Source organism: Pipra filicauda, unplaced genomic scaffold, assembly GCF_003945595.2.
Source record: "Pipra filicauda isolate LSUMZ 115617 unplaced genomic scaffold, ASM394559v2 scaffold349_size1355687_pilon, whole genome shotgun sequence".
Lineage (NCBI taxonomy): Eukaryota > Metazoa > Chordata > Aves > Passeriformes > Pipridae > Pipra > Pipra filicauda.
Window position 1 is genome coordinate 115,996 of NW_024104475.1, and position 288,358 is coordinate 404,353.

General features: G+C 38.9%; 1 protein-coding gene across 1 annotated transcript; it reads right to left on the bottom strand.

The window, feature by feature from the left end:
• Positions 1-43,145: 43,145 nt before the first annotated feature.
• MAN1A1 (mannosidase alpha class 1A member 1) lies at positions 43,146-190,580 on the bottom strand. The gene is made up of 12 exons (XM_027716302.2): positions 189,737-190,580; positions 152,878-152,974; positions 143,441-143,556; positions 132,414-132,494; positions 108,104-108,198; positions 75,386-75,509; positions 73,099-73,192; positions 67,089-67,204; positions 53,855-54,074; positions 52,898-53,070; positions 47,389-47,504; positions 43,146-46,724 (listed from the first exon to the last, which is right to left on the bottom strand). The coding sequence occupies exons 1-12, from the start codon at positions 190,325-190,327 to the stop codon at positions 46,598-46,600; spliced, it is 1,950 nt and encodes a 649-aa protein (XP_027572103.1). The 5' UTR covers positions 190,328-190,580; the 3' UTR covers positions 43,146-46,597.
• Positions 190,581-288,358: the final 97,778 nt, after the last annotated feature.

Consider the following 288,358-nt stretch of genomic DNA (forward strand, 5'->3'; position numbering starts at 1 on the left):
GCAGCGTTACCATTACAGACAGACTCATGACAAAAAATATTTTTCAGGTTGCCCCAAATGATATCAGAAACAGTGTTTTTCTCACATATTAATACTGTATCAGTATACTATGAAACCAGTTACAGCTTAATGTAAACTCTCTCCATTCTTTTTGTAGGGTTTTGGCAGTGGAAATTCACAACAGAAATATCAACACAAAGTACCTGGGATCTCTCTATAACATTGGCTGAGACATCCTGTCAGCCTCATGTTCCTTATTCCTATATAAGCAAGAATTAATTCATTTATGGATGTGAAGGAATTGTTGTTTACTAACAAAATGTCCATGGCAAACATTTGCAGTGATAAAAACCACTCAAGTTTTTTTCGAGATTATATTACAATATTTTAAAAAAGTAACCGTGTTATTTGGCTGACTCTTTCTGCTATAAAACTTCCTATTTACCACTTTCAAATTTCAGTCTTTCTTTGACTTGTCAGAGAATTTTTACTGCTGCTCTGTGGTGAATATGTAGGATGAAACTAGGTCACTTCAGTAACCTGAGGCTGTCTTTGCTCTGTCTCAGTGAACATTGTTGGGCCATGGTGAATGAATTATTTCTTTCCTTGACTGACAATAGAAGGAATTATTTTAGGAAATTTTATGCCCATTTTAGGCTGGTTATATATTAATATGTAGACTGCTAAGACTTTGGAGATTGGAGCAGAATACATTGGGCATTTCTCAGTAAAGACTACCCAGGAGAGCCCCAGAAAGATCAATCTTTGCTCTAGTTCTGTTCAGTGACTATATCTGTATCATTTTTATGTGAACAGAGGTAGACAGATCTTGAACCCGGGTACCACAAAGGTGGAGGTAACACTTGGGTTCGTCTTCCCTAACAACAAACAGTGATATGAGTGCCATCAAGAAGGCAAAAGGAAACAAACAGAATAAATTTTTAGCCGCAATGAGCTCTTTGCACATGACACCCATGAATAACATTTTATATTCTCTGTGGAAGAAATGATGGCACTCTGGGTTACAGAAGAGACTTCATCTAGAAAACAATTTTATTATGTCCCTACAGGACTTCAGGATTCCATCACACCTGAAGCCAGCAATTTAGGAAACAGCCTAATCTGAAACACATATCCATGGCAGTGACTACTGTGAGTTAAAGTAGCCTTTCACTATTCCTGACACTGGCTTCTTTCATGAAGCCACCTATTAGGGTTTCAGTCCCTATTTTCAAGGTGCTTACATTCAAAAAATGCTTTAGAATATGAAAATTCTCAAGTAGACTTACAATAAAATGTGAAGAGAGATTTTTTAGCACCATGGCAAAACCCTGGTGCTCCCTCCAGCATATGTTCCTTACAGGCTGACCTGGGATGGCAGAAAAGCTCGTACACGGAAGTTACATCCCTAAAAAATGTTGCTAGCCCACAGGCTAGGGACAGGTCATTTCCATCATCTGCAGTAACACGAAAAGTTAACTTCCAAAGGGCCTCTCTGGAGATGCCTCTGAACTTTGTGAGGTTTGATTAGGCCAGGGAAGCACAGTATCACAAAATCCCGCTCTTGTTAATGGTTTCATTGCCCAAAAAGCAATTTTCACTGCACAAAATGCAGTTAAATGAGCCCTTTCTTGTAAGCATTCAGGTTCTCAGTGGCTTTTGCCCCCTCAGTGCCCTTCTCTAATGCAGCCCTCTCCAAGAAGGGGTTCAAGCAGGAGTGTTCTTTGGCCCAAATCACAGGTCCCAGAAAAACAGCAGGGCAGAAATGCAGCCATCCCTGGCCCGCCACAGCTCAGGCGAGCCTGGCCATGGGGCCAGCCCTACCCGGGGTACAGGTGGGAGGGCACTCTGGTGCCATCCCAGCCGTCTCTGTCTTCCCGGCAGGCCCCCCACCTGGGACTTTTGCTGTGGTCGCCTCCCAGTTGCCAGGAGCCCGTGGTGCCTCACTCATGCCTCCCAGGCAGATGTATGCTTAACCCGCTGCTGTTAAGGATTGACATGTTTTTCAAAGTAGTTTGAGAGCTTCCCATTAATCCTTTGGGACTGGCTCTCTGGCTGGCGGAGCTCCTCAATGGAAAGGCATGCGGCTCGCCTTTGCTTCTTGTTCCTGCTCACCTGTAGGGAAGATGGGGCTCAGGGGCTTTCAGAGGGTCTTGGAATATTTCCATACATCCCTACTTACCAGTATTTGGTTTCCAGGGGGACTTTTTTCTGATTTTTCTGATGGAGTTCAGATGCTTCACCTGAGCAAAATGTGGGCATCCTGCAAATGCCTGTGTGGTATAGATAACACTTCCCAGATGTGATGGCTGTAAGGGCTGACACAAAGCTGCTGTTTGGCATGGCTTGATTATTCCAGTTGCAATTGTCTCCAATCCTTTCCAGCACCTCTTGTTTCTAACTGGTAAGCACCAGGTCTGTCTGAAAGCAGAAATAAGTGGCCAAATGGAGAAAAGAAGAGAAAGCAAATTTTTATGAATTCAAGACTGTGTCTTTTGCCAGGCTGAGGCATCCCACACAGTTTTAGCACAAACAATTGAAGGCTTCCAAAATTGATTGCTCATTTCTGTACTACACTTCAGCTGAGTTTGCTCAGTCATGGCTAAAGTCATCCACCCACTTACAGCTATTCTCATAGAAAATAATGTTCTTTCCCACTGATGCACATAATTTGTGTCTTCTGATAATTGTACATCTGATGCATGGAGAGAAGACAATAGTAGATAAGGGCTTCAGCTTGATTTATGACATACTGCTGAAAAAAAGAGGCAATAACTTCAGTTAATATGTGTATATATTTTGCCTGAATGATAAAAAAGCAAATGGAAAGTTTCAATTGTACTATTCAGTAATGTCAGTAATATTCTGAGTTTATGAATGACTGAAATGCCATCAAATGGAATAAATGGAATAGATATACAGTCAGTCACGATGATTTTGACCGTAAGTAACTTGCAACTTTTTCAAAGTAAAAGTTAAAAATCATGTCAGACTGTATAGATGCAGTTAAGATGCCCAAATTGCAAAATAAAATTTGACATGAAATAGTCTTAACAAATGTATTTCTTGTCAAAGGGAACATTAGTTTCTATTTGTAATACTATGAGACTTCAAAAATTATGTGTTACTAATGTAGTTTAACTGTTTATCAAACTAGTAAGGCACACAGCTTTAAAAAAAGACTTGTTGCTCAAGCATTTGGAGTTCACATGCTTGGAGAAACAATGGGCAAACAAACACACAGATATAAATCACAAACTTGGAAGAATTTTCTGAGAACTTTGGGAAGTATCTAGTGACATTTGCAAAGTAAATTGAAAATCTGAGGAGCTGAGATGCAGAACTTCGATATGCAGTTCTAGAATTATGGAACTATATATTTAAATGTCTACCTATATGAATGTGAAGTTCTTCTGTGTTCTATATTCAGCTGACAATAGTCTCTGACACGGCTGAAGGCAAAGTGTGCTGAGCCTCCCTTCTTGCCATACAGCTGCCTGACCACCAGCTTGCGGCTTGCTTGGAAGCTGCTCCTCAGCAGACTAATCAGGTGTGCCTGGCACTGTGCTCGATTGTCAGCTGTGTTCAGGTGACTTCAATTCCTGCAAGCAGCAGAGCTAACCTGAGTTTGTGTGCATAAGCCTGAAGTGTACATACCTCCTCCTCAGAGCTACCTTTGGCAACAGGGAAAAAAACTTCCATCTGTATGTGGAAGGATACATGTTTACATGAAAGATACCAAGAAAAATACATTCCGTTGTCAGTACATATAATCATGCACCCTTTTATTTATGCATATTCCATTTAGTAATCATACACATCTTTTCTATATCTGAGACAGAAAGTATAATGTCTTGTGGTGCTATGTGGGACTGTTTCCTATGCAGTGCTCATGGAACTCACATAGGTGGAAAGTACATAACATGTTAAAATTGTATGTAGAGAAAGAAGAAGGAATTAAAATTTTCTGGCAAATATAGGTCACCTATTTGTGAGAGTTGGTTTCACAGTTCACTGCTTTTTTACCTAAGAAGGGTTGTACAGCTAGCACAAAATGAACATGTGGTACATAGACTGTGTTAATGTTATTTAAATATATTCTTGAGGAATGAAATTGAGAGTAATACGGCTAAGTAACAAGAAATGTGTTGGACTATTAGCACAATTTAGTGCAAGTATACAGGAATTAATAATTAGTATGAAATGCCTCAAGTGTGCTTACGGTTGTAGCAAATGCATAGTTGGATTATTTTGCAAATGCCATGTGGTCATGTCTTTTAAAACTGCATTTTATTGTAGAATCTAAATGGATTTTTTGATACTATTAAATTTTAGAAAATGAATGTTAAAAAATCTTCAAAATATATTCCTTGTGCATGACAGTAAGGTACTATTTCTATATGTAGCTTTGTTATCAACTGTAGTCACAGAGTTCTTGCTGTGGAGGCCATTTAAATGTACTCATTTCATAGATATAAGGCAAAATTAGAGAGGTACCAAAATTCCACAGCTCAGCACTGAATCTATACTTTATTATGAAAAAATATAGGACATTCTCTGATAGAACGGAAAAATCATCTAGGAAAATATGTCTTTTTTAACCTGGACCAGTTCTCTGGTAAGACTTGCTGCAAAGCAGCACAAAAGGCAGTGACAGCCCCAAGTTAGGGGCTGGATGGTGAACAGAGCTGCTGGTTTTGGTAGCAGTGCCAGTTTCTGCTGGCTTAAGGTGTTCATTTAACCACAGCTTGGGAATGCAACTCCATATGTTTGAAGTCAGGCTAGCTTGTTGTTGATGCTATGGTCCTGTGGCATCTCCTTCCTTCCTTCAGCTGCACAAGCTCAGATTTCTTTCCTTTGGCATGGGAATTTTACTTACCCCTTTGTAAGCTAGTTTGGGTTGTGAAAGGAGGAGAGAACTGTACATTTTTGTTTCTAATTTAATTTTCTGTGAAGCAAGCCTTCCAAACTGACGCATCAGAAGGTCAATATGAACACTAGGGGCAGCAGTATGAGAGAGCAGTGCAAAGCTATGGGCAGGATTGCAGCATCTTACTTGCGTTGGCTTAAATTGTCTTGGAAGTCAAACTGTTTTGTTGCAGTCAAGGCTTACCAAGACTAAGCTGCTGCACCTCTGTCTTCATTTTCCTGACTGCATGTTCCTGCCCCTTCTTCCTGAAGGCATTCACATCCAAGGAGATTGCATTGGTACAGGGGTCAGCCAAAAACTAAATCCTGTTTTTTGCTAAGTAATTAATCTTCAAACAGTCTAACTCCTGAACCAGCTCCCTTTCTGGTCACATAAGCACCTAGATAGGTTTGTTTAAACTGCCGAGGAATTGCATTTCAGGGTGATGTGGTTTACTCACCTAAAGGTCTTCTCTGTTGCATGAATGAGTCTGGAAGTGAAAGCATACAGAGACAAGAGCTCCATAATGTGTGAATTGCTCTATCCCTCATGCTGGGTGCTTTCTCTTTCCAGAGGCAATGCCTCTGGGCCTCTTATGCATGTCCACTGAGCTTGAAAAATAACCCAGGAGAGGCAAGTTCCGTAGTTTCCTACTGAAATACACAGAAGAGCACTGAAGTCTGTGCACAAGTTAATGTTCACAGCAATACCTCCCAGCGTGTTCCTGCCTTTCCAAGCTCTATCACCCCAGTCTGTGAGACATTAATGCTGTCAGCTACTGAGCAACACGATAGAAAAAGTGAAGGTTTTGTTGTCCTGGGAGGGAAAGTGTTCTGTGACCTGTGTACCTTCTTACAGACTGCAGGCCTGGCCGTGTTTCTGACTCGCTGTCTATAGGCAAAAAAACTAGATACATCCCTTGAACATACAAATGTTGACAGCTATAAATAAGTCAGATTTTTCTAAAAATCTGTCTTAATGAGAAATGTGCCTTCCAGGTACGGTAAGGCCTCCTTTTAAAAAGTGCCAATGGATATGCATAAACATGCTTGTGCTAAACATACATAAATAAATTGCATATACAGTTAGTTAACTGTAAATAATCACAAAACAGAAAAGGAAAGAGAAAATGTGTATTCCTGGCACAAAATAATGCTGAGGAGTGAATCTGGTGTGTTTATGTGTTTTCGAAAGAGTTATGCATTTTGCTGGAAAATATATAAGATGTACTGAATTTTAAGAGAAAATATTTTCTTTGTATTTACTGTCTCATACATACTAAACCAAAGCTCCCCTGAGGCTGTTTTATTTATAAATTCATGCTTATAATTTCCACAGAATTACTCTGAAAGAATTGCAATACATGATAACAATAATTAAATAAAAATACTTCAATTTTTACAGGAAACACAATGAAATAATACTTGCAATTGCCTTTTAACTTACCCAGTCTCACAGACTGAAATTACAAACATTTGATCTTTTTTCAAAACAAGTTGCCTGGGGAAGGCATATGCTGCCCTTCTGCTGCTCTTCACAGCCAGGGATACCTGTGCTTAAACCCACTAATTTGTGTTGTAATGAGGCTCTGATGAAGACCCCGGAGGCTTCGGAAGGAACCAGTTGTTTTGTTTTCAAGGAAATTTTCTCAGAAGTCTGTGGCAACTCAGAAAAAAAGTTGTTGCATTTTTGAATCTGCAAATATGCAACTAGGAACCTGTTTTGTATATCCAGAACACATTAGGTGTGACACACGTGACATAGGTCTGCGTGCGTCTTACGTGTGTCATGATACCTTTCCTTTCATAAGGTCTAATGTTGGCATTTGTCAACTGCAATGTAAGGGATGCATGCTGTAAATGAGGTGACTGAGGGTCAAAGACTAAAAGGGACAGAGGACTGATCAATAACAGCAAGACTGTAGTTTTCAATAGTGTTTCAGGTATATTATAATTTTTAAGGCAGAATTTTTTGCTTTATTGTTAAGTCCAGTTAGGGTGCCTGCTGCTTGGATTTGTGTTAATAGCAGAGACTACTGGTCAGGGCAGTAGAAAAGCAGACACATATTTTTTTCTCCCACTGCTGCTACCAGAACAGTATACCCTGGCACAGGGACAGTGCAGGTATCTGAGGATTTGGATCTCCCTGCAAGATTTGCCAGAGGGCATCTTCAGAGTCCAGAGAGGTAACAGCTGCACAGGGCAGGGTGGAAAATTTTGAAAGAGAGTGAGTACTGATAAGGAAAGAGGACAGCAATTTCTATCTGCCTAGGACAGAAAAAAACCTTGCATCAGCTCTGCTCAGTTTTAATACAGATTTTATTCCACTTTTTTTCGTTTTCCCAGGGAATGTTGTGATGTGCATTTGTGTTGCATCTACTCACCTTATGTGATTTAGGGAAAGGTATTCTAAGCAGAATACATTTTAGAGTTACTTTTCAAAATATAAAGCGCATCAACCTAGTGAATAGCCTCTGGAAGAGTCCTGCACCCAAAAAGCCACATCATTTCATGCTCTGGTGCTTAGCAGTTGGAAGGCAGCATTTAGAGGCAAGAAAAAGGTCGTTGGTGCTGAAACACGTACTAGGGAAGAGAAGGAAAGAGAGAAAAAAACCGTGTTGCCATGAGACACTGAGAGTAAGATACATATCTGAAGACTGCCAGTATTCAGTGGGAAGGTTTGACATGTTATAACATGTGCTTTTCCTTCCTTACAAAAACCTTGGTGTTTGCTGAATAAGCTCAAGTCCATAACTTGCAGAATTATATAAGACGTAACGCCAGATAGTGCAAGTTAAATGTAGAGACATTAGTGTTAATATTCCTCAAGAAGCTGCAGTCTCACAGTACTGTCCAGTTTTATAGTTTAATCAATTTGTTCAACTCCATACCAAGTCTTCCACACAGATGGAAATAAAATCGGTTTTCCCCAAATGAACCTTAAAGATGTTGTGCAAGATGCAGGTTGGATTTTACCTGGAATGTGCCATAGCAAGCAGTGATGACAGAAGATTAGATTACCTGCAAAGATGTTAATGAAACTTCAGAGTTTCTTATTTCTCATTATGAGAAATAATGAGAAATAATTATCTCTCACTATGAGTCCTTCCTACAGAAGTCTTGCTACTCTAATGTGAGAAGTAAGGTCTCCTTGCCTTTTCTTGGCAAGCATATAAGGAAACAAGAATGCTAGCTCTTCATGATCAAAGATAAATATTTTTCCTCCTTTTTTCTAGTCTAGGCTCAATGAAAGCTGCTTGCTCCCTATGAAAGGGTGAACTGGGTCCTGAGGGTGATCCTAGTGTTGGCCGTGCCCTTACTGATTGGTGTGTTTGACTATGGTGGGCAGAACTGGGGTAACAGGGCTCATTGACAGCCGCTGAGATGAAAAATGAAGAACCAGGGCCAGACACTGTCCAGGGGGTCCTGTCAGGAGCTACAGCAGAATGGACTGGAGACAGTACCTGAGACAAGGCTGTGAGATGGGTCTGGAGCTCATCCAAGGGACAGGGCCAGAGACTGGAAACAAGGTGCAACATATGACCACAGGGGCCATCCAGTAAACAATAGGTCCATGGGCATCCAGGTGGCAGGAACAGAGACAGGTGGAGATTGGCGCTGCTTCTGCACAGCCCAAGCAGGGACTGCCAGCCCCACTCCAAGCTGAAATGGGGCTCCTGGGCCCATGGGCTCCAGTGCAGCTGCTTGGGTCCCTTAAAGCTTACAGCTACCCCTAGGACACTGACATTTCCAAAGGAAACTTTTTTGAATTTTTCTTCCTGTCACTCCCAATAGCCATCCAGAAGACCCTTGTCTTGTGGCTACTCTTGTCTTTCACCTTCCTTCTGTTAGAGAAGCAGCCCTGACATGGTCAGAGTTCTCATGTCTCAGTTCCTGCTGGACTCTATCTTCAAGAGTCATGCTGAAGCAAGATAGCAAGAAAAAGTGGATTAAAGGCAGAAAGCTTATTTGGGAAGCAGCAACTCTGAAGTCCTGCTGACTTTCTACCAGCATGCTTTCCTTTCATTTGGAAAGAAAAAAAAGTAAGCTGTTACACCAATTGTCAGAGGTCGCTGGGTTTTAGATTTAGTATGAAATCCTCACTGCATTAACTTCAGTAGCAATTTTGGGATTGACTTCAATATTTTTTTTCCACCTGTTATCTTCTTAAATGTAACAGGATGTATTTGGTTCTGAGGAGGCTACAAAGAAACCATACATAAGTGCTAAGAATCAGCCTGTAGGCCTATTTTTCAGCTGGCGGGTTTAAAGCTCTCAGTTATGTTTTCTGAAATCGAACTGGATTTTCAATGCACAACTTGCATTTTGATAAAGCTTTGCATCATGGGTAAGACACATTAAAATATAGCTCCTGTGATCTCCTGATCAATAAGAAAGAAATGGAAATAAAAAACCGAAGAAAGTTTAAATAGAAATACCCACTGTATTAGGGAAAGGGATAGGTGTATACGTAGGAGCTGAGGTAAAAGGAAATGGAAAAGACAATACAAAAAATGTTATTGAATAATCTACAGCAGTTAACTTTGCTAATAATTATCTGTAACTAGTGACTAATGATTTAGAAGAGAGTGGGTATACCTCTTAAATCTGCATAGCCCTGTCTGAGTATTAAAAAAAAACCATATTCAACAGCACAGACAAGCACAAGTTTTTGGCCTGCCTTTCAGTGATGCATGAACCCAGGGCTCCCTCTGTGTGAGAGAATAATAAAAATGAGTCTTAAATTCGCCTCACGTGACTTAAAATATGAGACCTTATCTGACCACTGTTTATAGCTACGTTGTCTCACTGCTCCTTTGTTTCAGTGATGGACTGAATGTTGTATCTCTACTACTGTTATCTCAGGAAAGTACAGAAACAAAGAGCCAGATGTTGAACCGATGAGACAAGGATGTCCTCATAGCCCAAGGCCATGAAACAATTTCAGGCTTCCTGGAAATACAGTCTAGAAAAGCACCATTTAGGCACTATCCTGGGGTGAAGCTTTTCCTTGTTCTTCAAGTTACATTTTCACTAATGTACCCACTAAACTGCTGGGTTTAGACACATTTAGATCATCCTCCTGCTCTGTTTCAAGGGTCCTGCTAGTGGTACTCGTAGCAACCCCCAACTCAGAGATTTTCATACATGCCATCCCTTGCTGTGGTGCGTGCACTGTCACACCATCTGTTTCCTCTGTGAAGCCAGATGTGGATTCTCTCCCTTTGGCCTGCTCCCAGTGTATAGGTGTTGAGGCTAGTCTTCTGGCCAGAAATTTTGCTACCTCCATTTTGACTGTTATTTATCTCAACAATAGTGTCCTCAGTAGATGTCCTCCAATTATTTTGAATTAAATAATGAGGCAAGGACATGTAAGTGTCCTGTTCTACCAGACTTCCTTCCTCCTGCTGCTAACTGCAGAGCTGCAGGAACTGCCAGAGGGCCTGACAGAAGGCAGGGAGAATCTACAGCCCATGCTCTCTGTCATTTTTTCTGTGACTCTTTATGCAAGTGATTGGCACCTTCACTGGGAGAGCTGTCACGTCTCATCATCCACTGACACTTGGATGTTTCTAAAAAATCTTGCATATTTCTGTGAGCTATGTCACCTTCTAATTTAGCAAATGTGCTCTTCTTTTTAAATAGTTTTGTTTATTTATTTTATGCTAAAATATATTTTTTCTTCTTTGCATATGGATCAGATTACCAGGGTGAGACTGCAGATATATTTGGGGGTTTGCTGCCATCTGCAGTTGAGATCCAATAATAATCCCTGTTTACATGAGTAATTCTTCCTTCCCTATCTTCAAAGACCTTCAAACCTCAGAGAAGTAGCAAAACATGCAACAATGACTAGCATTCTGTCCTAAATACCAAGTTCCTGCTCTAGTAGAAGGAAGGAGGAGTGTTTGCATAGATTTATTTAACTTCTCCTGGCTCTAAAATTCACTGGCAATCTGGATAGACAGTAAACTCTTGGTCGTCTCTTCAGCTCTCCTTTTGGTCAATTTGTTCAGTTTCTGGTGAGCCACACTCATGACACACTCCCACTGCTTAATCTTTGAGTGGGAACTTTTCAGAAACTTTCCAGCCTTAACACAGAACTTGACTGGTTTAGGAGTGAGAGTTGAACATATACATTTTCTGAACTGGACTATCTCCTTGTTTCACCTCTAAAAGAAAGTAAGACAACTGGTGATGTAAGATAGTTCTTTCCATTCTACTGTAGTGGATTTTATCACTGAGATATATGGTGGATCCAAGTATAGAAGAGAAAGACCTTAAAGCTTGCATCGCTCAGTAACTTTTAGAAAATTTACCTCTATAGTACAGAAATCATTCTAGGCACCAAAATATCCTGAAAAATCTAGATGTATCATAGGATGTTTGGGATAATAAAAAAAAACAAACCACAAAAAAACTCCAAAACACCCCCCCCCTCGAAAAATGAACCCACAAAACAACAAAAAACCCCACAAAACCTTCAAATGACCTAGTAATTCTAAATATTTAATGATTTTGTAGAAAATGCATATGAAGTAGTAGGAGAGTAATTACTGCAGTTCTTCACACATCCTGCAAATAAATACAGAAATATGCAAATAATTACATAAAAGAATGAGAATGGCACTAGGGGAATGAGTAGACATGATTAAATTGTTGTGGCATGAACATTTTCTAAGTATGGTTGGATAGTTTTGGTGGGGTTTTTTTTCAAATTAATCTAGTCAAGCAACTTTAATGAGATGTTACTGTAAGAAATTATTTTTGACTGCATAAGAAAACAGATTATTAGTTTCTATAATATCTAAAGGTCTCTGCTACACTCTACTAAAGGAACTGCATCCCATTTCACAGGTTCTAACTCCTCTAATACAGCACATTTACCAGCTAAAAATCTCCGTACTCATAAGGATCTAATATGACAGTCTCTTTTGATTTTCTTATCTCTGCAAACCATAAGAAAATGAAGAAGTGTTATGTGTGATCCTCAAGGACCATAAATCACTGTATCTTCTTGAACCCAATGGAGCAGAATAGATTGGTAGAAACAGAAGATCTAACTCTAGATTTTAAGAGTTTCATAAACACTTCACTCAAACTGAGAAACATAAATGATGATTAAAATGATAGTTTGCTTTCTGCATATTATAGTTTATGTTCTTTTGCCCAATTTGCAGTACTTAAAGTATCGAGAAATATAATAAAGTACAATATAACAGTGATCAGCATGAAGTGCGTCAAATTACTATAGTCTAATCACTGAGTGAACTGCCAGCTTGTTTTTGCAGTCACACAAGAGCAACGTCTTAATCTCTTCTGACAAATGGAGATTGTTACTTATGCAGGTGATGCATAGATGAAACACGAGTGCTTAAATTTTGCCAGCTTGTCTTTTCCAAAAGAATGCTTAGCAGAGCAATCCTAAAGTTCACATAATAAAAAACTGTTTCCGTGCTGAGAGCTAGGTCAGAAATTGTAACCACTGTTACAATCGTTAATCCCGTTTCAACAAATTGTCTGAATGGTTGAGAATTTGTTGTAAGGCATTTCAGGGAATCTTGAAGGTTTTTTTTTCACTAGGGAAGTGGACTTCATCTTGTTTGCGTCTATTTTCTCCCCTCCTTGTTCATGAGAAGGAAGACTTCACAACCCTCAGGTGTGCAGAAGTGCTCAGGTTTCTTATTCAGCTTCTGGGAATCATGGAATCAGGCTTGAGCTATGCTATTATCTACTGTGGGACCTTGAGCAAGTCACTTAACTTCATTTTAGTGGTTAAATTTCAGTGTCAATTTTCACACTAGAAAGTCAGTGACAAGTGTATTACGAGGCTGATGATTCTATTGATGAAAATGTTCTAAGGTTTTTGACTTAATGTCCTTTAAAAGCTCTTATTATGTATTATGTGATTTGTCTAATGATAAGCACATTCATAGCTATAAAAATTATCTTCTGTAAAACTATGCTAGTACATTTATGCTAGTATATTTAAGTTTTTGTTGCAATGCATTCAGACTGTATGCTTCAGAGTGCCCTGCAACAACCTATCAACGAAAGAAGAATATGAGGAAATACCTTACATTCTGTTACACTTCTTAGTGACTAAAACTGATGTTGTTTTGGCTAAGTCTGTGCTACAAAGTTTGAGTTACGAACTTTCCCAGAGACCGTAAGATTGAATTTGCAACTTAGGTCAAGATACTACGACTACCATAAGCCCGGCATATGTGTTTTAGAACTTCAGCTTCACTTGGATCTAAGATTCAGGTTTTGGTCATGTGTTCTGACTTTTGGGGAAAACTTCCTTCCTTAAGGAGGGCTCGGTGACTCTTCTTTCAATGAGAACTGCCTCATAAATGAAGTAAAACTCTCCTTTACTTCTTTTATGATCACGTGCAGTTGACAATATGCATCTGAAGGGAGAGAAATAGGGAATGAAAGATTATCCACTCATTTGAGAAAGAGGTGAGTTTGCTCACCTCTTTGAAATATTGAAATATTCTTTCAATATTTGACCAAGGAAAAGAAGGGAGGAGAGAAGGGAAGTAAAAAGTCTTGGAGTGTCATCTAACTTGCAGGATTAGGAAGGAATAGTAGCAGGAGCTCTTAAAGCTGTCCCAGTTGTCTGGGGAGAAAACATGTAAATCTGAGGAAGAGCTGGGAAGAGTTTTGGAGAATGTTGGAGCTTAAAGGCAGCTGTGAAGTGCTGTAACATAAGTAATGGTGAGACCTTTTGTACTGGAGACCAAGGCACTTGGTTTAATGTCCCTAGGAATAGAAATAGGTTTTGTCATGAAGCTAGAGGATGAGAGGAGTTCAAAAAGCAAGAGAACCAAAATGTATAATTTTGTTTGTGTAATCCTATGTTTTTAGGGGCCAGGAGGCAGGAAGCTGATGGAAAGTCACCACGTGTTTTCTTTCTTTAACATTTCTAGAAACTGCGTCCACATGAAGTCTGAGGATTCTACTTGTAGCCCAGGCCTCCTTGGGAGCTGGCAGCTCTCTGAAACATCAGCTCTGGCTGTGTGATGGGATAGCTGGCAACCTTTCCTGGACATGGAACTCTGCAGATTGGGCTCACCTTGTCTGACACCCCTCAGAGCCAGTGTACCTCCTGTACATGTGCTGCAGACAGCCTAAGACCCTGAAGTGCATGGTCACCAAGTCTGGCTATGCATTATGAATAAACTATTAAACTCACAGCTGACATGATGGGACTTCCTACTTTTGCTGACAGTGCTAGATGCTGAGGGTAAATGGGCACAGCCATCTGAGGGAAAAGCTTTAGAAACCCCAATAGCTGTCAGTTACTGAGATGACTGAAGAATAGAAAACAGTAAATAAGGATGCTTAGATGAAACTTGCTCTTGCTGAAAAGGTAATTATCTATTTTATCTACGTGGGGTTTTGCTTGATTTGGTGGTTATTCACACACTGTTTTAGAGATTATGTGAAGATAGAGGCTTTGCAGCTGAGGCATCTGGAGGTATCTTTGGCAATTGTTGCAGGATCTGATGAGTAAAAAGAAGGGGCAGAGCTGAACTAGGTAAAAGGAATTAAACCTAAAGTGTAAATAACTAATGCAGCCTATTAAATGGACTGACAGTTGGATAAAAGTTATTGTAGCTGACATGCTTTGAAGGAACAGTAAACAAAGAGAAGGAGGAATGATATACTGGTACTATGCAGTAGAAACAGGCTAGCAATTAGAGTTGGTGTTAGCATGACATCAGAACAGGGAGCAGTTTGCCTTAGTTTTTAGTTAAATAATGCAATTAAGTACAGTAATGCAGTTAGAACACAGTTAAACAAAGCTAAAATCAAAAATTTCTATGAGAATGCTTGGAAACAGAACTTAATCTGATTTAAAAAGCTTAGCTGCTATTCTAAAATAATAAGAAAATAGTACATATGCTACCACTCAAAGAAATGCGATCCATATTGCTCCAGGCCTGTTTGACTGTCAAAATATAGAAGCCTTTAAAAACAACTTCGAAGTAAGAGTAAGTAGGAACTTGCACATAAATGGAAAACAAGATGAAATGTTGTGTGTGTTTACTAACAGTAGATTGTGTCAGGCTGATATGGTGATTTTTTTATTACTCCTTCATAGCTCTTGATACACTTCTAGGGAGCAAATCATTACATGAGAAGACTCAAACTAGTAGAAAAATGTGGAACTGGTGAAAGCCAGACCACTCACAGTGCTGATACAGTCATGGGAAAGGCAGATACAGTTCTAAGATGACTGATAGGCACTTCCAGTGGCCATTATCAGGAAATATGAATTCAAAACCTAATAAATGAATCAAGCATTGGGGTGTGAGAGAGTTTATTTTCTTGAATGGACTTGACTTAGTTTAGGAAGATTAGACTTAAAACCAAAATGTTTACATCAACACAGTAAAGATCATGATAGAAGAAAGTCTGTTTAAGGTGCAGGATATGACGTTAGGCTCAGAGCAGCTTGGTATGAGATCAGTAAACATTAAAGAAAGTTACAAACCCCCACAGCTTTGAAGTTCTGAAATAACTTTCCAGAGGAGGTAATAGGGCCTTGGCTGGTGCTTGATCTGCTGTTAAAATAAATTATTTAATATGGCTATGGGGACAGCAAAGGACAAGAGTTGATGACTTTGAAACATAGGACTGGAAAGGACTTTATCTCATTAGAAATATAAGCAGAGTAGTTTGATGAAAAGCTACAGTAAATCACTCTGATTCTTAGTACTAAAGGGTTGTTATTTCCCCAAAGGATCTAGGACATCTTAAGCCACTGAATATATAAGAGAGATTTATTGCCAAGGAGGCTTAGACTGAAGAGCTGTCTGCACCAGCATCCATACTGCTGTCATGGCCTTCTACCACAAGGAATTGCATGGTAACTGGTTATGCTCTACCTTGGCCCAGGGGTAAGGTTCCTTCAGCTGAAAAATTGCTCTGTTTGCTGTACAGGCAGACTGTATTCAGGAATCCCTTTATCTGAAGGACAGACTGCATCTGAACTAGACCTGTTTTAATAGTTGACTCAGCCTTGTTCATTTAAAGCCATTACAAGGGTCCTGTCCTGCCAAGGAGATAGTAAGACCTGTTGATTGTTTCTGCATCTAAGGAAAGTAAAGGCACTTTTAAACACAACAACAACAAAAAAATAGTCTGCCTTTGGCTTATTTTCATTTAGTGTAAGCTCTGGACATCCATCAGAAATTATTCTGAATATTTAATGCATTGAAAGTTTCTCCCACTGCTCTACAGTGCTCATGTTCTTACCTACATCTCTTGTTTGCAACATCACATTCACGTTTCCTGAAGGAAAATCTCAATTCTCCATCTGAACACACACGAAATTTTTTTTTTATATAAAATGAACTAACCTTGGCTGACTTAAATATGAAACCGCACTGTTTTTGAAGCAGCAGAAATCAAATACCTTTGTTTTTTGGAAGTCACTACAGTAGTAGCCCAAAAATTATAGTTTGCAATAGTTCCGCTTAAGAGTTTGTAGCCAGTCCTGTAATAAATAAATTGAAATACTGAAATTTATTTTATTTTATATAAATACGTATGTTATTTGTATGTGGTAGCACTGAAGCCACCTTTAAGGAGGCAAGCACAGAATACAGATACGTACAAAGTGTAAACCTGACACATTTGAAGTGTCATCTGAATGAAACAGTGTAAAACAAGATTTTGGCGAGGGATGTGGTGATGTCTTCAACAGGATTAAATTATATTTATTTTCCTTTCAGAATAAATTATAAATGTCACAGTTCTGCACAGCTGAAAAGACTGAATTAATTAGTGCATCACCTGAGAGCTTTCGCCCTTTCTGGAAGGGAATGAAGTGATTTGAAAGAGCACTAGAAAAGGCCCTCATCCTACTTGACCTTTCCAAGATGCGGCAGACAGCTCGATAGGGAAGTGACTGCAATGAACTGGCACCTTGCAGAGAGGGTGTACTTCAGAAGTGTTGGAACAGGTTACAAAAACATGGAGGTCGACTGTTTTGTTTTATGAAGAGGCTCTCCCTTCTTTTTTGTTTAAAGCTGAGGTAACATCCAACCACTTTATCTGTCCCCTGACTTTATTTTTTTTTTAATTCCTTGTTTTTGCCAAATCAAACTCTTCTTCCTTCTAAAACTCCAGTGGTGTGAATTTATGATAACTAATCTGGGGGGGTGAATGACCTGAGACAATTGCGAATGGCTCTCTGAGGCAGAAGTTTTAAAGATAAACTGGACTTTCTACAGTTGTTTTCCTTGGTGGTTGTTTGGGTTTTTTTCCTCAAAATCAAAGCTCAATAGCATCACTATAGAAACACCTAATATGTCTTCACTGGTGTTTGTAACAATTGGCAATGACTACAAGCACATACAAACACTGCTGCAAGGTTCGTGCGCTCTATGGGATATTGGTGCAGAGGTTTGTTCCTGTAATCCTTGGTCAGCTGTTTTCTCGTGAGCAGAGGAGTGTGGCAGAGTACAGAGAGGGGAAATCATTGTTGTTGAAAGCATGTGCTAGATTCTTGCCTCGAGGGTGAATTCCACCAAATAAATCTCTCTGAGACCTGTTATGCAACATTTGTCTTTTAATGTTGAAGCCCTCTTGTGAGGAGTGATGTAAACTAGCAACTAACATGTGCCACCTGAGACACTGCTCCTGAATCTCGAGCTCTCAAGTAGTGAGGGTTTTTAACTATTCAGTTACTGAGGTGAATGAATCCAATTTTCAGAGCCTGCCCTCCCTTCTTCATTTGCTTCCCAACAAGAAAATTTATATATAGTGTTATGCTTTAATCTGTTTCTTGTATCGGTAGGCTCAGAACAGCTTACTAATCAAGAAAAAAAAAGGGTCAAGGCAAAGCTAAGTAGTTATGTTGATGATAGCAGACAAACCAGGTGTATTTCTCCTGATCACTCCAGAAAGAGACATGAATACCAAAAACTGATGATTGAGCTATACTGCTCTGTACTGTTGTGTATCTGAATGACAGTGAAATGAGTGAACAGGAATCATAAATTGTGCCTATACCAGCTGTAGCAGAGTAGTCAAGAGAAGATTCTTGGTCAGGCACGAGAAGCAGGACACAGTGATCATGAGGACGATTATGATTAGATTTTTAGATAATACAGTATTCAAATTTTGCCAGTGGGGTATCTGAGTAACAACTCTAATTTAATCTCTTGCAATGGAATTATATTATAATCCGGTCATGGTCCCTCCTGTTGAGTCATGAGCTTCAGTGAGACCCCCTTGCTTCCTAAACTTCTCAGAGAAGTCCAGTTGCATCTTGGTCCACTTAGTCTCAGATTTGTTCAGCAGTCTGGGACTAAAGGGCTATAATATAAGCAGGTTCAGCTAGAAATGTACAGGCTTAGAGTCTTTGGCCTTGCAGAATTTGCAACTACAAAGCAACAAAGCACTTATGTAGCTACTTTAGGATTTTTATTTCTGTATGTGATCGGATCTTAGTGCTTTTGCACACCCATTCAAAAATGAGTGTACCCCATCTTCAGGCTGGAGATACCCTGCAGGTGTGTCTGCCAGGGAGATATCCAACCAAAAACTGCTTACAATCTTGGGAGACCAGTTTGCCCCTTTGGCCCAGTCTCCAGCAGTGTTTTATATTCATTTACAGGCCGATGTGCACCAAGGTCAGTTGAAAACAATTCAACTGACCCATCTCTGGAATGCATTAATTATGTGAGCATCCAGACAGTTCTTTCTGCAATACCCACCTGGTGTTCTTTTCTTAGGCCAGACCACATTGCCCAGCAGAGGTAGTGCAGAGGGACAGGGGATGTGTCTGTGTGTGTGGGAGGAGGATGCATGTGAACACCCAACTATTTTTCAGTGCTGTCACACCAACAAATTGAATGGTGTCTAGGTTTTAGTTTATTGGTATGGTCTATGGCTCCTTGGGTGGCTCAAAAAGTGCTCTCCCAGTACAGGCCAATGACTTGTTCCCAATATGGAGTTTGAATAGGGCACAACTGTTCTGGAGGGAAAGAGGTTTAGTGCTGGCTGGTCTGAAACAGCTGCTATCACAGAGAATAGGCTCTGGCATTATTTAGCTTTCTGTGTAGAAGTAGCCATCATCTCTGGTCAGAGCACTCTTCTAGAAAAGAGGAAACAAGCTGGAGCTGATTGAGATAACAAACTCTTTCAGCTGTTTCCTAATGTGTGTAGTGATGGGGTCACTCACAAGGTGATGCTCTAAGCTCTGGTCTTTGCTTTGAGGACTTTTCTGTATTGAAATTAAACAATTAATGGTAGAGATTAAGAGAATGAATCCTTTCTCTTAACAGATGTAACTGTAGTTTAAAGTCAATATAGAGTCAAAGTGTTTTCTGCGCTTCTTCTGGCTCATTTAATCTTGATTTCCATTTATTTTACACTGAGTCACTTGACCAGGAATAATGGACTGAGTCTTTACTTAAAGCCATCCTCCTATACTGGTGATTAGGGCATTTGGGTCGAAGGGGAGAAACAAGGATTTATAATTTACTCATATTTGTGCATCTAATTCTGACAAATTGTATTGAGGATGAGGCTGAAATTACTGAAATTACTGGATTTTTTAGGCCATTATTATATTGATCGGTTTAAAAACTGAGTATTCTGTCATTCAATTTAGGACAGAAAACTGGATGCAGGAGGACTACAAATACACCCATGAGTTACTTGTATAAGCAAGTACACTGTGAATGCCGTTTGTTATGACAAACCCCACTTCTGGTGTGACACTGGCAGAAGTTTTCAGTCTTGTGTATCAAGAAATCATGGTTAATGGCTACTTACTTTCCAGGCATCAGACACTCCAAGGTAAGCAGCTTTCATACTCCGTATAATATGGGTGCCAAGGGAGAAGGTTTCCATACTTTGCTTCTTCTGTATACCCTCCTCGAGTATTGGAACAGCTTGCAGTTCTATTTAAATACAGAGTGATGAAGCAGTGCTAGATCTGCTAGAGAGGAAATAATTTTATTTTCATTTTTCTGTTAGAACTTGACACATGGTCCAATAAAATGTTAATAACTACTTCAGAGTAGAATGTAACCAGCCTAAAAGTCTAGAACTACTGCACGGATACTGCACAGGTCAGTCACTGTGCTTCATGTGAATCTGTCTTTAACAGCGTCTTCTGTATGTGCTGTTCCAGCTTAATTTTCTAGCTCATCTGGTTTTAATTAGTGTCCAGAAGTGAAGAAAAAAAACTCTCTTGGTAAATGGTCAGATTGTTGTTGGTGTGCTAATAAGACTGGTGGGATTTGGCTGAAATAATCCAACATGTTCAGCAGCTAATGTTGCATTAGTGACCTTCTGGGAAAAAAAGAAGGGAATATTCAACTTAGACCTAGGTTCGTAGGCCTTTCATGTAATGTACCATGGTTAAATGCTTAAGAAAGGGATTGTTGGGCAAGAGTGAAGTCAGAGAAGCAAGGCATCTAGAAATGCCAAAGATAAATAGCCACCTAATTAAGCTAATTTCACAAGTAACTCAGAATTACACACTGTCTTGGAAAGAAGGTTGGCTTGTGTCTCAGAGCATGGCAAAAGCAAACTGGATTCATTACAGTGAATTGGGCAATGGTTAAAGCTTTACTCAATGATCTAGGAAATCTGCCAGAGGAATTTCTTAAATACTGTGAAATCTGATATCAGATGACTGCTCTGTCTTCATGATTTATGGATTTGTATAAATAAAGTGACTCGCTTTCTTCCTCTTACTCTACCCCCTGACCCCTCCCCACCACCTTTTTTGATTACATAATTGGGTTTTGTTTGGTTTTGTTCTGGGGGTTTTGTTTGTTTGGTTTTGTTTTGTTTTGGTCTTGTCAGTTAAAGGAGTCTGGACTGCTTTATGGACTATATGCCTCAGTCCATATACATTTAGAAAATGAAAGAATTATACTGAAGAAACAGGGAGACATTCCCTGTGATGTAAGAGACTGAAGTTTGTATCTCCACTGTAGACATAAGCTCTAACCTCAAGTTTTTAGTATTATATATGAGTAAACATAGGTTAGGCTGGTTTGGAGAGAAAATACTGAAACACTAGAAAACCAAAACTGACTCATGATATCTGTGCTAGGTTTGGGCAGGATAGAGTTAATTTTCTCTACAGTGGTTGATATGGAGCTGTGTTTTGGATTTGTGCTGGAAACAGTGTTGATAATTCAGGGATGTTTTAGTTACTGCTGAGCAGTGCTTACACAGAGTCAAGGCCTTTTCTGTTTCTCACAGTGCCCCATCAGCAAATAGGTTGGAGATGCACAAGTAGCTGGGAGGGGGACACAACCAGGACAGCTGACCCTGACCAACTGGAGGGATATTCCATACTATATGGCATTATACATGGCATATAAAGCTGGGGAAAGAAAGAGGAAGAGGGGACATTCAGAGTGATGGAGTTTGTCTTCCCAAGACACTAAGTGTGATGGAACCCTGCTTTCCTGGGGATGGCTGAACACCTGTCTGCCATGGGAAGTGGTGAATGAATTCCTTGTCTTGCTTTGATTGTGTATGTGGCTCTTGCTTTAACTATCAAACTGCCTTTATCTCAATACACAAGTCTTCTCACTTTTCCTCTTTCCTCCCCCATCCCACTGGGAGTGAGAGAGTGGCTGCGTGGGGATGAGATGATGGCTGTGGTTAAACCATGACAATGTCTCATTCACTGTTCTAAATTGCTGTCCCACATAGTCTTGCTGCTTTTTCCTGACTGTGAGTGTTTTATGCACTACTTATTATTCCCAGGTTGAGTCTGACATGCCTATTTTCTCACTCCAGTCGCTGAAGTAGCACTTCCCATGGAGCAGATGATGACTGTGAGAACATGGAGGTCTTGGAAGATGCATGGAACAACCTTTGTGGGCCTAGAAATGCTTTTCTAAATTTGCAAAAAACTTTTGCCTTAGATAACTTGCCAGAGACATATATTTGGGCGTGGGACAAACAGGTGGATATCTGTTCCACATGCTTATTTACAACTGGTTAACAAACCCAACAAAATATTTAAATTGAATGTACAGCTTTTCTTGAGGTTTATGTCACCGAAGCAAATGTCCAGCACAAAGATAGCTCCAGCAATCCAATAGGTGGGTGTAGATTGAGTACTCTTAATTTGTCTCTTAAAATAGAGATCTGATTTTAAAAAACTGTTCTACAGATCAGTGCACTAATAAAACCAGAAGAGTCTCCAAACTATCTTTCTTGATCTTGTGTGTTCATGAGCTGGACTTTAACAGCCTGCAGTGCCAATTCTATTAAGCATTCGATAACAAAGTAGGCAGTGCTCACTATGCAAATACAGTTTTCCCAGACAGATAAATTACCAGGCCAAAGTGCAAGTGTGCTTATTCTGACAATGAATTTAAATTATTGCCTCTAAAAATGGTACATCTGTCCAAAGCGGTGGAACATCTCATTTCTTTTTTTTTTTCTTTTTTTGCAAATGTTCCTGGGCAAAATAAGTCATGTATAACTGTAGTGTTACCTACATCTATCCTGGTTTGCTAATTTTTACAGTATTCTACAAGTAATGGCAGATAGTTTTTCAGCTTCATTTCAGCAGCAGAAAAATATTTATGCCTTCTTTAGACATTTAACCTCCTTTAGGGGCTAGAAGGAAGGACAGGCTTGTGGGTAAAGCACTGGTCAGAGAATTTTTCACTTGGCTGTTGCCTTGCTGCACTACTGTGGGCAAATTAAACACTTTTTTTTTTCTATTGGGATTTCTGTAATATTGCTACCTTCCTGTCTTCCTAAAGTAGCCTATAATTTGTTTGAGGCAGAGATAATCTCTTACAGTGTCCATATAGGATCCACTGATGTAAAAGTTTAGTCAGGCAACAAACAATCTTGTTTGTGCTGCTGTTCCTTTTCTGGTATTTTTATAACTGCTCAGCGTTTAAGGTTCCTTTAGGTAAAACCTTTTGAACGTATGATCATGGTATATCCTGTTGGAATTTTGTTCCCTTTTCAGTAAGGAGTTGCTTTGCCCAATCCTGAGGAACATCACTGTGTAGACTGTAAAAAAAAAAAAAAAAGGTGTTTTAAAATTTTTTTTTCTTTTCTGTAGTGTTATGGTCTTTGCCTCCAGGGGAAGTTACATTTACAAGCAGAGCTCTTTTCAGTTACCTGCACTCTGAGATTATTATGGAAATTGATTATCTATTCTTTTTTAGCTTTAATCTCTCTTCTTTAGAAAGACATGTAATTTTCTAGCCTACGCATGTAATTCAGAGTAAAGGAAAAAGAAGATTGCTATGACATCCTCAAACTTTTTGGCTGTAAACTTTTTGAATGTAGACTTAAAAATATAAATGAGTAATGAATTAAAAATGATGGCATACAAGGAGACTGTATCTCTAGAATTGCAGTGTATAGAACCTTCCTTCTAGTTTTATGTGAAATTGCAACCTTCTTTTGGTCGTTCAAATTTTGGAGCCTCACAAATGATTTCTTAGAAGTCTGATAGTCTCAGAGGAAACCCTATTTCTCAGGAACCAGAGGAGAAAGGACTTGCTTTGCTTATAACTGAAATCCCTTTCCACCTGAGAGGAATTTGCACAAATTTTTTTGTTATGTTTTAAGGTTGCAGTACAACCTTTTTATCTTGTATTTATCTTATTTTTTTCTCCTTCCAAAAATCCAACCAGAACCTTGTTCCAAACTATTCACATGGAAATTACTGTCATGACAACGACATAGTCACCTCTAGGATGCTATCTTTGCATCAAAGATCTTTAAGAGAAGAGCAACAGTGATGTCTAGGAATTTGAGGTGTTACTCAATTTATAGCAACCCTAAATTTTCCTTCAGTCCTATTAGAAGGGTGTGATCTCAGCTGTGCCTTTCCACAGCTCACTTTTACTGAAGCCTTTCTACACCAATTTCACTGCTAGTTTCATCAGCAAGAAGAATCTTTAAGAGTATCAGCAGTTGTAATTCGCTTTTCACCGTTTATGTTCAGAGGTCCTTCTGGGGTTTCCATAGGCTTAAGGGAAAATACTGTTGCTCTGATTCAGATTTGCAGAGTGAAACCGTCACTCCACTTACACACTTCACACATTCCATTTCACAGCCATTGCCTTGATTACTGAGCTGCAATTGATTCACTAGACAGCAAATTGAAAAATTATCTCTAGGCTTCTCTGTAAAATTACCTCGGATAGCAGGTGCATTAGACACTGTTTCAGTACTAACAGAAGGCTGTCAGGCTGTCACCTTCCCTGCCAGCTAGCTCTGACTGATAGAAGAAAATTAAAGTCCAGCCTTAGAAACTACAGCCATTGACAGATTCCCTCTGAACAATGACCAAATATGGGATGGCAGACTGGGAGGGAGGGAGACACTCTCTATATTCAAGCAACTCAGGTGCTTAGTTGGTCCTGTAAATAATGGTAGTTAAAGAGCTCTCATATCAAAGTTGGTTAGAAAGAGCAATGTCCTTTTTATTTCGGCATCTGTGGGTTGGACACATCTCCTCCTGTAAAGGATTTGTTACTCACTCTTGTGCCTTTTTGTCACCATCATGAGGAATAAGAGGCACACCATAAAACTAAAACAGTAGCTTTAGAGCAGAGGAGTCAGTAGTCTTTCACACAGTGTATGGTGAAGATGGAGGCTTCATTGCTACAGATGTTATAGAAGATCAAAGTGCAAATAATTTTGCATGGATGTATGCATTTTTGTTTTCTTTTTTTTTAATATGTTCATGGAAGATAAGAGATTGAGAACAGATTTTTGACCCACAGGGAGTAAGATACTCAACTGTCATGTCAGGTTTGTGCACATTTATGAGTAAGCATGTAATTGAACAAAAAAAAATTGAGACAAGGTAAAATAAGTTAAACTAGACCAATACAAAATTTGCTAAGGAAGATGGAATTTCAGGAGGTATTTTGGTGCTGGAAAGGATGAAAGCTGAACTGGAAAAAAACACATAGTAAATGCAATAGAGAAATGTAATTGAGGCAGTAGTTGCAGATAGCTGGTGAGAACAGTGGAGCCTCAAGCTGATGTTGAGAGCCAGAGGGGAAGGATTATAAAGTCAAGATGCTGTTTTCGTGTTGGTGGTGTACTTTGTTGTTTAATTTGGAAAACCAATATATTTGCAAGGAGAAAAACTGAAGGAGCTGTTCTGTGTCAGAAGACCAGTGAAAGTACTTGTCTTCTAAGAGCTATTTTAAAGCTACTGTTGAGCAACGGGAGGAGAAAAGCAATGTTTGCTTCTTTCTTAGGGTCAATGAATAGAGGCTATTTTTATACAAGGCTGTTTTTTTTTTCCTCTAGGAAAAAGGTTGTCATTGCTGTAAGTGAAAATGTTAATTCTCTTCTGCAGAAAATTTTATGTACTAGTGGGGATGAATGTGAACACATGCATTAGTCACATCTCATGGGGCTTTCTAAGGACTGTGATTTTAAGGTCTCCAAGTGGAGTCACACCTATTACAGTTTCTACAGTGTCCCTTTAACCTCACAAGTCCATACATAGCTAGAATGTCACAGAATCACAGAATATGCTGAGTTGGAAGGGACCCACAAGGATCATCAAGTCCAACTTCTGGCCCTGCATGGGACCATCCCCAAGTGTCACACTATATGCCTGAGAGCATTGTCCAAATGCTTCTTGAACTCTGTCAGGCTTGGTACTGTGACCACTTCCCTGGGAAGCCTGTTCCAGTGCCCAACCACCCTCTGGGTGAAGAACGTTTTTCTAATATCCAACCTTAACCTCCCCTGACACAACTTCAGGCCATTCCTTTGGATCCTGTCGCTGGTCACCACAGAGAAGAGATCAGTGCCTGACCCTCCACTTCCCCTTATGATGATGCAATGAGGTCTCCCCTCAGTCTCCTCCAGGCTGAACAGACCAAGTGACCTCAGCTGCTCCTCATACAGCTTCCCCTCAACGCCCTTCACCATCTCCCTTGCCCTCCTTCGGATGCTCTCTAACAGCTTAATAGCTTTCTTATCTTGTGGTGCCCAAAACTGCACATGATATTCAAGGTGAGGCCACACCAGTGCAGAGCAGAGCGGGACAATCCCCTCCCTTGACCGGCTGGTGATGCTTTGCCTGATGCCCCCCAGGACACAGTTGGCCCTCCTGGCTGTCAGGGCACTGCTGACTCATATTCAACTTGCCATCAACCAGGACCCCCAGGTGTCTTTCTACCCCACTGCTTTTCAGCATCTCATTCTGAAGTCTGTATAAACACCCAGGGTTGACCTGTCCCAGTGAATCCAACACTTTCCCTTGTTGAACTTCCTACGGTTGGTGATTGCCCAGTCCTCCAATTTGTTGAGGTCTCTCTGCAGGACCTCCCTGCCTTCGAGGGAGTCAACAGCTACTCTGAATTTTGTGTCATCTGCAAACTTGCTTAGTATTCCTTCTAGTCCTGCATCCAAGTCATTTATGAAGATGAAGAGCACAGGGCCTAAGATGGAGCCCTGTGGAATCCCCCTTGTAACATAAACCCACTTGTGTATATGGGTGCATGTATGTGTGCACACAACAGTCTACTGCTTGTTATGGCCCTTACAACTCGTGAGAAAACCACAAGCAGCCGCAACTGTGACCTTCCTAAATGTAATATGACAGTAGTTTTGTCACTCTGCTTGGCATGACTGGGAGCTGTAACAGTGAAAGAGGAATGTCTGCTTTTCTGTCCTTGCCTTCCACTCCCTATCCAAATATAGCTCAGCAGCCTGCTAACAGGAGTTTGGCTTTAGCAATTGTGTGGTGACCCCTGACCAATTTATAAATTCTCCCCTGCCTTGGGGAGGAGGGGCTGACACATGCCCTTGTGTTTTCCTTGCATTCCTTCCACACTTTCTGCTCTCTTTTCTTGCCAGACACTTTGACACCATGACTTATTTTACACTTACAGCAACTTTCTTCTGAGAACTTAATGAGTGCAAAAGGGCACTTATGACTTCCAAACATTGCAAGGCATAATAGCGCCATGAGGGAGACAATCTGAAAATAAGCAGAAACAGCAAAACTGAAGGGCAAGCAGGATGCTGCAAAGCCATCTAGAAATATCTACACACTTTGGAACGACTTTGTCTCGCCCTGAAGATCTAGCTCCCCCTTCCCCCATTGCCACCCTGTAGTTCACAAAACTCTGCCTAGGTATTTCAAGTGTGCCTAAAGTTAGGCCTCACAAAGTGTTGGTGCATAGCTAACACCATGTGAAATCCTCTTCATGTAAGCTTGATGCTCTATGGTGAAATAATGTTAATGCTTGACAACCTCTTGAGAAATAGTCGGCTTTCTCTGAACTCCAGCTCATTGTAGTAGACTACAGTGTGTATTTTTTCCTTCCCATGGAAAAAGCACACAGAAGAGAAAGTCTTATTGGCATTTATCCTTGTTTTCAGCTTACCAATCTGCTTTATGCATTCCTTTCAGAGCAGACAGAAACCCTCAAAAGTAACATTGACAGTTCTTATGGAAAACTGAAACAGACTGAGGATGCTACTGGGCTGTTTATATTCTGTTGAGGTCTGCCAAGTCACCAGCCACAGGACTCCTTTTCTTGTTGTTATGTAGCCAGGCTGGAAAGGTGTGCATTTTAGCTAATTACTGCTCAATAAGTTTATTAATTTAGTCTTTCTTGTAATGGTTCTTGATTTCTTGATGAAACCTGCCTAAACATGGGACTGGAAGGTTATTTGGCATCGAGTTGAAGGATTGGAGTCAGGCACACTCTAGCCAGGAAGGTGGAAGTTGCTTTGCCATTCCTCTTGGTTGTTAAGATACTGCTTCTCTACCTTTATGGTTGAGGGTCTGTGTTGTTTTTCAGTTCTCCAGCAACATTAAGAGCTCTACCCTCCCTCACAAAATGACAAATGTTCAATTGAATTGCTTCAAGAAGTCCAGTGCTTTAAGAAGTGGGAGAGGATACTGTGAACAAAATAATCCTAGCTCTTGATTTCACAGAAAATGCCTGGGGCCAGTCAGTGCCTGTCAGCGTGGTGGGGAAGATCCTGAGCCTCTCTTCACAGTGACAAGCCATGCAAAACAGAGGTCCTTTAGGACATTTTGGGACATGCAAGGGAAAGTACATTTCTCCAGTTGTTTCAAACCTGAGTCATACTGAATAAAGACGCCCTGAAATACAGGAAACATACGTATGTAACAATGCTTAACTATTTGTTTCTAAAGACTATCACAGAACAAATGTGGACTAGTAAAACAGCCATAGTGACCCTAAGAACTTAAATGAAATCTCCAGAGCAGAATTGGTTGGGTCCATTAAGGTTTTGCTCCGTGTTTGTCATGCTGAGTGCAGCTACAGGTACACACAAGCCTGCTTCATCAAGGCTCTTCCTCTAAGCTGAGACTTTTTACCACAGGCTTTCCAAATGGTCCTGTGGCCACAGTGTTATGTATAGCACAGGATGCTCAGCAAGGCTTAATGTGTTTGGGAAGTGAAACAGGCTCTCTCTTATGCTTTGATAACTCATCAGCTGCTTATATGATGTAGATTTTACCCTCCACAGACTGAAGAGAAGTTAGTATCACCCCAATACTAATTGCTAGTACTTGAGAGGGCTGAGGACAGAGGGTGGCAGCACAGCGCTGTCAGAGCTCACCCACACATTGTAGAGGCTGTGGCAGCGCTAAGTGTAAAACATTTCACACACAATTGCTTCTAACTAAATGTACATATTTTTTGTTTTGCTTCACAACGGGGCAAAAATAACTTCTCTTTGCCTAGTGTGTTTTGGTGTGTTTTAAACTGCATCTTATTGTTTGACTTAAGCTTACACAGTGAAGTTTAGAGCCACAAGATGTATGTATACTGTATGTGTGCAGGGAAAAAACTTACCTCGGAGATCACTCACTGATCTTTAACTTATTAAATGACATAAAATTGCTGCTTGTCCTGACAACAAATAACAGAGCATTTCTTAGTGTAAGGAAGAGTAAGCAAGAAACCGTGGTACTGAGGCTATACCAGATCTAATTTGGGGGTAGAGTCAAGAATTTTGGTACAAATCATAGCAGTGAGGAATGGACCACTAGAATAGAAGGCAGCGTGCTTCCAGGAGACCTAAAATGCTTCATTTTGCATTTTCCCTTATTGGAAAAACTGAGATAACAAGGTGCTTCATGTGCTACTGGAATAGGTTGGAGTTTTACAGTGCTGAGTGCAGTACTAAAACAACCCAAAACCCACCAGCCCCCAAACCTCCTAAACCAAAACCAGATCTACAAACCCCACTGAAAAACAGGTACAGCCTTTATTCCTCTCTCACATTCCCAGGTAAGTGAAATGAAAGTGCCAGGCTGTTGGTATAAATATATACCATGCTATACAGATATGCATATGTTGAGAACATTATTCTTGAACCCTCTTTGTTATTTGACAAAACAATAAGTAGAATAATTGACGGATAATTCAGAGTTCTTAGTACTAATAAAAGGTTTCCTGAATGACTGTCAAAAATTAGCCTTTCTTAAAAGAAGCTAGCTGAGAATTGAAAGGAAGCCATGCCCATTTCCTCTGTTAACAGGAATAATCTTTGTCTCATGTGTTTTGAACAAGAAGTCAACTTTTAGATGGCAGACCAAAGTTTCTGCAGCACACCGGTCAAAGCTCAAAGACACAGGTTTTGTATTGTTGGAAACTGGTGATGTGATTTGGACCTGCGTAATACATTAATGTTGTAGCTTGAAAATCCCTGTAAATCCGAGATAACAAACCTAACTACCAAATGATGGTTACTGGAACTCTATGATAGTAAAATATAATTCATTTATGACTTGTGTTATAATAAGAGTTTCTTTGAAAAAAAAAAACGTACACACAAACACTTGACCGATGAATGTCTTTGTCCTCATTCATTTTGTTTAGCACTTCAACTGTTCACTAGGATGAGATGTTATATCTTGCTTTTGCATCTGTTGGTTTACTTAATCTCGTATTGATGGGCTCTTTTGGCTGATCAGGAAATGCATCACAATCTGTTTATTTGTTCAGATGAAATTCTTTTATGTTTGCTAATTTCAGAAGAGCTTATTTTGATTCTGAATTGTCTCCGGAAGTCTTAAGCAGCCTACTGGGAAACAGGACCAATATTTATACCTATTTTGTACTGGTCATAATTTTAGATCAGAACAATGCAAAGGAACATTCGTGAGCTGAAGATATAATGTGCCTTTTTTCAGGGAAATGCTTCTTTGGAATGGAAAGGAATGTAAGGACACAGAGCATCTGAGTATGAAAAAAACTGGAAGAGACCATCTTCCACCTCAATTCCTTTTGGATGGCAGCTGTCTAGTTCTAGTCAAAAAGGCATTAAACTCCTTGAAAGGACAAAGGTCAGATCTGAACAGCCTAATTTATACCCATAAAAAAGAAAACAGTACTAGACAAGTCAAGACCTGACTGATAGAAGTCACAGCACACATTTTCATTGGAACCGAAAAGAATCTGAAATATTACTGAGAGATCATTTCTAGTTACACCTTTAAACATCAATTTGATAATCTCATGCAGCTGTGCTAACATTATTGCCAGAAATTTATGCAGTTTTTTTGCTGACCTCACATTTCTTATTAAGTACACTGATCCTCATTAGCCAGAAAAGATGTTGAAAGAAGTATTTGCAATGACCCCTTTTCTGCAAATTAAGTATTGTGCGCTCTATGAACCATTGTTTTAAAAAAGCTTTGTTTGCCAGAGTTTGGATGCGGGGTGTGTGAGGGGTTTCTCTGAAACATACATAAGTTGCAAATTATATATAATGACACATATTTTATTATCCTTCCAGTTCTGCAGGTGAGGGTTACACAAACTAGGAAAGCACCTGATTTTTGGCGGGTTTGATTTGTATCTCTTTGGTAGCAGTAACTTTGTACTGACTTGAAAGGTGGGATCCCCCCACCTGGGGAAATGTGTCTTTGGGATGGAAAGGATGTGAGGGACACAGCTACAGCTGGCTGTGATATGATGGTCGGGGTCAGGCGGACAGGTGAATGTATCGAGCAGCTGTGTTATTTTGTCGCAAAGAAAATTAGTTCCTAGGTGGGTTCAATTTGTGCTGGGAGCCAAGGATTTAGAGAAGTCATTTCAGCCAAGCTCAGGAAGACTCAATAATTGTGCCCTTAGGTTCTGAAGAGCAAGAAATGTTTTGAAATAATTATTCCCGGCAGAAGCCATAATGAGGTTAGGTTAGACACGATGAATAATTCTAATTCCTTATTGTCTAATGACACAATTTAAAATAGCATTTCAGACGTGGGCCTCCCAGGTAACGGGGTTAGATCAGTTATCTCCTGCTCTGATAGAAACTCTCCTACCCATTCCTCTGTGCCATGTCTTTCTGTGACTGACCGAACACAGGCTTTCTGGGTTTCAGCACAGCAATCTGACTATAAGACTTCCCTCTGTGACTGTACGTATAGACAAGATGCTTATTTGAGGGCTAGGTAGAATAGTTTTCTATGTAAACATTTTGAGTGAGGGAGAAAAACGAAATCCTTGGAAGCAACTCAGGGGAGGAAGGTCTTTTTGAGCAGCTGTATCTGAAGCTAGACAGAATAACTGCAGCACCCTAGCATATTTTCAGTAATAGACAATAGTAATAGGGTCTTCCTCATACAGGCTGCTTTTATCTAGACAAAACCCCAAGCTTTTCTCTACAGTCACTTGCAAACAAGCTAAAGAAGATTGGTAGAAGAAGTGATACTGAGGAAAAATATTATCTCCAGTCCCACAAAGAGGGTAAACTTTCATATTTGGAAAAGGGAAGTGTTTAAAACAAACAGATATATTCTTTTACTTTCACTCAGCCCTGAAGTTCTATGAAGTTAGTGAAGTTATTAAAAACTTAAGCTCTCTTAAGCATTGTTTTGCTGATGCTAGTCATGGATGCTGAGCCCACACTCATGAGAGACATTAGGTTCCAGCTTCCTCTCTCAGCTATACTTGCTCAGGCATCAGTTCCTCACTGCTCTGCAAGGACTGGATGATACCCAGGACTAGGAAATCTAAAACAATTAAGAAAAGTTCAGGTGGCAATGGTTCCTCCTTCTCCAAAAGAAAACAATTAAGAAATAGTAAAGGCACCTAGAGCACAGATGCAGCTGTCTCAGTAAATTACACAGGCCTGACCTGTGCTTGTTAAGTACTTAGGAGATCAGCGATGTCCCTTAAAAGTGAATTCAGCTTCAAGGGAATTAGGTCTCTTTTCTTTCTTCCTGGAAGATATTGTGGAACCATCTCTGCTAAACTTGAAGGTAGTGCAAAGGTTGTAAAGAGCTCTGTGTGTGGACAGGGAAAATGACTTTCATATTGCCTGTTGCTCCAAGTATTCAGGTAAACATCTGTTGATGGACTCCCTCCTCTTATTCCTGCTCTTAATTTCTATTTGTCAGATTTGTTTGTAGAGACAAAATTCATCCAGGTTCTGCACACCACAGCTCTGTAATAACAAGCAGGCCTGGCTAGCAGAGGAAGTTAATGATATGACCTCTATTCTGCTACCTTGGAGGCAAAACCAATGTCCTTGAAGTCTGTAGTTCACTGCCTGAGGTTGCACATCAGTTATATGGCAGTGTGAAGAGAGGAATATCTTCGGCTTGGAAAGGCAGCATATTCCTTGGCAGACTCTCCAGAGGGCTCATCTAGATTAGTATCTCTCTGTCCTCGCTGTACTAATGATCTTGTGGTTAATGCAGATCACCGACTTAGTCTCCTTACTGGGGTCAGAGATGGGAAATGTTTCACAGCCCCTTATTCCTCTGTTTGCCTTGGTTTTCCCAGCTTCACTGGGGAGATAACAGCAGCACTGAGATAGCCAAATATTTGGCTTGTATGACTACATATCTTAATTAGCAGAGTTCTTTAGTCTGTGGCAAGTGCTCCAATAGCAAGAGGAATCCTTCATGCTATAAAAAGCCTGGAATTGTTTCCTCTAGTGTTTAGTCACCTCTCAGGATGGAGCCACTAATTTCTCCTCCTCCTCCCTTAACACACACACTATGTAAATAATCCTAACAATAAGATGTCTGGAGTATTTTATTGCTTAATTAATATAATTTCAATTTTATGAATAAATAAGATCACATTCAGATTGTGAGTATAGTAAAGTTAAGGGGATATGATCCAAGAAGGAGTTTCAAATCCCTTCGCATCTGTTCCTCTATTTTGTTGGATTAATTTTATGTTCTAAATTAAATTATTCTTATGAATCTGTTTCCTCTGAAGTTCTGCCCTCCTCCCCCCCATCTTTTCATCATCTGTCTGCTCAACACCTTTCCTGCTCTCTTGTATAGGGAAATAAAAGCTACTTGACAGCCCAGCTGGCTGAGCAGGTCTGTGCTGTTCCCATCCATCCCTTGTGGGACTGCTGAATGCAGTGGGTTTGGAAAGCTCTGAACTGGTTGGTCCCTGTTTCCAGATGAGTGCAGGCTTTCCAACTGGCATTCATTGTTACTTTGATCCAGGTTTTAATTAAAAACTTGGGAATTCAAAATCCATTGAACTGTAGTAGACTTACTTTTTAGTAAAAGATTCTTTTCTTCCTTCTCTTCCCTGTCCTAAAATAAAACTCAAACCTAAACACCTCCCAGGGCCTTGCTTATTTCTGTTTAGTGAAGGAGAAAAAATTGTTGAATATTCATCATCTTTACATGGTTCTTACAAGGATTTTATTTTTTTTAACTTTTGGCTACAGAAATGCTGATGTGACTATAGTTTCCAAGTCACCAAAAAAGGTAAAACAACAACTGGAAAAAGTTCACAAGGCAAACAAAATTCTTGTAGGCATAAGAGATGCTTATTTGGTAATTGAGATTTCATTTTCATTTTGTTAAACTTTAAATTCTCAAGGGAAGAAATCACCTCTCCCTTAGGTTAGGAGAAGAACCTGGCACATTTTGGGCATTCTCACAAGTTAAAAATAACTTGGCTGCGGGTATATAGAATCATAGAATCATAGAATAGGTTGGGTTGGAAAAGACCTCCAAGATCATCAAGTCCAACCCCTGATCCAACTCCAATTACTATATCATGGCACTAAGGGCCACGTCCAATCTCTTTTTAAAAACCTCCAGGGATGGTGAACCCACCGCCTCTCTGGGTAGGCCGTTCCAATGCCTGATAACCCTCTCTGTAAAGAATTTCTTCCTAACATCTAACCTAAACCTCCCCTGGCAGAGCTTGAGCCCATGTCCCCTTGTCCTATTGTTGGTTGCCTGGGAGAAGAGACCAACCCCCACCTGGCTATAACCTTCCTTCAGGTAGTTGAAGAGAGTGATGAGGTCGCCTCTAAGCCTTCTCTTCTCCAGACTAAACAACCCCAGCTCCCTCAGCCTCTCCTCATAGGACTTGTGCTCAAGTCCCTTCACCAGCCTATATGGGAAGAAGCTCCTTGTTCTCTTTAGTGTAAAGAGGAGAGTCTTTGCTCAAAGATACTTCCTCTCATACCCGACCTTCTACAGCACAGCCAGGGCTCTGACCCCTCCTGAGTGCCCTCCCTGCTGCCTCCAAAATGCTGCAGCTCCTGCTGGGGTGCAGCTGCATCCCCATTCATCTCTGATGTCCTTCTTGCTGAGAGCAGCCAGCAGGGCTGGGCCATGACTTACTGATGTCTGACTGTGGTTCCTATTTTTCCTAAAATAAGCAGCTCTGTATTCCCAACTGATTTATCACCACCACCACCTTTGATGGGATCAAAAGCCTGTAGCTATCGTAAATACCGTCTCCTCTTCTTAATGATGTATTTTTAAGGCATGCAATTGTTAGTGGGACTTGAGTCCTTGATCTCTGGAGAAAAATTTGGCTGAAATCAACCTGACAGTTTAGAAAGCCCTTAGAGGTACAAACAAACATAGGTAGACTGAACGACCATTTAGAAATGGATTATAACTAGAAATCTAGTGTTTTTCCAGGACTGTTGTCAGGGCATGACCATTTATGTCCTGCCCTGTTTCATTGTGGCTGGTGAAAGATGAAGGCCAGTATCTCCTCATATCCCTTTGCGTATATCTTTTTGCCAGTTTATTTACTGTTACTTTTACACTCTCGTGTTGCAGACTCCTGATTGCACCCAACTGCTTGTGGAGCAATTGACATGGTGTATTGCCTTTTCCTCCTTCCCTCATGGGGAATGAAAAGAAAGGATGCAGGAGGTATCCTGAGTCAGCTCCCACATGCTGAGAGATGTGTGTTGTGCTTGTTACTTCATGGTGATGTCTCTTTGAGTCTCACTCCTGAAACTGGGAATACCTTTTCCCATTTAAGTCATATTTACCATAATCTCCACACTTGTAATTTTTTAAAATTTTTGCTTTCTTTTACTACTTAAACTTATTACTTCTCTGGTAGTAAAAGAAACATAAACTTAGTGCAAAGGAAATCATACCTGATTTATGCTTGTATAAACAGCCTGTATTTCTTCGTATACATGTAAATGGAATTATAAAGACATTTGTGAATAAAATGTTGAGAAATTAGAGAGTTCACTAGTAACTCATTTACCATGACAGGAGATGAATAGAGGTAATTTAGTCTCATAAAAGTAAAATTGGCTTGTATCTTACATGGAGGTGGGAAAAAGATTATTGTTTAGCAGCTGGAAAGCAGAGTGGAGTTGAGAATTGGCTGTTGTGCTGAGGGGGTTTGACTGCCTGGCTCTGTAACCTTGGGTGAGTCATTTTGTGCACCCGGTGTACTTGATGCTTCCTGTAAATACAGACCTAATTCTTGGCTAGTTTGTAGAGGGATTTGTTCTCCCCAAATGAAGAACCAGAAAATAGGACTCTAGTGTGATGCTGCTCTATTACCAACTTTTAGGAGGAGTTTTTCCTCTTCTCCTTCTGTGGCTGATTATACTTGCTCCAAAAGCATATTTCAGCCTTCACATCTTCTTAGGGACAGAGAAAGTGGAATGTAATCCTGAAAGAAAAGCAAATATCCTTTGGTTTTAAAGTTATATAATAGTAAGATAAAATGATTAGGGCCTGTGGGACTAGGCATTATGAGACTTGGATGAATTATATCATCCTCTAAGGTACCTACCTGCTTGCACAAATAAGCTGGACTGAATGAAGTCTGCCTGGGAAGTTCTTTCCAGGACTTCCCTATTAAAAACACAAAGGAAAAAGGAGACTGAGTAAAACTATGCAAGAAAGATTCCCCTTGTTACTAGTGAAAGTGTTGTGAAAGTCCTTGAGTTAAAGGATGGTTGGGGCTGCTCTGTGGTGTGGGCTGAACAGTGGCTCTCCCTCAGAGTCTAGAGGTGGCCTGAAATGGGAGAGACTTGTCAAGGATGAGGTAGATTGGAGGAAAAAAAAAAAAGAAAAATGAAAAGAGATAAAGATTTTGCATAACTAACTTTGAAGGTTCTTGTTCTGCCATTGTAGAGCAGAAAGACAACAACGGTGGTGTGTGTTATATTTTTGAGGGTGGAGCAGAGAGAGAAGAGTTCTGAGGATAAACTGGATTGGCTCTGACATGGCCTCTGGCTTTGAAAGTTTCAAGAGGGTGCTTTATAAAAATCTATGGGATGACCAAAAATGCATTGATTCCACAGTGTGGGTAATGCTTGTTTACTGGTGTGAATGGATCAAACCCCCAAAAATGTCTATTTTTGCCTACCCTGGTCACTTTAAGCATTTTTAGCTCTTAAGAAAGCTAAGCAATGAGACTGGCTTATTTCTACTGGTGTTTTGTTTCATGAGAAGTGTTAGCATCAGTCTTTTTGAAGCTGGGATATTTTAGTATGAAATAGAGTTGCTAAACCTTACATTATCAGCAATTATTATACTAATTATGTATCTCTTCATTTTTGTGGTCTTTCTGGTTCCTCTGAGTGGTGATGATATGCAGGCTGGCCTTTCTTAATGAATTATTTACACATTATTTCTGGGAACTGCAGACAGTAAGATGACTTGTGCCTCTTTGAAACATTCTCCTAAATCACTCTGAAGATGCTGTTGTGTCAGTATTACTGTACATGCTACTTCTGTGCTTTTAATCAGCTCATCATGCTGCAGATTTGTGAAAAATATTGTTTACAACAGTTTGGGACTCTTGGCTGAATACTGCAAACAGCTTTGGCCTGGGACTTGCTGAAGTCCCCAGTGATCACCCTAGCCTGAGTGCTGATCCTTGTGTTTTGCAGCCTGGGCTTTGCCACTGGGATTTAAAAAAGCCTATTCAAATGTAGGAAGCTGAACAAATTCTCAGGGTCTGGGTAGGCAGGAAATATCTGAGTGAGTTCAGGGAAATCTCCATCTCTCCTAAACTTTAAAGGTCCAGGTGATTTAGTTGAAGAATGCCTCTAGATTCCCATCTCCCAGAGAAAGGACAAATACACTGAGGGATTCAAGGGAATGTGAAGTGTAGAAGCTAAGGAGAGACCTTTGATAAGTCAGGAAAGGCAAGTAATGCACAAATAATTTAAACTTTTCCTGGTGTCATGGTTTAATCCCAGCCAGCAGTCAAGCCCCACGCAGCCACTTGCTCACTCCCCCACCAGTGGGACCGGGGAGAGAACTGGGAAGGTAAAAGCCAGAAAACTCATGGATTGATATAAAGACAGTTTAACAGGGAAAGCAAAAGCTGCACCCACAAGCTAAGCAAAACAAGGAATTAATTAATTGCTTACCATCTACATGCATGTGTTCAGCCATCTCCAGGAGATGGGTCCTTTCGTGCTACCAGCACCCTTTTGTGCCATGGAGAAGTACAGAGATCATGGATACACCATTATGAGGGAGGGAAACTTTGGAGTTGTGAGAGGACGGGAGGGCAGCCTGTAGTGCAGGATCATATTGCGGTGGTGATTTTTTAATTTTTTTTTTTCTGGTTGTAGTTAATTGTTTCAATGACTAACTCTTGTGTTTGGCTTCCAAAATCAGTGGCCTTGCCGATGTAGAACAGGAACATTCCAGCTTCCTTGCTTACCATATCTGCTCTGTGTGCCTCAGCCCTGAAAAGGAGGTGCCATTTTTTGATTCTTGGCCTGTTTGAACATGATATTTTTTAAGTTCTCACTCTGTGTGTGTGTATGTGTGAGACACAGCCATTCTCTCTGATTCCTTCTCTTCCTCCGTTCTGAAGTACCTCACTGTTCTGGTGGTTCACCTTGCCCAGTGTAGTGGTTCCTGCTTTTAAAAATTGTGTCACTTTCTCCTCACCATCTCCCTTTCAACCCAATGCTGTCAGCAACTCATTTTGCCTTATTCTTCTCACTGCCAATCTCCTTATGCCCTTTTCATGTTTGAATAATTGCCCAGTGACTTAGATTTAGGAAGAAATTGTGTCTGTGTAACTTGCTTTACCTTTATGGCATTATAGTGTATAAATGGTTGTTATCAATAATGCATCTCAAAATGGTCTCTTATTTGACAAGTGTACTTTTATTTTAACATATAATATTTATGACATACTTGGAAGTAGTCCACTGCATATTTTCTAAAATTAATGGAATCCCACAAAATGGGAAGTCACTACTGTGTCTGGTCGTTAAACTTTTGCTGAGAAGTGGAAAGGGGCAGGATTTTGTATGCAGATTATGAAAGGAGATTTGGCTTTATGTATGTTGGCAGCCAGTGTTGGAAACAGACCTAAATATGTGATATATTAAAATGTTTTAGAATGATAGAAAAAGAAAGCTTCAATTTTTGTTGAAGCTATTCATGTTAAGACATGCACACTTTAATTAAAGAAGCCAAACATCAGTTGAGTGGAAGGCACTGATTTATTTTCACTGGAAAAACAAGCTCTGACAAGAAAATGGAGAGTGAGAATAAATTCAAATATAGTGTTTATTGTTTAAGATAACCATGTTTGAGAAACAGATCATATATAGGGTATTAAAAACTAAAAGAAGGAAAAGAAGAAAAAAAAAGCATGCGTGCTGCTTTTTCCTCAAGCATTTCTTAGGCTGTATCCACTCCATAAATCTCCATGTAAAATTCTATGAAATTGTTTACTTTGAGTGAAAAATTGACTTCACTAAAATAGCTTTGCCACTGATTTAAATGGAGCTGGCTTTCTGGTTGTGTAAGTTATTTTTAGAAAAGAAATGCTCATTAATGCAAGAAGTTTTTCCCAGTTAACTCGTGTTGGTGATACTGTGGATATAAAGACGGAAGTTTTAGTGCCCCAAACAAGCTGTAACTGTGAGCAGCCAGTTAATTTTCTAGTTGGAAAATGTTCATACACTTCAGTGTGAAGCTGTTGCCTCCTCCTTTTTGCTTTGGAACAGAAAGAAATGAGAATTAGATACTGAGATCTATATTACACTCTATCAAATCTTATGGCAGAAGTGGATAGTTGTAAGGTTTGCTTAGATCTGTAAATATATCTCAGTATAACCCATGAATGGAGTCTACGTGTAGTCGCACTTATTCTTTTTTATTGAGAAATGTTCAGGTGTGGGATCAAAGTAAGATGTGGACAATTGTATTTTCCTGGACAAATGTATTCCATTCTGGATCTAAGAAAAAAACCCCAAAGAATACTTCCTTGATTATTTGGTCAGAGGTAAGCATAAGACAAAAGCAGGATTATTTTTCTCTATAGCCTCAAGTTTCTGTAATTTAATGTAGTTTTTCAGAGTTTTAGGTGTGGTTGCAACTGCCTACACTTGTAAATTTACTTTCTGCAGAGCTCTCAAGGTGGAAATGGTTATGGTGGCAGCCAAGGGCCCTTGCAGAAATTGCAAGAGGCAGACTTGCTCTGTGCTGGTCTGGTCTTGCTGGGAGACTCTGGGGAGGTTTCCCAGGTAATTGCTTATTATGTAGGTCATGCCTTGTCTTATGCCCCTTGTTTGCATGCATGGGTAGCAGAAGAGAGGTGATCAATAAGATAATAAACACCCTTTTCCCGTCTCTGTTCCATTGGACCATGAAGGTGTTTAATTAGTTTTCTATCTATCTGTATTTTTGCAATGACACTTACAGTAGAAAGTTGCTTCATGGAAAAAAAAGGAGGAAATAACAAGTTCTTTAGACTCTCAGGTTTTTCTAGCATCTTTCTTTTAAGCTCCTGCTTTCTCATCTTCTAAGACTTCTCTTCCTTTGCTTTTTACTCTTTTGCTGGCACGGGTTGCATGGGAGCTAAATCACCCAAACAAGTTTCCTTGGCCATCCACACAGTGTCTGTGAGAAATTGCTGCTCCTACTTTTACAAATTGTCTTCTTGTGTTTTTCTACACTGAAACATGAGGATGGGAGTTTGGGACTGTGGAGAGGACAGCACTCAGTTTCCAGCTTCCACGGGTGGTGGTTGATTAATGCTCAGTTGGTATTTTATCATGAGTCCTTGTTAACTGTTGATGAGGTAGATTTTGTTCGCTCTTAGGCAAGTTTGTGTGGTCACCCTCAAACATAGGGATCGTGGTGGTGAGAACTGGCTTTACACTGTAACTAGCAGTAGAAAAAGCAATTTGCTGCTTATTGTTAAAATAGTGGTAGAAAATAAAGGAGGAATCTTTCTTGGGCTGCAGTTGTAGATTAGGTGGTGCATAAACTGCGATGACTGCACATGAAAAATAGATTTTTAGAATAAGTGAAAAATACTATTTTAGAATGAGTTCTGTTTCTGCATATGTACCATGGAATTGTAGTTCAATATTTAAATGACTATTAAGTTTTGCCATGTGTGTTTTCTTTCTTTTGTTGTGGGTTTTTTTGTTGTTTCCAGGGTTTTTGTTTGTTGTGTTAGTGGGGTTTGTTCTTTTTAAACATGGAGCACCTATGGATATTTGGTAGCACTGAGAAGCTGAATGCAGATGTCTGAGGAAAAGCTTTTCAAACAAGAGAAGCTGGGAATTATATCAAACCCAAAAGCAAAAGGAACAGAAAGAAACTGTAGCCCAATATTTAGCTGTAGCTAAAAGATAATCAAACTATAACAAAACCTCTTATAAATACAGCATTTGGTATAGTTTTGCTCATGCCTTGCTTTGTCCCTGCTATACAATTCTTTGCACTGTACTTTTAAAATATTACAACGTTCTATTTCAAATTGCGAATTGAGGGAACAGTATGAAGCTTATGGATAGAGCTCTTTGCAGTACAAAGTAACAATTTTTTTTCACGTGGGGTTGAATATACAATTGTACTTAGCAAATGTGAAAGCGGCAAGATTATGTGACTTCTTTTATTCTGAGGTTTTTGAAGTTGAGGGGTTTGGCATGCTGCCTGTTCTACTCTGTGAGTGTGGAGATGGGTGTTAGGGCTGATTCCCATAGACTTGGGAGTAGCTGGGTTAGGGTATTCTGTGGTGCCTTAGTATGCCATGGTCTGTGTGATCCCTTGGATATGTGCCGATGAACTTCTTAAAATCACATAACCTACCATTACTGTAGGATTGCTTTTTGCAGCATCGGCATCCTTTAACTACCCCTCACTGCTTAAATAAGTATCTTTGAGCTTTTCTCTCATTTGCACCACCATAACACCTCTCCAAGTTTCTGGAGTTCCAGCAAGTACCCTTGTCATAGGGTGATGCTGCTTGGCAGAGGAATCAAGGGCCAGAATGCGACACTATGTTAAAATCACACTGCCAGTTTTGGTTTTTTTCTTTAATAATAGCTCTGTGCTACTCTGATGGTGTGAAAGCAACACACAGTCAGAGTGAAGGGATAAATGAGCAGGGTCTTATGTCCTAGTAAAAATGTCAGTATAGGAATGGTAAAAGGCAAAGCCTCCACAAGTTGGCCACAAAGTGCGTACAAATTTTGGAGAGTGTGTGAACGTTTTAGAGAGGGGCTTCCAAAGGGAAGGTTTATTACAGTGATTTTACTTACAGGGTGAATGAGAGCTGGTGCAGATAGAGGAACAGATACCTGAGAAACGAGGGTCAAAGTGCTGGCTTTTGAGATACTGTTGAATGCTAATGGCCTGCTGGGCTCTATCTGAATTCTGCAGATATGGGACTTGCTCCATCCACCACTCTGTATGAATGAATGCATCCACCACTCTGCATGTATGAATGCATAAAACCAGGAGAGAGCAAAACCCTGTGGTTTATCTCTTCTTGCAGTATTCAGGCAGGAACTCTGAGTCTCAGTGACTGTTTCCTGGGTTTAGCAGTTTGCTTTTTTGATGCATAATCTTTCCTCCTGCATTTGAGATCAGCCAGGACAGACTAATCCCAAGACTAAGGCAGATCAGATGAAGGACTGTTTCCATAGCAGATGCTGTCATGTGAGTGCTGAGTCCCTCTTGTGATAGAGCAAGGCCATAGGGCAATGCAGATGGTGCAGTGCAGGTGCAATCCTGTTTGTCTTGAATAACTGTCAACTCCGTTGTAGTTCCTTTTTCCCCAGCAGAAAACAAACCCCACCAAGCATCCAATTAAGGTGACTGAATTGGTTGAAATTCTAACCCCGGCTTGCATCTACATCTCTTCTGAATAATGATCTTCAATAAGGTTTGCGTTAGCTCATGTTTGACTTGTTGAGTAGCAGCTTGTATAATCCTGGAGCCAGCTGCAGGAAGGGACTGTGCTGACTACCCTAAGGACTGCCCTGTGTAGCTGCACACTCAACTGTGTTGAAAAAAATCTAAGAGCTACCCTCAAAAATTACTTACGCAGGTCTAATGATTAAGTCCTTTGACAGAAATTGATACTACTGAGACAGTTCCTTAAAATCACAGCAGTTTATTTTAGTATCATCTTGGGATGAGGCTTTCTACTAAATGGAGAAAACAAGGTTATCTGTGAGGTGTAGCTGTTATTTCAATATTTAGATTGGAAAGCTTAATATCCTTCTGAAACAAAATATAGTTACAGTTCCTATGACAACTGTTTCTCTCTCCTCTGGAGCATGGGCTAACGACAGAATTTCATTACATGGTCATGTAACACGGGGCACTGTGACAGCCTTGTCATCTCCACTCCTCTGTTTGCTCCTAAATAGCATTTAGCTGAAGCCCACTTGTGCAGAACATGAATTGCAGTGACTGACCTTCACTGTGCTTGTTGCCTGCCACCTCTGACTTCCCAGCTTCCCGCTTTTCACTTTCTACCAAAATGCAGTTGGTATGTTGAATTTTATTTGACAAAAAATTCTAGAAACTTATTTCAGTGGTAGAAATTCTATACACTGACACTAATTAAGAATAGCATCTTAACAAGTACACTGAGTACTGATCTGCTGACAAAAACTTGTGAGTGTAGCAGCCAAACCAAACTATTCAGCAGATTCCTGTAGTAACTTCTGAAACACACTTAAGAAAAAACTATAACAAGTTGAACAGATATATTAAAAGACTTTATTCACAATAGAGAAATTTTTACAAATATAAGTTCTTAAAAATTAAGCATCTTGATCTATTATGTATTCCATAATTTGTTTATATAAAGATGAAGACTAAATGGAATATGTACAAATCAAAACCAATTTAAATACATGATAGAAATGGATATGTATGAAGTCACCATAGAAACAGTGAGCCATTGAGCATTGCAAAAATCTGTGTACGACCAACACATATGCAATACTTATCTCACAAAAAATCAAAAATTATTTTCCCCCCATGAAAAAATATGGGTGCCATTTAAACTGATCTACCTCTTATGACTTAACATATACAGATTTAAATGCCTTATTATGCTACAACGAAATGGAATAAGTATGGGCAGTGTGTTTATGCAAAGATAATGTGCCCATGTCCTTGTCCCTATCTGTGTGTCTCCTCCCTCCCCCCAATAACAAGCAATTTCTTTAGCTCTTATCAATGACTGGGAACACAAAGTGATCATTACTAGCTACTTCCATGCAGCTAGTTAAGTGAATGGAAATAAAATGCATATTATTTCAGCAATCTAACAAGCAATGGTAAGTGTGGACTGTTTCAAAATGATTGCTCTAACTTTGGTGTTTTGGGGTTATTGAAAAAAAAAAAAGATAAATCAATATATTCTCAGTTTATGAAAATTCTTTTTCTTACAGTTGGCAGATCTACACGTTGTACAATCTTCTCGTCTACTTACATTAGTTTACAAAAAGTACAGTATAGTGCAGTTTGTACATACAACCTGAATACCAATACCAGTCACATCAAATTTGTGCTCTTTCAAATCATCGTAACTCCCACACTGGAAAAAAAAACATATGAAATGTCTGTATGACAAGGAAACAGTCGTGATGCTTCTATTTAAGTACATAAGACCCAATGCATTCAGAGTTGTGGGTTTGAAGCCTGCTTTTTGAAACATGAAGAAGACCTATCTGGTTCTCCGTAGTTTCCTTTCAGCTCGTTAAGTATCAGCAAGATCACTAGAAACATCTGGGGGAAACAAACTGTGGTTAAGAAAACCACAGAGAAGAGGCTTACAAAACGCACTTTTCAAAGACTGTTTTTGTCTGAGCTGTTGCAGTTATTTAATTGAGAGGAGGCCTATAGCAGCACATGCATGTGGTAGGCAGCAGCAGCAGGTGACCTAATAAAGATACCTAAGAAAAAAGTAATTATTATTATTTTTTTGGTTAAAGACGGAAGAGAATTTTTGGTTTTGTTTTTATTCCACAGCAATAGTTCCTCTGTGGTACTTTAGGGGGTGGAAAAAAAAAAATCTCTCTTATAAATACCATTTCCAAAGAAATACAATAAAAGTATAGTCCTCCAACAGTACAAATTCTGGAGCATCAAAATCAGCAGAATTTCTGCTTTTCAACAGAGGAGAGAGTGAAGACTTCATCCTTGCTTGCTTGGTTTCAGAAAACTACTGTGACATGAGGGAATCCATACTTTAAAATAGAAAATAATAATTGAAAAAAAGGCAGTAAAACAAAAAGTTTTGAGTCTATGTGCTGGCTCCATGAAGCAAGCTTTACCTGCAGATGCACATCCATTTCTATCCCTTCTCCCAGTGCTGCGTGGCCCAGGCTCAGAAGGGTGATGGAAGGATCAGCATTATCTAGCCTTGCCCCCTGCATAAATGTCTTTGGCAGCTCATGTGGCACATGCCATCTTCTCCGTCTGCAGGGAAAGGAGAGAGGCAGTGCTGCCTGTAAAGACTCCAGAATGTGAAGTCTATGGGTCAGCTTCCAGCGGCTATATATAAAAATGTAATTAGTAATTTTTCCTCCTGGCTTCTACCTAAGAAAATGTCCCTTGCAGATCTCTATTAGTATAGAAAAAATGTAACTCTAAAATGCAAATGTTACTGCCTAAACAATTGTGCTCCCTCAGCTCACATGTCCAGCATTGCTAATCGTAGCTATCTTACTAAATACCATTAAATATTACTGTTCAGAACCATATTTGTTTTGCTGCAGTCAAATCAGGGAATTATGTACTTTCTCAGAATGAGAAGCCAGGTGTTTCCTACCTGAAATTTATGAGAATCATCCTGTCATTAAATGAAGACATAGGTAGACTTAAAAATCATGTTAACCACTTCAAACCAGACTTAAATAAAACCAGGAATTAATAGTGTGTCATTTCTTTTTCCCTTTGGTGATACCACAAAGCAAAACATTTTTTGGCAAAGTTGTTACCTTTCTTAGTAAGCCAGTCCTCTGCTCTAGGGAATATTTTTAAGCACATTGCATTTCTGTTACTTAAGACAGTGCAGTCAGAAAGTTTTCGTTCCATGCAGCATAATTTCCTCTCTGAATGACTTATCTTCTTTTGAGGAGCCAAGTTTTCTTCAAGGCATCTGAATATCTAGCTTTGTTCATATATATACATTAAATTGCTTTGTGACAAATGACTATCAAGTCTGGTGCCAAGTCTGAACCTATCTAAATGTTTGCTAAAGTCCTAGAGAAACAAACAAATTGTCTCTGATATAATTCAGCTTCCAGGAAAAAGTCATTGAGTATTTTTTTTGCCAACCAATCAAATGAAAGCTACTGGACTAAATATATAAAGAAGGTTAATATTCCCCTTCTTAGTAAGAAATGACTACCTTATTTTACTCCATAGTAGCTTGACTAAACACGTAAGAATAACACCACTTAGAAAAGGGAGAAAACAATTTATTCTATTACAATATTCTAATCAAAACCTGAAAAACTAAGGTCTGCTGACTAATGTGCTAAATTCATAAAAACTAGTTCAGTCTAACTTCAACATATACTGCAATTTCAGAGTTGTGTCTGCATGAGATGAAAATACCCCTATGTAGACTTCATTGACAATGAAATACAGACACTTTACCAAGTAATAATAGACCCGCATAAGAAGAAGCTGTCACAGTCACAATATTTGTCCTGGATGAAACACAAACCAAATTAACATAGAACAAAAAAAAAAAAAAAAAAAAAACAAAAAAAAAAAAGGAAAAAGCTCTTTATACTTAATTCGATATGGCTTTTTGCAACATGGCAAAATATTACAGCTTAAAGCATACATCTCCTCACAGAGGAGAAAAGAATTTTGCAGTCAAATTAAAAGTGTAACAGGAAACGAGTAACATGCAGACTCTCTGCTCTTTTTGGCCAAGATGACACTGCAGCCTAACAGAATCTGTGGAGATGTCTTATTTCTCTTCTAAAAAGTTATTCATCTGGATTTGAGGACTGAGGTTTTATCATAATTAATTTGGGTCCACTAATAAATATTTACCGTTAAAGAAAACAGACTGCAAAACACTTGATTTAAAAATTTAACTCAGGAATTTAAAATCAAATTATGTGCCCAAGTCCTGGAAAGAAATATAAGGAATGAAACAAAGTATAACTTAATCTTCATCTATTTCTGGTTTTCTTCTTTATTCCCATCATCTTTGTGAAGAATAGGGAGAGGATGAGCCTCTGTGTTGAAAACCCAATGTTCAAATGGAAGAAGATCATCTTCAGAAAACAGCAAATACAGGTACCTGGCAAGAAAAAAAGCAGGAAATTTGACCACATCTACAAGTGAAACTACAATAGTTTTCTGGAAAACATATGATATTACATTTACTTGAGTATTAAATTTTCTGTTGAAATGGCATGACTGCTTTTTTTTCTGGTCCTTGCAACTTCTTCTTGCACAGTAAAAGAAAACAAGTGAGGAAACCAAGCCAAAACTTTGTTCATCTCATTAAAAACTTAGGAAATGATGACAGATAATGAAATCTTTTTGTTTTTTCTTTTAACAGACCCTGGGAGCTTTCCATGGAAATTGACTTCTTTTTCTCTTTCTACAGTTTTCAAATGAAAAGTATGTAATACAAGCCTGATAAGTCTAGTCAATTTATTTCATTAGTGTTGGCATATATAATTAGATCCTATCAAAGATAGGAGATGCAATTTCTCAAAGAGTATCAAGTACCTTTATCAGAAGTAAAGACAGTTTCCAGAAGTCAGGGAACTTAGCTTATTGACATAGATGGGAAAAAAAAAAAAAGGCAATTTGGCTTCCTGTCACCTAAGAAAAGCTATGCTATTCCACTCAGATTTTGTTATGTGAATGTCAAGGGTACTAAAGACAAATACTTATCTGTAAAGATGATACACACAACTACTTCCCATTAATGAAAGTCAACTTTCTTAACTTACTTGAGTGTCTCTGAAAGGAAGAAACTTTGCTGCACATCATCATGGCTTTCATGATTGTTATAAACATCTCTAATGCCAGAATAGCCACCGTCTACTCTGCAGTGTTTTTCCAGTGCCTGAAGCAGGGGAAAAAACCAAAACAGTAGTATTAACAAAATGAATCATCTATCAGTTTTTCTTTGTTTGACAATAAAACTAGCCAAAAACAATTGTCACATTTTTTTTGATAAAGAGCTGAAAACTAGATAAAGCTCCAGATAGAAAAACCTCTTTTTTAAAGTCACATGCACATGTGTCTAATTTTACATTTAGGAAGAGAAGCAAAATGATAAATGTATAAAAAGTGAACACAAACCAGCTTTCAGAAGGAAAAGACATAGGGTGTAAAGACATGGATTTTCACTTATTTTCTTTTTCCTCTTTTTAATAGGAGTAACAATAGTCTTTCTCTGCCAAGCTTGTCTATCAGCCTTTGGAGATCACATTACATATACCTTTCTTGGTCATATTTTAATACTTGAAAATGACTGTGATAGAATTTAATACCATCCTAAAGATCAGTCTCTTCCTTACCACCTGCAAGTCCCTTTAAAATAAGGAAAGGCAGCTCTCCATTTTGTATGCAAGTTGTTTGGCTTCTCTTTGCAATTATTTCAGTTTTCAATGGGAAACACTGATATTAGGCTGTGACTGAATTTCTTTACTGCAGTAGTTGTGTTTTTCTTTGCTATGTTTCTGAAAAAGTTTTGTCTGTTACACAGGAGATGGAAAGCCAGTATGTGGCTGGACTAAACATGTTTTAGCTGTAACAATAACTGTGTTTTTCTCTAACGAGTTTCCAAACTCTGTATTCAATTAAAAGGTGTAAAACAGATGACTGATGCCTATTTCACAATAAAATGGACGACCTAAATACAATTTCTTTTCTGCCCACAGGAATATCCTATATTTTGAAGGAGATTTATAATTTTGAAGGAGAAAAAAGATCAGATGAAGAGTGTTCACAGAAGGGTAAAAAATATTTATCAAGTGCCAGAATTGTAGAAGGTATATACAGTTAGACTATTTAACAGACTTTAACTTTTCTTTATTTTAGATGGGTGTTTGCATTAGAAAGGTTGAAACCGTATGTCTACGTATGAGCCATAACTTCTTTAAATGTACTGCTATCCAATACCTTATTTGAATATTAGTTATCACTACTTTGTTTAAAAATATTAATTCATTTTTTTCTTTATAAATTGCCTATTTAACAAGGCCATAAGTATTCTTAGCCTCTTAATTCTTCTCAGTCTGTTTTATAACTCTTTCATATCATGCAGTATAATGAAGGAGTTAGGAGAATCTAAGATGATTATATTTAAAACAACTCATTATTCAAAAACAAATCCAGAAAATGGTATTTTACCCTAAATGATTTCTCATAATGAAAATGATGGTAAGGATAGTGGATTACTACATTCACTCAGGACCATGCTACTCTGAAACATGATGTTTGCTCTGGAGATGGTATTGGAGTAACAACTTTCAGGCAGAAGTACTTGGGGCTTTATTCAACCCCCAGCAGAGAGCCAGAAGGTAACTAGTTTCTCTGTTTCTGAAGTTACTACTAATATCACTGAAGTGAGTACATGTAGATTTTATTTAGAGAAAGATTCTGCATTTCAAAACACACATGGCAAAAAGATATGAAAAGGCAGAATGTATGTCTAAAACAGGCAGAATAAGCATTTTTTGATGAAAGATGGGACTAAAAGTCACTAATAATTACTGAGGTATCCATCACCTTCACCTGCTCTAAAGACTGCTAGAGATCTGTGTTTTGCTATGAGTAGATATCCTAAACGTCCTTGATTTTGCTGGAGTCCCTGTAGCTGTCTGCACACATTTAGCTTGCATGTCAGGCTCTTCATAGTTTTCACTGGAGACTATGCTGCCTATTGTATATTTAAAAGGGATTTTTCTTCAGGAGAGATCCTTTTAAAGTATAACAGCCTATCTGTCTTTTCTTATGTGTCTTTAGGTTCTTTCATTTTCCTGGATACTTTTACTAAGTGACAAATAATCTTAAGTTTAAACAAGTAATTTCCCCTGGCTGGTACTCCTTCCCTCTTGTCTACTTCAACCTGCAATGAATTCAAAATGCCGAATCTGTCTCTCAATTTTCAATGTCAAACACAAGATGGTGTTTTTCAAGGCGCAGCAGAAGGAGAACCTGAAGGATAAGGCTATTATGCAAGGAAATAATCTCCATTCTAAACAGGGCAATGTAAAAGAAAAGCAAATTGCATTTGCTGTTTATGTGCTCTTAGAGTCTTGTTTGACTTCACTGTAGGGATACACCATAAAGGTACCAGAACACACTGCTGTGATGTAAACCAAGGGGTTAACTTGTACCATGTCAGCTATCTGGTGCTATTTGCTTGGTGCAAATATGACGCATCTTATCTTTCAAAGCTACTTTCCATGTAATTAAAGCACATTCACCAGCAGGATTAGTAGGATGAAAAGACTCTTGGTTGTCAACCTCCTTTAACTGGCAGTGATGGGCTTTTGTGCCCCTCACCTGCAGTTTCAGAGTACAGTGATGTTCACAGTGACAGGGGATAGTGGTGGGCAGGAAGAAACAATCAAACACATTTTAAATTAGTAGTTCTCAGAAAACGATGGTGGCTAAGATCAGTTATGCTAAAGTAATGGAAAACATCAAGCACAGTGAAAACTGGCTGACAGTCTCAAACGATCATAAAGGGGAAAAAACAAAGGAAGTGCTACAAATTTAAAATATGTGCCACATTTATAATGCAGAAAGGGAGGCTTTCATGAGCTAAGCTGATAAAACCTTTCTGACTCAGTAACAGTGGATATTACTGGTGGTCATAACTGAATTTTCTCCAGCTGCTGAAGTACATACAAAATGATCTTGGACTAAAAGCAGCAAAGCAAGTTTACAAAGAAAAAAGGAAGAGGCTATAGCACATTTTTAGTCAACGAAAGTTAGAGAAGGACTTAATAGACTTGTCGGAGAGTTTAGAATCATGACTCTAGAGCAGCCTCATTTTGTACTACAAGGGTAAGGGGAAAAAAACCTAATGATTTCTTATTGCCAGAGTAATGACTTGAAAATGGACATGAAATACCTGAAGAACAACTTTTTTTGGGCAAAACCCAAATGGCCTGATTGTTCCCTCTTTCTTCTTGTTTCAGTCTCAGGTTCTGTTTCATGCAACAGGTGCTGGTAATTAAACCAACTACCTCCAGTGGTTGGGAACTTCCCCAAGAACAGAAAGGGTGAAGTTACATGCTCTCTGGGGCAACATTAAGGAGCAAGAGAGAGCAGAATTTATGAAATAGTTGTGGTAAGCTATCATGAAGTGCTGGAGCAAAAAACATTATCGAGTGGAGCTGTAGTACTATAAACATCAAGGGAGAGGAGGAAAGAAAAAAAATTGAAAAATATTTTAAACCTTCAACTGTGACTGTATAACTTCTGTGAAGCTGTAAGATTTCTTTTTGTGAAACACACAACTGCACATTAGGACAGTGGAAGATGGGCCCCCTGCAGAATGGGACCAGCTGCATCTCCCCCACACAGGCTGTAATCCATTACATTAGAGCCAGATGAGAGTAACCACAAGAATGTTAAACAAGGAACACATGGGGAGTGCTAAGAAGGTAAACGAATGTACAAACCTGAAAGAAACACAAACAAACCAAACCAACAGGGTAAAGAATAATAATGAGGAAAACATTTCAATTGTTTATAACAGTGTTATCAGTGTGGGCAGTAACAATGAGTCAGGAAAAACACCTCCTGGAGAAGGAACATTTGGAATTGCTGAAGCCTGGTGGGATGACTTCCATTTATGACTGCCAATTATAATCTGCCTGGGAAGATTCCAGTAATAAAATGTGTGCCTATGGGTGGTGTTACCAAAGAAGAAAGTAAGGGAACAGCCCTCTAAATTAGAGGTTTTAAAAAAACAATTGCTTTGGAATCATTAACTCAGAAGCATAGTGTTTCAGGACCACAGAGCCAATACCTGAGAGAGGCAAATATAATGCCCTAAATTAACTACAGTCTACCTAGCTGAATAGAGTGCTCACTGCAGATACAGAATGACTGTGAATATTCAAACAAGAAGTTTGAGAGTATAAGTACACTTAATGCTATTAGTCTTTTTTGCAAAACAGATTTTGCCTTTAATTCTCCAAGAATATCTGATTACTGAACTTGAAATGCCTTTTTTTTCATAATGCTCAAAAACATTTGCACAGCATTTGCAATACATTCAGTATCTCACGTGGTGAATACTGAATACATTTACAGATCTTGGTTGCTGTTGATGGAGTCATAACCCAGTACGAGCTCTCTAGTGGAGTCCCTCAGGGCACAAGTCTACATGTTCTAGCCTTAGTATAGAGCAACCTTCTACAACTAGCAGTGTAGGCCCCTCCAAGAAAGTTGTAATCATACACTCATACGCTCCTAGAAGCAAGAGGTGTTGGGTAAACTGACAAAAAAACCATTTTTGAAATCCTGGAAAGCAATACCTCTGCACAAGAGAGGTTGCTGTGGAAAAAAATACCACACAGAGGTGTGGTGTTTTTTTTTTTCCTTTTTTTTTTATATATTTTTCTTAATTATACAGAGCCACAAAAATAATGTCCTTTAGCTTCCTGTATTTCCTATCAGACCTCATATAATTTAACACGGGTAACATCAATGTGAGGAGAAAATAAGTGAACCCTGTAAGTGTAATAGGGACCCATACCTGGAGGATGAAACATGGTAAATCTAAAGGCTCTCATCCCTAGCAGTAAGAGTGATTAACCACTGAAATAAGGGAAACAATGGATTTGGCAAGCTAATTTTTGCCATATGGACTAGCTGCCCTCTTGGAAGGTTTGGGCTAGACAAACACAAAAGAGCTAGATTCAGCATTACTGGTTGAAGATCAACTGCTAGTGGGACACAGAAATTTAAATCTAGAAGAGATTGCTATCATTTATGGAGTTTTGTCCAGACGACCTAAGCTTTTTGAAAGTCACCCAGTTTTTAAGTGTTCAGTACTATCTACTACTTCATCCTGGCCTTCATCACCTTAATTAAAATCTCCTTCATAAAATTACTGTTGAAAATATATTTCATAAAACTTATTTCCATGCTGAAGGCTTAAATCTGACACACATCTGCACTTTCCATTCACATGCAGCAATACTCAACATCTTGCGCAGTACGTGCAAATGTGACTCTAATCCTAGAAGCATTTAAGAAGGAGAAATCACAAGGTATTTTTCTATTATGCAATACCAGCAGTAATTTGCTTTTTGTCAAAATGATCTTAGTTAATATATTAGTAAATGAATCTCTGGAAATTTGAATTGATATTATTGATTTAAAATAAATATTTACTCTCAAACTGCTAAACAATATCTAGTTATCATTCAATAGCTCACTGAACAAGATGTTAGGATTTAACATGAAAAAAGTCCAATGGAACATTACCTCAACAGCTTCCCATCCCCACTGCCTGTACTTTGGATCATGAGTGAGCCGCCACATGTACATGTAGGTTTCTATGACTTCTGGTCGTAGGATATAGTATTTTTCATTTTGTCTTGTAGCAATGGCCTCAACACCACCATCAAATCTGAAGGCTTCTGGTCCCAGTTTCATGCCTAGCCAATATAAAAACACAGGCTAAAAATAAAGGTTTCAAATTATGTAACATACCAAATCAACTAGCCTTTCATGTGGCACAAATCCAGGTTGCCCAAAAGGTAATTCATAAAAGATATTGCAGCACATCCTGTTTTTAATATTTTGTAAATAATCCAGAGTAGGAGAGAGCTGTTCTTCACCAATGCCTTAAACAGGGATTACAGTTTGAACAGTGATGCTAACATTTGCATTCTGGAAGACTTTCTATAACTAGCAACATATGAAATCTTGCTAAAAAGATGAGGATATTTACTTTTCTGTATCAAACTGGAAAATACACTCTGGGACCTGAAATACTGCCAGGGTTATTTCTATAAGAAGACGAAAGAATCCAAAGAAATTTCCTGCACAGAAATCCACTTTGTGCAATTCTATTGTTTGCAGCACTGTATCAACAAAATTGAGTGTAAAACAGTTTTTTTGTGCATAAAATGTGATTAACAGATACAATGATGCATAAATGAACAGGGTCCCTCTCTTATTTGTATTCATAAATTGGCATAGTGAAAAAAGCTGTCATGTTAATTACTACAGTGAGGAGGCACAACTCAGGTGCACAGAAATTATTTATAAAACAGAGCATCATTTTTTAAAATTACTCTTAAAGCAAAGCAGCATTTGCTCAAAAAAGATGAATAGTTCTCACTCTGCTACAATTTTCATTCAGGATTATACAAAAATACTGATGGCTGCCTTCACAAAGTCAAGCTGTGAAGCTAAACTCTGCAATACAGTACTCACGTGTGCGATCATAGGATTCATGGCAAGTCCTCGCAATTTCAGCACCCAGCTCGATGTGATGGCCCGTCTTGTCATTGGGTGCTCCATCTGCTCCGAGAGCAAACATGCCTCCAGCAAAACAAGTGAGATGTCCCATCTTGTGTTCAAGCAGTCCACCCTTCCACTCAGCGATGTACGTCAGCCCCCCCCCTGATTTTCGGATGAGATGGGCCTCTATGGCCTGCAAAAGTACATGATTTCAAAACAAAGGTACCAATCGGTAAAGTGTGAAGGACAAAGTTGTCTTGTGTGTTGGCTATTTTTGCTCCATATTGCCTTTGCTTATAAAATAAAATGGATAACATAAGCTAGCACAGAGTACAGCCAAACCAATGCAGATTAGCATATATCAGTAATAATGACTAATTTTTCTAAAACTTTGAACAATTTACATGGTACATTTTATAAAAATGTTGGAAAGACCTACAAAATACAATTCAATTTTTGAATTGTTTTCTTTCCCTTTCTACTTTGAGCAGCTTCAGGTAATTTCACTTTTAATAGTAATTAGCCATCACTTGAGTTCTGTGTTTCCCATTTTAATTCTGACTTAAAGGATATGGTTATTGATATAATTTCATGTAAACTATATGCAGACATAATTCATATTCAAAACACTTGACTCAGTGCGTGTACTAAATAATGTCAGGCCTCTGAGCCTAGATGGCATTCCCAAAGTTCCATGAGTTTCCCCTCCAAGACTGAAATCCTCTACTTATCAATAAAGAGTAGGGTCTCACTGAGATTTCTGGAAAAAAAAAATCTAAGCAGAATAAAAATATACAAATCTAGAGAGAATTAGAAGTTGGTGATGCTAGCAACATATGGTCACTGATTACAAAATCCAGGAAAGCAACCTTCCCTTGTGGGAGGAACAGAATTAAAACAAGAGAGGAGATGCAGAAGAGCACGTTAATTAGAAGTCCACAAAGAAAGTAAGCTATTACTCTTTAAAGGGTAATGGAGAGGAGATAAACAATGCTATCATGCATTCAGTTATCCAGCAGTGCTCTGGTTGTTTTATTGAAATCATAAGATACAGAAACAGTACTCAACATACCTTATACAAGAGAATAATACATTAATAAATATCAGTACAGGCAATTATTAACAAAAACGCCAGGATTTTTTTTAACTGTTATAAAGAGAAAGTAATGATTGTATTCACTTCTTCTTACTTGAACATTTGCAAAGGTTGTTTCTATAAGCACAGAAAGTCTTCTCTGAAATAGAAGCATCAGGAGAATAATTGTACAACTTTGATGTACTATTTTTTTCTGCCAAGAATGTCACATTGAAAACTACACTTTGTTTTCCACTAAAATTAGTGCAAAGCACTTAGTAGGGATGTTTTCTGCCGAGATATAGAGTCACTATTAGCTCAGGAAACTCCTCTATCCCTTTGTTTCCTCCTTGATTGTATGTTTTTTAGCGCTAGGTACCTACTGGAAAGCATACCTAAATTTTAAGCTGCAGTAAATAGTGACGATTCCTGTGCTTTAAACAAATCCTGCTTTAAACAAATCCTGCATAATTCAACCTATAAAAAGAGGAATTATACATGAAGGGGGAATGGTGAGAAAACACAACAATTTTGTGGGAATTAGCTTTCAGACTACTTAAGCATTCTAAAAAATAAGCTACCTAAAACAAAGTTCAGAAAGGAAAAACTTTAATTACATTTCAGTAAATTTTTCAGCATGGTATGTCCCATCTCACCAAAACAATAATTCTGGCAACTGGTAATAACTCTACTGGTCAGTTAGCTGTTGGGTCAGAATTTATTTAAAAAACAAAAAATTATAAAAATAGACTGATGATTAAATTTACTATATTGCATTTTTTTAAAGAAAATAATTACTGCAAGACAGAAAGAAGTAACTGACAGAAATAACAGCAGTGACGCACTTTTGAACAATAGTAACTAGACCAGAGTTGATTCTTGTAGTACGAAAATGGATTTTGTGATACCAATTAGTCATTGCAAGTTTTTGCCCCTCTTTTGGCTCAAGCTCAAAGCTCAGGCTGAAAAAAGATAACTTCCACTTGAGAAATTTTAAAATTATTCTAACAAATGGGTGTTAAGAAACTAACAAATTGATGTTGATTGATGCCAAGAATGTCACAAAATAAAAATATATTTCCAATTTAAGTATTCATGTTTCGTTAAGCAAATCATCTCGGTTTTATAAATGGGTCCTATTAAGAACTAGTACATATGTCTATTAAAAGTTATTTTATTATGTAACCATCTTACTTAAAGATATTTTTATTAGGTAGTTATTTGATATATTACAGACTCTCAGACTACCTTGTCATACTTTGTAAAATCATGGGTCCCTGAGTGCTAGATACCAACGTATATGCCTTTATTAATGGCATGCCAGGTCACTAATCATTTTTACCTAGACATGAAATCTGAAGTTTAACAGTCGGATGGAAAGGTAGGGTTACATTCCCATAGAGAAATGCTACTTGGTATCTGCAGTGTTGTGGGTGCAGTTTTGGCAGGGAAATAAAGTGAGTAAGTTATTATAAAAGGACAATAGGTAGTATGGTGACAAAGATCCACCCAAGTGAAAAGTTCTGTCTGGTATAATTAATTTTGCATTTCATACTTAAAATCACTTTACTTTTATTTTTATATAATTATGTACTCATTCAAAGGGACATATTTATTTGAATTGCAGCTCTATTACAAGTTGCTCGCCACCTACAAGTAATTCCTTCCTGCACTGTTTGCAGATCAGGTGGTGGGATGGAGCACTCCTTCTATGAGGAAAGACTGAGAGAATTTGGTTTGTTCAGCCGGGAAAAGAGAAGGCTTCAGGGTGACCTAATTGTGGCTTCAAGTACCTGAAGGGAGCTACAAGAAAGATGAAGAGAGACTATTCATAAGAGCATATAGTGACAGGACAAGGGGGAATGGATTCAAACCAAAAGAATCATAGAATCATAGAATCAACCATGTTGGAAAAGACCTCCAAGATCATCAAGTCCAACCCTTGATGCAACACCACCATGGTTACTAGACCATGGCACTAAGTGCCACATCCAGTCTCATCTTAAAAACCTCCAGGGATGGTGAATCCACCACCTCCCTGGGCAGCCCATTCCAATGTCTGATTACTCCCTCTGTAAAAAATTTCTTCCTAATATCCAACCTAAACTTCCCCTGGCAGAGATTAAGATCGTGCCCTCTTGTCCTACTGCTGGTTGCCTGGGAGAAGAGAACAACCCCCACCTGGCTACAACCTCCTTTCAGGGAGCTGTAGAGAGTGATGAGGTCTCCCCTGAGCCTCCTCTTCTCCAGGCTGAACAACCCCAGCTTCCTCAGCCGCTCCTCATAGGACTTGTGCTTGAGTCCCTTCACCAGCCTTGTTGCTCTTCTCTGGACCTGCTCCAGCACCTCAATATCCTTTCTGAATTGAGGGGCCCAGAACTGGACACAGTACTCCGGGTGTGGCCTCACCAGCAGTGAGTACAGGAGAAGAATCACTTCCCTGGTCCTGCTGGCCACACTGTTCCTGATCCAGGCCAGGATGCCATTGGCCTTCGTGGCCACCTGGGCACACTGCTGGCTCATATCCAGCTTCCTGTCAATCCACACTCCCAGATCCCTTTCTGCCTGGCTGCTCTCCAGCCACTCTGTGCCCAGCCTGTAGCGCTGCAGGGGGTTGTTGTGGCCAAAGTGCAGGACCCGGCACTTGGCCTTGTTGAACCTCATCCCGTTGGAATCAGCCCATCTCTCCAGCTTGTCCAGGTCCCTCTGCAGAGCCCTCCTGCCTTCCAGCAGATCAACACTCCTCCCCAACTTGGTGTCATCTGCAAATTTGCCAATGGTTGACTCAATCCCCTCATCCAGATCATCAATAATGATATTAAACAGAACTGGGCCCAACACTGATCCCTGGGGGACACCACTAGTGACCAGACACCAACTGGATGCAGCACCGTTCACCACCACTCTCTGGGCCCGGCCCTCCAGCCAGCTCCTAACCCAGCAGAGAGTGCCCCTGCCCAAGCCGTGGGCTGCCAGCTTTTTCAGGAGTATGCTATGGGAGATGGTGTCAAAGGCTTTGCTGAAGTCCAGATAGACCACATCCACAGCCTTCCTCTCATCCACCATGAGGGTCACCTGATCATAAAAGGAGATCAGGTTGGTCAGACAGGACCTGCCCTTCCTAAAGCTGTGCTGGCTGGGTCTGATCCCTTGTCCATCCTGTAGGTGCTGAGTGATTGCACTGAGGATGATCTGCTCCATAACCCTGCCAGGCACTGAGGTCAGGCTGACAGGCCTGTAGTTTCCTGGGTCCTCCTTGCAGCCCTTTTTGTGGATTGGCGTGACATTCACCAACTTCCAATTATCTGGGACCTCCCCAGTGAGCCAGGACTGTTGGTAATTGATGAAGAGAGGCTTGGCGAGCTCTTCCACCAGCTCCCTCATCACCCTAGGATGGATCCCATCTGGTTCTGTAGACTTGTGAGGATCCAAGTGGCTCAGCAGGTCACTGTTTCCTCCTGGATTACAGGGGGGCTATTCACTTTCCTGTCTCTGTCCACCAGTTCCAGAGGTTAGTTGTCCTGAGGACAACCTGTCTTACTGTTGAAAACTGAGGCAAAGGGCAAAAGAGATTAGGTTTAGATTAGATATTAGGAAAAAAAGTATTTCCTGTGAGGGTGGTGAATCACTAGAACTGGTTGCCCTGAGAAGCTGTGGATGCCCCATCCCTGAAAGTGTCAAAGCCAAGTTGCCTGGAGCTCTGAGCAACCTGGTCTAGTGGAAGGTGTCCAGGCCCATGGCAGGGGGTTGGAACTGTATGATCTCTAAGGTCCCTTCCAACCCAAACCATTCTATGATATATATCACTATAGAGATTCATTATTTCTTCTCATTGTAATGAATATTCTCAATAAAAACCAATATACAGGACCTGAAAATAATCAAAAAAGCTAAAATAATGTGGTCTTTGATTAGCTGAAAATACATTACTGATGGATAATTGTTTTTTGGAGGTGGTACAGTTTTTCTTTTAAGTAAATGGAAATTTCATTCCAGAGTGTATTAAGGTAAGGCAGAGAGACTGTGCAACATAAAAGTCTGGAACGAGAAAAGGTGGCTACCAATATATGTTGCCGAAGGTAGAAATACCAGATGCTACCTGTGAGTGACCAAATAAAAAATAAAAATAGAGAAAGCCTGACTTGAGACTGTAGTGGACAAAAAAAAGAAGAGCAAGGGAGAGAAACTAAAGGTAAACAAACATTTTCTAGATATTTAAAGAAACAAATTTACTACATGTAAAGCTGATACGGCATTATGGAATACACTTTGTCCTGTACTCACACATACCTATAAGTTTTTAGAGCCAGACTTACTTTTTGCCAGTTCCTGGCAATTTTTCTTTTTGAGCTTTTACATAAGGCTCTGCTTACAGACCTTACTGCTGTAAAGCCTTTAGCCAAATAACTTTTTTTCTCCATCTTGTGGGAAATTATTCCTTTATACGACAACTTTATAAATGCTTTAGCACTCAATTAGAAACAGTAATAGTCCCTTTTACAGTTTGAATTGTGGTTCAAGTGCTCCTTGTATTACTACTGGCATCTTTCTCATGAGTTTGCATGTTAAAATTATGCCCTTGCCTATCTGTCACAGTAAATGAGACATTAGGAATTGTTTCAACTACAGGATTGCAAATTGCATGTTTGTGTAATCTATGTTATTGACAGCACAAAAGAGAAACTCTTCAGCTTTTCCCAACCTGATTTGCATCCCCTCTTGCCTTCTTTGTTAAGGCAATGTTTTGTGTTCTCTGCTTATCAGCCTGTTCCTTAACCTATACATTATACTTGCACAATTCAGTAGAACTGGACCCTCCTAATAAATACCCACTTTCCTTCATTCAGTTCTTCACTCCTTTAAGTTTTTCATGCAGCTTAAATGATGTCTTCACCACCCCCTTCCTCCAGCCCTGACTTGATTTTGTCATTGGTAAGTCCTTCATTTACCCTTTGAGTTGTTTAAAATAAAATTGTATTGTTTGTAGGGAAACACAGAAGATACAGAACTGAATCATCTCACTGTTCAAATGAGTTAAACCCCTTCCCATCAACAAGCTTATTTTTACATGTATTGTTTTAGTGGATTACACTGACAGGTAATAAAAACACTAACAGAGATGCCTACAGAGCACAGATGGAGGTTTCTCAGGAAAAATGATAATCTCAAGGTTGCTCAATTCAAAATAAACATGTGGCTCAAAAACATTAACTCTGCTAAAGGAGCAGAGATAACAAATTACAAACCTCAAATTGCCATGTAATCCCACAGTTCTACTACCTCTAGCACTTAGGCATTTTACCTCTCCTTTTACAGTAACTTCTAAATTACGATTAATGAATTTCAATGATTACTACTGTTTTAACAAAAACCAGGTGTTTCATTTCCCACCTCAAGATGTCACTGTAGCCGGAGATAAAACTGCCCTGCAAGACAGTTACATATTTCCATACTTTAATAAATTTGAAACTTCAAAAATATTATTCTAGTTCTAAATTGCAAGGGTTTATAATGTTTGTTTTGGGGATAATTACAATTCTGCAGGCGTCTTCATAACAAAGCACTATAAATTATCTCAGTTCAAACTTTTAATATATTTTTCTTCCCCTAGGACTTCTCATAAACAGTATTTTGATGATCTGAAGCAACAATGAGGATGAAAGAGAATTCTACCATGTGATATTTCCAATAATTCATAGATGTATAATGTCAATTGCTTATTTATTTTAATATTTACAGCTTGCACCAATATATTTTATTGCTTTGAAACAGCACATAGCAGGCAGGTAAGGTTTTCATGCAGTGACTTTCTAAGTCAATTGTCTGTTTTCTTCACTTTGCTACTTCCCTTATGTTTTCTCTATTGAGTTGATCTAGTGCAATAGATACTTTTTTTTCATCAACCTTCATAATTAATCAAATTTATTCTTTATCAAAAATTCCAATGAGTTTATTATGAAAAGTTTATAGCTGGAATAGGAGGTTCAAGCCCTCACTACATATAAGTTAAATATACTTCTGCCAAAGAAAAGTGGCATTTTATCCTTACGGAGCTTTAAAAATCAAAACTGAAATCTGAACACAGAAGAACTTTCATTTGTTTAAACACAGTACGTAAGAAACATTTTGAAAGCACTAAAGAACTTACTGCTTTTGGACTTAAGACATGTTATGCAGACAAGATTACAAGTGCAATGAAATATGAGTGCTTATAATGGAGATGCCTAAATTTTTAAAATGGAAGCATTGGCAAATATTTAACTACCGTGATATCTATTAATCTGATCACTAAAAAGATGATTATATTCTAGGGGAAAGCTGACAATTTACTTTTGTCTGAAAATTATTATTTTTTTCCCTCTATAGATCTATTAGTGTCTCTAAGAGCACCAGTGCCCTACTACTAAATGTAGTTAATGCTGTCTGTTACCAGAAGGCTAAATTTATTCATATTCTTAAAGCAGTATTAATGGTCTGGCAAGAATCAAATCAAGCCACTCTCAAAATATTACATTATGCATTTTCTGAATATTCTAGAATAAGTATCTGTTGCTCCTGATAAGCTTCTTTTGTCATCAGAAAAGGAAGGGAAAATATCACGAGTAGTAAGGACATGGCTGCTCTGACAAGACGACCAAGGTCACAAGCAAAAACCAGACAGCTTCTCTCTGGACTTTTATAGTTAAAATGCTCCTTAAAGACTTCTAACAACATTATATAGCTCGCTGCTTCTTCTGACAGTCCGTAAATAAGCAAAAAGTTGAATAAATACCTTCCATAGTGCAAAACATAAGGCATTGTGCAGTTATAAGTAAATTATAAACAATTTAAAAACAAAAGCCTGTCTTTAGTCTTGATGCTTTCTGTAAGCAGTTGTAGAAAGCCTCAAAACTCTTGTTAAGAGGGGAAATATAGTGAAGAGAATAATAAAGAGCAGTGAGTCCTTTGGACATTCTCATCTGCTAAGTGTAATGAATCTACATAAAACAGCTATACTATCGCTATGTGCAGAACACCAGTGCATCTGGGTGATAAATATTTCAAACATGAGTGCTGACAAAATGTAAATAAACTGCCTGTTTATTAATTTTAACACATTTAAGTTACAGACAATGCCTCCCCACTGCTACACCAAAAAACCCCCAAAACAAACTATGCAGTGAGACTGCTGGGTCCCCTCTTTCATTCTAGGGGCTCCTATTGCAGCACCCTCTGTGACCTGTTTATGTATTTTCTTCAATGCCAAGAAGTGCTCAAGTATTGAATGTTCAATTCATTAATACACTTTTTGCTTTACCCAGTATGACAAACTATTATGAGCGAATTGTTGCAGTTCTGTCACTGTCCACATCAGTTATGTAGTTTTTAAGATCACTACAATCACAAAGCAAACCACTTTAAGCAAATTAATGGAAATGGCAATCAGCACAGACCAGCCACCAGACTGTCACCACAATTAAACAGACCCTCATGAAACTCCAGAGATAAAAAGGGCCTTTCTGCCAACATCGTGTGTTCAGTTTGCTAACAACACTTTGTTCTCTCCCTTGTTTCAATGAGAAAGGAATCTCCATGGATTTGTTTTATTTATCTGAAAGGCTGAAATCAACAGCTCTGAAAAATATTCACTACTTAATGCTGACAATTAAATCTATCCCAAAAAACCCCAAACAAAATTAAAGCTAATCAAAGTTAGTCTCCAAAGTTAGCAATGTGCCAAAAAAATTATAACAAAAATAAAAAAGTGATTCTATATATTTTCTGTCTAAATTCTCAAAATCTTGAGGCCAAAAATTACTTTTTTGCCTTTTGATACCCACAGAAGTTTACTGCATTCCTTAATCATGCAACCCAGCCTAGCAGCAAGCTGACTTTCCGGAATGCTGCTGAAATCTGGCAGAGTGGCTGTGGCACTGCTATGGCACCACCGATTCTTCTTTTGGCCATTTCCATTGTTTCTACTTCCATGTGCTATGTTCTCTAGACATCACTAGCTTTCTTGTTATTATCTTCTGAGCAGTTATTACGCAGTAAGAGAAAGTAAAAAACCTAAATGTCTAAAAGTAAACTACCCTGACTCATGGTAAAACTGCAGAGACTATCTCCTTCACCTTACTGACACCACGGGCCCACCCTGGGTTGCACTGAACTGAGCTGCTTGGGAAGTGCTGGTGAGGCATTCTCCCTTTTCCTGTGAAGTTCTTCTAGGATGAGTTTCCATTCTCTTTACAACTTTTAGATATGCCACTTCTTTAGAAATACCCTGATAAGGGGATGAAGGCAGCATCAGAGAGAGAGAGAATAAATATATGAGATGCAGAGAGATTGCAGCAATGGCCATAAATAGATATAATGGGAAAACTGGGAAAAGATACCACACCAGTTCAGACATCAAATGTGAGACAACCTATACACAGGAGTAGTGGAAAAATATCCCTTCAACTTAGAAAATGAGGGCTGACACATTCAAGAGGGGAGGATTTGATGCAGTTGTTTATGACACTGCTGTTGCCAGACTAGATATAAGTCAACCCACAACGTCCATTTTTGCTCGAAATTATCATGTTCTCTTATTAAACTTAATTGTGTCTCAGAGGTCAGCTTTTTAACTAAGAAGAGTGGGATGATTCTTGTCCTGGTACTTGCAAAGACTCATAGATTATTTTATTGGCAGTTATATCCTCAAAATATGGCTAAAAGCTGAATACACATTCGTTCTGTAACTAAATTTTGCATGCTATCCATTGAAACCCGTTTAAAAAAAATCTCTTACTTCATGTATTATGTGAAGCAGGACATTATAGGTACTGCTTTTCAAAAGAGAAAAAATAACTTGCATTACAAATGCATTCACTTGTCTTTTTGTGTGAATTCTAGAGTTTATGAACCCCTCTGATGGCCTTACATATCCATATTAAGCTCTGGTATTCAAAACAAGACTATCTCTGTCCCTCTTCCCATTAGAAATAAACTCTTCTTTAAATGGTTTCAGCCAAATATGCATCTTATTCATGGCAAGTAGAAGAAGTTTTTAAATGTAGTTTGACATCTTAGTTATTACTTTTAACTTAAGCCATTATACAAGCTATAGGTGATACAAAAATTCTAATAGAAAGAACTCTTTTTTCTTTAATATGATTTACGGAACAATGTGAAAAATATTCCCAAAGCTTTATCTAAATAGATTTTAGCTTTTCACAGTGAACTATATCACTCACCATATATTTTCATTTGTGGTTTCTGGATAGCAGATGGTATTGAATTAGGCATCGAACCTTCACATCACTCTTTCAGAATCTGGTGGGTATGTGCTGGACCGAATGGCCAGGAATAATCACACCGTTCCCTCTGGCGTAGTCTTAAAAAGATTCTGAAAGCGTCAGGGGAAATTTATCTAAGAAAATATGAAGCAGACTCAGAATGCCCAAACCGTGTAGGCTTAGTCTTAAAGAAAGACTGCAGCTTGTGCAGACTCTAAAATTAGCTTTAATTTAGATAAGTAATGGATCGATAGCAATAAAGCCAATATCAGAATGGATTTCAAATCAGGGTTGTTGCTCCAGGGAAGAACCTGGCATCTCAGTAGGGCACAAACATTCTGCAGTTTCTGTGAGACTGCAACTTCGCCTCTGCTTTTTGAACAAGATACATTACAACATCAAGCTGCAACTCCTAACGCTGCATGTACATTTTCAGCTTTGGTACAGATGTACCTTGGTACAAAAAAGAGCCAACAGGAGAAATGCCATTGCTCAGAAAATACTGGAAGTGGCATTCAGCCAGCAGCATAAGGAAATCTAGCACATCTTTATAGTGATCACTTGGCCCTCTCAAACACTAATACATGATGCTTGGACTTCTTAAGAGCTAGTACTACTAAAAAGCATTAAGAAAATAGGTACTTTAAACAGTCATATACAATAGAGCTCCGACCCTGTCATTGATATTGTCACATTTGGTGATGCTGCTGACCAGGCAATTCTGCTCCTCTAGCTCAAACCCAAGCAAGGAGAACTGTTGTGTGATTCTGTAGTGTGGTGGCCATCACCACTTCTGCTTCCCACTGCAACCTCAAGATGCCTGTGACAACTTCTGTACCCAAGGAGGTTGTTATCCTAGTATAGATATGAGTTTAAAGAAAGGCATGTTCCTGCACTCCGCATAGACACATATCAGAGTGTGCCTGGCCCTCTTCTCCAGTGACCAGCCAACAACAGGCAGTTCTCCAGCTTATGGACAACTTGAGCTGGCTCAGGAGAGATACAGGCATACTGCCACCTTGCAGCTGGCATGGGATGCAGACATGCTCGTGTGGTATAAGGCAAGATAGACTTCCTCATGTACCTCACTCCAGCAGTGCTCACAACAGAGGAAGGTGAAGTTCCACCTTAGTAGAAGCAAGCCCACGGTGGCCACCGAGGCATTGGGCTCTCTTGGACTCTGACGTTGTCAGCTAGGACCAACGCGCTCCTGCTCCTCCCCTGCAGGATGGGGGGCAGTGCACTCAGGGTCCTGCCAACAAGGGTGGTGGTCACACCACATTTGGGACAGTCTACCTGCAGTTGTTTCCAGAATAGCTGTACAAACAAAAGCACGTTTTTTTTTTTACCGTATGCATCTATGCACTAGCACTTACCATGTCTGAGAATGTATTTAAAAGAAAAACCTGACGTTATTAAGCCAACGGAAGCAGAAGGCTAGGAGCAGCTTTGAGGTGCTTCAAAATGCCTTCCATGGTAAGATGAATTGATATTGTATTATTAGACTCTTTGTTCTCTCTGTTCGGCTGCCAACCCGATGGCTGAGCTATTTACAGTAGCACTGTTCTTATGCTATAGCCTCAAATGCACTCAAATCTAATTTAAAATCCACCTTTTGCTCTGAAGCTGAAACCATGTTAGCAGTGAAAATGAGGCCGACAGCATCCAAATCTGCACTTACAAAATTAAAGGCAAGATTTTCTTAGCAGGGGATACTTGGTCATCAAATTTACTACCACCAAAGATCACACCCTCCCTCAAATCATCACATATAACTTTCCAATGAAAAAAAAGATAGTTGCAATAAGTCAGAGTTGTATTTTTTAATGTCATGACTTTTTGTGTATGGGAAAAAAAAAGAGACTTCCCTAGGGACAGTGCATTTCCAGATATATGAAAGAATAAGCAGATATTGCTTAGCATCTTGAAGCCTTGTCTATAGAGGTAGTGTACATAGATACAGTTAATAAGAGATAAAAGTCCTGGCCCTAGACAGCTTCTACTCAAAACAGATGAAAGGAGGGGAAAAAACCAACTAATACTATCTCTTTTATATATATATATGAAAGCAAAGAACCGAGAAACTAGGTCATTTGCCCAAGACTGGAAGGAAAGCCTGTAAATATGAATTTAAACTTAATATTTCTCAAGTCTCAATCTGGTGTCACAAACCCATTATTTCTCCCAAAACAGCATATTAAGGAAATACCATCAATAACAAAGCAAACTGCAGACCAGCAGGACCATAAATAAAATACCGCATAGAAATGTAAGTATGAACAATTCTGATTTTTGAAAACTTTCTCTTGTGTCCAATTTGGCTGTTTCACGGAAGCTGGCTAATATATGCTCTTGGACCAAAAAGTATTTGTGCAACAAAGCCCCTATTTTCATTTATACTTACCTACCATATTACATTGATCCATTTGTGGACCACAATCAAAACACTTTTGACGGCTGAAACGTGGGATTGAAACACAAGAGAGGAATTCCCTTCTGGATATAAGGGAAGAAGACAAGAGTAATATATATTTAGAGAAGACTAAGGAAAAACAATTGAATGTCTATCTGGGAACTACTTGTAGATGCATCTTTTGTTGCTTATTTTATACTTTTCTCCTCCAGAGACAACTGACTACATTGCAGTTGAAAAAAAATAGTTATTCATCAAGATTCTCCCCTTTCCCATAGTATCTGTATTTCTCTAGCACTTCTATTTGAAGAAGTCTTTTTAAAACAGAAACTAATTCTTTAAAAAAACACCCTGTGGTGGCAAATACATAAATCTCTCACATTGTCCCCAGAGCCTGTCTCTTTAGGATTACAATAGATTAGATTATTATGGAAAGGAAGATTTACATATCTTATTTACCTGAACAGCATCATAATACATTTTCTTGCCGTCTTCATCTGTTTTGTCTGACATCAGCCATGCCTTGAGCAGATATTCATAAAAGCTATCCCCAAGCCCTCCAATGGAGACATGATCTTAATAGGGAAGAAAGAGATTGAACAACAATTTCATCTTCAGCCCAGGCAATAAAATACAATTACAGTTTGCAATAGTGTATTTAATGATCTCTTTCTACAACATCTTCAGTAAACATAAGCCTGGAACCTCAGGAAAAACTTTACTGGTATAAGCAGAGATTTATTTATTTATTTTCTAAATTTTTAATCTAGCTAAAGCACCATAGTTATTTAATATCCACAATATGCCTCAGGAGTTCATGGCAAAGAAAAAAAGAATTTATAGTTGTTAGTTCTAATTCATGTAGTCTATCCCATACAAAAATGTGTTAAACTAAGGTCTTTTTTATTCTAAAAAGAAAAAAAAGTAGAAAGTGCTCTCTAATTTGATAAATGCTTTCCCTTCTTAATGTGCAGGCATTGTTTTTATTTGCTCTTTTATTCACTAACTTTCCATTTAAGCCACTTCATAAAAAAGGCTTTTAGCTCCTTACTGCAGAGTTGAATTTCAGGTTATTTAGTGGTATTTCAAAACACTGAGCCATAAGTTTAAAAATAATACTATATTTTTGAACGTCTGACTGCTCTCACAACTCAGCAGTGGCTCTAGAAGGAAAAAAAAAAAAGACTTATCCACACCTACAGAAGATTACTGCTGTAATACTGCATTATTCTGCCCTTTGCTTACTACGAGAAATGATCTGGTACTACAGATTGCTGTGATTATTCAGTTGCACAATTTAGGACGTGACTGCACACACTAACACCACACAAGTCAGACATTCAACATCAGTTGCACCAGTGATGGGAAAGTTAGTGATGCTCTCAGCTGCTTGTACAAGGTTGCACCGAATTGCTGTGCAGGAGCCTAAGAGCTTCTTGGCAAAATTTTAATGGGCTATCATGATTTCAGCATAGATCCCCTTAATACAGGAAATACTACAACTATATACATATGTAAAGTGTTTTTCTAAGCTCCATTAAACTAAGAACACTAGCTAGAGGTTTTCTTCTAAAACTTGGTGCTGCCTGGTAAAATCAAGTGATTTGCCATTTATTGTGTCTTCAGTGAAAGGATGTCAAAATGCTTTACCAGGACTACTTATTTATAACTGTCAATTTTACAGCAAGGAAGGTACCCACTAATTTCACCCAAGATATCCAGGATGTAGATGTAGTTACACAGATCATGCAGCAAGTCCATGAGTCATACCACAAAATTCTGGGCATGAGAAAAGCAAAAACAACCCACATGGGATAATCCAGGCTCATAAAGTGAGATGCAGAAGGGTTAGTGGTACTGAGCTCACACTTCCTTGACACCTAACTCTCATTTTAGCTTCCAAGTTATGCACCTGTTGGTGGAATTCAAAAGAACACAGAGAATTTAAACTCCTTTGTATCTTTCTCTTCATGGAAAGCCTCCTTTCACCTTCCAAACAGGTTTCAAAGACATGCAAACATAGAAGATATATATTTTTCTATTCAAACTTTACTAACAGTGTCCTTTTCCTCTACTAGCCTGTGATATGCAAAAAATAATGTAGCTTTCTAAATGTATCCTGTGCCTACCAAATATATTGTACCATCAAATCTGAGTTTTAAATGGCTTTTTCCCCCCTCCCTATCTTTTGAATGAGATATATTAAACTTCTGGAAAGACTACACCATTTTTTTAATTAAATGTTCATGATCCAAAAGGAAAAGAGGCTTCTTAAAACAATGGAATATTTCCTATGATCAAAGGCTGATCTTTGAACAGCAGCATTTAAATGACCTTTACGGTTTCCTAAATAAATTACCATAGAAACCTCTGACATTTGCAAACTAAATAGCACAAGCACAGTTTCATCAATAATAAGCCCTGTTATTATATACATTATTGCAGTAGACAAATCCAATTGACGCATGCTGCAGCAAATCACTGTCAGTTTATTGTCAAAATAACAAGGGCTAAATGAATTTACAGGAACAATGGCAGAGATCCAGCAGTGGTTTTTCACAGTTACGGCACTGCTGGAGAAGAAATGTTCAGAAATCATTCCTCCCTCCCCATTTGATATTTGAGAGAAAATACTTCTGTCCTATACCAGTTAAGGGTCTTGCTTGTTTGTTTTTTTCCTTCTGTTGTATTCAACTGAAAACAGCCTAGAAAAGCAATCTCAAATAAAACAACTTTCGAGTCTCACATACTGATCTTCTCTATGGGAAAAAATTAGTCAGTCAACGTCTGCGAATGAAGGCAACCGATATGGAAGAGATGCAACAAGATGGAATTTGTTTTTGCTGCTTCAGCATGCTGTGGATAGACCTGCATCAACATCTGTGTTCATCATTTGCATGCACAGGAAGTATGTCAATACTACATACTATTGGAAAGCAAAGCTAGTACAAGCTATAAATTTTCCTGTGCACATCAACATTCATGTGAATGAGGAGTGTATAAGATGCAATTATATTAAAAATATGGAAATGGCAAAGATCGTAAGGCAGAGTAAGTGTATAAGGCAGAGCCACTAACTGCCTCGGCCACTAGAAAGATCTGCTCTCATGCGGCTCACAAAAAGCTGACAGAAGCCAAGGAAGGAGTTAACTGGATCTAGCTCACAGGTGCAGTTGTTCTCTGCCCTTCTCTGCAAACTGCTGAGGTCCTTCTGAAGGGATGGGACGCTCCTCCCAGCTGAGCGTTGTCAGCAAACTTCCTGAGGAGGCATTTACCCCTTCATCCAAGTCATTCACTGATGAGTAAGTTAAAAAATACTGGGCCCAATAGTGAACCCTGGGGGACACCACTAGTGACAGGCCTCCAACTAGGCCCGTGCCACTGATTATAACCCTCTGGGATCTGTTTTTCATCCAGTTCTCAATCCACCTCACTGTCCACTCATCCAGTCCACACTTCCTTAGTTTGTGTATGAGGATGCTGTGAGAGACAGTGTCAAAAGCCTCGCTGAATTCCAAGTAGACAGTATCCACTGCTCTCCCCTCATCTATCCAGGTAGTTGTTTCATTGCAGAAGGCAATCAGGTTGGTCAAGCATGATTTACCTTTACTGAATCCATGCTGACTACTCCTGTCCCACTTTCTTGGGTAGTGATGGCCTCCAAAATGAGCTGTTCCATCACCTTTCCAGGTGCTGAGGTGAGGCTGACTGGCTAGTAATTCCCTGAAACCTCCTTCTTGCCCTTTTTGAAGAGTTTCTTCCAGTGCTCAGGCACATCTCCTGAACTCCATAGCCTTTCCAAGATGATCTTGAGTGGCTTCACTATGGTGTCTGCCAGCTTTCTCAGCGCTCATGGATGCATCCCATCAGAGCCTATGGACTTGTGGCTGTAAAGTTTGCCTAGGTGTGGCCTTCCTCATCTCGTTTTTATTTACTCTGACAACTCCCTATATTCATTCCTAGTGGCCTGACCCTGCTTCCATCTCCTGCGTATTTCCTGCTTATGCTTGAGCAATGACAGGAGTTCCTTGTTCATCCATGCAAGTCTCTTGCCCCCTTTGCCCAATTTCTTGCTCATCAGGATACATCATTCTAGAACCTCGAGGAAGTGATCCTTGAATACCAACCAGGTCTCTTGGACCTCTCTTCCTTGAAGGACCTGTTCCCATGGAATTTTTCAAAGAAGATCCCTAAAGAGGCCAAAGTCAGTTCTCCTGAAATCCATGGTTACAATCTTACTTGCTGCCCTCCTGTTTTCTCCTCACCCAATACTGAACTCCACAGTCTCATGGTCACTACAGCCAAGGCTGCCCCCAACCTTCACATCTCTAACAAGGCCTTCCCTATTTCTCAGTATGAGGTCACCCAGCACATCATTCCTTGTCGGATCCTCCACTATCTGTGTCAGGAAGTTGTCATCAGTGCTCTTCAGGAACCTCCTGGACTGTTTGTGCTTTGCTGTGTTGCTTCTCCAGCAGATGTCAGAGTGGTTAAAAGCCCCCCAAAGAACCAGTGCCTGTGAAGTTGAAGGTACTTCAAGGTCCCTGTCAAGCTCATCCACTTCCTCCTCCTGATCAGGTCACATTAGCAAACATCCACAACAGTGTCATCCTTACTTGTCTGCCCTTTTATCCTAACCCTAAGCTCTTGACTCACTTGTCATCCACCCCAGAACAGAGCTTGGTACGTTCCAAGTGTTGCCTCACATAGAGGGCAACTCCACTACCATGCCTTCCTGATCTGTCTTTCCTAAACAGTGTGTAGCCCTTCACAACAGCATTCCAGTCATGCACACTATCCCACTATGTCTCTGTAATCATAGTGAGGTCAAAGTCCTATGACTGCACACAGATCTCCAGTTCCTCCTGTTCCCTATACTGCATGCACTGGTGTGCAGGCACTTTACAGTAAGTATTTGATTGTATCAATATCCCAATAGGGGTGCAAAGGGATTCCCCATAGTCCTGTCTTATGGTGACACCTTTGGCTGCTTGTACTTGCTGGAGGTATCCCCTCTTAAACCTCGTTTTGCTACTTGGGTGGTTGCTATAGTTCTTCCCTTCCCACACTTTATCTATCTGGCTATTCCCCTTCCCCCTTCAAATCAGTTTAAAGATCTCTCAACAAGCCCTGGTAACTCCTGAGCTAAGATCCTTTTCCCCCTTTGAGACAAGTGGGTCCCATTTGTTACCAGAAGGCTTGGTGTCATGTGATCCATGATCAAAACCCCCAAAATTCAACTGGTAACACCAGTCTCAAAGCCAGGTATTCATCTGCATGATTTTCCTGTTTCTTGCCCCATCATTCCCTGCATCTGGTAGGACAGAAGAGAATATAACTTGTGCTCCAGATCCCTTGATCAGTTGTTCCAAGGCCCTGAGGTCCCTTCTTGATTGCCCACAGCCTTCTTGCTAGGAACTTTGCCACTGCCTACCTGGAAAACCAGTAGCAGGTAATAATCAGTGGGCCACACCAGGCTGGAAAGTTTCTTGGTGATGTCCCTTACCTGGGCCCCAAGGAGGCAACACATCTCTCTATAGCTTGCGTTCAGTCAGCATATTGGGTTTTCCAATTATTAAAAAAGGGAGTCACCAATGACTACTACTATTTTTTTTTTCTTAATTGAGGAGGTCATGATGCAGTGGTAAGCTGCCCTGCCTTAGGCGATCCCTCCAACCCAGATGGGCCTTCGTTCACATTCTTATTTCCCTGGTCCTCAGATTTCAGGGCCTCATAGCTATTGTATGAGGGCACCTGGGGAAGTGAGGTATGTCAGGAGAGGAGATTTGTCTGCCACCTTGAGCAGAAACTTGTTTCCACTCCCCTCCATCTCTAAAGTTTGCTCCCTCTGCCTGGTGGTGAGAGAGTAGGGGATCCATTGCTTCTTGTGAAGTACATCTTTGCCTTCTAATTTTGGTATCTTCAGCAACGGTTCCAAGGGGATTAATGCCATGCCACAGTTCTGTTTAGTTTGCTTCCTCAAACAAGTTGTTTGCATTAAATATCAACAGAAATCACAGCTGGTACTAACTGGGAAGACTTGTCTTATTTTTTTTTTTTCTTCAGTGGACCCACACCACTGGGTCCAAAAATACAGAATTTGATTCAGTGAGCTGATAATGTTTCTTAAACAGCTACTTCAGAGAGCACTTCAGATTTTTGAATAAGAGACTAAGGTAGTTTACCAATTCCTTTCCAAAATCATACATATTCAGACATTTCCCTGCCTCCACAAGTCATATTGAAAGATCAAAAAAAGTACATTAAAATACAGCAAGTAGAATTATTAGTTTTATATTTGTAGCATTTTTTACATTTTATAGAATCTCAAATATAATGTGAGTTTCTATACGTTATAAAAGTTCTCCATATATATATACAAAAAACATGTAACAGTGACTGAAAGAATTTAATGACTGCAGGCAGCACACTGACAGACAGGTCACAGTACCAGACTTGAGCTACTTACGTTGGCCCCATTGGCCACTGCTGGGATTCAGATAGTTGGGGTAAAGTCCCTCTGGTTTATCCAGTCGATTTAGAACTTTTCGAATATTCATTACCTATTGGAAGGGTACAAAACATTGAACACTGACCCATTTTCCCCCCACATAAAATAAAACAGTGTCGGTACAATATGCCTGAAAATAAAAATCTCATATACTCAAATAGCTCAATGCAATTGTATTACTATTAAAAAGGACTCTCAAAACTGATATCATTGTGCAAACAAGCCCCTCAAAACCTCTGGAGTTTGTGTGGCGAGTGTCAACAATGAAATAACACAACAGAAGCAAGCTCCAAAGTTTGGGGCTTGCCGTACAGACTATCTCACTCCTCCGCAGGATACTAAAATTCACTGAGAATATTTGCCTTAACTAAGTTAACCTATGGCAGCATTATATTCCTCATATACCTAAATCAGAAATGGTATTAAATATGAAGCCTATCACCTAGTTCAGATGTGGAAGTGAACTCTAAAGCAGTTTTGCCTAGAAAGGAGAGCACTGCTGGAAATGAGTTTCATACAACTTGCCCAGCAGGAACCCAGGCAGCCCTGAGCAGTTTGCTGGCACTGTTAAGGAGCTTGCTACAAATGAGATGCCCTGGGAAACAATTGCAGTCCAGATGCTCTGCAGCTGGAGTCATCAAGCAGCACAATCCATTTCAGAGCACATGAAATGAGTTATACTTTTAAGATTCACAGAAAAAGCAAATGGAGCAACTTGGGAGAATGAGGATCCTGAGCACTGCAGGCCAGAAATCGTAACAAAAAGGTACTGACAGCTTCATTAAAACACCCTGAATGTCTAGAGATCCATTGAATTAGCTACTGAAAAAGAAGATAAATTAGCTTATACCAAGACACAGAAGGATTTCTGTTGTGGTATATAAACTGCTTCCTGCCCAAATGCATTGCCCAAATGCAGGTTGCAATGTGTCCTAGACCTCAATTAATGAGTTCTTCTATGAATACTTCCATGCAAAGCTTATTCCAGTATTTTCTCTTCTTTGTCAAGTGTACCAGTGCTGGAATGGTTTGTCTTGGAGGGCTTTGGAATCACAATCTCTAAAGAGTTTTAAGAATAGATTACATAAACAGATTTCCAGCATCTTGCAGCTAGAGCATGATGCCACTCTGTAAGAGAACCATAGACTAGGATTTTAAGATACACACTTTCATTGTCTCTTAGTAGCACAGATGTTTTACATTAAATTACATAAATGTCAAAAAGATAATTAACTTATGTAGTAAATTTGTTTCTGGCTATTCCTCAGTGCTGCCACCCCCTTCCCCTATATCCCCTGCAGATTAGATTTCTTTAAGAGAAATTGTCTTTAAATTCACCCCTAAATACATGAAAATTTCTAGGAATTTGCTTCACAAAATTTATTCCAATGCCAACAACAGTATTGCAGCAAAGCCATTCAGTCCTTATCCAGTAATAATTTTAGATTTGACCACTGCTTTTAGACCTACTGCTAAACATTTGGAGTCTTGTTATTAGCTAGATTATTAAATTGATAATATCAGTTTTAGCTAACATATGGCAGCTGCAGTAAGAATACAAAACCAAAGCAAGTGTAAGTTTAAACTACAAAAAAAAAAAAAAGAAGATAAATGAATCAGTGTATTATAAAGAACAGGACTTGCTGGCTATTTATACACCCAAAAGCAAAGCAAAATTGTTTAGGTGGGAATTAAGGGCAGGAGGAGTTGCTTTCCATGGCTCATGTAAATAAAAAGTATGATAAAATGTTGTCAAATTTTGGAAGAATTAGTTGTTTGACAAAACAAAGTTCAAAGTGTATTTCTTATAGGTCAGTGCAATGGAAGCGCTATATGACCTTGCTGACAGCAGTGATATTATACAGCATTTTGAAGAATAAACTTGTTGAAATCACCATGGTGCTTTGCTTTCTCTAGACAGCAGTTATTATCCCCAATATAATGTCAGTATTTGCTTACACCTCATTCAGCTGAAGAACTAAAGAAAGGTCTACAGTCTGATTGTTTAATGTGATAGTAATTTAGAACATAAACAGAAATTATGTGTTTTATGAGGCCATATACAAGAATATGCATCAGAATAATTTTGGAAGGGATTTTTGACTTTTTAATACAAAAACATGCCAATGTGATTTGGGAAAATGCGACAAATGCTTACAACTGAGGAAAATCCAAATCTCTCCCCACTGATATTAGTCTCCCAATATGTGATTTTTACAACATGATTTTGACTGAGAAGTCTAACCTTTTCAGCAAAGACAGGGTTTCCAGACAGGTGGCTCAAATGCACAAACTCCAGATGCAAAGTCCCAAATTCTGCCAAAATGCTGCTTCCACCAGAGGCCCATGGCCAATTTCGACCGATTCCACTAAGATGGGGGGAAGAGAAAGACAGAAAATAACCACAAAGCATCTATAAAGCAATGCTAATAAAATAAAACAGGCAGTAGCTATGCTGTTATCATGAGAAGACAATTAATTTAAAATGTATTTAATATATATGTAAGGAGCCATGCTTCAGCAGCCTTCCATGACTTCACCAAAGGGCCTTAAATTACCTCAGCCTAGTTCTGCTTAGGCTACTAAAATTGCTTCTTGCAAAAACCCAATCTTTTAGCTCATGAATAGCTCCATTACACTTCTCATTGTAACTGTTTCATTGCATGATATCACGTTTAAAGACATTAAAAAACACTATGAGAAAACGTTCTCATACTTCACCTGTTTTCCCCTGTATTTAGCACAACACTCTCCAATTCTAACTCCTATTTCCACAGTACAATTGTTTATTAATTTAAAATAATGCATATATACAGAATAGGCTTTAAGTTAAAAGTACTGCAAGCAGTATATCCTTCTTAATACGTGAGAATTTAATAGGGTAGGATATGGAGGCATTGTCTCTCTGGGCACTCTTACTAGGATGAGTAACTTCAGTTTTCATTAAGACCTAAAGATACTTCACAGCAAAGTTAATCTCAGGATTTGTGCTGAGAGTAGAGAAGAGCACATTTATTGCTAAATCCCCACCAGAAACTAATGCTGGTTGAGACTCGGGACAAAAATCTACTAAAGTTTCATTACAAAAAGATGGTTTTCTTTTTTGCCTTGAAATTTCCAGCAGCAATATTCAGAAAAAAACCCTGAAATTAGAGAAAAATTAGGCAACTTTCTGGAGTATCTAGGTGGCATATTATTAGCATGAATGTTAGATATAAATACACTTACTAGATACTGGAATGCCTTCCTTATTTGCAAGTTGTAAACAGCATTAAACACATATACATATATAAATAAAATTTTAATTTTACTTTTACACATAAACAGCCATTACAGTCATCAATTAGTAGTTGCACAACCATGAAAATAGGGTATTCTTCTCCATTAAAATGTGACCATATTATGAAAAAAAACCACAAAACAAAGTAAAAAACCCAAGAAACCTCATCTTCAGTTCATCAAGATGGAAGTCCTCAGTTATATTAAAATCTCTTTTTCAAAAGGTCATCTTTAGCTGAAGTTTATCCAATACAAGGAAATTAAGACTCCATTAAATTAATTTCCCTACTAGCTATATTAACACATTATTTTGAGATTTTTGCCAGACATGCAAAATAACACGAAGTCATTAAACTTTAAAAGCAGAGAAAAGGCTACGAATGGAGAGCACAAAGGAAAGAGATCAGATGAGGCTCCCCTGGCTGACCATAAAGGTACAGGAGGCTGGGGCACATTGAAGTCCTAGAATGCAAATGATTGCTCAAAAAATCCAAAGGATAAAAATGTTTCTAATCTTCATAGCTGCAGACAAAAATCAATGACACAATGAAATCACGGTACTGCAAAGATGCACACAATGCAATTTTGATATGGTATTTGTGTGACCGAAACAGAAAACAAGTTTTATGGGACCTAAATATCTCATTTTAAGAGCTATCTTACAAAGATTAGAGTGCTTTTTACATTGGATTAAAAGAGAAAGTGAAGAGAAAACCCCATCTAGTTTACAAGCTGTCTGCACTTCAATCTACTGTGGCTTAGAATTTTTCTGAACGGTAACATAAAACCATCAGACACGACAGAAAATAGGATCAAGGTGAGTACAGCAGACAACATATGTGGAAATCTCTTCTCTATAGTCTGAAGAACTTGCAGCTACAGACTGGTTATTCACCCAAGAACAGGTATCATATCTGGGACACACCCAAGTTCTCAAGTTCTAACTGCTGACTTCTAGAGGAAAATATTTTAGCTTGTTTCCAAAACACCGAGATTGTAAGAGCTGATATAAGATACTACCGGTAAATAAAGCTCACCAGGGGGGAAAAAACAAAATTGAAATATTTCAGGGTTTTGAAAAGTTACTGTGTTATGATACATCTGGAAAAAGCCCTCTTGTTTTTTCTATTAAGTTCCTTAGTAAATCTCAAAGTGGACACATTGAGCTGTTCCTACAGCAAAGCATCAACCAAAAGTGACAGAAAATGTTAACAGTCCTTACTTGCACTTCACCCCAATGTCTGCTGATATCAAAACAACCTGTCAGAACATTTTGATGTAGTGCGTTTTGTTAATCAGAAAAATTTCCAAGCATGGCTGTCAAGAGCTTTTCTGCATGCAGCAATGTGTTTTACCATGAGTGGAAGCCTCTTCTTGTTTTAAGATGGCTTGAAAATTACAAATTCACATTCTTTACTCTTAATACAAAAAAAAAAAGTAGAAATAAACATCTATGTTGCATTTTTGTACTATTTAATGTAGTTTCATTTTTTTCAGTTAGGGCAGCTGCTTAGAAAAAAAAAAAGGCATGAATGTATTTCTGGCAAATCTGAAAAATAATGAGGCTGTCTGTTGGTTTAGTCTCAAATGAGAGCTCTGTCAAAACTGACAAGCTCATTTCAATAAGTGGTAGAACCAAAGAATTGCACTGCAGTCCCTTAACCATTTTTCATACAACCCTCTGCTATGGATGTCTGGTATTCTCTCATATCATAGAATGGTTTGGGTTGGATCACCTACTTCCAAAGATCACCTACTTCCAAACCCTCTGCCATGGGCAGAGACACCTCCCAGTAGACCAGGTTGCTCAGAGCCACATCTAACCTGCCCTCGAACACTTCCAGGGATGGGGCATCCACAGCTTCTCTGGGTAACCAGTTCCAGTGCCTCCCCACACTTACAGTAAAGAATTTCTTCTTAGTATCTACTCTAAACCTATCCTCTTTCAGTTTAAATCCATTTCCCTTTGTCCTATCACTACATGTCCTTGTAAAAAGTCTCTTTCTACAAGGCTCTCTTGCAGGCACCCTTTAAGTACTGGAAGGCTCCTGTAAGGTCTCCCCTGAGCCTTCTCCAGGTTGAACAGCCCCAACTCTCTCAGCCTGTCTTCATAGGAGGGGTGCTCCAGCCCTCTGGTCAATCTTCATAAGCATACATTTAATCTTTGGGAGCAATGGAACAGGTGAGTTTTCCATATTCCCTCACACTAACTGGAACAGCCACAGTATTGCTTCTGATTCCATTTAACTCCATCCTTATTTTAAGATGATAGTCCAGTGTGCACTATGCAGACAGCCAGGTCCTGAAGAGACATTACTAGAGCCCAGGAGATACTCAACACAGCTTTCGACATACAGAATGCGAGACATTTTTGACCGGGAAAGTAGACTTGGACTTTTGTTTAACAGTCTCTTGGCTTAAAAAGAGAAAAAAAGAAGTGGGTGCTCTTTATTCACCACTCCACAACCCCTTCTTCCCCTCAAAAATAATTCTAAATACTGTATACTTTTAAACAGAACAGAATTTTAAAAAGTAAAATTAAAGAAGTACCTATTTACTCTTTGGCCATAAAATCAATGCTGGGTATCTTGTTACTCTTCAGTTATGAAGTTATGCACTATCTTCCTGAAGTCTTGAGATGCAAGCCTGAGGCTCTGGTGAAAGGGTTTGTTTCTAGTCCCAAGTTTTAGCAAACCTATGTAACACTGCAAGTTCCTACAGTTTTTCTTCCAAGGGCACCCATTACTCAGGTCAAGAAATTACAGCAGCAATCTGAACCCAAAAAATTATCAGGGTATTTGGGGGATTTTTCTAAAGGTGGCTTATGACTCTCAGATGCACAAACTTATGTGTAGATTACTCCTCCCAATCAAAGTAAAATCTGTAAAGCACTGAAAACTATTTGCATCTTATTTTCACTCAGTTATTCTTCCAAAATCGTTTAATGTCCTAAATGTCTTGTAAGCTGACAAATGCACTTTGCAGAAAGAGATGGAGTGACAACAAAGGGGGCTAGGTATGATACCCTTTCTATTAGCTGCATTCCTTTATCTTGCTTTCCTTTTGTAATTTACTTTGCCACTGCATTTTTCAATTCTACTGTGTTGATACTGACTAGAACCTATACTAAGTGTCAGTCATATACTAACACCAGAGTCAGAAACAAAACTCCTACACTTCAGGAAGGAAGGAAGGGGACACACTACTCAAACTTCTTTGAAGATCCAGACCACTACTGAAATAAGTTCAGTTTACAGGGCACTATTTTAATGTATCTCAAATCGCTGTGTCTTAAATCATACTTTTTATACTGCTTAAAACACATAAAAATTTTCAGTAACATATTCATAGAGCTTTAGGACTGATTATAATTAGTATTATGTAAGTAAGTGAAGTTTGAAGTGAGGATCTAGATCAGAGAAGCGTATTAAAGTAGGATCATCACTGGTTTATAACATTTCTCATTTATTTTATAAATTTTGTTTCTGAACACTGAGTGCCACAGAACCTGAAAACCAGTGTTTGTAATTCTACTGTCATTCATTCTCAGGAAATGAGCCTGACTGACCCGGGTTGCTGCTAACCCAACTCAGTATTTTTCCAGTAGACCGCTGTTGGTCCTTCTGCACCTAAGAACAGAACGTATGAGATCAGTATCTCTTCTAAAACGTACAGAGTGTACCAAGAGAGGAAACATAAATATTCAAAGGTTGCTTTTTTAAAATTACTGAAATTCAGAGGCACAACAATACTGAAAAGTTTTTTTAAAAATTACAGCACATCCCCAATATATATAAAGCAGCAGCTGAATTTCAACTGAAAGGAAAAGCAAATCCTCAGGGAAACCACACAAATATTTCAAAGGGTCAAAACACTTATCAAAATTCTTGTCACCAATGAGAAGAACTGTTTGTCTCTACAGACAGCTTGTTTATTATACCCCAACCTTTCCTGGAGAATGTTAGGACAACTCCACAAGCTGGAGGCAGAGCAAGAAGTCAGAATTTCAATATTTAATGCAAAATACATAAGTACAACCGAATAGTCAGTATCCTCCTGCAGACTTAGCCAGTGAAAAAACTGAAAGGCCAGAATAAAAGAGATACAGCAGTAACAATGTGAAGTGTCCAGGTGCCACTGCTGTGAAAGGTTTTAGGATTAAATATGAAAATAACTCCCAATAGCCCCTTTGGACTTTACTAACGCTGTTTTTTTTTTTTATGGAACTACCCCAACTATGATGGTGGGTGAAAATACAGAACACTGCAAGAGAGAAATGAGAAGATGGTGCTGCTAAGGATCCATTGAAATTCACCAGAGCTGGGACTCAAAGTGGAGCACACAGGTTGTGCCTGCAGTGCTGAGGGGAAAATGGGAATCTGCCCAGAGAATACAAACTTATGACTGGAATTGGTTGGGCTTAATCCTATTTTAACAGCAACCCACAGGAGTGGAGTGCTGCCCAGCCCAGTCTGCAGATCCTGGCTCACCTGCCTCAGTCCTCACCACCAGCCATCACTCAGACCCAGGAGGGAGAGGAACCTTCTGAAAAGGAGGTCAAGAAATAAGCAGAGAGTGATGCAAAGGACACAAAAACTTTCCTGCAGCTATTTTTATCTTTCTGCCCTCTCCCAGGATGCACTTCATGCGTCTCCTTGAGTCTCAAGTCTCAATCCCCAAGCATACATGCCTTGAAAACAGAAATAAAGTAGAATTATCAGGTTTTCTGTGAAAAACAACATCATCCCCTGCTTTTTTCCCAAAGGAAGCCTGTGGTCCTCAGACAATTTTGAAAGCATAACATGATCACTTTTCCATGTTTTAGTCTTAAAATTATGACCACGTGTGATTTGGCTGCACAACTCAAATACCAAACTGTAATTCAGCAGACAGACACTGCGTGCCAGCTACAGGCCTAACCATGAAAGAAGGTGGAGAAATGCAAGAGCACAAGTAACTCCAGCAAGGGTAACTCACAGAAATTAATCTCTTTGGGACTCCCCTGATAATCAGTACAGGGAGATAACAGAATTAAATCATCTCACAGAGGAGATTAAGCTGAAGATGGAGTCTTTCCCGTTACAGAGTAAACCCAGGGAGACCAGTCTTCTACAGTTACCCCTTGCCAGGTGCCCAAATCTCAAAATTTCAATTAGTTCCACAGGTACCAGATGAATTTTTTAACTCTCTACAGGTTTATATATATAACAAAAAGAAGGACTGGAGATAAAAACTCTGTAATATTATATTTTTAATTCTTTAATTATAAAAAAAAGAAGGTTTTTCCTAGCTCATAATTTATCTTTAGTGATTTTTTTTTGGTACTGGCCACATTTGCATGACATTTTTATAAAATACTGCAAGATAAGTTTTAGCAGGTTAAACTGCAAAAGCAAATACAGAAAACCTTTCTGCAGTAGTGTGCCATGAAAAGGATATCTCAAGGTCCATGAATCTTCTATACCTAGTCAAGCAAAGTCATACAGCCAGTGCCACATATTGTGAATTAGTAAAATAAATGAGTTAATGCAATGCATTATGTCCAAAATTTCTCTCACATAACTAATACATGTCAATTTATTATTTTCTTTCCCATTCTAATGGGAGATGTCCCTGCCCATGGCAGGGCAGTTGGAACTAGATGATTTTAAGGTCTGTTCCACTTTGGCAGAATTGCTCATTATTCCTATGTCTTCCTTTTACAAAAAGTCAGTATAACTACGCAATGCCAAGTCACAGCATTTCTAATAAAGTGTTTATACATTGCAAAAGCCTTCAGTCTCTACATTGCCAGTCTTCAGTCTATTTCTTTTCTGCCTCTACTAGTCTTTCATAATATTTTAATTTAATTAAGTCAACTCAGTCTCCTTAGAACAGATGAAGAGAGGTCAGTAAACCATCAGGTTTTCATTTACATACTCAGTATCTATTTGTCATTTTAAGCAAAATATATTTAAAAATTAAGTTGGTATAGAACCATAGATGGCAGAAAATACATCAAAACGCTAAATAAAACTTAATTGCTTTCAGCATTTCCTAGGTAAAGGAGCAAACTCACAACCAAAAAATTAATATATTCTAAATATACTTTGTGACACACACCTCAACATAAAAATAAGCAAATAATGGGGAAAAAATATTTCATGGATACTATAGTGGCATACTTTAGGAGTGCTCTAGGGTGATCCTACTTGAGCAGGGAGGTTGGACCAGATGACCCACTGTGGTTCCTTTGAACCTGACCCATTTTGTGATTCTGTGATACTGTGATCCCCTAGCTCAAGGAGTCAAATGGCAGCCAAAAGGATGAGTCTCAGAGGCCATTTTCATAAAATATCTGTTTCATAAATTATTTAGGATTGCCACATCTGAAAATGCTTTCATAAGAATGATTTTTTGGTTTGCCCTGAATGGAACCATTTGTCAATGTGTCACCAAAAAAAAAAAAAAAAAAAAAAAAAGAGCAGCTTCTTCTTTTCCCAGAAATCAACATTGATCATTAGACACACATTCCTCCCTAACAACTTACTAAATCCAATATCATAGACCACACTGGGGAACCTAAAGGATGATCTGCTGCTAGTACTTTTTAGAAGAGATTCCCTTCAAACTCCTGGGCTACATCTTTCTACTTTTAGTACTGCAGCTGACTAACAATGCTAATAAATTATGGTGTATGATTTAATTTATTAAGAAATTGTGATGAAGAAAGAAATTTTTTAATTAGAGGCTTGTACTTTTAAAGCAAAAGAAAAAAACAACCAACCACGGAGTACACAGGTAATGTTTGCTAAAGTTTTAACTATTATATTTGATACATTACATGCTCAAAAGATTTTTTTTTTTAAATTTACCTCCTTCACCCCCACCCTCAAGAGTACAACATATGGGATCTTGGTGTAAGGGCCTGTCTTCACAAACACTGAAACCACTGATTTATTTGTTAACACTTCAAAGATATTTAATATGTTTTTGTTTTCACCATACCTGGCAAACCATCCATACTCCTGTTTGACAGAAGAAAGACAGGAACTGAAATCCCATGTTTGTGCACACCACTGGCACTCAACTCTTCCACTCCAGTCTCCTGCAGGAGCTGTCAGGGCAGGGTCAAATGGGAGAACCCATGACAGGACTAGCACAGTAGCTGTGTATTTCTAGCCCCAATAGCAAGTGTGAAACACCTTCCTGTCCAACTTCCAGTAAATGGCAATTAACTTTTTGCAGGCCTAAGTGGTCCCAGCATCACCTAAGGCACCCAGACTCCTGCTGGAGCTCTGACTTGTCCACCGTATCCCTTTTCTGAGACAGGAAAATGATTATAATCTGTTTAATCACCTCTCACTCATCATTCTGACAGCTGGAGACAGCTGAAAAAGAAACTGAAAATCAGCTACCTAGTCTATGTGGTAGTTTTTGATATCTGTTTTATTTCTCTTTGAAAGGTGGATTGTTAGGCAAATTCTAACAGCTGGTTAGTTTTTCAGCTGTGACAATGAATGTGTAACTACTGCCCTTGCCTAACCACTGCTCAGCTGGCAGTTTCCTGCTCAACTGAGCTGCCCTCTCTGAAGACTGACTAATATCAGCTGTCACCTGGCGAGGTGATTTCTAGGGATGCTGACTTAGCAGGACAAGGTAAACGTGAATTAGTACCATCAGCAATCGCAATAGGAAGACTAACAAAAGTGGTTACTCAATTTTGTGGTACGACAGGGAATAAAAAAACTTCTAGGCTGTAATGTCACACAAAACACAAATGTTTTTTACTGTAACAAGTGATATAATGAAGAGGTATAGCCTCAAGAGCTTTTAGTTTGAGAACATTAATTTTGTCTATTTGCCTAGTCATATGCAGTGTCAGCATTAATATTATGCTCATCTCCTGGCCACTTCAGTGCTGGCAATGCAGGAGATGTATCTATTTGTATTGGAGGCACGTGCACATCATCATCTGCCTGGAAAGAAGAATAGAAAAGTCAGATTACTATGGCTAACTGTTCATTTTTTGAGAAACTACCAGCAGAGCTCCAAAAAGATACTAATTTGAAACAAGATCTCTGCTTTTCTCCCTGAAGTTCACCTGTTAAGAGGGCAGGAGAAGAAGAAACAGTCTCCTTGCTCCCCTTGTCAATTTTAGGAAGATGGGACCAATAATAATAGTTTTGTGGTTCTTGAAAATTAACAGTTGTTTCAGATACCCTACACTACCTTGGCACATCAGTTGCAATGTTTGTGGTTACATTTTTCAAAAACAAAAGTTACCTTCTTCCCAGCAGTTTTGCCTTTTACCTCTATAAGGAAACCTACCCAGCACCTCTAAAGTTGTCCTACTTTTCCTTAAGGTACTTGCAGGCAAAAGTTTAAAATGTTCAACAATCACAGGATGCTATCCAGTGGGCTGATCTTCATCGAGGTGACCATCTGACAGGCAATTTCTCTTGAAACTGGACAGAACAGCAACAGAGACTGAAGAGCACTATTAATGTAAAACCAGAAATTGAGCAGAAGATGCATGAAGTACAGGATTTCCAATACCAACGTGTGCTATGGCCTATGCCAGGACAGGTTCCCACCTCCCAGAAGGATCAGTCAGCAGTGGAGGACACAGGGGAGGCAAGAGACTTCTATCTGCTCCACGTCCAAGTCATAGTACATGAACGTTCACTAAGTATTCTCTGTGATGAAATGTGTCTGCTCGTGATTAAGTCAGAGTGGTGATGGCTGCCGGGGAAGCACTGAAGTGAGTGGACACCACAGTGAGTGGGAACAGCTGCACAGGGAGTAGGAGGAGCTGAGACCCAGGTGGAGAACAAAATGCCAGAGAGAACCAAGATGAAGAGGAAACAATCTCATCTGCCTCTGGAGAGCAGCAGAGAATAAGCAAAGGCCAGCGAAACTGCCTGTGGGAAGATCATGCTTCACTGTACGCATTGAAGTCTGACAGCGGTGGAGAATAAAAATAAATCACCTCCTCCATGGGCTCCAAAAACCACCAGACTCCATTAGGTACTTCTTTAGCGTCTGATATACAGTTTTTGAACATCTGGATCTAGTGATACTGTGTCTATTGATGCTTAAAATAATCAGAGTATCTTATTTTTACCAGTCCATTCAGACTGTTGGGCTGCTTTATTTACATCAAATTCCTGCAACATTTCTCTGTGGAAAAAGGCTGAATTTCTTCAGAATTTTACAGGCAGGGTTTGTACAACCCTTTCCTTATGGCTGTCTGCCTACTGACACTTCTCATGTTACTGGTGCTCTAAAGGGGCATCAGAGCTTGTGGAATTGTCACTCTGCAGCAAACCCACAGAGCAGTAAGCTCACATGTACACACCCGCATGGAGGAGTATGAGAAAGGGAGAGACAATTAGTAGTCAGGCAGTACATGATCTGAAATATCACTATGAGACATGTCAAGTGCTTAAAGGTAATTTTCAGTGTCACCATCTAAAAATGTACTAAAACTGTACTTGTTACTATAATAATTTCTGATAAAAGTTATCTGAGCACAGCACAGACCTACATGTCTCCCACAACACACTAATGAATAAACTAAACAATTCAAGCATGCTACTAGTTTATGCGCTAAGGTTTAATTAATCAATTCCAAAGGCTAAAAAAGCAAGAGGGAATACAAAACAACAGAGCAAGGCTAGAAATAATAAATACTAGCATAGACTACTTTTAATCAAGTCCCCAAAGAAAAGTGAAAATAACAGGAAATGAAAAATCATGAATGGAATTTCACAGTTCTGCCATCCATGCAATAAGTGAAGATGGTGTAAAAGAAGGTGATATTAGAATGAAATTCCCTACTGTAGCAAGTGGTCTAACTCAGTGTCACTGACAACCAAAAAACTCACAAAACCAGACCCAATGAAACGACAAGCCTCTCCAACTCCAAAAAAACCCAAACCAAAGCAAGAGAAATTAGCTCCTGAGAAGCCAATGGAAAACACCTTCTTAACAAATCCACTGCGAAGGAAAATAATTAAGAATTCTGGAAGAGTCCATGAGAAATGCTATTTATATATGTTCTTTTCCTCTCTGCCATACCTTTTAATACTAAAAGACAAACTAACTGTTTAAGTTTAAAGCTTATTTCAGAACTTTACATCTCACATTAAAAGTCCTTGCTGCCTTAAACCACAATAGCCACCGCATTCAGCACTCTTGATAATTTCTTTTTTTCTTCTTGCTGGCCCTAAAACTCTCCTCTTGCTCTCCCAGTTGACCTTCTTGTTACCAGATGTTCTTCCCTTTACTGCCAGTCACTGGAGATCTTTGAGTGGTCTCCACACAGCCTCAAGTGGAAAGCAGCAAGACGTGTTTGTATGATGGAGATCCTGCAACAGCAATCCCCTCCATTTTGGGTTGAGGACACTCACAACCCAATCAAAGATATTAGTGTACTGAAATATTGTGATAACAATGGCTTCTCAATCACAAGAGCAGTAGTCACATTTTTAAGGAAAGCCACAACCGATCTTCTGGACGGGACAAAATCCCATTATTTGCTCTTTGCAGTATGATGAGGACCTATAAGGAAGGGTAAAGATTCAAAGGACCAAAACAAGGATGGCAAGTGACAGCTATATGAAACTTCTCAGCCACTAATTCCCACTTTTCCACTTCATAGCACTAATTTTTCAATACCCCAAATAGTCCTAATCTCAAACTCAGTAATTTTAAATATATTAGCATCACCTTGTTTACACAATTCATATTCATTCCTTACCATCAGATGATAAAATTAAAAAGCGGGTTTAATCTTTTACTTCTCTGAAATCAATTAGCTTGTATTAGCTTCTCATGTCATGAAAATATTTTATATGGGTTCACAGTCATTTAAGTCAAAAAGTCTATCAAAGCATCTAGTCACATTTTTTGTGCTCGATATTACATGCGGTGCCATCAAACATTTGAATCATAGAATCAAAATCATTACACTAACTGCATGGCTCCATTATTAAAAATAAGGGGCTGACAAGTTGCAAAGGTCTGTTTCAAGCAGTTTTATAGCTACCATTCATTGTAAGGAGACTACGTCAAAGGCTTGCTGACTGACAGTCAATTATTTCTCCTTCTAATACAAGCTGTTGGATCAACAGTGGTTTCAAATACTGGACGGCTTGTCACAAGACTTGCAGCTGTGATATTCATCTGATATTAACATTAACTTACAAATGCTGTAAATTACACTTGCATATGCATTTACAGATACGTGTATCAATCTAAACATGTACAATACAGAGACACCACTGTTGTCAAGGGAAACCTCTCTTCAGTATCTGCTTTCACAGATGCTGTGACAGCTGTATGAAACACTACTGAAATGGCATTTTGGTTCACTGAAAGGGACAGCTTCTCCACATAAAAAATACTGAAGTAGCCTTTTTCAGACTAGTGTTGTTAAAGACATAATCTGTTTTGACAAATGCTTTAAGAAAAGTATAAATGTCCCCTTTTTCCAGTCTGCTTCAATCTCCTTGTTCCTCTTTACCCATACACTGCTGTGTCACATAAATCCATTTGTTCTAGGATCAGATAAACATTTGTTTTTCTCAGTGCCAGTCACTAAGGGCTTGATCCTTACTCACAGCCAACTGAAAGACTCCTGGTGGCTTCAACAGGCAGTGATCGAGCATTAAAATCCTGTAACTGTCATTAAACCTGTTGCAGAGACGACAAGTTAATATGAATATGGGGATACCCAGCAGCTAGATTGAAACACCAGTATCACAGTATAAATCATTTCTGCTAACACCATTCAGATTTGGGAACTGAGATCTGCTTCTCTTTCTGGAAATCAGTTAACACAATGCAAAAGAAGGACTCTGGTTTCTAGTTTCTTTCCGCAGCAAATGACACATTTACTTATGCCCAGTTTTATCCTTCAATGCCTATTAGCTATATAAAGGTCAAGATTGAAATCAATTATTTTAAAGAAGTACTTATTTACATACAATTTACATATTTTTTCCTACTTTATAGATTTATGGAAGATACCTATTATTCAGTACAATTCAGGCAATTTAACTACAAAGAGCCATCCTTATTTTTTTCAAATGACATTAGTTTCAGGCATATCACTAGGCTAGAGAAGATATACATGCTATTTATCAGTTTCTGATTCTGAATGTTATGCTTGTGCTCCCTGTTCAATAAACATTAAATTTTATTTTATTGATTCACATATTTATAGATGAATCAAATCCCTCATTGTTTGTGTCATCAAGGAAAATAAACCAATGCCTAAAATATGATCAAATTCATTAACTAAGGTATGATAAAGAATATTTCCTGCTGTGTAGCAGGCAAAAAAAAAAAGAAAAAGGCGACGAATGACACATAATCTAATACACATCTGATTTTCACCTGAGGAAATAAACCTATTCCACTTTTCTGGTAAGTCTCAATTATCAGTTATTCAATTGTGTTCCACCAAACCCCGAACTTCACTATCAATCAACTATTACTTCAAACAACAAATACTTTTTACACAGCTGCTGCTCATACTATAGATGAAACCAATGATGCTGATTATCTCAAATGGTGAGGCACAGCACAATACAGCTTAATTCCCAGATTTGCACTAAAAATTATGACCCAGGACAGTCTGATTTCACCATAAAGAGAAGAAAAAGAAAAGAAAAGGACAAACATTACCTCGAAAACTCAGTAAAGTCAGATTATGCGAGACTCTTTTAAACAAAAAGTAATTTTGTTCCATAATCTTTTTTTCAGGAATCCATGTATTAAATTATGATACAAGGACTTTACTTCAGTGAATATCCTGAAGAAGGAAAGGAGTTTTCCATCCAATTACCTAACAATTCAATAGAGCTGCAAAAGGCTGAAGGACATTTGCTACCTTGGCAGAGCAGAAAAATGAGAAGTACCAAACATTTCTTCTAAAAGTACTTTAAAATGTAATCACAATCCATGCACTAATACTCATGACCACACTGAAGATATTCCTTGGAGGATTCTGTAAACCAGATTATCAGATAATAAAGGACCTAGCATGAAGTAGTCAAATAAGCTTTTCTTAACAATAATGGGATTTTAATCAATACAACGAAAATAATATAATAAAGGATGAAGTGAAATCAGGATGAAGGGATTACTATTTAAAATAATTGAACAATAAAAAGGCTCAGAAAACCCCACACACTTCTGGAATCCTGCTGGAGACAGTATATGTACTGTTTGTTCCTGCACCAGCATACAATGTTTCATTAACCATGCTGAAAAAGTTGCTGCATATTAAACAATGCACACAGAGAAAGTACCTTACTATTTTTCTTTTATAAATTATCAATGAGAACAATGATGCTATAGTTTTATAAAGCATTTAAGAAAATCAGGCTTCTGTCCCAATTTCAGCAAAACACTTGGTCAAAGGTTTTAAGTGTTGTTTGTAATCTTTCTTTGCTTTTAATGGCTTTAGTGCAAGAATCACTATTTTAAGCTTTTTTATTTTCTGCCTTTTTTACTTTTTTCCATTTTTGTATTTCCTGGTGTAGACTGGAATAATATAACGTGGAATATTTTGCAAGGACTGTCATGTAAGAAGCACCATATCTGTTCTTCAACTACAATTCCATGTCTGGAATGGAGTATATTTGGGATAGATATGGCATACTAGTTAGTTTTTTTGAAACTTTTGAAAGATAATGTCAGTCAAAATAAGTACTTTTGGTTAGGTGCACAATTGTCTTTTTAGTACCAGAGAGACTTTGAACTCAAAAGCCATCAAAATAAACTATTTTAGGTCTCTTAAAATAGAATAGGTCTACTTTATTAAAAGTATTTATTTCTTGTCTCGTTATATTACATATTTTGGAGTCTAAGAGCAACACCCTGGCCCAAGTCAAAATGATCAGAGTAAATAAAAAAAATTGAGATGACTCCCTTTTCTGACCCCCATCTCTTTCAGGTAGGCAGATTTCCAAAGGGTGTCTTCAAGGGCCAGCAACCAGAGTCCAAATTTTCTGTGATGTGTGAGTGAATGCAGGGATAGAATGCAAGCTCTCTTCTCCTCCCTAACAAGCAAGCACGAAGAACCATCTCTGCTACAGCTGCAGTCCCTGTGGACAGTAACAGGTCTTTCTCTAATCCTCTAAAGTACCCAAGACACGTTTAGTCAATTCATGACTGATTAACAACAAACTAATCTGGCTTGCAAACAAAATGCTATACAATCACAAAGGATTATGAAGGGAAAAGAGGAAAAAGTAAGCTGGTTGTTTACTTCAAAGAGGCTCAAGAGATATGGAAACAGTCTCCCACATCAGCGAATCAAGTACTGATATGGTATAGAATAATACAAAAATACATTAAAGTGATAGTGATGCCACAGTTCTGTCCAACGTTTGTTTTCTCTTTCTGTTGTGCTTGAGTGAGGGGAAATAAACAGAATGCTGAGTGAATACCAGAGCTGTTCTGAGAAGACAAGTATTTTGCTGGCTCAAAAAAACGGAATGTATATGGAAAAGAGCTCTGAAGTACCCATGAGACTACCACCTAGGATTAGAATATTCTACAGAAGCATCCCCAAGAGCTTGGAGAAGCAGGTCTGGGAAAGAAGATTATAGAAATGAGCAGGCTATACGGGGAAATGCAAACAAGGCATGTCATGGGGTGCATGATGTGAGTTAAATGTAAATTGAGGAATGAGGGTGATGTAAGGCCTATGTTATTCACTCATGGAAAGGCCTTCCTTGATCTGCATCCAATACCGGATGTCAACTACATTTCAAGAAAGACAGGGAAAAAATTTAGAAAGCTTAGAGAAGAGTAAAAAGAACTCCCAGGAACACAAATGGCAGGATTGAGAGGAGAGTCATCTTGTCAACAGTAGATTAAGCATGTCAATTAAGCAAGTCTTCCAACACATAAAAGGGGATAAATCTTTCACCGAAATACTGAAGTATTTAAGTTTCAGAATAAAAAGTACACACAATAACGCTCAAAGAAACCTCTCAAGAGTGAATACACAGAAGCATTGGAATAAGCTCCCTCTGAAAAGCAAGGAATCCCCATGTTGCAGTTCTTGAAGAAATGGCTAGACAGACATCCGCTTGTGATAACTTAGATGGTACTTGGGTGTCCAGTATTGAAACATATGGATTGATGACAGGATTTCTGTCTTATTTTGTGTGTTTAAATCATTCCTGAATCATCCCCAAAACCATCTGATAAAGCAATACAAAACTAAATCATACATTCTTGAGGAAATAAGTTTGTTTAAAAATTGTAATAAAGATTTTACAGCATCCCATTCCTGCGCATTACAGGAGGAGGGAAGCAAGTAAAGCCCATAAGGAGTCTTTTCGAAATTTTTAAGGTATGCCTTATCAAAGCATCTGTGATATGTCATTCAGAAGAAACAGTATATCATGCAAAAACTGGACAGTTCAGATTTCATTAAGTGGAGAAAAAGAAGCAAGTTTGAACCATTGTCTAAAGTTTACTTACTCAAAAGCAGGCTTGTGAACTAGTACTACTCATGAAAATCTCAGATGCTAGTAAACTTTAACCATACAATAGGCTGAATACCAAACCGACAGATTTAAGCCTTCAAAAACCGGCTCAAAAGCTATTAGCCATTAAAACAGTGCTGACAAACTTAGTTAAGCAAAACTCAATTAATTTACAAAAAGAATTCTGGGTAGAAGATAACAAAAATAGCTTAATTATGGCCTCAGTAGAATATTATGACATGATGCAAAATGACATTGCTGAAAGACTGCATGTTCTAATGCCTGTTAGAAAACATTCATTTGAAAAGAATTAAAATAAAAATTATATACTTTTAAAATCTTTTTTGCTCCAATAAATTTGATTACCTAGAGAGGATGCTGTATGACATGAAATGGACAACCTGAAAGGTCAACCAGAAAGACTGTCAAACTTGCTGCACCAACCACAATTTGCTGGCATGTATTTAAAACACATAAGCCTCTTCAAGGCAAAGTATTGAATCAAGACATTTACATTAATGGGCCTTTGACTAATACTCAGTTTTCTTATACAAAACAGAAACTGCACAACATGAGCACCATTACAAGATATATAGCATATGGATACCATTAAGGCTCAATTATAATGAGTACTTGCTCATTTATTTCTCTAAGCAGTACTGCAATGAATGTAGCAGCAGTTTCACAGGTGTCAGCTGGAAATAGTAGCCTTTCATTTAACTTGCTGAAAGACTGGTCCCTCCTATTAACTTCCTCCTAAAGATGTGTCAGTGTTATAACAATAAAAATGTCATTTTAACATGAAGTTTAAACCAATGAAGGCAAATTTCTGGAACAAACTACTCAGATGTCTTGCTAGTCTCTTTTTATTTCCTTCTCAATAGGTCTCAAACTACCTCATCATTATACAAGTCTCATTTTGTCTTTACTCTCTGCTATATGGATTCCTACAGCGACATCCATGTATCTATGGCATTTACTGCTGGGGTTTTATTACTGCTTGTTGGTGAGCAGCAGATTGTCTAATACAGAGCAACAGACTATTCTGGTAAGTCTTTTAAAATTACACTCAGTTATACCATATCCTCTAAGCCAAGTCTACTCTGTTAGGTTATGATGTACTACAATGAGCAAGGTCTGCTCATTAAAAAGAAGGAAAAACAATGACACTCAGATTTTAATGTGAGATTAAAGCGAGAACACAATTTATTTTGGATGTTGGCTAGGTGCATCCACCTAACTCAACACTTAGATAAGAGTCCACACCAGCCCACTGGACTAAGAAGTCAGGTTGAGTGTTTTCTGCAACATAAAGACATGCTAGTGAGCTGTAACTCTTCCCCGCCCTTAAAAAAATCAGTCTGTAATGAGTTAAAGGTCAGCCAGAGCGGAACATGATCATGAAGGTATTGCTTACTGGGTTATTCATTCTTAAGGTTGACTTGCCAGGCATTAGATCTCTGCTATAGTAATTCCAAATTATTTGGCAATATTAGGGAAAAAACAGCAAGTCAGCCTATACAGCATCAAATAATCACCCTAACACTGGCAGGCTCCAATAGCAAAAGGAGCACTTGCATCGAATGCTCACTGAGCCGTAACATTGATATGATAATGACAAACAGTTATTTTGAAAGCAAACAGGATTTTTAGCATCAACTCACTGCAAAACAGCATAGAGAAAACAGCAGATAGAGATTCTTTGGTAATCTGTGTTTCTCCTGATGGAAGACTTTAGCATCTTCTTTTACAGTTTCTTTCTCAAGGTGAATATCATGTTCGCCATCATAATAGAAACTCAAAGATATGACAAAGGATCAGTTTTCAAAGTTATATGTATATGTATATGCAATTCATCAGCAATCAAGAGATTAAAAAAAAAGCTAAAAGTTTTCCTTAAAAAAAAAAAAAAAAGAAAGAATACATTAAAAGTCAAACTATCTCTCTAAACTGGACAGAAAAATTGTGCAGTTTACATTCCATACCTTTTAATGCTATGAGGAAAAACTTCAGATAGCTACAAAAAGCCCTGAGGCATTCACATACATGACCGAATTTGGTTTTGGAGGAACTCTTGGTCTTTACTACTCATGTCAGTTCTACAACCATCCATTTTATTAGCACAGCTGAATGAGTTACAGCACTGAATATCATTTAAGGTTATATTTTATCCTGCATATCTACAAACTAATTCTTTAATGCGTACTCTTTGTCAGTAATAATATCTTGTAGTACATGAAAACACAAAAAGAAGTCCAGCTGATGTAACTGAAAGTTACAGTGTGATCAAACTGATTTACAGTATTGGAGTGCCTAATCCACCACAGAATGACTTCAAAGAATACATAAGACACTTTAAAAAAAATCTTTCTCCAACCAGCTGCATGTCATGTAACTACTCTAATTTTGCCATGTGCAAACCGAGCTTTATTACTGGAAATGTTCACGAAAATTGTGTTACAGTGGTAACTGCAAAGAAAATAGTTATCAAATGTCTAGTTATTAGAGAACAGTCAAATCTTTTCATTTCTGCTCAAAATCTTTGATTTGTCTGGCTTTGCTCAGATCAAAAAGCTGGATCAAAAGACATAGAAGGCTTTGCTTTGCTTAGCTATCTAAGACCAAGTTTGTGACCCCAACATGTTCTGAGAACAAGCAGGTCAATGGTGCCAAGCAAATATCCACTTTTAGGTACTTTCATGTTTATCCCATAAACCACAACACAGCAAGAGGAAAGACTGGGAGAAACACTTCAGAAGTTCATCTCCTGAGCCGAACTAACCTGTTAATGAAGACACTCATATTGATTCCTTGATCTTAATTATTCAAAAGCCCTTAGGCATAACATACCCACCATTCACCTATGAGTAAGATCAGACTGATTTAAACTCCAGCTAATGCTTTCTTTTAAAGGAAGAAAGAACCAAGGGAGCTGAACCACATGTCTGAGAAGTAAAAAACCTCAGTCTAATTCTCCTCCAGCTGAAAAGTTTCAAACCCATGACTGTTAAATTCCTGGAGAGTGTTTTAAGTACTAGGCAAGAAACTGTTCTGGAAAATGCTGTCCATCTTTTCTTTTGTTGAAATTGTGTCACCAAACAACTGAAAGGACAGATTCACTGGACTGAAAACTCATGGATTTTGGTCTCCTAGAACACCTTCTCTAATGCATTCTTAATGAAAACTTAAACAGCAACAACAAAATCCCTAAGACAAGACAAGCAAACTCCCCACAAGTCTTATGTAAATAAAGCAAGATGTTTTAACTATCTGTTCACTGACAATATAAGGATAATGAATGGTTTTAGACAGTTTTCAGCATTTGATCTATAGATGTTTTGTGCTTTTTCCTCTTTAATTGTTAAAAATAAGACTAAATATAAACCTTATTGACAAGATTACAATACTTTGTCCACCTGAATATTTTAGCAGATTAGATTTGATAGTAGCAAAACCAGGCAGTCAGCTAAAGAGCATTTTCTGTTATCAATTCCACTGCTGGGATCTGAGTTGTAGTTTTTGTTCAGTACCATTTGATTTCCTACTAGACTAGAGGCACCGAGCATGGGGTGATCCACAATAACCCTCACGCCTCAAAAAGAAGGCAAAAAGGGCACAAATACTCTCTCCCCCACCCCTCAAGTCACCTTGTCATGCTAATTAAATACACCTAGGTAATTTCTACTGCGTTTCTGAAAAGCATTTAGGGACAGGTTATGAAAAATGCAAACTAGTATGACCATTACAGTAACTGCATTAGTTAAATTTATTAATTTGTCAAAATTAAGTCAATAAGAGTTTTAGTAACACTATTATATTACTTGATTAGTTTTGAAAGTGATTATCCTAAGAACTCTATTTAATTGGAATCATCTCAATTTACAGGATACATTAAATCCTCGGTAGCATTTTAAGATGATTCAACATATGCAGGTCAATTACCGGTAATTACTGTTTTATACAACTACTTCAGAAGAACTTCAGTACAACACTGGAAAAGAATAAAAGGGGATTCTAAAAAATACAACTGAACCCCAATTCTGAAAGATACAACTGAACTTCAGCACACATTATTATGGTAAAAGGCTCTATATAATATCTAAGTTGTTAAAACTGTTCTGAAATGGTAAAGATTATAAAAATCTGAGCTAATATTAAAGAACAGTTGTCTACCTTAAAATGGATGATGATAATTTGTCAGGACTGCCAAATTACTGAATTGCACTAACTGCACTCATGCCCAGCTGCACATTAATTACCAGATTAGAAAGTTATAATTAATTTTCTTAATATCACTACACTGCTTTTTTTTCCTTGAGTTAATAAAAACAGATTGCAATCAATCTTTGTTAATTCATGCTGCAGAACAGAACTGCCATAGCTATTTCTATATGCGAAAAACACCACATGCATAGTTCTTGGGGTAATACTCTGCCTAGAAACTCTATCTTCTGACATTTTAATGAAGTGTTGTAATAAGGCAAATAAATTATAAATTATAATTTGACTTAGTATAATTAGCAGAAAAACTACATAAGCTTAAAAATGAATTTTTAAAGAATCTTCTTAATTACCAAATTTAGAAGTGGATAGTATATTTCAATATATTTTGAACTGGAAAAGAGGGTTTACTCATAGTTGCATTGTTGAAAGCCTTCACTGCTTTTAAAATTTCTTCATCAGCTGACTTCGTCATTAGAAACCACCAAAAGTGCTTCATACTTGTCTGGCCTTTCCAGAGCACATAGTGCAAGACATTTTAAGAACTAGAAAATGAAAACAACTTTACAGAGATACAGACAAAAGTACATCACAGCTCTTATCAGGAGCATTCAGTTACAAATACAGCCAAGATAATTAATGCAGCATTCAAGCAGCATACATTTTTCTGTGTCCATATCTGCATTAGTAGAAAAAAGGTGATTTTATAAGATGGAAAGGTTTATTCAAGGGTTGTCATGTGAAGAAAGGAGAAATGAGTAAAATCAATGCACCTTTTTTTCATTTTCCATTATGCCTGAAAGCTGTTTAATTTCTCCAGCCTCATTACTGTTTAAATTTTTTTTTTCTCTCCTCACTTCCCTTCCTTTGTAAAAGATAAGAATGAGTGTAGAAACATAAGAATTATGACATCATGGCTTCCAAAAAGTGCTAACCTATTCTATTTTGATCTAATAGAAGTCTTCATATGGTCAAGCTTAGATGTCGGAATGGGAAGAGTGAATGTCAGTAACAAATGAAGACTGAAAATATTTTTAGTTTGGGTGTTTGTGGTTTTTTAATGTTTCTAAAATCTTCCAGGATATGGTAAAGAACAAGCAATTCTGTATTTGCGAAAGACTGGAGATAAAGGATTTTAAAAGAATATATAGCCTTCAGTAGCAAAGCCAAGCATAAGTCTTTTGTTATATATCTCTTCTCCCAAACCTCCCTAAAGAAGCCCAATTTGCCTTACACTGCTAAATGTTATAAATATGTTTTTTATATATGTAAAACATCTATATGGGTGTGTTGATGTATACACACACACAGCCCCCGTCTACCCCATAGTGTATACCAAAATACACATAAACTTGATTATCACTCTTTCCAGAATATTTAAGTACTTCAATATATTTAAGACCTTGATGAACAATGTAGTAGATGATAATACTCTAGAGAAGTAGCATTTATGGATCAACTCTTCCATAAAGCATCATACCTTAAAGCAGCATCTCTAGTATATGCCCTGTTTGGCGTACTGCAGAGAGGCAGAGAAGCAGATCAACTAGATGACCTCAAGAACGTGAGGGACAAAAGGACAAAAGGAGGTAAAGAAGGAAGGATGGAAGAGACGAAGGGAAGAAACTGAAAAGCAGTCAGCCCAGAAGTCGCAGAAGACATACGTGGGACAATATCCAGTACAGTTCTCAAATATTAATTTTCACAAGCTATGAAAATGAAAAATCTGAAAAAAGACTCAGAGAAGTAACCCACAGATTGGGAAAACACGATGCATCCAGGATTCAGATACTTCTTATGTGGGGCAAAAATCACAGAATCACAGTAGAGAAAACTTCTACCAGGGCTGAAAATGATCACTGCTGTCCTTCTCCTCTAAAATAAATATGGATTAGAAGAGGGCAGCAAGCATGGAAGAGGAGTAGCAGAATTAGAAAATACATAAAGTAGAGCAGGATCAAAGGCAGATTGCAAAAGTTTTGATTTACAGAAAATACACCACTAAAAGGCATCGGATAATCTCAGAATTGTAATAAAAACTTGCAAGTAGATTAAGCATTCAATTAAGGTCTGGATGTTTAAGAGACACTATGAGAAACAGTGTAGCTGTTTTCCAACCCAAAACCATTTTGTTACATTTATCATCACCTAGATAACTAAAAGTAACAAGCACAGCACTACAGGTATCATTTAATGCTGACATTATTGTTTAAAAACAATTATGCATGAAGTGTGTATATATCTTAATACATGAAGCTAGTCATAAAGCTGAGAAAGTCCAAGTTATCATCAGCAATTATGGAAGCAAAGAAGAAAATAATCCTTCCATTATTTTAAGATTTCTGAAAAGAAAGCAAACTCCGCAGTTCTCACCTAACGCTAAACATAACTAAACAATTAACAAATAACAAACTTTTGTTTCTGTTAAAATCTAAGGCAAAAATTAAATCTGCGTGAATATTATTCTGATATAATAGACTGATTTCTAGGGGAAAAAAACCCTGTTTTATGCTGATTTGTTACTATAAGGCCAATCTAAAAAATTAAATGGGAAACTGTACTGCAAGAGTATCCAACGTATCCATGAAAATGGATATGCCATGACTTTCAGAAGAACAAAAGATGTCATAAGCACTTATGACTAGTCAGCTTAAAAGACGCATAACACACCCCCATTAGCATTGGCACTATGAAACTGAAAAATACCAAATTCGAGTTTCACAGTATTAATAGGATTATGAAATGCTATAAAGAGAAGTTGAAAATTTAGATAAGTAAAACTGTTATTTGTGATAAACATGATGCATTGGAGTTGTATCAGTTACAGGCGGGGTCTCAGCTGTCCAGCTGCAAGGTTATAGTTTAGAGGAAGTTACGGAGAAAGCCTCTCATATCAGCAGTAACGAGAAACCATAAAATGATGAATAAAGATTTACCAATACATATATAAATCTATGTGTTTATCTGTAATAAAAGATGTACTTCAAGAAGTATTGCAGGGAATTGCTTTTTTTCAGTGAGGAAAAAATGCAGTATTCTGTGAAGATATGAGCAGAATCTGTTCTTAGTAATGATTTCTGAAAAAATGTAGTTAACAACACTTGTTCCCGATCATAATTTTAGGACAGTAAGAATACAGAGTAACTACAAACATCAGCTATTTAAACTACTGCTTATTTTAGAACATAAAATAGTCCTTATTTTCAATACTAAAGGAAAACCTTGTTTCTCCAGTCCTGTAATGCTGAACCTTTATACCAACAATTTACTCAAAGTACAGTGTTTTTATTTACTAATGTAGATCATAAAGATGTACTTTTAAATTTTGAAATTATTATTTTTAAGAATGACCTGCTCAATCTGAGAATTTAGCCAGGTAGGTGTTTCAAAATAATTTTGGCTAAAGTACACAGGCAAAGCACACTGTAAATGACCCCTCTCCCCTTCTTGCAGGCAGAGTCCTGCAAATGTACATACATTGTATCAAATACATTAAGTGAACGATTTGTAAGTGCCTTTATAATTTGCCAGTTAGAAAATTCTTAGGTGGAACAATCCTAACAACAACTATCAATTTCAGGTGATGTGTTTTCCTGAAATTACTTGAATTGTGGTGGAAGTGACTGAAAAGTAGTTGTGCTCATTTTATTTATTTAATGACACCCGAAATCTGTAGGAATTGATTCCCTTCCCTCTGAAAGAAGCCTCTTCCAACAGTTACATTTTGTTTATTATAAGATTATAATTTACTCTTATATTATAATTTATTATAATTTTTATCTATACAGATTAATCTGTAAAGATTAAAATTAGGACATACACGATACAAACAATTGAAAGGGAAATTACCTTCAACCAGTGCAAAGATTACTTTGCCTAAACTCAGGTGTTGGTGTTCCCAGCACAGTCAATAGGGCCAAGAGAAGCAGCTCAGCAGGCTAGGCATTGGATACTTGATTTCAGGGAAGGAAGGATAACTGCTCCTCAAGCTGCTTCATAGTGCCTTTGCAGTGTGTCTCAGTGTAGTGGGAGCTTGTTCCTGCTGCGCTGGTATCTCACCTGGTGTCTCATACAAACATGTTTCATCCGGAACTGAGCCTCAACCTGCACATCTTTACAAACAACTCCAATATGTTTGACAATTCAGTGCTGAGAGTTCCCTTGCAACTCCTAGGCAACAGGAAGGTATGGTCCGGGTGCAAGAGATCTTTGGAAGAGATAGCGAGGAGGGAGAGGTTAGCACCCTCTCAAGGAAACGTTTGCTGGTGGGGAAAATCGTTAATGGGGGAAGGAATTTGTTCTCATGCAGGATACTGTGTATGTTCTCTTTCTGTCTGCTGAGAGATATCTCCCTTGCTACAAGTGATAAAATTCTCACAGACATGCCCAGAGGCTCCTTCCTGCAAGGGGTCCAGGCAGGCCATAAAGCACAGCAGAACACAGCCTGGGCTTTTACTGCACATGCAAAAGGTGTTAAACAATACCAAAACGGGTTTCTGTTTTCGCCTTCTTGGCCAACTGTATCTATCACTTAGATATATTGCAGTGTTCTCAGAAGTTAAAATTAATTTTCTTCAAAACTTTTGCCACAGCCTGGTGTCTGGGGCTACCTGTGTGCCTATCAATCCTTATATATGGTATACAAATAACTCCTAAGTATCCTACGGTGATAACAGCAGTTATCCAGCTAAAGCAAGAGTACAAGCAACACCAACATCCATATACTAATTTATAAAATTCTATTTTCAATATTTGCAATTTCAAAATCTTGCAGGCAGATTTCTTTGGGGAGCAAGAATGGTTTTAACTCTCAGGAAGAAAATTGAGGACCTGATGCAACTTTCCCACCTTATGTCATTGCATTTTGATGAGGGACTGGTTAATTTACAACCAGACTAGCAGAAAATTTGCCATACCTGCTTGGTACTTGCCATCTATTGGTATATAGGTGACTCGGGTGAACTTCCTATCCTGATTTCTAGAGCAAAACACAAAATATTTCAACTTGCCTATCCTAACTCAAATCCCTCCCTGTTTCCAGAGCAGAAACATTAATATCTTCTTCACAAATAACACACACACATAAAAGCCATTTCCCATTTTTTTAAACCACCAAGACAAAATGTTATGATAGCTGCGGAAGGCTTTCATACCCTGAAAACTGTCCGCTGAGGAGGGGGGCAAGATCTATGAAGTGAAGACCTAGAGCCTCCTGCTCTAACCAGTTGGCTTCTGTGGGGCTGTTTGGCACAAGGTTTGTTTTGTTTTTTAAAAGAACATTACCTATTGTTAGCACCACAGAGATCTATAAAGTGATTGCAATTGTACATTTTATACTGAGGAATCACATTACTAATACTCACACAGGATTTTACACAGATAAACAGTATGATAATTACAAACTTGTAAGTATTTATACTCATTTCACATTGCACTAATAAACTGTGGGAAAGACTTAGTATTTAAACTTAGAATTTGGGACTAGAATCTCTTTCTTTTGCCTATAAAGAAGGCACTTCAACTGAGAAAGATATTTTGCAATAGTAATAATAGGTCCCAAATCCTTCCTCTGTTATTGCCAGAGGGCAGCCTCCCACACAAATTCTGCATTACAATATTGAATTGAAAATGGTATTTGAGTAATACAGCCTATCATTAAGGGCTATCATAAAAATAACATTTTTTCTTAGTTCTTTCTCTTCCTTGCCAAACTGCTATGTTCCTTGAACTTTCTCATGGAATTTTTATGATATTATTATAAATAAGACTTTTTTTTACATTGCCTAATGGCAAATCAGACATCACCACAGGTCAAATATACTGACTATTGAACATAAAGGTCCCTTCCAACCCAGCTGATTTTACGATTCTATGATTCTATGATAAAGCACTATGCAATGCTGGCTACTCATTTCAGATGAGGCAAAGATATGGCAAGGAATCTTTTAACTTTAGTGTTCTAACAAGTCCTAAACCAATGAAATTTCTTAGCAGATGACATATAACATGGTGATATCAAAATGCCCCAAACACAAAACTATTTTTCCAGGTTTTTTTGCATTCAATACTGACTCAAGAAATGTAAACTTGCTTATGAATCATCAATTAACTGAAATGTCTGTGCTGAAAAATGTACCCTTTGCTGAAATCATTCTTGTCACTAGTTACTTATAAATTAGGATGGAATTAATTTCCTCAACTCAAGATGTTAGTTCTTTCAATTACTTGTGTACGGTCCTCTTCAGTCAATGGAAAGAGATCAGTATCTCTGGACGGCAGATCATTCTATGCCCAAACATATGCTTGACACCAGACAAATAATTTTTAGAGAGGTAAAGTTCAGCTAGGATTTAGCTCTTTGCATCCAGTGCTAATACAAATCCACACCACGATCCAAATGCCTGAAGGTAAAAGTCTGCTTTCAATTGGTTGTTTTTTCTACAGGGGAAATCTCAGTGTTTAACTCAATATCCAAATCCTTTTTGTTATTATTACCACTCTATTACATTAGTGGAGCCATTTGCCAAAAACACACACAAAAAGCCTTTATAAACCATGTCTGCTACATTTAGCTTTTTTCCTTACGGATTTTTGATTTCTTCCTCTAACATTATGCCAAAATTACACAGAAGGGATAAAATTAAAGATTCCAAGATTTCATCTAAACACAACTTCAGCATGGTCCTACAATAACAAATTATGCAGACTGTAAGTTTTTCCTCCCTAAACTTGCTTTAAAAAACAGGTTTATTTTTGCTAAAGACAGTCAAATTTGAAGAATAAGCCTTTATTTAACCCTGTAGCCTTAGTCTTCTTTTTTTTTTTTAAATTTAATTTAGACACTGGAGTTAACAGGGTAAACCAGAAAAATTAAATTATCCATCCTGGTTGAATTTCTGCAAGAAATGGCTTGTTGCATCACTAGGACAAGTAAAAGCATGAACTGTTAATTATTTTAAAGAATATAGTACCATACAAGCAACTTGCAACAGATTTTGCAAAATAATGCAACAATCACATTTCAGGTATTTTGTGACAGTGTAAGTGGGAGAATTAGGCTGTCCAAAAGGTTTACTGAATTTACATGATTGGATCCCTTCTTTGTTACATTTTCAAACTTTTAAGATTCCTTTACAAACTATAAAGGTATATACTCCTAAGTGCATTGATTATGTTTTGGAAAATGTCCCAGAACTCAATGAGAACCATTCTGTTATATGCTAAAATCTTACCTTAGGAATACCAGAGTTTTTCTAACGAGGTAGCACACTAAAGACATTTTGAAGACCTCAAGTGTTGTTGGTACATGAGACCTCAAACACATTTTGAATTAGGAAATTACTCTGAAACTTTAAGATATTTTCAAGCAAGTTCTGTTGTCTGAAGACCAAAATTTCATACCTCAGTGCTTGGTTTATTGACCACGTTTCCAGTGAGCTGCAAGGTGCTGAGAGAGAAGCTCCTTTAAATGTCTACAGCCTAAACCACTGCTGGTAGTCTGAAGTACCAGAAGTACCCGATAGTGTGAAGTATCAAAATGAGTGCTCCATAAGAGAACATCACCTGTGTCTGTGTCATCCTGGCAAATGCTGTGGCATTTTACCATAAAAGCCCTCACCAAAATAGCTCTCCAAAGCAAGCCAAAGATGGTGGGGAGAACCATCCTACTCGGCAGTACTGTCATGGAACAGGAATCCTAGCTGGCGGTAAAAATTAATTCAAAATAAAAAACTATGGGTGTATTTTTTTCTTGCTATTTTTTTTTTCCTAGTGATGTGAGACAAAAAACTCTTTTTGAAGCTATGAGTGTATCTTGTACTGAATCAGCAGCTACAAGGGCCCAGTAGCTGCAATAAACTTTTGTTCAAACTTTGAAAACTGTGACGCCTGGAAAAGCTCGTGGCCCAACTTAAATATTCTGTACAAAATGCAGTATTTTATTTATTATTATTATTAATAATTAATATAATAACAACAACAATAATAAAGTCAAAAGGGGACCTTGTTAAAAATCATGCTGACAATATCCCAGTGGTATATATTGCAGCTTTGTCAGTTCCAGCCTCAGTTACCTACAAATGAGTAACTACTTTGTGTAAATAATTTAGCAAGGCCTCTGCTGTCTCACTTCAAAAAATGTTATATTGAATTGAACTAAGGTCTGCTTTTAATGTACAATCAATGTTAATGTGTGAAAGGCAAAGAACCCTGAGCTGACATCAGGCACAGTAAAAGCATTTTACATTTATGTTGAGTAAATCTTACCACACCCTGGGGTTTGATTTCAATAAAAATTAATCACATATTTCAAACTTCTCCTTTTTAGTTTCTGTTAAGCTTCTTTGCTCTGACCCACTCCAACCACCCCTCAAAGCTTTTCCTCTTATACAACACTTCCCATGGTTGCTGTAGCTATAAATGTTTACATAATTCAGCTTTGTCACTGAGACAGAGGAACAGGCATGGTATACCCCTTGCATACCGTGATAGCCTTAGATACTTAGATACCATTTTCAGTTTGTTCTCTTTCCAGAAATAAAAATATTATTTACTCCAGTTGAAAACTTTTTCATTAAGGTAAGGCATAACTATTTTTCAAAGTTTCAGATGCACTTAAAGGTTATATGCTACACTGATTCTTCATAAAAAGGCAGGCACCTTAATGCTTAACAGTATTGCTACATCATAGCCCAAAACACAAAATAAATAACCTCATAAAAACTATGCAACTGGTCAATGTATAAAGAGCAAACATTTTACGGAAAATACATTCTTTCACATAAGAATGCTTATTAGCAAGTAGTAATGTGGTCTTATTGGAAAAATAGTGACTAGAACTCAGATACAGGTTTGCTTTTAAAGGGGGGAAAAGTGTCATGAAGGCACAGTTTCCATATAAAAGAAAAAAAAATGCACAGCATCTTATATTAAGTTAATTCCCGAACGATCCAACAGAATAACATCAGTCTGGGTTCTTCTCCGTATTTCACAGCTGGGCATCATCCCATAAACACAAGCCCTGAACAGCTTCCCTTTTAATAGTTACAGAGATAAAAATAAATAGATACATTAAAAAGATTACTTGATCCTGCAAACTCGATGCAAGGGAGTTAAGCTTACTTAACTCCCTAAGAAAGTTATAATTTAAGGTTTTTTTATTTCTATAAATCTGAGAGGTAAATTACAGAAAGACACAAGCATTCCAATTGTTCAGTTATAAATTACTTGAAGTTTTTAGAGAGAAAGGGAAATGACAATTTTAGCATGGAGAAGCCCAACTATCACAATTCACTGAGAAGAAAAATATAGGATCATGAACTAGCGATGTTTCAAGAAACTCTTATAGTTAGAGTTTTAGAAGTATTGAAGACAAAATATCTAAACAAAGGATTGTGTGAGGGAGGAAAATACATAAGCAAAAAAATAAATAAAAGTGGCTTTGCCAGCTTGCGTTCCTTATTCCCAAGAATAAGACTCAAACCTGTCTGTCAACTCACTACTGCTTTAAACACTTCTCTGTCTGCAGCCTCTCTTTGTACCAGCATTTTTAGCCAGAACAGTCAGTATGTGCTATATAACCCTGGTTACTTAAATGAAAGGAACTTCAAATTCCTGTAGTACAAGCAGAAGTGAAAAATAGATGCTGTAGATGAAGATACAGAGCAATACCGAGAACATCAGAAATAAGGAACTGCAACTGAAACTTTAGAAAGAAAGAAAAGGAAATCCCAGTACAAACAACCAATCTAATTACTTAAAATGTACTTTAGAGACCAAAGGAAATTTTACAAGCAAACAAACTCAAGAATTGGCAAGTAATTTTAGCTGTAGAATAGTACAATGAACTTTTTATTATATTTGATAATTAGGGTTCCACAAATAAAACAGTAAGTGTCCTATGGTCACGAAGCAGTGAGGAAAGAAGCAAGATGAAGAAAAACAATGGAGAAGATAAAAAGAAAAAGACTTCAGCCTTTGGTATGTAAGCACATATATATGTTAGACAAAAGCACACATATATGTTTACACACAGGGGCATGCAAGCAGAGAACAAGTCTGGCTATGATGATACAGGACGAGCAGAGAAAACAAACTATTTTGTGAAGAACATTTGCACAGTGAAATAAATATCCAGCTCATCTGTTAATCCAAAAATAGTAATTTAAAAATAACCACTGACACCCATAATCTATTGTGAGGGTTTTCCAATTTGAAGCGTAAATCAAAATAAAATCAAGTAAAATACTAATCAGAAATGAGGCGTATTAGATCTGTAATATATGCAGGCTTCAGTGGCTTAGCATTTCCTAAGCCTGGATGACAGCATATTTGTTTACTCACAGTATTATGGAAGAGTCATCTACTGAAGGTCAAACCTAGGCAGATGTGGAAGGATTCAGAATGAATAACCAAGAACCCAGCATTTAATGTAAATTTTTCTGCCACAGCAAAAGATATTATTTCAGCACAGATCCTCTTCCACTTTTATGCCAGATAAGAAATGAATCCTTTTTGCATTACCACCTTGCAGTGTTTGTGGCTGACATCTGTAGTGCCCTATAGCAGTTGTTGTGAGAAAGTAGGAATAAAACCATAAAGATCTATCACACAATTTGAGCTATATGCAAAAATTGATTTATTTAGTAGTTAAGCAGGGATTTAGATAAAAGACAAATTTTTAGCCTGAATACTTTAAACACATTTACATATACTATGTAGAGCAAGGTACTGTTGTGTTGCAATTTCAAACGTATGCTAGCATTTTGTATTCAGAAGTTTTTCTAACAGCTTACAAATAACCAACACACCTCAAGCTGTTGTACTATTGAACTTGTGAAGAACTCATTAAAGCCTGTTGAGAAGAAATTATTAGAATGCATGTAATTAACCAAAGTCCAAGAATCATCACCAGGCAGCAGTTAATCAGCCCCTTCAATGATGAGAAAGTTCAGGATTTGCTAATTCCCTCCTGCTCCTGCACACGGATGTGCTTTTTTTGTCTTCTACCTCACTGCTGTTCGAAAGGAAGGTGGAAGAAAAGCCTGTCTGAACTGACATGCCAGGGGTTTCTGCAGGACTGCCTCTGAGCAGTTTATTGTGTAGCCTGAAGCAAACACAGCCAATCAAGCAACATGTCAATGTATGTCCCACTGTGGGGAAAGGTGTGTTTATAAACACAGATCAAGAACAGTGGAAGATGCTGACTGCCAAGGAGGGAACCACGCAAAAATCCACACCACCAACACATGCACATGTGAAATTCTTCCTGATTGACTTTCTCGTGACGAGTGATGCTGGGGTTTATTTGCAATATGAAGAAAGCTGAGGTGTCCTTACGAATACACAAATACACCCCACAGGTGTAACTTTCAATATTCTTCCCCACCCAGTGCAAAGAAAGAATTTTCTTTACCAGCACAGCATCACAGCTAGCAGTCCTGAGACGGACCAAGGAATTGCTGACATGTCTGGAGGCAAGAGTGATTTCAGGAAGGCATGCATCTCCTACAGCAAACACACAGCTGCCTTCAAACCACAACTGCCCAAAGCAAAAGTACTCCTTGGGAGAAGGTACAAAACAGTGAGTCACTTGTAGCAGGTATTACTCTTGTTTCTCAGTATGAAGGACGTGCTGATGGTGCATTTGAGAACAGATAAAAATCAAGTGGATAGAAAACTTATCCTTTCAGAGTAGCACATGCCCTTTTGCTCTTACCTTACCTAAAACAACTGTAAAAGCAATTAAGGACCTCAGTGATGAACAACATGTTAACTGACAAAAACGCAGCCAGTTGTGAGATGAATAAATGTATTTCTATGTGTACTCTTGTGTATCTACTTAAATTTCCCAATTTAAATTGTAGAACCAAAAAAGACAAAAACTGTACAGCAATTGTAATAATTCTGTGGTAAAGATGGGTTCAACATAATTTTTATATGTTCTAGTTATCAAAAAACAGTTGTTTTACCTCTTGATGTTAAGCAATGCCCAAGGTATCCCAGTGGGAGTGTTGAAAGCAGGTAGCAATTTCTCTCCAAGTTCCACTGCCTTTTTTCGGAAAACCTGAAAGTTAAGAAGAAACCAAGTGTTGGAAAATGCATTGGTGCTCCAACTAAATTAATTTAAATAATACCATTATTGAGCATATGGTACAAGCCACCTCAGCACAACAAAGCATTCCTGCTCTTTTAGAACTCACATAGCAGGATCACACAGTGACGATGCCCAGATAACCAGCCTCTGGCATGACCCCGCCAAACCAGAGCCATGAGTGCAGCCAGACCTGCTCTGGATGTCGCAGAGCAGCTTACACGCTCCCGGTTGCCCCTGTCAGATAGGCCGGGCTCAGGGTGGGGGCCATGAGCCAGGCACGCTGCTGTATCCAGGCTTGCTCGCTGGCAGCTCCCTACCCCGAGCAACAGCTCCTGCTGGAGCGGTGGGGACACAGACGCAGAAAGGCCGCCTTTGCTTTCCCTGAGGTTTATTAACAGCGGCTCAGCAGGCTGTGGGAGCCGGGGCTGCATCACCATGTACCTGCTGTATTGGCAATCTGCTGCACGGGCAATTTGTGGCAAAACACCCCTCCACACCACCAAATAAAAAAATAATTTTGCAGCACTACAGTCTTTATGGACTCAGCTGGCTTATGCCCAGATAGTGTCAATGCCACAATTAATCAAAAAATTAGAATATACTCCTGCAGACAACTGAGACTTAACTGATATTTAGCATCTAAAGAGTTTCAGCTTTCATTTTAAAAACATGAAGTAAAAGGAACCCAAATGCTTAACATATGCCCACAAGAATGATAAACAATTTAACAAGAGAAACTTTTATGAGTTAAAAAGCTGAAACAAAGAGGATTTTGCTTTCCTTCAACTGCCAGCTCAGCTCAGGTTACACTAATCTGATTTTTTGAGAACTGAGTGCTCTACTAAGAGAGTTTTTAATTAGAAGCAATATTGTTCCAACTTAAATATAGAAATCTATTTAGTGATTTCAATATGATGATGTTTAAGGCCTATTTCCTTGGAATTACACTGGGATCTTGCGCAACACTGAAAGGGATTATCCCAGGTGTAGTAGTCAAAATAGCAAAGTGACCTTCATTGTTCTCTCTTTCTAATAATGGTTCCTTTCAATTAATTTTTTCTTCTCAGACATATTTATGATGAATTTATATTTATTTATGTATTAGAAATTGGCTTGTACATCCGATGCATCCTGTGGTGTAGCCATGCATATGTGAATACATAAAGACATTTGCTGATCAAAACAAGGTAATGAAGAAGTTTCTTTCCACACATATAAAATACAATTCATAAAATCCCAGTTCCTAAAAGTCACATTGAATAAAGGTTTTCTACTACTGAAAATATGTGATCAGGAGTGAATATAAAACTCTGGGATAATCATGTTACCATAAAGAAGTTCTAAACTATCCCAGTCCAAGGTCTCTTCATATGATACATATCTCAAGATAAGGAATTATAGTACAAGATATTTTGAGGGCGTTAAGTAATTTCAAGCCAAATTATGGCTGGAGTCAGAAAATTTTCTCAAGTGGATTGCATGTGAGTGCTGGGAGAAACTTGGAGCAAAGCAGCAGGGAAAACAATTTGCTTGGAAATCGCTTCATAATCCATGATATTTTTAACTTCCCAGTTTACCAGCTGTGTGCATTCTGATGAGAATTAGTTATGGATTTGTGATCTTTATCCAGCACACAATTCAGTCTCCCCAAGGGTTAAAACCTTGAGGAACACTCAACAACAGTTGGTGCAGAACAATTACCTCTTAGCAGATTTCCTTGGGAGGAGCAGGAGACAGTAACCCACTATGAGAACACAAGCTTTCCCCTCGTTTCACTACACAACCACATTTTTCACCTTGGTCTGTTGAAGCCAAACCTAGCCTTTAGTTTTTTAGCACAAGAGAGACCTCCCTCAGCCTTTCACAACATACTGTGAGATCAACTCATCAGCCTAGTTTAGCACCTCTGCCCTGAAACATTGAAATATTGACAGGAGAGTGGCTATGATGGTCCTCCTAAGGAATGGACACACCAGGACCCAGAACTTCTGTAGAAGAACCTGCTGCACAGCATAAAACTCTACCTTTTCCTGTATGCTAGTGATTTTCCTTCCCCTTCCAAAGTTAAAAATAAAAGTCAACTATGGACATTATCCAATTTTATCTCTAAGGCTAATTTAACATGGCTGAACAACTGACTGCCAAATCACTATCTATTAAGTAGAATAGTATAGACAAGAATGACAAGAATACAACACCACTCTGAATGACTGAACACAATAAATAGTAGCTTCATGCAGTAAAATTATACTCTTTCAGCAAGGGTAAAAGGGGGAAGATTAAGAAAGGAACCACTTTATTTCTCAATTTGCAGCTTTAACAGTTAAAGAAAAAATATGCAAAGCAGGTGCTGCAATTATTGTACACCATCCACAACATTCACGTTATTTTTCTTTTGCAGAAACTTCTAGTATTGGACAAGAAATAAATATTGTACAGGACGAAGTTGTTTTTTTTTTTTTTTTTTTTTTTGTTTGTTTTTTTGATAATAGAAGTAAATAAACAACAGAAACTTCTACTTCTTATCTCCACTTCTGACATGAATTTCAACTTTTTGCCAAGCCCTGATTTTCATTCATTAAAGTCAGCACTGTGGTAAGCACAAATGGTAACAGCTGTGCTGAGAAGCACAAAGCAAAGGCAGAAATGACAGAGCACAAAAATGAGAGACATTATATAATAAAGGAAAATATCTACAGTAAATTTCCCATTCCAGTAGCTATCTTTAGAGCCTCAAGAACCTTTCCTGGCTTTTCCTCACGAATGGTGAGCCAGCAATAATGACGGATTACTTACACGAAGTATTCCAATTGGATCAGACCTGGCAGAAGCTTTCACCGTCCCATGCCTGAACCCACCCTTCACCCCACATTTAGTTGAAATATTTACCTACGAGTCTAAAAGTCTATAAACCTCTCACAAGTTCTCCATCACTTTCTCCAGTGCTCTATCATATCTAGACTGCATACTCTTTAAAGAAAAGGGAGTGTGGAGTTAATTACCTGACATGTCGGCAGTCCCTTTATCAGGTGATGCACAGAGTAAGCCACACTGTCATCAATCCCTTCTTTTAAACTGAGGATTCAGATGAAACTACTCCAACTACCCTTAAAAAGCAGCAAAACCACTAAAAATTTCACTGATATTTAAGTCAGCTAGATGCCATAACATAACAAAGAAAATTATTCTGAGTAAAGCATTGTGATTCAGGAAAGAAAATGATCATTGAAACCAGTCAGAAATACATGATCAGTATGTAACACTATAATTGGGCAGGATATGAAATACTTTCTCAAGCATTTCCCTCTAACCTAATTTTTGCCAGGCTTTGGATGTAAGATAACTCTCTTTTTAAACTCTAAAGCATTACTAACATTTTTAAAAGGTATAATACTGATTCTCACCGTGTAAAATGGACTCCTCCATGAAATTAGTTTGAATTCCTCTGTAGCCCTATTCAAAATTAGCACTGAAGTCCTACTCAATATTAGCACTAAAGCAAGTTAGATACTTCCTATAATCATAAATAGATTATATAGAAGACAGAGTTACATTTTCAGTCACAATCTCTGTTTATATCAGTAGGTTGTGAAATGTTAAATGTAAAATGAGCTCAGGGTTAATAAAGCAACACCTTCACTGTCCTTTGAGTTACCAACCTGGAGTGCCTTACAGACACAAAAGTCACTCCAACCATCACCATTACTCCAAACCAGCAATTCTTTGAACAACATTTGAGTAAACACTAATACCAAAACACGAAATCCACCTCATAGCTGCATGCGGTTACCGTCTGTTCATTCCACAGGCAACGAACATACCAAGCAAGGGAAAAACTCCATCATATTCTCACTCATTAGATATTCTTAATTATTTTTTAAATACATATAAGTATTTTTGTTCTTAGTAAGAGAGAATAAACTAACTAATAGATCATACATGTAGAACTGCAATGCTCATGTTAGAACACCCAATGCCACAATCAATCAGATCTTGCAGACTCTCCCATCCATTAACAAATCTTATTAGGGAAAATAGCGTTCCCACAGAGAAATGAGAATGTGCCTGCAAAGATGCAACTGCAGGGCTAAGACCAGACCTGTCATCTGGTGAGCACTGGCTTTAATTATAGTGCAAGAATGTTATCTCCTCTGGATAAACAAAAATGTTTCCTCTGGCTGGAATGACAAATCCCTTTGAAAATGTTAGATTACCTCATTGTAGATTTAATTGCTGTTGCTAATCAGGAAGAAAAGAAAACATAGGAAACGAGAAATATCTTAGAATTGTGTTTGAGGCACGTCTAATTAAAAAAGAGCATAACATGGTACAGTATCATAAATTAAACAACAGTCAGAATTCTGCTTTAAAAAGTCCTCCATATGAAGGAAACTAGAAGTAAAAATTTAACACCAAAGCAAATAATACTATTTTTTAATTTTTTTTTCAATTGACAAAGACATTTTCTGAACATTTCTAATTCTGTCAAATTAAGCATTTCTTATTTTTGTTTTTATATTTACAGATAGAAACTGACAAGCCACTAAGTAAGATTTATTGCTTTCTTTCCTGTACCCGATTGCCTTTCCCAGTAGGGTAAGGAATGAATATTTCAGTGCAAAAGCAGAAAACGAGAGCAGACAAATGAACAGGGACAGGCCGCTTTGCTGCTCTTCAGAACACTGAATAGAAATCCTTCCAGCATAACAAATGTTGATTTGGGTTCAAAGTGATCTGCTAACAAAATAATTCTCTCAGAAGAGCTTATCACAACACCTTCTTTACTGAAAGACGATTCAGTATTTTTGCTATATTTACATGTGTTTTACTTTTACAATGAAGGATTAGAAATGCAACAAAAATTGTGGTACTCCACCTGACATACTATAATACTTGAAATAGTGGAAGTTTAATTCTGCCACTATTTGCAATATCTAGTGATACCACACCTAAGTGCCATATTACTTGAAACCATTTCCTATAATACAGGTGTTTATGACACCTGGGTAAGTTACCCAGAAGCTGACATTAATTCAGCAGCAATTACTGCTTTCACAGTTACCATCACCTTGACATTAGCAGTGGCTTTGAGTTTAATTTCATTCAGTCCTCACTCCTGGCTGAGCCAAGTTAGTTATGAATTTTCTGCACTAAAAGGTGAGACAGTTAATAACATTTCTGGAAACAAGCACTGTAATGAGTCATGTCAGTGTGATAATAAGTACCAACAAAAAAAGCCAAATGGACTTCATTGAGGACTTTCAAAGCTGCAGTAGTTTTTTTGTACATTCAGATCCAGAAGTGCTGGGAGTGTGTTTTGAGCATTTTCCCCAGGAAACAGACTGTGTTCAAGACCACCTCACCAGCTCCGGGCCAACCCTGCTCCTGCTGGACTTGAGCATGTGAATTGCCACACAAATACATGAGCCCACCTCCAGCCCAGGACTGCACCCAACCTCAAGTCTTCCTACCAAAAGACAGATGAGGAGGACAGTGCATTAGAAACAAGTGGTTTCACTTGAGGCTACACCTATAGTGGTCAAAGACCAGCCAGAACAATTAATACAAGGGCACACACTGCTATTAGTCAGCATCACGTTATTCACCACTCTGGGCAGGCTTTTCAGTTTGCAAGCACCTTTGCCCATCTGCACAACTTTGCTCAAAGCTGATAAGCCTCCCCTCAGTCCCCAAGACCAGAGTGTCACTGATGGCTGAGACCTGGCTCTCCTGGAGTTGCACCAAGATAGAGCTCCAAAGATTGGCTGCATGTGGGGAGTTTCCCTAGAGAGGCAATGGGGGGCTTCTGCACTACACACCTTAAGGCACCCCTCTTTCTGTACTGGCCAAGCCAAGCCCACCCTTAGGGGCATTTCAGGCACAGTCAGACCCCCAGCAGCAAAGAGATGACTCTGGGCTGGAAATTTAAATAGGCATAAATTCTGTAAAAGCACCATGAGAAGAAACACAACGTGCTTTAGCTCCTTTGCAAAGGAGTTGCCACACCTTCACATGCAAATATTAACTGGACAGAGCAGAATTTTATTTTATTAAGAATTAAAAAAGACACCCCCCTTCCTGGAGATGAGCATGGTACAACTGGTTTGTTCCTAGCCCATTGGAATATCAGCAGAGGAAGCACAAGTGAAGCTGTTACACAGCATGACACAGGGGTATCTTGGGGTTAGGAAACATCAGTAATCCCAAGAAAATGAATAAAATAAAAAAATCTACTTAGTTTGGGAAATAATCTCCGATGTTCCCCTCATTAAAATTCTCAAAGTAGCTAGTTTTCATACAAATCTCCCCCTTGCACATATAAACAGTATCACAGCTGAATAAAGCAGGAGGTATATCTCATTCAAAAATAATGACAATCTGCAGCCATTCTCACAATCCTGCCCAGCATCTGCCATCATACAGCGCTGGGTTGGAACGTGTTAAAAGACAAATGGTTTTCAGTGGAGACAGCATGGAAAATATAGATCCTGTGGTAAAAGAGGATCCCAATCTAAGGCTGAAACAATCACAGGGTAGTATTTATTATGAGATCTTCAGTGTGGGAATCCAAAGCTTATATGTGACACATCTGTGCCAGCAGCAGACATCAGAGCACCCAAGCCTTGCGAAAGCTCTCACCACCCAAGATGATGGGGCGATTTAGGAAGGTGCACATAAGTTTCCAGCTTTTGAAAATAGTGACTGTAGAAGTAGGCAAATAAGTTACTGAAGAGATTCAAGCAGCTTGTGGTATCTGTGAGCAACAGTTCTATTTCACCTGCAAACTGCTAGAAAGTACATGTCTTGTTCATAACTCAAGGAAGTAACAAAGATGGGTAAGCTTTTACATTTGTACTGCCCTTTCTAGAATAGTCCAGTATCCTGGTCACCAGACCATAGAAGAAAATCCACTTTAAAAAGATGCTTATTATGAAAAGTATATTAGATTAAAAAAATAAAATTTAAAAATACCTTCTTTTATTCAATTAGCCTTTTTTTATGATTTCACTGATGGCAAGAAAATTAGTTTTCTTTTCTAGCTGACTATTGTACCAAAGAACTCACATAACACTATGAAGAGTATTCCCTCTTTAGAAAAGACTGTAGAGAACTTAATCAAATGGAAGTAACTGGATTAGTGAGAGATTTCCAGGTTTCATCCAAATGCACATAGCAACAAGCATAAACCCCCTCAAGTTATCAGCAGTAGCTAATGTGTGTAATTACTCCAGTTGTTTTTTAATGAAAGAATTTCTAAGTAGATCTACTGTGTTTGAAAATCTTATTTTAGGAAGGCTAGTAATAAATGGTACCAACTATCAGAAAGAACATCAGACATAAACCAAAGAAATATTAATGTACAGTAACTTATCCATATCTGACTTGCAGACTTTAAAACTCAAATAAAGGAATGAATTTCTAAATAATTGCAGGACTAAAAAATCATAAAGGAAGAGTTTGTTCCTGTTATATTTAGTTACTTCACCTCGTGTTATTCATGTGCATTTAAGATTGCTTACACAGACAAACTCCGAGGACTATTTAACAGGAAGAACTTTTAGACCACAAGAGAAAAAGTAACTGCTAATTTACCTACTAATGTCAAGAAAGCATAAGTTTTTTCATAGCTTATGTATACTTGAACAACTACAATCTTAGCTACAACCCATTAGCAGCTGGAAAGCTCATGAACCAACCATTTAATAATATCTGTGCTGCGATAATTCAAGAAAAGGTGGTGATGAATGTAGTAAACAAACTTTAATGATTGCCTGTAATAATAAAAGGGACATGTTACTTATAAAAGCCTTTGAGAATTCCTCACCCCAAACTCAGGGCAGCTCTAATTTTTCAAGAGGTGCAATACATAGAATGTACGAAGAGTAACAAGCTGGATTTGCTGCATATGTACAGATTACCTGCGTGCTGGTAACTGGCTTCTGAGGCACAAAATACAGGTAACAAGCCTAACACCTACAAAAACTATGCACAAACCTTAAGACTCTGAAATACCACACCACCCCAAATACATAAATTATGAAACAGCTCAGCATCAGCAAATCAGTGTCAAAGATTTGGGATGCCAGTTTTGCATCTTATCAGCAATAGAAAGCCCGGAACATTGGGTCCAGTCAAATAAAGTTTGTTTTTTTCAGCAAGGTCAGATGGCAAGCTAACAGGCATTATAAATGTCAGCAGCCCATGATGGAGGACTAAGCCCACACCTATGAGCTACTGGAAGTTTTAAATATCTGTTTTTACCCAATATCCATATAGTTGCATATTAACCCACTATATATGTATTAACACAATGGTATGTCCTGCTTTGAACAACAGGCAGCACTGTAAGAGGTACCATACAACTATATGGTGTACTAAAGTATTAACAGACACCAGCACTAAAAAGCTCCTTCCCAAGACCCCTCTGTCCCCCAAAAATAAACCCTTTCCAACCTATGGAAATCTGACATTGATATGCTTGGATGCTGGTGAGAGACACAGTCAGCTCTAGAAGCAACTCATAGACTAACACCAGGCAGGGATGTCAAGAGTACAAAATACATCACGTATTTAGTCCTCAGGTCTTCTACAGTTCAGGAAGATGATACATGTCTTTGAAAATGTATTGAATGTAAGTAAATATGAATGAAATTAAAAATATGGCACATACAATGGTAACTCATTATATTGTGAAGCGATACAGAAAACATCTGGATGTCATCTCAGAGGTTTGAGGTTTTTTCCTTTTGATTAAGGAAACAGCTGCCTTAGTAAAATTACTCATACCCAGCAGTAACGAAGAGTATCTTTTAGCACAATTCTTCTGTTAAGCCACAAACATCTGCTTCCTAATTTTCTTTTTATTTAATCTTGTGTACCCAGCCCAAGTGTTGTAACAACAAATTTAAATAGCTGCCTCATTTTATATCTTGTAAGCTATCAAAACTAAACAAAGAATACCACTTTGCATATGAAACTCTCCTTTCAAGCAGGTGACCATTGAGAAGTGATTTGCAACACCATCTGTGTGAAAGCAGGGGGTGGGGTTGAGGAGCCTAATAGACTTTGCATGGTGAATCAATAATTACATCCTTAATGTAGCATAAAGTGCTAACAGAAGATTCATTCCTAGCCTTGTAAATTCGGTTGTATATTTTAATTTCAATACCATTAAGTTACTTAGAGTGATGCTTTCACTCTAAACTAAACTCCTAGACCATGGTGGCAGGCACAGAGAAGGCTAAAATCACTCTGTGTACATAAACGGAATTCTATTTGCTTTTTAATGGTAAGTCAACAGCAAATGGGGAGCTGTTTGTTTCAGCCAGTGTTACATGACCCTTGTAATGGCATTAATGGCAAGAGTTTTAAAAGAGGGTTATCAAATATACAAGTATAACCATATGATCAGGATATCAAGGATGCCTACTTTAATTGTTCTTCCACTCGTATTTTTCTAACTTCATTTACTCACTTTAATATTTTACTCTAACCAGAACAATAGCTTAATGAAATGGCTCTCAGTAGTTTGAATCACAAAAGTCCTTGGACAAAAGTGCCCAAGGCTCAGAATCTCCCATATTCTACCATCTTCCTTCAACCGACCACTAGCAAATCTGATCAGCTCACCGAGCAAACGGAAAAAAAATAACTACTCTGCCTTTTTGTTCTGCTTCTCCTCTGAAGGGCGGTCTTCCTCAATCACTACCTAGTCTCAATCTGACATCACCACAGGTATTTTAAGTCAGTTTTTTGTATCACTCAGAGGCAGTCCTCAAATAGTTAAAATTTGTATTGACTGTGTCCTCAGACCAGGTAGTACAGAGCAGCAGTTCTCCAGCCAGCTCAGGGTTTGTTTTTTCTGGAATTACTCCTATTGTTGTACAGAAGTCATCCTGGGTCTGCAGTTGTAGGGTAGTGGCCCTAAGAAAGAAAAGCTTTCCTTTTCCCTGTTCTTTTCATGCAAAGTGCTCCAAATAGTCAAGGGGCTGTGTTTTCATGAAGCTGTCAGTGAAAGTTCACAGAATCAGAGGATGGTTGAGGCTGGAAGAGACCCATGTGGAGGGAGCTCTGGAGGTCATCTGGTGCAACCCTCCTGCTCAACCCAGAGCCTGGAGCATGTACAGACAGATTTTGAATATCTCCATGGACAGACTGCACAATCTCTCTGGGTAATCACTGCAGTGCTCAGTTGTCCTAATAGAAAAACATGTTTTCTGATATTCACAGGGAACCTCTTGTGTTTCAGTTTCTGCTGAAAGTCTTATATAAATGTTATACATGTATTGTGGCACAGCATTAGGACACTCAGGGCAGTGTCACAGTCCTAAGTGACTTGTCCAAGTTATCTTCAGTAGACACTGAAACAAGGTATTTATCAAGAGTCTTGTTTGAAAAGGTTGTAGTGGCTTGATTTAGAATGAAGCAAGCAGTAAACTCATAATAATAACAACAACAATAAAAAACAACTAATAACCAGTGAACTACATGCAATACAGGTTATGAAAGGATTAGCACAAAGAACAAAATATGATGAGAATCCAGACTGACAAGTTTGAATACTGAAGTTTCAAAAACAAATCATGATGTTAGGCACAGAATTACCGAGTTCCAGGCTTCACACAGTCTTCATTAAACACAAAAAGCTTAAGGAGTTCATTTGCATTACTCTAATATCCTTTGCCAGAGACCCTCTGTTCCTCTTCACACACAGGCAACTCCAATGACCATTAATTTGATGTGTTCATAGATACAAGGAGAATAAATTAAGCACTACTCTTGTAGTGTTTCTTCTACTCTTTAAACATATATAAAATATAATGAGTATTCACTGCAAATTAATGTTATGCATTAAAGGCTGTGCCATGTTTAAACAGTAAAGTGCTTCTTTTAATCCTTATGCTAGGCCTGAAGTCAACACATTTCCAAATGTGATTGCAGATACTGGAAACAAGTAAAATGATCACAAGTACAAAGACAGTGTCAACTGTCACTCTGTTAGATCTGCAGCATAGATTGCTTAGGAACAAGCCATTTGATCATAAAACTCTCTCACTGATCTTTCTCTACCACCAGCAGTTACAGACTACTTCTGTCTCACTTGCATAAATATATGGAAAAGAAATCAACTGTTCTACCTGTTACAGCCCTCATGTTTTAGTCATTTCACAGGTTCAAGTAAATTTGTTTTGGTAAATTCCATTAAAAATAATGGGATTGAAAAAGTGCCATTTGAGTAAATTCAGCTTGGATTCGCAACCACGTAAACAGCTCAGCTTGACTCCACGACAGGTGAGTTTGGTAACACTAACAGTTGCATTAATGCATTTTTAAGCTGTTATTTTTCAGGGGGAGGAACAGGTTAAAATTTAGCATACTCTGCAGGCTCCTTTCTCCACAACATTTCTGACACACAATCTAGCTGACTTTTTATATAACTAATGTAACAAGAAAAAACTTCTACATAGCAGGAAAAAAGATGATGGTTTCTTAACTCAGTGTTTACTTTCTTATTGTTGAGATTTCTCTGACAGACAATGGTCAGTGAATTGTCTGATAAATAATGGGCACATCCAAAATGAGCCTAAATAAAGCACTTGTGTATTTTCCTTAAATTAAATATAAGAAATGTGAACTCTTGTAGTTCTTTTTATGTAAGCCAAACAGGAGGCTTCAAGAGCAAAGAATGTTGATTTAAGAAGCTGCTTTTATGTTGTGAGTTAAATCATCAGGCAGACTAATTCAATTTCTTTCTGTTTACTGTAAGACTACTTTTCTTACTGGACAAGCCATAAAACTAAAGTGACTAAGATATAAAGAGGCAAGCAGACATTTCCAATTCTTAAGAATCAGAAACAAGTTCCTCTGACTGAGCAGCAGAGCTGCCAGCATGTCACATTTATGAGCAATTCAACTGCTTCTCTGAATTCCCTGCAGTTAAAACTTTTTTTATAGCTAAACCTCAAAATCATTCCTGTAATTAAGTAGCAATAAGTTGTTCTCTGTAAAGATTAACATTATTTTTGAATACAGCACATATTTGGAGGTAATAATGGTTAGAAGTATTCATAAAGATTTCAAGCATGCGTATTAGCACGTGTAGGTATTATTACATTGCTTTCCATGCGCCCACTTGAAGCAAGAGGAAAGAAAAACGGCATGACAGTCATGTAAGCTCTCTCCATTTTTAACAAAACCCATGACATGGCTCTAGTGTTTTATATTACTCTTTGACTGAACCCTTCACATTCCTAGAGAATACCTTGTAGGTTGCACTAAATTAATTTCATACTTGATGGTATGTAAATTAAAACATTAGATTACCTTAACTGTAATTTCAAGTTGGAACTAGATACAAAAATGTCTTCGAAGTATGATTTAGAAAAAGGGCATCTTAGCACCAGCTCTACTTGTTAATTCTATTACGAACTGTCATAGTCCATCAAGAAAAAAAATGGTTGAGCAAGTTCTTCTTGTTATCTCAGTAAGTCTTTACTTTTGACCTTGTGTCAGTTAATAAATATATTAACACAGAACCTTCAAGCAAATCAGAAAGGCCGATGGCATTTAACATCAGAGTAATTCTACTCAGACATGCTGAGAACTACCACTGTAGTTTCCTGCAGCAGTGTGGCAATGTTGGCCTAGAGCATCTCAGCAATTATAGATCTTGCCTGAAATCATGAAGATTATTTTTTCTTCCCTCTCAAATATAAATGGAAATAAAAGCAACTCTGGAAAGAAAAGACTGAGCACAGACTGAATGGTGTTTGTAAGAGATTCCCTACAAGCAGCAAATGCTGATGAGAAAGTTTGAGTTATTCATTGGTTTTGCATGATAAAAGGAAAAAGATTGAAATTGTCTGTATACTATGAATAGTGTTTTTAAGAACAATTTGGGGAAAATAGCATCCTTTAAGAAACGGCATTGTGAGCTGCTGACTTTGTTCTGCAGCTGCTGGTTTGAAGAAAACAAAAAAGAGTTTTCAAAGAAAAATGGAAGGATTGAAGTTCATAGCATATCCTTTTCACATGATGATCTATTGGACTGTAAAATTATCTAGTCATGCTCGCAAAACTTAAGGACAATTTGCCCCTCAAGGGACAACACGACTAAAGCATTAACAGGACTGAACCAGCTTCCGAACCAACTAGTATGGTTATTTTGCTTAGCCTGCAAAAGCAGACGAATGCCTAAAGACTGAGGAAAAGAAACAAACCAAACACATCTAGTTCTTCAGATTAACCAGTTACACAGCCTTTCTGATAGTTCAATGCATCTGAAGTATAAGAAACAATGGAACTGGCCCTGCCAGAAAGAAGACAGCTTTCTGTTAACTGAAGATTGACTCTACTCCAGTAACAGTGGTGCTGGAATGATCTTCCTTGTTTGCTTTAGAATTTTGTAACTTTATATAAGGTTGGGTTTCTTGGATGTTAAAATAAGCTCTTGAGTCTTCATGCAGCTGAATGACAAGAGTCCCCTTATACTGTACTGTCTTAATTAGCCACTATTTGAAGGAGTTCATCAGGGTTGAGTGGGTTAATGTAAGCAATTAAAGATGTTGAGTAAAGAAAATCAGAGCAGAACACATAAAAAAAAAATCCAAGTTTTTAAAAATGTTTTATCACCTCCTGACCTCTCTTATATCTTATGCTTTACTAGGAAATTAAAGAGTAAGATAGCAGACCAGATAACACCTCCAGGAATACAAAAGCTTGTATACATGTTGACAAAAGACTTGCAAAGTAAACAATGAGCTAAGAAACTGAATTTGCTGTTTAAGTACATCCTAAATTATTTTTCCTTGAGAAAACCAAGTAAGATTTGTATGAGACACTGGCACTACATACCACTCCTCTTTTTCAGCTTTCAGATCTTCATGTTTATTCTCTTCTCAGTCTTTAGCTTAAGAAAAGTTTACAGTTAGCACAATTCTATGCACTTAGCCCTGGGCAAAATGAGCCCTTATATTTACTGATTTGAGGAAAAAAAAGATTTGTCTTTCAAATACTTCATGACAGCTCTGTTTAGGGACAATCACCTGCCAAAAACACAAATTCCCCTTAGCATCCATCGTCTGGAAGTGGCACAGGATTTTTCATGTGAACATCATGTCCAAATTCATTCTCAGTCATTCGCAGATAGGGTGCAAATACAAACTGTGTATGGCAGAGGCAAGCTTTTGGCACTAGAGAGACAGGAACTGCACTCATTTATCAACCACAACATTTATCAACATTATTCAACTGTTGCATTTTTGCAAACAGATGGCAAACAAATAGCATGTGGATTCCTGCAGTTACTGAAAGACATGGGAGAAAGCTCCCTTCTCATCCTACAAATCTTTCATATTTCTGTTGTCTGAAAATAGCAAACCTGCCAAAAAAACCCACTAGACAGGCCAATTAGCACTCGCCACAAATTGACCCCGAGAGTTCATGCTAACTTAAAGCCAGTGAACCTTGTATGTATCTGTTTCACATTTGATCTGTTTAGCAAGTGTGTTGCTAAGTGCAAAGGAGACTAGAAGAGTACCTGTTGCTTCTGCAGCCAAGATACTATTATCTGCATCTATTGCTGGAGACATGAAGGGCATGCAAAAGAACAGCAATGGTGTCTGCTTCTGATTTCAGGCACTCAATTTTCTCAGTGATTTACAGTTAGCTTGACGCAGCCAAACTGGTATGTGGCACAAAGTGGTGTTTTGTAATGAATTTCTAATCTGATGCTTCAAAGAGCAAATTGGATAAGAAACTTTCCCAACTTCATCATAAATTTCTGTTTGCTTGATTTGTATTTAAAATACTAAGAATTAATTAATGCTTACATAATTTTTAATAGAAGTAATTTAAGTTTTTCCAAAAAGATACAAAAGTAGAAAGATTCTTTGCTAGTCAGCTTTGAGAATCTGATGTAACGCCTTCAGATGCCTTCTGCCAACAGAATCAAAAACATGGTAATCTACTGGATGGTTTATGCTTTTATGTTCTCTAAGCTAATAAGAGTTATCACCTACTTAGCTCCCAACTTAATGAAAAATAACTATTTTTGTCTAGGGAGACAAAGCACAAAATGGACTCTTACATAAACTAGCAATACATTGTGAAATATTTAGATGAAGAAATGAAGAATTACTCTACATTCAGAGTAAAATAATATTTTCACATTTTTCTTTTGGAAAAATCAGTACGATGATTCAATAACATCTTTTACTTATCACCTAATTGAACTTTTACACCATATCCACAGAGAGAATATACTTTCCCAAATATTTTACATAGCCTAGAATTTAAGCAGAATAAATTAATGCTGATCTATTCCCACTGTCAGCACTGACTGAGATATCTTTATGTTGTTTTCATTTGCAGAAAGAAGTAAAATCCTCAGCTGTGATATTATAGATAAGGATTATTCTTTAGATATGGATATTTGCAAAAATCTAAACACTACTTGCAAATGGCTCCACCAAACCCTGTATCTAACCATATATTGTACATTTTCTATTAAGTCTGCAGAACAACTTCACCAACTTTTCAGGCACTGTGTTTTGACCCTGCTTTGACTCCTTATAATTGCAACCGCATTTGCTGGTACAAAATGACAGAAGTGAACACTGAGATAAAAGAGAGAAGTATCTTGGAAACAACTTCTCTGCAGATGCATGGTGACTCTGGACAGACTGTTAATAGTGTATCACTTCTTCTGTACAATATATTAACACACATGCAAAGAATTCTTCTTTTGGGTCTATCTGGAGCTGCTGCTGCTCAAAAGGAAACCATACACACTGATATTTCTGATAGACAATCTCTCTCCAACTGTTCTGTAGAACCAGAATGAAGCGAAACTGCAGGAGCTTGTTGAGAGCCAAATCCTCAGAAGAAACAAACAGCTCCTTCTCAGCTGCTTGAATTCTACTCAGTAATACAGCCCATGAGGTTATGCCAAATAGAACAGCTGTTACAATCACAATCAGGTAATAATACTTAGCTCTCATTATCATTCATTCGCCTTTCTAGCAATTTACCATCAGACTACAGTAGTCTGGAGGTAAGCAGGGATTTTAGTTAAAATTAATGTAATGAGCAACTAACTTTTTGGTTATTTCTAAAGTCAACATGTCAAGTTGTTTGCCATGGGACAAAACAGATTTTTTTGTTGTTGTTTTGAGAAAACTCCCCAAACAAACTCCTTTCAGTTATGCGAAAGGGAAACCATTAAAAGTATTGAACATGGTTACATACAGGTTCAAGTTCTAAACTCATGTTTCTCAGACCAAAATCAGGGCTCTGACTCCTGGTTTCATAGAGGCTTAGTTATGGCAGCTGCAGCAAGCTATCACCATAGCTTCTCAGTCCCCTGCTGTGGATATTCACACTGATGACAGAGAACTGAAAGCAAAACATACCCACTGCTGGACTCCAGCAGACAGCAATTTATGGAATTAATGTAAATTGCCACTATTCTCACTCAGAGTTGCCTGAGGGCCTTTATTCTGAAGCACAAAAAATGTTGGTGATGACAGCTAATTGTGTGCCTGGTGGTGGTGCCTTACTGTGGTACAGGTGGCAGAGTCTCCACAAGGCTTCAGGTACTTAGACCTGAGAAAGTTCAGTGTCATGGTAGGTATATGTGGTATCAGTAACTCCAAAGCAGAGACGGAAGAGAAGGAAAACCAAGAAGCAACATTTTAATTAAGTGCAAGGCTGGAAATCCACATCTCTGTTACCCATACCTTCGAACTTTTCTCAGTTATGTGCGGGGCCAGCTTGAGCAGCAGAGTTGCACAGAGCAGCTGAGCAAGTAGCACTGGGAGAAAGGGGACAGAAATATTAGGAATGAGAAAGCTTTTGGAGTAAAGGGAACCTATTTAAGAGAGATGGGTTTCATCAACAGCGACAGCATAATTGCACCACAGGAACTTAAGAGACAGAAATAGAAGACTGAAGGGCAATCTGCTTGCAACAGCAGAGAACAGTCTACATAAAAGAAAATCTTAGGAGTCGAGGTTATCTCCAGAATGTGAATCCAGAGGGAATGTGATGCAGCTAGCACAGAAAGTGAACAGCCTTAGATTTATTAAAGGTGGTGAAGAGACTGAAATACTAATGGAGATTACAGACTGTGATAGTGGGAAACAGAGGAGATTTTAAATCCTTCTCTGTCCCTGAGTAGGCTGTTAAGTGTTACATTAGAGCTGATATAAACCTTGCTTTTATACACTGTCATGACAGCTTCTTGCAGAAACTCAGAGTCCATAAGAGAAAAAGTAGCTCTTAACTTAGTTTGACATATTACTATCTAACAGGGGCCACACACTCCAATTCAACATGCTGTTATAAACAAAAGGTTCACTTTGCTAATGTTTAAGTTTGGAAAGAGAATCAATGAACTTAGAAAGAAACAGGCAAATGCATAAAATTCTTGGAGATGACTTGGAGAATAAAATATGAGGTTCAGAGTCCAAAATTCTCAAATCAAAAGGATCAGATGACTTCTACCTTCTTTTGGTATGACTGTAAAGAAGTTAATTAAAAGTAAAAGTATATTGAGTCCAGCTAAGAAGTACAGAAACTGATAATGCTTGACAAGTTAAATGAAAACACTCAAGTCAGGCTAAAAGTAATTTTTCAAGAACAAGTGTTTAAAGTTAAAAAAAAAAAAAAGAGAAACAGGAGGCTTACTAGAGAGCCAGAAGAAACAATAAGAGATCTGTGTAAAAGAGCACAGTGCATGAAACAAAGCCACTGAAGAAAAGATAAATTTGCCCCAGTGTTCTGTCTTGAAGAGCCTAGGCAGGTTTCCATGCAAGCAGGTTCTTAAAAGAACAAGCCTAATGCACTGTTGCAATATTGAGGCTGAACTAGTGACTTCTTGAGGTCACTTCCAAGTTGAATGGCTCCAGGATTCAATCATAAATCTATAAAAATGAAACAAATCTTAAAGATCATTTCAGAGCTCTAAAGGAACTAAACCACGACACCACTGAAATACTGATGTATTGCTTAAAATGGGCAGCAGATGGATGGTAGGTGGGAAACAGGACCCAAATCTGAAAACAGAGCTGCAGAAAACTACAGGCAATTTCAGTTTTCTAGTTTGTACCACAAAGGGAACTTTACTGCCAGTCTCTGAAAACAATTAAGGAGGAGTTAAGTGGCATTCACACAGAAGTGATCAAGCTGATACAGTATGCCTGCAGTTTCAAACAGCATTAGAAATCAAGCTTCCAAGGCATAAAAGGAAAAGGCCTCTTGTTAATTAGTGTCAAATTAAGTGAGAGGAAGCAGGAGATAAAACATGTGGTCAATTCTCACACTGGTGAGCTAAGATCCCCAAGGCACATACGCTGGGAACTTACATTCTGATTTGCACTAATAGGCCAATACCTTTGTAAAGGTGACAAATTTCATTTTCCTAACATTCAAGACTGCTAAATGATGGATTATATATTCTTTTGCATTTATGGAATTTAAATATTCTCTCTGAAGAGACACCTCTACAAGAGAGGGAGAGACAGATAAAATAGCTACAGCTAAATTCTGGAGAATGTCTTAGCACTATATGAAGTCAGCAATCTTCTGTGGTCAGCCTGGCAGAGGCAGCTCTAGATCAATAGCATCGGCATCATTATTTCATGCCTGCTCCTCATTAGTCAGACAGCTCTACAATCACTGAGGGATGGCGGTTTTAAGTGAACAATGACTAGGTCTGAAGTCAGACAGGAGGCCAAGATCATCAAGTGAGGTTGAATAGTGGCACTGTAACTCTGATTCTAAATGCAGATATAAACTAAATAGGTGATATGTCATCACTTTTTTTTTTTTTTTAACCTCTAATTAACAGCTGGTAAAGAGTAATAGATGAAACTCATCGAGAAGAACAGTTTGTTTTTTTGGTTGGTTGTTTCTTTAGGTCTGGGGGGGTCTTGGTTTGTTTTTGTTGTTGCTTTTTTGTTTTGGTTTGTTTTTTTAATTATTATTCCTTCATCCTAATCAGGATAAATTCACGTTCCTTCAAACAGGTTGTACTGCCAGAGTAAAAAAAAACCTCAAAAATCTGTCACATTTCTGCTTCATGCCCTGGAGAAGAATGGCAATATAAGCATATTATGAAGGAAGAACAGCTGCTGAATGCAAAATATTTTGATTCTGGGACAAAAAAAAAAGTTACTTATCCCACTCAAAAACCAGAAAAGCTTCAAAGGAATCTGCAAACTTACCAGCTGGATCTGAAACTCATGTGTTCCTTATTCACTTCAGAGCATTTTGGATTTACTTTTTTGCTATTCTGACAAACCGCAAATTAGAAGCTCCTATTTCTGGCTGTGCAATGTATTCTCTGATCGTGGAACCAACCTTCAAGTAAAACAGTTTCCTTATTACACAGCTTTAGCAGTGCCTTTAAGAACCAGCTATGAGTAAATCAGAAGAGCTAGAGAATATACAAGGCTGATCAGACTAAGAGCAGCACCACACATTTACCATGACTTTCAGCACCACTATCACAGTTTTATTCCCAACAGTGAAAATTACAGTGCTCACAAGTAATGTTTGTCATCTCCATGAATTCCAAGAAAGACCTTAGTTGCTGTTAGAGGATACAATGTTGTCGTCCTCCAAAAGTTAACAAATTATCTCCTTATATGACTACATGTGGAAATATGTGGATATCTGCATCTGCAGAACAGGCGATCTTGTTGCATGCAATACTTCTGACCCTTGGTATACCAGAATTTTACATCAGACTAGCAAAGTACAGCAAAGCAGTTGTAAAACAAATTTCTTCCTTACTAGACATCTTATTTTCCAGCACCAAAACAAAAAGTTGCTTAAAATTACTTACTTAGTAATGAATTCAGGTTTAATTTAAAGAAAATGATCAAGAAATTTGCAAAAAAAAAAAAAAATCCATCCCATTCTGATGGGTTACATTTGCCATATTACAGGCTCCTACCAACAGTTCCATGTATGCCAACACTAGCAGTACTTTAAAAGAGCTAGTTTTATTTTTAATAATACTTACAGTCACTGACTCATGAAAAAATACCAGGGAAGCATTCACATGCAATATTACTATAAGGGAGTTAAAAAAACTGAAACAAACTAAAAAAACAGCCAACAAAAAAAGAGCAGCACTGAAACAGTTACATTAAATAAAGTTTTTTGCTATTTGTAGCTGTTTTACAAATGAAGTTTGATATTTGACTGGAAATCTGTCTAGCTTGGATTTAGAGAGTAATCAAATTTTTTTAAAAAATTAAAGCATATGACATTTCTAGCACTTTTAGTTATTTCACATTAATTCAAGTAAGGCGGAAACTGTAGGAAGTTTAATAGAATGCATCTCATAGCTCCACTTGCAAGCGAGCAGTACACAGTTATCAAATGGCAAAGTATTCAATCTGTTCATTTTTAGAATGATTCACATTGGTGCCTTTATCTAAATGAACTATTATATGAGCAGGATGTTTTAGGAACTACTCAATATGATAGGATATTCTTTAATCATGATTTGTTAGACTTACAAATGATTATGGAACATACAATGTGTTGCAGCTTTGGATCATTACCCATGGAAATGTAATTCAGAAGTACAAACAATAATTATTTCTGTCAATCCTTTTACTGATACATAGCTTTCTTTAATTAGGATATTGATAAGTGAGCACAGAAAATGTAAGATTTTTTAATAGTTAATCTGATAAAGAATTAATTGAGCTTTTAACTGAGAAAGCTTAATCCTCCAAACAGAGTGCATACAGATTATGCCACCTCCTTAGGAACACCCACTAATATAATGCACTAACAGATTATTAAATATATATTTTCTATGGTAGCAGCCAGTCTCTGGGGCCCTCAGGCCTTTCCACACCTCTCAACAGCACTAGTGAAGGAAGACCCACATAGCATGGAAAACCTCATCTTGCTGCATCCCATTCTTTCCATAGGCAGTGGCTGGCTATTGCTTCAGTGTCTTGGATTTAGGAGACAAATCATGAAGTTTCCCCACATCTAATAAAGGCAGCTTGTGCTGATTTGCACTCTCTAAGCCACCAGGACAACATCATTCTGTCTCAGACAGCAGATGCCTACCAAAGAGTATGAGAACCAGTGGCAAGCATGGGCGGTGCCTTTTCTGGCCTGCAAGAGCTCAGCACCCTCCTTAACCATGCACCTCTTTTTTGTGTTTAAGAGCCCATTTTAATTTCATTAATGAGTCTGTCATTTTTAGAATGGGTATCAGCATCCATTATCGACAACATTCCACTGCAAAGAGTTCCACTTAATTATCCACTCTGTGAAACACTTTTTTTTGCTTCAGATGTCTCCTCATTTCATTTGTACAAGCGTTTTACTGGAACATGGGTGTTGCTATCAATCTAGTCCAAGAGGTGGTGGTAAAGCTGCCTCTCTAAGGATGAAGGAATGGTTGAGAAGAAATGACTAGGTGTTAATTAGGAGAAACTATAAGCACCGATTGAAAGCAAGACTGCACATTAACAGACACAAGATACAAACCATCAACATACATGTGAAATCACCAGCACCAATGACAAATGGTTCAGGCATTTCTTGGCAGACAACTGTTGCTTGACGTAAAGGCTCACATGCAATCATCTACCAGCTAGTCATCTGCCAAGAAATATTCTCTGCTTCTGTCAGAACTGGTTAATTAAAGTGTAGAAATAGGTTATACTGGAAAAGTTCACTCCTGTTTGCCAAATACATCTGCAGTGAAAGATACAACTATTTAATCCAAGAAGAGCTTTCAACTGGAGATATGCTTAGATATGTTTATTTCTGTGCTGAGTTACTATAGGAGGATGAGTGATTTTCTTCAATAGTCAGAGATGAAACATAAGTAAAACAATATTTAGGAAGAATCAAAAAGCCATCTCCCAAGCACCTCTCAGTTTTTTTCATTACTGTTAAGTGTTTAAGTGCAATTTTTTCCCCCCAAAATTACAAGCCAGTTAAAATACTAAAAGGTGTTTATTTTAAGACATTAATGTCCTTTCAATACCAGCCACACTCAGGATAGGACCATGGAAAACAAACAGGTAAGTCTTCTTCACACCTAAAAATGTCAGAGGAACATTGTTTCCTTTTAACTGCTGTATCAGGTACATGACCCAATTGTACCTGCTAAGGCAGATTGAATGTAATGAGAAATTTTAACAAAATCCAACATGTACACCATCGAATTTAAGTTAATTTAAAGTGACAGGTTCAAAATAGAACTCTATCAAGCATTTGGGAAATTTACATATGAAAAAATTATCTTTTTTAGGGTTTTGTGGAGTTTCCACCAGTAATTACTTTGGATTTAAAGAAATCCAGTGATAAATTCAACTTAGAGTTAAAGAGTATTAACTTGTGTAATCCTACAATAAAATACTACTATAATACAGAGACGGAAATATGAATTTAAACTAGTAAGATTAAAGACTTTTCAAGTGCCAAGCTGTAGTGGGTTTCTGTGGCTGGGTTTTGGTAGCGGAGGGGCTACAGGGGTGGCTTCTGTTAGAAGCTGCTAGAAGCTTCCCCCGTCCCGTGCAGCCAATGCCAGCTGGCTCCAGGATGGGCTTCCTGCCCCTGGCCAAGGCTGAGCCAATCAGGGGTGATAGTAATGCCTCTGTGATAACATATTTAAGAACAGAAGGTTGTTGTGCAGAAAGAATTCCATCCAGGGAAGAGTAGAGTGAGAACATGGGAACAACAATGCAGACACCAAGGTCAGTGCAGAAGGAGGGGGAGGAGGATCTCCAGGTGCTGGAGCTGAGGCCCCTGCAGCCCGTGGTGCAGACCATGGTGGAGCAGCTGTGCCCCTGCAGCCCATGGAGGACCATCGGGGTGCAGAGACCCACCTGCAGCCCATGGAGGAGCCCATGCTGGAGCAGGTGGATATCTGAAGGAGGCTGTGACCCTGTGGGAGGCCCAAGATGGAGCAGGGTCCTGCTAGGGACCTGCAGCCCATGGAGAGTGAAGCCCATGCTGGAGCAAGTTTTCCCAAGTAGGACTTGTGGCCCCTGTGGGGGACCTACACCAGTACAGCTCATTCGTGAAGGACTGCACCTCATGGAGGAGTGACCCATTGGACAGCAGTTTGGGAAGAACTGCTGCCCGAGGGATGGACTCACACTGGAGAGGTCCATCAAGGACTGTCTCTTGTGAGAGGGACCCCATGGGAGCAGGGCAGAAACAACAACTGACAGTAACCCACATTCCCTATCCCCCTGCACCGCTGGGGGGGAGGAGGGAGAACATGGAAGGAGGGGTGAGGGGAAGGTGTTTTTAAGACTGTTTTATTTCTCACTCTTTGGCTCTTATCCTGTTAGTAATAAATTTAAGTACTATCCTCACTTTGAGTCTGTTTTGTCTGTGAAGGTAATCAGTAACTGACCTCTCCTAGCTCTCATTTCAACTCATGAATTCTTAGCTGGGTTTTTTTTTTACCTCTCTCCTCTGTCCAGTTGCAGAGGGAGAGTGGCTGTAGTGGGTACCTGGTATCTGGCCAGGGTCAACCCACTATACAAGATAAAAATTTAAAATATCATAGTACCTGTGACTTAATATGGTACCTTTGACCCGTGAGTCTTTTGGCCTTCTCCAAAAATACTACAGAATTGCATTTAGACAAAGCTCTTAGCTAAAATTGCATCTTCATTCTCTCCAGAACCCACGAAAGGCAATAGAGATCAATGAGTCATTAACGCTTTAAAGACATTCACATGTATAGGCTTACTAGTTTTCATGTTTTGGATGGTTTCATGTCTTTTCCACCTGAGCTGAAGCTTCATTTTCAGGAAGGCCAACAGAAGTAGAGTTTATAGGAATTCAAGGATATGCCTGAAACCCATTTGCAAAGCAGGATGCTGATGTACCAAATCTACCACTATCATAGCATAGGAACTCCATAATTACACACTATAGCACAAAGCCCAATAAGAATGTACTGGTATGGTTCCAACACAGGAAAAGGACCTGAGTATCATTTAACACTCAAATGAAATAATAGCTTTAGGACTTACAGAAAGCAACAATAATAGAAGAAAACCCAGTGGACTGGTTTTCAAAGTTTTAAATACATTTGATTTGGATACATAAAATTATTAAATTAAAAGTTTACAACTTATCCAGATGATTATACTTCAGATAACCCATGTGAAATATCTTACCTCTTCTCCTGAAAGATAGTAAGCTGAAAGTAGTCCACCAACGAAACGAATGTTCACTTCAAATACAGAAATTTCAGCATTCTGTTGAAATAAACAAACATTTATTTCTATACAGGTTTGTTTGGTTGGTGTTTTTTTTTTCTTTTTAAATATACATACATGCAGATATTAAGCCACAACAGCTGTGCATAGCAAAACACAGAAGATAAAGGGAAGGTTAGATACTAGAAAAAAGTTCTTCACCCAGAGGGTGGTTGGGTGCTGGAACAGGCTCCCTAGGGAGCATCAAGTCTGACAGAGTTCAAGAAATGTTTGGATGATACTCTCAGGCACATGGTGTGACTCCTGGAGATGGGCTTGTGCAGGGCTAAGAGTTGGACTTGATGATCCTTGTGGGTCCCTTCCAACTGAGTATATTCTTGATTCTGTGAAGCATTTTATAGCATTTTCTTCTCTTCCTCATGTTAACAAAATAGCCTCTCCATTTTCCCCATACTGTTTAACTTTCCATCTCTTCCACTGGACAAAAGGCTTTCTCTAAATCTACATATCTAAATACTTCCTTGTAGATGATTCATCACTTGCTCAAAAAGCGCCCTCAGATCATGTGTCCCACACTACCTCACCTCACACCATCTCTTCTCAGACACAGTATGAGACGCTCTTGATCAGAATGTCATATCAAGGGTTTTCCTACTTCATTCTAAATGCAGGTTATTGTAAAAAAGGAGGTAACATTAGAATGAGTTAATTACATGATCATGATAAAAATGTAATCATTATGTGTATTCACAAGGAAGCAGATGATCTTTCACTATTACAGTTATGGCCCTTCCCAAGCTGGCCTGGTCTTTACCAATGATAGAGACTAGGTCTGTGGTAATGAGCAGTATATAGCCATTATCTGTCTCAAAACTCAAAGCACATTCTCCCTTGTCTTTTAATATTCAAACATAAATGAAAAATTTGAGTCTCATGATCACTACATGCTCTTGTTTTTCACCAAGTCTCTCCAGTTTTACTCTAACACATGACATTCAATCCACTCCAGGGATTCAGTTGAAAAGGTGATCTAGTGAAGTTACTTAATTTTAGCTTTTTTTCTGTAATATGACTTTTAACATTTTTGTATTTCTGTAGAAAAATGGTACCCAGCAGTCAATCTTCTAAATTTTTTTGGCATGTAAATAAGGTGTTTGACTTTCATTTGTTTTGAGTTGCTGTTGCTTCTATTGAGTTACTTTTCCATTTTCTATTTGCTGACATACACTATAGCTATATTTAATATAAATCAATGCATGGTAGAGCTGCTTGATTTTCCTCTGAAGAGCTTACAGGCTTTTTTCATTCAGCTAGATCTTGTGCTTTTCCAGTTTAAACATTCAGATGTCACTCTAAGTAGGAGGGAAGACTGTTGCCCCCAGTTTTCTACGGATTTTCAATTGTAGTAAACTGCCTTTGCGGAAAAAAAAAGGGGAAAAAAATCCCAGCACTAGGCTACTTACTAGAAATATTACTTCATGCTTTTCAGTTTGCAAGGTGCTCTGATTAAGAAAAGGTATCTAGACACATTGCAGAGTTGTTCAGTGTTTTATAACTTGTAAAGGTACAGACTTCAAAACACACTCACAGAATTGCTACAATACTAGCCAGTTTACACTCAGGCACTTACCTTTTTTTCCTCTAAAATCTGTTCTGCACTTCTCCCTCTAAAAACTGAGGATATAATTTCATTCACAGAATTACTCTGATTGATATATAATTCATATAGTATATATGTGTGTGTCTGTACAGTTTTTTAATACACATGAGGTGCAATTCAAAGGGACAGACAAAGTAAAGCCATCCCATACATCTACCTATTGAAAATTCAGACTGGCATCATGTGTTAAAATTGCAAAACTGAAAAAGTTATCTTGCTGTCTTGCAGTGTTAAGAACATAACATTTTTTCAAGTTTATTTTAAGTGTACTGAAACTGTAGTTTCTCCTCTGTCACTGCTCTTCCAATAGAGATCTACTCTTATTCTTCCTGGGAAAAAAGTACAAAGGAAAAAAGCTTAATTTCTGTTTCCAACATTTCTGTTTTTTCAAAATCTGTTATTTCTGCTTCCAAGTGCTCAGTCATTGTCTCACTGAATTCAGCAAGAAGGCAAATGAAATAACTGGAAACAAGTATTTGCTTCAACTTTAACATTTCTGTGCATGGCTTTTTATTATACCGTAATACAGGTTAAACCTGGGAAGATGGATATAAAAACATTTAAATCCTCTAGAAATCTGAACTAACTAGACAATACATCTGTACACCTCCTAAGCAGGTTACCTGTGTAAGAACTCTACATTATATATACATAAAATATAGAAGTCTGCCTTAACTAAATCCAACACCTGAGACAACTAGTAAAGAATTGGTCTGACCTAAGAAAGGCTGATCTGACCTGATTTAATTGAAGAAAGGGTGATTCAATGAGTGACAGGGGCCATTTCTCTTCTCTGGAGTTTGAACTAGCTGAAACTCCTATGAAGAATATTTTATATAAGAACCTTCTTCAGAACTTCAGGTTCTTTACATTTCAATCCTAAGTCTCAGCATATGTCAAGAACTTTTCTTTGATGGGAAAGTTGAAGCTGTAAAGAGGTAGGTATTAGATGAGGAAATGAGTTAATCAGATATCCCAGACACTTTTGTTTCCTTTGAGAACTGAATTAAATTACTTTTTGATTTTCCATTGCCTGAAGTAAATTGAGTGATGTATGACCTGAATATTTTGTCTCCAGAACCTTACATTTTGCCCTTCTGGATTTAATATGACCATTTAATTCACAAAGCCAGGGTTATCTTCCAAGGAAGGCCAAGGCCCTTTAAAAAAAGCTCAGTATGTATGCACCGATCTTTTTCTAGAAATCAGTTACAGACAAAAAGACGACTTGGAAGTTATGTGAATAAAGGTTTTACTGTTGAGCCACAAAGATTAATTGCATTGTAATCTTGAACGTTTGTTGAAGGGGTGATCTTTCAGGACATTTCTTGAAGGTAACCATTGTTTTAATGCTATCAGATTTCCAATATGTCACTTGAACACAGCTCAGACCCTTTGTTCAAAATCCTTGTTTCTCACAAAACTTTTTATACAAGTCACCGAAGCAAATGCAATTAATGAAATGGACAAACATTTTATTAATGGTAAATTTGAAAGCTGTATGCTTAATAACTATGTATTATAGTTATTCTTAAACTCATTATACCAGGTTAGTATATTCTTAGCACAGAATTCACAGCAATTTTCAAAACAAAGTTTTATAATTTCATATCAAAGATACATTCATGAAAAGCTCATGTGAAGAAGCAGTCTGTTAAGAAAAGTGTACTTCTCCTAAAAGTAACAAATTTCTGCTACACCAACTTTATCCTTCTTTCTGGTTTGATTTTTAAAATTTTTTGTATGACACATTGAAGATGCAACACCCTGATCATTACCCTCTTTTCATATTTTTAATCATCCACATACAGTTTGAACAAAGTCCATATATCTCTACTCAGCAGTCAAATCCTAAGTAAGCAATACTATTTTTTATTTTGCTCTCAGATCCAACTGTACATAAATACCTTATGATCCATTTAACAGTGCCAAAATATAACAGAAAAAACTTTGATCTGTTTCCCAAAATTTCTACTTCATCACCTGGAGAGGTAAGAATGATTTTATTTTTTCTTTCAAATTTAGCCTTCTCTTTCAAACCATCATTGTATCATTACATAGCAGGTCTGAGAAGTGGTTGAAATGTTTCCATTATATCTAATGGAAATTCTGTAAGGAGAGGTGATTGGGTATGCTTATTTCAACATGACTATAATGTTCCCTTTTTAAGATCCTAAGTTTATAAGATGGTGTTGACCAACTGGATAGATACCATTTCTAGTTTTATGGTCCTTTCATTAGTACCCCAATTAGACTGCATGGCCATGTGCTGTGTATGAGAATATCTGAAATACCTTTGTGAGTACACAACTGTGCTAACATCTTATTGTTCCTATGAAATATCAGCTTGCTCTGCTATTTGGAGGTCTACATTTTGTCCTGACAGGGGTACATCCTAAAATAGGGGTGGGGGAGAGGGGTGGTGTTTAAGCAAAGGAACTGTAGTTTCAGAAACACTCAGGAAGCTGCAGAATGTTACAGATTTAACTAGTAAACCTACTAAACTAATTTCTTTTAAAGAAAGGAAGGGTGACAATACCTTAGGAAATCCCATCTTCAAAAAGCAACAAATATAACCAAATGGGGTGGGGTGCAGGGGAGAAATAAAGTACCAAGAACATTGGCTAACTTGTGCTACTCTTGCATTTCTATTTTATTTGCAAACCTATGACATGGCCAATCTGATCTTAGCTGCATCTCACCACTTGATTTCTCCTACCCTTCTGCAAACTGGAGGACTAAGTCTACAACTGATAAACTACTGAAGCTTCAATCAGCTGTGATTGAATTTAATATCAAAAGCACTGTTCAGACAACGACTGTCAGCTGGGCTCTCCTGAAGCCTTTTGCCTATCGGACTCCTTCAGCTTCCCAAAAATCTCTTTCCTTAAAGTCTTCCTCTCCATAATGCACAGACCAAGATAAAAACAATTTCCGTCTGTGTTTTCTTATGGGAAGTCACCCTCATTTATGAACACAACATTTGAAATACCACTTGATTTTTTTTATCCATTGTGAGCTTCCACCTGGCACTCACCAGCACTGGTTACTTGTTCTGCCATTCATAATTCAATTGGAGAAAATACTGTCTACTCTTTACACAGATGAATATATTCCCAATAATCAGGCCACCTTAATTTATATTTGATAAAGAGCTTACTCTCTTAGTTTTTACAAAGATAATAAAAAAATAACATCACGAATCTTACCAAATAATTTGTTTCGGTCTTATTTATTGCACAGATTCTTTCCAAAACTTTCTTTCCTTCAGTTCTCCTGTTCTTGTACTACCAAGAGTGCATAGAACTTCAGTCACCTCATCTGCATTTCCACCTATTCCTCCTGCATACAAGGAATACAGTGACTCCCCCCAAGCACACACACCATACTGTACCATGGCAAGCAGCCCATATCCTGCAGTTTAACAACCTGTGCAAGAGAACACCAGGGGCCCTACACTGAGCAATGCTGAATAATGTATATAATTTTAGACTAAAAAGTGGACACAAAGGACCCACATTTCCTGTGAAATGAGATGAACTTGTAATTATTATTACTATTAAATAATAGTATTCCCCTGGTTAAGCACAAAGGTTAGGAACAGCAACAAATCTTAGCATTTTCAAGTAGTCCAGGAAGTATGATAGAGCCATAGAGAGTACTACAATAGCTCGCTTTCAGCTACTGTAATTAAATAAGATTTTAATTACTTGCAATTGTGGGGAAAAAAGTTTCATTCATATTCCACAAATGAAATTTACTGGCAGCTTGCTAAAATATTCAGTTCCCAAAGACATGGGAAACAATTTTAGCAACCTTTTTATTGCAAGTGTCAAAGCCTGGTTATTGCATAACATGGTATTTAACCTTGCTCAAGTCCCTGTATGGCAAACTGCAAGACCTTCAACAGGCATAAAAATAAAGTGCTACTGAAGGCATTAATGAACTCTAGCAGCAAAAGAACTGCATTTAGTAATAAAGTTGCAAGATCTCCTTTTAGCCCATCAAAATAAGTTCTCACACAGAAGCAAAGCAAAATCAAATCACACTGAAGTCTATAATTTAGTGTACTAGCAAGTTATGCTGCAAACTAGTAATCAAGTAGTCCCAAAAACTAAACAACTATATTCAACTGCTGGCTTTATTAAGATATCTCATAGACCCTCATAGACATACATGTAGTTGAAGTTCATTGACTCACACCTCCCACACAATGTTTATTTTTTTTTTAATGGGAAAGCTATTCTGTTCCAAATTGTTGTATTAAGAAACATTCCGATTTTCTCACTTGAAGAGAAAAACCCACCAAGAATAAAGCACCAAAAAACCAACTGCCTTCAAGTAAGAACACTAGGTTGTGGACTGCTAAGTATAATTACAAGTCAACCATAATACCAACAGTTTGAAAGTAGCATGCCTTTGATTTGTAAATGAAGTTTGAAATATGCAAACTGGGTTCTAAACGTCTGCCCTGTTACTGACTGCCACACCACAGATAAATGTGAGCCAATGATAAATGCTGGAAGCATTAATAACTAGATGCAAATAATATTTGCTATTCTTGATCTTGGAAAAGGAGTATGTTGACCTATATATGACAGTAGAGAAAAAGCCACAACTTGAAGTTTCTATTTTTTTTCCAGTTCTTTTCCAGCTCCCAAAATAGTAGACATATCACTCACAAAACTTTCACGTTGCATGAAGCTGCTGACAAAACTTCCTTAGTAGATACCCAAATTTTCAGAGCTAAGCACAAAGATGAAAATCAGAACTGTTAAGTTAGCCTTCAAGCTTTAAAGTGGCTTATAAAATCAGATACGCTGACTGACCCCTGTAAACAGCTTTCCTTAAGAGCTTTGGCAGGACACAATACTGAAGGTATCTCCACCTTTTTATTCATTCCCTTCTCTATATGCAGTTCCTCAACTCATTAGCATCTTTCTGCAAGAGGAAATAATGAAATGCTCTTCATACTTTCCCTATTTTCCTCTTATCCCAATAAGTGCATGGCTTTCTGCTCCACACCTTGTTCCCATTCTGATCCTGTTTGGCTACATTTACATCACACAGTTGATCAGCAGGTCAAGCCCTGTCCCATGTACCATTTGATTGTTAGCACCTTCTGATCTGGTTTGGGCCTGTGTTGTTCCAGCCAATGTCCAGATATGCTCTAGGACACCATGTAGGCCAAGGACTGCTCCTAGTATGAAGTATGGGCAAGAGTGCCATTTTGCAGGGAAGGAGTTTAAGAGGGCTGAAGAAGAGGGGGACAGATGACTTAGTCACTCATCCTAATGATGCTGTGGTGTATCTGGGTGTAGAAGTGACAAGTCATCAATTCCAATACTTAACAACTCCCAACCCTTCACTGCTGTGCCATGTGGCTCAGCTCCTGCACCACTTCCCCCCGACACCAGACCTCTTCATTTGCCTCATTAAGATCCCTCTTCCTATCTCTATTCCCAAGTATGGATTCAGTGAGGTTCAGCCCTTTGTTGTAGAGACTGATAGCTTTTTCCTCCCCAGTGTGAAGCACAAGTTGGGTGGTGGTACAAAAACTCTTTCAGAAAGCTATGAATGCTCTGGGGGTGTGTGCAGATTCTGAAGCAAATGATAAAAAACAAGGGCAGAGAAGCACGTAGCAGTGTGTAGCTGTAGCTAGGAAACAGCCAAGCTCCCTAGAGATCCCATGAAAGACTGGCTCCTTTTTCCTCCGTTCTAATGTGTTGATATACAACCCAGCCCAGTGCAGCCTTGGGCTGTGTGCGAGCACTGCGAAAGGGTGTGTGAGCAGCAGCATGCATGGGGAGGTCAGAACAAATCCTTAGCTATATTAATTAGAAGAGCAAAGATAAATCCCCCAGGGAGATGAAGTGCTTTAACAGAAAACAGAGCACACATCCATGGTGCAAGAGCATGGATTTAGCCACTGTAAAGGCCAACTTTTTCCAAAGGTATGTCTAAATCTCTTAAAACATTGACAGAATCAGAAAATGTAACTTAATGCCTCAAGGAACGACTCAGTTTGGCTGAAAATTCAGCAAGGTGTCAAATACAAAAAATTTCAGCAGTATGAACAGAAAAACAGCTCTAAGCATTGCAACATGGATATCTCAGTTATAAAATCACAGGGCTACCAGCTATAGCTATAACGAAAATAGCCTAAGCATGTTATACTCCAAAAGGGGAAGCTTCCAAACACATCCACTCACAAGCTTACTAAAATGCACAAGTTTGCTGAGAAAGGGTCATTTACTTTTCCAGAATTTTCCTTCAGGATCAAAACCTATTTTCAGAAAGGTAAATAAGAGTAACCCTGACATCCAATTCATTGAATTGTGGGACTGAAATCTAACACATAAAGAGATGATGACATTTCCCATTGTCATCTTTATTCCATAAATACTTTCATGTGGATAAACTAGTGCCTACTTTACAAAGTGACATTAGGAAACTTTTATGATCAAGTGATGAGAATCTGAGTGCTGGCCAAATAATTCAACATGTACAATGAGTATCTTATAGAGTTTGAAACAGTTTCCTTTATCCAGCTGCATTGACATGGAACACAGAGAAAAGATTCTACTACAGACTACAGTCACAGCTATTTTTGTAAAGAACACTTTAACATGTAAAATACATAGTTCTAAGAATAAATGGAGAGAAAAGCTAATCCTATTTATGCAAATAAAGCCCAAATATGCCTCCCCAAAACCTGATTAAGCAGTCACTGCCCAGGAAATAACCAGAAACATTAAACACAAGTTTATACTATTCACAAAAAATAACCATTAAGGATATGTTAGTGTGTCAGTTTTTAAAAACAAATCACTTTCATGAGACAAAGGTTTCTAAAACAGAAGCATGTAAGAGTGTACAAAACATTAATGCAGAAAATGCTGAGCAACGCCTGATACACGATAAATGCTTAAACACAAAAGGCCCTCCTGTTCTTTAAACAGTAAGATACAAATACAAAACAGCATTTAAAACTAGAACTTATATTTAAAGTGAAAAACTAAAGAAGAGTGAAAGTTGAGTAGCTTCTGACAGTCCAGTCACTAAACAACTGCACAACCTTTATTGAAGTTGGTGTTGCAGTTATTTATTTTTATTTCCTTTTTCCAGTTTGGGAAAATTAATCTACTCGCTGTTGATGCCAATGTAAAATTCAATCCTATATGATTATGAAGCATTATGAAAATAATTTTGTGAGGTGTCAAACTCAAGACAGCTATTTACAAGAATATCAGGAACAAGATACTGTTACTGATGCATATCAGTATTATCTATGAAGTAGCTTTGGTAAATCTGCTTGATTGCTGCATTGATCAACTAATGCAATACAGGACATTTTGAAAGACTTCATAGCTTAAAAACATTACTGAGAAAAAATAAATGCATTAACAAGAGGAGCTGAAATTGTAGGCAATACCATCCATACGGTTCCAGTATGACATATAGCAAGATTTATGTACCCACAAAGATTTTTGTGGTAATAACATAAATCACTCTACAACACTACACTATTTCTCCAAGTAGAGCTCAGCTCATCCTTTAAAATGGAATTTGCTATTTTCTATGTTGTTTTGTTCTTAGATTTTTAAACATCTTAATAATGCCAAGCTAATAAGGCAGGAATTTAGTATTATAAAAATTCTTTTAGAAAAAAAATTATGCACAAAATAAAGTTAGCATGTCATTTAGGCTTCTGACACTACTCAGAAGAACTGTTTAATATCCTATATTTACATTACACATGTAAATATAAATGCACACTAAATTACTGCTTATATAAACGATGTAATATCCACTCTTATTAACTCCTTCTTAAAATGATAATTAATTCTGAAGCATGTAAGAGAAGCTAATTAATCCTGGCTTTTGCACTACCTATTAGAAAGAGTACTTTGTTTTCAGAAAGTGTTTCTAACATTACACACGTCAGCTACAAGAGCTTTTAAGTGCTCTGTGCACTGTGCCTACAACGCTTTCTTACTTTATTACACTGATCAACAGAGGTACTCTATCAGCTCTCTATACCCAGAAATTACAATAAGTCCTCTGGCCCACAAAAGAGTAAAAAGGAAAAAAGACCAAACCCAGGACTTCTCAGTTTAACTGATGTTTTTCAGAGGTTCTCGCCTGTTCAGGGCCTTTCTAGAATAAAAGCTTCAATAATGAACTTTGCTCTCAGCTTCATATTTGCCAGTTAATAGAGTGATTTGTACTTGCAGTTGTGAAGACCTGGTGCTTCATAAGACTAAAGCAGCTCAGTTATGCCAGTAGTTCAGCCTAACTCATGGGATTCAACTTCACTGGAATAGACAAAGGAACCTAAGTAGTACGTATGGCGTGTAGCTTCCATCAACGCTGCCTCCGTACAATCCTAAACATCCACTGGTCAGATTATGTACTAATACATCTGTTCTAGAACAAGCAGCAGTCACAAGTATTGAGGCCATGTTACTGAGAACACAGCTGTGTTGGGCAGGGCACGTCTCCAGGATGAAGGACCACCGCCTCCCTAAGATCTTGCTTTATGGTGAACTTGCCACCGGTTGCCGCAAGAGAGGAGCCCCAAAGAGGAGATACAAGGACTCCCTGAAACAACATCTCAGCCTTGGCCATATTGATCACCATAACTGGTCTACTCTGGCCTCCAACCGGGAAGTCTGAAGACACACCATCTATAATGTTGCTGATGCCTTTGAGAACGCACACAGGATCACCCTTGAGGAGAAAAGACAACGCAGAAAGAATCGTGCCTTGCGGAATTTACCACCTAAGGAGTCTTTCTGCTGTGCCTTTTGCAATCAGACATGCCTGTCTCGTATTGGCCTTTTTAGCCACCAGCACGCTTGTGACAAATGTGGGTAGAGACCTTTCCCAAATCTTCGTTCGCGAAGCCCAGCCATGATGATGAGCTTTCTCTAAACACAAGTCAAATTTGTGGAAGATTTCACAAAGTGAAAATGAACAGTGTTTACATAACAAAAAAATTAATGCTTGAAGTGTCTGGATTCTTCTATCCAAAAAAGCTGAAAAGGCTGTTGTTTACTTTACAATGGTAAATACTCTATTTCCTTTCTCCTTCCTTCAGTCCAGCTTGCTGCCTGCCATCTACCTAAATCTCTTAGATTGAAAAAGAGCATACAAGCAGAACAGTAAGTTTCTTACTTATGTTTCAGCTTTTTGCCTTGCTTTGTCTATCAATGATCTAAATTCTGTAGCCTTGCATCATGCTTTTAATATTAGAATTCAGTCCTCAACTGGTCCCTGGAGACTAAACAGAGCATTAAATGTTCATCAGAACACTACTTACCACATTGAAATCCAAGTTTTTTTCAACCCACTCCTTGGCTTCCTTGAATTCCTCTTTCATTTCCATGATGTATAGTGTATCAAGGGCATCCACTATTGTTGCTCCTTGTATGTTACCTGAAACACACGAAGAGCCATGATTTATTTACTTTCCAACAGAAGACTTTTCAGTTAGATCTAATTAATTTAAATTCATTATAATTTCAAAATCCAAGCTTAATTAATCCAAATAAAAATTGGGTGGATAAGCATTCAAGTGGTAACTAGTAATTCACAGCTTTAACTTTGATTCTCATGCCACAACACAACATCATAATATTTTTCTTCCACTAATGAAGTTTTGAAGAGCGGTTCTGATGCACTGCATTTTCAGCCATAATTTTGCATTTTTAAACACTGATGGAACAGTTCAATGTAAAGTAAAATTAATAAAATAACTTAATAAATCTCAATAATAGAGAAATTACTGATTTTTCAGTTTGGAGTGAAAAAAAATCAGTTACATTTTTTGTTTTTATTCTCAGTAATATACATAAAACTTTAAGAAGCTGGTAAGTACTGATCACATTTCAGTTAAGAAAGCCCTTTAAGAAGTATCCTCTCTGAAAAACAATTTTTCTGATACTGTGCACCACCATGTAACCTGCACAATATAGAACTGGGGGAGGCAAAGGGCAAACTTGCACAGATGGATTTCTCAGCTGAGGAGAGACTGAAAGACACTGGTTTTCTAAGCAAGTTCTGGTGGTTTGCATAAGTGGTATCCTTCTGTCTCTGGTATGGAGATGGCCAAGAGCTAGCCTTCACCTAACAATGCAAGATGAAATATCATCAGTATGTTTGCTCTGGGATGGATTAAATATTCATGATCTTGTAGTGAAAGGCTAATGTGGAGGGTGGGGGAGAAAATACACTCAAACTACCTTTCCCACTGGTTCCTTCAAATTTATGACGACCATTTCAAATCACCGCTTTTGTCTAAGCAGAGTTTCAGTTCCTATTTACTCAACAGTGTCAAAAATTCAATTTCAACCAGTCTACTAAAATTTATATTTACGAACTTGGCTCCTGCAGCTTTCATTATGAATGGAAACCATTGTTATGATATACTTTAGAGAGGACTCTGATACAGAAGCAAACATTCAGAATTACAAAATAATTTAGGTTGCAAGCAACAGAGAAAATTATTAGGTCCAATTCCTCTCCTTCACAGCAGGGCTAATGAATCAGGTGAGTAGCTGACTACTTATTCAGGCATTGATTGTACAGGGGGAATAACAAGACAGTAGCTACACTTAACTTTAAAGAACTTGATTATCATCTGTCTCTTGAAACACTGGATGAAAAAGTAAACTTAATTTTATAAACTTATCAAATATCATAATTCAATTTTTCATATTTAAGAAAGTAATCTAATTTTTCAGTCAATTCTTGTGTTTACTGCCATCATGAGTTTCTGCTTCCACATGAAACAGTGAGGTGATTGGACAGCTCCATATAGCAGGACTGACATCACTTTCTTAACTTAAGCTTCCAGATAGAAAATAATTTTCCATTTCTACCATACTAAACAAAATAATACTTAAGATTATTGTAACAGTTACTTGCTACATTTAACAGAATCAGATGCTTTCTGTATTTTAGCAGCTGCTTATACCACCCTTTTTGGAATATCACTTTCCTACTTTGAAGGAATTAATCTATATGTTTTCCTCCAGAAATTCCACTAATAAAACTGCAGCATACTTTGGTAAGAACAACATCATATCTCCCCAGAGCTCAGTTGGAGCTTGGCTGCCCTTCTCTCATATTAAAGGAAAAGTATTCCTTTAAACTTGGCTAAGCAACTTTTATTTTTCCTGAGTTCATGAGAAAGCGAGAGTGACTGTGAAAAACTGCTGGAGGACATCTGCTCCACAACAAAAGCAGCTCCTAGAGAACTTTTACATCTGAGCTCTACTTATGGAAAAATCATCTGTAACCTGATTTGCTTGAGTGGATTGCGATAGGTGCACCGTGCAATGACATTCGCTGTGTTAATCCTCTTGTAATACAGCTAACACCACCACTAAACAGTTGAGCTTTCAATTTTGAGGATTAGTACTTGAGCTGCAACTCACTACTAAGTCAGAAAAAAAGGAGGAGAAAATAAGGAGAAACCTTATTGAGAAATCACCCTTGGAGTCACCCCTTACTATGATTTCCCCCCCCCCCCCGAATCTGGCCTATATGGCCTGCCTAGAGCACAGACCTCTCCTTGCAGACAGGCAAACAGACAATGCTAGAATCTCAAGTAGATCTTTATTTAAAATAACTTTTGCTGTTATTCTGAAAGCTCCAGAAAACAGAAAAAAACAATGTGACAATTAGTCAAGTTTGTCTCAAACAGCTGTACTTCCAAATTCTTGATAAAAGACAAAAGAACACAATGAATTTTTAAAGTGTGGGTTTAGAGGCCAGAATTATGACTTGTGAATATTTGCAGTTTACACTAAGTCAGCCAACAGCATAATCTAAACATAAGAGTATTATGGAAATTGTGATGCTGAACATTAATAACCAGTCAAACGGGTAGGGGGGAAGGAATGCAAAGAAGTTAAATGAACATTTCTTATTATACGATAAGATCAAACACATCACAAACCTATATAAGTGATGTTTCTCAAAGCACAGCACATAAATTATTAAATATAGTTATCATTCTTATTAGTTCCTGTACAACATTCCCAAGGAATTACATGGCAGTCTACAAGAGGCAAAGTTTGTTGCTAGGCAATTACAGTACACACTCACATGACACTGAATATTTGGACAGGAGGACTGTTTTGCTATACACCTACAGTACTGGCTATAAATTTGACAAATGTTGAGCACTGCATTACAGAAAGTGCCAGCAAAGTTGCGGTCACCATGGTAGAATTTCATAGTTGCCCTAGGCAGGAAGAAGATATCACAAACAAGACCTGGAGCAAATTCATACACCTCAGGTAAATACACGTCTTGCAGATAATACCAAAAAAAGGTATACTCAAGGTAGAGAAAGCAAACTTGAAACTCATAAAACATAAGCTCAAAGTGAGTAATTTAGATGATAAAAGAGATAACCAGGTGTACAAGCGTACCAAAGCGAAACATTTTCAGTCTCTACCAAAACCTCCAGACCAAGAACTCATATATGCTCCATTTTACTTCTTTTGTTAAACCTTTGCTGTGCTCTCTCCTCTTTACTAACAGTATCATTTACTTCATGTGTGTGATTAATAGAAAACACATAAACTAGTCTACAACCTAGTTAACCAAAGACAATGCAAAAAAAAAATCAGTCAAAATGAAACTTCCAGTGGATTATCTAGAAACACCTACAGAGATTCTTTTCCAGTTTAACACTTAAAATCTTAAGCAATGATCTGGAAGAAAACAAAAAGAATGTATTGTTAACAAGATTTGTGGACTATTAACCAAGATGGCTTATCATTCAGCATTTTAGAATAGTGTGATATGAAGCACTGAGCAGTCTAGATCTCCTCTAGTAATGTAGAGTTGGTCCATTTAAATACCATGCTTTTTAATATCTAACAATGCAAAGCTGTGTGCATGCAAATAAAAAAAGAGTTTACATTAGCAAATTGAGTAGCATCTCAGGGGTGGGCAGGAATAGCAGAATAAAAAAAATTATCAGAGCATGAATAACTTTTTATGAGTTTCCAGGGTGACATTGCAGAGAGAACTGCTGTGGATGTGAATGACAACCTTATTAGCACAGCTCTGTGTCTGAGCTTATGTGGCCATATGGTTTAAGAACCACAGCTGGCTTATAGCCAAACACTTTGGAGAGTGTGACAAAAATAAGTTTTTATTTGTCTAGTCTAGGCTTTTGGACATGGTTTATATTTTGGCCAGAAGAGTCCAAAACAGAATAGTGCCAGCATGTCAGAATCAATGCATACTGCTGCACTTAATAGTTTGTTTACAATTTTCCTCCTATCCCTTTTATACCAAGATTGGTTCTCCAGAAGATGCACATTCCTCTTCAGTAAATAAATTTTGAGATACATACACATCCATATATATACACACACACATTTATATATATGCATGAAACATTGTACATTACCAAATCTGAACTATATTATTCTCAACATATTCAAGAATACATATAGGTTTGACTAAAGTAACATTTTGTTTTGAGTTGTAGGTTTCTTGGAGCATTGTTTCAAAAGCTGACTCAGATCTTAAAACAGTGTTTTCCTTTATTTAAAGTTCATTGAAAAGGTTCCTATCCAATATCATTAGCAATTTAAAGTGTCAAGAGTGATTAATTATTAAAGTGTGCTATGCCAAAACATGAAACTCTTACTCAAATACTGGCAAACCCTCAGCAATAATAACATTTCTTATTTCAGTGACTATTACCAGCTGGTAAGAGTGGGAAAAGAAACAAGAAGTTCAATTTTCGACAGATCTAGCTTTCCATGTGTAACATGAAACAATACTGTGCTATTTCTAGAACACTCTTCTAATCTCTAGTATATTATACATTTCTGCATTTGAGAGCCAGCTCTAATATCTTTGTATTTGATAGAGCTTGATTAATTTCTCCTTCATAGCTAATCTCTGTTTTCTGTGGAAGCTTTTGGCATCTACCCATGCATGGTACCCATGTAGCTCAGCCACATTTTGTTATGGACTACCTTCTTTTGTTTGAACATGCCTCCCAGTGATTTGGTATTTCCACCCCTTACAAAGGGTATCATTCCCCACAAGGAACAATAAATCCTTTTTCATCCCATCTATGCCACTTTTTATTGACTTCCATATATTGTTCTGGAAAGTTTTCAACCTTTACCACTTACTATGAGTTCAAGTGTTCCACTTCCATGTATTAACTTAGAATTATATCTCCCATTTCACTAAGTGCCAGTTAAAATTAGGAATGTTAGTTCTCATTTACTATTTCTAAGTGCAGTTATCATCTGTTGGGGAATCCTTCTGGGTTTGTGGAACTGCTTGCAGTTTGCCTTTGGTGAAGCTACCCCAAGTAACTTATTTGCACTGTTAAACTTCACTCTGGTCATTCGATTTTTCAGTACTGTGAAATTAAATTAGTTAAATTTGAGAGTGTGACCTCAGCAGCTACAGATCCCTGTGAGAGGCTAGAAACAAGTCTGAAAAATGCCTTCTGAAAATCTAAAAAGACAATAAATGCATCTTTGTCAAGCAACTTGATCTCTTCTCACAAATGCTGTGTTGAGTCATTTATCCACATATCTGCTAATGTTATTCTTTACACAAGTTTCTATTAATTTAGTTGAGATAGATGGCAGGCTTACTTCCAAAATTAAGAACACATATCAAAATACAAAATTTCAAGGAATCCAGTAGGAACAGTGAAGATCGGGGTGGGGGGAAGATGTTGAAGCACAATTAATTGTCTAGAGCTATATTAACAAACTTATAGTCTAAAGATACACATTGTTATACATTGCAAGACAGTTTTGAATATAACTTTTGGCAGGCTTTAAAAATCTTCATACACCTCAATGCTCCATAACAGAAAATACAAAAGAACCACTTCAAATTGGGAGAAGCAGGACTTTGGCTTTGCAGATTGTATTTATTAAATGCCTCCCTTTTCCCCTCCAGAAAAGGTCCTTTTTCCCTTGCAGAGACTAATTATACTATGCCCACAAGTTACAATATTATTAAACTGGCAATACTGCACATGAAACACAGTTACAGACAATTAAAAAAGCCCTTCAGTAACAGTCACTTAAGTGCAGAAAACACTTCTAGAAAGAGCTCTTTGTTAGTGCAGCAACACTCATTAGTTTTAAAATTAATGCAGAAGGCCTGGAAAGGAATAGCTCCTGGGCTAGGGGCTAGTGGTATAGTGCTGTGAAAAAAATTGGCAAAATTGTGATTTCACCACTTTCACACTAGGAAGGTAGATTAATAAATGTCTACTTTAGCAATCATTGTTAACAGTAATCTGAAACTTTCAAGGTTAAAGTACTAAAAATTAACAGCATTTACTCAGGGCCTATTTTCCACTGGGTATATTCAGAGAATGATTAGTACTCACAGCAGAAGCCATAGCAGCATAGGAGACATGCCCTGTTTTGCTGATGCACAGGTAAGGTGCAAAGAGGTGCTAAGCTATTCCAATTTATTTGATTAACCTAGAAATAGTTGTATGTTTCATGGAATTTAACTAATAAGAATGACACAGAGACAATAACTAATGATTTTTTGTTTCTGCTTTTTCAAAGGGTTGTTACAACATGGTAAGAGCCAATGTGGCAAATAAAAAGGAAATAAAAACAGTATATGGATGTGCTGAAAAGACATTGCAATGGTCAGAGGCATGTATGTGGCTTTGGCTTCAAAGAGAAATGTTTCATTTTAAATATGTTTCCTTGTTTCTCTGAAGGTGTATTATTCTTAGTGTGAACACGAGACAACTTCTGCTCATAACACGAATATATCTACACTCTACCAGTCCAAAGACTCTCTCAACTTATCAAATACACCCTCCACACACACTGCTCGCAGATTACCAGCAAGATCAAGGCAGGTCCTTGTCTTCAAAAGTTGTTTTCAAGGCCAGGGACTAGGACAAATAAAATGTCATTTCCAGGTTCAACAAGAAGTTCTCAGCTACAGAATAGCTCTACTACTATTAATTTGTATGGAGTGGTAAAGAAGGGTTTTTTTTCTTCCCCCGAGATCAGAACCACCAGTTGTCTTTATCCTTTGTCCCATCAACATCCCATTGGCCATTTTCCTCTTTTCCTAGCCGAAGTACAGCGTTAGTATAGTTGCCAAATTCATGATGGTACACCTATGTCTAATTACACCTCTCAAAAGCCATCTTATTTTTGTATTTCAGAGGAACACATCATGACTTGCCTTCAAGACACAATCATTGTTATAATCCATCTACAAGATGGCTTATCATTACAGAAAGGAGTGATGCATTTATACTTTCAAAAATAAGCTTAGAAGCAGTATCATTTGAAAACAACTCTCCCCTTCTGCGTCAGGAGAGCTGTACTTGCAACATCTGCAACATAAAGCATCACACAGCACTGGAATCTGCCGTTCCTCACAGTGAGGTACTAAAAGTCTCTGTCCCATAACAGACACTCCTATTATATGCAAAGCAACATAACTGCAGCAATTAATTCATAGAAGGAGAGGTGTTTAAAATTAAACATCTGGATAATGAAATATGCTCTATCTTACTAAGACAATCAGAAACTTGTATTTTTGAAAAATTGAGACCTGGTAGCAAGACAATCATGACAAATTGGAGATAGTTATGACGTATGACAGTGAACTGAAGGTCTTGATTTCTGAAGATTATGAGGAAATTCACAGGACACAGAGCTGAACTTATTCTCAAATAATTCAATTCAGAATTACCCTAAAAGTAGTAAACCATCTGTAATCTCTCTCTCTCTCTCTTTTTTTTTTTTAATAAGAAACAGAAACAAGGGAGATAAGGAAACTTGTCTGTCCTTTCACAAGGAAAAAAACCAAAACGCAAACCGATCACCCTTTTCTCTTATTGTTTTATGAAAAAGAAGGTATTCTATTTGTTGAATTCAAACATGAAGGTACAGATCAGATCCCATCATCCCAGGAAACTGAGAGAAATGAGATTTTGTTTCTAAAAACAAAAGGAAATTATGGATTCGGGAAAGGGTACTTATGAGACAGACCTGCTTGCAGATATGCTGTTCTTTGGTATTCTGTAAAGTTATTCAGCAGAAAGAGACCTGCTTGCTCATTTTGATTTGTCACCAAGATCAATAAGAGTGAAGATGTTTCTAAGGAAAACTCCTCAGCAACAAGATCTTATACTAAATGACCATGATGAGAAAGTGATCTGCATTTAGACTGACTCTGGCTCTTACTCCTTTAAGTGCAGTTTTACTTTCACAGTGAATTGTGCCTGCAGTGCCTTAAACTGATACAACATCCACAGAAATCCTGCTTAAGAATTTCACAAGTCAATATACATCTACAGCTTTTTCTGTGATTCCATGCAATATTATCGAACCTTAGAAATTTTTATACCACTTCTGATTCCAACTGAAACTACATTAAGTGTTACAATTTTCAGGAAATTATGTGCCATTTTGTTGTCCTCCAAGAAAACAGGATTGCATTAAATAGTTCCTCAAGTGATTTAAACTGCACAAGTCACCTGAAGAAAATAAATAATTTTAGTTAATTTAAGAAAACAGAAGGAAACAGAAGCATGACTGAACCCTGAAGTTCTCCCAGAGTATTCTGGTTTCAAGCACTCAATTCAGGTCTGAAGTCCAATTACTAACTAGATAATAATTACTTTATAGCAGCTTTGATGTTATCTTGGGTAGACAAGCTGTGCAGCAAGATCAATATAGATGTTGCATTTTCAAAATAATTTTTGTAATCACAACTGCTGTCTCTTAGCAACTTCCAAATATAGTTGAGGATTTGATAAGTGCTCTATTTAGATCGTTTCAGGAAATGTTTCTACTTCAAACTATCCTTTCAAAAAATTCAACAAAGTTAATTCTTGTTAAAATCAAAATTATGTATTGATTTCTCAGTTATAGAAATTTGTTAATTTTTCAGCTTTCTGTTTGGAAAACAGAAGCCATTTGAATACAAAAATTGATGTTAAACAGTTTAATTCTTCATTTTTCTGCAAAACTGATGATGACACTTCAGGGGACTGCTTTCTTACACTTCCTCAGAATGCTGATGCTCTCCAGATATTTATCCAGCCATATGTCCCACACTGGAAAAGTCTTGTCTCTTTACAGTGGATTTCTGCAGTGATTTTTGTGCCTCTCCTAATAGAACTTTTCAGCCCCATATTTGTTCTACACTGATAACAACTTGGGTGTTATTTAGCATTAGCTGTACAACACTTAGAGGAGCAAATAATGGTTATATTAATGAAAGAGAAAGCCTGGTAAAGGAATCTGACTGATATAGATTAACAAGGTTTTTTTAAGGGATGGAAATAAATTCCTGAAAACTGCAGACAGCTTCGGCCACCTTCAGGACTGTAGAGAGCACCGTTTGCTCCTTGTACAGGATTTCTTTCTTAGAGTTTTTGTTCCCTGCTAATTGAATGTGGCGTCAATGAGTTCCACTCCACATGAAAAGTTTAAGACAGGGCAGTATTTAATGCAACAAAACTATATCTTTATCATGCAGCAATGCCATGCTCCATTGATTCTCATTCAGATAGGAATCTATAAAAGTCACAGAAAGCATCATCCTCATTTACTGTTATTTTTTATACATAACAAAAGCAACAAACATCATGCTGCATGACAGAGAGCAGAAAGAAAACATGTTTATCACCTATAAGCTTTTCAGCTGATTTACTGTTTTATGCTAACGTCACTAAGCACAAAAATACACTCTACTCACCAAATAAATTGCTCGAATGTCCTTGCTTAGATATGGGTTTCAGTTCATTTAATCCCCATGCGTAACGCTTATAATTATCCCAGGCATGCTTCATCATCTGTAGGGAAACGAAAGCAGGATTATAATGTTGATTTAGTAAGAAGCCACAGCAAATACCAACTTGAGAATATTCTCAGTATTAAACACATTTAATTCAATTCTTAACCAAATTCCTGTTGTATGCACTATAACTACGAAATACTCAGTACAGAATAGCAGTGGCACTGTTTTCCAGGGGGCAGTGGGATGGTTACCATAAGAATTCCATGACTGTCCACTTCTACTGTTATCTGCAAGTTTATGGTCAAGACAGTCAAGAAAAAATTAGTTTTTTAGGAAGGGAATTCATTGTGTCATATATCAATTAAATTAAGATTTTATTTCCCTTAAGCACACACCTCTGAAACTGAGGGAACTAATATTTTTAAAGAAGCTTTTTTTCACCTGGAGGAGGAATTTTTAAGGTCAAAATTAAGCTCACAGTAGTTTTCAGATTCTGACAGAGACTTGCTTGCATAAAACTAGCTGGCTCAAGCTCAGTATGGCTAATAACAGTAAAATAAAGCTAAAGTGGCTAGACGGAACATCTAGGAAAGATTTCGTGGTATGTTATTATGATATAATCTTTTTGTTACTATGAATTCCTCTGTAGCTACTTTCGTATGCCATTTTGCACAAATGGTAAAACTTTTACAAATTAAACTCATCACTACAAAAGCATGTTTTGCATAAAAAGAGGTGTACCACAAATATATACTGCTTTGGGAAACAGCCTCGGGAGCCCAGAACAGCAGCACTGCAGTAAGAGCAGAGGGCACCCACATCAGAAGCCAGGGTAGTGGGTTGACTCAAGATGACTTCACACTCTTTACCACCACCACCACCACCAGACACACCTGGCCCAAACTGTCCTTTTCCAGGGTGGTCCAGGTGCATTGCCAGGATCCTACCTGTTCCTCCTCAAAGAACAATGTGAGAACAATGCATGCAGCTCTGCAGGCCTGGTGATGAACCACCGCCACCCAGGTGTTAGTGGGTCTAACACCTCCCATTACCAACCACCACCCTTAACACCTGCCCAGGAAGAGTTTTCTTTAAAGAAGCAGCACGACAAGCAGCCTGATTTTGCATAACAGAAAAAAAAGATTTTGCCTCCTTTTTGTCCCTCTTCCCCTCTTCCACAAGGCAGAGCAGTGTTGGGAATGCCAGAGGTCATCTTCTAGACAAAAAGTGACAATTTCAGACCTTTTCAGAAATACTGCTTCAGGCTGTCAGCTGACAACACTGCTCTGTCCTTGCTTTCAGACCTCTTCTTGAGGCCATGTGTGTCAAGGATAATTCTGTTAAGTAACAGTTATAATCCTAAATTTAAAAGCAGCAGCCTTGGGACATGCTGATAATAGTAATCCTGCACTTTCTCCTTTCCTCTTTCCTTTGCTCAAATCACAGAGAAATTATGTCAATTAAAAATCTGTATTAAGCCGTACTATAATAGATGACAAGAGATTTTCTAGAGTACCACTATACTTATGAGAATAAACATTTCTTTGCTATTTATGGAATCATAAATGCACATCTATCCTGCAGGAAAATTCATCTATGTTAATCTATGCTACAGCCCTTACAGGCCCAGTGTTACAAATGCAAAAATTGGCAACTGCATTTAATACACGAACATTTTCAACCAGAAGGTTAGCCTGGTGTCAGATCTCAGCTGAAAGGCAGCAAGAGGCCCAAGGAAATGGTCTGAGGTCATGGATGGCACCAATATGCTAGATGGCAGGAGCAGTGTCCATTGCTTGACTGCACTGCAGAATGGCTTAGGAGCTCTCCAAGGATGGGGCTTTTTGTCCCAATGCAGAACTGATAATAGGCAGCCAAGTGGGAGACTTTATTTCTGTGAGGCATTCCCAATTCCTGGCTACAAGAATCAAGACTACATGAAACCAACCATTTGTCCACAGTATATTTTCTATTTCACCAATTGAAATTTTCTGGTAATTTTGTCTGTTATATGAGAAAGACTTACTCTGCCCTGCCATCATGTGCCAGACCTCCAAGCTCAGCTTTAAATTCTCAAAGATTTCAGGAGGCTGAATCCTATGCTTTGTACAAGCTTATTTTCTCATGAAATCATGTCAGAATCTTTTCATTTGTTTAATCTCAATCAGGGACACCACACAACAGGGCTTTTTCAAAACTAAACTCGTAATTAAGTGGCCTGAATCAAAGTGCCTAATGATGCAGTATTATAACAGAATTAAAATTGCTCAAGACAGTACTGCAGTGATCCTTCCCCTTTTCTGTCCTTTTTCACCTAGCACATCCATGCTCCTTCTCTTGCATAAGAAATGCAGTGCTCACGTATTTCCATACCAAGTCAGTTCAGGAAACAGAAACTTTTTGTTCTGAGGAAATTTTTGTTCTGAGGATCATTTTTGTCCCGTCTGATCCTCAAGTCAGATTTTCCCGAGTATCAGAGTTACCAAGCGGGAAAGGCAGGAACAGCTCCAGACCCAGTTCAGTCTAGCCACAACAGTCACGAAATGCATGATGCCACAAGATGTCTTATATGCACTCAGTTGCCTTTAGTTTTTCCCAATGGATCGATGTGTCAATCATACTGTATCTTAAATGCATGTGTGATTTGGTAGTAGAAACCCCTAGGTAATAAGACAGGAAGACAGTAGACACAACCCCCTAATAATACTTATTATTGTGTGCTAGTGAACAACTGATTTGGGTTTTTTTTCCAAAATGTCCTCTCATTTTGTAACTACTCAGGTATAATTGTTTAATTACTTCTCAGGAAATTACAATGTGTGAATCCATAAAGCCAAGCAGACAGAAGAAAACCCCAACCCACAGTAATTAAAAAAAAAACCAAAACAAACCACAAACAAAACAACAAACCCCCCAAAAAACCAAACAAACCCCCCAAACTACCCATCCCCTCCCCCACAAAAAAAAAAAAAGTTAGGAAATATTCCAGTAGGAAAACCCCCACCAGAATCTACTGAGCAAGAGATCCAATTCATCTCTTTTGGCTAATCAAAGAGTTTTTTAAGAACTCTTCCAGAAAGCCTAGATTTAGACAAAACCACCAAGGTTAGTAAGTAAATTTACTCCTAAGAAAATGCACTTTTAGAACATATTAGCTTTAGATATTTGGAGGTTTATGGGCATAACAATGAAAGCAAAATGCAACTCCAGAAGTAGTCAGTGAGCCCTCTAGCGTTTCAAAAGAACATGAGTCATTCCAACTAGACACAAAAGCGAATGGCTATTGAAATAAAGGACTTAGTGTTATTGTTTTACTTGCTGAGCAAATAGCCCCTAGATGTGAGAGCCAAGAAACCCTACCTCAATCAACACTGCCTGCTGCACAAGTGAGTTTAGGCATCTAACCTATCAAGAAGTCTAAATTTCAAGAATTCAATACATCAGAAATAATCTACATGCTTTCCCTCCTCTGTAAATTACAAAACTATATTAAGTTTCCCACTATATTAACTTCCTATTTGTTAATACTTTTATTTTCTATGTAAGAATGAAAAAGTTCTAAAATATCGAGGAGCAATTTTCATGGACCCAGTCCACTGATAATTCTTTGCTTAGGCAAAACTCCTAGCACTGGTACTTAGGGAATTAATTTTAACAGTTTTTTGGATAAGTCTATCTATCTTTGCAGTCTTCCCCCTTCTGTTTGCATGAGACATCCACAAATCATTATCTCCAGATTTATTTTTTTTTAATTCACAAGGGCCCTTCTGATCACACCGCTGACTACTTGTATAAGTACTGTTGATCACCTGAAATTTCTAAATAAAGATCAGTTACTGAGAACATCTGTATATCAATACAGTATTACAGATCCTGTTAAAAAGAGAAATTCCCAATAAGAGAGAGTCTAAGAGCTTTTGACTAGATGATTCCAGATACTCTCAAACTCCTCCACAGTATAACTAGTAAAATTATTTCACCTGACTGCTTTCAAATAATTCTGTATTAGCCTTCCAGAATGTTAATAGGCAGAGCTACATTTGCACAGAGGTATCCCTCAGTCCTTCTAGTTTTACTAAGATATGTTAACAATCACAGAACGGTTGGGATTGGAAGAAAGAAATCATCTGGAAATCAACTAGTCCAATCCCCTCTATTAGGGCAGGTTCATGCAGAGCAGTTTGCACAGGATTCTGTCTGGGTAATATCTTTGAATAGTTTTGAATATCTCCAGAGAAGGATAATCCACAACCAGCAGCTTGTTCCAGTGCTCTGACACTCTCACAGTAGAGATGTTTTTCCTGACATTCAGATGGAACTCCCCATGTTTCAGTTTTTGCCCATTGCCTGGCACCACTGAAGAGTCAGGCCCCATCCTCTTGACATCGGCCCTTAAGATACTTGTATGCAATGATAAAATGCCATCTCAGTTGTCTCTCCTTCAGGTTAAACAGGCCCAGCTCCCCTAGTCTTTCCTCATAAGGGAGATGCTCCAGTTCTCTAATCATCTTCATAGCCCTTTGCTAGATGCTCTCCAGTAATTCCTTGTCTTTCCTGAACTGGGAAGACCAGAACTGGACACTGTTCATTGAACCTCAAACTCTAGAAGAGCCTGACATCTCACTGGGAAGCCATATGCCGACGTTAGTGAAGTCTCTTTCTGATGGAGTCCTATCTCAGGTCCCTCACAGTCAGATGTGGTAGTGGAAGGTTTGACTAGCTAGCACTGTTTCACTAGTAAGCTGACTGCTTTTCCATCTTCAGAAAGAAATGGGGCACTGAGTTTTACTTATGAAGTCAGAAAATGCCAAAACACTAACCCACCTCTCCTGATAGCTATTGCAATTGCTATCAGCTAAGTCACTCAGAAGAAAAAGGTGAAGGTCTGACATTATACACAAAATGACCTCTGTATTTCTTTATCTTTAAAGGAAGCATTTTGAAATATAATTTTAAAATCCTTCTCAAACCACTGAAATTAAAATAAAAAAGTAAAATTCAAAACCCAGCAATTTTTTCTCCAGAAGCAAAAATAAAGACCTTTTCTACAGCTGTAATGTTGGAGAACTAAAAGATGATGATAATGCACTCCAATTCACTGGCATTTTAGTTACTGCCACCTTTCAAAGCACTCTTAATGCACTGTCTACAGAGGACATATAAGTCACTTGAAATCTGCAAAATATAGTTCTATTCAAAAAGGAATACTCATGAGTTCAGGCACAAAATGTTGCCAAAAAACAACAGCAATGTTGAATCAGCACAGTAATAGTGGTATTTAGATGTAAACTACTGCAGTACCAGGTGGAATGAAAATAATAGGTTTATTTTTAGCAGTTACATGCAAGTGGGGGAGATGTCAAAGAGGACATTAGGAAAAGAATTAAAGTACCTTCTAGAATTGAGATATTAAAGGAAAAAAAATAATTCACTGCATGAAATAGTACCACCCTGACCTTCAACAGAGCCATTTAAATGTTGCCAAGACAAAAGAGGAAGGCAGAAGACTAAGGTACTGAAAGCTCAAAAAATGAAGAGTCAAGTCAATAAAAAACAAACATCCCCAAAAACCAAAACAAACCTCTGACTAAAATGTAAGTTTATCTATTAAACTCTCACTGCTAGATTAAATAACCTTTTCTTTCTCAGCTTACATGGATCTTTTTACACATTTAACTTATTCTCACCTTTTAAACTCCTTACCAGAACTACATGTCCATTTAGTCTAGTCTCCCTGCTTCTTCTCTCCTTGCTGCTACAACTAAAATGTCATTCTCTCACAGTCAGCAAGGGAAATTAAGGAAGTCCCTAGAATTAGTAAGTAACCTCTATAGATGTTCCACTTAAACTTTCCTCCTGTACAATTCAACTTGCATGGTTCATGACTGTACTTAGTCTGGTTGTGATGGAGTTAGCATCCATCAGAAGAGCCCCTATGGTGTTTTGAATTTGTGCTTTTGAATTTGTGCCTGAAATAACATTGGTAACACAGCAATGTTTTGGCTATTGCTGAACAGTACTTGTACAACAACAAGGTTTTCTCTTTTTCCAACTTCTGCCCCTTTTCTACTCTCTCCAAGAAGTAGGATGGAGGGAATGGCTATGAGCTTGAGAGGGGATACAGATGGGACAGCTGACCCCAGCTGGTCAAAGGATTATTCCCTACCGCATTAATACCATGTTCAGCAAAAAAACTGGGGCAGAGGAAGAAGGAGGGGTTTTCCAGGGTGGCTGTTCTCAGAGACTGGGCATCAGTTTGCTTGTGGGAGGTTGTGAGTCATTGCCTTTGCCTCACTAGGCCCTGCCCCTTCCTTCCTTCACTTAATAAATGGGCTTTATCCTGACCTACCAGTTTTCTCACTTTCATTCTTCCTGCTCTCTTCTGCAGCCCTGGGCCAACAGCTGTGTGGTTGCTTAGCTGTTGGTCCAGGTGAACCCAACACAGTGTCTCATAATATCTTCAGTGCAGGAAGTTTGTGATCACAACAAAACCCCCAGCTGGTTTCTTTGCTCTGATGACAATATTACATTAACTCTTAGCAAAAACTCAAGCTTTAGAAAGCCTTACATTCTTACATTCTGTTCCCATTACTGTTAACCAACAAGCTATCTGAGACTCGGTGAATCAGAGTCACAGAAGGGTTGAGGCTAGAAGGGACTCGAAGTCATCCTGCCCAAAACCCATCAAAAGACCTATTCTCAACTGTTTTCAGAGCCCTCAAGTACCAGCCAAATTGCAGTACAGCTAAAAACCCCCCATATTTCAGAAATCTATTATGAGTAAATGTACCTTTGAGTGTACTGCCACCAATTAGGATTACTCTATGAAAAACTGCAGGATCTCCTTCAGCTGATTCACTATCAGTTTTCATAAAGCTATGCTGTATATTCAAGCACTCTGTTTAATATGCTCTTACTGAATCTACTGATTATAACAGTGAATAATTTTTGGCAATACAAAGCCTGTGTTTCTTTAGTTATCAAAAGTATTACATTTGTGTTTCCTCATCTTTACAATGGTATTTAATGTAACATTACACTTTAAAGAAATACAAGTTATTAACTGAGTTTACTGATCTTGTCTTGAATAATATGCATCTTGAGAACATGAAGTAATAGGTGAATTTTTCTCTGTATCTCAATATACGACTCTTATTCTAGGATTAGTAAGCACAACTACATTGCAAAATAATTTGACAATTTCCCTTGTTTCTGAGCATGATCTCTGTTACTTTTGTCAATATTCACTATTATTGCTTTGGTAGTATTTTAAACCTTTTATTTCAATCTTTTCTTGCAGTTCTAAATGTAATTGTACCACACTCCAATGTCTTTTCCATATCAAAGTGTTTTGATCACTTAAACTGCCTTGATTTATTTTTTAAGGTAATTTTTGTCAGTATTCAGATCTTTTTACCCTGCTCAGACCGGCACTATGTTGGAAATTCTAGGTAAAGATGTAGGGTGTTCTACTGAAGTTACTTCTTCACTAATTAGTTCATAACCTTATCTAAGCAGACACACAGATACGACTAAGAGTGATACATGTCTGGTTTTGGCTTTTTCAGTTACACTGTCTACTGTCATACTGGCCTGCTGAGAACATCTGTTTTAAGCATCTTTCCATAAAACAAAAATTCAAAGTTAACTTCTTGACTGAAGACCAAGATTCACTAGAAAACTAGTTAAAACTGGTTTATATTCAAATCATGTTTTCTATAGGTAAAATTGTGTCTAGACTTTATTTTCAAACTAAAAATTAGCAATTATAGCTGTATGAATTTTAAACTCTTCATTTTCTGTTACTATTTCTTATTCCAGAAACAAAGCTGAAAAAACAATCTCAAATGTACAAAGAAGGTTCATCTCAGTAGATACTATTTACTTTTCTCCCTTGAATCTGACAGACGAAGATAAAAATGACAGACTCGCTTTCTCTACTGGCAATAGAAATCTGTTTTTCACCTTAAAGACACATAAAATAAATCCTGTCACTATGAACTTTCATTTATATAACCACTTCCTATCTGTCAGTAGGATGCTTATTGCAGATCAGGAGTTTGACAGATTTTTCGTGTTTATAACCTCATTTCCTAACACGGCATCATCCCAAGTTAAAAGCAAGCTACGCACTGTCAATGTTTGTTTAACAGTCACTGCCAAAGTGACACTGTTACTAACGTAGCAGGTGGATGATAACCATGCTCAGAAGCCTGGAGGAGGTCCTGTGAGTGCTTCCTGATGGGACTTCCACTTAGCCAAGAAAAGCTGCAAAGGAGTATTTAGTATTAGTTAATGGGCCAGCAACAAGGATTCCCAGTTGTGTTTTCCACTAAGCAGCAGAGAGTGGTTTTGGGAACATTTAGGCGCTCACTGCTTCACTGCTCATCGTGAAAGGAACGAAGAACTCTTAAAAACTCACAAGTTCATCCAACAGTGCCGCCCATAGCGCAGGGCATTGCCACACACTAATTCACTTCTTGCCTGCAAAGACAAATTAAAATAAAAAATCCAGTATCTCCATATAAAAAAGGAAGTAAGAGGGGAAATAAAAACATTAAGGCCTATTCTGAGGATTAATTTGTCATTTGTATTGCAAAGCACTTCAAACTCCTCAAATGGAAAGCCTGACAGAAATGCTAAGTATTATTCTCTTGTGTGTTAAGTTACAGATAAGCTTCTATTCTTGTATTTCCATTCCTCACAGTAGCTTGTAAGCCTCTTTAGTAGTGTATTAGACTATTCAACTAATATTCATCATATGCTGTTCTGGGCATCGTTTGTTAACCAGGGACAGACGTTGCACAGTGCTTCATTCTGTTACTTATTTTAAAAGGAATCAATTATCCTATTAATTCTGTAACAAGAATTTAATTAAAAGGTAACTAAGGAGAACAGGAAATTTGCAGGTAAGGTATTTTCTACACTTATTCTATTACTACATATTTTATTTAATGCATAAGTAAACAAGAAAAAAGAGACTATTTCATATAAGAAATAACTAATAAGAACAGCAGCTCTTATGCTTTGATATGCACCTAAAAAAAAATTAGTTCATTTGAAAATGATTGTATGACACACCAAATGTGATAACAAGCTATGTTTTACTCATTTGTCAGGCATACCTCTCCTTGTTAAAGAGTAACGTACTGCTAAAGCTATGATTTTACCGAAAAACTGGAGATACCAGAATGTTTTACTATTAGTTTCTGAGAGCTGGGCTATAGTGTTTTAATTATTGAATGGTTCATTTTAGTAGAAGTCACAGTGCGATAAGGCAGAGGAACTTGAAGGAAGACTAGAGTTCATACGCATACTTCAAGTATTGGTATCGTACAGTACAAGCCAATATGTACAGCCTGCTTCTTCCCTGGCCATCTCACTGCTACAGACACACGAAAAGCAAACTATTTCACGAAGCACAGAAGCATCCTGTCTGAGATTCGTTCCTTGACTAATCAAAAACTATGAAGGCAAGAACAGTGTACAACCCTTCCCACAAAGAGCACCGTCCTTGCACTTTCCGTAACCAAAGGTCTGGCTAATTTCAGCCAAACGAAATCATCAATTTCAGAGAAAGAGAAAAAAAGGTGGTTCAAAAATCTTGCCCATATAGTTACCCAAATCTAATAAAACAGCATTAATGCTACCTTGAACCATCCAGAGTAGATCAGTTTTAGCTCAGTTTTAGATTCATTCGCTCAACTCCAACTGTCTTTCACCCAAAGTAAACAAAATAGACATGCAAGAAAACACTATTTCCTTATAAAACTGAGGGATTTGGATCATTTTTTTTTATTATTATTTTTTATTTCCCCTCCCAGGTAAGCTAGGATTTGAGTATGTTCTTTAGGTATTTAAATATTTTTTCCTGAAAACATCTGCCTTGAAAGCATCAATTAAGATATTGATTGAACTGCTTTGTCCTCCAACTCTCAGTTACTAGAGGGCGAACTAACTACACATTCTCAGTAACTACACCAGTAGAAAAAGAAAAAAAATATAGCACTGAAGTGTAGCATTACGAAATTGAGCACAGATTATATTAATGTTGAAGATGTTCTATTTTCAACTTATTTCAGTTGCCATTTATGCCTTTATACATACACACACAAGATGGAAATCTTAAATGAACTATCCAACTCATCCAGTTACAAACAAACGAGCAGTCTAAAGAACGAGCTATAGAGCCTCTATCTTACAACTTAGCAACTGTTACCAAGATCTGCATTTCAGAAAAAAAATGAAGCATACAGCTTGTCACTCAAAACCACTGCATTTCTCCCTCGTTGTCTTCTTCAAACACTTAACAAAAAAGTCAAATGCACCCTTTTAATCTCTGTGATGGACAAATCAGTGATGCTCCAATGTTCTCCATTTTCTTTTCCTAAGGAGAGTCATCGTTACCTAATTTTTTAAAGAACCAAATCACACAGATGTTTTCTGTTACTGAAACATCCATCAAAAGAGAAACATACCACATCATAAGGTAATGTGGAAGAACTGAAGTCATTGTTCATTACTGACAATAACCAGAAAGAAAGCTGAAACATTTTCACTTAAAACAGAAAAGCAGTAAAGTGTTGTACAAGAAAATAAGGTATTTCTTTGATCTTAAGCAGAATTAGTAGCAGCCTCTGAAGATCATGCACAATTTGACTAACATCATAAAAAGGGAAAGAAAAAAGAAAACAATTCATGGAATTACTACTCTTATGAAGAATAGTGGTATACATAGACTCATCCCACTCAGTGTAATTTTTTTTCCCTAGGTTACTTATGACTTGCTACAGTTTCCAAGAACTCCCAAGCTGAACACTCTGAACAGTTAGGCTCCTGCAACTGCATGATACAATCATGCTTTTGTTCTCTATTTTTTTCCTACTGATCTTCAAAAAGTTATTTGATAAGGTTTGCTTCTAATTAGATTATAAATTATTCATGGCATAGACTGTATCTCCTGCTTGTTCATTAGGTACCTGGCACTCCATAGCCATGTGGCCAGCAAAGTTCCCAATCTCAGCAGGGTAATGCAAACAAAAAAATAAGCACAGTGTTATGCACTACGACACAGCCACATGAAGTGATTAACATCAAGGTGATTCAAGCTGCTGTTTCAGAGCACAATTAAAATCCACAAAAATGAAGTAAGATGGATTTAAAGAATCTGTTTACTTTCATACATTTTGAACCTCAGTCTCGCTTACATGCTTCTAGATTTTACTCTACTGTTAAAGTCAGTAAGTAACAGAGTTTTGGCCACCCTGTTAAATGGAAAGTATCAGTATATCCAGGCCTATCCAGGATGTCTTTAAGACAAAAACCAAAGAGGAACAACAAATAAAAAAAGTAACAACCCTCCAGAATGAGTCTACATTCATCCCACAATCTTGTTTCTCTACCAGAGAATTGGGAGTGACAAGACAGTATCCTTGATGGTAAGAAGTTTTAGTTGTGATAGGAATGCCAGACTAGCTCTGAAAGGCAAAATTTCAGATGTACTTCCTAAGAGAAATTTTTCTTTAATTGTATTTTCTTTTATTTCATTACATTTGATTGAAGCAAGTACTTATCTTCTTTTTCTCTATCTTTTTTTTTTTCTCTTTTGTAGCTTTTTTTTTTAAGAAAATTGAACAGTGAGCCATGCATTATTAGTAGATTTGGGACCATTACCAACCTAATTGAATGGCTAACAATAGTAAGTAAAAACACAAACCAGCCATAAAAACTATTAGAGTTTCTCAGTTAATGAGAAACTTACTAGAGCTTGATGTGGTCCCTGAATTCACCAAGCACAGGGCACTTTGAGCTTTCCAAAATGCTGCGTACTGGCAATAAATACTTTACTCATCCTCATGCCATCAGCTTTTGACAAAAGCCCAGACCAGACCAGATCATATCGAATCCTTATCCATGTGTCACTAATTGTCAGATGTAAGAATTTTTCTCCTCTTCACCTGCCCCAAATGAGTTCTTCCTTTCCATTCCCTTCTCCTCTCTCCAGCATCCAGCTAAAGATGCTGAAGTACTCCACTGCTAAAGCTCATTACTGCGGCCATGGTGAAACTGCACTTTCAGAAGTCAGACAGCCTGTTCACTGAACAGTATCTACATAGATTAATCAGATGCACAGTTGCTGCACGGATCAAGGGCTAAGTCTGCATCATTAACACTGTCCTCAGAGAAGTATCTTCAGCCTAATAGCCTGGAATTAGAACAAAAGGATGGGACTGTTTCCCAGCAGCTGAAAACCAGTGGTCAAAAGCAGGCGATACTAATTTGTGACCTTTCCCCTCATGTCCCTCTCTTTTAACATCTTTATTAAAACACGGTAAAACCTGCAGGATGTGATGTACCATTATCAAATTTGTAAGTGACACCATTTTGGGGTGGGGAAAGGAAATCCCATCTGGGAGTCAGGGCTGTCATTTGCAGAGGCCAAAACAGGATGGAGAATAGGCCAAAAGGAACTTCATGACATTTAGTGGGGAGAAATGCAAAGTCTATAACCCCTGGTGATGGTGCAGATTGGGAAGTAGCTCTGTAAGGAAAGCACTGGGATTCAGCTGCAGGTAGCTGTGCACATGCCTGCCTGGGCAGAAGGACAGGACACAGCTCATCCATTACAGGATGAGATTACCCTCCTGCTTTCTTTCAGTGCTCATGAATCCACATCTTGATGCTGCATCCAGTTCTGGGCCTCCCAGTACAGAAAAGGTATCAATAAACTGACATGAGTCCATTGGGAGGTGCGGCCCAAGCTGGACATGGCTGGAGCAGTTGTGCCATGAGGAGAGGCCGAGGTACGGGCTGGCTCAGTCTGAGGGGAGATGGCTCCAGGAGTGCCAACAGCAGTCCCTGGTACCTGTGGGAAGGTGGTCAAGAAGAGAGACAGACAGACACAAGGAGCATCAGCTGGACCAAATGAGAGAGGTTCAGGTGGTGCACAAGGAAATAGCTTTCCCCTGGGGCAAGGGAGGCAGAGGTGTGCACCCAGGGAGACTGTACCAGCTCCGTCCTGGGGGATTCCAGCACTGAGGGGGCACAGACCTCAGCAGTCTTGTCTGACCTTGGTGCTGAACATGCTGAGGCAGGGCCAGATCAAGGACCTTCTCATACCCACAAACCAAGTTATCCCGCAATCCAACTGAATTCAGTATGGATTGCACATATTTACCTACATTTTACAGGGCCAGTAAATTGACTTGCTTCTCACGAACAACAACAAGGACACAACTCAAATTTCAGCCCAAGATAGTGGCCATTTAAAACATTCTGGATGAGAACTGTGAATTGTTAAAGCCTTTCCCCACCCTTCAGAAATATTTCAAGGTATTTTCTGTACTGAATAAAATACATCTACAAATTCATGATTTCTGCCCATTTCACATTTACATCTACTTATCTTAGTCACGATTGTTCAAACAGCTTTCCCAGGTCTGTACTTGATTTCAGAAAAAAATACTTTAAGAAGTATTTATTCCTGCAGCCCTCAAATTATCTCCAGGAAACATGGGCCACATTGCAGCAAATTTTCTGAGGTGAAAATTTCTTGTAAATTAGTCATCACATCTCCCTGTGCAAAGAGTGAAATAAGCACCACAACAGTTATTTTCCTTCAGCAATTTTATCATAGCATTTGAAACTGATATTCTAAGCCTAAACATTACCATTCTTTGGGTGGTATTTGTGTTTTTCTCTTGAAACATTTATTAGATTACCCAGCCTGTGGATCCTGACACAATCAGTGCTGGTCAAGTTCCCCTACTACAAGACACTTGAACCTTACACCTTTTGCTTAGTTCCACTGCCACAGTATATACATGTCACAGAGCAGTGACTGGATTTGTAAATTAGCTTTCCAGTTCACATAAACACATCTGCAAAAAAAGTAGTATCACACTTCCCCCATGCCCAACAGATACCTACTGGTATCCATAATTTCCTTCAGTCAAGCTGGAGTATGGATAACAGCTTGGAAATGATGTCTTTGTACTGAAAAGTACACCTATGCCATGAATCCTTTTGTGGAAGGATACAGTTTAATAACAAACTTTAAAAGCTATACAAATCTGTTCTTATTTACAAAAATTAATTTAACCCTGAGGTAGTATCTCTTCCAGTACTATATACAGCATATTAGCTCTTTATATAATATTTTTCTTATGTATCCAAATGTTCCTCAGCAAGAAGCAATTATAAATGATATAGAAAATTATAATACTGTTAATAGTTCATCAGCTCCACGTGAATTTGAGAACAGCTGTCACAGGCTTACGGAGAATATCTGTGCTCACGTTTTCATGACAGGCAAAAGAAATCAGATGCTCAGTTGTACAAGAAAATGAATGGAAAACTATAAAACCTTTATGAGATAAAAACAGCCATGAGGGATACTAGTGGTCTGTTCCAAACACCTCCTAGCAGTAGAGGATACAGAAGAAAAAGAAAGGATTCAATTAAGAGGCATGAAAATATTTTTGTCAGTGGAAAGGCTGAAAAAATAGCTCTGTTTATTCGTAAATGGGTAAAAAGAGAACAAGATAAAAATAAAGCCATACAAAAAGTAAGGGTTGCTCCTGAACATCTTTGTAAAAGACAAAAGGAGAAAATGAAGCATGAAAACATTAGGTTTGTTACTGAAAAGGCAAACACTCAAGAATCCTTGCCAGAAGATACAGTGACAACCTAACAGGATACTGAAGGATGTGAGAGAGCAGATGGTCATAGTGGCCCAAACCTCATACTGCATTTCCTAAGCTGTTAACAGAAAGTGCTTCAAATGCCTTACAGTTTTCACATTGTAAAATGGAACAAATGGAACATAATTTCAGTATGCATATCTGTAACGCAACTAATGGCATGATGACTTTCAAGCACTGTAGTGTTGTCAGGAAACACCTTCCACCCCACGCACCCAGTAAAGACTTATTATACAATCATAGAATTGTTTAGGTTGGAAAAAACCTCTAAGGTTTTTTTTTTTTCTAAGGTCATTGAGTTCAACCATTAACTCAGCACTGCCAAGGTCACCAATAAAACACGTCCTTAAGCACCACATCTATGTGTCTTTTAAATACCTCCAGGGATAGTGACTCAACCACTTCCCTAGGCAGCCTGTTCCAGTGTTTGACAACCCTTTTTGTGGAGAAATTTTTCCTAATATCCAATCTAAACCTCCCATGGCACAACTCATGCCACTTCCTCTTGTCCTATTGCTTGTTATCTGGGGAAGAGACCAACTCTCACCTCACTACAACCTCCTTTCAGTCAGTTGCAGAAAGCAATAAGGTCTCCCCCTGAGTCTTCTTTTCTCCAGGCTAAACAATCCCAGCTCCCACAATGGGCAAAAATTTTAGCTTTTCACTGCCATCTAAACTTACAGTTTCTCAGCATGTATGGTGCCACACAAACACATAAGGTACCATAAAAAATATAGAGTGGGATGCTCCTCCATAATACAATGCATTCAAACAACTACCAGAAATTTCTGTCCCTTTCAGCTACTGAGTTAACGGACCCGCAAGCTTGAAGAAAGGAAAGACTGTGGATGGGACCTATTTTCCAGCACACACTACTCTTTTCTTTTAATTCTCCTGCTTTTTTCAGGCAGGTATGTAAAACCACGAAAGTCTCCCAGATTAGCTCTGTTGATTCTTCGCTTGTATTTCAAGTTCCCCTAAGGAAATCAATTAAGTATTTAATGTACATAAAACCACAATACAGAAGAGACAAAGTCTTCACACTCCTTCAAACTGTTTTGGATTCTTCAGCCTGAAGCTGAAACTTTAGGTGCTTGGAACTAGACAATCTTTAAAGTCCCTTCCAACCCAAACCGTCCTATGAAAATAGTCTAGCAAGTTTGCTATAGCTGTTTCTAAGAAATACCTCAAAGATAAGCACAATTATGTGGCAAAAGGGAAAACAAAACATCCAAATCATCATCATAACTTAAAAGAAATAATATCCAGGTCAAATCACCAAGCTACAGAATGTCTGGTGGAATAGAGCTGGTGGTGAAGTTCCCTGTCAAAAATCCACTTGTCCATGTTTAAAAACAGCTCTCCCTCAACTCACCAAAACCAAACAACCACACAAACATACACAAGCAAAACACACATCAAATTCACTTGCTCTGGACAGAAAGCTAAATTTGACAAGTCCCTTCCAGGCAGGCTGATGGCTGAGGAGCAGAGCAGGCAGGGACTGAGCTTCCCCAACAACTTACTTGACAGATCCTGTCAATTTTCATTTCTGGCTTACCAGCTGCCCATGAGCAAATTTTGTAAATTCTGAAGACTCTATTTTTTGAAAATAAATTAATTGTTCTTTTGTCTCACATTTCTGCCCTAAATCTCAATTTTTCCCACAAGAAATGTTCTCTATGTAGCTGTGGGCTTGATCCCATTTCCAAGTCTACCCTTTTTCAGCTAGTGAGTCCCCTAATCTCCAGTGCAAACAGCTGCAGTTATGCCGATAGAAAGACTTCAGGAAACCCACGGCTATGTCTATAGTTATGTAAACATTGAGGTATGTGTAAACTATATTATTCTGCAACCTTTTCTGGGGCACAGACACAAAGAATTACAGATTGCAAGACTTTCTGTATGTCAGGGAAGAACACAAATGGAACGACCAGGCTTGTGGTGCCTTTGCCAAGATAACACCACCACCAAATGCGAGATGCTGCAGATAACAGAGAGGAGCAGCCTACATGCAGGTGGCTCACTGTTCGGGGGCACCACAACAAGAAAGCAACAGGAGAAAGGCGGGCACAAGAGATAACAGAAGAATGCTAGCTTTTAACAGAATTGAGGAAAGGAAAAGTGGGCTATGTTTAATTGGGAAGTGATGAGAATGATAAGTTGAAAGAACTTGGAAAGGGAAAAATGGGAGAAAGGAATGCAAGGGGAGACAAACTAGGCGTTTGAGGGCACATTATCAATGCAGTGCAGGGGAACCTGGGTGCTCTCTTCCTGTGTGTGAGGAAACAGCTGGAGGGGACCTCCTGACATCCTAACAACTTACAGGATGGAGCAGACCTTTACTCATGTTTATAGCTCCTTAACTGAGCATTTGGGTAATAATTATGTAATTCTATTTATGACAGTTAGGAATTCTGTTTGTGACATTCTAAAACAATGCCAACATCTTTCTTTAGGACTTTTTTTCATGGTTGTTCCTGTCTCAAAACCAGATTTCTCTCAGTACAAGCCAGGCAACAACCACTCCAGCTCTCAGAAGATATTCAGCACAAAAAAAATGACTGCTAGATGAGAGTCTAAAAGGCTTAACTACTGCAGTTTCCCATTCCTAACAAAATCTTATGAACAGTACAAGCAAACACTTCCTGTGAGTAATAGGAGTGTTCAGAGCATGAGTCAGAGACTTTCAGAGCCAGATGTCATGCTTGTATAGTTAAAAATGCCCAGTAGAGTTTTCTTTCATGAAATTACTCAACTGTTTTCTGAACTTGTCTGAATTTTTTATATTCACATCCTGCAGAAGGAGCTCTACAGCTCTGCAACATAATGTGCAAAGAAGAGGTTTGTTCTGATTTTATCACCTAGTAGTTTCATTTGATGTGCCTTATATTCAACAAACAAGAATATTTCTGAGAATAGGTGCAAACAACACCACTAAATACACTGTAAAAATCGATGTCTTACTATTACCTCTTTCTCCCAATTACAGTACTTTCCAGGAAAACACTGACTCTATTTACTCTTAAAATTTTGAAACAAAGTATGCTTTTATTATATATTTTGGTAAAGATCATTGTAGGGGAGAATAGACTTGACAGTCAGAAATGTGTAATTTACTTTCCTTCTAATTATCTACTACTTTTGTATTAAAAGTCGCTAACATGCTTTAAATCTGCCTTAGTTCCTGCATTCTAAAATGGGGAAGCAATTCTGATCTTCTCTGAAATGCTTCACTAGACCCACCCATAAAAACCTTATATAAAATAGCCATGTGTTATCAGAGCAGCCAGTTTCTACACCATGTTCACTAGCAGGAATTTTTGACTCATACTAATGTGCAGGTTACCTGCCTATGATCTCAATCTCCATACACTTACTGATTTCAGAATCTAATTACAGAAATTCAGAGTTTTTTTCAGGATTCAAATATAATATTTAGCATGTTAAACTAACATGCCTTAGAGATGACAGTGTAGGACAACAGAAGTTTCAGTTCTTCTAAGGATACTATGTTTCTCTAGAACTACACATAGTTGCCTTTTTGAGCACACAGTTGAGCACATAAGCTATTTAGACAGCTTCTTACAGTCTTCTCTAAACTGCAATATGTTTCATTCATAGAACTTATTCTTTCACAACATCTTTGGTCAAAAATGAAAGAGGAAGACGTAGTTGTTAGTCTAATACTATATTTTCACAAAAATGTGAAATGTTTTCTCTGACATCAAAGAATTTGAGAAAGACTTTTCATTTATTCCAAATGCTCTTGTGTTGCTGTGCTTGAGATTATCACAGTAAAACTACATTTGTTTTTTCTTCCTTATGTTTCCATTCTGTAATGACCACTTGAGAAGAAAACTTACAAAAAACCCTTTCTGACACATCCATAAGTCTGTCTTGTCTGCTCAATTTCACAAAATGCTGAATCATGTTTTCCACGTGCACAGGAGGTGATTGACCACACAGAGAGAGCTCATCTGAACATCTTGACTTGGATCTGTAATAGAAACCTGCTTAGTTTGTTTAAGTTTGTTTTAAAACCAGGACACATTAGAAGGTTCTGCCATCGCTTGTTTACAGTAGAACACAGCCATGTATCCTAGTTGTTTCCTGTTAATCATAACAAGCAAGCTCCATTATCCCTGTGATTTAGGTCTGCCAAACTCATGGAATAGAAAACCTGTATTGGTGTCCCCATTTTGGCTGGGATGGAGTTAATTTTCTTCCCAGTAGCTGGTACAGTGCTGAGTGCTGAGTTTGGGATTCAGTATGAGAATAATGTTGATAACATACTGATGTTTTAGTCATTGCTAAGTGGTGCTTATCCAAGTCAAGGACTTTTCAAGTATCCCAAGCTCTGGCAGCAGGCACACAAGAAGCCATAAGGGAGCACGGCCAGGACAGATGACTGAACTGGACAAAGGAATATTCCATATCATAGAATGTCATTCTCTGTATATAAACTGGAACAGTCTGTTCCTGAAGGACTGCACCCTGTGGAAGAGACCCGTGCTGAAGCAGTTTGTGAAGAACTGCAGTCCATGGGAAGGACTCATGTTGGAGAAGTTTGGGAAAGACTGTCTCTTGTTGGAGGGACCCCAAGCTGGAGCAGGGAAAGAATCTGAGTAGCCCTCCCTCTGACAAGGAAGCAGCAGCAGTGACGACATGTGATGAACCAACCACAGCCCCCGCTCACTGTCCTCCTGCATGGCTGTGGGAGTAGAAGGTAAAGAAAATTAGAAGGGAAATCAACCTGAGGAAGAAAGGAAGGGTGAGGGAAAGGTGTTCCATGATTTGGTTTTATTTCTCATTACCCTACTCAGATTTGATTTCCCCATGTTGAGTCTGTTTTGCCCATGATGGTAACTGGCAAATGATCTCTCCCTGTTCTTATCTCCACCTATAAGCCTTTCATTATATTCTCTCACCTGTTCAGCTGAGGAGGGGAATGACTGAGCAGCTTTAGTGGGTATTTGACTTCCAGCCAGGTCAACCCAACACACTAGGTTAACCATATTTGCAAAATTCTAGCTGACATGGTCAGCTGAGAGTTAAAAATTTACCTGCACTAGCAAAGGAAGGCAATGAAATGCTGATGTGTATACTGAAGTGGAAATCTTATTGTCCCATCTGTCAATTGTAAAAACAAACAAGCCAACTCTATCACTGCCTTACCCTGCTGAACAGAAGAGACTCATTTCCTTCTATTCTACTTTTACCCATTAATAGACTATATTCTTTTAAGGCTGTCATTTCTTAGGGAAAAAAAAAAACAGTTTTGAGTTTAGTCCTTTTACCCTAGCATAGCAGCTTCGACAAAAGCTACTAGGCAGTGTGTTCATCAGCTACTGATTCTGAAATAGGGCACTAATCATTGCTCCAGCTATATCAAAGCAGACCCCTCCAGAAGTGTCACACCAGTCAGGGCCCACAGCTGCAGTGCAGAAGCCTAGAGCTTTTCACATCCCATTCAAGAGTAGAGATATGTGGCAGGAAAGCCTTTGGGCTGTACAATACAGGAGAGAAGGCTTTGCTCTGGTGCATGGTGCTACTGGAACTGGTCTCATATCAGGACCTCTGGCCAAAGACTAAAACCCAGAGAGTTGGTCGCACAAACACATCACTGGAATTAAAATATGCAGCAGCTCAGACTTTCAGTTTCTCTAGCTGTCTTCATGCCTGCCTTACATATGATGCTACTGCTACTTGCTAATAATAGGTAAAAAACAGATGCCAGAGTAAGAAACTATCAAGTTTAAATAGTGAGCAAGTATTTTACATTTTTTGAGGAAGTTTTAAAGTCAGCATAAAAAGTCAACAATGCCTGCTGGTGCAAGCTAGCGCTGTAATCAAACTACAGACTAAACCCAAGGCAGTGTCAAGCAGAATGCAAAAAGAAGGGTCTAGAAGAGAGGCAACACATCAGAAATATATCTGCATTTGAAGTCTCCTGATGGTATTAAGTAAACTCAAATTCAAAAATTACAGTCTTCCAAAACACGTGCCCTGAAAAACTTGTTTAATATTTGAAGTCTGGTGCTTTTTTCATTGATTTTAGGAGAAATTGCTTCCTGCTGTCTTTCTGAGGAACCACAGTCCATGTGGAGCAGCATTTGCTGTGTTTGAAACTGACAGATACAGCCACAAAGAGAGGAAACCCACTTTCATTGCAGTGCCCTGATTTTTCCTCTGTTTCCATTCTCAGTACTAATGAAAGGATACTAGAAAGCTTTAAAAAGGCATTGGGAAATGCCAGTTTCATGCCATTATGTCAGAATTACCTTAAAAGCTAGATAGTGGGAGAGTTTAATCCCCCACCCCAGCTGGAAGGATCTTTCAGTGATCCCATCTTTGTACACTAATATTCTTCTACTGTAATCATTTGTTCATGCAAGGTATGTTTTTTAGAGATCAAAGTGAACTATAGTTTTAGTTAGCTTGGTTTTCATCCACATTTCAAAGTAAATAAAGGAATATATGTTCAACATATGACCAGAGCTTCAAGGAAAAGTACAAATATTCCACAATCCTCATTCACTTGCAGAAACATTTGCCTCCCAAGTCTAAAAGCCTTCGCACTAAGTACACATACATCTCTTCTATGAACAACATAAGCACACACACACACTGCCTTCAGGGAAAAAGATTTTTCAGTGGCAAGGTGTGTGCCAAAAAAGCAGTGGTTTTTTTGGTAAATTTGCTTCCAGCTCAGATCTGGCAGAGCCATGGCTCGTTAGAATATCAAGTGCACTGCCAAAGTCTAAGGGAGAATGAAAGGAACATGAGTTTGTGCTGATTCACAGGAAGTAGTTGACTGTACAGATCTTAAAATGTTATGAAGATGAAAAATAATTTTTTTCCTCACAATATATATTTTCAATATTTTTTCTGTAGAAACAGAATCAAGTATGTTTAGAGACAGATGCTAAAAAAATTAAATTCTGTTAGAAAAAGAACCCAAATTATTTCTAAATTTGCCTGGAGGTATTACTGAGGTCATAACTACTTCAGCATCACCAACCATATCACAAAAGCTGGAGAGCATGAATGAAACTGAGTGTGTCCCAAAGTGAGAGAGTTTAACTATGTGGATTAACTGTACAAAGTAATTATTATCAAATTCCTTGTATAAAAAGTTGATTGAGAACTGCTGATAAGAATTTTCAGTAAAACAATGAATAAAATTTATTTTTAAGTACATTGTGACTCGCAAGCAAATACTGTTCTCAACCAAAGAGGTCTGTAGTTAGTAAGCAATGGCACTTCCAAAGATCAAAAATGTTCTTTATTCCCAGCAGTCCAAAGGGCAAAAGGCAAAATATATGAATAACATTTAATCAGAGTTCATACAATAATCAATAGTACACTTTTATATACAGCTAGAAGAACTACCTTTCATCATCTGAGCTGCCAAACACTTTGTCCCTACTCACCAGCCAAAAAAGGGCCTTTCACAGGTTTCAGTCTCATATACAAGCAGGAAAGGCTGTCAAATATTCATGCTATAGAAAAGTATGCTCTGTAAAAAGTACAGTTTGGTTCTACTTCTTTGGCAGTAATTCCAAATACGAAGGAATAAGCATTTTCTTTAGACTTTTTTCCTTAACACATATATACATATTCATATATCCATACACATACAAATCTTCCTCCACTTCACTCCAAACACTCTTTTATATGCTAGTTTCTTTGGTAAAATGAGTCACATTCATGATGTTCCTAGTTATTCATTTTCAAACAAAAGAAGAGCAAGTTTTCCTTTTCCCATCAGAAAAATTTCTCTCCTCCTTCTATATAACATCTTTGGGGAATTTAGACAAGTTCTTAACAATTTTAAGGAAAAGACTGAAGTTGAAATTTGAGTACTATTGGGGGGGAGGAGTGTGGTGGTGCTAGAAGATACAGCATGTAACATATTTCCTCATTTTGATTACAGCATGCACAATGCTGCATGGGATGCTTCCCATAAACAGCATATTTAAACCACATATTACAGCACAGCATAAAATATCCAAGAGAAATTATGAATCAGTTATTTTCTTTCAGATAATAGCACATTCACAGCAATATGAAGTTACCAACATGAAGTTACCAAGCACAAGAGAATCGTTATTGGTGATGCTGCAGTAAAATCAGCCCCAAAGTTCTTAGGGAAATGTTTCTCTATGTGGACATATGGTAGGGCTGGTAAAAGAGACACTAAGTGCGTTTGATTGAGGTAGCTGATCACATCCCCATTTATGTACACTGAAGTGTTCACATAAACACAGAGGACTTTTAAAGCTGTTTTTGAGACTTGTCTTTGGCATCAGCCACTGGTCCTCTTCCTTCCATAGAAAATAAAGCATACACATTTTTCAAAGAGCGGCATGAATCTGAAGTGGGAAAGACTCCTCATGAAAAATAATGAATAAAACAGGCATCACAAAAATACTGTGTTCAACCAAAAGGGAAGATAAAACTCCACAAAATCCCCCCATCAGAGAACACAGGAAGGGGTAATTAGCACACCACAAAGATACTGCAGAGGTACTCTGAAATGAACACATGTAATACCTTGCAGTGCACTATCCTGTGTTTGAAATAATTTCATTAATAGTTGTATTCTTCTAGGTTCTTGTGATCCAGGCTACAGCTGACAAAAAAAGTGTTTTCTTAATGCCAGCATATACATATCAGATGACTGTTCATCTAAAAGTTTCTTTTCGCATGCAAGAGACCCAAGTGGTGTGACTTCAATAGCTTAGAGTACAGGATCAGCTTTACTTAGGAAAATGCTGAATTTTTACTTCAAGTCACTGATCAAAAACATAAGTGGAGGTGTACAGCCATTGGTCATGCTTTGGATTCCTGAACAGCATCCAAAATAACTTACTTTCTTGATGACATGAAACCTCCATACTTGGGCACAGTAGAAAATGTAAGGAAAAAAAAGTCTAATGAAAGTTAAAACAAGCTTAACTCCTTCACAAAACCTGGCTCCTTCCTCAAACTTACTCAGTTCACACCAAAAGTACTCATGTAGGTTTTACAGCTAACTTTTCACACTTTAAGGACCAAATAAAAACTATAGGTGGTTACTGTTCCCACAACATAGGATGATAAAGTTGGGGCCAGACAACTTGTTGCCAACAAGGATCATAACGTTAGGGCAAAAGGAAGGTTATATAGTCCCTGCTATAGATGGAAAGAGCTTTGCTTCTCACATCACTAATCAGAATAGGTATGTCAAAATGAAGAGATGCTCATGTATCTCTGTAATGCTGGAAACCAACCCTTTTACAAGTGAGTACAAGGCAGGGTAAAGAAAGACTTCATTTTCAAAACCAAGCTTCTGTAAAGCCAGGCCCCTTTGTGATGTCAAAAGTGACAGAAAATCAAATACTGAGGAACTGAACTCCTGCATTGGTGGTGCAGTTCAATAGTACAACCCTACTATAAAAATATTTACAGTTCCTGCTGTAAACTCCATAATAAGTCTATAAAACACTTGGAAAGTTAATTAAAAAATACATATTTGTAAGCTTAGACCCCTAAGAAAGAAATCAGACAGAACTGTGCTTTAAATCTAATTTAATGTCATCCATTTCTGTTACAATACAAACTCCAAAACTACCAACTTCGAAATGACACCATATTAGCTTTCATGTCCTTAGTTTCATACTTGCAATGTATAAACATCATCTGACTGATACTTTGTTCAGAGGTATGTAGATGAAAGACACTTCAAAATTCTGCAATGATATCACCCAGATATGACACAGATGTCAGTATTCTAGTCACCCATTTACAGTCACAAAAGTGGCAAAGCTGAAACTAAGACTTTTATTTTCCATCAATAGCTTGTATTTCAAAAATTCTAATAGGAATTCCCTATATCAACCAAATTTCTTTGTCCAGTAAATCCTTCCTCATTTTTTAAATAAAAAAATACCTGCTGAGGTAACATACAGTTGCCTGCTGGACTTCCCTAAGGAAACTGAGGGAGGCAGCATACATGCAAAATAGCCAGGAAAGGCTGCATGCCATTGTGAGGCCTCTCTGCATCACCTTTGAAAGGCCACAGTAACCAAGGGAGGTCCCTGGTAAGTGAGGAAAAGAGCAAGAAGGAAGATCCAGGGAATTACAAGGCAGATAGGTTATTTCAAATCTTTGGAAGAAAATGGACCAAAACCTCTTTGACTCTCTTTCCAGGAACATTAAGGACAGAAACAACTTTGCAAAAGGCAAGTATAATTCCCCAAAGGCAAAACGTGCCCAAACAACCCAGTTACTTATTATGATGAAGCCACTGGCTCTGTGGATGAGAACAGTGCAGCAGACACCATTTACCTGACTTTACCATGCTTTTTAACACATTCTGCCTCAGCACTATGGCAGTCAAAAAGGCATGGATGAGATGGCTGGTCAAGGTTGATGAAAAAAGTGGCTAATCAGACAATCTCACTCAAGACAGCAGTAAACAGGTCAAAGTCTAACGTGGCTGGCCGCGACATTTCTCCGAACAACAGAGCAACCACACCCTTCTAACTATGTGTATAACTCCAAACTTCAGCAATCAAGAAGTTGGATTGTAGGGCTCCCACCTGAAGGGCCTCAACCAATAGGAGGACTCAGTTGACAAGCCTCTTGAAACCAAATAAAAGAAAATGCAAAAATCTTACACTTAAGTACACGTCAGGAACTTACAGGTTAGAAAGCAGCTTAGGAACAAATATCCTGGGGGTCCTGGTGAATAACCCATTGAACACAAACAAACAAGGCATCCTTACAATGATGAAAGCAATGGGCTGCATTAACAGCATTGCATGCTAGTGATGGGAAGCAATTAATTAACACCTATGTGACCTTCTTGATGCTTCAAATTGAACCCTGTTCTTGGTTTTCAGCTCCTTTGTACCAATTAGAGATTTTTTTAAAATAATAGAGAACACATGACCTATGAGAAGAGGTAGATGGAGCTGGCTTTGCTCAGACTAGAGGAAAGAGGTTTCTTAGTGATTTAGGGGGTACCCATGGAGAAAAGATAGCCAAGCTATTCTCAGTAGGGCACAATGAAAGGAGTAAAGGCAGTGTCATCAGTTGCAGCATGAGAAATTCTAACTAGACACAATAATAAGTCAGAAAATCTACATAATGGTCTTCAGACACTGGAATATGTTTGTCCAGAGGGGATACAGAACTTCCCTCTGCATAGGTCTTCCACACTTTGGTGCACAAGACTGAGCACCTCAATTTAATTTTAAAGTCAGCTCTACTCTAAGCAAGAGATCAGGCCTCCAGAGCTCCAGTGGTAAGTCGAAATCTCTCTCCTTTTCAACAGCAAAATTCTGTGGTAAGTAAAAGGCTGGGAAAAAGAACAAATAGGACTATGGTGTGCATAAAATGCAGACCAATCAAGTCTCCATAATTCTTTCAGATGATAAGGCTGCATATGGAAACTGTTTTCAAGTTTGAAAACTTTCTCTGAGAGTACCTACTTTCTGCAAGGTTTAGATTTATATAATAAAAAATAACTTGAGCAAAACCGATTATTGAAATACAAGTATTTCTTTGCTCCATCCTAATTTTGCTTGCAGCATATGTAAAATTATTTTTTCAATTTAGATTATTATTTGTAAAACAAAACAAAACCTATGCCTTTTACTTTTTTCAAGGTGTTTATTCAGATCACAGCTTGCCCCCAACAAACTGCACCTTCAGCTACAGGCTATATACAACTGACTAATTGCACAACATATTTGACTCTTATGTAAAACATACATATGGAGAGATACACAAATACACCTGTCAATATACGAGTACAATTTTTTTTTTAAGAAATTGCATAAAGAGACTTTTCTTCAGAAAGGTCATTTCTTTGAAGTGCCCTTCTTGATGTGTGATGTCACATCAGCCCCTGACAAGATCACACACATTTCTATGAACAGTCAGTTCAGGTTCAGTGCCACGCTTACTCTAGAGCTTTACAGAATAAGGCATAAAAATATCAGTCAACTTGCAGTTTGTCTTTACACGGCACAGTTTTTCCCGTGGTGATTCTTCAAATGATCTCACCAGAACAAAGAAAGCAGCATGCAGTTTTGAGGTATTGTGACTTTTTAAAGATGTAATATGTATAACTCTTCTACTCTCTAACTTGTAATTAGTTTATCTGTTGCATGATGGGGAGGGGGGACAGAATCCACTGCAAATGATTAACATCTATTTCTCTTCTTTAAGGTTTCAAGAATCTAGTATTACTACCTAGGTCCAACACAGAATTAAAAGTGCAATTCTCAAAATCACAGATGGGTGGAGAACTGCAACCACAGTAGCAACAGATTTCCCTTCAGAGAGTAGTATGGGCAAAGATTTATCATCAATACCACTGTTCAGTGCACCAACAGATGTCAGTGCTCAAAGGCAGTGAGAAAACTGACAGTGGAGTTAAAGACTGGGTCTGCATCTGCACGTGTCTATCAGTAAATAGTAAAACTATTATCTCCTTAAATACTGTGCTTCAAAAGCAACATTTATTTTTTTTAGCTTGGTATTCTTTTACACAATCTAATTCCTTTTTCCTTGGTCAAAAGCAGTCCCTGAACAAAAGAAATTTCAAAAGACACAGAGATTTATATTAAGCAGTGAACTAAGCCAAAGAAAAATATGAAGATACTTTTAAAAAAATAGCCTCATAGTGGTCTGAATACTAATTAAAGAAGCAAGTCACATTGATCTAATGCAATTTTATTGCAAAGTTTTAAGAGCAGATACTGGCTTTTAATAAATAATTGAAAAAGAGGGTTTATGTTGCCAAGCAATAAGATCACCCCTACACAAGTGAGATGATGTAAAATTCTGGGAAGAAATTATCAGACATTCTTTCCTTTCTACTTTATTCATATAAAAAATACACAATACTGCCTCTGTGCTAAATGCCAGTAATATGTATCTTCACATGAGAAGTGCAAAGCTGCATCCTTTTACATTAACACTTCAACTACTGTTTCAATCCAGCATCAGAGAAAAAGTTGATTCTTCTGAAATAATTTTTGAGATGCACACCAAGTCTTGTAACAGCCAGATGTTTCATAGTCATCAGCTCACTCATTGCACAGAATCATTTTAGTCCTTTGCTCAGTATTGCCTACCATCTCTTCTAATCTTCAACTATTTTCTTGCCTGACTAGAGATTTGCCTTTAAGAGAAAGGGCGCATGTTTCATAGAAGTCAGACTTCCATTCACTTGCTGTATTCCTAAAACAATTTAAAAGCCAAGGTACATATAGCTTCCAAGAAAGAGTGGGAGGACAAATGAAAATAGATTTTACACTTGCATACATTTTACCTTTGCATAAGTGACTGCATATCTCAGTGTTCCCACAAGGGCTGTGAATGTTTAACAGTTATAAGAATGTAACAGCAGGTTATGTGCTCATCCAATCTGTTTAAAAAGCTTTGAAAATCAGAAGCATCAGAATGAGCAATACCTATACCTTCATAAACACCAGCTATAAAATCCAATCAGTTTACTGCAAAGAGTTTTAGCAAGTTGTCATATTATTTCATACAAGCCTTTCTTGGTTCAGAGTTCAAACTGAAGACTTCAAGGAGTAAGAAAGGCAACTGAATTTTACTACTCTATGAGCCTTCCTTCAAAACAGCACTGGAGCACAGCACTTAACTATTGCTTAAAAAGCTTACAGATAGTGACCTAAACATTGCAAGAGGGAACCTCAGGTTTAGCCTTCCCCTGAAACAAACAATGCATTTAGCAGCAGTTTAGTGGTAAACCACAGCTGCCCATGTGCAGCCATAAATCAGATTCCAGAATCCAGGTTTAAACTGACCCTATTGAGCTGACACGCCCAGGCTAGAGACCTGCAGCATGGCTAGGAGAAAAGACAGCCTCCATCCAGGATACAGCAACAGTCTCTGGTTTAGTGAGGCACAACCAAACAGGATCCAGGTATTCAAGTTCTGCTCTGAAACCTGTCACACTGTGCAATCCTGTGCAAGTCAATGGACTGCTTTTACCCCTGAAAAACAAAACTGCTTCCTCTCAACAGTAAAGTCTTCTGGACTCTACATGCAAGGCTGCCAAGCACTGTGATAAAACAGCAGCTTAAATGCAGTTCTGTAAAAGGTTTCATTTAATATGGTTCAGGTAAGCACGCACTTCATTACTCACCAATTATGTTTTCATGACAGACTTGCAAACACGATTAGAAAGACTCAAGGAAAACAGAAAAACAGAGATGCTTCTCAGAAGCATGCACATACTCTTTATATGACATGCTTAAACCCAAACAACCAAGTGGGAAAAAACCCCAAAACTGAACACCAAAAAAAAAACCATCCTAAAAATTTTGTGGATAAAGAAGATTTTTACACAAAAGGAATCAGTTTATGAGTATCTGGTACATTGCCCATACTGCTTAATTCATAGCCCCCCACTTCTAACCAATTATTTTCCTCATTTGTAAAATGACAGTTCTTTAAATAACTTATAAGTAGACCACAAAATCCTTCAAAACTGAATGTCTAAAACATGCTTTACACAGAGACACATTTAAATAGTTGAGTTTGTTACCAAAAAGGCACACAACCAGAGTGTTTCATTATCTCTGTACCACCTCAGATGGCAGTTTATTGCCAGAGTAAGTGCTGCACTGTTAAGACAGTGCAAACACTGAATTGAAGCCACTTTCCTGACATATTACTCTTACTCTGCCAAGAGTAAGACAAATTTATTATTTGTAAATAAAGGAAGTACTTATTAAGATATTATCTCCAAGATGAAAACTGCAGACATTTACACCTATGCTGGGTCCCCAAGCTAGAAAAAAAACACCCCAACACAATTGAAGAGGAAGTTAACACACTCAACAATCCTTACAGCAGTATGTTTTAGACAGCTTTAAGAAAACGTCTGTCCATCCAACTGTCATACAGATCCTTCTGTAAGGATGTGAATTACCTTCCACAAGAAGAGATGCCTCCTGTCTCTCTGTCATTTCCTTTTCATAAGTCCTGTGCTTTCATTAACATTCAAAGAAGGTATCAAAGCCTGTCTGTCTACCACTTTTATTTTCCCTCTGAATGAGATAAGACCTTTTGTGGTCTTAATGGTAGATTTTAACAAACAGGTGGAATTTTTCTGCTTCAGTTTGCCCACAGCACAGAACTACAGCCTTAAGCAACTGTACTCACCAACATTATGATTTATTCTATTTCTTTATATTAAATGGCTGCCACAGGTTGCTATACTAGCATTAAACCCAAAATCATTACCATGAGAATATAACTTTTGCCAAAGCACAGGAAACATTCTATTTTAAGCTTTACCTTGTGTCTTTACATCACCTTACTTAGTTCTCAAGAAAAGAGTCCTGTGTGTCTGGAATTTACATTTTGCCTTTACATAAAGTTAAGGAATTAATCATGTTCTTGATTTTCTGTGAAAGCCACATGTTTTCCACTGAATATTTAAAGCCTTTTCATTTTCCCCACAATTCCAAGGATTCAGTTACATAAGACATTCAGTTAGTTTCCATAAATTTACCTGTTGAGAATGCAGACCAAGTCTGAATGTAGGAAAATTAAATATTCTTCTTAGCTCACAGAAAACAGGTGTAAGGCTGTAAAAACATGAACTAGAAATTGGGAACACACCCTATTCCAGTCAGATGTGCACACAGTCACCCACAGACATCCCTCCATCTCACAAGGGATGTCCAAATCAGACAAGCATCTGCCTGCAAGTCATTTGACTGAGAAGAGGCTGCGAGGTTCTCAACTGAAAAAAAAAAAAAAAGCAGCTGAAGCAAATCACCTGAAACCGTGTCCTTCCACAAAATGACCTTAAGGGCTCCCTTAAGAGAACATTAATTTGGCAAAGGTATACTCTATTTCATGTCTCATGGGCATAAAGATGCCTCAGTCCATTCTCCTCCACTTTCCTCTTCTTTCAAATGCAATGGCTTAGCGGGGGTCCATTGCTTCTACTATGCTCAGGTCTCCACTAAGCCATTTTGGCTCCGTACCTCGCCAGGCCACAAACCCAACAGAAGTGGCTGGATCTCCATAGGTTCTGCCAAGTTACAGATACAAGAGGATGCTTAATAGAGTCACTGAATCATACTCTTAGCAACTCAGCTGAAGCTTTTCTGCATCTTGTAGTGCCATTAAACCTAAGCAAGCACTTTAACTTACTGTTTTGTGAGATTTTGGATACCGTAAGACAATCCCGACTACCTCCAGCTTGCCACTACACAAAAGCACAAATCTCACAACAAATCCAGGGAAAATGTCTAGAAGCCAAGTGAGGATACCCTCAATTTAGGTGTATAAGGTACCTACTGAGCGTCATCATATTTGATTCCTTGTCTTTAAGCACTTAATTCACTTCCTCAATGTCTTTTATAAAAACATGAAAAAAAAAAAGAACTACAATAAACAGTATTTGTAGTATTTATCAGCAAGGAAAGCACTACCAAACATTCAAAAAGAACTTGCAGATACAAAAATATTGAAGATTACAGGTAGGTAATTAAAGCTTTGGGTAAAGAAAGCCAAGATTAATTTTAAACTTCAACAAGCTGAATGACAGCTATAAGAGCTATAAGTCAGCAGTAAGGTCACAGAATACTTTAAGAAAATTTCTTTCAAAATATATTGCATCATCAGCATGTTGGCAGCAATCACCACATTGCTTACTCATTACATGTCAACTCCTTTCCTTTCACTGTATCTTGTTCTTAACAAAATGTACCATCAGGGAACATAGGTTTTTCCTGTCTGAAAACCAAACCACTCAATACTTAAACTGCTGCATTTTAGCTCTTCCCTCTCCTACAAAGGCCCTCACAACCTTCCTCCCAGTAAAAGCACTCTGAATTTCTGTCTACAGCAGCTGAGGCTTCAGTAATTTCTGCCTCTGTGTTTCCTCTTATGAGAAAAGGGGTTGGGAGATAACAACCTCCTGAAAGGAAGCACTTCATTCTGCTAGAGAAGGTTATTACAGTATATAGAACCTTTGCTCTGCAAAAGTCTCAGTGCAGAGATTCAGTTTTAACGGAGAAGCTAGGCAAGAAGATCAGATACCAGCTCCTAAGACAAGGCTACTGAAAGAGGTTTCATACCTTTCATCCACCTGTTCTCTCACAACAGCCAAAACCAGCACCAAGTCAAACCTTTCATTAAGGCCTTCAACTCAGCAACTTGACAGAAAGTTTAGCAGAAATTCATCCAGTTTTTTTGCTCTGGCAGTTTTCTGCTGGTTTACTGAGCAGCTTACTTCAGCAGCTTATGGAGGGACACAGTGGAATTCACACAAGGTAGATAGTGGGAGAAGGCAGTCAAAAGTGGTAGGAGGGACTTCTTTCAACAGCAAGAAGCTCACTTCGTCATGTAAACATCACTAACATGAAATAAAACTCCCCACAGCCAGGCACTGGACCCTCCTGAGCATCACCACTAGGATACCAGGCAGTAGAAAAGCAAGTGGTAGAAGCACGCAGGAAAACGCAAGGGGCCAACTGCCTTTCTTCGGCAGTGAGTGACCTCTCATTAATTTTCCCATCACTCCTCCTTGTTAATGAAGAGTTCCAATTATGTTCAAGTGCTCTGTGTCAAGTGCATATTAGATCTCTGAATAGTGCTTTACTTCCATGTTCACAAGCTTATTTTCCTCAAGATATTGCTGAACTTCCCTGTAACATTATTGAGATTTCCAACTCAACTGCAGAAAGGCCACCACAGAAAACAGTTAAACAAACAAAATGAATGCTGAGGACTCAGGAAGCTTCAGAATTCACACTGCCAATGCAACCTCAATTCTTTATAAAAAGACAGGGGAGTCTGCAGAGTCTGTTCTGCTGACTTGTGACCATTGCCTTGTTGAGCTCAAAGGACTGGTGCTCAAATTCTCCTCTCCAGGACTTGTACTACATGACTGCAGCAGCTGAGAGCTGTGCAAGTACTTGCAGCACTGCATGATCATTCTCTTCCGACGCTGATTCCAGTTTACCAAGGAGGCTTTTATCCTGAAAACATGTCCAAACAGCTCTGATCAATAATGTGTACAGTTTCCAAGCTAGTTACTTTGTACAAGAACAGCTCAGCTGCATTAGTATGGTGCTCCACCACACCAATAGCTTGCTGTTCAGCAGGATTAATTAGTCTGGCAGAGCACAGCACTAATGTGATTATGTAGCTTCTAGTACCTGAGCTAGCTTATTCATCGTTTCTATTCCTTTGCTCTGAAATAAAGAGTTTAGATTTTGCTATTTTCTTAACACCTAAATAATTCAAGCACTTTTTTTTTTTTTGGAAGAGAGAGGGACAAGACTTAGAGAAGACTCCAAGCCAGATTTCCCTGTCTGAAAGAATGCATCTCCTGCCTCCCTTGCCTCCGTCACTATTACCATCCTCTTCTAATCACTTCCTTTGTTCGTATCAACTGCCTGTGAACCTGCAAGTCCTCCCTTTATATCAGAAATAATGATTTCCAGCCACAGCCAACAGTGACAAGAGCAGAGACTGGGAGATGTTGAACTTGAGTATAAGAGTCATCATTGCTTTCCACTCCTTTTTTACAAATAAGAAACAGGTATCAAAGGGGTACTTGCTCAAAAGAGGAGCCACCTCTCAAATTAATGAGTGGAAGAGCAAGAACACAAACCACAGTCACCTTATTCACAGTCTGGGGTTCCTATCAGGACATGGAAACAGAGACCAGTGTGAGGTATACCAGGCATCCAGACCTTGCCCCAAGTCATGGAGTCACCAGATCATTTGTGGAACCGCCCAAAGAACTCAAGTTATGACAAAACACAAGTGTGCTGGTATGCTCAAAATCAACTGTTCCTCTTTCCTCAAGTCTCCTTGAAGCATTTGGCATGAGGAAGACACTCAGGGCAGGCAATATTAGGTCACCCAGTAAAAAAATCAGCAGTCACAAGCAAGTGACAGCAGTTGCACAACAGGAAACCCCACTGCTGGCAGTACTGCTCTTTCTTTCAAATTTGCCTGTAGCCCATCATCAGAAGAGAAACAAAGGAATATCACAGCACCCATTAGTATCTCTGGTCTTTGGCCCACATCCCTTACCTGTATGGGCACACTTGCACACCGACAGGTCTTGCAGGTGTAACACAGTGGGGCAGTTCCCACACACAGACTTTAAGAGCAACCATACTGTTCTGACAGAGTGAAAAGCAGTGACAGCATCAAGATCTGCACTTCATGTTTCCACAAGTCTTTTACTTGCTACATAAGCATCTAGCATTTATTTTTCTACTTTTTGTCTTATTATGTTGGTTTAAATATTAAAAAAGGTTCAAGAATCTTTATATTTCCATCTTTTTGAAGTTTGCCCTGTTACTGGTTTGTGGTTTTTGTTTGTTTGTTTGTTTGTTTTTAATACAAAAGAGTATGCCATAGAAAAAATGGTTAAAATTTCTACAACAAAATGTGGTTAAGAAATGCTATAAAGTCAAGGTATTTTATTGTTTTGTGACTGCAAACGATATTGTACTGACTGGACTTCTGAACACTTATGTCAACTTAAAATTTGAAACAATAAATGGACAAAACATGTGTAAGCTCTCTCCCCTCTTGGCTTTATGTCAGCATGTTGAACAGACAGAGCTCTTCCAGGACAGAAATGCAGAAAAAAACCACATTATTTTTTGACATTATTTTCCTTTAAAGTAACTTGCTTCCTTCTGTCAAAAATATCCACAGGAACAGTTTCAAGTTTTGAGTTCTAGGTATATGACACAGATCGTACAACGCAGATGCAAGTTCCAGGCTCAAAAGAGTATGAAAGGAGGAAGATTCTTTACATTTGCATCTCTAGCATGCAACCACCAGGCACAAAGAAAGGAGCTTTAAAAGGAATTCTGTTTTCTGTGCATGCACATTAGAATACAAAAGTTCACAATTAAAAACGTTACAGTTTAAAACTTTTTCTAAAAAGACCACAGATTATAAATCCATCTTGACAGTAAAGTAACAATATAAAAAAGTAGACTACAGCTTGCAAAGACAGAGAGAAAAATCAACAAAAAGGCCAAAACATGAATCAATGTGAAGAAAGTTAACACAGAATAAGAAACACTGTTTAACTGTAAACGGCAAAAAAAAAAAGGGTTTTTTTAAAAAAAAACAGAAAAAAATGAAATCAGGCAAAGTCCTGCAAAAATGCAAGAGCAATTAAGTAAACAACATGTTAAGGTCACATACTGAATTAGGAGAAAAAGAAACTCCCATAAACAACATGTAGTATTAAGGAAAAATAAAGATCTGGAAACTAAGTGCAGTCCTCCTGTCATCTCCTATGCTTAAATAGCCAAAGGTCTCATTTAGGGAGGCTACTGTGTTGTTGGTGGCTGCTCTGTAGAACTGGAGGAGAAAGAAGAGTGATAGAAAGGAAAGGGAGGAAGAAATTGAAGAGATATTGGGTTATGTATATATGTACTTATACATACATAAGCACACAAACTATATGCACAGAGACACACGTGCATCTATATATAATAAAAAATAACTTGAACTAGTTGACACAGAGTGGGACCAGCAAGAGCAGCAGCATACTCAAGTGTGATCTTCTTCCTCCAGTTTATTTACTTGTTGCAGTTTCTATACCACAGAATCAGGTCTATCAGATCTGGAGCCTCATTACTTCTAAATACTTCTACATATCAATTCCAGATAACTGGAAAAAGAGTTTGCTGGTATTTCTAACTGTTCCATATGCCTCAGGGAGGCTGTGTGACTAAAACAGAAGACAACATAGTCTCTGCATACTCCAAGATGTGGTCTGTACAATGCACTCCTATGAGTTTCTCTCTTCAAAACATCTCTGCATCGGTCTGTACTACTTATGTAGTTGGCTGCACAATTTGCTAACTGATGCAAGGACTCTAGATCACAGAACACAACTTGAGATTTGTGATAGCTTATTATCTGATTCTCTGTGTGATGTTACAGGTCACTTTTTGGACCACTCTGTACAAACACACAAAAAAATTAATTATTTCAAATAAGGCTAACCGTGTTTCACAAACACTGAAATACTTGTAGTAACAGTCTCATTCCTATCTCATTTCCATCACCACAGAACAGGAAACACATACTACTAATTAATTCATAAACCCTAATCTCTGCAGGCAGCTGAAATTGTCAGTTCAATAAATAAACCAGCCGGTACTGACGGGAAGTTGAACGGTATTATCAGGGAAATTATTCTTTTGTCAGAGGACCCTGTCAAGCTCTGCTCATGACAGCGTTACCTAGACACAGTTTGGGGAATTTCTGTAAGGAAGGACTTAAAACTGGTACCTGAACCAACCGAGCAGCACAACCGAAAAAGACCGTTGAATTTGTCAAAACACTACAGTGTGACGCTTTACTGCTTTAACCTAAATTGACTGTATTTTGCCAAACGCCCTCAACTCTTTAGATGGCCTGTATCGCTGAACAGTGAACCGCACGAACCCGAGGCAGACCGCGACATCTCCGGAGCGCTGGACCGCACCTCCATCCTGCACTCGCCCGGCGCCGGACAGCCCGGGGCGGCTCCTCCTCTGCCAACAGTGCGGCATGGGCAGGGCACCGGCCCCCTGCACCCTGCGGAGACACCCGGAGCTCACCGGCCAGGGGCCGAGCCCGGGATGCCCCACCGGGCGCGCAGGCGGACCCGCGCCGCTCCTCTTCCCGGGCGCCGCTGTCCCCAAGCCCTCGTCCGGCCCTCAGCTCCCCCCGGGGTGCTTTGCAGCCTGCCGGCCCTCGCTCGGCTTTGCTTCCTCCCCGGATTTCTCTGCAACAGCTGGAGGAACCCGGTAACGCCGGGAGGTTGGGAGGTGCGGCCAGTGCGGAGCCGGCAGTGGAACGCACCGCAGACCGAGAGGATGCAACCGCGGGCCACGACGCCGACCTGCGCGGCGGCTGCCGAGCGAGGGCGGGCAGAAAGACCCCGTTCCTGCAGGGAAGAGGAGGAGGTGGAGGCAGGAAGGGTCAGGGCTCCCCCAACACCGCCGCCAGCCCTGGCAGCGACCTGTTGCCCCGCACGGGGGTGTCGAGGCGCGTCCCCATGAGCGGGACCGCCAGCAGCCGCCACCCACCTCTTTGATTTTCTCCCTCCTCTGCCGGACGTCGGGGTCGGCGGGCTCCTGCCCCACGGCGCCTACGGGCTGGCGGAAGAGGCGCTGGGGCAGCCCAGGGGCCCCAGCTTCTTTCCTGTCGCGGGCGTCCTGCAGAAGTTTCTCCTTGTCCTGGCGGATGTCCCTGCGAATCTCCTCGGGCAGCTTCTGCAGCGTCTCCTTGGCCTCCCGCAGAGCCCGCTCGTGGTCCGCACGGATCCGCTCCAGGCTGCCCGCGCCGCCCGCGGCCACCGCTGCCGCCGGGCCGCCTCCGGGCTGCGGAGGGGCGCGGGGCTGTCCGCCGGGCGGCGGCGGCGGCGGCTGCAGGGCGGCCGAGTGGAAAAAGACACCGCTGAGGAGCTTGGAGGAGTCGGGCAGGAAGAAGATGGCCCCGAAGCAGAGAGTGATGAAGGCGCTGAACACCAGCAGCAGCACGAACTTCTCCGTCAGCCGGAACGCGCCGGGGCTCGCCGCTTTCCTGCCCCCGCCGCCCGCGCCGCTGCCCGCGGGGCCGCCCAGCGTCCCCGGCCCCGGCGCGCTACCGAAGAGCGGCAGCAGGCTGGCGGCGGGCATGACCCCCGCGCCGCCTCAGCGCCGCCTCAGCGTGCCCCGCCGCCTCAGCGCCGCGCAGGGACCGCAGCGCACCGGACGGCTCGGCTCCGCCGCCCCCTGCCCGCCTGTGCGACACAAAGTTTCCTCGGGCGGGCGCGGCAACTTTTTCCTTCCCCGCTGGCAGCGCTCGGCAGCGTTTGCGGGGCGGGCGCTGTCAGCTCCAACCCATGCTGCTGCTGCTGCTGCCGCCGCCGCTGCTGCTGCTGCCGCCGCCGCCGCCGCTGCCGCTGCTGCCGCTGCTGCCGCCGCTGCCGCTACCGCTGCCGGGCCGCCGCCGCGGGTGCCGCTCCCCGCTCCGCCCGCGCGGAACTGTCGGGCGGCCGGGGGCGGGGCGGGGCGGGGCGGCCGCCGGCCCAATGGCGGGGGAGGCGGGGCTGCCGAATCCGCGGGTCCCGGGGTTCACCCGCGGGATGCGCTGCCCGGGCGCTGCCGGACCCCTGCGGGCGGGCGGACGGGCGCGGCGTCGGGGCCCGCCCGCTTCGTGCCCGTGGCTGGCGGCAGCGGCGGCCCGGGGCGGGTGCGCGGCACCTGCACATGCCGGCCGCGCTCACACGCGCACCCACGCGCACACTTGTGCGCGCACACACACGCGCGTATACCCCCGCCCCGGCGCGCGGGGCTGCTTGCACGCTCACGGCAGCGCGCGCTCACGCGTGTCCATACAGGCACGTGCACGGAGCTGGGGGCGGCGCGAGAGGAGGCGGCTCCGGCATCCCTGTCCGCTGTCCGGTTGGGGGGACGGAGCGGAGCCGGGAATAACTCCCGATCCACCGGTCAGGAGGAGCTCTAGTCTATTCTTTGTAAGAAAAGCAGGGGTTAATTCTATTTATTTATTTACTTACTTACTTATTTATTTTCTGTAGGCAGAAGATGCATCTTTTTCAAGGAAGTAGGGAAATGTATCTCTGTACAGAGTATGAAAATTCGAGTTTTCATCTATGCTAGTGCAAAATTAAAAAACTGTCGTCTGTTGGCACAAGGATATGTGTTTGATAGCAGATCAAATTGCTGCATCAAGCTCCCCGAACATATGGTGATGGAAAAAGTTTCCAAAAAAAATAAGATACGGATTTATTATTTTTGCTCGTGTTACAGAGCAATGGGATAAACTGTGGAGATGTGAGAATCGAGGAAACACAGTAAAATGCTGGGTCACTTTTACAGGAAAAGGTAATCCAGCCAACACCCAGGAGTTTATCTCCAGCTCTTTGGGAACGTACTCAGAGTCTAGCTTGACTTTCACAGCAGTTCAGGACCATAAACTTAAACATTTCCTCCAAAATATTAACCTCAGAGTCAGAAAGAAAACAGTGAGATAGGTTGTTCCCAGAAGTTAGAATGCAGAGGTTTGTTTGCGTATTTGCATGGCTTTATTTTGCAAGAGAACACAAAAAACAACAGTAGAGGGAAGTCTGTGCTTTAACCAAGGGCAGGGAAAAGGCATTGTGTAAGCCTTAAAGACGTGATTTTGAAAATGGGCTTGGCATGGCTCTACTTTTGCTCCCAGTGGAATTAAGGGGAGTTTTACCACTGACTTAATAGGAATAAAGTAAAGCTGCTGCCCGATGCTTTTCTAAATCCCATTCTTTAGAAGTCAGAATATGTAATAGGTTAATTAAAAACAGGTTTAGAGAAGACAGTTACATAGAAATGTTGGACTGAGTCCTGCAAAACTCCCTTAAGTATACAAGCAAATGCTTCTGTAAAATTTCAAGATTATACATGAAACTGAAGAATCGGGGGCCCAACTTTGCATCCAATGAGATCACTAATTTCATTTAGTTTTTATCGTGGTTTTCTTTTCAATCATATTTTTTCCTGAGTTGCATTTCCCCACATTTAGATGTAGAACTACTGCTTAAACTAAACAATAAGCAGTCTGATTTTGAAACATATTTCCCAGAAGCTTGTAACATAGTCTAATAACTATGCCAAGACAAAATTGTTTAGGATTGAAGAGTTCAGACTGCTTGGAAAAGGAGAAAAGAATCTTTGGTGCCTTTTTTTGTTTTTTAAAACAACATCTAAGGTAGCAAATATGGGGTTAGCTGTTGAAAGACAGCTGACTAATGAAAAAGCTTCCTAAATGGTGAAATACCACTCTCAGCTTCAGTGAGCATATTCTGCTTCAATCACTGTGTGTGTGGGCGTACAATATTTTTCACAGATTGCCCTCAAAACTCATCACTACTTATGTGATAATATTTGGAGGCAGAAGTTACTGCTGGAAGAAGTGCCTTTCTTCAGTATTCTGAAGTCATTCCTTACGTTGCCATATATCTACAGCACTTCATGAATGGATGCAGGAGTTGAAAATACCATCACATGGAGTTCTGCTCTTGTGCTTCCTAAACTGAAGCTCTCTGAACTTATCAGCCTCTTGCCTTCTTTTGCTGTCCATCAAAAGTGCTAGGGCTTAAACGTAGACCTGTGCCAGAGGCTTCACTGCTACACTCGTCACTATCTTTGGGACATCTTGAGCATGAGGGAAGCAACAACAAGGATTTTCTATACAAAGACAGAAATTGTTAAATTGTCAAGCCTTTGTGATATGATGACCATTCCAAGGACAATGATCACCTAGGTTTAGGACTCCTCCTCTGAACAGGATGTGAAATTTTGTATTCAGAGCATTCCTGTTGTTAGCACCTAATGTTACAGTTACCAGTAAAGTCATGTGGGAACTATTCAGTGGGACTACTGACGCATGTAAAGTTACTGGCATACAGAGCTGTTCGCTATGTGACAGCAATGGAGACTGAAAGAAAAAGAAACCTACTTCAACCCAACAGTGATGTACAAGTTCTTTGTATTTTTTGATCAATAATTTACTTTATACAAAAGGCATTTCAAAGAACGTGGAAATACAAGAAGTAGCTCCGAAAAAAATACCTCGATTGCAAGTAGTAAAATGAAGGGCTGTACATGCTCAGTTTCAACTGACTGTGTCCAACAGGCAACTCAGCTATAAATTTAAACCGTGTTGATAGGTGCTTAAATAGTGTCAAAAAGTCCAACAAAGCATGAACAAATGAAGCCTGGTGTTTGCATTAATCTAGTGACAGTAGTGGAAAGCCCACCTGCCTGCACCAGGACTTGCACTGGAAGAGCTTCTCTGATAACAACAGCTTCTCTGATAACAACTTCCACCTAGTGGAAACATTGAGCTGGCTGACAGTTTGGGTTAGTTTCTTTTTTTTTGCTAATTGAACTGCATTACTTCCTGGATGACATCAGCTAAAACGAGGAAAAAAACCAAGTCTTAGGGCAGTTGTTTTTCTATGCTGGGTAAGGCTGGGTCTTATCCAGTCTGGTTATACCAACAAAACACTGAACTGTATCCCTCCATGGAGGGAAATACTGCTTCTGTGGGTTCAGCGGCAGGATCAGGAATAATTTTCCAGCAATCATGCACAGGTCAGGCATTTATAGAAAGGTAGAACCGATACATCAGAGGTGGTGAGAGGGAGATTTGCATAATAAGGAACAAGGCTCTTTTCTGTAATAAATGTTCTGAATGGGGAAATTTGTTGCCTAAAAAAAAAAAAACTCTTCTTACTATCTTTTTTTTTCTTTTTTAACAGCTTACACCTAATTTGTCACAGTTCTAGCCTTAGATCTTTTCCAGTGATAAGGAATTAGCCCATATGGTCTAAAAGACACATGTAACAGATAAGGAGAGCATTTACAGTTGTCTCAGTTTTAGGCCCATTCAGTTGAAGCAGAGATACTGGCTGATACATCTTTTTGGAGAATGAATTTGTAACATTGCCACTGCCTTGCAAGGGGTTCCCAGTGTTACCTTCTGGTTAAGACTACTGTAAAAAATTACTTGACAGCTTCCTTTTAAAATGCAATACTTTTGCGCAGCTCTTCGGAGATACCTTTAACATGCTTGCCTTTGGGATTAGGATTCATAAACCCAAGTTAGATATCCAGCTCTTCATAGAATAAGTAACATGACATAGACTTGAGGTTCCCATGGTTCACAAGCTGGATTCATAACACATAACGTGCTGTTTGGAAGGAGGCTTCAACCACTTGAGGAGCAGATGTGTACGAAATGCCCTCTGTCTCTGATTTTGATGGTTGGCTGTGGTTCTAAATTCAATATGTGAGGCCAGTGTGATTCACAGCCACAAAAACTTTGCTTAATCTTCAGTGCTTTGAGAATACAGGGCTACCTGATGCTTTTCTTTAAGAGCTCAGAAGAGATAAGTGTTGACCACTTATTTAGGAGTCCTGTGGTTAGAACATTTGCTCAGGAAGTTGGAGATCTGTGTTTCACAAGATTTTTTAGTCTTGGAGGATTCAAATTATCCTCTTTTTTCTTGCAGTAATATCCAGGTGAACATGTACATTCCCCACTACCTTTCCTTTTGAAGTACTGCTATGACTCAGAGAGTAGTGCAGTACTCTGAAGGCAAAGAGGAGAAAAGTTTTCTGTTGAGTATTGCTTAACAGCCCTGAAGTAGGAATGCTCCGCTTCCAGAGAAGCCTACAGTCTAAGATCTAGGGCACTAATCTGAGAGGTGGAAGACACCAGTTTATCCCCTTCCCAATGAGATTGACATTGAAGACTGGTCCCCTATTTGAGGATGAAAAGCAGAAGAAAGAAAATTAAATTCTGTGACATCCTTTATCAAACACTTCTTCTAGCTCAACGCATGAGATGAATGTGGCTAACATCCAAACTTTATAAATACTGTAGAAATAAATGTATGATGAATATGAAACTGTAGGCTCACAATCCTTCTTAACCACTTTTTCAACTCTTTTCTGGCATGGCTGTCAATGCTACGAAAGGTCTCTTTTCTACCAGTATCTTTGGAAATATCTTCCATAACTCCCTACATCCTCACCTGAGGGAGAGGATGATTCATCTCTCCAAATGAAATCTCTGTAGTGCATGCAGCTTTGAGGGTTTATTGGGAGGGTTTACCGGAAGTGCCCAAGTAAGCATCCAAGTAAGGGCAGAAAAGCTCTGACCTTTTTTTCCTCCCCAAGATTTCAGAAAGTGCAGAAAATGAACTGCAAGAAATGCTGTCTGAAGAAAATATTTGACTTGTTCTATAAAATCATGAAAGATTAAAAGCATTTTCTTTAACATCACAAGAAACCTGAATCTAAATTTGAACTCTGAGTGCTTGCAGTATTGTATTCGGTACTAGCATGAAGTTATCATACTCAGCACCAGATGGCTTCTTCGAAAGTATCTCGCTTAAGCTAGTCCTTGCTTTTCATCTCTTTATAATTGTTTTACTTAGAGGCTTTTGCACTCCTTCAAAGCAAGTAAACAGAGCCATGGTTTTCAATGTGCAAGGGGAGAAGAATACATAGGTAAACAGAGAAATAAAGGCAAGAAGTACAAACTTTGTTCCTCTTTCCAGAAGTTTATCAATGCTCACTTCCTTGAAGAGAAATTTAGCCATGGAGCTTAGAAATAGAAATTAGCCTTTTTTTTTTTTTTTTTTTTTTTTTTTTACCATTTAAGACTCAGAATCACATATAATTATTCTCATAGCAATTAAGGATGAAGTTGCTTTGAGAGATCCCATGAAATTCCATCTGGACCTTAGATCTTTAAGAGACTATTAGAAGTCACGACAGGTCATGATCTATTCTCTTCCCTTGTCCTTCAGAAGTGAAGAGACTGCTGTTACATAGAGTAAGAATGTTCTTTTCCTTCCAGTCTCCCATTTTGTACCCACAGTCCCCAGGAAAGTTAGAAGGCCACCAGATAGGGCACATATTTAAGGGAAAAAGCTCAGTGGATTGTGAGTGACTGAAAGCAGTTTCCTTTGGACCTTATTATCTCCAACAGCACTAAAATATCTGGTGCCAGTGCTATGGCTGCATCAACTCTAGGAACTCCCAGCAGCGCTTTTATAGCTGTCATCAAGTTTGTATATTCCGTTTACATGTGTGAGTTTAGTTGATTCTGACAAGATTAAATCAAGACAAGAAGGCAAAATTTTGTAAGAAGGTCCTTGGAAAACAGACTTACTTATCCTTTCCAAGGTGGTATATCCTTTTCCTGAACCAGAGGGGAGATGTGTTGGCAGAAAACAAGACACGGCCGTTGGAGTTGGCATTTGCAGCCACTCAACAGCTGTTTAGCATCCAGATGATTGGAATAACTGGATATTCTGGTTGCAAAGCAGATCTGACTCTTTTAGTGTATATCCTCAAGGAAAAGTGGTTAGAGCAGATATTACTAACCTGATAAACCTACTAAGGAATAAAAAGTATGCTATAATATATGACTGAAAGTATCAACAAGCAGTCTTAAAAACAAAGGACACTGTGAATTACTCATCTATTTCTTTATACTAGCCATGTTTAGTTTGTACAAAATTTTAATTCCATATTCAACGGCTCCTTGACTATTTAATAATAATGTTCCTGAGCTTTTATCACCTCAACATGTGATGCCACATGGATTATTTAAATTGCCCTCACATAATAGTTGGTGTCCTTGCACCCCTCTTTCCAATAGTTATTTCCCTAACTAGATGAGTTAATTCCGCTCAACGTCACACTTTAATAGAACAAGTATAGACATGCTGACTCTGTCCTGATTGACCGAACCATTACTATGAATTTACTTAATTTGTGAATCTATTTTAAAGTTGCTTTCTCTTTCTGTAAATTTTATATGGCTTTGGGGTTATAAGCAGCAGAGTTTATGTACTAGTTATTTTTTTAGTTAAGCTTTCCTATTGAAAATATCCCACTGCTTACTGGCTCCATCATCTGGTGCACATTTCCCAGTGGTTCTAATTAGGACCACTACACACGTCCATTTCACAGGCCTTTGTTCAAAATTGTTGTGCTTGGTTCCAGCAGTCCTTGACGAATTTTTTTGCTGCAGGCCACAGAAGCCTTTTGGTGATGGAGGGTTAACCTTTTTTTGTTTTTCTGTCTGTACTATGTGTTTTCTGACTCACCTTGACACATAATGATATTGCATCAGATGTGTCCCGCTACCACCTGATGGACGGCGTGAATTTTTTTTTTTAAATCCCTCCTGGAGTAATGGCTCTCAGCTGCATACTGGCAGATAGTGAATGTGCACACAACGCACATGTGACTGCTCAAATATTACACGGTTGTGAATTATTTGTCTTCTCTAAGTTAAATCCAGGAGTTTCAGCCTCAATTGTGATCTTTTATCCTGTTTGATTTACTGCTTGGGCTAAATCATGTAGAAAAAAATTGGTGGTAATCTGACCTTTGCTCTTGCTGTTTGGCTAAACCAATATCTTACTGAAAATCTAGATAAGAAAAATGGTTTTGCCTTTTTTTCTCTGTGTGATGGCGAGTCTTAGTTTCCTCAGTTTTAAAGTAAGAACTAACCTATTTTGCAGCAAGACCTAATGTATGGAGTTTACTTCGATATCCTTAGATGAAATGTTGTTTTGGCGTGCAAAGTTTTGCTTTGTTCTCCTTACAAATTAAATTCTTCCTAGTATTCAGTGCTCAATTACTAATCCAAGGACTCGTAGTATACCGTGGACAGTCTATCCTAGGCCACTTCTGGTTCATTTCACATTTTTGGCTGTCTTCCTGAAACACAGGTCTCCTTCCTCCCCCACATATATTCAATTGTCCTTCATATACAAAGCCTTCTGCTTTATTGACAGCTGTAGTGCTTCAATGTCATCTGATGCTCTGGTTCATTGCTGCAACCCTGAGCTTGCAGTGTATAATGCTTTCCTGAATACAAGGCAACTCTGAGTGCATTATGTCCCTCAAAAGCGCCAGGCAGTATGGGACTCCAAACACAAGAATGACAAGAATGAATTAGCTTTTCAAAGGGCAGATTTCAATTTAAGATAAAACTCAGGAAAATATTAAAGGCTCAAAATGTAAGATAATTATTGAGTCAGAAGCAAATGTTTCTTAGGGAAAACCTGCTCTCTCAAAGAAGATGCTAAAGACTGAAGAATGTATTTTTGGCTTTCAGAATGGTATCTGTGGCATGAAGATCTCCATGCATGTCAAGTGTTGTCTCGAGAAAAGGGTCGATGTTTATATGTGAATCAAATCTACAAAGTGGGAGTACAAGTGGGACAAGGTCCTCTAAGATTTTAGTAGTTTCATGCCTCTGCATGTTTCTCTAGTCCTCTTTTACACAGTCTGTTCCTTTAATATCCCCACTAGCAGGATGGTAACCTGCCTTTGGCTTCAATAAACCTACAGGATAGTTGCTAATATAGAAAGTAACAGTCTAACTGTGGGTGAACATCAATATATTTAGATAATATATCTACTGTAAGAGTTAATATCTGCTATTTTCTCAAGTTAAGCAGTAATTGGCTACATTTGAAAAACATGCGTGGTCTGTTCCTAATTTTTGACTCATCATTGGCATTAGCTATTTTTCACAAATGAAAACAATTCGGTGTTTCTTTCCCCTTAAATATTTGCATCAACAGATGAGAGACAGCAAAATAAGTTAATTGTTAATATATGTACGTGAGCACAGAGGACAAATTCCAAACAAAGCAGAATGAGGCATCCGGGTAAGGTTGTCATGCTCCTAGAATCACCCATTTAATGTAGGTTTACTTTGTTCCACCTTTTTCCTCAGCATAGAGGAGATTTATTTTCATGGACATACATCTTGTTGTTGACCTATATTAGGAAGACATTGATTTGCAAACCGCTCTGAGAAACAAATCTTTGAAATTAGGATTTTTTTTTCTTTTATAGTGAGAAGTGTTTACTGATGGACATTAAAGTTTACTACATAACATTTAAGCAGCTGCATGTAATTTACTCTTCTCTCTAACTGCAGTGTAAGAAAGAATAAATCCATCCTACCTAGCAGGCAGGGTAAAGTCACATTTTTCTAGCAATTTGGGCTGGCATGACCTATCCAATGCCTCTGTGAGAGCTGAACAGACTGCTTTTGAAAAAACAGATGGAGTGGTCTTTAAGGATCTTTATCAGAAGTGATTTGGTGTCATGCTGTCTTTTACTACAACCTCGCCATCTCTCTTCAAAGAAAGATTCTGTCATGTGTTGCCTCACATTTACTCCTCTGTTTCAGCTCATGGTGACATTTGATAGTGCAGAACTGAGGTGGCCAGAAAAATTAATAGTTAAGTGTTTGCCTTGGAATGAGAGATTACTTTCTGAACAGTGCTGTGGTGTTTTGTTCTGTTTCTGAGAAGGGTTGCTGCAGTGGGGAATACTCGTGCTGACTTGTCTTCTCACCAGTCCTGTCCTATTAACAATTCTGCTGGGGCTGTAGAGAGGCTTCCACAGGGCATGTCAGGGACCACACCTTTACCATTAATGTCTTCTTGCACCTCTGGCTGTTCACTCCATCACTGACTGATGTGGTTGTGTCACATGTAGTTGTCCTGTGGTCTTGTAGACAGACAATAGCTTCATTTAGGTCATTGCCCATCAGCATCACAAAAGTGGGAGATTAAGAACATGTGCTGGTGCCAGATTCTCAGGCTACAGGCTTACCTACAGTGTGCCCCTATATTCAGTTGTCCTGAAGTACCTAAAAAAAATTGGCACTCTCTCCTCCGTTTGTAACCTGCGTGGAAGAAAACATCTCTCTCCAGACTGGAGCTGCCCTATTGGTATATTCTACAAGGGTTATAGGTCCAGTGGTTTTCTTCCATGAGAGGAAACTAGAGGCCTGATTCAGCATAGTTCAAGACTGGCAACACAAATACGATGATTTGTTCATGGAATATGGACCTTATGGTACACAGGTTGCTGGAAGGATGATGGCGGAGAGCAGGTCTTAGGGATGTATTTGTATGGAAGGAAAAGAGGGAATAGAAAGCAGACTTTTGGGAACAAAAATCTATACCCGAGGCTCCATGTCAGGAAACCAGATGTTGTCACAAGACACATTTATTTTCATCTAGAGTCATAAGCCACAGTTGGACAGGATGTCTTTATAGTTGTCTCTTACACTAGCCAGAGGCAAGAAGACCTTAAACCAACAATTCTTCATATCCTCTATGCACCAGTATTTCTTAGCCTTACTGACCAGTGATCATCCAGGATAGTGCACAGTAACCAGGAAAAATGCTGACATGGTGTCTTTCAAAATTATGAGTTTGGTCTTTCTTAGAGCCAGTTTTGTTACTGTTACTACTGCTAGACACTGCCTAATTCCATCCTATTTTAGTCAATTGGATTTCTTACTACAATGTAGAAATAATCTGTGTGGTGTCAGTTACGTGCTCTGAAGCCTTGACCAACGAATTCTGCACAGGAACAGTGCAGTTCCCTGCAGCTGAATCTGTTTACAAGCATGGCTCGGAGGTTAAGCCACCAGGGCAGCAGGGTTGCTACCATGCTCGTCTGTGAAATGGCTTGTGAATGGTTAATGCAGGGAACTAAATGCTAAGATGAATACCTAGACACATAAGTAAATAACACTAAGAACAAGAAATGTGAATGAGTTGCTTTAGATTAATGCATTAACATAAAATGAGTTACTCTACTGTCCTTCCCAAAACAGGATGGGTGGATATGGAAGTGGATCCATAAATAGAAGTTGCTGAGTTGTGTCCTATGTCAGGCCTGTCTAGTGCTCCTCATCCTTTGCTCCTTCAATTTTTAGCTGTGGAGATTTAATCTGAGCTGCTTGCCATTGAGATGGAGAAATAGATGGCATACCAAATAGAGTCAAAGCAACTGGGAGGTAATCAGCTTTAAAATTAAAAAATACCAGCCGGATATTTTTACAATAATAATAAAATAATATGTTTTGGGGTGACCCTGTCTGGATGCCAGGTACCCACAAAAGCCTCTCTATCACTGCTGTCCTCAGCTGGACAGGGGAGAGAAAATATAATGAAAGGCTCCTGAACTGAGAAAAGAACAGGGAGAGATCACTCACCAGTTACCATCACAGGCAGAACAGACTCAGCTTTGGGAAATTGATTGAAATTACTACCAATCAGATCAGAGTAGCATAACGAGAAATACAACCAAATCTTAAGAACACCTTCCACCCACCCCTCCCTTCTTCTCAGGCTCAACTTTTCTCCTAATTTCTCTACCCTCTCCCCTACAGCAGCACGGGGGAATAGAGAAGAAGGGTTACAGAGAGTTCATCACACGTTGTTCCTCATACTCCTTCCTTGTCAGGGGAAGGACTTCTCACATGCTACCCCTGGTCCAGTGTGGTGTCCCTTCCGTGGAAGACAGTGCTCCATGAACTTCTCCAATGTGAGTCCTTCCCACAGGCTGCAGCTCCTCACAAACTGCTCCAACGTTGGTCCCTCCCACGGGTCGCAGCCCTTCAGGAACAGGCTGCTCCAGTGTGGGTCACCTGCAGGGTGACAGGTCCTGCCAGCAAACCTACTCCAGTGTGGACTTACCACAGGGTCACAGCCTCCTTCGAGCGTTCACCTGTTCCAACATGGAGACCCCCAGGAGCTGCAGGTGGATCTCTGCTCCACCATGAACCTCTATGGGCTGCGGAGGTATAGCCTGGCTCACCATGTTTTTCCTCATGGGCTGCAGATGAATTTGAGCTCCAGAGCCTGTAGCGACTCCTTCCTCCCCAAACTTGATGTCTGCAGGGCTCTTCTCCCAGTCTCGCACCTCTCTCCAGCTGCAGTTGAGCCAGGTGGATGGGCTTTGAGCATCCTGGTCTAGTGGAAGGTATCACTGCCCAAGGGAGAGGGTAAAAAATAGGTGATCTTTAGGGTCCCTTTCAACCCATACTATTCTATGATTCTATGATACTTTCACTAAAAACTCCACTGTGAGCATTTGAGGGCATAAAACTTCAATGAACCGATGAACAGACAAGCAAACATAAGTGCAAAACTCAAGTGTTTGCAAACGTGAATATAATCCTGCAATCAATTATACTCATGTTGACTATAGTTATCAAAAGGGACCTTGAGGTCAAGAGATAGGGCTCTGTAGACAACTAAAATATGTTTCAGTTTCACTTAGACTTGAGTACTGAGTCAGAGGGGTCTAGCTCTGCTTGGGCACCGATGAATATGATTTTTCAGAATGTAGTGCAATGTAGGACTGGTATAATTTTGATAAGTGAAGCAATATATCAAGAAGAGGAAAGTTTATGCTTGACCCTTTTCTGAACGTTCCTTAACTGAGTCCTGATCTGTGATCCCACTAAATCTCCAGCTTCTTCCCTGCACTCAGGTATGAGTAGTCAAGAGTACTGTTCCCCTCTTTCTTTTACCTCACCCTAACTGTTTTCCTCGTTAGACTAATACACACTAAAAAATTACTGAGAAACTTCAGTCACTGTGGGATGCAGTCAGGTATCAGAATGCATTCTGCAGTATTCCAGAATCTAAAATAACTTCTAGCTATTTTTTTACTAAATATAAACTATTGGTGTAGAACCCTTGATTCCATAACTGGTCTTGGTGTTGTAGAAAAATCTGTCTCCTAAGGTAATATTACTATGTTTAAATATGGACTTTAGAATCAGTTGATACTTCTTTTCTTCTGTTGTCATTTGTTGTTCATCTTGCTGTCATTTGTTGTTCTTTGTGCCCATAAATTAGGATGTCAAGACACTAAATAGTTCAGTAAATATATGTAAAAAAATACGTCAGCACATTTTGTTACTAACAAACATTGCAGAAGAAGCCTACAAAGCAAGATAAATTGAAGTCAAGTTTTATCTTTCCCATTCTGGCTGCTTGTAAAGATAGACAAAGTCATGGGAAAGGATGCATGGAGGAAGACTACCCTTAGTCTAGTAAGGGTCATTTCCGTGGACTCCTGTATAGTCTGTGAAAAAAAGATAAGCCCTTTCAGATGTAATAAAGTATAACTGCTTTGAGCTTTTGTTCTGAACCTTTTCTGGAAGAGATGATCATCAGCAAAAGAGAAAACTCCTGAAGTTTATAAAGTAATCATAGAATCCTCACCCGGGAGCAGCAGATAAGCACCAGTAGTTTCTTCCAGAGACATAGGAAAGCCCTGGAGATTTTGCTTTTTAAATCAGATGGGGAAACAGACAAGTGAATGAGCTGTTATATAATATCAAGAGAAAGGCCACTCTTGGCTGACAGTAGTATGTGGTACAAGCTCTGTGTACTTGCTCATAGAGCATGAACTATTAGCCAAAACAGGCTTTCCTCTCTTACAGTCCTCTCACAAGCACTGAGTAAAACATTAGGACATGCATGTAGTTTCCAGTCACTGAGTTAATGAAAAATAACTGGATTGCACTCTGACAGGTTCCTGTCACACAGTTGGTTTAAAAAACTGAGCTGCAGTTCATTATCAGTTTTCTTGACTGTAATGCTGATAAGTGATGTTTTTTGCCCCAAGGATTTATATCTATCCCTTTTGGGGGATGAATCCTGTAATCCTGACCATCCTTTGCCTTTCACGTTTGCAAGGATTTTTTTACACAGGTAATGGAGTATCCATGGCCTGGTCTGGTGTACCCAAGCGCTCTGAAGTGTTCATGCTAGGTTCTGACAACCTGTATTGTTCAGCTTTTTTGGACTGATGTAAGCAAGAATAGAGTCAGCCTCCAACCTTGGAGTTTTTGCTTTTCCCTCAAGCCACTGTTTCTTATATCACCCTAACAAAATTATTTCTCTCTCATAAAAGTCATCTCCATGTAAAGGCCCTCCTGAGCAGTGGCTCAGGCAGACAGAAGCAATGTACATGAGAAAACTCCTTCCTTGTGGATATAGCATTGTGAAGAACAGATATAATTTAACATGCTCTAAAAGAAAAACTTCCCAGCTTACTCAAATATCATATGGTAGTAGTTTTTTCCATTAGCATGGGGAAAAATAATGATCTGTTGTGGCCAGCATTAATGACGGGGTCTTTTCTTTCAAAGCAGTGCATTTGAATGGAAGGACTCCCTCTGTCCTTGGGCTTCCTTTAAGGCTAACTTTAAACACGCTCTTTTTGCTTGTTCCGGAAGCTGTCATTAAACAGCAATAACCTTTTATTACTGAATTTAGCTGGATTTGAATAGGTGACCTAGAGATTAAAATTTCAGACTCTGTTACTTATTAAGAAAGTAATTTGAATCCCTGATGGATTTATTATTTAATACCTCAACTTAGATATTTTGTTCTTTCATATCACAAAGGTGATTTTCACATCTTGGAAACTACCTTTTATTCAAGAGCAAATTTAGTATGCTTATTCATCACTTTGCCATGATAAGCATTAGTCTTCTCAGCCCTGATTCCTGCAAATGTTCAGTCATAATCTTTTTTTTTTTTTAAACACAGAGTTAAGTATGTTCCTAAAGGCTGCACTGAGGCAGAAATTTATCAGGATAAGCTTTGTTTTCCAAGATTTCCCTCAGTCAAGTGCTATATGCTAGTTTTGCACAGGGTGTGAAAAGGTAGAATAGATATTAGTAAAATATGTCTTTGCTTATGTGCAATTATAACAGTTTTATATTGCTGCCGTGGGAGTTAGGTGCTGAAAAAATCTCCCCGAGCAGTTAATTAGGGGTGAGATAAGAAAGCGTTTATTATGCCAAGGCAAAGATGTTACAAGATGCACCAGCCGGCCGTGCCTGAGATGTTACATTTTGTAATACCATTCATCCAATCTCAGATGTGTCCACCCTGTGGCCTTTACTCTGGTCCACCCCAGGTCCACCCCCTGAGAAATGGGTCTGGGGTGCATTTCGGGACCCTCTGTTCATCCCATCTTCATCTTCATCAGAGCACAAAGGGTACATAGTTACCTAATTCTTGACCGTATTCTGTGGTTTAGGCCCTGATATGCTGTTCTGCCAACAATCTAGGCCTTGCCTTGACAAAAGACTAAACATTTCTGCTGGATTCGGGGGTAGGAGTGATATAGGGAGCATAGAATGGGGTAAGAGGGTTAAGGAATGTGTAAACAAGGGTGCTACAGGGAAACGGATGCTGCTTTTAGAGACTACTTCCACTACTTATAAAACTTACAAGTATTAGAAAAATAAAAACCCTTAGGGGCTTAAGGCATCAATATGAAACACAAAGCATGATTTTCAGTTGGGCAAATTCTTTTTCTAGCACATGAGATACTCAAACTGCAGGAAACTGCCGGTTGTGAGAATGTCTGACACTGTTTCATTGGAAACTGGTGAACAAGTAAAGAGGTATGGGCTGAAAATTGGATTTAAAAGTAAATAACCCCACCTATACCATAATAAGTAAGCTCTGGTATCTGAGTGTCAGTGGCCTAAGTAATTCGAAAATACTATTTGGAGATTAAAAATAGATTTATAGAACTATTTGATTTCTTTTATATATCAACAGTGACTGGAAGAACCAGACAGCTAAAACCTCTGACAACTGAATTGTAATCCCATGTAAACATTTCATTTGCAATATTTAGCACAATTTTACTCTTTACAAAAATCTTTATTTTATAGTCTAATATTTATTCTTTTATATTATAATGGATGTTTGTGATGCAGTGTATGTAAAAACGTGATTTAAAAATAAGACTTTTAAAACTCAGAAATTTTTAGGAATGAAAGTTGGGCCTTCTGTGAAGTTTCTAGGCACCATATTAATGAAAAGTAACTTAATTTCATACTGGTAAGTTCTAAACAGAAGACAGCTTTGAAGAGTTATTCTACTGCTGAGGTGATGCACCAGGAAAAAAACCTAAAGGCAATTTCAATGTCAATTTTTAAACTTGTAACTAAGTGGTAAGTCTGCTTTTCTCTTGCATTTTAAGTTTGTGGAAATAAAATGGACTTTTTTAGAAAAGCTTTTGATGTCTGTTTAAGACTCCAACAGCTCGGTCTTGCATTTTTTTAAATTTACCATGCATTACACTACCATTCTGAATGAACAAGAAGATTCTTGTTATTAAAGTATTCTAGTAAGACTTACGTTACAGGTTGCAGCTAAGGAAAAACATTTAAGTTAGGTATTTTACAGTTTACATATCTGGAATTACAGAGACCAGATTTTTCACTGTCAGGCCTTATGTAGCCTGAGCAATATCACAGTCTCACAGAGGTTAAAAAAGCTTTACCTAATAAATTGTTGTTTGTTTTTTCTTACTCTCCTAAATATCTGTGAAACCTATGGAAAGAGCAAGCCCATGTACCACCCAGGAGCTCTTTCCAGCTCACTGATTCAGGTGTGAGCTGTGGGGACCTGATACTGGTGCACACACTTCACTCTTTTCTGTGTTTTTGTTTCCCAGGAAATCACAGCTCTAACATTATCTACATTTTTAGGTAAACAGGACAACAAAGCACAGGGCAAAGACCTATGCTATGCTATACAGCTAGATCCAGGGTGGATCATTAAGGTACATAATTTACATATCCAAATAGAGATCTGGGAGAAAATAAACTGATACAAAGAGAAACAAAAGATCTGAGCACCTTTTGTAGCAGTGGGGCTTATATGGCCCAAGTGAATAGGATCTGGGGTTGAAATTCATGGGAAGGAGCAAGGGGAATTTTTGAGGGGGATTTTCTATTCAACTGTATTGTGTTCCTGTATTTCTGCTTTCCAGGAAGGAGACATAGAGGCAACTGCATAGCCGGCCAAGAAGCTGCACCACTATCAGATGTATTATCTGTATCTTTATCTACATATATATCTCTATATAGAGATATATAGTTTAAAAACAACTTTCCAATAAACAGAAGTCCTGTCTGAGCTAAGTAATTTTTTTTTTAGAATTTCAGAGCAGACTCTTGAGAGTTGTTCAACTGTTCTGTGGCAATGTAATTAAAAGCAGAGCATTGTTTAGGGCAAATGAGACTGTCTTCATGAATAACTTATATTCTACAAGAGCTGACTTTGTGTCAGCATATATATAATAGCCAGAAAATAAAGAGATAGATGCCTCATTTGCACAGTTTAAATTCAGTGGGTGTTCTTTTTTTTTCCCACTTGAGTTCCTTAACCAGGAAAAAGATGTTTGGCCAGGTGGCTAAAAATGAGACACTTCAAGGAAGCAAAACACAAGGGAAAGAAGATGGCACCAAAAGTGAAAGGACATTGCACCTGCTGGTCTAGAAATGAGTGGAATTGTTTTCTGCCTTTCACACAGGTAAAATAGATGTCTGCATTGATATGTTTCCAGAAAAGGAATATGCAAAAGTGTATCTCTGAGTGTCATAATGTGGGAGACTAGGAGAGGTTTGATTACGAGCAGTGGAAAAAAGAAATAGATATATGTGAAGAGATCTGCGGGATCCCTGATGGCAACACCTTCTCTGCATTTAAATGATGAGTGGGACTGTTGAGACCCTGCATCTATGTTCATGTTCAGTGTCCATTGTATTTTTACCATTTATTGTACCCTATTCCCCAGTTTTTATAAAAATCCTCAGTGTTCTGTACCCCTGTTTATGCCTTCTCCCTGATTGGCTCATAAGTGTCGCATTGCAGTAATTCATTATTTAGTAATCCCTTATTTGGTTAGTACCTCCCCTTTTTTCTTCTTATATGGTCTGCATTAGCATTCTTCTCCCTAAGTCCTCCCTAACTTCTCCTACTTTTCCAGCACCTTCCATACCTACCCCTTCAATAAAGGTCCATTTCACCCTCTGTCTCTGAAGTGGAAGAACCCTTATTCCCCCGGGCTGCGTCACCATACTACAGTTCATCTTTTTATTAGTCAATGCCTTCTATATGACACCACAACTCTAGTCCCAACTACAGATTTTTTCACCTGTACTTCATGGATTTTGTTTACTGTGTTGCCACAAACACCCCAGTAGTAACACAACACCTCTCAAGTCAGAAAATACTGATGCATGAACAACTGATCACCCCCCACCCTCCTCCTTTCCTGTTTTTTTAACTTTTTTGGAATACAATTTTATTATTATGAAAGTGAAATCTGTTGCCAGATTAATTTTTCAACCATGTCAATCTGCCATAAAGTCCTAGAGAATGATAGGAGAAGGTAGAATGACTTTATATCTTTCTTAGAAGGAGACAGAAATTGGAATATATAGCATTTATTAAGAAATTTGAGTGAGATTATATAATGCCCTCTGGATTTTTTGATCTACATTTTAACACAAGCTTTGGAGCAACTTAAGAGAGATTTTCATTGAGATCTGCTTCCCATCATATTATGCTGACTCCAGTGCATGAAGGGACATGATCTGGAGGGTCTTGCAGGTCCTACGCTGGTCTACAGTATGGGCATGTTCCATATAGCGCACAGTCATGTTCCTTACTCCCGAGTCTCAAGATTTTGTTATAATAAAGTCTTAGTAGTTAAGACTACAAAGCAATTATGTTTTATTTTTCCAGACTGAAGAACCACTGTGCCTTTTTGTTGTAAAAAAAACCCCAAAGCCCTGTACTTTTAATTATGTGACATTACTCTACTTTCCAATAAATACTTTGTTTCCAGCAGCACCAGCAGGGAGAACGGGATCTCCTTTACTGAACTGTTAGCTACAGATCACAAAATAAGGCAGAAGGCCATGTCTTAATTCCTGTCTGTCCAGGTCAGCAACGGTGTATTAGTGAACACATTTGTCAGTGCACTATGCCGTAGCTGCACCGTAGCTGTCAGTAGGCTCCTTCCTCTCTCCGGTCCCAACTTATTACATGCCTGCTGCAAGATAGACAGTATGAAGCATCCCATCATTTGCCCTATGGCTTTCAGGCAGCGCTGTGAGTTAGTCCATGTGCTTGCAAGCCACAGGAGGAAATAGGAAGATACAACAGGAGCAGGTCCCCTTCATCCAAATGACAAGAGGAAGGCAATGCTTTATGTCATTTTGTCCTGCAGCCTCCTCCTCATTGAAAGGCTGATGCAGAAGTTGGCTACAGACTACCTGATTTCCATCACCAGGATGGCATTTCCCTTCTTTTCTCACCCTGAGAACGAAGCGGGACCAGGACTGTGAAGAGTAGGTCTTTTCTGTCTGTGTAAAGTGAATATTTCTGCATCTTTAGCAGATAGCTGAGATAGTGACAGGGTAAAAGTGACAAATTACAAGGGTAGTACAGGGAGACTAGTCTTAACAAGAAATTGCAGAGATTACCTGTAATTTTTCCCGAGCAAAAAACATGTTATTTTATCACTTTCCAGTAAACTCACTCACAGTTTCTTTTGAGGAGAGGGAGATTTAGAGGAAATGGTATTTAGATGGAGGTGCAGTTAATATCATTTTATGGCATATAATTTTTTACAACAAGCATAACTCTTGTTATTTTTACTTGTCTACCATAAGAAAAATGACAGCCTGTTTGAACACTGTAAGACTACGGTTAAGGCAAGGTATTTTACCTCTGCATTTTCAAAGCAGGGGTGAGGGGAGGGAAGCAGACAACTAGAGGTGAGCTGACAATGTACCATTTGAGGGCCTGAGAAGTCGTGGCTGAAATTAGAGTGTAAAATCTCACCCAAATCTTACATCCACTCCACTCTCGTGAGACCTCACCTGGAGTACTGTGTCCAGCTCTGTGGTTCCTAACATAAGAAGGAATGGACCTGCTGGAGTGAGTCCAGAGGAAGACCATGAAAATAATCAGAGGGCTGGAGCATCTCTCCTGTGAAGACAGGCTAAGAGCATTGGGGCTGTTCAGTCTGGATAAGAAAAGGCTCTGGGGATACTTTAGAGTAGCCTTCCAGTACCTAAGGGGGACCTGCAAGAGAGCTGAGAGGGACTTTTCACGAGTGAAAAGTAGTGATAGGACAAGGGGCAATGGCTTTAAGCTGAAAGAGGGTACATTTAGGTTAGATATTAGGAAGAAATATGAGAGTGGTACAGGTTTTCCAGGGAAGCTGTGCATGTCCCCTCCCTGAAAGTGTTCAAGTCCAGGTTGGAAGGGGCTTTGAGCAACCTGGTGTTGTGAAAGGTATTCCCAACCTATGGCAGGAGGGCTGGAACTAGGTGATCTTTGAGGTCTCTTCCAACCCAAACCATTTTTTTTCTTTGACCTGCTGAAAGGCTTAGCTTCCTCTTCCTCCATGCAGATCACCTTCACCCTACTGTGCTCTTAGTCAGTCAGTCCAAGGAGAAGAAGTAGTGATTCAGGTCTATGGATCCCTCTGAGATGAGAGTCGACCCTTTCTGGACTGAAAAGTGGATGGAGCACATCTGCTCACCCCTGGGGTCTCCAGTGCACTCATGACCCTACTGATGAATTTATGTACATACGTCAGGTTATAGATGTCAGGAAAATTTTGGGTCCTCATTTTTTGCCATTTTCCTCCCTAGCATTGAGCACAACAACGGGTGAAGCCAGGAGCCCTCCAAACAAAGCAGGATGGAGAAGGCTGAGCCAGGATGTGTGCATGTCGGGATCGACAGCAGGTCTGTCAGCAGCCTGGCACTTATTGACAAAGCAATCGACGTTGACCAGATCACAGCATATCCCTGAAAAGAGGATGATACGGAGACTGCAGAGGAATGTAAACAACTCTAAGGAAGTATTTACTGCAATGCCGGACGACGGAACAAACGTAATGCAGTAGGGACCAAAGGTCACCAATCAAAATGTGTATAGTGCCACCAATGACAGTGTGCACAGTGTCTTCAGTTTCACCAATGACGGTATGCACAGTGTCTTCAGTGTCACCAATGAAAGTATGTACGGTGTCTTATGCTTGAGACTTTAACCAATTATGTTGTAGCACGATAGTATACAAAGAGTATAAAAGAAACACTTGAGAGCAATAAACAGCTACTTGATCAACTTACATCTTGACTACTGATGTCTGTGTCGCTTTGGCTCTTTTGTTCCAACAGTAACAGATAGATGTGCAGATAGATGATTTGCAGCTGGAGGTAAAAGCACTAGTGGAAGTGTGACATGGAGACAGGGGTGTGGAGGTGACTGACATGAAGGCCAGGAGTACTCTCAACCATTCTTGTGTAACAGGGTCAGCTTGGCTGTGAAGTGCTCACTGTATGCTAGCTCAGGTCTGGCCTATACTGCTCCACATTATGGCTGGATCACTGCTTGTTGCGGATGTAGATGTGTGAAAGCAAGATGTGACATGGGGAAAGCTTGCTGCTGATGGGAACTGAGTGCAGAGAGGCACTCACTTCCCAGCAGAGTTCTTACACACCATTTTTAAAGCAGAACGTACTGTTGATTGAGTGTAGTGGCATGTTGCATAGGTGTGGGTTGTTTTTGTATTTTTCGAGATTTTTCCCGAGAGTCCAGTAACAGAAGTAATAAGTAGTTTATTGAACTCCTCACCATTTTTTCCAGACTTTAAACACTGAAAGCCTTTTACAGACAGCATTAACTTTGTTTAAATAGAGCTGGTATTCTATGATATAATTAAATCAGTTGCCATATCTCTGTCACTCTTAGTTTACTCTTGTTGAGAAAAAGTTTATGCTAACTGCAGGGGCTTATTAACCCCTTGTCAGAGGTATAATTTTTAAGTTAGTTAGAAGATAATTATTTAGGTAGGCTCTATAAACATTCTTGAATTAGAAACAGGAAATACATATAGAACAATTTAGGCTTCACTTTTAAAGATGTAATAGCTATTACATTCTAAGCTAAATGTTCTGTGTGGATGTTCAACACTATTAATAAAAAGAGACAAAAGAAACTTGAAGCAGGCCATCAGGTTTCTGCTGAAGGAAATCTTAATTCACTAGATTTATGGAAAATTCTTGACAACAAGTGGCAAGGTTGTAGGCAGTTGTTTTTTTGGATCTCAGTAGAATGTAGGTGAGAAAGAAAAAGACAGTGGCCCATCACCTGCACCAGAAATCTTAGAGAAAATCACAATACTAGGTCTGGATCTCTGGGATTTCCAGAAAGTTTGTCTTATAATATGGATTTCCTTTCCTTACTAGACTATTTCATATCAGTTCATTAATGTGGTGGGACTTCCTTAAGGACATGTTAACTGGAACATCACAGGATGTCCCTTTTTTTCTATATGTATCAGTTGTATTATTTTGGTCACTCTGGAAAATTCTGGGGGCTCAATTCACAAAGTGCTAACACTGGTGTCTGTCACCAGGAGAATTCTGGTAGCAGTACCTTCACCTTTGGGTGCATTACAGCATAGCACAAGTATTCTGCTCACTGTATTAAAACCACAAGATGGGCCAGCAGAGCCTTAGAACTGTGGATGCTGAGTCGAGGCTTCCAGACGTATGATTTAATCTCTCTATCATCAGTAAGCACAAGTTTCAACCTACCTGCTGTAAAAAAATTACTGACAAGGACATTAATGCCAACTTGTTATGCTTCTTACCCTCCCTCAAGTGCATCAGCCTTTAGTAAGCATCAAGATTTTTCAGTTTCTATCTCTCATGCCAGTGGACCTTAATTGCAACACTGTAATTTAAAATAGCTAACATATACTATGCAGTCTAAAATAATGAGAAATTTAGTAAACTGTACAGGCAGTTGGTTTTATAGTCCAGTATTCAAAAGCAGATATTCAGTCTTGAATTAAAAAAGGCAGGGATCCTTTGAACTCTTCCAACTATCGGACAGTCCTCATTACAAACAATGAAGTCTGTATCTTTGCCAAAGTATTAATATCTTTCTTCAGAACAACTGAAATTAAATGAACACAGAGATCTTATGAATTTTGAAGAGAACCATTTCCACTAATCCATGGAGCAAAAATCGATGCTAAGAAGGTGAGTTTGTGACAATTGAAAATACGTGTGACTGCATCATTTATAGGTGTTAGATTAATTTTTCTTTACAAGGACCTTTGTTCAATAGAATAGTTGTAGAATGATGTGTAAGATCTGACTAGTTGCAAGAGAATTAACACTTTCATTATAATATCAAAAGAGTGATCAGCAGCAGTGTTTCTCCTGTCCTTAACAGGATACTAGGAACTGAGAAGCAAGAAGCAGTTAGAAATCAGAAATCATCCCCCGAATTTCCAATGAGCCTTAGCCTTTCAGTTATTACTTCATTTTTTTAACCTCAATGAATTGCACGTAAGTTGTAACACTTACCTGTTCTGTGTTATTCTGCTAGATCTGAGCTCAGTCATCAGGCCTTTGGCTGAAGGCTGAAGGGAAACTGGTGATTAAAACATAGCCTCCCCAGGACAGATTGCCTTGCTTGTGTGTTTAATTATTTGTCAAAATTTAATTCCTGCTCTGCTTCTGTGATAACATTGACATAGTGACAAAAGAGTGATCTAGGTGTTATGGTGCTGCATCCTGTCTGAGGTGGCATGGATTTCTTTCAGTTTTGCTCGAAATTTCAACTATTGCCTTGTGCAAGTCATTGAGTCAATCTGTGCTTTACTTCTTTGTCTAACAAATCCAGATGGTTAGGGGACCCTGGCTCGTAGTCCTTGTCCAGAAAAATGACGAGCAATTTTGGATCCCTCAAAAGCTGTGGCCAAACAGAAAACAAGGAGCTGAAGGGATCCTCAAAGTTTAATTTAATTCTATTAAACTGGAAAACAGAAAAAGGAAAATGATGAAAAAGGATGTAAGCAGATGCATTTCTTTATATGACAGGTAGAAATATTTTTATACTCCTAGAATATTTCATTTTATTTTCTGTGGTGGCACATAAGTCAACTTTTCTCAAATTACTCCATATTGCTTTTCATTCAGCCTTTACAAATTGTTCAGCTTTTTAGGCATTGATCTAGTGAAACCTTTGAGAAGAAATCAACAAGTAGAAGAAAAGGTCTGACCTATTCCTATTTACAGTACTATCTGTTCATTCCTCCTAGTATATTTTTCATGCTGAACATGTTTTCCTTTTACTTTGAAAACTAAATCTAAAAGTCTTCATTACCAGAAAATATAGGCTTATTACCAATATGCCCAACAATCAAGGAATATAACTTCCATGCCCAGTAACAGCTTACTCTCTTGCACAAATGTCAGACATTGCTACCAGCCTTGGCAATGCCTGGGCTCTTGATGGGGTAGGCCATTGCATCATCATGAGGGGCATTGTAGTGAAAAATGGTTGAATTCCTTCTACAGCTTTTTTACATTAAGAAATGTAGAAACGTTTTTTCCTAAGTACAATTTCCTCTCAGGATTTCTGTTCCCTTGGATGTATTCCCACTGTCTCATGGTATGGTCCACCAGGAGCCAGACTCGGTGGGAGTTTTTCCATTAATTTCATTATTTACATTGTTTCACTTCACATTATTGACTCATACTCACTTCAGCTCTGACCCTCGGGCTGAAAACTAAGATGTGAAGCCTCTGTCAGGAGCACCTAATTTTCGATGAGAGAGAAGATTTCTGAGTCCAGAAATATTACCGTGGACCCGAATCAAGGGAAAATAACAATCTATACATACCTGCTTATTCTGCACATTTTATACCTCCCAGAAAAGACATACGAATGCAGATTTACATTTTTATTTAGCCATCTTTTAATTTAATCTCTCCATTCTGCAGTGAGTTAAGCACAGAAGCTTTCCTCATGTTTTTCTCCTACTTCAGTCTTCCCTCTACTGTTTCTCCTCAATTTCTGTAGCAAGCTAAACATTGGCATCAGCTGCTTCAGGAAATATTTTGTGGTTTTCCTGGTATCTGTAGGTGGCTGCACTTGGCTGCATCTCCCAGTCCTACTGCTTCTATCTTTCTTTGACAGATACAGAAGTAGCATGGAGAAAGAAATACCTGTTTGGGAGTTCACACTTCCCAGACATAACTCCCTGGATATTTTAATTCCCGTTAACATTTTTTAGATTTCTTTCTTTTTTCCTGGTTTATACTGATGCCTTAAGCCCCTAATGTTTTTTTATTTTTCTAATATTGGTAAACCTTGTAAGTTTTATAAGTAGATTTTAAAAGCAGCAACCCCCCCCCCCTTTGTCCCTTGTCCCTTTCCCTTTCTCTGTAGCACCCCTGTTTACACATTCCTTAACCCTCTTACCCCATTCTATGCTCCCTATATCACTCCTACCCCTGAATCCAGCAGAAATGTTTAGTCTTTTGTCAAGGCAAGGCCTAGATTGTTGGCAGAACAGCATACCAGGGCCTAAACCACAGAATACGGTCAAAAATTGGGTGACTATGTACCCTTTGCGCTCTAAGGGAGATGAAGATGGGATGAACAGGGGGTCCTGAAAGCCCCCAGACCCATTTCTCAGGGGGTGGACCCGGGGCGGTCCAGAGTGAAGGCCACAGGGTGGACACATCTGGGATTGGATGGATAGTATTATAAAATGTAACATCTCAGGCATGGCCTTTGCAAAATAAACCCCTTCTTATCTCACCCCTAATTAACTGCTCTGGGAGATTTTTTTCAGCACCAAAATCCCACGGCAACAGTGGGTTTTATACTGAGAGGAAAATGAGACCTTTTCATGTTCGTTTCACTAGTACTAGTGAATAGTAGCTGAGTATTTGAGGAATTTGCACTGAATGGAAATCCTAATAAACTACTTTAGCCCAGGGACAAGACCGTTTCCTACCTGTATCTGATACGAGTACAGAACTGCTCAGCCATACTGGAGTAGAGCTCTCTTCTACCTCTGAATTTGAAAAAGAAACACCCAATTTCCTCTCTGCTCCATGGGAGACACTAGAAGATCTTTCCCAATATGTTTCTACAACAATTCTTAATTTTTGATTACTCAAGTTCTACGCTTTATTTCCCCCCTCATCAGGTCTCTGAATTTGCTTTCTGCCTCTAATACTGGTTCACCTTGTACCTATTGACTGTTGCTTGATGTATTTCTGTCTCTGCTGCCCAGCTGCCCATAAAACAGGGTCAGGCTTCCTCAGTTTCCCTGGAATGCTTTACAATTATTTTAATAGCTGCATTTAGATGTAAACATGTAAATAAATGGAAGAATGCCAAACAGTACTCAAATGAAGGGTACAGCTATAAACATTCCAACAGGTTCTTGGCTGAATTTAACTCCATTTTAAATAAGCATGTATTTATTGCTTCTTATGACTTTGCTTTCTATAGTGGAGTAAAGACGATAAAACTACAGTATGTATCAGGCAGATAGATTCATATGCGTGTTTGTATTATGTTAAACTTTTGATGTCTTCTTGCAGTGCTTTTTCAGCAGTTTGTTTTTGTTGTTTTTTTAACAAAAACAAAGAAAAAAGTGCCAGAGGTTATTCTAGACTGGAAAAAACAAACACTTTCAGTCATTTGTGTTTGTTTCCCACATAGCATACTATGAAGCTGTTACCACATAAGGTCTTAATATTCCTGCACTTTCTAACTCTAGGTATTAAGTTTTGGTTGATTTTTCTTGCTGTGTTTGCAACACAGCTTAAGATATTTGTGCCATTTACCTGTAGTTACTAATCTGCATGTGGCTTTAAATGATCATTTTTAAGGCAGGGTTGTACGAAAAGTAAACCGTAAAGAAGTCCATGTGAATTACAAGGCTGCTATGTATGAGGTATTTCTCTGTTTGTGGGGTTATGTTGCATTTGGAAACTTTGTGTTGTACTTTGCAATAAAAGCAGAGAGAAAGTTAAGGCAGTTTCTGACTATGTGATCAAACACACAGTCAAGTTTTTACCAAGCGAACCATTAATACTTTGTTGTTTACAATTCCATTTCCAGAGAGAAAATGTTTATGTTTCAGGAGTCTGTGCATCATCTGTGGTATTTCACTTTATGAGGATGGCCAGATCCTGAGATGATAACAAAGGACACCTTCCCTCTGATATTGCAACCTTGGAGCCAGCAGGAGTTCTGCTTTTGGAGAAAAGTAGGCATGGAGGTGGCAGTAAGCACAGACTGTGCTCCACTGATCCTTGGACTATGCCTTCTGGGCAAAGCAAGAGCCTCCTAAACTCATGGTGTGTAGCCTTACAACAGGTGAAGGGGACTGAGGTGACAGGATACAAACGTATTTTCCCTCACCTTCCTTACTTGATCAAGAATGTCAGCTGGTCTGCTGTGGAGGTCTCAGGACAACTCACATGTTGGGTATCCCTCATGTGCATGTATGTTTCTGTTGGTCATTTAAGCTTACAGGTAGCTGAAGATACCCAGAGATCCACAGAAACATGTCATAAAGCATATTTCCTTCATGTTGTGATCTTCCCCAGGTAAGACAGTGAGCTCAGAATGAGATTTTGTAGCTGCTCATTGTGCAGTTTGGTGGCTTGTCTCCTTCCCACAGTGCCACTGAGCTGCCTGTGAGCTACATAGTGATGGAAAAAGTTTAATCTATGCTGTCAGCCAGAAGCATTGCGCAAAGACAGTTCTGGTAATGGAATGGAATTGCTTCCTCAGGTAGACCCAGTGGGTATTGACGGGCAAGGTTGCCCATAGTTGGCCAGTTTCAACAAAATTGTGTTCTGTGTTCTTAATATTTTGCTGCAGTGTGGTTTGTCCCAGAGGAATAATGAATTACAGCATTCAATTCTGCTTGGAAAATAAAGATGACCAATGCTTTGGATTATAAATTCTATTATTTACACATGTCAAACTTTTTGTCTCTTTTTGATAATCTGATAATCCTCACACCCTTTTCATATTGTGAGTTTTTTTCGCTCATCCACCTCCTTTCAGCATCCCCTTTTGGCCTCTCAAACGCTTAGGCCAGGACAAAGTGAGTAGTAAATGAGTCAAGGCTTTTCAGTATTGCAAAGATGTAAAATTCTTTCCATATTCTCATGGGGATATCATACCCCATAATTTATAAAAAATTCCTGTGGCTAGATCAGGTACTTAGGAGTTTACCTCATTCCCATTAAAAGTCAAAGGCATGTCTTTAACACCTCCAATGTTTTTAAAGGAGACAGCTTTAAAACTTAAAAAAATACTGTATCATTTCCAAATTTATGAGTATCTGGTTCTGATTTTGGAAGTTTAATAGCATTTTAAATTTGAGCTACAAATTATAAATTGTGCTTATTCCTTAAGTCAAATGCATTGTATGTCTGTTTCTATGATGATAATAATATAATACACAGGGAATAGTAACAGGTTTAAAGAGACTGGATCCTGAGGTGATCTGAGCAACTTCTGGAACGACTGAGGATCCTCAGCTCCTAGCAGTAACAGAAAAGAACATCTCAAAAGAAAAACACTGCATTTTGCAGGGTCAGTTCTTGCAACTTCTGCCAGTTAGGAGTACAGTCTGTTGTACAGTACTTCATAATCCTGTTAAAAGCAGCCAGAAGTGACTCCACAGCAGGTGACAGCACCAAAGTATCCATCCTGTGAGGTCTCAGTTCCTACTGGAGTTTCCATGCTTAGTGCTTGTCAGCTTAGATACCTGTGTGACACCCAAATTGCTACTCTAAGCACCACTAATCCCTTTAAAAGCATTCCAATGCTGGTGGCATAGGTGAAATTGAGCAGGACAGGACTTTAACAGATAAAGTGCCATTCAGGAAACCAGGCAGAACTAGGTTTTACTTCTGTCTTCAAACAATTGGTAAGTGAAGATAGTTCATGAATTCGTTCTCTGCCTCATTCTTTCCCTTCTCTTTCTACTTCTTCCAGAATTTGTTTTCAACTTGTTTTCTACCGTGGCTTGAATTTGTTTTCAATGAAGTATGAATTAATCTTTTAATAAATATTAAATAAATAAAAAAAAGAATAGGAAATATTATTTCCTATTTGAGTGGATCCAGGAAGTTCAGGAGAACACACATAGAAACTCACTCCAAATATTTTTATATGTATCTTATATAAATATCTGCTAGGAGTTAATTTCTTCTTCCTCAGGAAACAAAAAAAAGGAGGTTGGATAGCAAGTATTCAGAGGACCTTGCCTTAAAAACATTTTTACTTTAGTTGTCTGTTAAATGAAATGACGTTTTTAATATGTTAATGATAAGTGTATATGTACTATTGAAATTTCATTTGTATATGTCATATTTTTGTCAAATCATATTGATTCATGTGTCTTTCAAACATAAATGGACCAATGGTCCAATTTAATAAAAAAGGAGATTTGATTTATTTACAAAAATACTGCGCAGAAAATCATTCATGTGAGATTTTAATCCTTCTGTGTCTGGAAGGTTGCTCCCAATCCCTGCAAGAGAAACCCTGGACACCAGGCCTATCCTCTGAACTACTGTGAACATGACATAGTTTTTTTAGGTCAAAGATAAGTCTCTTTACGTGGATTTGTTGATGGCACAGTGTAGTCAGAGGTGAATTTTTTAAAACTGTGTTCCTCTCCTGTGCTTCTGCTATAAAGTAGAAGTAGTAGGAAGTGCCTCTGTTATTCTTGAGGGTATGTTAAAATTCGTTCACCAAAATAACTTAATTCAATCACCGGAAATATCAAGAAAACATATTACCTATTAAAATAAAAAAGGTCAATCTTTTATTTGCTGTTTTAAATTTTGGTATAAAAATACAGATGTAAAGAAGTGTGAAGGTCGGGAAAGATGTTTTTTTCTTAAACAGACATTTGCCATCTTAGTGAAAAGCAGGACAGGCATTTATAAGCATTTAAGCAGAGTGTCTGTCATAGGCACTGAAACAAAAGCCTGCTAAATTCTAAATTACAAACCTGGTCAGAAATTGACTGTCAGACTGTGCCTTTTTAAAGAACTACAATATGCCTTTGTGACTACTGGTGTCTTGGAGGAAAACATGACATAAACAGCTTTGCAAGATTATTGCATAGGAAAAACAAACACACAAATCCATTTAAATGTGATAACATTTTCATTTGCTGGAAACCTGCAGCACCTCTGCTACACTGTTCTACAGAACTAACTCAGCACCGTTTTTGCAATTGTCTTGAGCCTATGGTTTCCTTATGGAAACATCCAGAACAGAAGCCCCATGTGGAAAGCCAGGGCTTAGGTGGTGCTGGTAGTGACTGAGTGATGGCATTATCCTGCCCAGTAACAGGTAAAGGAGTTAGTGGCATACTGATTTGCTTGGTTTTTATAAGCCTCTAAACTCCATATGTAATTAAAGAGACTTTTCATATTTAATAGTATTTATCTTGTGTGTCAGATAACACTTGTTAAAATTCATCAGCTTTTCATTACCAAGATCATTAATACTATTGGTGATACCGTGACTTGAATAGTTCTTCACTTGTTTGTCACAGCTGCAAAATGACTTTCTAATGACCGATTCAGTTGTAAATTTGCCTTTTCAAGAACAAAGCCAGAAGAACAGATCTGTTGCTTACCTCGAATTTTTTTATTGACATTTGCTTTTGATGTAAAGCAATGTAAAGCTAATGATTTTAGGGGGAAGCTCTCTTTTGGAAGGTCATATTTTCAAATAGGTAGCATGCTGCCCAATGGAGCAGCTTCCTTGTGAATCCAAATTTTGCTGATTCTTCCATCTGTTCCCCCTGCTGTGATAGGACACTTGGCAAAAGGACCAGACTGTTTTTTCCTGCATATGCACACTTTGACCTGGTAACCTGTGCATTAATACCACTGTGTGTGCTGGAAAGGACAAAACTGTGCTGGCCTGGCAGGCAGGAAACCTGTTTGCTCTGTGCTTCCACTTCTACTTGCAGATTGAGCAAAGGAGTTACTGAGACTGCTGCTCTTTCAGTACACAAGGGCAGGTTAAAGAGTTTTCAGTTCTTTTTTTATCTTTTTTTCTCATCTTCACATACAAAAAGCCCTCAATATGAGTTTGATCTTGTACAAGGCTTTAGATGGACAGGTAATCATAGATTTTAAGGCCACAGGCAGATCAGTAAGTCATTTAGTTTCATCTCTTATGGAGGTCAAGGTGTGAGTTTCTTCTATGACTCCAAAGACATCAAGGAATGGCAATCACCATGCTTTCTTTTTTTTTCTTTTATTGTTTGTTTATTTTTGTTTGATTTTTTGGTTGGGTTGGTTTGGGGTTTTTTGCCATTACTCATCACTTTCCCTTAACAGGAAATTCAGAACCCCTGAGCTGTTGAGGGTGTGTTGGAAGGAAGGGGCAAGGAGATTGCCACCTTAGGCATGACATGAAGAGTAAAGTGTTTTAGGAGCCTCTGGCAGGTACAGAGAAGCCAGTGCATTGTAGATGCAAGGAGCGTATCCTCAAATTTGTCTATACTAGATGATAGTTTAATGACAGTACTGAGCCATCTTTAATTGCTGTTGTGTTGTCAGCAGGCACAAGGTTGTGTACTGGAAGAAGACTACTTTTGAGGGGGAGGTCAACTCCAAAAAGAGAAGAACATCATCAAAGTGCAGTGTAGTCAGAAGGTGATTGATACAGGCAAAATAATTCAGCTTGGATGTGCAGCCCATTTCCTTGGCATGACTGTGAACTGGAGCTGAAACTTCCTGGAGGCATCCTTGTTCAAGGTGAGCATCAAGCCAGAAAGATCAGCCAGGCTTGCAGCTGAATCTAGCACAGTACTAAGCACTGTAGTTCTGACCCAACAAAACTATCAGGACCAGGCTTAAATTTATGGACGTTGGTAGTCCTCTGATGGGGCATGGAGGGATGTGAGAGGGTGTGGTGAGCTTTGACTACGTCAGCCAGCGTTTGCTGTGGTTGTGTTGGTGCTCCCATCGCTTTAATCTTGCATAGGATACCTATGTAGGTAGGGGGTTGAGGGAAGCTTTCCCCTAGCATACCGAGAGCAAGTCAGTTTGGTGGAAAGCCTTGGGGAATAAGTTCTGTTAGTTAGTTTGCTCACCAATAGGGCTGAATGTTTGGTTTATGCAGCTGTAATCTTGGTAGTATGGAAGAAATTTCTTTCCCTTTTTGTTGCCAAGATATAATCTAACTTTTTCACAAAGACACCCTCCACTCAAAGGACTTTACATTCAAAGCCAGACAAGCATAATTTGGATGTGGATTGCACTGGATCATGAGGTAAGCTGTGATTTTATAGTATTGCAGAATTATTTAATTTGGTTTTTTATTTAATCCAATCTCGATGAAGAACTTTAGTGTACTTCAAATATCCCTACTTTGCATATTTGATGATGAAGTGAGATATTAAGGAAATGAGATATCCACAGAGATCTGCATGCAGGTGAGGCTTTGCTGTATATAGGACAATGGAACTACAGGAATGCCCTAAGGATATAAAAGCTTGAAAGTAAGCTGTCAGTGAAAAACAGAGTGATTTGACAGACATCTCCTGTGTGAAGTCTGAGTGTTCAGTGATGGAAAATGGAGGTGCCCTGGTGGATTTTCAGTCAAGGGGCACCTTCAGTAGGAAAGTTACCTGCTTTGTTGGGTCACACTAAAAAAATCAGAGAAGATATAATCATTAAGGTAATCGGTCCACACAAAATGATAAATCTATATGAAAACCATGGCCTTTGCTGTGGGAGCAGCAAATGTTCCCTTTTACAGGCAGCAATTACACTGTATGGAGAAAGTGCTGTGTTCCCATCTAACAATACAAAGATGTGGAAAATTTAAATGACCCTGGTAATTTTGTCTTGCAAAACTACAAATGATTTCCTTAGTATCAAAGACTGAACAAGTAAGTAGTTCATAATCAGAAAAGTGCTCTAATAATAACAGTCAATTTAGAGAGAATGAAATGAAATATCTCTGACAGTGAAAAATCAACCTGTTTAAACATTGATTCTAGTGGTGCCAGTGGCTTTTTGAAAGACAGATGGCAACAGACATCCACAAGTGCAAAACAGCCTAGACAGAATGTGGCAAATTAAGAGAAAATCTGCAGTGCCATAACAAAAATTATCTATTACTAGCATTTGCCCTCATGAGTGGAACTAAGAAAACCAATTTTATGAACTCATTAAGTTCCTTCATTATGGGGAAAAGAACTGCTACCCTCTAGGGTGCCTATGTACTTGTGCATAGACAACATGTGGACTGTCGTGCACTTCTGTATAATTGTCTCCTCCTGAGAAAAAATTACTGGAATTGCCATGCAAACTGTTGAAATACTAACAGAGTCCCATGTAATCCCACTGCTGAGGGTTTAGAGTGGAATTCATCTCCAGAGTAAGGTACCTAACTGAAGATGTCAACACATGAACTTGGTCAGTAAAATACATACATTTAAGTCATAGAGACAAGTCATAGAATCATGGAATCACTTATGTTGGAAAAGACCTCTAAGATCATCAAGTCCAGTCATTAACCCAGCACTATCAAGTCCACTGCTAAACCATGTCCCTAAGTGCCACATCTACACATCTTTTAAATACTTCCAGGAATGGGGGCTGTACCACTTCCCTGGGCAGCCTGTTCCAATGCTTGATAACTCCTTTCCTGAAGGAATTGTTTCTTATATCCAATCTCAACCTACTCTGCCACAATTTATCCAGTTCCTCTTATCTTGTCACTTGTTACCTGGTAGAAGAGACTGACCCCCACTTCACTACAACCTCCTTTCAGGTAGTTGTAAAGACCCATAAGGTCTCTCCTGAGTCTCCTTTTCTCCAGGCTAAACAGCTCCAGCTCCCTCAGCTGGTCCTCACAAGACTCGTGGTCCAGACCCTTTACCAGCCTCATTACCCTTCTCTGGACAAACTCCAGCACCTCAATGTCTTTCTTGTAGTGAGGGGTCCAGAACTGAATCCAGGATTCAAGGTACAGCCTCACCAGTGCTGAGTACAGAGGGATAATCACTGCCCTGGTCCTGCTGGCTGCACTATTTCTGATACAAGCCAGGATGCCATTTGCCTTCTTGGCCACCTAGGCACACTGCTGGCTCTTGTCCAGCTGGCTGTTGACCAGCACCACCAGGTCCTTTTTGATTTCCAGCCACTCTTCCTGAGGCCTGTAGTGCTACATGGGGTTGTTGTGACTCAAGTGCAGGACCTGATACTTTGCCTTGTTGGATCTCATACAATTGGCCTTGTTCCATTGATCCAGATTGTTCAGATCCCTCTGTGGAACCTTCCTGTAGATCAACACCCTAGCAAAACAATGTTTTTGCAATCAAACTGAGGGAGCAATCAATCCACTCATCCAGAGCACTGATAAAGATATTAAGCAGGACTGGCCCCAGCACTAAACCTGAGGGAACACCACTCATGACCAGCTGCCAGCTGGACACGGCACCATTTACCACCTATCCTAACCATTCACCAACCCTAACTCTGGGCCTGACCATCCAATTAATTTTTTACCCAGTGAACAGTGCACCCATCCAAGCCATAAGCAGCCAGTTTCTTCAGGAGAATGCTTTGGGAAATACTGTCAAAGGGTTTACTAAAGTGCATGTAGACCCATCCACAGCCTTTCCCTCATCCACTGAGATGAAGGAGATCAAGTTAGTCCTACCCTTTAATCTCTGAGACAAAGTAATGAAAGCTTGATCCTGGATGTCACTAAAAGTAACAAGTAACAGTTATGATATTTTAGAAAGCAGCTGTAATTGCATGGTTCTTTGTTAAGATACTAATGGAAATTGTCATTTACCACCACCACCTGCAACTCTTAGAACGCTTCCATCAACGCTGCCTCCATACAATCCTAAACATCCACTGGTCAAATTATGTAACTAATATGTCTGTTCTAGAACAAGCAGCAGTTTCGAGTATTGAGGCCATGTTGCTGAGAACACAGCTGCATTGGGCAGGGCACGTCTCAAGGATGAAGGACCACCGCCTCCCTAAGATCTTGCTTTATGGTGAACTTGCCACCGGCTGCCGCAAGAGAGGAGCCCCGAAGAGGAGATATAAAGACTCCCTGAAACAACATCTCAGCCTTGACCATATTGACCAACATAACTGGTCTACTCTGGCCTCCAATCGGGAGGTCTGGAGACACACCATCTATAACGCTGCTGCTTCCTTTGAGAACGCATATAGGATTACTCTCGAGGAGAAAAGACAACGCAGAAAGAAGTGTGTCTTGCCAATACCACCTAAAGAGTCTTTCTGCTGTGCCTTTTGCAACTGGTCTTGTCTATCTCGCATTGGCCTCTTCAGCTACCAGCGTGCTTGTAGCGAATGTGGGTAGAGCCCTTCCCAAATCTTCGTTCGCGAAGCCTAGCCACGATGATGAATGGAAACCAAGAAGTCTGATGTTGGAGCAGCTTCAAAATATAGCTGCTTATAAAAAAAATTAGCAATAACGAAATGGAGCTTTTGTTGCAAATGCCTTATTTCTTAAATGGTTTGGAAAAAAAGTTATGCTGATGATGATATGTTGAATTTTTTCTGTATTATAGTCTTAACTAATAGAATGCTATAATAAAGCTGGGAAATGAAAGATTTTTGCTCACATTTTATGAAGCATTTTAGTTTTCAAAGTTATGAGTGTATATTAGAGTCTACATTGCTTGGGGCTTGATGGAAGTTTAGATAAGTGACTTTCATTTCATATGGTTTAATGCTGATGATTCTCAACTGTGTACTTGTAGTGCCATCTGTAAGAAGATGTAAAGGTCTTTTTGTCCATATCCCTGCATTGGTTCATGTTGAGGAAAAAGATAATCCCCTTTGACTTTTATTTGCACTCTTCTTGGGCGGGGTAGGCCTCAAGTTTCTTTCTGTGCCTCAGAGTTCTTGCTTGCATCACGTTATCCCAGATGCCAAAGTCTCCTCTTATAAATCTGCTATGACTGCCTCATTCCCCTCTGCCTTCCACCCCGCATACTAATTTACCCTTCTGTGACCAGAGTAAGAAAAACAGCAGGAATAAAAGTGAAGAGATATGCGGGTGTTTCTGCTGGCATAGTTCATATACCTAGTGCTGGAGGGAAAGCAAAACACACTTTCTCTTGCTGAAGAATGAAAAATCAATAAATCCTTTGGTTTCTGTAGGATGGCTTCACTTTCCCATTTGGAAGAAAGGAAACTTCCCTTTGACTGCCTCCAAGAGCTCTCTGGGGCTAATATATCCTTCTTGCACTTCTCTCTTTGAGGGATAAAGCCTTAGGACCTGTGGCAGAAAGCCCTGCAGTGTCCCACTGCTTGGCTCAGCATCTGCGTGCCTAGGGCTCCCCTCCTTGGCAATATTCAGAGCTCAGGGACTACCCCTTGTCCCTCCTCAAAAAAGATATCATCTCTGCGTGTGGCAGGGTCTTGCTCCTACCCTTGAGTTTTTGAATTAGGGTTTCCAATTTTTGCTTATAATCCAGGTCTTGCTGAACTGGTCCATTTCCTCTTTCCTGCTGGGAGCATACTGGTATTATCAGCTATACAGAGAGAAATGCACTAGTTCATGTCTTCCGTAAATTGTTACAGGACATTGCAGTCTTCCCTTTTCTATGATTTTCAGTATTGCAGCATACATAGACTGGCACATCCCTTTGCACATATGGTCATAATATCTCTTGCATCAGATAATTTTGCTCACCATTTTTAATGTCAAATTTATTCTCCTGGCTTCAGAGCCTTCCAGTTTCACAGATACATGTTGTTATTCCCCTCTTTTTTCCCCCCTCTTAGTAAGGGACTGTCAACAGGTACAAACTGACCAATACGAATGTACAGTAAAAGAAGCCATTCTGCAATAGCTTCCTGCACGAGCAGCCTTCCAGAGAATAATTTACAAAATAATTGTCCTTCTTCCAGAGCTACACACTATGTCCTCAAATCTTGCAGAAAATTCTTTGACTGGATTTCCATCAGTTTGTATCTGGTTTAATGACAGGGAAACCCAGAAATGTTTCTGTTGGATGACATGCATTGCTTATCCTGATGTAAGGTTTATGCAACACTGTAGAAAATGAGTTCCACGTTTCTCTCTGTCAGAAGGATCATCCCAATTGTTTCAGATTTTTTCTACTCCTGATCTGAATGTACCGATTTCTATATCTTCTCACTGTCATGTGATTTTGTCATTAAAAATGTAAAAACCTTTATAAATTTCAAGGTGTTTGTCTCTCATAAAAATGGCTGTATTGTAAATGCTACAACTCAGTGAAAACAATAACATTTTGTTATGCTATCACAACTGTATCCTTAAATGATCATAAATTCACTTGGAATTAGCATAACTCTTTAAAAGGAATAACAATTTGTAAAATGAATGTGGAAAAGGTTTACATTTAGCATAAAGCACGAAATAGATCCTGTAGCAGAACTGGAAAATGCTTGGTGATGTGTTAAACAGCAGGAGATAAAGTAATGACTAGACAATCCAGACTGAGTTAATACAAAGAATGACTGTTGGCTGAAATCTCAAGACTATGTGAAGGATTAATGGAAACCATCCTAGCATGCCAAGAACATATTAAACACCCTACTTTTACATTAGGATTATTTGGATTTGTTCGATAGAAGCATTTGATTAAGGAGTGTATTCCTGTAAGCAGCAAAGGGCAGGCAGACTGAAGCACAGAGCATCCCTTTAGAAACCATCACACTTTTCCTTCTTGGTGTACATTCCTGTGTATTCCATGCTGCCCTGCTGGGCTCTCTCTGTTAAGTTCCTTTGGCACCATCCCTGAGGGGATGCACATGGACACGTGTTTCTAGTAACTAGGAAAGTGCGCTGGTTTCAAGGCCCATCACTCCATCTACATCCACTTTCATCACAGCTCCACAAATCAGTGTTTTGCTCTAACATCTGCAAATCTGAGAAGCTGGGGCTCCTCAGTGGTTGATGCCCACCTTTTCAGTGAAAGTGCTCGTGTGCTGTCTATGTAGGAGCACAGCCCCCAGGCAGTCCATTGTGCCCTACAAGCCAGGCATCTGCTGTCAATGCCTGTGTGGGAGTCTTGGGGAAGCTCTTCTGCCAAAGCAGGACACTCCTGTGCTGGTAGTTGTTCCCTTTGGGAGCTGTGGAGGCAGTTTTGGTAGAGCAGCAGGGTAGCTCAAGGAGGGAGATTGCATCCCCCATCAGCTCAGAGAGGAAGACAGGCTTTTCCACTGTAAGGAATATTAGGTATCCAAGTTGTGGAAAGTGAGAAGGAAAAAAGGAATCAAGTAGATCAAACAGTGAGGATGAAGTGTGAAATGCCATGGCAGAGTATGAGAGAACAGAAGGAGAAAGGACTGGTAAGAGAGAAATGGGAAAGAAGGAGAAGGATAAGGATAAAGTAAAGGAGTATGGGAATAGATGGTCTTCCTTGGTCCTCATTTTCCTGCCAAAGTGATAGGAATTGTACCTCTGGGAAGGCAACCCTCAGCTTCCATCAGTTCCCTGCCACATGACTTTTCTTCCCTTCTTGCCCATTTCCTAAATTTAGTCTACATTTTCTCTTAAAAAATCTATCATTCTCCTCATCACTATTAGCATTATCAGCAATACCTCTATTTACTAAGATGTCACTTAGCAGCCGCACACCGGTTGAAGTCTCCTGCAATAATAGTTGTCCTCTGACATCTGCCTGAGGCAGAAAAGCAGCTGAGGTGGATGGGAGGAGAGGGAGGACCAGAACAGGGTGAGGAAAGCATAAAGATTAATATTGTGGTATGAGGAGCTGAAAACACCAGGTATCTTATTTTTTTGCCATGCTAACTCAGCTCTCCAAGTGTGACCCTTTTGGAGGATTATCAAGTGAGTGACATGGGTGCTTGATCAACCACTTAGACCCTATTGCCATGTGGAGGCCACATGAAACTAGTCCTGCAGGTGCCTTCACCAACCCTGCTCTGGGCATCTACTCTGAGAGACAAAGGGCACCCCTCCTGGTGTGGGAGTCTCCTTCTAAGGCTGTTTCCTCACTGATTTGATTAGCAAAGACATTGATTGTGAGGAAAAGATTTGGGGTTTCTTTTTTATTTTTTTTTTCGTAATAAAAGAATAAATTAAAACCCTCTGTTTTCAGACACCTTGATATTCATCTGCATTGCATCACTCTGAAACAAAGAGCAGCTGCACTGCTTACTGTAAGCACATGTGGAAACAGCCTGTGTGCTTTGCCCAGGCAATTGTGCAAAGGAAGCTCAAAGATCAAAGTTTTTCAGTTTATTTTTCTTTTGTATTACTTTGCTGCTGAATTAAGTCAAATAGTTTTGCAGTGTACATTTGTGTGCACACTGTGTGCAAGCTGGTTGCCACAAACACTAGATTTATGCATCAGCTAGAATTTTCTGAAACAGCCAACTTTATGATACAGTTAAATATGCTTTTTTTTTAGGCATTGTGAATGCTGGCAAAGAAGGGAATACTTTACAAATTAGTTTGGGTAGAAAAGGGGGCATATTTATTTCAATGTACTTTTTATAATAAAATATAAATAGAAATTATAGCTAGGTTGCTTTTGAAGTGATTTTTAGACTCCAGTCATCTTTTTCCTTCATGGTTTGTTTTATACTGGAAAATGGTGTCAAAAAATTGGGAAATCTTCATTTTTCAAAATTGTGTCAGTTTTAGCTAATCCCATCATAAATTTTGTGGGAAAAACACCCCAGATCTAGCAGAGATAATTTAATGTTCCTGACACTTGACACTGACGTGCCTTCAGAAATTATGCAGATTTACAACAAGGAGGAGCCACAGTTGTTCCTGGCTCTGTCTGCTCAACCTACTCTTTTTTAGAGCTTCTTACCCCTCCTGCTGGATGGCTCAGCTGCTGCTTGGCTCCCAGAGCTTGTAGCCTGTTGCACTAAGGCAACCTGCCAGCTCACCTTGTTATGTGGTACATTGCCTCCACATGAGTGTCTCTGTCACCCATACAGTGGACAAAGAGAAGGGAAGCAGAAAGCTGGAAGTGGGAACCATGACTACAGTCCTCATCTGTCAGTCAGAGCACTCAATCCCAGGGAGCTGGCACAGCTAAGAATCTGCCTCAGGCAGCTCTAATCCAGATGAAAAATGGTATCTGGAGGTTTTTGTCCTTGAAAATGTAGTCAGTGGTAGATGATGGGGATATATTTATTGCTATTATAATGAGGACAGAACAGCTAGATGAAATGTGACAGTGTCTGGGGAGGAGGAATCTCCATGGCACGAAGCAGGGTATGTTCGGACCAATGAGTGCCTCTTAGTAGCATCCAGTAAGTCATTTGCAGATGACACTAAGATGAGGGGGAGTATCGATCAGCTGGAAGGCAGGAGGGCTCTTCAGAGGGACCTGGACAGGCTGGAGAGTTGGGCTGATTCCAACAGGATGAGGTTCAACAAGGCCAAGTGCTGGGTCCTGCACTTTGGCCACAACAACCCCCTGCAGCGCTACAGGCTGGGCACAGAGTGGCTGGAGAGCAGCCAGGCAGAAAGGGACCTGGGAGTTTGGATTGACAGGAAACTGAACATGAGCCAGCAGTGTGCCCAGGTGGCCAAGAAGGCCAATGGCATCCTGGCCTGGATCAGGAACAGTGTGGCCAACAGGTCCAAGGAAGTGATTCTTCCCCTGTACTCAGCGTTGGTGAGGCCACACCTGGAGTGCTGGGTCCAGTTCTGGGCCCCTCAGTTCAGGAAGGATATTGAGGTCCTGGAGCAGGTCCAGAGAAGAGCAACAAGGCTGGTGAAGGGACTCAATCACAAGTCCTCTGAGGAGAGGCTGAGGGAACTGGGGTTGTTTAGCCTGGAGAAGAGGAGGCTCAGGGGAGACCTCATCACTCTCTACAACTCCCTGAAAGGAGGTGGTAGCCAGGTGGGAGTTGGTCTCTTCTCCCAGGCACCTATCAGTAAGCAAGAGGGCATGGTCTTAAGCTGTGCCAAGGGAGGTTTAGGTTAGATACTAGGAAGAAATTCTTTGCAGAGAGGGTAATCAGACATTGGAATGGGCTGCCCGGGGAAGTGGTGGATTCTCCGTCCCTGGAGGTTTTTAAGATGAGATTGGATGTGGCACTTAGTGCCATGGTCTAGTAATCACGGTGCTGTTGGATCAAGCTTTGGACTTGATGATCTCAGAGGTCCCTTCCAACCTGGCTGATTCTATGATTCTATGATTCTATTTCACTATAGATCAGGCTTGCTGCAGCTGAAGAGGCTGTGTGGTCTTCATATCTCCCCTGGGCTGTTCCTTCAAGGCAGTGGGAGCTCTGATGCCCCTTCCCCATGTGGGTTTGCACTTATCAGGCATGATTTAGTGTGGGTACAGATCTGAGTCAGATTTAATTTGTGAGTTTACTGCCAAACCTGGACCAATTTTTAAGCCAGCTGTACAGCATTGATTTAACAAGAAATGGAAACCATTCAAAGCTCTGTGAATTTGGCATAAATTAACAATTTTGGCTGACTGTTACTATGGGGTTTGGATTAATTCAAACTTAAATCTCACAGTGAAATTCAGGAGGCTTGAATCCATGCCAAGGGAAAGGTTTGCACAGATCTTTGCAAATTGGAAGTGTCAAGGTTTCAACAGCTCTGCTTGATAAGTGAGTAAGAGATTTCCCTCTGAAGTCTGTATCTCTCCTGGAATCCACAATGTATCTGTCATGGCAACATACCACACCTGATAACATATCTTCATTATGCAGCTTTATTTGAAAGGGTTGTTAATGACATAAACAATAGCAATTAGAAGTATTGATACTACATTGACAGGCTGTGAAATGATTGGTGATTCATTCTTCTAAATTAGCTCTTTTTTCTGCTATGCACTGTGAATTCTGCTATTGCTGAAATCAAAACAAAAATAACTCAAGGGGAAAAAAGAGAGAACTATGTTGGAGGAACTGTATTTGGGGCAAATATTTGTGTAAGGATTTGAACTGGGTATTGTACTCCTTGCAAATATGTTATGGCTAAAACGGGTCTTCTTTTCTGTATATATTTGTGCATCCATTTCTATGCAAGTATTTGTTAGTTATAATTAGTTACTGAATTAGTTGGATAGTTGTTAGGTGCAATGGTTGTTTGCAGTTTTTCACAATGAATATTTATGATGTGTGAAAGTATCATATGGAATTGGATCTGGCCTTTAGTAATCTGAAACAAAGTAAATAGAGGGCAGGAAAAATCAACCAAAAAAAACAAACAACAAAATTATGAGAAGCGCAAAACAAATATTGTTCACACACTAATAGTCACAGGTACAGACAGCTGTAGGTATGTGTGTGTAAATCAGCCACTTTGTAAACATTTAAGTCATCTGAGAATTACTTTTAGATTTTTTTTGTGATAATGGTACCATAGGTAGCATAAGCCACCTATAAAAACTGTTTAAATTATGAAGAGATGAAGACAAATATAAAATCTGTGTTATGCAGGTGGTGCTTGAATTGAAGAACTACAGCTTTGGGTTTTCACACCAATACTGAAAGGTCACTTTTTAAAAAAATGAGATTTCAGAAGCTAACTGTAGATTTCCATTTTCTTTAATATTAGTATTTCTACTTCATCTGCAAAGACCTCTATTCTCTACCTACTATTGTGTACCATTGGAAAAACTTAACCATATGGAAGAGAGGATATGGGAAGGAGGAGAATTTATCTTCAGTGAGATTAATGGAGTACAACTGAATACCATTTTATTGTTCTGTAACCCCAGATTTTAACTCCTGATCTGTGCAACACTCAGAAGTGGCTGGTTGTTTTATTTTAAATCAGAGTAATTTGTTATACTGTTTCAATATTTATTGCAGTCACATAATGTTATTACCATGGTCCTATCTCTCCCTTTCTTATTGTTTTTGGAGTGCTTACCTGCAAGGTTTCAGCATATCTGCTGATCACCCAGTAAGCTGTGAGGCACTGACGCAGTGCACTAGGTAATGCCACATCCTCTGAGTCTGACCTGGGCCTCACACCTGCGCATTAGTCTTGGTGACATTTCCCAGGCATTAATAATCACAATTTAAATAGCTTAAAATTGAGTAATGAGCTCACCTGAACACCTTTGTAAGAATGTTTATCAATCATTAGAGAGACAGTCAAAAAAGTGAAAAATTAGCATGCCAGAAGCCATGTAATAAACCCTGTAAGACTAGATATTAGAAAGATTAAGCTGTTCTTTCACTATAGCAATATATATCTATAATGAGATGCAGTTGCCTCTTGCAAATGTGCCACAGATTAATTAGTTTCAGAATACTGAGCTTGTTCACAGTACCTTTAAGGCTCTTGAAAAATATTATGCATGATAAGAATGCAGAGTGAGTATACAGGAGGGACACTGTGAAAAGCAAATAAACTTGGCTCTTTACATTGTTGTATTCTGGGGAGACAATTTTTCTTTAATGACTTTTCACTCAAAAATCCTGATAGAATGTCACAGATGTGACCTTCATCTGTAACTTTTGAATTTGAATAAGTTAAGTAGAATCAAATTGGAAGAATATGTATTTTTCAAAAAAATATGTGCAGTGTCTGAAGACCCTGGAGTAAATACTGGTTTCTTTTCTCCTTCTCCTGCTTTATGTATAACTTTATAAGTGGTTCCAACGCTTTAAACCAGATGAGCTGAGCCAGAATTATTCAACTATTGTGCAGCTTCAGTTAAAGAGAACATGTGCTGTGTGTGCCTGCATAAGTAAGTGCTATGCTGTGCCAATACTTTCTCTTTTCTGTTTGCATATTTTTCTCCAATCCATCTCCCTTGGGGAAACAGAAGTGCATTGGACTGGATATGAAACAGGACAAAAAAACCCCAAACCATGCATGATGCATTATGTACAGGGGAGACATGGTGGTGTAATATAAAGAATTTATTAGCACGAGTATGAGATCCCTACTCAAGAGTAGCAAAAGCCAAAGCTAAATTATGTAGGTCATCCCAACAAGTACCAAATAAACCTTATGGAGAGACTGTCCTTTGTTATGTGATACAAAAAATTGTTTATATTTATTATTGAGACTTTCTGTTTCTACTTGTACATAAAGGCTGTTATTTTATTTATAATAAAGTTTGTCTCTAGATGCAACCTGAAATTATTTTTAGATCCACATGCACAATGATGTAGATCCAAGTAAATCATATGCCATGATGTGGGAGAACAGGAACATTGGAATTCAAAGCCAAGGGAGTCAGAAGAACTCACTGGGAGGGGGGTGGTAAGACAATGCCTAGTAGAATCACTACAGAATCACTAGATTTTTGGCTCAGTGGATATCTGTATTTGTAAGTGATTCAGAACTGAATTCTTCTGTCCTGGGAGACATGTATTCCTTCTTTGAGCAAGAAGAATGATGTATTTAATTGTCAGATTTTTTATTTTTTTTATTTTTTTTTTAAATGTAACTATTTTAACATACTCAGGGCTTTTGTCCTGAAATGATTAACAGGCATAAAGTGAAATTTTTGTCAGGCTGTCATTTCTATGCATGCTTAAATTATTGTTCAAACTCTAATTTTTGTAGACCATTCTGAGTAGCTATGAGCTCATTTTCCTTTTCCTTCAACTGTGATATTTATTGACCTCTAAAATACTCCTATAATTTTGTTTCTTCAGTTGTGCAATTGTGACAGCAGCTTTTTGGTTACAATAACCTCACTAATAGCTAACAGTTATATGTACTGTGTGCATATGAACCTGAGGTGAAAGTATGACTTGCATCAGAAGTGATGATGTCAAATCCTGGTAATCTGTGAGAGATAATGATACACACTTTTTCTCATAAAGCTTTCTCAATACTTCTCTGTGATGGATTAAAATGTGGATTACTTGCTCCACCCTTCCCAAGGAATTGCAATAAGAGAGACGCCAATGGCTGCTGCAGTCCAGTGGCTTCTCCAGAATTTAGGTAAAGGGACACCTCCTTAACTTGCACAAATGCACATAACTAGGGAAACAAATTGGAGGATCCTGAGCACCACTTGCTACAAATCTGCAATGTTGTTGGAGCAGCTGAGATCTGGTGGAATCATTTGCACAATGGAGGATGGTGGTAAATTGATTGCACTTTGTCAGGAGACTCTTAGCAAATGCAGTACTGCAGGGGTCTGTCCTGGGCCCAGTCCCATGTAATATCATTATCAGTGTTCTGAAGATGGTGGACTGCACTCTCATTAAGTCTGCAGGTAACAGCAAATGGGAGCTTGAAGGTAGGGTTGCCATTCACAGGTACCAAGATAGGCTGGAGGAACAGGCCAGGAGGAGTTTTATGAAAATCAGTGGGGGCAAGTGCATAGTTAATAGTGCCTGTAAATGTGATGCCCTGTGAGGAAAGTCTGAGGGAGACTAGGTCTGACTTGGCTTCAGGGAGAGACTTGGTGGACTAACAGCAGCCCCCCAATATCTATGAGGATATGAGGGAGAAGAGGGAGCTAGACAGCCAAGGGTCATCAACTGAACTGGGTCGGAGAGGTTCAGATGGGCTAAAAGGAGTGTTTTTTCCCCCATTGGGCCAAAGGGGCAACTCCTCCATCCAGCCTGTTATCTCAGGACAATTGACCGAGCACTGGCATAGGTTGCTGGAGAGGTTGTGGAGTCTCCATTCTCGGAGATATTCAAAAGCCATCTGGATATGGATCTGGGCAACCTGCTCTGGGTAGCCTTGCTTTAGCAAGAGGTTGGACCAGGTGACCTCCAGGTATCTCTTCCAACCTAAAGTATTCTGTGATTCTCTGATCCTACGATCCTATTATAGGGATGCAATTTTGGGGAAAAAAAGTGTAATATTAGAGGGGCTTTTATTTTGTGTGTTCTAGATCCTTTAACATAGCCAGGTCCTTGAAACCATAAATTTTTCTTCTTCCAAAAATTTCAAAATTTTTTCCAAGTGTCGAAGTTGTAAGACTAGAACTGGTCTTTTCCACCTCTTATTCTGTGCTTGATGAAACCACAGTCCTGTCAGCTCTTACTTTGTAATCACAAATAATATGTTGTTGGCTGCACTCTTTTTGGATGACCTTAACAAGAATTCAGTGCTTTTCTACCAGTTGCAGTATTTATTTTCAGGACTTAGTGAGTTCTTTGAATATTAGAGCCATGACACGTTATCTCAGGTGTCTCGAAACTTGCAACACAGCATTGCTGAAGAAACCACTCCTGAGTTTCCACTAGTTGGATATTCACTCAGATAACCAATAAACCTAGTGTAGGACACATATCTCTGCGTATACACACTTATATGCATGCATATGCACCACTTAAAATTAATGATCAATTTAGCAAACAACTTATGTCTGATGTTAGAATACACTAGATCTTAGCAGCAGATCTTCCACTTGATTTCAGCTATCAAATCCAAAATCATGACTAAGACTCATGAAATGGGCTTGGAAAGTTCTCAGCGGTTTGCTCTTCAGTATTCTTCCTTATTGATATTTCTGTGTTTCAGTGAATGCTCTTGTCAGAAATTGAGAGCTCAATAAAATATAATGCCCTATAAAATACAGATTATATGATGGCAAAATTTATTCCATGATCCTAAGGGGATAATTTGGCTTTCATCTCTTCCTTCTCTCTCAAAATATAGAGCTACCAATAAATGGTATGTAAAGAAGATTAGAGCAAACCAAGGAGTTAAAAGTTTGCATTTTATTAACTTGAGCATGAAAATAAAGAAAATAGGCAGGGACTCAAGTTAGTTGGGAAAAAAGTCTTAACCTATTGCATTAAAACATGGTTTGCAGTAGTCTAATGAGTTTTCCACCAAATGAGGCATGAAACATACTGCCAGAATATAAAGTCAGTCAAATACCCAAAGTACTGTATAATATCATTATATGTTTTATCTTATCGGGGAGCTGGTACAGAATACATTATCTTTAAATTTACACAATCTGCAAAAACAGAAAAAAGGCCTTTTTTTTAGTGAATGTGCCATTCAGATAAGTTGCTAGTAATAAGAGACCAAAACCTAGTGAAATTCATAAGAAAAATATACACATACAGAATTGTCAAGAACACATGAAAAGAATTGTTCAGTAAAGATTTCAGTTCAATGTTCTATTTATAGTCCTTATTCAACCAGACCTATGGAAAATAACACACAAAAGTGGAAAGTAGCTCATCACACAAAAATTTTTTTTTCTAAAATTTTTGAAATAATTAAGAACTGCAATGTAATTGTTATCATTCTGCTTAAAAAGTGAATGTTCATTATTTTAGAATGCTATATTTTGTAAATATTTAAAGAGGGAGGATTACTTTCCTTAATAAGGAATGATGTTAAGTTACAAGTTGTATTTACACGTGACTAAAGGAGTTGGTGATTAAAATCTAAAAAAAAAAAAAAGGAAAAAATTATTTTGAGTTTTTTGTTCGGAATCTTATTCTTGTTTTTTCCCTAAGGAAACAACTTCCCCTCTTACAACTCTAAGAAAGTTGTATGCTTTCAAAATTAATGGAATTTCTATTACATCTCATGAGGGTGGAATTTGTTTGCTTCAATCTCCTCAGACACAAGGATAGACTGTCTGGTCAAGTATTCTCCCTTTGACTATTGCTGAATTCCATTTTCTGTAGTTTCATTACAAACTACACCCAGAAGCTTCCTAGACTTGACTACAAATCAGTGTATCGCATCAATTACTGCAATGCAATGAATTAAATCTTCATCTATCCTAAATGCCAATAGGCAGCTCTGAATCTTTCCTGCATGGCCGAACACTGCTTTAAACAGAGGCAGAGCTCTGCCTGCATTATCTAGGCTGGTTCACTTTCATCCTTTTTCAGTTATCTGTTGTTAAAACAGTTGTGTTTCCTCTCAACACACTATTTAACAGATGACTGTCCATCCACCTCCTCAAAATCCCCTTATTGGCCCAATGATACACTGTCATTGACAGACTTTGCTTTCAGTGTGTCCCAGGTTTCCTTCTAGATACCTTTGGAGATAGAGTGCTGTTGAACTCTGTGGCCAGCTATAACAATTCATTAAAAAATAATTTCCTACTTGCCTGGTATTTTCCTGATTTATGTGGCATTTTGATGCCTTCTTGTGCATAGGTAGATTTCCAGGCTTCACATCAGTATTTTAACTTGGAAGTAGGATTGAGAGTCTGTAGTCTGGCCTTGACCAGTTAGCAATGTTTTTCCCTTCTGTGGGGGAAAAAAAAGTCCTATCACTTTCAATGTATGTAATCTGATTTCTTCTGTTACATGGGTTTGCCTTAAAGGAGCACTTCATCTAGGGAGATGTCGATACAGAAGAGCTGGGCAAGGACTAGGGCATCTCTTCCGTGTGAGGGGACTTCAGAGGGTGAGGGAGTTATTGTCTTCTGGCCCATGAGAAGAGAGGAGATTTGTTTGTGTTGTACTGTCAGGAGCCTGGCAAAACGTCTACTCGAGGAAGCGAAGGGGAAATGTTCTCCGAATCTTTGTGGACCTTTTAAATTAAATTTTGTTATATCTTTAACCCTATCTTTTTTGATCACAACTTCCAAATCATCTCCTCTGTTACTGGGAAGAGCTGTGTCTTTATTTAAACCTAATTCTTTCAATGTGAGGTCAAGACAGGCAGTGCCAGTGTTGTGTCTGCCTGCTCTGTGTACATGCTTGTTCTAGAAATGCAGCTAGTGCCAGTGCTAAAGAGAAATGCATCCTCATTTGACATCATTTTAAAAAATGATCAAGTCTGCATTTTCTTTGACTACACAAAGTGCACCTTAATATAAAACCCTGGTGATGGTAATAGTTTTTATTGACATACTATTTTACTTTAAAATGGTCCAGAATCAATCACAGCACGGGCTGCCAAATACTTTTTAAAATCCTTGACATTTGTGGCATGTGGTTTTTGCTCTTGGACATTCTCTCCTGTATTTTTAGAACAAAAATGTGATTGACACATTATCTTTTGGGTCTAAATCCAGTCTGCTCTTCTCTTAGGTTTGCCTCAATTACTTCCTTCATTCTGTTCATGAACTAATTGCAGAAGGCTTTGTTTGTCACTGAAAAGAGAGTAATACCTCACCAGACAGGGCATCTCTTAATGCATGTTTCTTTGGTCTTCTTTTCCTGTCTTCACTCACATAGGGAATGTAGTGATAGGACAAGGGGGAATGGTTTTAAAGAGTAGTTTTAGAATGGATATTAGGAAAAATTCTTCACTATGAGGCAATGGAACAGGTTGCCCTGTGAAGCTGTGAATGTCTCATCTCCGGATGTGGCCAGGGCCAGGCTGAATAGGTAAACCTGGTCTAGTGGAAAGTGTCCCTGCCCGTGGCAGGGGAGTTGGAACTAGAGGATCTTTAAGGCCCCTTCCAACCCAACAACTCTTGGATTCAATGATAAACTATGGTCTCCTCTAGTGTCAGAGCTTCTCTTTTCTCTGACCTTCTGGAGATGATACAGATGCCCATTCAGTACACAAAGGTTCTATGTGGCTCTGGAAGAAACCACACTGGAAAATGTTAGAAACTTCTCAGATACCTTAGTGCAGGGAAAACATCTGTAGGGACAAGCCAGTGCTCTCTGAGTACAATGATTTTCATGTCCCACTGGTTTGGATCTCAGACTTTCCATAAAAGAACCTTATAATTGAGTATATGTTGCAGAATATTGTCAGTGCTACAACTCAGTGCACCTCCAGTGCTGACAATGCCATCATAGATGACTGCTGATATTAAGCACTGCAGACTCATAAATTTAATTTTACTTAAATTGTAGCTAAAAACAACTGACTGTTTTCTAGTGTGAATGAAGTCTGCTTTGGAAGTCCTCATGAAGCATCATGTCACAGCACCTCAACAACTTGGGCATGTGAAGACACAACTCCACTGGGACACGAACCCGGAACCTTTGAATCCCTTCAACCCTCTAGAAGTCCAATGTGCTATCCATTGCACCATGGAGCCACCTAACTTGGGAATATACTATTTTCATATATAAATTGTTGTTCACTGAACCAAAAGAGTTATGAAACTTGCTCTGTCTGGTTCTTCCACCACCTGTACTGCAAACATTGTTACTGAGGCACAGACAGCTGTTTTCATAATTTATTTTACATTTTTTTGCAAAAATCCTTCACTCTGAGCCTTCTCAGAGCCTAACTTTTGTCATTATTACTGGGGCAAAGTTTTTTGATTTTACATGCAGTATGCAAGGGTGATGACTTTGTACTATTCCTTTTACCGAATTCTTATGATGCTCATCTTTCAACCCTGAATTCTGCCTGTGCAAATGCAGAGTCTTTTTAGATAGACCTTTTCTCTGTGCTGGAGAAGAGACCTGGCAACAACTGCTGGGCTCAGTAGACCATTTGCATGTGGAGGAAACGGCACAAAAAGCTGGCCATGTTGGGTAATTGGGACTAAATGTCTTGTGACTTCTTCCACCTATGTTACCCCATGGACATACAAAAAGAGATAGCATGCTCTTCACCAGAATAATTTTCCTCTGGTACAAGGCTTCAGACTGGTGAAAGGAGGTATCCCCTCACTTGACCAGCTGCTGAGGAATCTGGTTCAGTGGGTTGAAGAACACTATCCCACATGAAGCTTCCTTACTTCTCTGTGTTGCAGCAAGACTCCCTCTTCCACTAGCCAAAATCCTAAGGGAACTATGCCATATAGACCCTTCTACAGATTTTTCTTCCCTCAACAACAATTTAGGAGATAGTTCATCCATTTGTTTTTTGAATCCTGACAGCTATTAAAATGTGGAATGCAAAATGAAAACTCTATTAGCGTACTTTGTTCATCCACTAAAAAAATATTTCCAATTATGGGAAGATTTTTTCCTGAAATTAACTCCTCCAGCAAAAGTCCTTTTATTTTTGCATGCAGGTATCTTAGATTGTAGATAAGGTTGGTGACTTTTCTTGCAAAAACCTTCAAGAGTAGTTAAGCTGGTGCTGGTACAGGTTAATGGATTTCAAATACATAGTAGCAAATTTAAAGAGCCTTCAGGCTTTTTCTGCACTATGGTGTAGAATAACACTTCTTTTTCACAAAAGCTAAAATTTAAAAGATAACTTTTTTTTCTAGTCAGCAAAATGTAAATTGCACGAGGTAATAACAATAATTGTAAAAAATGCTTCTTCATTTGGCAGTGTTTAGCACATTCTAATTAATTGTGCTAATAAAGGCATATTTCTTGTGCTTTATAGTATATGAAACTAATGCCTTGAAGGGACAATACAAAGGGGTACAAAAGCTGATTGCAAGCTGTATTTTCTGTAAATACTTTTAAGATAATTACATAGCAGACCATAAGCAAGTCCAGTCAAAAAGATAGATACTATGTTTTTCTTCTTAGGCAAAATTAAACATATTCAGGTTTTAAATAAACATAAGCATTTTAAAGGAAAGATTTACTATTGGTCGAAAGTTAAAGCTGAACTTCTAGTGGTACTGATCTCCTCTAAAGGAGGAGACTTGACTCTGAAGTCAAATTTTGTGGTTAACAGTTAATGGGAGCAGAGAGAGGATGACAAAAACACAATTGTAATATTTTAGGGTTATATTGTAGTGGGAAATTGTAATTGGTCAACATTTGTATCTGCAGGACGAAAGGGCTTTAAAAGCTTAATGGGAGACAAGAGACAAATGGATGGGAGTAGGACCTCACTCTTTCTACGCTATTATTTTAATAGTAAACGCTATTACACGGGCTACTGAAATATTGACGGAGAGATAGACAACAGATTAGCAAAGGCATATAGTGCTTTTGGAAAACTCCATAAAAGAGTATGGCGTAATAAACACTTGAAGAAAAGCACCAAGATCAGTGTTTACAAAGCCATAGTGTTGTCTACTCTCTTATATGGATCTGAATCATGGGTCATCTACCGCCACCACCTGCGTCTCTTAGAACGCTTCCATCAACGCTGCCTCCGTACAATTCTAAACATCCACTGGTCAGACTATGTGACCAATACATCTGTTCTAGAGCAAGCAGCAGTCACAAGTATCGAGGCCATGCTGATGAGAACACAGCTGCGTTGGGCAGGTCATGTCTCCAGGATGAAGGACCACCACCTCCCTAAGATCTTGCTTTACGGTGAACTTGCCACTGGCTGCCGCATGAGAGGAGCCCCGAAGAAAAGATACAAGGACTCCCTGAAACAACATCTCAACCTTGGCCATATTGATCACCATAACTGGTCTACTCTGGCCTCAAATCGGGAGGCCTGGAGACACACCATCTATAACGCAGCTGTCTCCTTTGAAAACACACGCAGGATCACCCTCGAGGAGAAAAGGCAACGCAGAAAGAACCGTTTCTTGCAGAATACACCATCTAAGGAGTCTTTCTGCTGTGCCTTTTGCAATCGGATTTGTCTGTCACGTATTGGCCTCATAAGCCACCAGCGTGCCTGTAGCAAATGTGGATAGAGCCTTCCCAAATCTTCGTTCGCGAAGCCTAGCCATGATGATTACACGGGCTACTGAAATATATCTGTAGTCAAAAATGTGGGAATACAAAAGTTGTTTGCTTATAAAGTTCTGTGCATTGCATAGTTAGAAATTACTGCAAGTATTCTGTGTCTTGAAGTCATTTCTCATGATTTCAACAGTGTGAAGACTTTTTAAAGATGCTTGCAATCCTAAAGTATGTTCAATGGATAGGTATGTTCATAATACATCATCATAAGGGTATTGCTCAGTGAATAAAGTAGAATAATGTTATTCTTTTCCAAATGAGAAAACGGAAATATGGAAATTGGCCTAGGGGATCAGGCCATCAGTGTAACCATCGGAAAACCATTTTGTCTAGAGGCTGTTGGTGCTAGTTGATTAAAAGCCTAATCCTTCCTCTACCATGAACAATGAAACAAAATCTCAAATCAAAACTTGACTATGCATACATTTTTGTATAACTGCTATTGCACAGAAATTGCCTTAAAATACATGTAATATTGGTGTTATATTCATGCCCCGGTCAGGAAAACAGGGGCATTATGAGGTGATCTTTTGGAGACAGATTAGGTTGGGTGGTGAAACAGAAGTAAGCAGCTGAGCAACAGTGGATGCTGGAAGTACCTCTCAGCTGTGGAGTAGGATGTGTGGCCTGTAGGAGAGGTAGGTACAAGGAACGTGAAGCAAACAGCCTGCATTACTCTCAAATTACTCTTGCGTTATGATTGATTTGTTTTGAAGAAGTATTTCAGGAAGCTGTTCTGAGGAATAATGCATGCACAGTGACCATTTATTTGTTTATGAGTGACATTATCGCTTATTTAGCAGTGGGCTTCAAACTGATGAAGACCTGAAAAATAAAAGTTACTTTGAATTAGGACATGAAAGCTGCACTACATGTATGTTATTCATCTTCAGAGAAGTCCTTGGCAACTATGAAGTATATTGCTATATATTAATAAACTAGCAAAGAAGTAGAACTACATGAACATCACACTTTCCTGGGTTTGAACATTTAATATTTTCCTTTACTCGAAGTCATTTCCATTACTGGAATTTTAGTTTAATGAGAACTTGACTTTGTCCTACCAAAATTATGTATTTTGTAATTAAATCACTAGCAGGCACAGTGGTGATTGGATATATTTGGCAAGGAGTATTGATGTGGAATTCTTACTGCAACAACATGCATGTGTATAAAGTTCAACAACATGAGTTCTTTGTCTCAGAATGTTGTACAATCAATATTCTATTACTGCAGTGTGAGCTCTGCTGCATTGTAGCTAAATTAATGCATAAGACTCAAGAATGCAATGATGGAAAGAATTCTAATTTCTTGATATAAAATATGTGTAAGCTGTTTGTTTTAGCTGTAGCAGCTCCATTCTAGTACCTGTTGCTTCAGGTACTATTTATGCAATTTAATTGAATAGGAATTTGGGAAGTTGTAATTTATTTTCCTTATGGTTTTCTTCAGTAATGATTTCAAAGAAGCATCATATACATCTTGATGATTTTGTTCAAATTCTTTCCATTTGTTTTGCTGTATATGATGAAGATGTCTACAACATCAGGACATCCATTACACAGGCTTTGCTACAGACTGAAGCTCTTCTATGATAAAAAATCAAACAAATTCAAACCAAGACGTTTGAGGACAAGAATGATGACCTGTTCACCAAGGAAAAGGGAAGAGTGCAAACTCCAAAACTGGGGATTATTCAAGCGGTAGGCACTGCTGTATGTCACCCCCACAGACAAGACAGGGTGGTCTTTCTATAAATCCAACCTAGGTAGCTGCCTGCAGAAGCAGACTGCTGAAGACAGCAACTTCTGTCCTTGTTTCTTTCCTTACCTGACAAGACCTCTGCTGCTGTCATTGCTGACACTGCTGGGATGATGTGGGAGGGAGAGGCTCCTGCAGTCAACAGAGATTGTTCTACTGCCTCGCTCCCTTGCCTGCCTCTGGCTTCCATCAGGGGCCATGTTAATCCCTGCCCAGCCCCCTTATGGAGAGGTGCAAGGGGGGATACATCCAAAAAGATGGGGGTGGAGGTAGAGGGCCTACTATTAGTGATGGTAGGAGGAAAACTCCTGCGGGAGAAGGAAGATGGAAAATTGTTTAGGCATGACTGAATTTATCATAGAATCATAGAATCATAGAATCGATTGGGTTGGAAAAGACCTCCGAGATCATCGAGTCCAACCCTTGGTCCAAATCCAGTCCATTTACTAGATCATGGCACTCAGTGCCACGTCCAATCTGCGTTTAAAAATCTCCAGGGATGGTGAATCCGCCACCTCTCTGGGCAGCCCATTCCAATGCCTGATTACTCTCTCTGTAAAGAATTTTCTCCTGATATCCAACTTAAATTTCCCCTGGCGGAGCTTAAGCCCGTGCCCACTTGTCCTATTGCTGAGTGCCTGAGAGAAGAGACCAACCCCCACCTGGCTAGAACTTCCCTTCAGGTAGTTATAGACGGTGATGAGGTCACCTCTGAGCCTCCTCTTCTCCAGGCTAAACAACCCCAGCTCCCTCAGCCCCTCCCCATAGGACTTATGCTCCAGTCCCTTCACCAGCCTTGTTGCTCTTCTCTGGACCCGCTCCAGCACCTCAATATCCTTTCTGAACTGAGGGGCCCAGAACTGAACACAATACGCAAGGTGTGGCCTCACCAACGCAGAGTACAGGGGAAGGATCACTTCCCTGCTCCTGCTGGCCACGCTATTTTTGATACAGGACAAGATCCCATTGGCCTTCTTGGCCACCTGGGCACACTGTTGGCTCATGTTGAGCTTCCTGTCAATTAGTACCCCCAGGTCCCTTTCTGCCTGGCTGCTTTCCAGCCACTCTGTGCCCAGCCTGTAGCGCTGCAGGGGGTTGTTGTGGCCAAAGTGCAGGACCCGGCACTTGGCTTTATTGAGCTTCATCCCATTGGAATCAGCCCATCTCTCAAGTCTATCCAGATCCCTCTGCAGAGCCCTCCTGCCTTCCAGCAGGTCGACACTCCCTCCCAGTTTGGTGTCATCAGCAAATTTCAGCAGCTAGGTGAGTCCCTCGTGGGAAAGGAAGAGAGAGGTCTGTTGAAGTGGATTGGGAAGTGAGAAAGGCAGACAGAGAGAAAGAAAAGCCTTCATCAGCAGCCCCTGGGACTTCCCACATCTCTCATGACCTCTTTTGTCCAGAGTCTTTAAAATCTTTTATCCACCCAATTCATTCTGACACTAAGGTTGAATTGAATTTTGGATTTCTTTTGTTATTTTCTTTGGAGGATGGGAGTCAAATTTGTTCACACAGCCCACAAATTCTGATTTTACTTTGCTTGTTTAACCACTTCCTCTGTGCAAGTATTTCATTGGTGTCTTTTAATGGATGCAGGCTGCTCTGCTTTATTCTCTCCTCCCTCCCAAATCCTGAGAAAAAACACAAGAAAAGTTGTGGTGTGGGTTTTTTGTTTGTTTGCTTGCTTGTTTTTTTATGTTTTGGTTTTTTGTTTGTTTTTTTTTTATGTAAGGAAATCAGGATATGTATGCCTGTCTCTCAGTTTTGAAGTGTCAAAGCACTAAACCATAGTTTCAATATTTGAGTGAAACTCCCTTCTAAAACCAGAGCTCACAGAGAGAGGTGAAGAAGGATGGTTTCACTGTGTGTGCTGTTTAGAGGACAGCACACAACATCACTGCTGCCCTTTGAACACCAGAAAAGTATTGGTGAAGGCAGTCCTACCACTGTAACTTTAAGCTGTTCTGGACAGTTTCACTGGTGACAGAATTCATAAGTGGTAAGGCTGGGTACCTTGAAAGGCCATGGAGTCTAATCACATGTTTAAAGGCAGGATTAGCCATAGCTGTACAGTTTCCAACAGGTGCTTGTACAATTTATGCTTAAAGCCTCCAAGGGGAAGATATGATAAGGTCCTCCCCAATACTGTACTTGTGCTTTATTGTACTACCATGGCTTAAAAGAAGCATTAATCTATGCTGATATGGTGTAGTCATACTTCTAGATCTTACTTACCTTTAGTTTATACATGATACTTGCTTTTCCTTGTGAGTTTGTGACATTGCTGACTGAAGTTCACATGGTAATTCATAATGCCAAATCCTTTTCTCCGTGATGACTGCTGAAGTGGATATTATACGCTCCATATTTATGTAGTGGATTATTCCTACTTAAGCACAGACCTTTATTTATTTGTCCTGACTGCAGTGCATCTTTTTTCTTCATGACTGTTTTTCATATTTGGTAAGAGGCTTTAGATTAAAATTCTAATCCTGTCCCCTGGTGTGTTTGTGACCCTTCCTGCAGCATACTTAATATATATTTCTTGATCCAAAGCAATCTATTGGTGCAAACATTAAGTTGTGCAAGTATAAGACTGAGAGCAGACCCCTAGGGAATCCATTAGACACACCTCTGTGGTGTGGTAGTGCACCCTCTAATCTGTGCTTGCTTGTGAGAGTCATGTGAGGCAGTGTCAAAAACCATACTGAAATGAAAGTATTTCAAAGGTAGTGTTTCTCCCCTGTCTATGAGAACCATTACTTCATCACAGGAAGAGTTGAGATTTTCTTGACTTGATTGTTTCTTGACTGCTACTTATTTCATTGTCATTTTCTAGGGGCTTACACACTGATTATTCTCTTCAGTTTTTTCCTAAGAAAGAAGAATGTTACCATTACATTTGCCTTTTATCCTGGAATATCTCTCCATCCTTCATGAGTTCTCAGTGCTTCTGAGAGCGAATACTTCTGAGGTTGTTCAAGCACTTCTTTTTTACATAAGAGTCAAACTCATTAATCTGAACTAATGTGAAAACAGCTAATTTATAAAAGTATTTTCTAGTCTGGTCTTTCCCTGCTGCATTCTTACTCCTTTCTCACTGATGCCAGTTATACTAACTGACATGGGAGTGGCATTTTTTTCTTTCTTTACAACATTGGGCTAAAAATGCCTTCTAACTACAGAGCAGGAAACCTTTCCCTGGGTTTTCATTTCAGTATGCGTGTTTTCTCTTGCTTGTGACATCCAGTTTTCAGCCCCGGTCTTTGCACTCTTTTCCCGTCACCTGCATAAGTTCTTTCAAATTCCTCTGTATCAGTTCTACCTAATTTACAGTTTCTATGTGATTCGATTTTTAGATCAGTGAAGGATTGATCATTGGCCCACCTACCCTTTTTTGGTATATTCTATTTTCTGCATTAAGATAGTTTTCTTTTTTTTTTAAGGAACTTTAGTTTTATTGGATCTTAGCTACCAGTTCTCAGAATGTCTTAAAATTTTTCTTTTTCAAGTCTGTTGTCCTTAATTAGCTGGACAGTTCTGCTTATCTATTATTTTGTATATACTGTCACCCAACTTGCATTCCACCACCTCTCTGGGCAACCTGTGCCAGTGTTTTTCCACCCTCATCATAAATGTTTTTTTTTTCCTTAGATCTAGTCTGAATCTACCCTCTTTTAGTTTAAAACCATTGCCCCTTGTCCTATCACTGCAGGCCCTACCAAAATACTTGTCCCTATCTTTCTCATAGGCCCCCTTTAATTATTGAAAGATTGTTATAATGTCTCCCTTCTCTTGTCTGGGCTGAACAACCCGAACTCTCTCAGCCTTTCCTCATAAGAAAGCTGTTCCATTCCTATGATAATTTTTTGTGATTCTCCTCTGAATTTGCTCCACTAGGTCCTTGGCCTCATTAGGTTGGGATTCTCACAGCTGGACACAGTATTCCAGGTGGGGTCTCACAAGAAGGATGGGGGAGAATCATTTGCCTCGATCTGCTGGCCACGCTGCTTTTGATACAGTCCAGGATATGGTTGGTCTCAGGGCTGGAATAGCACGTTGCAGGGTCATGTCCAGCTTTTCATCCACCAGTACCCCCAAGTCCCTCTCTGCAGGGCTGCTTTCAAATCAGTTGTCCATGCTTATGTTCAAGCCAAGTGAACTAATTCACTAGGTCTTTTACAGCAATTAAATAGAAGTTTAATCACTTTAAGGCTTTCTTCTCCTGCTTGTTCACTACATTTTTTGTATTGCTGTCACCTAAACATTCCTTATAGCTTCATTATGAGTAAACCCACACCCTAAATCATAAATCCTCACCTTTATTACTTTTTAAAGTACTTGTTCATAACTGTTGCAACTGTGAAGTATTTTCTTCTTTCCTTCCTTTTCTTTGTAAAGGAGCATGGCACAGTGTTTCTATGTTCTTCACAAATATCCCAGACTCTTCTTCTAATGCAAGTTGAGATTTCCATGAAATGATGACCAAGGTGCTAGGAAACCTGGTGAGAACTGCATTGAACTCAGGGGTCTCGGTGGCTCTCTGTGGTTGTATTGAGAGTACCTAGTTTACCAAAATAGAAAACTTAAACATAGACTGCCAAAGTATCATAAAAATCATTAACATTTTTTTTTTAATTATGAGATTCTGCTGTCAGGTAGCACATAATTACTAATACTTAAAAGGGCAGGAGAGGTATTAAAACTTTTGTTAGCACTTGTTTAATGTCATCTATCTAAATAAGTTCATTTCACTCCTCCTGTGCTCATGCTGCAGATAATGCCTTGCTACCATACCATCATTTATTTATTTTTATTGATTCACTCATTTCACAGAATTGTTGGATAGATGAGAGAAAAACACCTATTTGCAATCTAATTAAGCAAATAAATATCATTATAGCTATCTGGTGTTTTCTTACTTGCAGTTGTCTTATCTGTCTTTGCCTTGGTTGTTTTCTTGTTTGCTAATCATAAATTCAGGAAAGTGAAATTGTTTTCTTGTTTGCTAATCATAAATTCAGAAAAAGGCTGGAATCCCCTCTCCCCAACAGATACCAAGCTAAATGTTTAAAACAAATAAATTATAACAACAGGAAGATCGAGCAAAAAACCCCATAATTTTTAGCTGGGCACCATCTTTATGTTACATGTCTTCACAATCTGCCACAGGGCACATGCACTAGCTCATTTGTAAGGGTCACTGCAGTGAAGTGGTCAGTTTTATGTAGGTTTAAAACAACTGTCAAGAGTAAGCTGGTAGTTTTTCAAAATACTTTCCAGGGACCCCATGGCCACTTCTAATGTATTTAATCAGACAGACCAAGCACTATTCTCTGTCCCTCACAGTTTGTTTCTTCTCGCTATAACTAACCTTTTGCTCCATGATGACCTTATTCTGCTCAAAATATCTATGTGGATAAGTCCCAAGCATGCACCATCCTCCCAATTGTACCTGTGTATTAGCTAGGAGAGTATTGACTGGCATGAAAAAAAGCGATGTCAAGGACACTCAAACAGTTAAACAAAACAGACATATGGTCAGGGAAACTAATTCTATATCCACTGTTTTTTTGCACATACAACTCTAAGAAAATGTATCTCATCAAGATACTGTTAGTTATTCAGTGACATCCTTGCTGAATGGGAAAGCTGCTTTCTTTTCTGTATATGAAAACTCAATTTTAAATAACTTTTAAAGCACTGGTTTTCCAAAAGTTTTACCTAACACATGAAAGACAATGATTTTCCTAGATGAGTGAAAAATTAATGACAAGCTGCTATCTTTATAATAAAATTCAACAGTAACAACAGTTTATTTCATCACAGTGGAGAAATAAGTTTTCTTAGTACAATTTATGTTTAGTACAACAGCTGAATATGAAGAGAAGACTGAAGAGGCATGTCAGCTTCTTCCTAGACAATACTTTAAATGAGAATAGAAAAAACACATAAAATATGTGGTTCTGTTTATGCAGGGTAATGAAACAAAAATGATATATTAGATTTAGAATTTTTAGCTCTTTAATGTGAGTGACTCAGCTCTCAGATTTGGGATTAAAAGTTTATGTGTAGAATTAAAGGAATGAACATGGTATTTTTCTGGATTTTTATTATTTTTTTAAAATTTATTTAGCATTTTGTATCTTGAGTTTGAAAAAAAGTATAATTTTGACATGATACCACTGAGGACATTTTTTTTGTTGCAGGAGTGCCTGGAAGATATAGGCCAGGACCGTGCACTGCCTGCTGCAGTTTTCTGTTCTCAGCAGCTGTTTTGATTATGTGAGACTTTGCTTAAAGTTTAACAATATTGGTGGAAATGAGTGCAAGCCTGAAATGAAGCACCAGCCATTAGAACAACTTCTCTGATGGTATATCAAGCCACGTGGTATATCTATTGCATAGATAAAAAAAGTTCACTCCTATTTGGTCCTATTCAGCCTTTTTCTCCTTCCAGTGTGACATGGGGCCCTCTCTTGTTCTGCTAATGCTCTCCTGCATCCCCATGGTTGAGGACGCCTGTATGCATTGTGTTGCACTGTCTGTGTGCTTAAAGAAGAAAATCTGCATTGTGGTTTCACTTTTTCAACACCATATTCTCCTTCATCTGTGACCAAGAGTCTTGGTTTTGTCACCTGTTTATGCCTGGCGGTGTTATGAGTTATGACTGGTTGCTAAGGGTAAAGCTATGTGACAGAGCTTGAGCCAGTTAGGAGGTTCAGTGATGCCTCCAGGGTAGTTTGACCCCAGCAGTCTCTGTTCCATTTCCCTCTCTTTTACCTATAGTTCTTTGCCTTGAAACCCTGACTTCTTTGTTGAGCTGAGTCTGTGCTTCCTATGATCTTGCTCCAAGCCAGGGCAAATTTATTCGAATAGTAGAAAATCAATGCAGAGAGAAAAAGCATTTTTTTCTGCAGTATTAGTGAGTTGGTTATTGCTTGTTTAGGTGTGCTCTAGAAGTTATATGGTAGGGGCAGAAAAGATGATGAAGGTAGAGTACGTGTTTGCATGGGGACTTAGATTTCCTTTCTGATAACAGAAAATATCCTCTGCCTCACATAACCCCAAACTCAGAACTCGTACAGACACACGCATCATTTACTTAAGGGTAAGACATTATTGTGCATCAGCTGAGTGGCAGGAAGTTGCAATAAACTCAGCCATGGATGAGACTTTTGTACTAGTTCCAGTTATTTGAATAATAACTCTCTGATAAACGCAACACTTGCACTTTGGTCGAATTTCCTTGTTCAGTAGGTTATTTGGAATTGTAGCCTTTGGTCAGCAGAAAAATCAATGGATGAATTCAAGTTTTTGTAATTCAACTAACAGCCTTGTGCTTTGACTTAAAAGTCCCTCATGCTTAGGTAGATAAAATTTGACATTGGAGGCATTAGCATCTTGCCATTGATTAGAGAAAGACCTTTGACCTTCACATCTAGAGCACTAAAGGAAGGGTAAACTGGGTGCCTAAGGCTGGATGATTGGAGCCTACTCACTGTCCATTCAAATGCTCACAGAAAGGGAGAAAGGCTGAGTTTGGAAGGTATCTCTGGAGATTTCTCAGTCCAAAATTTCTGCTCAGGGAAGGGTCACCCCCAGCAGGTCAGGGCTGTGTACACTCTGGTTTTGAATATTTCCAAGGATTGTGACTCTATGACCTCTCTGGAAAATCTGGTCTGGTGTTCAATCTCTTTTTCAATTAAGAAGTCTTTCCTTATTTTTAAAAAGACTTTCTTGCATTTCAGTGTGTGCCCACTGACTCCTGTCCTTTCATCAGGCACCACTGAGAAGTCTGCTTTGTTTCCTTTACTTCTCCCCATCAGGCATTTATAGACTTAATTCAGAAGACCCTTCTTAGCCTTCTCTTCTCCAGGTTAAACTGTCCCAGCTCTCTCAATCACTCCTTGTATTACAGATTCTCCAATGGTTTAGTAATTTTTGTTGCCCTTCACTGGACTCATTCCAGTATGTCCATATCTCTCTTGTACTGGGGAGCCCAGAAGTGGACCCAGCACTTCAAATGTGTCTCAACAGTGTTGAGTAGAGGGGAAGGATCACCTCCCTCAATGAACTGGTGATGCTCTTTGTTGTGCAGCCTGGGATGTACAAAAAAGGATGTTGGCCTTCTTTGTTATAAGAACACTTTGCCAGCTTGTTCACCAGGACCCCAAGGTCCTTCTCTGCAAAGCTGCTTTCCAGTCGATTGGTCCCCAGCATGTACTGGTGCCCATGGTTGAGGAATTTATCATCAATGCACTCCAGAAACATCGTGGATTTACTTCCTCCTGTACTGTCCCTCCTGCATATGTTCAAGTCCCCCTTAAGGACAAGGGCCTGTCAGAGTGAGATTTCTTCCAGTAGCCTGAAGAAGACATCATTCACTACTTTTTCATGATCAGGTGGTCTGTACCACAATAACTTAGTTTGGATAATAATTTAAACCCAGGTAATTTCATTGCAGTATGAAAACATCTTAGATTTTTCCAGGAAGAATAGTTGTCTTGTTAATCATCAAAAGAATTCTAAAACAAAAACTGAAGAATAAAATATGAGAAGTAAAATTCCGTAAGAGGCTCTTAAGAAATTACCTGAAGTGCATTGTCTTCACCATATGGCATTATAACTTATCCTTAGTATACCCTAACTATATTGTTGATCATAATTTAAAAGAAAACTTTCCAGGGGAAGGAACAAGTCTTCCTTTTCATTTTGTATGGGAGTTGCATTGATGCTGTAATCTATTAACAACTGTTCAGTTAGCTCAGCAAAAAATGATGTGTAAACTTCACTTGTCCTTGAATTTTTTCTCATTTAAATATTCTGTGTATGCAAGACAGTCTAGAGAGGACAATGCAAACACATGTGCAATGCATAAACAGTGTGATGTAATAGAAATGAAAGGCAGGAACCTAGGATAAAAAACATCAAATCTGATAAAAGATGCTAAGCAATGTAACACGGGACAACAAGATTAGGATGATGAAATACTGTACTAGGAACATAAAATTGTTTGATAGGTGGCATGTGGTTAATGAGGCAAGGCTTTGTAAATGGACAACTAAAATATTAGGACAGGGCAATAGATAGAAGGAAGTAGGACAGCAGTGAGTCAGAAATCCTAACAGTGAGGATTTTAATTCTTCACTGTGGCACTAATAATCCTTGAGAGATGTTGCTTTGAGATTAATGCAGATTTGAAAACTATAGCTCTAATTACTTGGTTTTCTTTTATTTTACTGTCCAGAACGGTGATAATATGCCAAACAGGGATCTCAGTGCCATGATGGATTAGCTAGGACAGACCTAATTGCACTGGTTTAAGACATCACTGTCACTAAGCCCTTCACTCTGGGAGCTGTTCCTCACCTGTCTCAGGCACGAGAGCACCAAATGTAGGTAAAAGCAGTTGCTCTGTATCTGACTAGAGGTCTGGCTGCCTCCACATCCTGCTCTCAGCAGTGGCCAAGTGCCAGGATGGATAAGTGACAGCATCTGGCTGTCACTGTTCACATCCCAGGATAGACAAGTTTGCATTGGCATGGCAAGCTCAGCTGCAGCAAGGAGGGAAGGCATTGGGCTCCTTTGTGCCCCACTGGGGCAGGTATGTGTTGAGGAGGGGCAAGAAGTGCAGTGAAAGATGTTATTTTGTCGAAAACACAAAAGCTTTAGTTTAAAAATAATGATTCCAAACAAGCCTCCTTGAGGAAAAGAGATGATGAAAGAAGATATTACTGCAAAAGAAATAGTATGAAATCTATAAAGGGAACATGTTAGCATGTAGTTAATGACCTGGTACTGAAAACATGCAGTGAAAGATTTTAAGTTTCTCACTTCTCCCATATAATTCAAGGAAACTTGTTTTCTTAGGTGTGTGAAAAGCTTGTGGGATTGAAGCCCAACAGTTTATTATATGGGATGTGTGTTTAATTAGTAGAATTGAGCATTTAGTTTTATACTTGCATCAGTCTCTGTTATGGATGCGTAGGAGGACGCATAGGAAAAGTGGTGTGAATACCACAATACTGAGATAAATGATAAAAAAAAGCTGTTTATGAGTTGAGTAGGGTTCCAGTCTAACAGGTACCTATTTTGGTAAAGCTTACATGTCAGAAGCATTGAAAGTTCACTTAGAAAAAGTATCTAAAGAATATGAATGTGTTCCAACAACCTAAGCTGACCCAAATTCTTGTGATTTTCTGTTTCCAAAAGTGCTGGACGTACCATTAGGACCAGCTCTTCCTTTTTTTTTGGCTCCAATCTTGTGTATTTTACCAACACCAGAAAATACTGGAAATCAAAGGGGGTGAAAGGGTGAGAGTTTTTTGAAAAGTACAACTAAAACCCAAAGCTCTTTTTCAGTTTTGGATGAAGACTTTAGCTTGACACTTTGCATGCTCTCAGTTTCTAGCTCCCTTTTCTATGCTGTCACACTGTGTTGCTGTCATTTTGAAACTAGAGAAGATTTATAAGGAAGTAGTTCATGGGTTTTGGAGCTGGGAGACATTTTCTCACATGGTGAGAAAAATTGAGGAGAACTGAGGAGGTGGAGGTTGGAAGCACTGATTCTGGTAGCAATTAGAAAGAGATATTAGTGGATATGGGGAAATTCTCTAGGAAAGAAGTCATAAAAATCAATGTATGGTAATGACTTTCACAATCATTATATGCTTATCTGGAAATAACCAAGTACTGATTATCTAAGTCCTTTATTTCTGTTTAGATAATACTTCTCAGTGAGAGTAGAGGGAATGACATAATTTCAAAAAATAAGTATCTGGTTGTGATTTAGACATGGTATCAAGTCCCTCCATGCTGCCTGGTTCAGGAAATGTCAGTCATTAAAGGACTTACTGAACATGAAGCAGAAGGACATTCCTCTCTGTAATTTTGTGATACAGTATTTCACAGCAGTCCCTCGTAGTTACAGTGTTATGCCCAGAGCAGACAGACACCCACATGGCCAGCTCAGTTGCCTCAGCATTACCCAACTAGTTAATAGGTTTTAATCTTGTTTTTGAGTATTGCATATTTGAGACATTTGTAAAATTACCAGATTCTTCTCCAGGATAAGCCTAAAGCAAAGCACGTAAAAACCTGAGCTGTGCAACCTGGGCCTTGGTGTCTGCATGATTATAGGACTATCCTTGAATTTAGAGAATGTGGCTACAGAACAAAAGATAGCAGCTGTGTGTTAACATATGTAAATAATGATTGCAGATATAACTCATGTACATGGTGTAAAGGGTAAACATTGCTTAAAAGCAAAGATCAAAGTAAGTATTTTCTCTGCCCTTTCTCTGACAAATAAGTAACAATTTCTCTGTTCTGCGATTTCCAAACTAAGTCTTACCCAACACTGGGAAATATACTGACAAAATGTACTAATGTAGGTGCAGATTTATTAGCAAAAGGAGATTGCTTATACTGCTTATATTAATCCTCTGAAGAAAATAACACTGGCAACCTATCCTCTATCCATATTTTTGTTACTATAATTAAGCTTGTGCTTGGATTTTTTGGCAGAGGAATGAGCACAAAATAACACAGCTTTAACTGATAATCTATACTGACATTTAAGTTTTGCCTTGGAGGAAAGTACCTCCTTGCCCTCCCACCTTGACTTCTTAATATGAATTTCTTGCAAATGTAGAGAGAGCTTCCACTGTTTTTTTTAACACTTTATTTTTGGTGATGAGTGTTGACTTTTCTCATTTTAACCTTCAGTAAATGGGAAGAGAACAGAAGTTAGGTCTATAGGAACAGGGACATGAAGGAGGCATAATGGTGCCTTATTCCTTTGTACTATCAGTCCTAACATTTTCTTTCTTTCCACTGCTTGTATCAGCTGTGATCAGGAGCAGAAATAAGATTATTTCAATGTTTGTGAAGCAGAAGTACAGGAGGTATATTTGGATGCAGAGATATTTCAGGATAAAGAAAAAGAAGCTTAAAGATGCTTACTTTAACCAGCCAGTAACTTTTGTTTGAGTAAATAACTTCTCAGCCTTTTGTTACCAAGTTTCCATTTAGCCCAGGATACACCTATTGCCTTGAAATGAAGTATTCATTTATCTTTCAAATAATGTTTATTATATCACTTCTGGTATTTTGCAATAAAGATATTAGAGAAAGCAAGAAGACTCCATCTAGCAAAATCAGGACAGCATGTTCTCATGTCCTTTAAGATCAAACATCGATTAATCTCCTGCATTTGCTTCACCCTTCTATGTAAATACGTAAAAAACCAGACTGGATTATTAAGTTTACCTTGTTCAGTCACTCTGGTGACACTGATCCGTATGTCAACCTCCTAGAGTTTTGCAAAAGACAAGATTAGTAAGGAAATAAAGTTCAAGGGTCAGCACTTTGGTAAACAACCAAAGCTGAAGGAAGTCCATTGAGGTGAAATTACTTAAAAGAGACATGTCAAGTAACCATTTAAATTTCAGACCTTGGATTTATAGTGCAAATAGGCAGGGAGGAAAAACAAGCCAGGCAAAATGTTCTTAATTCAGATATCCCAGTCAATGGGAAGAACTTTTGTGAGACTATACTTGAGCTTTCCAACCGCTGTGACGTTGGTCTGTCCTTCAGCTGACATTTTGCCTCTGAGTTTTTTAGTCACTTGGGCAATACTTTTACCTTACTTGGCTCCTATCCTTATTGATAGTTCTCTCTAAAATATTACGCTAATGTGATTGCATTATGGAGAAGTGAGATTAGAAACAGATGGCCTTCCAGCCTTTTGCTCATGCATAACCTTTTGCAGAAGCAGAAGGGGTTGCAGGGATGATGCCCATGACTGCAACAGGTGTGGGAGCAATAAGAGGGGTAGATGCATTCCCGAAATTAAAGGGAACCACAGGGCTTGTGAGAGACCAAAATAATCTGGTACCCTGACTGAGACTATGCTTAGCAGCATGGTCCTCCTTTCATTTTATTCCTGGTTACTTACCCTGTGTGAGTTGCTTTTCTTTTGAGTATCCGAGTAAAGTGCTTTGCCCGTTGAGTAGATTTGACTTTAAGAACATAGTGAACGCACAGATTTTTGAGGACTGTATAGATTTTGAACTTTGAGAGTGGCTTCTTTTTGAAGCTCAGGAGCACAGACAAAGTTAGGTCTTGTCATTGGCAAGAGTCTTACAGAATTCCTACTGGTTTAAAAGGAATCTGGGATCATAGGAGGCAAAGAGGAAAGAAATCTGGTCTTCCTTTTAGAGCTATACATCTCTAATTCCCTTTGATCTTTTGCTCAGCATTTGATTAAATCTGGACTACCTAATCAGAGATGGTTTGCAATACTTCTGTGCTGATGTTACATGCTTCAGTCTGCCTCTGTAATCTTGCAGACCAAAACACAAGGATTTGGTAGTGTTATTCATAAGCAAGAAGCTATTTAAGGTCAGTTTCACATTTTTTTAAGATTTTCAGAGGCAGTTCTCCTGGTACAATAAATTCTGTATAGGTTCATTGCAGCAAAGCTACACTGTAAAAATAGTCTCTCAGCATTAATATTTACAGTTGTGGTTACAGTGGGAAAGTACCTTATACTCATTTCTCAAGACTGATGTCAGCAGAGTGTTTCGGTTAGAGATGTACTTTAGCCATAATCTCAGACCCAGATAACCTATATCTGAACATCCCTTGAACATCAGGATGTTTAATCCTACTGTGACTTTCACAGTGAGTCTCCTTTTCATAATGAGTCATACACTCAGTTTAAAGATATTTCCATATGTAAAAGTCACAGATCTATATTCCTGCCTTGCCATTACTTCTACAGATTTAAATCAAGCTCTGATAATTGAGATTTAGGCTGCACCTATGCTGCTGAATTAAATGACATCACAATGTCCCCAGGCACTTGTTGGAGTAGTCCCTGGCACTCTTTTCAGCCAGAATAACTAGTGTTTTCTCATGGAGTTTCCAGGCAGCTGGGACTTCATAAATGCCAGGGACTGTACTTGCTGTGGAAGTTTGGCAGTTTGGATGATCCTTTTTGGAGGCTAAGAGAACTTAGTAGAAGACACATGGCCACATTGTGTCTGCTGATCTCAGAATTAGAAAACAGGCCCTGGCATGTTTCCTTTACTATATAGATATAGATATAGCCTCAGGGTTTTCATCTTTAACTCTGTGACTTGTTAGGAAATATCTTATGGTCTTCAGATAAGACCACAAAATGAGTAATTTTATCTATTTGTTTATGACTTGCAACTGGGTAGAAGCTAAATATCTCATGATAATTTTCAATAGAAAAACAGGAAGAGCCCACATGTACCAGGTTATATTTTCTGTCTTGGTTGGTGGTATTTGAAATGCTAACTACTTTCACCTAATTGTAGTACTGTTATTGTTTTGTTTACTACATTTCAGAATGATTTGCCATATTGAAAGTATGGCAAGCCAGTGAAAAATTCTATTTGATTCTCTTCTGTGCCCACTGTTGTTTTCATAGGATACTTACTTACAAAATCAATATAAATATTTTGCTGCAGGATCTCATGGAAGATCTGTTCTTAATGCCCAATAGCCACTGGTGTCAAGCAAGAGATGAAGATAGCTTCTCTCTCATAAAAAGATAGCATTGAAACACTGGAAGCGATCTGTGCATCTGTACCTCTGAGGGATCACAGGACCAAGCAGAAAGTTTTACTATTTATGACTATGAAGTGGGGTAGTCAAATTGAAATTCATCTTTGCTATTCCACTGCAAATTTGGGTTGTTTTATGTAATATCATGTGGACAGTTGGAGAGCGGTGTCAATCCCAGGCACCTGGGGGAAGATCAGAACTGTCTCCCTGGGGGCACTAGAGGGGTTTGACCCTGTTGCTGGAAGCTGTAGGACTACTATTCCTTCCCTTTGGGGGATTTTCTGTTGTTAGAAGTAACTTTCATTTGATCTTTTAAAAAAATATTAGCTTAATTTTCTTATTCACCTTTGTGGTTTCCTCCGTAACTCTCTCTGCACCACACATTCCAAAAAAGAGACAATGGATCTCAAACTAGCCACATCTCAAACCTAGACTCAGTACAAGATCTGGATTTTGAAGGTTAGTTTGAAGTGCTGGGATGCAATTGTGTCCCAACTGTGTCAACACTCAGCTAGACAGCAGCACATAATTAACTCTTCCTCATCTTCTGATCTTTTTCAGTCCCTTATCATGTACAACAGACAGGATAGTTAGGATGTTAGACCTGCTCAAGCATGCTTAGTGGTATTTTCATTTGGCTTTTTTTTATAGGTGAAGAAAACACATTGGTTTAAACCATGAGATTAATGGAAATATTTACAGAAGTTTTGAACTTTGAATTCCACACATTCTCCCTTTTATTCTGCAAGTCTTCTTTCTTCTTATAAGTGCATATTTCTGAATGACAAGCTAATAATAAAAAAATCTCACTTTGGTTGGCAAGGTAAGCAGCATGTTATCAGAGAAATTATCAAGCAAGCATAGAGGGAAAGCAGAGGTCTGCACTGTGGGTTAGCAAATTGTCCGTCTTGAACATCAAGACAGCCTTGCACTGAGTATTGCCAATCCCCTTGCAGAGCTCAGAGCTTAGTTTTCATCAGCAACCTCATGATGGAAGGTGGGGCTTGAACAGTCAAAACACTTGACATTTCTTTTTAGAGAAATAGTCAATCTCTAAGTGTTATGCTTAATTTTGTTCAGTCTATTTTACAGTATTTGCAGGCTCCAAGTGGCAAGCCAGGGGTGCTCCATGTGGAGCTGTGTGTTGATAAAAGCATGGTAATGAGCTGTGGGTGTGTGTCTGGGTTTTTTCTACCCAACAGGTCTTTGAAAATCAGTCTTGTAATAAATTTTAAGTACCTATTAAAAAAAGAAGCATCAGTGGGCACCAAATCTCAGGATGTTGGCATGCATGATGCTCTCACCTCCTGTCCTTGTATACACAGGAACCTAGAGATGATTGATTTCCTACCATCACTGGGGAAGGAGCCCTTAGCCATGTTTGTGGTTTCAATGTTGTATCCCTGTTGCCCTTCTGTAGGCTTGTCTGCATATCTGCAAAGGTGTTTGGTTTTTTTCAGCTGGCACTGAAGTTATACTAAGGCAAAAACCCAACCCAAACTAGGCCCTTTGCTTTCATCTCCAGGACAAGCATGTTAGTTTACTGCTGTACTTCATTGAGTTTCTCACATCCTATATTTCCACCTAGAATTCACGGACCTGCAATTCCTCACTTCTGAAACACTGTGATATTTGACCAGCATCCTTCTTCATAAAGACTCATTTTCATTTACCATAGATAAAAGCAATAAAGAAAGGTTTCTGAAACAGCCATGTGAATATTTTGTCCTACCTAATCTCATGCTTCACTGCAAGCAAAGCTGGATAAGCTTCCCTTAAAGCAGCAGAGCAGAACCTGCTGCCAGCTGCCAAGAAAAGTGTCTGTATGGGTGCTAGAGTCTGACTGACTCTCCTGGGCATCTTTGAAAGACTCTGTGTCCTTTCATCCTTTGCCCTCCAATTATGTTTCTAAATATTACCTTGCTCAATTTACCTTACTCTGGGTCCCCTTGTTCAATTGCCTTTGGTGCTGCAAGGGTCAGAATGAGCTGTATAAAAAGGCTCCCCATTTTAACACTAGGCTCTGCTACATAAGGCCCATGCACAGCCCACATGCAACTCTGAAAGCCGCATAGCTAATGATTAATAGATGTCTTCCCCTGATATTACTTATTCATCTCTGAGTGGAGTTGAGTTGTCTCCCATCACTGAAGTTTTGAGGTTGTTACAGGGGGAGATTAGACACTCAGGAAAGCGTACAAGGTGAAGCACAAAGCACTGATTTCAGTGTTGCACCACACACACATGCAGTTTTCAGAAATGCCTCCCAAAGCCCATAAGTTGCTAGGGCGTGAGTGTGGACTCTACTAATCTCATTTTGTGAAGTCAGATGTTGAAGGTATTCCTTAAATCACGCCACAAAGTGAAAAGAGAGAGAAATTGGTTCATCATTTCATCTGTATTCTTTGTTTGTCTTTTTCTTCAGTGACATAAATTGACGGTCTCTGGCAAAAAGGTAATAGCATCAGATAGTAGTAGTATCATCTGATGCTCCCAAATCCTTTGATTGTCTGGCGGTAGTGCAGCTTTATGCTGAAAAATGATTCTAGAAATGGCATTGTGGAGTTCCATGCCTATAATCTCTAAATTGTTTCCATATCAAATGTTTTCCATAAGCAGAGAAAAAGACACTTAATTTTGTTTCTACCTGTCAACCCCTGTGAACATAACCTAGACTTGAAGTTCACAGTGGACTCTTTTCTTCTCCTTTGTAATTGCCAGCAATGGAGTGCTCAATGGGTCAACTTAAGTCTTCAATTACACCATAGCAAGTATGCTGTCTTTGAACTGGACCTGAATATGAACTATTTGGTGTTGGTTTTTCTGTTATTCTTGTTCTTTTTTACTCTTTCATCCCATCTAATCTTGTCACAGAATATAAAATGCATTTGATGAATACATTCTCCCGTCTCTCTGTAGGTTGAAGAATATTTGCTCTTCAAACTGTTCTGTGCTTTATTTCCTCGCTTGAAGTACTAAAATATGTCTTATACATATATACACATGGAAATGCATATATTACAAATGTAACGTAAGTGTGTATGCTGCTTATAGTTGTTTTCACAAACCAAATCGCCAATATTCAGTAATGATAAAACTGGTAGCAGATCCCAGCAGTAGTACTTCAGCAGTCAAAGAGAGCAGAAAGTTCATGCAGTTCAAAGTAGTCTGTCTTTATTGGTGGATAGTCTGACCAGATTGTGAAGAAGAAAGAATAAAAAGCTCTTAAAAATCAAGTAAATCTCATTTTTGAAAGAAAGGATCCAGCAGACCTTGTCTTGCTGATGACTTTCCCCATTCAGGTTGACCAGTTATAAATATGTGCTGATTAGTTCTTTGTTAAATTACCTCTTCATAAGGATGGACAAAAGAAACAGCAAAATGCATTCTGAATTCTGGGTCCCAGAGAAGGTCACTACTATTGCATATAAGAGAGACAAATACAACATTCAGACACAAGAGAATAAATGAAATGATTTCAGAAAATCATGCTAGCCTTGGATTCTAGAGGTTTAGTTTTATTCCTTCAAATAATCCGCTGCAGACCCTCCATGGCAATCTCCAGACTGGATAACATCCCAAGCACTTCTTTAAAGGTGGGTCCAGGCTCCCTTTTAACACATGAGATGAAATCTAGGGTATATTTAGTGGCATTTTCTTTCAAGTAGGCATTTCCTTTCTCTGAGGAAGTGACTGTTGGATAACATTGCCCAGTGTAAAGTGGGAAAGAGGACAGAGATTGAGTGCCTTCTATTGGCACCACTGTGTATGTATGGGGCCCAGATTTGTACAGTGCCAATAAGGACTGTGTTGTATATTGGCTGGATAATGTGATATACAGAAAATCCACAAAGTACAGAGCCCATCAAAAGGAACGCAGTGGAATGATTTAAGCTTCATTCTGCAGTGTGTTCACAGACATGCAGAGGCTACAGAAGAGGGATGTTAAGTCTGCCAGGACAGTGGCCACTGCTGTCTTCCTTACTCCTTCTGAGTGCACACCCATCATGTCTGTGGTCATGGCAATAGCACAGGCATCTGTAAGTCACATCTCAACTATACGAACAGAATTGGCAGAAGTTCCATTATATAAATTGCTGCTGAAGGGCACTGGTGACGGAAATGGGTTTTGCCATTCCTCATATAACAGTGTTTCTAACCATTGCTCTTCCAACAGGAACCAAAACTAAGTAAAACTGAGAGTCCATCTGCAAATTACTATATGAGATGTTGTGAAGTGCAATAAAAATGTTTATGTTCTATGCTGCTCCTCTGGCAAAGACTTACATAACTCACTGGTGGCTCCATCACTCATGAGCAAAGCTCTCATTCTAGATGCATGGCCATAAAATCTTTATAGTGCCTTGCAAAGTGTGGTGTGCTATAAAGTTTTATAGCCATTCATTTGGGATGACCACATTACATCATCACAATATTTCCTCATGAAGATTTTGGCTTACTGCTGCTCTAAGCCAACTAACTTTCACAGATGGCTCCTTGAATAGCTAAAAGATCCCTGCTTTGGTTTTGTTGTCAGCACAAATTTAATGTACTCCTTTTGTTTCATTAAGTCCCAGAGTCAGGCTGCAGGGGAAGTGGAACAGCACAGTCAATATATGACTGGATTTACTTTCTAGTTATGTGAATCACGTTGTCTCCCTCCATTATTAAACATTTATGCTGTGGTAAGGTTTTCATAGTACAGCTGATAGACAAGCCCATGCACAGAAGCAGTATGAATGAGGTGTGTGTCACGGGATCTGGATTGTACGCTGCCAGCCCTTAAGGAATCTATGTCTCTTAGAGATTTAATTGTGTAAAGCACTATTATATACTAAAGTGATACTTTGTCTCAATTTTTGTTTACTCTCAGTTGGTTTCTTGCTACTTTTCAGAGAGATGAACTAGTGATTCTGTCTCTCTGTGACCCTCTGAGCCCAAAAATATGCAAACTTGAGTGACAAAAGAAAAGAATGAATCCTCCATCCTCAGGCAGCATGAATTTATTTTGTCCTAGCCAGTTAGGACAGTGCATCCTCTGATCATGTTTCACTATCTATAAGTTACGAAACCTTGAAATATAACCACTTCAAAGAATATGTTTGTATTTTAACGTAAAGTTACTTAAAAAACAAGTTAAGGCTAGTATTTTTTTTAACAAAGAACACGGTTCCAGAGTAAGTATAATTACAATACCAAAATATAGACAGGAAGACATTACAAATTTAGAACAATATTAATGAAAAAACAGTTTTCAGGTTCAAGGTAGGTTATGTCAGGGGACAAAACAATTTCTGTACGAAAAACATTTGAACCGGTTTTATGGTCCAAATAAGGAGCATTCATCAGCTTTTACCCATAATTTAGTGATTAAAATTAGTTTAAATATTAGTGCTGATGGGGGAGATGAGGCTATGAATCAGTGCCAAAATGCATTAACTAAACAGGGTAGAAATAAGTTACAATCCAGAGTTCTACTCATCTCTTAGATTTTTTTTTCTTTATTATTATGTGTTTAAAATATTTTTTCAGGCTTATTTATTTTTAGTATGGTTCCCTGTTATTAGGCAATTTGGTCCACAAACACTTTGTAACTCCTTGTTTCTTGACCAGTTATTTAAAACAGCTTTCAGCAGACTTTTAGAAGTCCCAGGTTAACTAAAACTTGTGATTTATACTTGGTGATTGTCGGTATGCAAAAAAAGGAAGTGAATGTCATACACTGTCGCACAATCATTCATTGTCATCTGATTCTGACAGCAGGCAGACTCTGACTGAGTTGCTGCTGTACATTTTCAGCTGTTGAACAGATGGGAAAACTTTGACACTCCCCACTGCTAACTCACATATTCAAATGGTGTTGGTGTTGTCCAGAGCAATGTTTGTGTATGATGTACTAACTGACCACCACTTTCTCATGAGGAATAGGTCCAGTAATCAAGAAGTAACTTTTCATTATAATTGAAGGGGTTAAAGAAGTGAAAATTTGAGACAATTGATTTTTAGGCAGGACACTTGCAAAGTTTCATGGAATTAATAAAATGGAAGCGAAAGTCCTTTGCTGTTTGTCTAGTGTTGTCTGGTGCTGATGAATGTCTGTAATTGATGCTTGAATCTTAATGAGTAGCTCCTCTATACGTTTATTTGTACTTTCAAGCTACAGTTTATATGTGTCTAGTAATGGTGAAAAATGTCTTCCAGGTGCAGCATAATGTAAATGTGGAAGACAAAGCTCTGAGGGACAGAACTGAGTTTTGCAGCTGACAGCTGCACATGCAATGTCCCCTGCTGGAGTAGTTTAATACAGACTACAATCAATTAATTACATTTATAATTTGTGGAAAGCACTGCAAAGGCTGCTAGGTGCAGTAAGAAGAGTAGTTTTGGAAAGACATAAATGGAAATGTGTGTATTCCATTCTTAAAATAGATGCTACCTATATCACTAGTATGTTGAATTATCAGAATGAAAAAAAATTATATGCCCTCATGTGCTCTTTTGCATCTTCCTTCTTTTGACATTTAAGTTGGTGCAGACAGTGAAAATAATTTGAGTGCAGTTCTACTCTGAACAGTGTCTGGATGAAAAGAGCATTTTAGAGTTCACTGCTTGTGTCAGTGAATTCCAGATCAAATCTGATTCAATTTACACAGAAAATGTAAAGACCACTTAATCTGATGTGGGTTTATATTATTATTTTTAGATGGATATGACATTACACATCAATGTAAATTGAGGAACCTGATTTCTGATCCTGGAAAAAAATAATTAATGTTCTTCCTTTCCCCAGCATATTATTTTCTGATTATCCCTCAACATCCTTTAATGAGGATTTTTGCAGACAAAATGCTCTGATCATTTTGCTTTGACTTTGCTAACTACATTGAGAGGAAGAGAACACTCGTTCTCCTACAGAGAGGTAGTTCTAATGTGATAAAAGAAGTTTAAACAAGTACAAACAGCACCCAATTTGCAAGCATCCAGCTGAGGAACTAAATCTCTAAATACTTGTAGTTTTACACCTCCAATATCAACCTATAAATAAGAATGATTAGATCTAGCACTTCTCAATACAATGGAATCAACTGCCAGTGTGCTATATTTCCAGCCCGAGCAAGGCAGAGAGCAAGGTGTGCCAGAGCTGGCTCAAGCAGCTGATCTGGATATTGGCTGCTTTGTCAACAGTTGTTTTGGCCAAACTGTCTCCGGTAGAGATCTGGCATTGAGCAGCTATTGTGGAACCACTTCTTTCAATTAACTCTCCAAAGGGATGCTTCACCCACATTGAGAGCCCATTTGTGTGGTTTTAGAGCCATTTAAATTGTCACTCTCCAAACACTCCCAGTGTAGGAAATGCTCAGAAACACCCTAGAGAAGATGCTGTGCCTATAATTCAAACCCAAACTTATTTCACTCTGATGTCCATCCTTGACAGTCTTCTAGCTAAATCAGAAGAAAGATGAGAGAAAGAAAATCCACTGTTCAGGTGTTTATATTTTCCTTATGGATTTAGAGGGTTCCATGTGAAACACAGTTTGAATCAATGGCAAAATATAAATAAATAAATCTACAAACTTGCAGATCTATCTGAATATCTATTTTGCACTAACTTGTGGTCAGTCTTCCGCCTTACTCTGGGTTAGAGGGTCTAAATCCTCTTACTTGAAGCCAATTGAGTATTATTCTCATTTGTATTTTACACTTTCTCCATTCACTCTCCTTTCTGTGCCATGGTTTCTGCTTTTGTTCCTTAAGCTATTAGCCTTGGTGCTCAGTTATAGTCAGGGAAATACCAACCCTTTTCATCTACTCAGATCTATGAGGAACAGGAATGAAAAAATGCCCACTAGCAATTTCCCATTTGCTGTGCACTGCAGTATTGCATTCCTGCCACTGTGTAGTGTTCTGTGAGACTCTAAATTAAACTAATTAATGGGATTTAGTGTGATTCACTTATCAAGCAGCAGTAACAAGAGAGTTTGCTTCTCTCACCTGTCATCAGGAATCTTCCTTCCAGGTAAGAGCCTTTCTGTTGCGCAAAGGGCTCTTCTCTGTGCTTTTTGTACCTGGAGTTTGGTGACAGGAAGGCAGTTTATTGGTCTTAAAATGTCTGATGTAAACGTGCCTAAGAATCTGGGAGACCTTGGGCATAAAAACTGTACGTAAGTGAAGCCCCTCTCTTAGTGGTTACTGGTTACTAGGACTCCATAAAAGCTAGTTTCCTGGGGTTAATTGCCTACTAAATTGTATAGGCTAGTTCCATTTCTTGAGAGCTATTGAACTGAGAGGCCTCCAGACACAGGTTTTATTTGCACCTGTTTATCTGGTTTTTTTTTCTCAGATATTTTTGGAAGAACCAGGAGCTAAAAGTTCCTTTTCAGTTTTCTTTCACGTCCACGAATGAAAGTTGTGTTTCCATTAACAATTACGCTTCCTTGACCCAGCCCTGTTGATAACAATTCCTCCTTCTAATTCTTCCCTGGAGCTCTTTGTTAACTTTCTTGGTGTTTTCTTTTTGCTTAACCTTTTAACCCCTCCCCATTTTGGTTATCCTTTTCTCTATGGTAGTTCACTCTATTTCTGCACTTTAGGCTATAAAATAAAATTGTCTGTGGAAGTCACAGGGCAGTGGCAAGCCTTAGGTTATTCTTCATGTGGACTGTCTTCCTTGTCTATATTCTGTTTTAAAGATCTGCAGGATGAGGAATTAATCTATCTGCAAAGTATTGTGCTCATCAATGATTCCACATAAAAAAGAGTAGCCTGGTTAATCCATTTGTTTTCTTGAGGTTCTTGTATGAAATAGAAGCTTGTTATATATGGAATTTTAAGCATCCTGCAAATTAATATTTCCATTAGAAACTGCTCTGACATTACTACACAGGTGACAAACAAAGAAACTGCTTTCTGTAAGCCTTTAAAAATGGAAATGGATGCAAAAACAGCCTTAATTTGAGAAACAAGGTGCAGGGAAGTGTGTAAGAGAGGAGCAACCACAATGTGATATTTCCCTAGATTATGCTCTAACATGTTGCAGTTCACAGTCTTCCCGAACCTCATCATGTCTTTGGTATTGTCTTCTTTGTTCAATACCCCTCTAATCTCATGTGAATTTACTAGCTTTGTGTATTCCACTGCAAGTAATTCCCCAGCTCTCTTCCTCTTTCATGGGGACTGTTTCTACCATGCTTACTTTTAACCTGCCATTGGTTCATCACTTTGAACTGGTGAACTTGGAGCATTTGTTCCTTGTTCACATCTTCAAAGTTCCCTAGGTCTCTTCTGCAATGCACCCCTAGCTAGACTCTGGATATAAGAGTAGTAATTTCAGTTGTTCCTTGTAATGGGAATCATTCTGAAAAAGGCTTCAGGCAACTTCTGTAATTGGCTTCATTGTTGTTTTGCTTCTCTGCTATCTTTTCTCAGCTCCTCTTTGCTATGGAGAGGGGCACTAGAACAGCACAGAGCATTAATGAAGAGATATATGTGGTGGCATACCAGGGTTTATTGTGGTAGGCAGCTCAGCCCCACATAGCTGCTTGCTCACTTCCCCACTCTGGAATGAAGAAAAGAATCAGAAGGGTAGAAGTGAGAGAACTTGTGAGTTGAGACAAAGGCAGTTTAAGTTTAATAGGTAAAGCAAAAGCTGTGCACACAAGAAAAATGAAGCAAGGAATTCAGTCACTCCTTCCTGTGGGCAGGCAGGTGTTCAGCCATCCCCAGGAGAGCAGGACTCTGTCACACATAATGGTGAGTTGGGAAGACACAACCTTTCCAAATGTCCCCCACTTGCTCCTTCTTCCCTCATCTTTATATGCTGAATATGATGTCATATGGTATGGGATATCCCTTTGGTCAGTTGGAGTCAGCTGTCTTGACTGTGTCCCCTCCCAAAGTCTTGTGCATCCCCAGTCTACTGACTGGTTATGCAGCATGAGAAACAGAAATGGCCTTGACTCTGAAAGCACTGCTCAGTAACAGCTAAAAATTCTCTGTGTTATCAACACTGTTTTCATCACAAATTCAAAACATAGCATGATACCAGCTACTATGGAGAAAACTAACTCTATTTGAGTCAAAGCCAGTACAGTTCTCTATTACTTTTCTCATAATTCTGAACATTTGCTTTGGCTTCTGCTCAGTATCACGCTGATGTTTTCTTTAAATGATTTATTATAAGCTGAAGATCTCAATCTGGTTGGGAGTCAGCTCTAAGCCCTCTCCTGCAGATGTAAAACTTAGATTGTTTTTTCTCTATTTGCATCCTTCTATATTTATTTATATTGAATTTCATTGTAAGTGTTTACTGGAAGCTGTATTACAATGACATAAACAGCTGTTACCTACTAAACCTGTATGTGCATGCACTTTTCCATATCAGAACCCATCTTTTATAGTGGAACCTGCTTAATATCGGATTGAATAAAGAGACCTGAAAACTGAAGAGCACTTGGATGAATTGTTCCAAGTTGCATAATAGTAATAGTGGCTTCCATGAGGGATTAAGGTGGGAGAAACTGTGGAAAATAAAAGTACAAGAACCATTATAGGTGAGTTATGATGCTTGGAGTATGGACTTGCCATAGTAATACAAAGTACATGGCCATGAAGTTTTCTGGAGATCTGACTACCTTCTACCTGATTAGACAAAAACAGAGCACTGGTTTTGTGTTGTTTTGTTTTGGTTTGGAGTTTTTTTCTCTCTCTTATTAAATCCTGCTGGTTCATGCTCTGTCATTCTGTGACTCAATGTTGATATGAGTGTGGTTTGTTGCCCACAGATGGAAGGTAATTTCATGAGGTGTTGAGGTTCTGTGACTAGCATGCCTGAATGCATTGAGGCATGTTTTCAGGCTCTGCTAGTCAGGCCAAACAAACTAACCAGAAGCATGCATACCTGGGGGATCAGTGACCTCCCACTTTGTCAGACAATAGCTTCTATAAACATTAACATGTTTAAAACTGTGTCTTCATGGTTCAGCTTTCCTTTATGCTTGAGAACACCTGTGATCATAGCAGAGGAGCATTTGGCCTTGGAAATGTGAACTATAAAATAAAGTTGGTATTACTGACATGGTAACAGCTTGACATTGTACAGACTGTAATGATTTGTTGCTACATTCTCAGGAGATGCTGCAGATACTGTTCTCAGACCTACTTATTAACCTGTGTCTCTCACTGACATGACACATAGTAAGCACTTACGGCATCTCGTCTTGGTACCTCTGATGACATGTAGTCTTTCCATCTCAGTCCACAGTCCTGTGACTTGGGAGTGCTCGTGGATGAAATTAAATTAAATCTGCGCAGTTGTGGTGGATCTTCAAGCACAAAAGCATGCAATAGACTAGTGTGTCACATAGAGGGGGAATATGGTGTTGGAGCATATGTTGGACTTGTGTGTTGTGCTGCTGATGTGTTTGGTTTCACACGACTATTCAGATAAAAATGATAAATATATTGGTTTTAAAATGTTAGATTGCTTTAAACTGACAAATGACAAACAATCCCAGCTGTCAGGATAGTATCTAATACTCTTATGTCTAGTCACTACCGCACAAGAAAAATCATAAAAGTATGTAATCAAGAGAATAAAAACTTTCCACCTGTGGGTGCCATCTGGTGGTGAATACTCTGATCTTGATCCAGCAAAGCTCTTGGATGCATGCCTGTTTCTAAAACATGAACGCCCCTCCTAAGTATGTGGGTGCATTACTAAGTCCCACACAGTGGGGTGCGCATGTTGGAGGAATAAATCCAAATGCAGGTCCTCCAACTGAGATTTGCTGAATATTTTCCCTTTAAATGAACAAAGGCTTGTAAAAGATCTGGGGAGGACAAAGCAATTATTGCTCACAGGAAGACTGAACAGCACGACAAGGAGCCATATTGTAAAGTCCCAGTACAGACAGAAAAGCATGGAAGTGCTAGGAATATAAGCACTCAGCTATTTTGATTCTGGTACCTTTGCTAAAAATACAAATTTCTGTTCTTGTGAAAACTTAAAATACATTTTGGAAGTGTTTGAGTTGTAATTACGCAGATGTGTGCAGAGTGAGCCATGCTTAGAGTTACATTAGCACAACATTGTACCAGGGCTCGTGTGTCCTTCAGCAGCCCATGGGCTCAGGCATGTACTACTATACCAAGATGGGCAGGAGTATTGATCTTCTGGAGATCAGGAAGGCTCTGCAGTGGGATCTGGACAGGTTGGATTGACATGACAAGGCCAATTGTATGAGGTCCAACAAGACCAGGTGCCAGGTTCTGCACTTGGGTCACAACAACCCCATGCAATACTACAGGCTTGTGGCAGAGCGTCAGAAAAACTGCCTGGCAGATAAGGACCTGGGGGTGCTGCTTGACAGCTGGTTGAACATGAGCCAGCAGTGTGCCCAGGTGGCCAAGAAAGCCAATGGCTTCCTTGTTTGTATCAGAAACTCTGTGGCCAGCACTAGCGAGGCCACACCTTGAATCTTGTTTTCAGTTTTGGGCCTCTCTCTACCGGAATGACGTTGAGGTGCTGGAGCATATCCAGAGAAGGGCAGTAAAGCTGGTAAAGGGTCTGGAGCACTAGTTTTGTTTGGAGCAGCTGAGAGAGCTGGGGTTCTTTGGCCTGAAGAACAAAAAGGCTCAGGGGAGACCTTACTGCCCTCTACAACTACCTGAAAGGAGGCTGTAGTAAGGTGTGAGCCAGTCTCTTTTACCAGGCAACTAGTGATAGGACTAGGGGGAATGGCCTCCAGTTGCACCAGGGGAGGTTCAGATTGGATATTAGGGAAAATTTCATGGAAAGGGTTATCAAGCTTTCGAACAGGCTGCCAAGGAAGTGATTGAGTCCTCGTCCCTGGAGGTATTTAAAATATGTATAGATGTAGGACTTAAAGACATGATTTAGCGGTGGACTCGGCAGTGCTGGTTTAATGGTTGGACTCAGTGATCTCAAAGGTCCTTTCCAAACTAAATGATTCCATAATTCTATGATTCTTCTAGAAGGGACTTCTGGTTTCAGGAACTCAGGCCTCTCCTCTGTGGAGACCTGAAAGTCTAAAGAAATACTTACATGCCTTCAGCTAGCCCTCTCCCATCTGTGCTCAAGCTGGTAAGGAATGGAGATGGTGGGAGATGCTACTGTCTCTTATTGCTCATCAGCATCCAGTCAAGGAAGGGCCCTGCTTTCATAAGGCTGCACACAGAAGAGGTGAGACACTATCTACAGCTGTTTAAGATAATGATTTTGTCCAAAGCTACTGTACCAGCCCTTTTGGAAAACATTGAGAACAATAACTTTCAGCAGAGGGAAAACATTGAGAACAATAACTTTCAGCAGAGGGACAGTAGGCCAGAGACTGGGGAGGAGGGAAGGTCAGGGTGAAGGGCCATGCCCATAGTTGGCACAAAAATTTGGGAAGGGACTGTCTATTTGGACTAATCTGCAGGTTGCTCCCCACCTCCCTCATCCATTGCCTTCAAGCTCAAAGGCTGCTGTGAAGTGCTGCCAGAGATGCTTTAATGGAGGCTTTATAGCAGGGCATGAGATTTCTTATCTCATATAGACTGAGCAGAAAACAATGTGATAAGATTAGGGCAGAGAAAAAGACTCATAATTTACTTTCTTTCTCTACCAATAAAACAAAGTTTTATCTTAATTTCAGCCCTATATGCATGAGTTTAGTATTCAGGCAAACAGTTCTCCTGAACTACATTATCTTGGTACTGTTCAACACCCCATAAACTATAAAGTACCAGATATCATTCCCCCACAGAAAGCACAGTGGGGAATAAACAAATAAAGTTGAAACAGATAAAGATCTGAGTATTGATCTCTGCTTGTGTTGCCTAATAGACAGTAACGCCAACGGAATATTGCAGTCATTGACGGAGAAGAAATCGAAATAATCTGGCTATCACTTTACATGTCTCTGTATTAGAAGGGTCATGTAGGCTAAAGAGTGCTAGGGATTTAGGCAAAGTAACAACAGATTTTCGTGAGGCGTATAGATTTACAGCTACAGAAAGCACTTCAGTCCCCTTAGCAGTGACTTCAGTTGAGCTAACACAGATGTGGTTTTGTGGTGAACTCGCGGCACCTCCCCCATGCTTCTCTACCTACCTGACATGTGTGTTATCTCACAGCTGCCAGCTGTGGGGTGTGCCCCCAAATGACTGAGTTAGCACCACGATTTTCCTCCTTATTTTTAGTGTGAAATAAATAGCAGAAGCCACATGTGAAAGCCAATATTTTTCTAATGTTATCATTTCACACTTATTTCAAAAGTTTACTTGAAACAGTTTGGGAATACCACCTTCACTATGCAATTAATTCACGGTAGTTCCAGGATTTGCAGCTGTGTCTGAGAAATAAGAATAGAAATGACATTTTCTGACTGCAGTGTTGGTCATAACTCTCATGGATAAAAAGGTTTTATTACAACTTTACTTCTGCTCAAATCACAGAACCCGTGGTCATAGGAAAGTAAAACTGATTCCATCTGGCTCATACATTATCAACAATTGTTAACAGAGCTTCAGTTACAAGGACAGATTGCCAAGGCAGAAATTAAGACCTTGAGGACAAATGCAGTTTCACACTTGTAACTTAGAGTGCAGTTTGACTCACAAAATCTTTGCAACATGCAATAAAGGGGAGCCTTGCCTGACTTTCAGATCAACTTTCAGTTGAAGTTTTCAGAGTCAGCAGCTAGGAAAAAAATAATTTTGTGCTTGCAAACTGAAAAAATTCTGATCTGAAAGCCCTCTGGACACTTTGAATACACGGTAAGCATGATGCAGTTACTTTTCACTGTGCACAAACATCACCCTGATGGTTTACATTATTCATGCAAACAAGATGCTGTAAATGCTGTCTCCTCCAGAGCCTCTTAGAAAGGAGGCTTCAGATTTGCCTAGGAAACCCTGCAGGCTCTCCTCTTGGATTTCATCTGCAGCTGAGATGCTAAGATGCTAAGAAATGCTAAGATGCTGCTTCGGCATTTGAGTGAGATCATATTCCTACAGTCACTTGTAGAAACCCTGTTGAAGGCACAGGAAATCTGTGTGGGTACAGAATACTGCCTACACATATTGGAGTATGTTTAACCTTGCAGCCACAGAGGCAGTCTGCAGAGTTGAGGTGAATACCTTCTCAGCTCAAGAGGCTTATGAGGAAAACTCACATACTTAATAAACCGAAACATATAACAAGAGTGCATGTCAGAAGGCAAGTGTGCTTGGTGTGCTATGAGCTGATCATATTGAATTCCTACATACTTCTTAATCTGTAATTCACTTAGAGCACTGGAGTGACATTCCTATTCTGAAAACTGCACTGTGTGGTGGCAGGGAAGATGGGGAAGGATATGGAACAGACAGGCAAAGATTAAGGGTGATTAAGTTGGAAGGCAGGAATAAATTCCAATTCCAGTACCAAATCTCAGGCAAAGTTCTTAATCAGGAAAGTCCTTCTTTCCTGTCCTTTAGCTCTTTTTTTTTTTCTTTTTTTTAATTCATTAGGATTTTTTGGTTGGTTGGTTGGCTGTTTTTTGTACCAACAGCACCACTATAATCCTGTCACTGTCTGTAGACCTTAGCAGCCCTATAATCCCTAAAACAGCTTCATCCCAAGAAACGTGGTCATGGTACCTCCCTCTTAGTATTTTCCTGAATAGGAGAAAGCAGTGGGCTGTAAATATGAAGTGATTACTGAAAAAATATTAGTACTACTGGCTAATCAGGGACCCGAGGAAACACTACCAAAAACTTAACCTAAGTTAAGTTAAGTTAAGTTAATCTAAAGTTAAGTTAAGTTAAGTTAAGTTAAGTTAATCTAAATTTCTGCTTAGATCCCATTGTTTTAACTTGCCTTAGGTATTGGAATTTATTCCTGCATTAAGGGTTTCTCTGCTTCTGGCTCTACAGAACAGCCTGTTGCTCCAATTTCTCTTTTTTTTCACTTCTTGCAGTCAATATGTACTGAAAGCAAGAAGTGAAGTCTATTTTTCTTCCTAAACTGATATTGAAACATAGGTTATGGAATAACCAATTTTCAAATTGTATTTCATACACCATTGACTAGAAATTCTCATGGCTTCATTGCAATCCAGATCTCTTTTATTAAAAGGTATTCTCTCAGTCCCAGTGTGAGATCTTTCTGTATTGTGAATTATTATGCACTAAATATGTGTGCTAAAATAAATGAAACTAACTTCCCTTGAGTATTTTTATAGCCTACAGTCAGTTGAATCAGGGCAGAAGGTAGAGAACCTGGATTAATGTACTGCGTTGTTTTGAAAGAAATAAATAATTCATGTATTCTTCTTCAAAACAAAAATATTTATCCTTCAAGACTGGCTGGAAAAGATTGCTTTTAATGAAGCTGCTAGTTTTTTTCTAGTTTCCCTTTAAAAAAATAACGATTGGATTTTTGCGAACATTTATTTATGTTTTCTAAGGTACACTTTTGTCCCTTACACAGTGTAGTGAGATTTCTGTACCTAATCAAAGCCACTAAGATGTTATTGGCATTAAATTTGTGTTAATGAGGTGTTCATGAATGCAAGGAAGAACAATAGCCTGTCACTTCTTCATGAACTGATCTGACAACTTGCTGTGCTTGGGGTATGAAACAAAAAAGCTGTAGAGATGTTGTCATTAGTAAGATTTATAGTTGCAAAGGCTTTGGTGACATAGGTCTGTTAGGATTACAATTAGATGTAAAAGATCATCCAAAGAGTACAATTGCAGGCAATTTATCTAATCAAATATGTGTAAGTGACACTTTTCAGAGACACACTGGGGAAAAGAAATTTTGTTCTCCTGCGGTGTCAATTACATGTGGTGCTAGTGGTCTAGGTGATTCTTCCAAAAATACAAACATACTTTTCTTCACCTTTAGCCTATAAATAAAATGTCTACGTATATGTTAAGTGTGTGAGGATTAGTTTGTGCTGTCACTTCTTTTTCAAGATGGTTTAGTCTCATGCTTACCTGGAATCCTTGACCAAATAAGAGTTCATGTTCCACAAAATACTTTTTAAGAGCAGTACTGCTTTTGTTCATAAGGGATGCTTTGTGACTGAATTTATGTATTCTAGCATGCTGAGTAACAGACTACTTCCCTGAGACCCTTAGGAAATACACTTTAAGCCCTAGATGTAGCCCAATCTGAGCATCTGATTGTCACTGAATATTGAATATTGAAATAGTTGTTGTAATCCAAGAAGATTAATTGCTTCTGTAAGCATCTAAAAGAACTAAGCTCACGCTAGAAAGAAATAATGAGGATTATCTTCTTTATGCTTCAGGGCATAGACTAAGCTTTTTTGGGAAAAATATAATTCAGTGACATAGTGTTTCATAATTGGTCTTATTTTGTGTAGTATATTTTTTTCTCTGGAAACACTCAGCAATGGCTTATACTGAAAGCAACAGTCTATTTAAATTCTTGGTTTATTCTGATGCATTTATGTATTTACATGAACTCCATCTTAGAGGACAACTTTTCATCATGTTGACGTCGCACGAAGACTGTTTTTGTGTCCTGTTGTATAATACATTTTCTTCACTGCATATATATCTGAAAGCTATGGATTTACAAAAGTTGTTTTTGAAATGGTTTTTTTAATAACTATTTTGATTGATTTATGTTCTTTTTAGATGAATATGGAAGTGAAAAATTGCAGGCATTCTCTACCAAAATCCAAAGACTGTGTAGAAAGCGACTGGAAAGCATAACACTAGAACTCAATATAATTCAAATTTAATCATAGCAAGTAAAGTTTTTCTCTATTTCATTGCTATTACCTTTTGTAGTAAAGAAGGAGCAAGCAGGCACTGAAGATATTTCTGAGTGTATACTGCAATCTATGTTAAATCGGACACGAGACTCCTTTTGCATTTTTAAACCATGAAACTGCAAAAAATTAATTCACATTCCACTCAAAATTGAGAAAATGAAGACCTGCAAGTCTGTTTTCTCACACGGGAATAAAATTTTGGATAGAAAGTATGTATCCTTTAGTCAAAGCGTTGTATAAGACTGTGTACAAAACTGCATCCCTTTAGGGTATAGATTACCCATAATGAAGAAGTCTCTTGAGGCATCTACAAGGAGTTTTAGTCTTTGAGAGCTTGAAGTTATCTTGGAAAATGAGTGCAAATGTGATAAACTGTCATTCATCTCCTTTGAGTTGCTCTGTAATTCCTCCCATCTTTTTCTCAGACCTATTTATTCCCAAAAGTTATGTCAATAACTTTTGATTCCTTGTGTGGATGCCCATGCTATTCTGTGTCTTATTTTTCAGTTCCATTTCTCATTTAAACCTCTTTTTCCAATTTGCATAAGTTGTGAATAAAATAATTTGGTTTTATTTTTGAAAAACTGCCTATAAAATGTCATACTGCTATATCTATTTGGCTTACATTCCCCTCCTAGTAGTTCTGGTTTATACAAACTTGCCAAAATGAGAACAATATTGGAAACTGGGAAATCATTTATTCATAATTCAGAATTACAGTCATACCTGTAACTCTGTGGACTCCACAGACAATGAGAGTAAGTTTTTGTTCTCATCTGCCATTAGCCATTTAAATGTTTGGAGATGAAGCGATTCTTTTTTAACATTAACTGTGCAGTGGTTGCCTTTGTAGACAGTAGAGAAAGGCCAGGCACTTCCAGGAGGATGTTTATCCCATTTATTTTCTGATTAAATGAATCACTCTTGGGGACAGACCTACATTCCCCTTTCTAAATAATAGAGGGACCATTAGTGTCAACCGTGCCTATGTTTTAGATTACAAAAGTGAGATGAGAGGAATTTCAAAGTCTATATATTTCTTAAGGCACTCAGTAGGCATTACTGAATACATCTTGTTTACCTTAGGGTTATCACTGCTTCAAGACCGTAATTTTAAGCCAGGGTTTTTGATTGCCCAAAAGCAAAGTGAATGCAGCTAAAATTGTTCTCTTAAGGTATAACCTGCCCTCAGTGGGGAAATGTAAGAAAATCACAGACAACATAAGCTAATAGAGATCCTAGTATTCAATCTCAAAATCTAACTTGAATATCCTGCTTTTATTCCCTGTGCAGTAACATCCTTTTGAAAAATGACTTTCTATTACGTTCAAGTACCTCTTTTGATCGTAGTGATAGTGACCACCAACCTAAACATGTCTTTTTTTGTCTTCATTATTTTATGTTTCATGTTGTTACATATAGTATTTAAGAGTGTTACAGAGAAGTGATGGGAAGTGGTTTCTTCCCCATTTTCTGGCACCCTCTCTAATTTTGTTCTTGAGTCCATGTTTCTGCTGCCTGTATTGTGCCTTTTATCATGATTAGCTATATCCTAAATCTCTACTGAACTCCCTGTTATCCTAGGAGTTCTCCATATAAAGGTCTATTTGCAGGGTAGGAGGTCTAGGGCTCATACTGCGGGGTTTTGTTTGATTTATAAGGTGATACATGAACCCATTGTTATTAAATGTGACAGGGCCTGACAGAGCCTTAATCAGTTTCTCCTCTTGTCTTTTTCCACGGTGACCACTGGAAGAGAAAAAAATTAATTGAAAACTATGATCATAAAATGCATAGAAAGTGGCAAGATGAAATATAACAGTACATTAAATTCGTTTTAATTCCTGTTCTTATGTGTAGGAATGATCAAACTTCAGGTCAACAGTGGTCTGTTAGCATTATTTCCACTGCATGAGTGAAAAATAATATAAAATTGATGGCATTTAAATGTTCTGCTTTATGAAATATAGCCCTTTTGATAATTCAGTAAGTAGTATACCCACATAAAAATGTTGTGCTTTGTGATACGTTCTTCATCTGTCCTTATGAAACAAAATGTTTCAATGTGGTAATAAATATTTTCTATAGAGAAAGTTACCAATAGGTTCCAGCCTGGCTATACTGATTCGTCACAATTGAGAATTATGGGAGATAGGATTATTTTTAATATAAACGTAAATGTAAGGGATATAGGCTGTATATTTTCAAAGTAAGCAGTAATGAGACTCAAGTGATGAAACATCAACCTTTGTAAAGTTTGTATGAGAATCAGTAGAGGCCAATTTTTCCCATCCTTGGCCACCATGCAGGTCAGAGTTGCTTCCTGAGACACTGACTCATGAACTCATATGCTTTCCTTCCAGAGGGGCACTCGGTAATCCCTAGCTGTTTGTTGGAGGAAGCTTGTAGCTCTTTGAAAAAGTTTCTGGCTTTCTTTAGCTGTCTTTTCTGCACAAATCTATTCCAGACACAGGTACAGACTTTTCTTTTTCTGTCTGGAGTATCCTTATTTATGTTCTCCAGTTGATTGCTGGTTACAGTTCCTTTGTGGAGTATCTGAGTTGTAGACAGTGAATGGTATGAGGAGCTGATTTTACTGTTTCAACAGCATTTGGTTGTACGTATATGAATGGGATGTTATATGTATATGCTTAATGTTAATTGTCATTCTACATTTTACTTGTGCCTCTCTGCCCACAAATTCTTCCCTACCAGGTTTATTATCACACTCCTGGAGCAGCTTTCAGCACCTCTGGTAAGACAAGACCATTAACAGTGCTGTGGTTGGGATGTTTGCTGCAATCCTGAACTTTAATAATGAACTGAACTGCATGAAATCTGCTTAAAATAAACAACAATATTTGTCACAGGAAGGGACAATTTTAATAGTGGTATAAACCCATTTTTGCCTAGTGCTCCAAACTTATTGGGGCTGGAAGATGATCATGTAGGTGAGATACCCAGCAGGAGTTAAATTCCAGAACAAAATGTTGGTTGGCTTGAGTTAGGTTCTATTTTAGGAGCTACAATTTAATTTTCTTCTGAGCCTCTGTTAGACCTGTGACACTAAGGAAAAGTAGTAATACAGGTGGAGAAATACAAGAGGTATTGGTGTCTTGGGGCATGGCAGTCTAATTGACACCTAGGATGACCTGTAAAATTCTCTCGAAGTTTTGTCAGTCATAAGTAATGTAAACCATTTCAAAACTAAGCCTCCCAATTCTTTTATGCGTATCATGGGTCTTTATTTTTTATGCTTACCTTGTGTCATTTCACTGAGTAATCAACCTCTTGTTCTCCTGGAAATATTTCAATGCTGCTCATTGAACAGTCGTGCGTAAGAGAATTGCAAATAAGCATATGTAATACAAACTTTTAAGATTTTGGTCTTTGTTATCTTTGCTGATATGAAGCTAACAAGTCTTTTTTTAAAAAAAATCAAATTAATTTTTTAAAGTGCAGTCTGTCAGCAAGTATAGTCCACTTCTGTATTCGGTGTGTTTTAATATCTCCCCCACATGTAACTCAGATATTTAGTATCCTATGAGGGTTTCTGTCATATTGTCTTAGCAGCAGTATCTCATCTGACCTCAAATTGGAAAGGCTTCTCTATGGAAATGTGAAAAGGCTGGAAGGCTGATGCTTAAAATAAAGAAGATAGAACAATCTTTCCGTAATGATTGCAGTGCCCATCAGTGCTGAGTGAATGAGAGCGGCATTACCAATACCAGCAGTTAAGGTTTGCTCTCAGGACACAGTTCATGGCAGGCAGCTGAGTGACTCTGCAGATGGATAATGCGAGGTTAGGCTGCTTGTTGGCTGCTTCTCCCTCCCTGCCCTCGCCCCCCACCTCTTTTTTTTCATCATAAGGATAATCTCTTTCACAGCTCTCCTGAGAATAATTCAGTTAAACTTGTGCCATGCCTCAGGCAGAAAGGAGCTCTAGTAAAACATGTGTATTGCATTGGTGGAATCAAGTAATTTCTCTTTTATGCCATAATAAAAGTTAGGCAACTGGGTAGGAAATAGACAAAGAAACTTTACTGTCAATTATGTCCATTTTCCCCAGCTTTAATTTTGGGTGAGGGGTTGGCTGATGTTTATGACTCAGCTATTAAAACATTCATGTCTGTACTGACAACAGCTGCTGACTTACAAATGCAACAGAAAGATGACCCTCTTCAGCTGCAATGCATCAGGGAACTTGCTTATCTGTAGCTGGGCTATATTATAAAGCATCAGTGTCAATTCTCAAAAAGGGGGTGTCTCTGGTGTCCTTTGAAAAGTTTTTGGTTTCACTGTTTAAGGAAGATGATCACAGAGTTGTATCTCTGTGGTTAGGCTTTCGTGTAAAGCCTGGCTGTACAGAGAAAAGCTTAAGTCAGGTAGAGCCTCAGTGACAGAAGATGATGATGGTGATGATGTCCAATTATTGTCCTTTTCTAAATATTAGCTTTAAAAGACTTAATAATGTCCCTAGTTGAATTCAAAGATAAAACCCATGTCTGTGCCCTTTCAAATGAAATAGAGTAAAATAACTAAGCTATTTCAGCAGTTACTTAAAGGAAAAACAAAGTCTGAAATACTCAGTTTTTAGGTAATAACTCAGACTTTCTCATGGTTTTGTTTTGCTTTATCTATCCTCTATACACATACACTAATCAATGGTAGAAGGAGAGTGCATGTCAGCTGGGAATTAGAGAGTGGTAAAGGACATGCAAATGATATAAACTACCTCTGCCATAACAGTCTCATGTGTAAGGATTTCCGGATTCATAAGCTCGGGGAATATGTGGCCTGTGCTGTTCAAATAGACTTGGCAGGGTTGTTAATTGCTCTTAACTTACCTGGGTGCCCATGGACTAGCCAGTGAAATGAGCAAGTGCAGAAGGAAGTGCAGGAGTTGTGGATATTTCATTTAAAAATATAGCCACTAAGAAGAAAAAGTAGTGGTGCTCTTCTACATAAAATATTTTATCCCCGAAAGAGGGAGATGTGTGCCAATTCGTTCCTTAGCCTGGCAGTGTTCTAAGACACCTCTCAAGAGCATGCCATGAGTAATGGTGTGGGATGATCATGGGAGAGTTCCTCACGAGTTCAGTTGCTATTAGAGGTTTCTGTCTTTTGTATTTGAGTGCAAAATGAAGCCCAACATGTGTCTGGATTTGTGCAGTCATGTTTGCATGATGCAAGAGAGAACAAGTACGGGGATCATGTCTTAGCTCAGTGCCAAGGGTTCTGAAAGAGGTGACAGCATTAAGTGCAGATCCTGCTCCCTCTGTGGCTTCACACTTTACCAGTGGCTAGTGCATGGTCTGACGTTGGACATGACGTACCTGTGCACAGCACTGCCTTAAAGAGTGAGGCAGTGATCATGTGTGACAGGAACACATGGCTAAGAGCAGAAGGTTGGCCCTGGGCAGAGATGCTCTGTCTCTTGGGGCATATCCCTCCAGCACCAGGGCATGACCAGCTTGACAGCAGTGTTAGCACAGCAAATTGCCATGGTGGCCAGTGAGGTGCTGGTAGAGAGACTCACCCTGAGTCTCAGTCCTCCAAATGATTTCCTGTATTGCAAGATCTTTCGGAACTCTTTGTATCAGTAATTGTATTTTAATAAGAAAACCATCCCTTGAACTATGTATCCTTTCTCTTTCCAGCCATTGTAGCTCATGCCTCTCTCTTTGGATTAACATAGCTTTCTTTGAAGTTGTAACAATTGCTTACAAGGAAAACAAATATTAGGAAGACAAGAGACATACGTGATCTATGCTCACATATTTGTGTGCCTACAGATATGGCCCAATATTCAGGATTTTAGTCCTTTGATTTAATGAGCATAACTTTTAAGAGCACCGTTAATACTGTGATATATGCAAGCAACAGGAGTACAGTTTCAGCTGATCACATTTGTCATGTTATGTAATGAAATTTCTTCTTCTTCTAAAGACATTATTATCTGCATCAGCATTAAGCATGTGTAACATTATTACTTGTTATGTTTGTTGTCCAGGGGCCCCAGCCAAGACTGGGATTCCCACTGTGGTAAGTACTGTATAAACACGCACAATCTAAGGAAAGATGTGACCTGAAAAGAGACACAAAGGAGAAAACAAAATAAATTTGTTTTGATATAAGACACATCTCCACTGTTTAACTGTTGTAAAAGTTGGTAGATGGCCTATTTGTGCCTCAAGCTGTCATTAATTATCTGACTTCTTTTTGTAAGCAAAACAGCAAAGATGGATTCTGAGTAACCATTTAGATTAAAAAAGGAGATGTGTGTATATTCATTAGGGAATTCAATGTTGAAGTTGCTTCTGGGCAGGAAGGTCAGAGTCTTCTAGGGCATCTGGGAGCATGATCTGCTGGTAGAACAGGAAAGCAAAGGGGAAGCATGACAAAATGTAAGAGTCAGACATCCAGTGGAGATACTGGTTTGATTTGCTGAAACACTGGGACACAGGGGAAGATTTAAGGGATAAATTCCAGTGTGTAATTAGAATCATAGAATGGTTTAGACTGGAAGGGACCCTTAAAGATCACCTAGTCCAGCCCCTCTGCAACACAGAGAGACACCTTCAACTGGATCAGGTTGTTCAGAGCTCTGTCCAATCTGACCTTGAATGTTTCCGGGGATGGAGCATCTATCACCTCAATTGGGAAGATGGGTTTTGAAATATGATATTTTCACTTAGTTGGAGAGGTATTGTACAACACATACAGATTGCTCCCAAAGGAGTGAATAAGAAAGAAGGGCTCACAAGTCCACTGTCACTGTGTTACTCAGTGCATATCTGGTGAAAATGAAGACCCAGTGATGCAGCATCAGTGAGAGTGATAGAGGGTGTTGTATTGAATTTTTTAGCAGTGTCACATAATATGGAGAGCACTGAGTTTTCTGCTTTCATAAAATAGAATCGTAGAATCAGCTGGGTCGGAAGGGACCTCTGAGATCAAGTCCAACCCTTGATCCACTATCACCATGGTTACTAGACCATGTCACTAAGTGCCACATCCAATCTCATCTTAAAAACCTCCAGGGATGGAGAATCCACCACTTCCCTGGGCAGCCCATTCCAATGTCTGATTACCCTCTCTGCAAAGAATTTCTTCCTAATATCTAATCTAAACCTCCCTTGGCACAGCTTAAGACCATGCTCTCTTGTCTTACCTGGTAGGTGCCTGGGAGAAGAGACCAACTCCCACCTGGCTACAACCTCCTTTCAGGTAGTCATAGAGAGTGATGAGATCTCCCCTGAGCCTCCTCTTCTCCAGGCTGAACAACCCCAGTTCCCTCAGCCTCTCTTCAGAGGACTTGTGATTGAGTCCCTTCACCAGCCTTGTTGCTCTTCTCTGGACCTGCTCCAGGACCTCAATATCCTTCCTGAACTGAGAGGCCCAGAACTGGACCCAGCACTCCAGGTGTGGCCTCACCAGTGCTGAGTACAGGGGAAGAATCACTTCCCTGGTCCTGCTGGCCACATTGTTCCTGATCCAGGCCAGGATGCCACTGGCCTTCTTGGCCACCTGGGCACACTGCTGGCTCATGTTCAGCTTTCTGTCAATCCCAACTCCCAAGTCCTTTTCTGCCTGGCTGCTCTCCAGCCACTCTGTCCCCAGCCTGTAGCGCTGCAGGGGGTTGTTGTGGCCAAAGCAGAGGACCCGGCACTTGGCCTTGCTGAATCTCATCCTGTTGGAATCAGCCCAACTCTCCAGTCTGTCCAGGTCCCTCTGCAGAGCCCTCCTGCCTTCCAGGTGATGGACACTCCCCCTCAGCTTAATGTCATCTGCAAATTTGCTGATGATGGACTCAATCCCCTCATCTAAATCATTGATAAAGATATTAAACAGAACTGGGCCCAACACTGATCCCTGGGGGACACCACAAGTGACTGGTTGCCAACTGGATGCAGCCCCGTTCACCACCACTCTCTGGGCCCGGCCCTCCAGCCAGTTCCTAACCCAGCAGAGAGTGCCCCTGCCCAAGCCGTGGGCTGCCAGCTTTTTCAGGAGTATGCTGTGGGAGACGGTGTCAAAGGCTTTGCTGAAGTCCAGATAGACCACATCCACAGCCTTCCCCTCATCCACCATGAGGGTCACCTGATGATAAGAAGGGATCAGGTTGGTCAGACAGGACCTGCCCTTCCTAAAGCTGTGCTGGCTGGGTCTGATCCCTTGTCCATCCTGTAGGTGCTGTGTGATTGCACTTAGGATGATCTGCTCCATAAAGGATGATCTGCTCCATAGTTTTGCCTGCTCATAGATGATGATGATACATCCAAGGAAAAGCATGCACTAGGTAGGGAGATAAAAAATGGCAAAACCCAGTGATGATAAACACAACCATTGCAATGCTTGAGAGCTCATACTGTATTGAAATGAAAAATTAAAGACAGTAGTTGTTTTGTCAGGGTGACTTGATTTTCAATGCTAACATACTCTACAAATTAATTTCACTGTTTTCTGATAGCAACAGACTAGTAAATTTTTTATTTTTTTCCATTTTTCCTTCTGGTTACAAATACATCTCATAGGGTCTGCCAAACTTTAAATGATCATGGTGTTAATAAGTGATTTCTTATTAATGGATGGGTTTTCTTTTCCATTTGTCTATTAATTTCATTTAATGAATTTGTTTTTGTGACTCATTTGTTCATTTGTCTCAGAGACAGAAGCATTAATAAGGAGAGAAAACAAAATCAGGTTGTTGAGACAGAAATCTGTGGAGTGTCTTTCCGGAAATGTTGAAGAGAGGCTGAGATACCAGCACACCAAATCTCATCAGTTTCTGTTAGTTGTTTCAACTAAAGAATTACTGAAATACAGAATTTCTAACAGAAGATACTTTCTGTTCATTTTAATATTTAATAAGGACCACGAATCTGAGATATGAAAAGAAGAATTCTGCTGTAAAATCTACAGTATTGCTGAAAAAAAAGAGCAGAGATAAAGACAGCCACCAGTGATACAAGAGTTCTGCTACACCTAAAGTACTAATTCTTCCTTTATCTAATCTGTGACAGCTAGCAGAGTTGATAATTGGTGTTCTATACAGAAAGTAACCTTTTCTGGAAAAAATTAGGAGTGGTGTTTTCTGTTATTTTAGATGAAGAAGCAAAGAACACTTTTCTGACAGTGATTGTGTGTGAAGTCAACAGTATGTTAGAAATGCTAATAAAGAAAAATGTACAAGTGTACTCTATTGGTATCAGTTCATCCTGACATCACTCAGTTACCTTTGGGGCTTTAATGTATGGCAGTGGAGTTGAAAATATAATTTTTTTTTTTTTGTATTTTTAAACTATTATTTGAAGCATAACCTGAGATTTTCTAATGAAAATTAGATTCTTAAGGAACTGCCTTCAGTTTTTACAATGCTGAGATTTAACTCTTCTTCAGCCTTGGAGGTTAGTATGTAGGACTCATTTGGACTTTCAAAGACCTTTGACATAGTGTCTTATAAAGTTGTAAAAAAGCTACTCACTGAAGTGCCATTGTGGATCACAAATTAAAGACAAATGAAGACGAAAAGATTAATTTTCAACATGACAAACTGTGATCAACTCTTTGTCCTGGGTGTCTCTGAGGACAAATCAGAAGTGGCCAAAAATAAAACATGGTTTTGTGAAAAGAGTAGTACAGAGAATACAAGTGATGCATTATCTTTCATTGCTGGTCATAATGTGTTTGGCTCTGGTGGCTCTGGTAGCCTCATTTTTATAAATAGGAATTTTAGAAGGTAAGGAGGTGATAAGAGGTAGGAGATAAGCTTTGTGAGAGAAGACTGCTTTTTATTCTTGTGGCTTAGACCTCTAAAATAAGTGAGAGATATTCTTTTACTTTAGAAAGGAAACAAACAATACGGTAGAAAAACTGTTCTAGAAGCATACCCAGTAATTGATGTTACAGGGAGCATAAATTTGTAGCTTAAATGAAAATCCAGTGTAAGTCATCACTCAGTGAAATGGACAAAATCCTTGTCTTCATAAATATGTCTCTGATAACAGTGTTGTGAAGCTTTACTCTTTTATTTCCTCCGCAAGGAAGGGGCTCTTTCCAAATCTGATATTGCTGAAATATATTTCAAGGCAGGGTGAACTTTGAGACCTTGTTTTCAGAAGAGTCGTGTAATCTGCTTTTAGCTGTAGGTTTTGTCCATCTGAGTGTCCATACAGGGTATTTTGTTTCTCTGAAGCAACTGGTATTGGCCACAGCTGGAGGTGAGATCAATGTTTCTCAGACTCAGCTGCGCTGTTTTTGAGCTCAACAGGGCTGTGGATTAGGGAGCTTGTGGTGCCTCACGAGTCAATAGTCAGCAAGGTGTCAATTGTGCCTGGCTTGGCATCGTCTCAGCTTCTCACAGGATCAACTGCAGTGATTGGTTGTACATGTACTGAACAGCCAGCAATTGCAAAATGTATGCCAAGTCCCGGTGGACATGGACAGCAGGGCTGACCTGGTCTTACAGGAGGATCAAAATGTGGGGAGTTGGGCAGAGAACTGAAGAAAAAGGTTCATGGTGAGGAGGGAAGGTCAGAGAAAAAAGGGTGGACAGAATTAAATCCAGAGGGATAAGTTTTAGAGAAAGGAGAAAGAGAGCCACAGAACTGCTAGAATTAGCAGTCCTAAGGAAAGCAGCATAGGAAGGCGGGAGGACAGACAAGCAGAGCATCAGGCACTTCCATGGTAAGCAATTCACTTTCAGTAATTCCACTGTTTGCTTAAACACACTCTAATTTCCTAGGACTTGCTGGCTGAGTGCTTTGAACATATTTGTATAAGGTGTGGAGCTGAAACATGACCTAAGTTGTTCAGATATACTTTAAAAATGTTTAAAGCACTCAGTTTGGTCCTAATAGACTCACCAATAATTTGTGGCTCATGCTTAGCTCAGTAACAATCAGTAGTTCAAGGTCTAAATTTAAGATGAATTGTTCCTGAAACTAGTTCATGAACTGTTGTACTGTATTTTGTCTGTTACGCAAGAAGCCCCAAGTTCCACCTTTTCTGAACAGAGCCCTCAATGTCACAAGCCTGTTTTCAAAATTACATAGAAATGTCCTTTCTGCTTACCTGCATGGTGTGGCTTTCAGACACCTGTTTATCTTCTAGGTGTGAGTGAATCAAGTGAATAGCTGAATTGGTATGTGCTGGCTCTGAGAAGTACGTCTCACACAACTTATGGTGCTCAAAATCGTCAGATTGCTGCATCACAATCTCCTTCTGAGCCGGCAAAGAAGGTAAACAGTAGCAGTGTTTAATACATACGGAGGTCACAGAAGACAATTAGATTGTAATGTAGACTTGTATTGACAACTCAGTCATAACTCTGAATGAGGGCTTCTTCCTGTTTAGTCTGGTGCCTACGAGCACTTACAATGTATTTCTGATGTTGGTTGCTAGATATATCTGCAGAGGAAGACCTGTAGTTATCCACTCTAGTATTCTGAGGCAACTTATACTGGCTGTTAAACCATATAAGAAGTTCTCACTGGTTTGAATTACTTTTTACTTGCTCAAATCTCTATGACAGATGACTGTCTACGTAGCTGTAGCTATACTCAATAGTTGACCACAACAACATAATAGAGGGAGAAGCTTAAATAGAAATAATAGGCTAAATCTGAGCAAAAGTAAACCAACAATAAATATCTGCAAGTAATTCCCAACAGTAATTTCTGAAGGTTACAGATTGCTCCAAGTGAAGTACTTTGCATAGCTTGAATTAAACAGGACAAGTAGTTAATGAGAAGCAAAACTGTAATAGCAGAAAAATAGACAAGATAGCCCATTCTCATCTTTAGTTGAGGCAGTCGTAAGTATATATTGTGGTGTAAACATCATATGCATTTTCTGATTTTGAATTACCTTTTATGTCTAGGTATTACTTTTTTCTTTAAGTAACTTAATTAAAATAAAAGGTTACATATATTATATAATGCAAGGAGGTAAAACAAAGTATCTATATGCTAGAATTGTTCAAAGGAGTTA

What these genes read in the sequence shown, in the direction of transcription:
- MAN1A1 (XM_027716302.2), bottom strand. Translation starts at nt 190,327, where the DNA reads ATGCCCGCCGCCAGCCTGCTGCCGCTCTTCGGTAGCGCGCCGGGGCCG. An exon ending in ACATTCGAGCAATTTATTTG is followed by an intron (nt 143,557 to 152,877) that starts GTGAGTAGAGTG and finishes CGTGTGTTTCAG; the next exon opens with GTAACATACAAGGAGCAACA. An exon ending in ACTATCTTTCAGGAGAAGAG is followed by an intron (nt 108,199 to 132,413) that starts GTAAGATATTTC and finishes CTTAACTTTCAG; the next exon opens with GTTTTCCGAAAAAAGGCAGT.